The sequence below is a fragment of the Triturus cristatus genome, chromosome 1_2 (genome assembly GCF_964204655.1).
Source record: "Triturus cristatus chromosome 1_2, aTriCri1.1, whole genome shotgun sequence".
NCBI classification, from domain to species: domain Eukaryota; kingdom Metazoa; phylum Chordata; class Amphibia; order Caudata; family Salamandridae; genus Triturus; species Triturus cristatus.
The window spans coordinates 352,547,482-352,835,839 of record NC_140580.1 but is presented as its reverse complement, the minus strand read 5'-3'; the positions used below and the strand labels follow the sequence as shown (position 1 = coordinate 352,835,839).

General features: G+C 45.9%; 1 protein-coding gene across 2 annotated transcripts; it reads right to left on the bottom strand.

Annotated features, from left to right (window-relative positions):
• Positions 1-71,768: 71,768 nt before the first annotated feature.
• On the bottom strand, positions 71,769-237,639 carry P3H1 (prolyl 3-hydroxylase 1). Of its 2 annotated transcripts, none has more exons than XM_085604201.1 (15): positions 236,990-237,639; positions 192,451-192,603; positions 170,285-170,474; positions 169,558-169,689; positions 159,728-159,864; positions 156,807-156,896; positions 155,265-155,317; positions 152,352-152,473; positions 138,611-138,738; positions 135,733-135,828; positions 123,072-123,222; positions 113,521-113,638; positions 102,649-102,724; positions 75,634-75,774; positions 71,769-73,071 (listed from the first exon to the last, which is right to left on the bottom strand). In XM_085604201.1, exons 1-15 carry the CDS (start codon positions 237,596-237,598, stop codon positions 72,766-72,768), a joined length of 2,502 nt encoding a protein of 833 aa, XP_085460327.1. In that variant the 5' UTR covers positions 237,599-237,639; the 3' UTR covers positions 71,769-72,765. The 2 variants fall into 2 exon arrangements, with proteins under 2 accessions (XP_085460327.1, XP_085460318.1); XM_085604192.1 differs by having other exon boundaries at positions 159,728-159,867; positions 236,990-237,637.
• Positions 237,640-288,358: the final 50,719 nt, after the last annotated feature.

The window sequence follows — 288,358 nt, the reverse complement described above, 5'->3', positions numbered from 1 at the left end:
CGACAAGGTGCTGATGCAACAATTGGTTCTGACAGTTGTTTAAAATCTGTTCTCGCATGATAAGATTGTACAATCCTGTGTAATCAGTAACCTTGCTACCCAGCAACCAGCCTTCCAAAGCCTTAGTGGCACAATCGACAAAGTCAGTCCAATCCTGAGACTGAATTTTCTGGGTGTCCCGGAACAGCACCCGGTACTGTTCCGTGGTTAAGCCGAACCCATCAATCAGTGTGTTCTTCAGGACTTGGTAGTTGTTAGCATCCTCAGCTCTAGTAGTGAGGAGCTTGTCCCTTCCTTTACCTTCGAAGGAAAGCCACAGTATAGCTGCCCACTGACTTGGGGGGACGCACTGGACAGTGCAGGCCCTCTCCAAGGCAGTTATCCACTTGTGGATGTCGTCCCCTTGTTTAAAGGGGGGCACTATTTTACTCAGGTGTCTAGTGTCTATACCCCTGTCTTTCTCTCTATTGAGAATGCTGCCACCAGTGGGATCTAACCCACTTAATTTCTGCTCTCGGGCGAGGGCAAGTTCTTCCCGCTCGATCCTCAGATTGACTTCCCTCATCTTCGCTTCATGCTCCCTTCTCTGAGGGGACGTCATTCCTCTCTGAGAAGATGCCTGAGAGACGTGTATGAACCGATCTGCCAGAGCCTCTGGAGAGAGACCTAGCTCGTCCGTTCCCAAGGTTAGGCCTGCTTGAGCGTGGGCCCGGGGCTCCCCCAGTTCCACTCTCATGCCTGCTTAAGTTGGTCCTTGTAAGCCTGCCGACTACCACTGGACCTTTGTCTGCCTCGTCTCCTGATAACTCCTCCTCGTCCTCCTCCTCTGTGTGGAGGTCGAGGTCTGGGTCACCGAGGGTTCCCTCTAAGGGAGGCATGTTCCCATCAGCACTGGGGGGACCTGTGTTAGAGGACCTCCTAGCATCGTACGCCTCTAAGAGACCTATCAGAATTGCGATGGTAGGGTTAGAACCCTGGTTTAGCTTCCTGGAGGCACACAGTTGTCGCATCTCCTTGAAGCTAAGAGCTGCATATCGTGACACGACCTGTGGAGGGTCACTGACCACTAAGGGAGTCTGCGAAGACTCTCCGTGGACCGACATGCTTTTCTAGTGAGGTGTAAGTGATGCACCTACCTACACTATGTGTTTACCTACTGATCCCTTGCTAAGAGTTGTAGTCAGGGTGTGCTAAGCCCTGTTACACTACAACAGCCGGTTCAGTAGAACTCAGAGTATTCTAAGTTAAGTTATATGTACCTGGGTACTTATGTGATCTTTCACTGCGATATTCTTAGGATACGTGTGTGGTAAAACAACAGCAAGCTCAAATCCCAACCGCTGCTCACCAATGTGAGAAGTTGGCCTGATATGTAGTGCTCACTATTCTAGTGATCACTGTGTATCATTCCAAACAACCCTTATTGATGATTGGTTGTAAGTCAACCTTATAGACCAGCTATCCTAGTAGCGTGGATACGAGCAGTCTTAGGCTAAACTCTAGAGGGCGTGTTAAGCCAGCTGTTTACCATCACATATACCCCTTGAACACCAAGTGAAAGGACACCACACAAGTTGTTATGAAAATAAAGGATATTTATTTATAACAAGACTACCCTGGCTCTTTATGAGTCAGGGAGCTAAGCACAATACAAAACTCTTAGGAAAATACTTCTGGTTGCACAATTTACACAAATGCCCGAGGGCACGAAACCATTACACTGCAAGTGGAAGGGGAGAAGTTAGAAAGTCTAAAGTTACTGATTTCGGAGTGATCCGATCAGTGGGACTAAACGAAAAAGGAACTGGACACTTGTAAAGCGAGCCTGCGATGGAGCACCGAAATGCTCGAGTTACCTAGCCCAGAGGCTGCGGCGGTGGAAGGTTCGGCAAGATGTCGGAAGTCCTCGTTGTAGTCTCAGGAGCCTGAAAGAAGAGTTGCTGGCAGGCGACCAGTGTCGATGTTCAGCGAGATCCAAGCCTGGATCGGTGTTGAAGGAAACCTGAAAGCAGAGGGGACTCAGTTCTCAACCGCTAGCCAGCGATCGTGTGGGCACCAGGAGGGTACCGGCTGAAGTCACCTCGACCAGGTGAGTGGATGACGTCGGACTCGGCTGTTCCTCGGACCAGGAGGCGCGGCGGCGACCAGGATGGAGGGCGAGCTGTCCCACGAAGGTATCTGCTGTCGATGATGCTGGGCCCAGGAATGGGGCAGCGGATCTTGGCAGTGGCAAACCCACGCGGTGGAGTCAAGATGGCGTCTGGAGTGGACCAGGAGGGTCCGTGGTACTCCTCTGTTGAAGGGGAGCAAGAGCCAGTCTGGAGCAACCAGACTAGTGATGAAACAATCGTGGTGCGTCGTGAAGAGGGCCACAAGCCGGTCGGCAAGTGGTCGAACAACGCGGTGAACAGCAAGGAGCGGAAGGGCCCCCACGCAGATCTCGTGGATGCTGGGGAGGCAGACTTCGGTGCTGAAGCTGCTCAAGGTTAGGGCTTCTCAAACCCTAGGTGCACTCACTCGAGGGTCCCTCGGTGGGCGTGCTAGATAAGCGTCGTGCAGGTTCTGAAGAATACCGGTCCCGCAAGTCTCGTCACACCTACGGCTCTCAGCTGGGCTGATGAGGGAGGTAAAAGGTCAGAGATGGCAGGGAACTCGGGTCTCGTCGAGCTGGGCAGTCTTGATCCGTAGGAGAGACTTACAGCAAACCGCAAGCGCTTAGGTGGTGCTTGCTGGTGCAGGGTGGCTACTCCTTAGCCACAAGGGAGAGTCTTCAGAAATAGTCAAGAGTTCCTTTCGTGGAAAGTAGTTCAAGATTCAGAATTATCCAATTTGGGAAGGGGACTCGCTCCTACCTTTATTCTAAGAAAAGGGGCTGGCCCGTGACTAGGTTCTACCTATGGGTGGAGCCAGGAGGGGGGTGGTTACACCCCTCTCCTTTGTCCGGTTTCGCCCCAGCTCAGGGGCTGGTGTGCCCCCGAAACTGGTTTGAGCCGGGCTATGCACAGTGAGCACCGGGGTGCCACTGGCAATCACCTTCCTTTCAGCCCTGCCTACCTGGGATACACAAACCCTGTCTGGGATGGTGCTAACACCGCCCTCGACAGGAAACCCTTTGTCCAAGCTCCCCTCGCTGGAAGGTCTCCCAGCAGCAGGAGGTCAGACTTGTGTCTGGTGGCAGCATCCATTTTGTGATGCTGAGGCTTGAGTCAACTTTAACCGGCTTTCAAGGTTACTTCCATGTTGTGCCCCTCTAAAAGGGGGGAACGCTAACCCCGTCGCCAGAACTGGCGAGGGGTTCGTATTCCAATTCGTATGACACGTTACTCGACATGTGTAGGTGATGCGATGCCAAAGTTAGCAAATAACCGCAAGGATTATAATGCATTTAAAAGTAGTTGGCCCGCGTCACCATGGAACGGCTATTAGGACTTGGTTCCGCAAGCCGTCGACGGGCTCAGCTCGCGCCAGAGCACCGTCCCACATGATTCCCTGCACTCTGCCTTCAGGATTGATAAGGCCTGCCATAGGAGTGACTGATAGGAATCCATGTGTCCATTTTAGGGTTAGGTGTAGGAATACTACACCTACAGCAACGGGTGATTACACCACGTTGCCCCAGCTGTCGTGCAGCCAGTTGTGTCAGATGTGGGCGGCCATTCCAGGGGTGGCATAATACATGCTGCAGCCCCCGGTAGGCCCTGGGTACACCGATGCCCTGGATACCTGTGGTATGCTGAGACAGGGACTGACAAGGCGGCCCAGTTCCAATTGGTGGATGCACCTAATGTACATGTGTGTTAATTTCGAGAGAGAACAGCTAGGCTGTGGGTCTGATTGGCAGGCCCACAGCCGGGGAAAGTCGTAAACCAATGAAGCAAAAGCAAAAAATCTGGGTGATCATAGGATTGCAGACCCTACTCTCCTACAGGCGTGGTACGACTCGTACCCACGCTCTTAAGGCATGGGTACGGTACGTACCTGTATTGTTGTGTTGCCGGTTCGCGTCGTCGCCCACTTCCGTTGTGGCGGACGCTGGCGTTGCTGGACACGCCCCCACCCCCTCGAAGTGACCAGGGCCTGGAGGTCAGGTATGTCCTGGGCATGTGTGCTGTGTGACTTGGGTGGGGGTTTTGTGTCCTGCCCCTGCCCCCCCCTTTGCCCCTGGGTGTTGTTCTGACCTTCTGCGGCGTCTGCGTCGGTACCTGTAGAGGAGGTCGACTGCTATGAGGGCCGGGATGACACGTAGGTTCGGGTCCATGTCAGTCCGTCGCGTACAGGTGCTCCTTGTGCGCATCGTCCTGATTTCCTGGCAGTTTTTGGCTGCCGGAAAATATTCTCCATGCGGGATGACGTCGGTGCGAATCGTACTTCCTGGTTCGTGGAACGCAGGCTGCATGCGTCCCGACGTCACGTCGGCGCTTTTCCGGATATCATTTGTATGTTTATTTTCCTCGGTTGGTGTTTTGTACGAATCGTACGGAAATAGTGTTTCCGTGCGAATCGTACTTGCATGTTTGTAAAGTTTTCCAACCGGGTACGAGTCGGACGGAGACAAGCCTCCGTCCGACGGTTCGTACCCGGTTTCTCCAGGATCCTAATCGGCACCTAAATGTTGAACAGAAAGAAATATATCAGCAAGTGAGACAACAGATTGACCATGGATTTCTTCATGAAAAGAAAGAATGCACATCATTTCAACCTATCCGAATGTATGTCAGTGGTCAAGCTGGAACAGGAAAAAGTTTCTTAATTAAAGTTTTGACCAGTTATCTACAGAAAACAACTGATTCACATTTGCCTTGTGTTGTAACTGCTCCAACTGGGTTGGCAGCACACAACATTAAAGGAATTACATTGCATTGTTTACTTATGCTACCTGTAGAGCATGAAAACAACTTGGAATATCACAAGCTATCTGGAGAAGCTTCTTATAAAGTTTCAAGAGTGCTAAAGAAAATGAAACTTCTAATTATTGATGAGGTAAGCATGGTCTCAAACTTGATGCTTGCTTTTGTGCATTTAAGATTGCAGCAAATTCTTAAAACAGAGTACGATGTCTTATTTGGAGGAAAACATGTCATAGTTTTTGGAGATCTACTGCAACTTACTCCTGTAAAAGGTCAACCAGTATATAAAACACTTGTGCAAGAAGACACCAGAAAGTCTTTGGGAAGTGTTGGAAACGTTAACATTTGGTCATATTTTGAATACAAAGAACTCATTACAAATATGCAACAGGCAAATGATGTTGATTATGGAACTATTCTTCAAGATATAACAATTGGAGTACTGACAGAACATGGCAAACAAGCTTTGCAAAGTCGACTACTTACAAACTTGTTTCCCAATGAAAATATAGTTCCTGAAAAAATATATAAGAAAATTGCAGAAAATAAATCTATAATCTGCTTAATGCTAACACTGCACGAGTGTTCTATATTCAATTAATAACTTTTGAAGCTAGAAAATGAACAAATAATATAAATGAAAGCCATTGATAAAATGGAGCATGAAGGAATCACTATTGTTTTGACTGAAAAATTGAAAACAAAATTGGATTCTTTAGAAAAATCTATATCTAAAACTGCTGGTTTAGAAAAGAATTTATATATATATGTATAAATTGTCTGGTAATTTTACGACGTAATTTGGATGTGGAAAAAGGTTTAGTAAATGGAGCAATGGGTAAAGTTGTTGATTTTGTTAATTATCAAAATAAGATGGAATTGAATTTTTAAAAATCAAATTTGATCAAATTGAAAAAGTAAAACAAATTGGTCGTTGTTCAGTTCGTTTTTTGCTTGTTAAAGATTTATATGTTCGTAGAAAACAGTTTCCTCTTTCTCTGGCATATGCGGTGACTATTCATAAATCTCACGTTTAAGAGTAGACAGTGCTTTGGTGAACATTGGAAGTACCATATTTAAAGAGGGTATGGCATATGTTGCTTTGTCCCGAGTCAGAACTATATCTGGATTGCATTTGATTGATTTTGATGAGACAAAGATTAGTGCAGATGCAAACTGTGTAAAAGAGTATAATCGGTTAAGAAGAGCGTATGCTCCCAATTTAGGTGAATATCCTGTATATGAAAAGCGTGTAGTAGGTCGAAAAAGAAGATATGAGAATATCTGTAGTGAAGATAATGTTGAGATTGCAAGCAAAAAGAAAAAGGACACTATTGAAGAGATTGTTGGGTATCAGTTAGAAAATAGTTCAGGTATCAACTGCTATGCTAATGTAGTGGTCAATGTTGTTTTTTTCTAGAATGTTTGCAACAGCAAATTATGGAGAATCGTGAAAAAAGATTTTGTTCCTTGTTGCATTGTATTTATGAAAGATTGAGAACTGATAAAAGGAAAATACAAAGTGTTTCTGATATTCGTAATCTTTTGGACATATGTTCTGGTTCTACACAATTTACGCAGAATATTCAACAAGCTGCTCAGGAATTTCTAATGTATATGCTTGCAGTATTGGAAAATGAAGGAATAGAAATTGAAAATCTTTTTGGCCTTCGTTATAAATGGGAACATGAATGTGAAAATTGTATGTTTACAAGTAGCACTAACATAGATACTGAAAGATTTCTACATTTGACATTACCAGACTGTAAAACAGTGTCTTTCAACAAACTAGTTAAAGCAGCAAATCAAAACATGGAGTGTAGCCAATGCAAATCAGAAATGTTATCAACATTATTTATACAAAGATTTGGACAATATATCATTTTAACGATACAACGTTGTACAGCTGATGGAAGAGAATTGGAAACTTTAATTAAACTTTTTGTAGCAAGTCAACTATCTATATCAGGAAGAACTTTTGTAGCAGTAGAAATTATTTTCCATGATGGTCCTTCTACAACATCTGGACATTACACTGTCTATTTAAAATGCAATAAAGGATGGACATATTGTAATGATGCTCAATTGGTTTTTAAACAACGTTTGCCTAGCGAATTACCAAATTCCTACCCAATATTTTAAAGCCAAAGTTTTAAGAACATAATTCGGCCTATTAAGAATATGTTAAAAAGTATTAATACGATTACTATTGGACAATTTCAGTATAAAGGATTTCAGAAATACCATTTGGCCTAGAGGAAAGGTATAAATTTAAATTAAGGACTTTTTCTTGGACATTCTCACAGCATATATTTTTAAAGAACTTCATTTACAGTATATGAAAATGATAAAGAATTGTTCATTTAATTATTAATTCAGTTCTTTAAAATTGAAGTAAGAACATTTTCTTAAAAGAAAGCATTTAATATACATGTGATTTGTGTTATATGGTATGTTATTGATGATGGGTTTTTTTGGAATGGTGAGAAATAGTTGAGTATATTGAAAATATTTTTGACACACATTTGTTTTTGTTTTTAAACAATCTTATTGATTGGTTTTTTTTTTGCCCGCCGTTATGTGATGAGTAACATTGAAATCACTGTTTGTAGTGAAATTCAATATATTCTGAGAACAGCAAAAAAGGCAAACAAAATATTTCATATAATGGTCAAATTATGTTGTGTTGTATAACATATAGGTGCCGATTACGATCTGGCAAAAACCGGGTACGAACCGTCGGACAGAGCATATTCTCCGTCCGACGCGTACCCGGTCGTCAAAATTTACAAACATGGAATTACGATTCGCACGGGAACACCATTTCCGTACGAATCGTAAAAAACCCCGACCGAACAAAATAAACCTAAAAATGCGATCCGGGAAAGCGCCGACCTGACGTCGGGACGCTCGCAGCCTGCCATTCACGAACCAGGAATTACGATTCGCACAGACGTCATCCCGCACGGTGAATATTTTCCGGCTGCCAAAAACTGCCGGGAAAGCAGGACGACGCTAACAAGGACTACCAGTACGCGACGGACAGACAGGACGACGCGAACAAGGAGTACCAGTACGCGACGGACAGACAGGACGACGCGATCAAGGAGTACCAGTACGCGACGGACAGACAGGACGACGCGATCAAGGAGGACCAGTACGCGACGGACAGACAGGACGACGCGAACAAGGAGGACCCGTACGCGACAGACAGACATGGACCCGAACCTACGTGTCATCCCGGCCCTCATAGCAGTCGACCTCCTCTACAGGTTCGGACGCAGACGCCGCAGAAGGTCAGAACAACTAAGGGAGGGGGGAAAGTGGGGTGGGGTGGGGGTGGCAAGACCAGGGCAGGCCACAAACCCCCCAACAAAGTCACACAGCACACATGCCCTGGACATACCTGACTCCCATGCCCTGGTCACTACGAGGTGGTGGGGGCGTGTCCAGCTAAGCCAGCGACGGCCACAACGGAAGTCCGTCACGACGCGAACCGGCAACACAACCAGACAGGTACGTCCCGTACCCACGCCTGAAGAGCGTGGGTACGAGTCGTACCACGCCCACACCCACGTCACCCCAACAATGGCGGGACGGCTCGTACCCACGTGGCAAAGGCCTGGGTACGGGCCGCACAAGCATCACATAGCGTGGGGACGGATATGTACGGACCGTACCCCCACCCCGTATGCATGGAGCGTACCCCCACCCCAACAGTGTAAGTACGACCCGTACCCTCACCTCGAATGCATGGAGCGTACCCCCACCCCAACAGTGTAAGTAAGACCCGTACCCCCACCCGCGTACGTATGGAGCGTACCCCCACCCCAACAGTATAAGTACGACCCGTACCCCCACTTGCGTACGTATGGAGCGTACCCCCACCCCAACAGTGTAAGTACGACCCAAACCCACACCCGCGTACGTATGGAGCGTACCCCCACCCCAACAGTGTAAGTACGACCCGTCCCCCACCCGCGTACGTATGGATCGTACCCCCACCCCAACAGTGTAAGTATGACCCGTACCCCCACCTGCGTACGTATGGAGCGTACCCCCACCCCAACAGTGTAAGTACGACACGTACCCCCACCCGCGTACGTATGGAGCGTACCCCCACCCAAACAGTGTAAGTATGACACATACCCCCACCCGCGTACGTATGGAGCGTACCCCCACCCCAACAGTGTAAGTACGACCCGTCCCCCACCCGCGTACGTATGGAGCGTACCCCCACCCCAACAGTGTAAGTACGACCTGTACCCCCACCCGCGTACGTATGGAGCGTACCCCCACCCCAACAGTGTAAGTACGACACGTACCCCCACCCGCGTACGTATGGAGCGTACCCCCACCCCAACAGTGTAAGTACGACACGTACACCCACCCGCGTACGTATGGAGCGTACCCCCACCCCAACAGTGTAAGTAAGACACGTACCCTCACCTCGAATGCATGGAGCGTAGCCCCACCCCAACAGTGTAAGTACGACACGTACCCCCACCTCGAATGCATGGAGCGTACCCACATCTGTGTATGTCATGAGCGTACATATTGTGAAATTGGAGAGGTGGTTGCAGAGTCCTCCCAGCAGTGCCCTGAGACAGGAGGGGTGGGTGCAGAGTCCTCCCAGCAGTGCCCAGACACAGGAGGGGTGTGTGCAGAATCCACCCAGCAGTGCCCAGAGGCTGGAGGGGTGTGTGCAGAGTCCTCCCAGCAGTGCCCAGACACAGGAGGGGTGTGTGCAGAGTCCTCGCAACAGTGCCCAGAGGCAGGAGGGGTGGGTGCAGAGTCCTCCCAGCAGTGCCCTGAGACAGGAGGGGTGGGGGCCTATCACTCCCAGCAGTGCCCTGAGACAGGAGGGGTGGGGGCCTATCACTCCCAGCAGTGCCCTGAGACAGTAGGGGTGGGGGCCTATCACTCCCAGCAGTGCCCTGAGACAGTAGGGGTGGGGGCCTATCACTCCCAGCAGTGCCCTGAGACAGTAGGGGTGGGGGCCTATCACTCCCAGCAGTGCCCTGAGACAGGAGGGGTGTGTGCAGAGTCCTCCCAGCAGTGCCCTGAGACAGTAGGGGTGGGGGCCTATCACTCCCAGCAGTGCCCTGAGACAGTAGGGGTGGGTGCCTATCACTCCCAGCAGTGCCCTGAGACAGTAGGGGTGGGGGCCTATCACTCCCAGCAGTGCCCTGAGACAGTAGGGGTGGGGGCCTATCACTCCCAGCAGTGCCATGAGACAGGAGGGGTGGGGGCCTATCACTCCCAGCAGTGCCCTGAGACAGGAGGGGTGGGGGCCTATCACTCCCAGCAGTGCCCTGAGACAGGAGGGGTATGTGCAGAGTCCTCCCAGCAGTGCCCAGAGACAGTAGGGGTGGGGGCCTATCACTCCCAGCAGTGCCCTGAGACAGGAGGGGTGTGTGCAGAGTCCTCCCAGCAGTGCCCAGACACAGGAGGGGTGTGTGCAGAGTCCTCGCAGCAGTGCCCAGAGGCAGGAGGGGTGGGTGCAGAGTCCTCCCAGCAGTGCCCAGAGGCAGGAGGGGTGTGTGCAGAGTCCTCCCAGCAGTGCCCTGAGACAGTAGGGGTGGGGGCCTATCACTCCCAGCAGTGCCCTGAGACAGTAGGGGTGGGGGCCTATCACTCCCAGCAGTGCCCAGAGACAGGAGGGGTGTGTGCAGAGTCCTCCCAGCAGTGCCCTGAGACAGGAGGGGTGGGTGCAGAGTCCTCCCAGCAGTGCCCTTAGACAGGAGGGGTGTGTGCAGAGTCCTCCCAGCAGTGCCCTGAGACAGGAGGGGTGGGTGCAGAGTCCTCCCAGCAGTGCCCTGAGACAGGTGGGGTGGGTGCAGAGTCCTCCCAGCAGTGCCCATGGAACGCAAAGGGTGGAGTAGTCACAGATACCATGCCCACAAATGTCAGTCAGGTGCACAAAGACCCTGCAGTACATGTACCACATGTGTGCGAGGCTGGGATTATACGCATGCATAGCGCAGAAAAGAAAACATGTACACATGAAGTCATGTCAATAGGCCACATACACAAGTACAATGACTACCAAGGATGCCACGAATGATGCAGGTGGAGACATCGCTCAGCATGCATGTGCAAAGGTGAAGGACTACGTCACACACCCAGCCAATGGACACACAGCTCTGTGCCAAAGTCAGGGGACACCCTGCAGGGAAGAAGTCTGGGTACACAGAGGAAGGAATACACCTTGGGACAATTGCAACATGCAGCAACTGCTTACATGAATGGAGAAAGCTAGCTAACACCGTGTGATGGCACACAGATCCCAGGGTCCCCCCTATGAGCAGCACACTACTACATTTCCCACACACCCAACACATGACCAACACCCACAACCATGTAGCAGCCCCACCAACAGCAATGCCAGCAATGCAGGAGTGTTACAAGGGCAAAAAATAAATAGCTTTATTCAGCATGACCAAAAAACTAGTATGACGTAAGTCCAAGATTAACAAAGGCCATAGGGCAGTCCAGGAGTCCCAGCTGGATGGGGGACACAGTGGGATGCGTGTCCCCTAGCTTGCCTGCACAGTTACAATCCGTTGTCTTCCACAGGGGTGAGGGCATCATGTGGGGGGGAAGAAACAGGCACCGCAGGGACAGGAGGGTGAAGGGTAGGCGTTGTGGGTGCAGGGATGGAGGATTCCACCACAGGGGGTGGGGCAGGGCCAAAGGCGGAGGCCAGGATCTCGCTGCACACCTTAGCAAGGTCCTCCAGGGACTCCCCTGCACCCGAAGGAACCACAGGCCCCAAGGAGGGGGGGGGGGGTCAGAGGGATGGGTCGCAGCGCCACTGGGGGAGGGTGTGGACAGGGGGGGGGACTCAACCACCCTGACCGAGGACTTCCTTGACCGCTTGCGTGGTGGCGTCACTGTGGGGCTCAGGGACAGAGTGGCCATGAAGGAGTCTTTGGGGGAGATGTGGCCAGGAGAGCTGAGGGGAGGGGATTTGGAGGGAGTGGATTGGGTGGAATGCGGACTCCCACTCTGGCTGCGTGTCACACGTTTGCCCCCCGACCCAGTGGGTGTGCCTACTGCACCCTGTGTGGGCGTGTCAGGAGGTGCGCGGCGGACCTTCCCTGCTGGTGTGGTGCCTGTGTCTGTTGTGGTGGGTGCATGCTTACGTCTGGGTGTATGTGGGACAGGCATGGGAGTGGGAATTATGGAAGGAGCAGGGGTAGGGGGTGGGACGTAGTGCTGCAGGAGACCCACTGCTGCAGTCAGTGTGGAGTCTATGGACCTCAACAAGTTGCGTTGGTCAGCCTCCATGTTGTTGAGGACCTGGCTGTGGCCATGGAGGACATTAAGGATCGCAGTCTGACCAATCTGCAACTGCCGCTGGATGTCCACAGACTCAGCATTGGCGGCAGCAGTGGAGACAGGGGCAGGGGGTGCGGTGCCTGGCAGGAAGGAGACATGTGGTGACCGGGCACGTTGGGAAGGGACACGAGCACGTGTGAGGCGGCTGATGCCAATGGAGGGGGCGGTGCCAGATGTAGGGCTGCTGTCAGATGGTGGTGCAGCCACCGCCCACTCGGAGAGATCATCCTCGGACCCGTCAGCTTCATACTCTGTTGTGCCAGTCGACAGGTCCCCGGGGTCACTCTCCTCCGCCTCAGTCCCACTCGAAGTGCCAGCCCCGATGTCACCACTGGCACTGGTGCTCGGTCCCTCCGCGCCGTCTGTGTCCATGTCTCCCTCCGTGTCCCCCGACGATGCTGTGGGCAGGGTGAAGAGACAGAAATTAATCATACACCTGTATACATATGTCACATGAGTCAAATCTACGTAGGTTACAGTGCATAGCATGAAACAAAGGATGAGTCACAACTACAAAACAAGGTACATACGTAGGCCCTGCAAGACACAGTTGTGTAACCCACCATGCCATGGAAAAACTATGGAGAGCATGACACAATAGCAAATGAGATGACATGGTATTCTGACTGAGGAGCAAGGCCCTGGGGACAATACAGCACTGCATCTGCACCACACAGCGTGGCAGGAAATTGGGATGAGCCAGGAACTAGAGGTACATGCAGCATAGGTAATACTGAGAACATGCCCACCCTGACTGGCACGCTGCACCTTGAGTGTATGTCCAGACAAACATCACACACTGGCCAGTCCGAGCAAGGTGATGACAGTTCTTGACATGTAGGCCATGCCCACCCCACCCACCCCCTACATGAGACAAATCTGTGGAGACACAGGAAGCACTTACATCTCTTAGTCTGGGTGAAATACACATGGGATGCAACAATTCAAGATTGCACACCAAATACCCAAGGTGCGCCTGTCCTAATAATAATCTACAAATGGGCATCATCAGATGATTGCAACAAGACACACAGGCAATGGCCACCGTGAGTATGTACTTTGAAAATCAGGTCAGGCTGGACAGTGGACACTTGAAATACATCTCACGTCAAGGAACATGGTGCCAGGGGACAATGGCACAGAGCACAACCTATGCTGTAGACACAGAGATTGTCGACATACTCGGATTACACACATGATACCTAGGAAAAGATGCCCCTGGGGACAGTAGTGGCCACACAACTCCATGCTCCTGAATGGGAATGACTGCAACACACGCTAACATCCCTGCACTATGCCCAACGCACACTCATGCACATCATGTCACAGGCCACCACATGGGACATGCCTGCTGGAAGGCCTGGCACTCGAGAGATTAACTCCCATGTCTGGACTCAGCATTAGTGCCAACTGACATGGAACCCACAAGTCCAGAACTGGACAGGGCACAGGCAAGGTCACAAAACCTGTTACACACCACCCCCACACATGATGCTGCAGGCATTGTACACTTGGAGAAGGTGTCAGGCTACATAACCTTGTGATGGAGTGACTACACACAGACCAGGGAACACATTGCAAGGAGGGGAAGGGAGGCAGGAGAGCACTGCAATACAGTGGGGAACAGGATCTGCACAGCACCATAAACCCTGGAAGTGTATCCATGGAACAGTGCACTTACAAATGCTGGTGAAACACAACAAACACACACATGTACCTACCCCCTTCCGGCTGCTGCATGTCCTGTAGACGCCTGTCCAAGTCAGGAAAGACCACCGCCAGCACACGTTTCTGGATGTGGGAGAGACGGCGGCGCCCGCGGTTCTTGTGGCTCTCAGGTGAGTCCCCCAGCAGGAGCCGTGCGATCCTCCGCGTCCAGCACCGGATATCCTGCCAGCGTTTCCTCACCTGGGACAGGTGCCGCCTCCGACCATCCCCACTCCTCACGGCGCTGACGGCGTCCAGCCATATCTGCTCCTTGGCAGAGGCGTCTACCTGTGAGGATGAACAAGTGACACTACATCAATACACCTTGCACATGTCACGGGGACACAGATTAGAACACATTTGCTGTTTACAACAAGGCATAGTGTGCATCCAACGCATTGCAACTTTGTCATAGGGACATGATCCTCTGGGGGAAGGCCAAAAGCAGTAAGTGCCATTGAAAGGACACAGGTGGAATGAGGGCAACTACACAATCAATGAGCCAGGGCTCACACTGTGCATCACACCCACCCCTCCTGTCTCCGGGCACTGCTGGGAGGACTCAGCGCCCACCCCTCCTGTCTCAGGGCACTGCTGGGAGGACTCTGCACCCACCCCTCCTGTCTCAGGGCACTGCTGGGAGGACTCTGCACCCACCCCTCCTGTCTCAGGGCACTGCTGGGAGTGATAGGCCCTTGCCCTGATGGGAGGACTCTGCACCCACCCCTCCTGTCTCAGGGCACTGCTGGGAGGACTCTGCACCCACCCCTCCTGTCTCAGGGCACTGCTGGGAGGACTCTGCACCCACCCCTCCTGTCTCAGGGCACTGCTGGGAGGACTCTGCACCCACCCCTCCTGTCTCAGGGCACTGCTGGGAGGGCTCTGCACCCACCCCTCCTGTCTCAGGGCACTGCTGGGAGTGATAGGCCCCCACCCCTCCTGTCTCTGGGCACTGCTGGGAGACATCAGGCATTCCCCCCCCCCTGGGACCCCCCCTACAGTACATAGCATGTGTGTCACACCTGGACACAATGGCAGAAGTCACAGTCACAAAAAAGGGACACAGTCTGTGCCAGTGGACACTGAACTCACCTGATAAACTGGTCGCCCATACAGCATGGGGTACCGTGGGAGGATCACATCCACCAAAGCCATGTTCTCCTCCAGGGTGAATGGCTGTGACCTCTCCACAGCCCTTGACATGGTTCCAGGGAATCAGTAGCAGCAGCTGGGTCGTGGAATACAAAGATGTGCAGGCAAGTGCTCACTCATGGGACCTGGCTGCCTTATATCTGCCTTGCTGGCCCATCTCATGCACAGGAGTACAGAGTGATTGGTCACTCACATTTGCATCCTATGTTTCCTCCAATCCCTTCAAACCTAGCAGTCTGTGGGTTCTCTATCGGTTTCATTCTCCTGCATGATGTCAGCCCCCCAAACACATTGCAACAAAGTAGATTATTTCCAACTGACTTCTGCTGTGCACCTTCCAGAACAAATTCAAAATTTGAACTTGGTCTCCATGACAACCAGCCTGCATGTAGGCCTTAATACTTGTCCCTCATGTGTCCCCTATGTAATTTGGAGCTTCACACACAGGTACGGTGCGTTCCGGGGCCCTAGGGCACCCCAAATGCATTGCAACGGCCCGTACACGCGTGCCTACGTTCACTATCACTATGGGTGTCCTCGCGTATGCGTACACGTAGTGATAGTGAGCGTACAGGCGTGTGTACGGCCCGTACCACTACGAGTATGCATACGCGAGGACACCCATAGTGATAGTGAGTGTACAGGCGTGTGTACGGCCCGTACCACTACGAGTACGCATACGCGAGGACACCCATAGTGATAGGGAGCGTACAGGCGTGTGTACGGCCCTACCACTATGGGTGTACTTGCGTATGCGTACACGTAGTGATAGTGAGCGTACAGGCGTGTGTACGGCCTGTACCACTACGAGTACGCATACGCGAGGACACCCATAGTGATAGGGAGCGTACAGGCGTGTGTACGGCCCTACCACTATGGATGTTCTTGCGTATGCGTACTCGTAGTGGTACGGGCCGTACACATGCCTGTACGCTCACTATCACTATGGGTGTCCTCGCGTATGCGTACTCGTAGTGGTACGGCCCGTACACATGCCTGTACGCTCGCCATCACGATGGGTACACATACGGCAGCACTCCCATAGTGATATGGGAACGTACACAGGCCCTCTTAGCAGCAGTACGCCGGTTTTCACACATCACAGTGGTGACAGGCGGCACACAGGTAGGGATAGGGCGGACATACTTGTCCATGGATGGACATACTTGTCCATGGATGGACATACTTGTCCATGAATGGACATACTTGTCCATGAATGGACATCAAGGCATCGTCTGTGCATTACTACATGTGTGGGGCACAGGTGTGACGGGCTGTGATGTGGAACATTACTCCTGGGACGAGAAGGTACCAGATGTATGAAGAGATGTGTACAGATGTACTGTGTGACGGTGCAATGTGTGCCAGGCATGCCCTTGACTCCTTTGACATGTGTGCATGTCGTACTGCACACTTGGGGTGAGCATCACTGGCATGGCACGGACACCAACACACGGAAGTGTCCCCTGATGCCCGGTACAGGGGTTACCACACCTGACTTGTCACTACCCACGGTGCACAATGTGACTATGTCATGTATGTGTGGGGGCTTCCCATCGGGTTGATGTTGGAGCACCCTCACAAGCTGCAGCTGTTGCAGCAACCAACATGTGTCTGTGTGTAGATTGACATTGCACACTGTTCCGCACACCATGCCACATGTGGTATCGGATGTGAGGTGCACATGTGTGCATGGGACACGGAGTAGCGTGACAAGGACATGTCTGCATCCTCACAATGAATGTGTGGTGAGTCATGACATGTGCACCTTCATGGCAAGGTGTGTGGGCTGTCCTAGTGTAATGTCATGTGACCTGTGGCTCTAGTGTTCCGCTACCAGTCTCTGCAATTGGCATCCTACTTCTGCTGATGTGTGGGCGTATGTCACTCCTGTCTTGCGTCTGGCTGTTCACTTGCACTGGGACACAGCTATTCCCATGGCATGGCATGGGGAGGTTCTCAATCTCCGTGTGTAGCTGGGTCTTGGTAGGAGTGTCACCTTGCATCCATACGTGTCCTGGGCATGTAGCACATACCTGACTCCCTATGTAGCATATGTGTATTGACAGATTAACATGTGCTCAGTACATATGAATTGTTGTCGTAGTGCACTCACTCTTCCTTGTCACTTCCAAATTACTGCAGAGCGCTGCTTCTTGCCCGAACAATTCCGGACTTGGCTGCCATGCGGGAGAATGATCGGATCCGGTGCTACCGCTTCCCACGACGGTTGATTCTGGAGTTGACGGCGAGACTGGCACCACACCTGCAACCGCAGCACAGGTATCCTACGGCACTGACACCCCAGCTGAAGGTAATGGCTGCCCTACATTTTCTTGCCACGGGTACCTTTCAAAATACCATAGCTCATGTTGGTGGCATGTCCCAGAGCATGTTCTGCCGTGTGCTGCATGATTTCTTAGAGGCCATGTTGATTCACCTGGATGACTTCATCAAGTTCCCAACCCCTGAACAGTTGACTGCGGTCAAGCGTGGATTCTATGCCCTGGGAAGGATGCCCCATGTCATTGGGTCCATAGATGGGACACATGTAGCTTTGGTACCACCACACGCACGGGAGGTGGCGTACCGCAATCGGAAGCACTACCACTCCATCAATGCCCTTGTGGTGTGTCAGTCCAACATGGTGATTTCACATGTCTGTGCTCGTTTTCCAGGATCAGCACACGATGCCTACATCATGAGGCGTAGCAGGATGCCTGAAATGATGATGCAGCTGCGCAACGAAAGAGCATGTGTTGTCGGTGGGTACAGTCTGTCTGTCCTGTATTTTGCATAGCCTACCAGCACGACCGCTTCACCACTTCTAACGATGTCCATGTGCTTCCCATGTAGGGGACGCTGGCTATCCCAACATGCCATGGCTGCTCACACCTCTCCGCAACCCCATCACGCCGGCCCAGCTCCGCTACAACACCGCCCATGGCCGGACGAGGCGAGTGATAGAGAGGACGTTTGGCCTGCTGAAGAGCCGATTTCGGTGCCTCCACAAGACCGACGGCGCGCTCCCATATGTCCCTGCGAAGGTCTGCAAAATCTTCATGGTCTGCTGCATGCTGCACAACATGGCAGTTGAGAAAGCTGTGCCACTCATCCTGGATCAACATGACGAGGACCATCCACCCGTGGAGGACGAAGGGCTTGGCAATGGGGCTAGTGATGTGGAGGATGTGGAGCCGCAAGAGGACATCCGGACTCGGCTCATACGCGACTTCTTTGCTTAGTGGTGAGTACCAGTGTCTGAGTGTGCACGCATTGGTCCCCGTGTGGCATGTGTTGTGATGTGTGTCTCAACCTGCATGTATGTCACGTGAGTCAGAGGTGTGTGTGGGTGTGTCACTGGAGTGATGGTGGCAGTGATGGTTGTATTTCCCCAGTCATAATTGTGACCTAGCATGTTGTCATCCATACATGTGTCGAGTAAATGCACATGCAAGTGGCTGTGCTTTTTGTGGCTGACTTCTTGTGTGTCTCTCTTCCCCAGGTACTTGCGCATGCCGTCTGCTGGTTGCATTGTTGTGGCACTGCTATTCCTCATGGACACGTCATCGTGGGCTGACTCAGCGTTACAGGCACGGACACGTTTGGAAGTCTCCATAGGGTAAGGGATGCATCAGGGGTGTATTGGGTGTGGCAGTTGTTCACGATGTATGCACACTGCCCCTGTCGATGTTTGGTTCCTCTGCAGCCATGTGGCATCACCATGGGACACGACATGCAGCTGTCTACACCTGAATAGATGGTCTGCCTGGTTGACAGTCATCAGTGATGGGATAGTGGATTGTGATGATGGCATCAATGTGTGTAACACTGCCCTCGGACACATACGGTTAGCGTTGGCTTGACATGGTGTGGGACTTCCACATCAGCGGATCAATGGTGTATGGCATCCTCTCCGTGAGCAGCTGTGGGTGTTTAGCTGTTAGCCGACAATTGTGTGCCAGTTCCATGGCTATCACGCATTTGTGCTGCAGAAGGGGGGTGCCAGTGTTGGACCCACATGTTACTCCACAAGATGTGTTCATGTGTACTTCAAGTTGCCTCTGCAATCCCGAACACATGACTAATAAAGGTGTCCCTATGCCTCCAAGGTGCCTCTTCTCAGTCAATGCTGGTGTGTTGCCACGGTGCATCCAGCATGTCTGGCATGGTTTTCCCTGATAGTGGCTATGTGTCGATGTGTCGAGTAGCAAGATGCAAGCTGTGTGTGTGGGCTGAGACTGTGTATTGGGCATGTAGTCAATGACTGTGTGGGTATTGTGACATGTGCCATCCCCATGCATCCAACGTTAGCCAGGCCCCCATTCTCTGCATCCACCGGACTCAAGCTTGCAGGACATGGTTCTGCCACCTGTCTACACATACCTGGGTGCCCCCCAGGACACTGGACATGATCCCTGACCTCTGCGCATGACTGTTGCTGTACTCAATGTGTCTGTCAGCACGGTTGTGCGGCCACCCCCTCAGCTGGTTGGGCCCATCACGGGTGTGGATGGTGCTCCATGTCTGTCTTGCCTAATACACTGTGACCCGTGTGTCCTGTGCCAGACTCAGGCCCCAGGGTGTGGATGGTTAGAGTCAAAAGAGAGCTCAGGCATGTTTAGACTTTACAACACACATGTAAGGTAATAATGCAACCAGCAGGCATCTTCTCTTCATGGTGTGAATTTTTATTTGGGGGGGGGGGGGGATAAAGTGAGGGGCTTTCCGGGAGTTTGGAATCCAAAGTTCAGTAGGGGAGTTGGTGTCCTTGCCATTGGAAATCCTCATAGTCCATGCCACAGTCTTTGTCAACATTGGTCAGACAGTGACCAGCAGGGCCATGTGGCAGAGGATGTCTCTTGATGCTGTGATGCTGTTGCTCCAGTGGGCCAGGTGCCAGGCCAGGTGTCCTGGGAGATGGTGATGTAGCGCCGACCCTCACGGTCCTTTCCGTGGACGACCCGGCCTCCTGCGGGGACCCTCAGCAGCAGGCCGTGACGATGTTTGGGATGCTCCGTCGGATGTCTCCTCCTCCTCCTGATCCCTCCCTGTGGGTGGTGATGTTCTACGCCGTCTGGCACAGGGAGGGTTGCCCATGTTGTCGGCCATCCGACGGAGTGTATCGTGAATCCCCTGGAACACCGTCACTTGCTCAGCCTGTCTTTCCTCCATCCTCCGTTGGTGTTGCAGTAGACAGGCATGTTGCTCCGCATGTTGCTGGGCCTGCTGGGTCTTTATCTCATCGAGGGTCCCCTTGATCTCATTGAGGGTGGACACAACCTGGGCCATGCCCGTGGTGTCCTGCCGGTATGTGTCCATGATGTTACGGACATGGGCAAATACCGGTTCCCCAGCCAACTGGTCAGGCTCACGCCTACGCTGTCCTCCACTCCCACCACCCCTGCCCACTTGCACCTGGCCTGCCCTTGTGGGTACATCGGGTCTCCGGGACCCCTGAGGGGTGGCATTGGCGTTGTCGCCTGCCTCCTCCTGGGTGCCCGGGACACCGTGTCCCTCCTGGCCAGCCTGGCTGCATTGTGGTGGTGGGGCAGGGATCCTGGGTGTCTCCTGGGATGTGGCAGGAGTGGGGGTGGTGGTTGACACAGTTGTACCTGACGCAGGTGGTTGGACACCAGAGGGGCCAGGTTGGTCGGGGTCGTCCACAGAGTGGTGAGAGTCGTCGCTGCCGGTGGGATCGGGCTCCCGCAGATCCGGGTCCTGTGAGTCTTCCCCCCCCAGTGTTGGGGGGTGAACCACGACGTTGACCTGTGTGTGAGAGAGACAATGTTAATTTTGATCCATGCAACATCCATGTTTCATCAGTTTCAAAGTTGGCACTTTTCCTCTTGGAATTAGGATCTGTCTTGCATTCCACTCACAGTGCACTTGTGCATGGGTGTGTCCCTTGTGCACCACTTTGGCCCCTTTAACTATGTGTGGCACAGTCTTACTTGCTGCGTCAAGTGTGACTGCAGTCAGCAGTGGAGTGGGCAGGTGTGGCGAGCCATGCATTGGCGCCTTCCGTGTAGCACTGTACATGTGCACATGGAGTGGATCCACACACTTATATAATGCAGGTAGCTGTCGTTGTGCTCGTGAACAGGTTGTGACATGGCCCTGTGTTTTGCCATGGTGAAGAGGGGGGGTTCTGGCACTGGCCACCCTTGGCTACATGCACGCAGTCTACCTGCTGACGAGCAGACATTCCCACACACCACACGGCTGATTTGCTCTCCCTGTGTCTCCCTCCCCCTCTGTCCCCCTCTCCCTCCGTCTCTGCCCCCCCTCTCCCTCCCTCTCTGTCCCCCTCTCCCTCCCTCTGTGTGTCAGCCTCCTCCCTCTGTCCGTGTCCCTGTGTCTCCCTCCCTCTCTGTCCCCCTCTCCCTCCCTCTCTGTCCCCCTCTCCCTCCCTCCGTGTGTCAGCCTCCTCCCTTTGTCCGTCTCCCTGTGTCTCCCTCCCTCTCTGTCCCCCTCTCCCTCCCTCTCTGTCCCCCTCTCCCTCCCTCTCTGTCCCCCTCTCCCTCCCTCTGTGTGTCAGCCTCCTCCCTCTGTCCGTGTCCCTGTGTCTCCCTCCCTCTCTGTCTCCCTCTCCCTCCCTCTCTGTCCCCCTCTCCCTCCCTCTCTGTCCCCTTCTCCCTCCCTCTGTGTGTCACCCTCTGTCACCTCAGCCCAGCTTCCTAGACACACACTTTTTCCAGTCCTTTGAATGGCCCTTGGCTTGTTGCTGTGAGTTTGTTTCTGATCTCCAGGCACCCATTGGGTGTAGTGTCTGTGTGTGCACTGCTGCTGTGGTTGTGTGTGCTGCCACTCTTTCACAGTGTTGGCTGTTCATTAGCTGCTGTCATGTGCAAAACAGTGCCTTCACCGCCATGTGTTGATGCAAGGCGTCCGCCATTTGCTGGCGAGTCTTTCCTGTGTGGGGACACACTGTTTGTCTGGCTGTGACCTGGGCCATATGGGCAGAGGGCATTGTTGTCTGCTTCTGAGTTGCACTATGTGATTTTTGGGGCCCACCCTCCCGCCATCCGGGTTACCGTGTCATGTGTTGGTGTCTTCTGTGGCCTGTGACTTGACATTGTCCAGCTGGGTGCATGGGGCATGGTGGCGGCAGTGGCATGTGCGTGTTCATGGAGTGTGGTTGAGTCATGCGGTATGTTGGGGTGGTTGCGTGCCTGTTAGTGATTTTGGTTGTGGATGAGGTCCCCCCCATGTGAGGTGCGTTGTTCGTGTACTCACCCGGGTCTCGGAGTCCTCCTAATCCTTCGACTGCCTCCACCGGCTGTATGGCCATCACCCTCTCCTCCCAGGGCTGGTAGTGTACGGGTCTGCGGGAGGGCCCTCCTCCAGTGGCGTTGGCCTGGTTGTGTTCCTCCAGCATCTTGGCTCGGACCCTCCTCCGCAGATCGTACCACCTGGCTTGACATTCCTGCCTGGTCCTTCTGGTGTCCGCAACAGCATTCACAGCATCGACGATGGTCTGCCACATGGCTGTTTTTGCTGCAATGCTGGTCTGTCTGACCAATGTTCCAAAGAGCTGTGGCTCGACTCTGAGGATTTCATCAACAAGGACCTCCAACTCTCGGTTACTGAACTTTGGATTCTTGTTAGTGGGCATGATGAGGGGTGTGGGTGTGGATGGTGGGGGGGTGTGGATGGTTGTGGGTGTGTGGGTGTGGTTGTGCAGGTGTGTGTGTGTGAATGTGATGAGGGGGTGTTTGTGGAGGTGGTTGTGTGAAGGTGTGCAAGTGTAAGGTGTGGTGAGGCTTGTAGTATGGTTCTGTGGTGTCTGGCAGCAGTGAGTCTGTTGCAAAGGCTCATGGTTTGTGTGTGTGGGCCCTTTTTATTGGTCCATTGGTGGGTGTGGCTGTGTTTGAAGTTTGGGTGGGTGTGTTATAAGGAGTGGTGGTGTTTTGGGTCTCTGTTTGTTTTTGGCAGTTGCAGGTCAGTGAATGTGTTTTTTTAGTGTTTATTGGCCATGTTTAGTGGCTGTGTGCCATTCGAATAGTGTATTCTTGTGTTGTTTTGTCCTGGTTGTGTACGTTCGTTTTGAGCGTGTGTACGGTGTGTACATGGGCCATTTGGTTGTACGGTGCTGTCCTTGTGTGTGGCTTGGTACGACTCGTACATGCGGTTGTGATGTTGGGGCCTGGGGTGCGCTCCGTACTTAGGAGGTTGTGTTGGGGATGCGACGGGAACGTACTGGGGTGTACATAGACGGTGGTACGACACGTACAGGGGTGGGGGTACGAATCGAACGTACTGGGGTGTACATAGACGGTGGTACGACACGTACAGGGGTGGGGGTACGACTCGAACGTACTGGGGTGTACATAGACGGTGGTACGACACGTACAGGGGTGGGGGTACGACTCGAACGTACAGGGGTGTACATAGACGGTGGTACGACACGTACAGGGGTGGGGGTACGACTCGAACGTACTGGGGTGTACATAGACGGTGGTACGACACGTACAGGGGTGGGGGTATGACTCGAACGTACTGGGGTGTACATAGACGGTGGTACGACACGTACAGGGGTGGGGGTACGACTCGAACGTACAGGGGTGTACATAGACGGTGGTACGACACGTACAGGGGTGGGGGTACGACTCGAATGTACAGGGGTGTACCTAGACGGTGGTACGACACGTACAGGGGTGGGGGTACGACTCGAACGTACAGGGGTGTACATGCACGGGGGTAGGACACGTACAGGGGTGGGGGTTCCACTGGAGCGTACTGGGGTGTACATACATGGGGGTCGGACACGTACAGGGGTGGGGGTTCGACTCGAACGTACTGGGGTGTACATGCATGGGGGTCGGACACGTACAGGGGTGGGGGTTCGACTCGAACGTACTGGGGTGTACATACATGGGGGTCGGACACGTACAGGGGTGGGGGTATGACTCGAACGTACTGGGGTGTACATAGACGGTGGTACGACACGCACAGGGGTGGGGGTACAACTCGAACGTACTGGGGTGTACATGCACGGGGGTAGGACACGTACAGGGGTGGGGGTTCCACTGGAACGTACTGGGGTGTACATACATGGGGTCGGACACGTACAGGGGTGGGGGTTCGACTCGAACGTACTGGGGTGTACATGCATGGGGGTCGGACACGTACAGGGGTGGGGGTTCGACTCGAACGTACTGGGGTGTACATACATGGGGGTCGGACACGTACAGGGGTGGGGGTACGACTCGACCGTACTGGGGTGTACATAGACGGTGGTACGACACGTACAGGGGTGGGGGTACGACTCGAACATACTGGGGTGTACATAGACGGTGGTACGACACGTACAGGGGTGGGGGTACGACTCGAACGTACTGGGGTGTACATACATGGGGGTCGGACACGTACAGGGGTGGGGGTTCGACTCGAACGTACTGGGGTGTACATACATGGGGGTCGGACACGTACAGGGGTGGGGGTTCGACTCGAACGTACTGGGGTGTACATACATGGGGGTCGGACACGTACAGGGGTGGGGGTACGACTCGAACGTACTGGGGTGTACATAGACGGTGGTACGACACGTACAGGGGTGGGGGTACGACTCGAACGTACTGGGGTGTACATAGACGGTGGTACGACACGTACAGGGGTGGGGGTATGACTCGAACGTACAGGGGTGTACATGCACGGGGGTAGGACACGTACAGGGGTGGGGGTTCGACTGGAACGTACAGGGGTGTACATGCACGGGGGTAGGACACGTACAGGGGTGGGGGTACGATTCGAACGTACTGGGGTGTACATAGACGGTGGTACGACACGTACAGGGGTGGGGGTTCGACTCGAACGTACTGGGGTGTACATACACGGGTGGGGGTGTACATACACGGGGGGTACATCTCGGACGTACGGGGGCGGGGGGGAGTGTTGGGCGCATATGCGGGCACATGTCTCCATGGTTGCTATGGGAGTTCGGTGCGGACTGTGTTTTTTCCATACGGTTGTAAGATCGGACGCACGGGATGGATCGTGATTACTCGGTCGGACTTCACCTTTCACATTTGTACGGTAAATCGTCCGAGGACGTGTCGGACACATTTTCCGACCCGAGGACGTGTGGGAAATCATTCCCGATGCGGTTCGTATGGACTTTTTACCATGCGAATCGTGATTGCCAGTTCGTACGGCACTTGTACGATTCGTACGGTAAAAAGACCGGATACGAGTCGCACGGGGAATTTTTTTACCGGATTGTAATTAGCACCATAATATTATATATTATAACTGAATGTATTCTTTTCTTTCACAGATCCTAATTCTTAAATATGACATTTTCAGAAATGTAAATTAATAAAAACAACTGAAAAAAATGTTTAGCATTTTTTCATATCTACAACTGTCCATGTAAGATTAACTAAGTATTAAAACGCACAATGGGCTGTATTTACACACTGGTGAAGAATGGGGGGGGGGAGGACTGACTTGATATGTGTGCAAACATGCTCTGTGGGCGTTTTAAGTTAGGGGATAAAGTCCCCTTGAATCCTGAGTGTCCCTGGGGCCAACTAACCCACCAGGTATGTGCAGGAAGTGCCAGAGAGTTGCATTGCAGAGAGGTGTAAAATGGGGAATGGCATCGGACCACGTCTCTGCAACGCAGCTCCATGATGTTTAATAGAGGGACATGGTGGGCTAGTAAGACCAGGGACTTTCAGGATTAAAGGAGACTTACTTCCTCAACTTAAAACATGCCACAGGGTGTGTTTGCACATGTCACATCAGGCCCCATCCCCACCCTTCACCACTGTGTAAATACGCCCTATAACCTTTTTATGTTGGGAGATTAAGTCACCTTGAATCCTAAGGGTTCTAAGAGTCCAACTAGCCCACTACGTATATCCAGTAAGCTCGGTTGTATGACATAATTTCGAAAGACAAAAATTCGACCTACAAAAATATCGCAACAAAAATATCGTGGTCAAGAATATCGACATCCTATCTACAACATGGTACGTACAAAAATATCGATAATTTAATATCGATGTCAAAAATATCGTAATTCAAAAATATCGTTGTTTTTTTACTTAAAAAATATATGTAAAATAAACCAAATAATACTTATAAATCAAAGAAACATAATTAAATATATTTTATAATATGTAAAATTTATAATAAATATATATAATTAAATAAAACTTTAATTAAACATATATATATATAATATATACACTTACTTAATAATTACTTTTAATAATAATTTCTGTAACATATAAATTATTAAATATTTATTTAAATTACCAATACATCTATACACATAAAACAATAACATTAATAAATATTAAATAATTACATATAGCAAATAATAATCAATATTTTTAATTTGAATAATTTGTATTATTAATTATATATTACAATAGCTAACATATTACAAAACATATTAAATATCAGACACAATAAAACTACTAGTCCAACTTCAACAAAAACAACAGTAAGGAAAATGTTGGATAGCGTAGGGGTAAAAATAACTATTCCAACTCCCGAGAGTGCAACAGTAGGGAAAACATTGGATAGCGTAGGGGTAAAAATTACTATTCCCACTCCAGAGAGTGCAATAATAGGGAAAGCATTGGATAGCGTAGGGGTAAAAATTACTATTCCAACTCCAGAGAGTGCAATAGTAGGGAAAGTGTTGGATAGCGTAAGGGTAAAAATTACTATTCCCACTCTAGACAGTGCAACAGTAGGGAAAACGTTGGATAGCGTAGGGGTACAAATAACTATTCCAACTCCAAAGAGTGCAACAGTAGGGAAAACGTTGGATAGCGTAGGGGTAAAAATTACTATTTCAACTCCAGAGAGTGCAATAGTAGGGAAAGTGTTGGATAGCGTAACGGTAAAATTTACTATTCCCACTCCAGAGAGTGCAATAGTAGGGAAAGTGTTGGATAGCGTAAGGGTAAAAATTACTAATCCCACTCCAGACAGTGCAACAGTAGAGAAAACGTTGGATAGCGTAGGGGTAAAAATAACTATTCCAACTCCAAAGAGTGCAACAGTAGGGAAAACGTTGGATAGCGTAGGGGTAAAAATTACTATTCCAACTCCAGAGAGTGCAATAGTAGGGAAAGTGTTGGATAGCGTAAGGGTAAAATTTACTATTCCCACTCCAGAGAATGCAATAGTAGGGAAAGTGTTGGATAGCGTAAGGGTAAAAATTACTCTTCCCACTCCAGAGAGTGCAACAGTAGGGAAAAGGTTGGATAGCGTAGGGGTAAAAATTACTATTCCAACTCCAGAGAGTGCAACAGTAGGGAAAGCGCTGGATAGCGTAGGGGTAAAAATTACTATACCCACTCCAGATAGTAAAACAGTTGGGAAAGCACTAGATAGCATAGTGATTCTATGAACATTATAACCAATTCAATAATTTCTTATAAAAAAATTGCATGTTAACAATGTTTTTGAAAAAAAATTATCATTAAATACCAAATATGTAAAATAAATATTTAAATAAATAAATTTAAATTACATCCCACACTATTCACCCTTTAACACACAACACACTACACATACAAAATACACAATAGATTTAAATATCAATTTATCTCTTATTTACAATTAATACATTTTTTATAATTAATAGTTATTAATTAACTAATTAATACATATTAACTACGAAATTACAAATATTCACCTATTAATTATTAATTAACAATACATTAATTAGCAATAACAACAAATAAAATACAATAATAAATTATTTATATTTACTATATTTAACTAACTAATAACAATTAATTCATAATAATTACAAATAAATAAAAAATATCATTATTTATTTTATTTTAATTACATCCCACCCTATTCCCCTATAAACCCACAACCCACTACACATAAAAATTCACATAATTAATTTAATTATCAATTAATCACTTAATAAAATTAAATCACCAATTAATTACTAATTAACAATTAATTAATTAACTATAACAATAAATAAATATTATTAATAAACTAATTATAATGTATATAATTAACCAAATAAAATAATTTTACAATTAATAATTAATTAACAATGAATTAATCTATTAATATAATTAATTACCAATTATTAATTAATTACCAATTAATCATAAATACCAATTAAACAATACATATTAATTCATTAATTATAATTAAATTACTTCCCACCCTATTCCCCTGTAAACCCACAACCCACTACACATAAAAATTCACATAATTAATTTAATTATCAATTAATCACTTAATAAAATTAAATCACCAATTACTAATTAACAATTAATTAACAACAACAATAAATAAATATTAATAATAAACTAATTATAATGTATATAATTAACCAATTAATAAAATAATTTTACAATTAATAATTAATTAACAATTAATTAATCAATTAATTACCAATTATTAATTAATTACCAATTAATCATAAATACCAATTAAACAATACATATTAATTCATTAATTATAATTAAATTACTTCCCACCCTATTTCCCTATAAACCCACAACCCGCTCTGATACTAAAACGCTAAATTAAATTTAAAATAATTATTAATCTCTAAACATTTATTTTTAAATATAGTAAAATACATTACAATAATCTTTAACATACAAATAAAATACATATTAAATTACATTACACGAAATAAATATCGATATTATTGACATCGAAATTTTTGCTTACGATATTACTTACATCGATATTAATTACTTCGATATTATTAACTTCGATATTACTTACCTTGGGATCGATATTCTGTCCGTCGATATTCTTGACTTCGATATTCTGTACCTACGATATTAAAAACACGATATTATTGTAGGTCGAAATTTAAAACTCAATATTTTGGCTAAACACCGTAAGCTCTACAGAACTGTGTTGCACAGAGATGTGAAAAGGGGCACGGCCTAGACCACCTCTCTGCAACGCAGCGCAGTGGTGCTTACTGGAAGCATGTATTCTCTTTACAACAAAGATATTATTTAATTAACTAGTCAAGTATCAAAGGAATGACGTAAACAGAAAAACTAATACAGCTACAATATTCTCTGCAGTATGTATGCAAACTTCCAATCACCAATATAGAATTGATACACTCTTTTAAATATTCAGTTAGTAACTAAGCCGTCTAGGAAACCTGTCTGTCCCAACCACTTGTCCATTCATCCACCCAGCACTATGTAACTATCCTATCACTTTGCTAAAACCTAAGTACTTATAAATGTATCTTGCACTCTCTTTGCAGTACTGAAACTACTCTAGTTATTAGTCATATATTTAAGGATTGGCCTAGTCACTAACCCTAGTACAAATCAATTTCTATATATACTATGTATGCAGACCTGCAAGAAGCTACAAAGTATTAATGCACTCTTGAAAATACCCAGTTTATATCTATGTAGTTTTGGAATCTCTCTGTCATAGGATCCTATGTGACCTGAAAAATAAAGATTTGATTGGTTCATAACATTTGGCATTGTAACTATTGAAGGACCGCAACTATTTCAATCATTCTTTTTTGAGCATCTTTGGAGAGATATCTCTGTGCTTACCTCCTGTCACTCTCATGTCATTCTTCAATCAACCAACTAGCAATATGTCCGTATTGTAACAGTCTGCCAATACCTAAGCATTTATGGGGCAGATTTAGAAGCATCCTGTACCAACAATATGTCACTTTTTGTAACAACCACCATCTAGCAATGGCGCCAGATACTCCTTCATATTTACAAGGAGAGGAAAAGGCACCCTGTGTAGCTTTTTTTCTCCATGTAAATACAACCTCTTCATACACACCACTTTGCATTGAAAGGGCATTCCATAGGGGTTGCTGTAGATGCTTCCACACAACACTCATAGAACAAGACACATCTGCAGATTTATCATAAATCATAAATGTGGAGATGTGTGTGAATGCTGCACCATCCTCCAGTTGGTGTAGCAAGGCACAACGAGGAGAATTTATTTCATTTCTCCTCATTTTTTCTCTTTCAATCTATGCTGCACTGCACACATTGAAAGAGGAAAATGCCTTTACTGATTGTTTTTGTGCATTAACTGTTTTTGTGCAGGAAGGTGTCCCTTCCTGCACAAAAACAATCTCTCCACGACACAGTCATTCTTGCACCATGGTACAAGGATGCCTGTGTCACTATATGTCTGCAGTTTCTGCAGCAGTGCAGAAGGAAGCATAGAGTTGCAACATATTTAGCTACATATGTTGCATCCCTGTGCTTCGGAAGTACCACAGCACAGTGCAGCTAAAGAGCTTACAGTGTCACGCTGCAGCACTTCCTTATAGTTCTGCACTTATACATTCACCATACACTACTAATGCATTCTTTCAGTCAATTATGCTCTACACATACATTCAACCAAACTTTCACACATTATCATACAAATATAGTTCTTTCTTTAACCAGAGAAGTTAGTTCTGAGAAGAACTTTTTTTTCTTTGATATTTTTTTTTGTATTTTTCTGAACAATTTTGAATTTTTGGGGGATGTTTAAAAAAAATAATGAAAAAAACAGGAAACTTCAGGAATTATGTGGCATTCCCAAAAAAAAAAGTCCAGCAACGATGATTGCATTGCGCAGCACACACTGCTTCAACAGACTGCTCCCCATAAGAAATTAGTTTGTTGCACTTTATGCAGTGCTGCTTAAGTAAAGCAAATTCTGGTCATTTGTCCGGTGGTGATGCAGCTGTAGAAGTGCCAGAGGTACCAGGAACTGCAGGTGGAGGGTTCCGTTCTGCTCTCCTACACTCCTCCCGAGCCAGATTCACCGGATGTAGAGCCCTGAGGTGCTTGTACATGGAGGCAGTACCGCAAGAGTATTTTTTTTCGGCACTACCTCTGGTCAAGAAACGCTCACAAATCCGGCAGGTGACTTTCGTGGCATTCACTTTCTTCTGTCCCTCCGGAAAAGTGAAGAACTTCCACACCACCGATACTGGCCTTTGTGGACATGGAGGTTCTGCTACAAATTTTTCCTCGGAAGAATGTTCTGTCTCCTCCTGTGGCTGCGGTCCTAAAGCCATGATGTTTTTGTTTTCAAAAATACAAAAAAAACAAATGATGGAAATAGGTTCTTCCAAGCACAGAGATGTCTCTCCAAAGAAGCTCAAAGAAGAATGATTAAAATGGGTGGGGTCCTTCAATAGTTACAATGCGAAATGTTATGAACCAATCAAATTTTTTTTTTTTCAGGTCACATGGGAGTCGCACACCATGCGCTCACGAACAACGCACCCGACGCGACTCCGCGAAAATATATTTAAAAGTAATATAACTTTATTACAAATAGAAATATATTATTTTTATGAATACCTTAGATAATCTCTAGCCCTAATATGTATATTAAAGACACATATATATCATTTTAGAACATAAAACATTTAGCAGGAGTTGCGCGCCCAGTGCGCCCCACATATGACGTCACGCGGGGCCCGCCACCGCGCAAGCGTCGCTTACAGTAATGCGCATGTGACACAAATTAGCGGGAGCAGGAGTCACGCATCAGTCGCATACCTATTGCGCACAACACGTAATATTATACGTATATCACGTAACTGGAAAACACGCACCCGTCGCACACCATACGTGGATCCTTCACAACTTTTCTAATATGGCGGTTGTAATCCGCACACCCATCGCATTAGGTACGCTTAGGGTGCGCGACTCCAAAATATATATATATATATATATATATATATATATATATATATATAAATATATTAAAATTAAAAAAATAATAATAATTACAGTATATTTCAGTCTTAATTTTGAACAAAAAAAATGTAAAAACCATTTTCAGAAAAGTATATAATATTGTTTATATGACGTCGCACGGAAACGTGCAAGAGTCGCGTACAGCAATGCGCATGTGTCGGGAAAGCGCGGGAGCTGGAGTTGCGCACCGGTCGCATAGCATCTCAGAAAATATGCACCCGTTGCACACCGTACGCGGATCCTTCACAACATTTCTAAAATGACGGTTAGAATCCGCACACCGATCGTCAACGGTACACTTTGGGAGCGCGACTTCAAAAAAAAACTTAGAAAAAAAAAATAACAAAGAAAATAATATAAGTATATTAAAATAAAAAATAAAAAAACAATATATCAATTTTAATATTTTAAGAAACAATTTTTGTCAATTTATATTACAAATATATAATGTAATTTAAAAAATAAAATATGTAAAAATAAACAGTTAAAAAACTGTAGAAAATCAGTATAAAAAATACATATAACTATTATTACATTTAAAAATTATCATTTAAAAAAACTTTCGAAATTCACTGAAAAAACCATAGGTTTCAGACATGTTATAGTTAGGAATTAGCATTTAAAAAACCTTACAAATTCACTGAAAAAACCATAGGTTTCAAGGCTGGACATTTCACTCATACAAAACCATTGAAATTCCTCTGTTATAGTTAGTTCTGCTAACTATAACTCGCGCGCCCGCAATGCTCTGCTGATGATGTCACATATTACATCATTCATGACATGGTCAGTGACATCACTGATGACATCACTGATGACATCTCAAATGACCCACCGGGATTTGAACCTGTGACCATGAGGTCGAACACAGGCCCCTGCAGTGGACGCATTAGTCCACTGATCCACCAGACATACAAGGTTGCGAGGCTCTCATCACCAGATGCAACCCTACTCCAAGTTCCTCCTGTAACAACCTACTTTACAGACCACCATCTAGCAATGCAACATTCCCAGACCCGTTTCTAGACACAGTTTTAAACCTCATGACACTACACTCCAGCTTGTGTATTCTTGGTGACCTAGACATTTAGGTTGACAACCCCAATATGACCCATCCAAACATTATTATCACTGGCCTAGTCACACCGATCGTACACAAACCCACACATATCACTGGACACCTCCCAGATCTAATATGAGCAAATCCAGAACTAATGTTAAGTAGCGCCTTTGGGAAAGACGTCCTCACAATAGCACTCGAACTGCGGATTTCCGCTTTGAAGAAAGTATCAAACGGTCTCGTGGCAATTATAATTTGTTTAATTCATGTGAAAAAGTCGAAGGGTATGATAATTCTCATACTTTAGAGACTTAATTCAAGTGATGATAGACATCGCAGTTACATATTCGTAGGTTTAGCAAACAACATTTTTCAGATGTCCCCGATGCATTTCGGGACTCGCCCTTCGTCAGGGGGATTTTTCTACAAGAAAAAAAGGAAAAATAGGCATGGATCCAGGATGTAGGGCCATAGTATCATTTAATGTGAGTTAGTATGTGAAAGAACTGATCGTCAGGTATGGGGTAACGGAGGTGTTCTTAATCAAAGCGAGCAGGTGTGAGAACGCTGTGTGTACTACGATTATTTGTTAAAAAACGCCACTGGTGGACTGTAGGAAAACTGAAAGCTCGATAGTAAAACCCGTAGGTGAGAGGTATACGTGCGTAGTTACAGAAGAAATAAAATTAAAATTAAAATAAAATTTGTGTTACTGGGTGCGGTTATACTCGTCGTGATATAAATCAAGTTAGTTGATGCTCAGGTGATAAACGCGGTAAGCGGGAGAAAATTTCTCACATAAAATAGTACACCAGTGAAAACCAAGAGAAAAAAAGTAAACCAGAGTCCATGGTGAATGATACCTGAAAAGCGCCAAACGCCAAGTGCGAAGCCTCATCGAAGTGGTTGTAGAGCTAACGGGGTAAATCGCAAAGTAATATTTTGTGGACCCCGGAAGTGATACCAGCGTTGGCGTACAAAGGTGTGTCAGGTGACTAAAGGAAAGTGAAAAAAGACTAAGGTTTTTCGAGGAGTAGTCATGGAAACTCCGTGAAACACTGGTGAATCATGGAAACTAAAATTTAATACATGTACGGATATGAAGGAGAGTAGAAAAATATAGAAAAAGTGTACCAGTATGAAGCGTAAACAAATACAAAATGCATCGTAACACGTGAACAAAATCAGCTGGGTAATAAAAGTAACTACGGGAAGCTCAACTGGAATCATAAATGCACGGGAGTCGGTGCTTCTTCAAAATTAAAAGGATGGTGAAAACAATGAAATGTGAACAAATGTATAATATAACGAGACAAATACACTGAAATGGTGAAAAACGTTAGAAGTATATGACAGTAATAGATGAACCGTAACCAGGTAAAGTCTGGATGTAACCTTTATAGGTAACAACTGTATTCAAGACGTTCATTGAGTCCGGAAGGGTGAACAGAATTCAGTCTATTAATCCAGAACAGTTCACGTTGCAGTAGGAAAGCGCTGTTATATCTCCCTCATTGTATCGAGACTTGTTCTAGAATCAGAAACCTCAATTGGCTACAATTGTGTTTGTTTTCAAAAAAGTGTTTTGCAACTGTAGACTTGGGCGCCGATCACGATCCTGTAAAAACCGGGTACGAACCGTCGGACGGAGCATATTCTCCGTACGAATCGTAAAAAACCCCGACCGAACAAAATAAACCTACAAATGCGATCCGGGAAAGCGCCGACCTGACGTCGGGACGCTCGCAGCCTGCCATTCACGAACCAGGAATTACGATTCGCACCGACGTCATCCCGCACGGTGAATATTTTCCGGCTGCCAAAAACTGCCGGGAAATCAGGACGACGCGAACAAGGACTACCAGTACGCGACGGACAGACAGGACAACGCGAACAAGGAGGACCAGTACGCGACGGACAGACAGGACGACGCGAACAAGGAGTACCAGTACGCGACGGACAGACAGGACGACGCGAACAAGGAGGACCAGTACGCGACGGACAGACAGGACGACGCGAACAAGGAGTACCCGTACGCGACGGACAGACATGGACCCGAACCTACGTGTCATCCCGGACCTCATAGCAGTCGACCTCCTCTACAGGTTCGGACGCAGACGCCGCAGAAGGTCAGAACAACTAAGGGAGGGGGGAAAGTGGGGGGGGGGGGTGGCAGGACCAGGGCAGGCCACAAACCCCCCACCAAAGTCACACAGCACACATGCCCTGGACATACCTGACTCCCAGGCCCTGGTCACTACGAGGGGGTGGGGGCGTGTCCAGCTAAGCCAGCGACCGCCACAACGGAAGTCCTTCACGACGCGAACCGGCAACACAACCAGTACGAGTCGTACCACGCCCACACCCACGTCACCCCAACAATGGCGGGACGGCTCGTACCCACGTGGCAAAGGCCTGGGTACGGGCCGCACAAGCATCACATAGCGTGGGGACGGATATGTACGGACCGTACCCCCACCCCGTATGCATGGAGCGTACCCCCACCCCAACAGTGTAAGTACGACCTGTACCCTCACCTCGAATGCATGGAGCGTACCCCCACCCCAACAGTGTAAGTACGACCCGTACCCCCACCCGCGTACGTATGGAGCGTACCCCCACCCCAACAGTGTAAGTACGACCCGTACCCCCACCCGCGTACTTATGGAGCATACCCCCACCCCAACAGTGTAAGTATGACCCGTACCCCCACCCGCGTACGTATGGAGCGTACCCCCACCCCAACAGTGTAAGTACGACCCGTACCCTCACCTCGAATGCATGGAGCGTACCCCCACCCCAACAGTGTAAGTACGACCCGTACCCCCACCCGCGTACGTATGGAGCGTACCCCCACCCCAACAGTGTAAGTACGACCCGTACCCCCACCCGCGTACGTATGGAGCGTATCCCCACCCCAACAGTGTAAGTACGACACGTACCCCCACCTCGAATGCATGGAGCGTACCCACATCCGTGTATGTCATGAGCGTACATATTGTGAAATAGGAGGGGTGTGTGCAGAGTCCTCCCAGCAGTGCCCAGAGACAGGAGGGGTGTGTGCAGAGTCCTCCCAGCAGTGCCCAGAGACAGGAGGGGGGAGGGCCTATCACTCCCAGCAGTGCCCTGAGACAGGAGGGGTGTGTGCAGAGTCCTCCCAGCAGTGCCCTGAGACAGGAGGGGTGTGTGCAGAGTCCTCCCAGCAGTGCCCTGAGACAGGAGGGGTGGGTGCAGAGTCCTCCCAGCAGTGCCCAGAGACAGGAGGGGTGGGGGCCTATCACTCCCAGCAGTGCCCTGAGACAGGAGGGGTGGGTGCAGAGTCCTCCCAGCAGTGCCCTGAGACAGGAGGGGTGTGTGCAGAGTCCTCCCAGCAGTGCCCAGACACAGGAGGGGTGGGTGCCCAACACTCCCAGCAGTGCCCAGAGACGGGAGGGGTGGGGGCCTATCACTCCCAGCAGTGCCCTGAGACAGGAGGGGTGTGTGCAGAGTCCTCCCAGCAGTGCCCAGACACAGGAGGGGTGGGTGCCTATCACTCCCAGCAGTGCCCAGAGACAGGAGGGGTGTGTGCAGAGTCCTCCCAGCAGTGCCCATAGACAGGAGGGGTGGGTGCAGAGTCCTCCCAGCAGTGCCCTGAGACAGGAGGGGTGTGTGCAGAGTCCTCCCAGCAGTGCCCTGAGACAGGAGGGGTGGGTGCAGAGTCCTCCCAGCAGTGCCCTGAGACAGGAGGGGTGGGTGCCCAACACTCCCAGCAGTGCCCAGAGACAGGAGGGGTGGGGGCCTATCACTCCCAGCAGTGCCCTGAGACAGGAGGGGTGTGTGCAGAGTCCTCCCAGCAGTGCCCAGACACAGGAGGGGTGGGTGCCTATCACTCCCAGCAGTGCCCAGAGACAGGAGGGGTGTGTGCAGAGTCCTCCCAGCAGTGCCCAGACACAGGAGGGGTGTGTGCAGAGTCCTCCCAGCAGTGCCCAGACACAGGAGGGGTGTGTGCAGAGTCCTCCCAGCAGTGCCCAGAGACAGGAGGCGTGTGTGCAGAGTCCTCCCAGCAGTGCCCAGACACAGGAGGGGTGTGTGCAGAGTCCTCCCAGCAGTGCCCAGACACAGGAGGGGTGTGTGCAGAGTCCTCCCAGCAGTGCCCAGAGACAGGAGGGGTGGGTGCCCATCACTCCCAGCAGTGCCCAGAGACAGGAGGGGTGTGTGCAGAGTCCTCCCAGCAGTGCCCTGAGACAGGAGGGGTGGGTGCAGAGTCCTCCCAGCAGTGCCCAGAGACAGGACGGGTGTGTGCAGAGTCCTCCCAGCAGTGCCCAGAGACAGGAGGGGTGGGGCCTATCACTCCCAGCAGTGCCAGAGACAGGAGGGGTGTGTGCAGAGTCCTCCCAGCAGTGCCCTGAGACAGGAGGGGTGTGTGCAGAGTCCTCCCAGCAGTGCCCTGAGACAGGAGGGGTGGGTGCAGAGTCCTCCCAGCAGTGCCCTGAGACAGGAGGGGTGGGGGCCTATCACTCCCAGCAGTGCCCAGAGACAGGAGGGGTGGGGGCCTATCACTCCCAGCAGTGCCCTGAGACAGGAGGGGTGTGTGCAGAGTCCCCCCAGCAGTGCCCAGAGACAGGAGGGGTGGGTGCCTATCACTCCCAGCAGTGCCCAGACACAGGAGGGGTGTGTGCAGAGTCCTCCCAGCAGTGCCCTGAGACAGGAGGGGTGGGTGCAGAGTCCTCCCAGCAGTGCCCAGAGACAGGAGGGGTGTGTGCCTATCACTCCCAGCAGTGCCCAGAGACAGGAGGGGTGTGTGCAGAGTCCTCCCAGCAGTGCCCAGACACAGGAGGGGTGTGTGCAGAGTCCTCCCAGCAGTGCCCAGAGACAGGAGGGGTGGGTGCCCATCACTCCCAGCAGTGCCCATGGAACGCAAAGGGTGGAGTAGCCACAGATACCATGCCCACAAATGTCAGTCAGGTGCACAAAGACCCTGCAGTATATGTACCACATGTGTGCGAGGCTGGGAGTATACGCATGCATAGGGCCAAAAAGAAAACATGTCCACATGAAGTCATGTCAATAGGCCACATACACAAGTACAATGACTACCAAGGATGCCACGAATGATGCAGGTGGAAAATGGCTCAGCATGCATGTGCAAAGGTGAAGGACTACGTCACACACCCAGCTAATGGACACACAGCTCTGCGCTAAAGTCAGGGGACACCCTGCAGGGAAGAAGTCAGGGTACACAGAGGAAGGAATACACCTTGGGACAATTGAAACATGCAGCAACTGCTTACATGAATGGAGAAAGGTAGCTAACACCGTGTGATGGCACACAGATCCCAGGGTCCCCCCTATGAGCAGCACACTACTACATTTCCCACACACCCAACACATGACCAACACCCACAACCATGTAGCAGCCCCACCAACAGCAATGCCAGCAATGCAGGAGTGTTCCAAGGGCAAAAAATAAATAGCTTTATTCAGCATGAGCAAAAAACTAGTATGAAGTAAGTCCAATATTAACAAAGCCCATAGGGCAGTCCAGGAGTCCCAGCTGGATGGGGGACACAGTGGGATGCGTGTCCCCTAGCTTGCCTGCACAGTTACAAGCCGTTGTCTTCCACAGGGGTCAGGGCATCATGTTGGGGGGAAGGAACAGGCACCGCAGGGACAGGAGGGCGAAGGGTAGGAGACGTGGGTGCAGGGATGGAAGACTCCACCACAGGGGATGGGGCAGGGCCAAAGGTGGATTCTAGGAGCGCGCTGCACACCTCGGCAAGGTCCTCCAGGGACTCCCCTGCACCCGAAGGAACCACAGGCCCCAAGGAGGGGGGAGGGTCAGAGGGATGGGTCGCAGCGCCACTGGGGGAGGGTGTGGACAGGGGGGGGGACTCAAGCACCCTGACCGTGGTCCTCCTTGACCGCTTGCGGGGTGGTGTCACTGTGGGGCTCAGGGACAGAGCGGCCATGAAGGAGTCTTTGGGGGAGATGTGGCCAGGAGAGCTGAGGGGAGGGGATTTGGAGGGAGTGGATTGGGTGGAATGCGGACTCCCACTCTGGCTGCGTGTCACACGTTTGCCCCCCGACCCAGTGGGTGTGCCTACTTCACCCTGTGTGTGCGTGTCAGGAGGTGTGCGGCGGACCTTCCCTGCTGGTGTGGTGCCTGTGTCTGTTGTGGTGGGTGCATGCTTACGTCTGGGTGTATGTGGGACAGGCATGGGAGTGGGAAGTGTGGAAGGAGCAGGGGTAGGGGGTGGGACGTAGCGCTGCAGGAGACCCACTGCTGCAGTCAGTGTGGAGTCTATGGACCTCAGCAAGTTGCGTTGGTCAGCCTGCGATGAATGAATGCCCTCCAAGTATGCCTCCATGTTGTTGAGGACCTGGCTGTGGGCATGGAGGACATTAAGGATCGCAGTCTGACCAATCTGCAACTGCCGCTGGATGTCCACAGACTCAGCATTGGCGGCAGCAGTGGAGACCGGGGCAGGGGGTGTGGTGCCTGGCAGGAAGGAGACATGTGGTGACCGGGCACGTTGGGAAGGGACACGAGCACGTGGGAGGCGGCTGATGCCAATGGAGGGGGCGGTGCCAGATGTAGGGCTGCTGTCAGATGGTGGTGCAGCCACCGCCCACTCGGAGAGATCATCCTCGGACCCGTCAGCTTCATACTCTGTTGTGCCAGTCGACAGGACCCCGGGTTCACTCTCCTCCGTCTCAGTCCCACTCGAAGTGCCAGCCCCGATGTCACCGCTGGCACTGGTGCTCGGTCCCTCCGCGCCGTCTGTGTCCATGTCTCCCTCCGTGTCCCCCGACGATGCTGTGGGCAGGGTGAAGAGACAGAAATTAATCATACACCTGTATACATATGTCACATGAGTCAAATCTACTTAGGTTACAGTGCATAGCCTGAAACAAAGGATGAGTTACAACTACAAAACAAGGTACATATGTAGGCCCTGCAAGACACAGTTGTGTGACCCACCATGCCATGGAAAAACTATGGAGAGCATGACACAATAGCAAATGAGATGACATGGAATTTTGACTGAGGAGCAAGGCCCTGGGGACAATACAGCACTGCATCTGCACCACACAGCGTGGCAGGAAATTGGGATGAGCAGGGACCATATCCAGGAACTAGAGGCACATGCAGCATAGGTAATACTGATAACATGCCCACCCTGACTGGCACGCTGCACCTTGAGTGTATGTCCAGACAAAGATCACACACTGGCCAGTCCGAGCAAGGAGATTACAGGTCTTGACATGTAGGCCATGGCCGCACCACCCACCCCCTACAAGAGACAAATCTGTGGAGACACAGGAAGCACTTACATCTCTTAGTCTGGGTGAAATACACATGGGATGCAATAATTCAAGATTGCACACCAAATACCCAAGGTGCGCCTGTCCAAATAATCATGTACAAATGGGCATCATCAGATGATTGCTACAAGACACACAGGCAATGGCCACCGTGAGTATGTACATGGAAAATCAGGTCAGGCTGGACAGTGGACACTTGTAATACATCTCACGTCAATAAACATGGTGCCAGGGGACAATGGCACAGAGCACAAACTATGCTGTAGACACAGAGATAGTCGACATTCTCGGATTACACACATGATACCTAGGAAAAGATGCCCCTGGGGACAGTAGTGGCCACACAACTCCATGCTCCTGAATGGAAATGACTGCAACACACGCTAACATCCCTGCACTATGCGTAACGCACACTCATGCACATCATGTCACAGGCCACCACATGGGACATGCCTGCTGGAAGGCCTCGCACTCAAGAGATTAACTCCCATGTCTGCAATCAGCATTAGTGCCAACTTACATGGAACCCACAAGTCCAGAACTGGACAGGGCACAGGCAAGGTCACTAAACCTGTTACACACCACCCCCACACATGATGCTGCAGGCATTGTACACTTGGAGAATGTGTCAGGCTACATAACTTTGTGATGGAGTGACTACACAGAGGCCAGTGAACACATTGCAAGGTGGGGAAGGGAGGCAGGAGAGGCCTGCAACACTGTGGGTAACAGGATCTGCATAGCACCATAAACCCTGGAAGTGTATCCATGGAACAGTGCACTTACAAATGCTGGTGAAACACAACAAACACACACATGTACCTACCCCCTTCCGGCTGCTGCATCTCCTGTAGGCGCGTGTCCAAGTCAGGAAAGACCACCGCCAGCACACGTTTCTGGATGTGGGAGAGACGGCAGCGCCAGCGGTTCTTATGGCTCTCAGGTGAGTCCCCCAGCAGGACCCGTGCGATCCTCCACGTCCAGCACCGGATATCCTGCCAGCGTTTCCTCACCTGGGGCAGGCGCCGCTTCCGACCATCCGCACTCCTCACGGCGTATCTTCTCCTTGGCAGAGGCGTCTACCTGTGAGGATGGACAAGTGACACTACCTCAATACACCTGGCACATGTCACAGGGACACAGATTATAACACATTTGCTGTTTCCAACTAGGCATAGTATGCATCCAACGCATTGCACCTTTGTCATAGGGACATGATCCTCTGGGGGAAGGCTAAAAGCAGTATGTGCCATTTAAAGGACACAGGTGGAATGAGGGCAACTACACAAGCAATGATCCAAGCTCACACTGTGCATCACACCCACCCCTCCTGTCTCTGGGCACTGCTGGGAGTGTTAGGCACCCACCCCTCCTGTCTCAGGGCACTGCTGGGAGGACTCTGCACCCACCCCTCCTGTCTCAGGGCACTGCTGGGAGTGATAGGCCCCCACCCCTCCTGTCTCTGGGCACTGCTGGGAGTGCTAGGCCCCCACCCCTCTTGTCTCAGGGCACTGCTGGGAGTGATAGGAACCCACCCCTCCTGTCTCTGGGCACTGCTGGGAGGGCCCTGCACCCACCCCTCCTGTCTTTGGGCACTGCTGGGAGTGTTAGGCCCCCACCCCTCCTGTCTCGGGGCACTGCTGGGAGTGATAGGAACCCACCCCTCCTGTCTCTGGGCACTGCTGGGAGGGCCCTGCACCCATCCCTCCTGTCTCTGGGCACTGCTGGGAGGGCCCTGCACCCACCCCTCCTGTCTCTGGGCACTGCTGGGAGTGTAAGGCCCCCACCCCTCCTGTCTCAGGGCACTGCTGGGAGTGATAGGAACCCACCCCTCCTGTCTCTGGGCACTGCTGGGAGGGCCCTGCACCCACCCCTCCTGTCTAAGGGCACTGCTGGGAGGGCCCTGCACCCACCCCTCCTGTCTCTGGGCACTTCTGGGAGTGTTAGGCCCCCACCCCTCCTGTCTCAGGGCACTGCTGGGAGTGATAGGCCCCCACCCCTCCTGTCTCTGGGCACTGCTGGGAGTGTTAGGCACCCACCCCTCCTGTCTCAGGGCACTGCTGGGAGGACTCTGCACCCACCCCTCCTGTCTCTGGGCACTGCTGGGAGGACTCTGCACCCACCCCTCCTGTCTCAGGGCACTGCTGGGAGTGATAGGCCCCACCCCTCCTGTCTCTGGGCACTGCTGGGAGTGTTAGGCCCCCACCCCTCCTGTCTCAGGGCACTGCTGGGAGTGATAGGCACCCACCCCTCCTGTCTCTGGGCACTGCTGGGAGACATCAGGCATTCCCCCCCCTGGGACCCCCCCTACAGTACATAGCATGTGTGTCACACCTGGACACAATGGCAGAAGTCACAGTCACAAAAAAGGGACACAGTCTGTGCCAGTGGACACTGAACTCACCTGATAACCTGGTCGCCCATACAGCATGGGGTACCGTGGGAGGATCACATCCACCAAAGCCATGTTCTCCTCCAGGGTGAATGGCTGTGACCTCTCCACAGCCCTTGACATGGTTCCAGGGAATCAGTAGCAGCAGCTGGGTCATGGAATACAGAGATGTGCAGGCAAGTGCTCCCTCATGGGACCTGGCTGCCTTATATCTGCCTTTCTGGCCCATCTCATGCACAGGAGTACAGAGTGATTGGTCACTCACATATGCATCCTATGTTTCCTCCAATCCCTTCAAACCTAGCAGTCTGTGGGTTCTCAATCTTTTTTTTTCTCCTGCATGATGTCAGCCCCACAAACACATTGCAACAAAGTAGATTCATTCCAACTGACTTCTGCTGTGCACCTTCCTGAACAAAATCAACATTTGAACTTGGTCTCCATGACAACCAGCATGCATGTAGGCCTTAATACTTGTCCCTCATGTGTCCCCTATGTAATTTGGAGCTTCACACATAGGTACGGTGCGTTCCGGGGCCCTAGGGCACCCCAAATGCATAGCAACGGCCCGTACACGCGTGCCTACGTTCACTATCACTATGGGTGTCCTCGCGTATGCGTACACGTAGCTGTACGGGCCGTACACACGCCTGTACTCTCCCTATCACTATGGGTGTCCTCGCGTTTGCGTACTCGTAGTGGTACGGGCCGTACACACGCCTGTACGCTCACTATCACTATGGGTGTCCTCGCGTATGCGTACACGTAGTTGTACGGGCCGTACACACGCCTGCACTCTCCCTATCACTATGGGTGTCCTCGCGTATGCGTACACGTAGTTGTACGGGCCGTACACACGCCTGTACTCTCCCTATCACTATGGGTGTCCTCGCGTATGCGTACACGTAGTTGTACGGGCCGTACACACGCCTGTACTCTCCCTATCACTATGGGTGTCCTCGCGTATGCGTACTCGTAGTGGTACGGGCCGTACACACGCCTGTACGCTCACTATCACTACGTGTACGCATACGCGAGGACACCCATAGTGATAGGGAGAGTACAGGCGTGTGTACGGCCCATACAACTATGTGTACGCATACGCGAGGACACCCATAGTGATAGGGAGAGTACAGGCGTGTGTAAGGCCCGTACCACTATGGGTGTTCTTGCGTATGCGTACTCGTAGTGGTACGGACCGTACACATGCCTGTACGCTCGCCATCACGATGGGTACACATACGGCAGCACTCCCATAATGATATGGGAACGTACACAGGCCCTCTTAGCAGCAGTACGGCGGTTTTCACACATCACAGTGGTGACAGGCAGCGCACAGGAAGGAATAGGGCGGACATACTTGTCCATGGATGGACATACTTGTCCATGAATGGACATCAAGGCATTGTCTGTGCATTACTACATGTGTGGGGCACAGGTGTGACAGGCTGTGATGTGGCACATTACTCCTGAGTCGAGAAGGCACCAGATGTATGATGAGATGTGTACAGATGTAATGTGTGACGGTGCAATGTGTGCCAGGCATGCCCTTGACTCCTTGGACATGTGTGCATGTCGTACTGCACACTTGGGATGACCGACACTGGCATGGCACGGACACCAACACACGGAAGTGTCCCCTGATGCCCGTTACAGGGGTTACCACACCTGACTTGTCACTACCCACGGTGCACGATGTGACTATGTCATGTATGTGTGGGGGCTTCCCATTTGGTTGATGTTGGAGCACCCTCAAAAGCTGCAGCTGTTGCAGCAACCAACATGTGTCTGTGTGTAGATTGACATTGCACACTGTTCCGCACACCATGCCACATGTGGTTTCGGATGTGAGGTGCGCATGTATGCATGGGACACGGAGTAGCGTGACAAGGACATGTCTGCATCCTCTCAATGAATGTGTGGTGAGTCATGACATGTGCACCTTCATGGCAAGGTGTGTGGGCTGTCCTAGTGTAATGTCATGTGACCTGTGGCTCTAGTGTTCCGCTACCAGTCTCTGCAATCGGCCTCCTACTTCTGATGTGTGGGTGTATGTCACTCCTGTCTTGCGTCTGGCTGTTCACTTGCACTGGGACACAGCTAATCCCATGGCATGGCATGGGGAGGTTCTCAATCTCCGTGTGTAGCTGGGTCTTGGTAGGAGTGTCACCTGGCAGGCATACGTGTCCAGGGCATGTGGCACATACCTCACTCTGTATGTAGCATATGTGTATAGACAGAATAACATGTGCTCAGTACAAATGATTTGTTGTTGTGGTGCACTCACTCTTCCTTGTCACTTCCAAATTACTGCAGAGCGCCGCCTCTTCCCCGAGCAATGCCGGACTTGGCTGCCATGCGGGAGAATGATCGGATCCGGTGCTACCGCTTCCACCGACGGTTGATTCTGGAGTTGACGGCGAGACTGGCACCACACCTGCAACCGCTGCACAGGTATCCTACGGCACTGACACCCAAGCTGAAGGTAATGGCAGCCCTACATTTTCTAGCCACGGGTACCTTTCAAAATACCATAGCTCATGTTGGTGGCATGTCCCAGAGCATGTTCTGCCGTGTGCTGCATGATTTCTTAGAGGCCATGTTGATTCACCTGGATGACTTCATCAAGTTCCCAACCCCTGAACAGATGACTGGGGTCAAGCGTGGATTCTATGCCCTGGGAGGGATGCCCCATGTCATTGGGTCCATAGATGGGACACATGTAGCTTTGGTACCACCACACGCACGGGAGGTAGCGTACCGCAATCGGAAGCACTACCACTCCATCAATGCCCTTGTGGTGTGTCTGTCCAACATGGTGATTTCACATGTCTGTGCTCATTTTCCAGGATCAGCACACGATGCCTACATCATGAGGCGAAGCAGGATGCCTGAAATGATGATGCAGCTGCGCAACGAACGAGCATGTGTTGTTGGTGGGTACAGTCTGTCTGTCCTGTATTTTGCATAGCCTACCAGCACGACCGCTTCACCACATCTAACGATGTCCATGTGCTTCCCATGTAGGGGACGCTGGCTATCCCAACATGCCATGGCTGCTCACACCTCTCCGCAACCCCATCACGCCGGCCCAGCTCCGCTACAACACTGCCCATGGCCGGACAAGGCGAGTGATAGAGAGGACGTTTGGCCTGCTGAAGAGCCGATTTCGGTGCCTCCACAAGACCGGCGGCGCACTCCCATATGCCCCTGCGAAGGTCTGCAAAATCTTCATGGTCTATTGCATGCTGCACAACATGGCAGTTGAGAAAGCTGTGCCACTCATCCTGGATCAACATGACGAGGACCATCCACCCGTGGAGGACGAAGGGCTTGGCAATGGGGCTAGTGATGTGGGGGATGTGGAGCCGCAAGAGGACATCCGGACTCGGCTCATACGCGACTTCTTTGCTTAGTGGTGAGTACCAGTGTCTGAGTGTGCACGCATTGGTCCCCGTGTGGCATGTGTTGTGATGTGTGTCTCCACCTGCATGTATGGCACGTGAGTCAGAGGTGTGTGTGGGTGTGTCACTGGAGTGATGGTGCCAGTGATGGTTGTATTTCCCCAGTCATAATTGTGACCTAGCATGTTGTCATCCATACATGTGTCGAGTAAATGCACATGCAAGTGGCTGTGCTTTTTGTGGCTGACTTCTTGTGTGTCTCTCTTCCCCAGGTACTTGCGCATGCCGTCTGCTGCTTGCATTGTTGTGGCACTGCTATTCCTCATGGACACGTCATCGTGTGCTGAGTCAGCGTTACAGGCACGGACACGTTTGGAAGTCTCCATAGGGTAAGGGATGCATCAGGGGTGTATTGGGTGTGGCAGTTGTTCACGATGTATGCACACTGCCCCTGTCGATGTTTGGTTCCTCTGCAGACATGTAGCATCACCATGGTACACATAACATGCAGCTGGGTACACCTGAATAGATGGTCAGACTTGTTGACAGTCATCAGTGATGGGATAGTGGATTGTGATGATGGCATCAATGTGTGTAACACTGCCCTCGGTCACATACGGTTTGCATTGGCTTGACATGGTGTGGGACTTCTACATCAGCGGATCTATGGTGTATGGCAGGATCTCCGTGAGCAGCTGTGGGTGTTTAGCTGTTGGCCGACAATTGTGTGCCAGTTCCATGGCTATCACGCATTTGTGCTGCAGAAGGGGGGTGCCAGTGTTGGACCCACATGTTACTCCACATGAAGTGTTCATGTGTACTTCAAGTTGCCTCTGCAATCCCGAAAACATGACTAATAAAGGTGTCCCTATGCCTCCAAGGTGCCTCTTCTCAGTCAATGCTGGTATGTTGCCACGGTGCATCCAGCATGTTTGGCATGGTTTCCCCCGATAGAGGCTATGTGTCTATGTGTTGAGTAGCAAGATGCAACCTGTGTGTGTGGGATTAGACTGTGTATTGTGCATGATGTCCATGACTGTGTGGGTATAGTGACATGTGCCATCCCCATGCATCCAACGTTGGCCAGGCCCCCATTCTCTGCATCCACCGGACTCAAGCTTGCAGGACAAGGTTCTGCCACCTGTCTACACATACCTGGGTGCCCCCCAGGACACTGGACTGGATCCCTGACCTCTGCGCATGACTGTTGCTGTCCTCAATGTGTCTCTCAGCACGGTTGTTCGGCCACCCCCTCAGCTGGTTGGGCCCATCACTGGTGTGTGTGGTGCTCCATGTCTGTCTTGCCTAATACACTGTGGCCCGTGTGTCCTGTGCCAGACTCAGGCCCCAGGGTGTGGATGGTTGAAGTCAAAAGAGAACTCTGGCATGTTTAGACTTTACAAGACACATGTAAGGTAATAATGCAACCAGCAGGCATCTTCTCTTCATGGTGTGAATTTTTATTTTGGGGGGGTGGGGGGGGTATGACGTGAGGGGCTTTCCGGGAGTTTGGAATCCAAAGTTCAGTAGGGGAGTTGGTGTCCTTGCCATTGGAAGTCCTCAGAGTCCATGCCACAGTCTTTGTCTACATTGGTCAGACAGTGACCAGCAAGGCCATGTGGCAGAGAATGTCTCTTGATGCTGTGATGCTGTTGCTCCAGTGGGCCAGGTGCCAGGCCAGGTGTCCTGGGAGATGGTGATGTTGCGCCGACCCTCACGGTCTTTTCCGCGGACGACCCGCCCTCCTGCGGGGACCCTCAGAAGCAGGCCGTGACGACGTCTGGGATGCTCCATCGGATGTTTCCTCCTCCTCCTCCTGATCCCTCCCTGTGGGTGGTGATGTTCTCCGCCTTCTGGCACAGGGAGGGTCGGCCATGTTGTCGGCCATCCGACGGAGTGTATCGTGAATTCCCGTGTACGCCGTCACAAGCTCAGCCTGTCCGTCCTCCATCCTCCGTTGGTGTTGCAGTAGACAGGCATGTAGCTCCGCATGTTGCTGGGCCTGCTGGGTCTTGATCCCCTCGAGGACGGACACAACCTGGGCCAGGCCCGTGGTGTCCTGCCGGTATGTGTCCAGGATGTTTCGGACATGGGAATACACCGGTTCCGCAGCCAACTGGTCAGGCTGGCGCCTCCGCCGTCCTCCACTTCCACCACCCCTGCCCACTTGCACCTGGCCTGCCCTTGTGGGCACATCGGGTCTCCTGGACCCCTGAGGGGTGGCATTTGCGTTGTCGCCTGCCTCCTCCTGGGTGCCCGGGACACCGTGTCCCTCCTGGCCAGCCTGGCTGCTTTGTGGTGGTGGGGCAGGGATCCTGGGTGTCTCCTGGGATGTGGCAGGAGTGGGGGTGGTGGTTGGCCCCGTTGTACCTGACGCAGGTGCTGCAGGTGGTTGGACACCAGAGGGGCCAGGTTGGTCGGGGTCGTCCACAGAGTGGTGAGAGTCGTCGCTGCCGGTGGGATCGGGCTCCCGCAGATCCGGGTCCTGTGAGTCTTCCCCCCCAGTGTTGGGGGGTGAACCACGACGTTGACCTGTGTGTGAGAGAGACAATGTTAATTTTGGTCCATGCAACATCCATGTTTCATCAGTTTCAACGTTGGCACATTTCCTCTTGGAATTAGGATCTGTCTTGCATTCCACTCACAGTGCACTTGTGCATGGGTGTGTCCCTTGTGCAGCACTTTGGCCCCTTTAACTATGTGTGGCACAGTCTTACTTGCTGCGTCAAGTGTGACTGCAGTCAGCAGTGGAGTGGGCAGGTGTGGCGAGCCATGCATTGGCGCCTTCCGTGTAGCACTGTACATGTGCACATGGAGTGGATCCACACACTTATATAATGCAGGTAGCTGTCGTTGTGCTCGTGAACAGGTTGTGAGATGGCCCTGTGTTTGGCCATGGAGAAGAGGGGGGGTTCTGGCACTGGCCACCCTTGGCTACATGCACGCTGTCTACCTGCTGACGAGCAGACATTCCCACACACCACACGGCTGATTTGCTCTCCCTGTGTCTCCCTCCCTCTCTGTCCCCCTCTCCCTCCCTCCGTGTGTCAGCCTCCTCCCTCTGTCCGTGTCCCTGTGTCTCCCTCCCTCTCTGTCCCCCTCTCCCTCCCTCCGTGTGTCAGCCTCCTCCCTCTGTCCGTCTCCCTGTGTCTCCCTCCCGCTCTGTCCCCCTCTCCTCCCTCTCTGTCCCCCTCTCCCTCCCTCCGTGTGTCAGCCTCCTCCCTCTGTCCGTGTCCCTGTGTCTCCCTCCCTCTCTGTCCCCCTCTCCCTCCCTCCGTGTGTCAGCCTCCTCCCTCTGTCCGTGTCCCTGTGTCTCCCTCCCTCTCTGTCCCCCTCTCCCTCCCTCTCTGTCCCCCTCTCCCTCCCTCCGTGTGTCAGCCTCCTCCCTCTGTCCGTGTCCCTGTGTCTCCCTCCCTCTCTGTCCCCCTCTCCCTCCCTCTCTATCCCCCTCTCCCTCCCTCTGTGTGTCACCCTCTGTCACCTCAGCCCAGCTTCCTGGGCACACACTGTTAGCAGATCTTTGAATGGCCCTTGGCTTGTTGATGTGAGTTTGTTTCTGATCTCCAGGCACCCATTGGGTGTAGTGTGTGTCTCTGCGCTGCTGCTGTGGTGGTGTGTGCTGCCACTCTTTCACAATGTTGGCTGTTCATTAGCTGCTGTCATGTGCAAAACAGTGCCTTCGTCCCCATGTGTTGATGCAAGGCGTCCGCCATTTGCTGGCGAGTCTTTCCTGTGTGGGGACACAGTGTTTGTATGGCTGTGACCTAGGCCATATGGGAAGAGGGCATTGTTGTCTGCTTCTGAGTTGCACTATGTGAATTTTGGGGCCCACCCTCCCGCCATCCGGGTTACCGTGTCATGTGTTGGTGTCTTCTGTGGCCTGTGACTTGACATTGTCCAGCTGGGTGCATGGGGCATGGTGGCGGCAGTGGCATGTGCGTGTTCATGGAGTGTGGTTGAGTCATGCGATAGCTTGGGGTGGTTGCGTGCCTGTTAGTGATTTTGGTTGTGGATGACGTTCCCCCCATGTGAGGTGCGTTGTTTGTGTACTCACCCGGGTCTCGGAGTCCTCCTAATCCTTCGACTGCCTCCACCGGCTGTATGGCCATCACCCTCTCCTCCCAGGGCTGGTAGTGTACGGGTCTGCGGGAGGGCCCTCCTCCAGTGGCGTTGGCCTGGTTGTGTTCCTCCAGCATCTTGGCTCGGACCCTCCTCCGCAGATCGTACCACCTGGCTTGGCATTCCTGCCTGGTCCTTCTGGTGTCCGCAACAGCATTCACAGCATCGACGATGGTCTGCCACATGGCTGTTTTTGCTGCCATGCTGGTCTGTCTGACCAATGTTCCAAAGAGCTGTGGCTCGACTCTGAGGATTTCATCAACAAGGACCTCCAACTCTCGGTTACTGAACTTTGGATTCTTGTTGGTGGGCATGGTGAGGGGTGTGGGTGTGGATGGTGGGGGGGGGGGTGGATGGTTGTGGGTGTGTGGGTGTGGTTGTGCAGGTGTGTGTGTGTGAATGTGATGAGGGGGTGTTTGTGAAGGTGGTTGTGTGAAGGTGTGCAAGTGTAAGGTGTGGTGAAGCTTGTAGTATGGTTCTGTGGTGTCTGGCAGCAGTGAGTGTGTTGCAAAGGCTCATGGTTTGTGTGTGTGGGCCCTTTTTATTGGTCCATTGGTGGGTGTGGCTGTGTTTGAAGTTTGGGTGGGTTGTTATAAGGAGTGGTGGTGTTTTGGGCCTCTGTTTGTTTTTGGCAGTTGCAGGTCAGTGAATGTGTTTTTTTAGTGTTTGTTGGCCATGTTTAGTGGCTTTGTGCCATTCGAATAGTGTATTCTTGTGTTGTTTTGTTTTGTCCTGGTTGTGTACGTGCGTTTTGAGCGTGTGTACGGTGTGTACATGGGCCATTTGGTTGTACGGTGCTGTCCTTGTGTGTGGCTTGGTACGACTCGTACATGCGGTTGTGATGTTGGGGCCTGGGGTGCGCTCCGTACTTAGGAGGTTGTGGTGGGGGTGCGACTCTGACGTACACGGGTGTACATGCACGGGGGTAGGACACTTACACGGGTGGGGGTACGACTCGAACGTACTGGGGTGTACATACACGGTGGTACGACACGTACAGGGGTGGGGGTACGACTCGAACGTACTGGGGTGTACATGCACGGTGGTACGACACGTACAGGGGTGGGGGTACGACTCGGACGTACAGGGGTGTACATGCACGGGGGTAGGACACGTACAGGGGTGGGGGTATGACGTGAACGTACTGGGGTGTACATACACGGTGGTACGACACGTACAGGGGTGGGGGTACGACTCGAACGTACTGGGGTGTACATGCACGGTGGTACGACACGTACAGGGGTGGGGGTACGACTCGGACGTACAGGGGTGTACATGCACGGGGGTAGGACACGTACAGGGGTGGGGGTACGACGCAAATGTACTGGGGTGTACATACACGGGGGTACGACACGTACACGGGTGGGGGTACGACTCGAACGTACTGGGGTGTACATACACGGTGGTACGACACGTACAGGGGTGGGGGTACGACTTGGACGTACAGGGGTGTACATGCACGGGGGTAGGACACGTACAGGGGTGGGGTATGACTCGGACGTACAGGGGTGTACATGCACGGGGGTAGGACACTTACAGGGGTGGGGGTACGACGCAAACGTACTGGGGTGTACATACACGGGGGTAGGACACGTACAGGGGTGGGGGTACGGCGCGAACGTACTGGGGTGTACATACACGGTGGCACGACACGTACAGGGGTGGGGGTACGACTCGGACGTACAGGGGTGTACATGCACGGGGGTAGGACACGTACAGGGGTGGGGGTACGACTCGGACGTACAGGGGTGTACATGCACGGGGGTAGGACACGTACAGGGGTGGGGGTACGACGCGAACGTACTGGGGTGTACATACACGGGGGTACGACACGTACACGGGTGGGGGTACGACGCGAACGTACTGGGGTGTACATGCACGGGTGGGGGTTCGACACGTACACGGGTGTACATACAGGGGGGGTGTGTACATTAACGGGGAGTGCGACTCGAACGTATGGGTGCTGGGGGGAGTGTTGGGCGCGTATGCGAGGACATGTCTCCATGGTTGCAATGGGAGTTCGGTGCAGACGGTGTTTTTACCATACGGTTGTGATATCGGACGCACGGGTTGGATCGTGATTCCTCGGTCGGACTTGACTTTTCACATTTGTATGGTAAATCGTCCGAGGACGTGTCGGACACATTTTCCGACCCGAGGACGTGTGGGGAAATATTCCGACTGCGGTTCGTATGGACTTTTTACCATGCGAATCGTGATTGCCAGTTTGTACGGCACTTGTACGATTCGTACGGTAAAAAGACCGGATACGAGTCGTACGGGGAATTTTTTTGCCGGATCGTAATTGGCACCTTGGTATTGAGGGTTCGAATGTTGCTTTTGTGCTCGATGAGTCGAGTTTTCATTTTTCTTTCGGTTTTACCTACATATGGAAGTCCACATGGGCATTTGAGTAGGTAAACTATGTTACTGGAATCACAAGTCGCCGTGACTTTGAGATTGATTGGTGTGCCTTTAGAGGGATGCATGAGAGTGGTACCCTTAATGATGTTGTTACAGCCACCACAATTGTGACAGGGGATAGTTCCTTTGTATACTTTGTTAGGTTCGGAGGGGCTCTTGTTCAATAGTTGTTGCAGGTTGGGTGTTCTTTGATAAGCAAAAATTGGCAATTGGTCGAAAATGCCTTTGAAATCTGGTTCCGACTGTAGTAGTGGCCAATATTTGTGAATCGTGTTTTTAATTTTGTGACTTTGTTTGGAAAACTTAGATACAAAAACTAGTCGTGAGTCATTTGGAGTCTTGAGAATTTGTTTTTGTAGTAAATCTGATCGGTTCTTAGTTTCAGCTCTATTAACAGCATCTTGTAAAATAGACGCAGGATATGCTCTCTGTCTGAATTTGTCAATTAGGACACCACTTTGTTTTTGGAAAATCTCTTCTGTAGACGAAATCCTTTTAATCCTAAGTAACTGAGAATAAGGAAGGTGTTTCTTCAAGGATTTTTGATGGAAACTTGAAAAATGTAAAAGATTATTGCGATCGGTGGTTTTGGTGAATACAGAGGTAGTTAACTCGTTGTTTTGTATGGAGATATCAACATCCAGAAATGTAATATGATTTTGGTTGATTTCATGGGTGAATTGAATGTGTTCATTGATGGTGTTTTACTATCGAGCTTTCAGTTTTCCTACGGTCCACCAGTGGCGTTTTTTAACAAATAATCGTAGTACACACAGCGTTCTCACACCTGCTCGCTTTGATTAAGTACACCTCCGTTACCCCATACCTGACGATCAGTTCTTTCACATACTAACTCACATTAAATGATACTATGGCCCTACATCCTGGATCTATGCCTATTTTTCCTTTTTTTCTTGTAGAAAAATTCCCCTGACGAAGGGCGAGTCCCGAAATGCATCGGGGACATCTGAAAAATGTTGTTTGCTAAACCTACGAATATGTAACTGCGATGTCTATCATCACTTGAATTAAGTCTCTAAAGTATGAGAATTATCATACCCTTCGACTGTTTCACATGAATTAAACAAATTATAATTGCCACGAGAACGTTTGTACCTTTCTTCAAAGCGGAAATCCGCCGTTCAAGTGCTATTGTGAGGACGTCTTTCCCAAAGTCGCTACTTAACATTGATTGCTTACACCTCTATGGTTAGGAGGTGGTCTCACCAGCACCAAAGCTTCTCTACAAGGATTATCTACCAACACTATTATCCTATATCTGCGAGTGCAACCGTTCTTTGAACTTTATTCAAATCCAGAACTATTCACCTTTCAAAGCATTACTCCAGTCACATGGCCAGATCATCATTTGGTAACTTTCCATCATAAAACACCACAAATCAACACATCTAAGACCACCTTACATTCATCCACCTATCGACCGTGGAACAAACTCAATTTTGAATACTTAGAAACACAACTAACATCCAACACAGATATAGACACAATACATTCAGTTCAAAACCTTTATGAGTGGTAACAGGAAGCATTTGATATCGTAATACCACTAAGAACAACAGTACAGTACAAAAGAAAACAAGCACCTTGGAGAAATACAGAACTAAAAAAGATAGAACAACAAATTAGAAAGCTGCAACGCATCTGGCTGAAGACAGCAATCAAGACAAACTTCACCTATGCAACCTCAACAGAATATACAAATCAACAGTCAAAAAACCTAGAAAACAATACAAAATAGAATACAAAATGCAAAATGTGCAAATCAATAATTGTATAAAATTCTAACAGAATTTCACAAACCTAAATGCGAAGAAGGAACTCATCCCATTACTCAAGCATTCACTGAGAAACTGGCAAATCATTACACAACCAAAGCAGACACATTGGGCTCCCATTTAAACAAAGGAAAACCATCAGCACCAACCCATATCCATAACGTTCCTCCAAGAGCAGGCTATCCCAGCCTCTACATTCCTTCAAACAAATAGCACAAAATGAATTTATGGATTTGGTCAAAGCAAGCAGGCCTTCCGGCTGCCCTTCTGACCGTGTTCACCATAATTTTTCAAGAACATTCTTTTATCTACCTCTGATGCCAGTAAGAGTCATCAATAATTCTTTAACTACTGGAGTCTTTCCAGAAGACCTGATAAAATGCATAAATACACCCATTATTGAAGAAAACAAGCTTGGACCCGCATGACCCCAACAAATACAGACCAATTGCAAATTGACAACTCCTGGGAAAACTGATATAAAGAGTAGCATTCGCCCGGATGTCACAATTTAGTGAAGATTACTCCATACTTTCAGACTACCAAACTGGATTCCGCCCAGGAAGAGGCACATAATCTACCCCCATTGCCATCTGGGATGACCTTAAAAACACAGTAGATCGGAACGGGGTTGCTGCACCACTTTTCTTCGACCTCTCAGCCCATTTGACACAGTTGACCATGACACTCTAATACAAAGACTCTGCGAAGCCGGCACAGAGGGGACTGCTCTCGACTGGATCACATCCTACATTCAAAAACAGAACAAATGTCAGACATACTCCCCCTTTCTCATCCACACTGTATTTTTCCTAAAGCAGGGGTCCCTCAAGGCTCTATCATCTCACCCATGCTTTTCAACATCTACATGAAGTCATTACCAGAAGTGATCAATATATTTCTGCTCACATGCTAAAATTATGCAGATGACACAAAGACATTGGAAACTCAAACATCTTCAGTTGCATCAGAGCTGTTGATCAGTGGATGACATTGAGCCATCTCAAATTGAATCCTTCCAAAATTGAAATACTTGCATGTGGCAATTGGAAAAATTATGCCCCACTCTGAACCTGGCCTGACGATCTTAGGCAACTTCCTAAAGTATCAAAGGAAGTAAGAAACCTTGAATTACCATGGACTCCAACTTATCATTTCATTTCAAAATTACTTTATTCGGCATAAAACAATATCATAAAAGTACAATATTAAAAAGGTATCTCAACCATTTTTTTTTCTTTTTTTTTTAAAACCATGCTAAAAATCTTTTTACCAATAATACATAAAGTATAATTGATTTCACACAAAGTTCATCTCATGGAGCAACCATAAAATGTCCTAAAATAAAAATAATTCCTCCACAATATAATACAATGAGCAATTACAGAATCAAGACACCGATAAACCATTTTCAATACCTGAGGGATACCCTTCCTTTCTCAAAATGGCATATAGTAAATACAAAGACATTTATTCCTCCCCTCTGCTGGTTCTAAATCTCATTGCCAATCTTAGAAAATTGATTGTATAGAAAAGCGTTAGAGGCTCTGCAGACAATTTCAAGAACAATAGGGCCACTTTAGCTTGTTTGAACTTAGCGTTTCTTAAAATATCTTTTAAAAATAATCGCCTAGGGTGAGCATAAACAGGACAAAATAAGACAAAATGAAGCGTGTCCTGCGGAGACCGTTGGTCGCAGCCGCAAGGACCCTTCGACTCCAGGAACATTATATACCCTGCTGGAACCACAAACTTATAATGTAACAAGTTTAGCCTGAAGCGGGTCATAAGAAATCTGTCCTGGGATTATAAATAAGGTACAGATAAGGTTCCAAGCCCAAACATGACTTCGTTAACTGGTGTGTTCTCACTGATAACTTAATCAACTCCCTATCTTCCCGATTATATTTTACTCTATTTAAAAATACTAACTTAATGGGGCCCTTGTCCTTAGATAACAATTTTGTTGGGTGCATAAAGTGTTCAACATGACCCATGGCCACCAGGTTTTCCTTAACATATTTGAGCCACGGAATATTATGGCCCTGGGCCCGGGACATGCAGTCCAATATTATCTGCTGGCTTAACATCGCCTCTGGGTTTGTCCATATTTTGATCCAGCATGCAAGGGGTTTCCACTGCAACCTGTCGCACAAATGGGCTATGCCCAGTTCCTCATGAACAACATAAGAAGACGTACTCTGGGGGACCTTCAATACCCGCCTCAGGTATTTATTTTCCTCTATTTGTAACTTATGTATGTCTATAAAGCCCCAAACCTCACTACCATATAGGATTTTGGCACAACTTACAGAACTGTAAAGGTTCAGGATTTGCTCAGGGGACCATCGACCTAACCTCTTTGCAAAATTCATAGTTGCCCCTGTGGAGTTAATTAGTGTATGACATTTCCCCTCCACAAGGGCTTTAAAGCTAAGTCGACTATCAAATAAGATCCCCAAATATGAAAATGACTTGACCTTCTCCAGTCCATGTGTGCCTATTGTGTACTTAGTTTTCCTAGTTGGTTCTTTCCCTATCTCCATAACATATGATTTAGTAAGGTTCGGTGACAAATCTAGATTATCCATAAACTGGACAAAGCCGTCTATAAGACGCTGCAAGTTATCAATGAATGCCCAAGTGGACAAATTAGCAAGATCGAGCTTCATTACTATTACAACTCTGTGATGCATCTTCCCCCACCCGATTGCCACACAAGGTCCAGGCTATCTCTCTTGTACTGTCTAAACTTGATTACGCCAATGGCCTCTACCACAGATCATCTTTATCAACTATGAAACACTACATCGGATTCAGAAGTCTACTGCCAGACTACTCCTACATGTAAAGGGATAGGCCCACATCTCCCCTGCTCTGAGTACCCTACACTGGTTACTGGTTGCCAGAAGATCCACCTTCAAGCTGCTTTGCATCACCCACAAAGCAATACATGGAACAGGATCACTTTTCATCAAGAATAAAATCACCAAATACATTCAACAAAGGAACCTCTGCTCAAGATTAGCACCTCACCTAAAAAAAACACCATACAAGAAGAAGATCATAGGAGGTACATCTTTCTATGTTCAAGCAGCCAAACTATGGAGTTCATTACCCACAAACATAAGATCCATGGATAACTATCTTATCTTCTGAAGACTACTCAAGTGTTGGCTCTTTCCTACATAACCAGCAAATTCAAACACTAATGTACAGCATATCCCTGTGTATGTAAATATTTATAATTTGATTATATTTATGTATCTAGATATGAATATTTATTTGTTAGTACAAATATAGTACCTACACTTTAATATATTCTGTAGGTCCGCTATATTCCTCTACGGCAGAACGCAGCGGGTCAAACTCCCCCATTTCCTTTCGGACCCCACACTTACCACCTGCGGAGTCCCCCAAGGGTCCTCCCTCAGTCTTACGCTCTTTAACGTCTACATGGCTCTGCTCGCCCCTATGCTCACAACCTACGGACTCAACATTGTGTCATACACAGACAACACCCAACTCATCCTCTCCCTATCCAGCGCACCTAACACAACTTTCGAGAAGGCATGGAAGCCGTTGCCAAATGGATGAAAAACAGCTGCCTACAACTAAACCCCAACAAAACGGAAGTACTCATCATGGGCCGAACCCTGACACCTGGAACAACACCTGGTGGCCCCCCACCCTCGGAAGCCCACCCACCCTCACGGACCACGCACGCAACCTGGGAATCATCCTGGACTCAGAGCTCAATATGGACCACCAGATCAACTCTGTCTCGTCGTCCTGCTTCCACACCCACCAACCTCCTACGTAACACCTTCAAATGGATCCACCTCGAACACAGAAAGACCATCACTCACGCCCTGGTCACCAGCAGGCTTGACTATGGCAACGCTCTCTATGCCGGAATAAACAAAAACCTCAGCCGCAAGCTACAGAACATCCAAAACGCCACCGCAAGACTGGTCCTCAACCTGCCAAGACACTGCCACATCTCCCAGCACCTGTGCACACTCCACTGGCTCCCCATCGAAGCTAGAGTCACCTTCAAGATGCTCACCCACGTTCACAAGGCGCTCCACTACACCGGACCAGCATACCTGAACAGCCGACTCAAATTCCACGCACCCCAAAGAACCCTACGATCAGCCCAGCTCTCCTATGCTGTGGTCCCCCGCACCAGAAAGACCAGATCAGGCGGCCGCTCCTTCTCCTTCCTCGCAGCCAGAGCCTGGAAGGCCCTCCCTCTCCACCTCAGACAGGCAACATCTCTCCCCATCTTCACAACAAACCTCAAAACCTGGCTCTTCGACAGACCCCTCCTTGATGAACTGGAACCTGCGAAACCCCCCCTCCCCCAGCGCCTTGAGACCCTCACGAGTGAGTAGTCGCGCTTAACAAACACCTGATTGATTGATTGTCTGCTTAACAAGTGTGTGTGTGTGTGTGTGTGTGTATATATATATATATATATTTCTATGCTTATGTTCATAAGTCACTGCATATATAATTTGATTAGAAGCTATGGGTCTCTGTTTTATTTATCTATCACAATATGTAAATATCATAGCTATTTTATCTATAAGTTTTTCACTATTGAAATATTGAGGAAAAGAGCAAATAAAAAAAGATTTGAATTATAAAAATACACAAATAAATTAGCTTCAAGTACATCAACACTTGAAAAACTGAGGTTATACAATACAACTTTAAATCTCAATATACTTTCTTCCTTTTACGTGTATACCCCGTCTATGTAGTCATGTAACTGTATATCTATCACTTTACTCCTACTGTAGAAAATAGAAAAAAAAAACGTTCACTCTCTCTAATGCACTACTCTGTCTCAGCCATCCCAAACCTCAGTCTGCTACTATGATCTCCAAAATAACCCTTTCTGGACTCTTCCCTACTCTATCCCTCCTGACTCACCCTAAACAATTTTATTACTGTGCTCTCCCAAACAACCCTTTCTAATTTCTTCCCTCATGTATCCCTCCTTTGACTCATCCCACCAAACCTCATTTTACTAAAAAAATCTTCCTAATCTAGAGACTCTTCCCTCCTCCATCTCTCCTTTTACTGATCTCAAAGCTCATCTTACTACTGTGATCTCTCAAATAACACTTTCTAGACTATTCCCTCTTCTATCCCACCATTATTCCATTCAATCCAACTGACAGACTTACATGTTTACCACTCATATTTGTCTATACTAATTCGCCACTAATCCTTTTGGGTTCCAGAGTAGCATGCTACGTGCCGAAAAGCGCTTTGATGCCTCGCCCGGAGAAGTAAGCACGATTTAAATACAATTACAGTTCAGCATGAAAAACACATCTTTCAATATTAGCATATAATCTCTGTTAAGATAGAATCGACAGTTAGGCTAACTTAAGTCAGTACATTATGTTACTTCACTTGTATGCTCGCAACACCTCAGTATGACTACTTTTTACAAAATTGCCATTTATTATATGCGCTTTATTTTGCATAAACTTTTAAACTTTTCTGTTAGATGAATTTTGGTTTATGATATGGAGAAATTTGCTCCAGCAACCCCCCTCCTCTGATGGTTAAATGAACCATCACAGATTTACACAAATGAATTGCTAAGGTGCACCTACCCTTCTTGCCATGTCATCAATGTTATTTTTCAAAATTTCAACTTCTTTCAGCTTTTTGTACCATTTACACTTCCTTTGTTCTATATCTATTTCTTTTTTCCCTTTTCTCCTTCTGTTTTTCTTACTTGATAAATAGCATCTAAATCCCTTATGTAAAGATTATAAGCAGATTAAGTTATAGAAAGAATCATGTTATAATTGGAAAAACTATACTCAAAATGTTCCTCTGTATAAAACAAACTTAGGGATATACTTCATGTAACGGCATATGAAAGTGAAATATAGTGATAGGTTACATCATAGCAGCTGAAGAAGGTGAACGTGCACAAACGTTGCAATCCCTAGCTTCTAAAGCTTGTGTGTATTCCTGACCTAATCTAGAATAAACATTGATTGTGAAATCTTCCTTTGAAACATCTACAAATGAAGCTTTTAATCTCTTCTTATCTATTGTATATGCAGGTAATGTAAATATAGGTGTAGATATAAGTGTTTCTAACTCTGGTGTAAACCTCATACTTACGAAAAGAAATGTAAATGCTAACATAACTACTATTAGTGTGACAGCCATAATTATTCTACACGTAGCCTTGGTAAGGAAACATGTTTGTCTACAATCAGACCTTTAATAGAATAGCAGGTGGATTCAGTATTTTGCGTGGACTTCTATGTGTGCAAAACGAGCAAAACCTTTGGTGATTAACTTCCAGTTTATATACACTAATCTCCATGAGTCAACCTAACTCTACTCTGTCTTCTTCTAAAAGGTTTATCCTTACTTTTCTATTGCAACCGTGGCCCTAACGAATTCTTCTTAAACCTTTTTGGCTTTGTTATTTCAGAAGTGCTATGTTCATTTATCAGTCTTTACAATTCAGTTTGACACAATTCATTGTTTGTAGAATCAGATCTCTCTGCTTTGAATCAGCTAAATATTAATTGTCAAGTCTTATTTTGCAGTATTGTTTAATCTTTTTTTTATCAAATACGGTTTTAGTGTTGCATATCATGGAGGTTCAAGTGATTCTGATCTCAGTTAATTGGAATCTTGTTCTGTTGCATTAGATACGTTCTCTGCATAATAAATCTGCTCAGGTGCAGAATACCTACTGTAAAGTATTCTTGCTCCATTGGAACTCCTTGGTGTCTGTTGATCTTCTTCTGACTTGCTTATACCACTTCATTCTGGTTCTTCAACGATGGTTTGTGGTATGCGCTCAACTGACACACTAGATTTCAATTGTCTCCTACTACTTGGCCATTTCAAGCTCCATTGTAGTTTTTCGTTTCTCACACTTGTTCCTTCATGAGATTCGCTCAATGGTTCTGGTGGCATTTCAACAAGTCCCCTAATTCCAGATCTCAGTTCTCCATCTTTAGGGGATACTTCCACACCACTTTTCAAGATTTCAGGAACTTGAACAAGTGAGGAAATTTGCCATACTCAACCCTCCGGTCCATCAGGACGTGTGTACACCGGAGATCTTATACTTGGTCCAACAGTCATCACTTCATCAAGCGATTACCTCACTCTCTGGATGTGAGAGGCATGCCCCCAATTTGGTATCCCAGGACATTTCACAGCCATGTTGGGGATTAGAATCAGCAGGTAGGGGCCCTTCCACCTTGGATCCAGGCATGATTTTCGAGCATGCTTTTTGATCAGGACCCATTCTCCAGGGATAAGATCATGACACTACTTTTGACTTGAAATGGCAATGACAGCTCCAAACAGGTGTGAAACAGAACGCACCACATCAGTCAATTCATTGCAATAGTCGAGGATCATGTCATCTGTAATATTTACAAGCAAATTCACAGGCACAGCAGATCTCATGAGTATTTCATGGGGCGATAATCCAGTCCTCCTGTCAGGGATGCTTCGGAGACTCATCAATGCTAATGGCAAAGCATCTGGCCATTTTCAATGAAGTGAATGCATGATTTCAACATCCCATTTAGCTGTTCAACTGTACCCAAAGTTTCTGGACAATAGCTACAATGCAATCTCTGTCCAACTTGAAGTGCCACACACAGCATTCTAAGGGCCTCATTGTTGGAGTGGGTCAATCAGTCGGACTCCAGAGAAACCGCCAATCTGAAGTGTTGTATGAGTTCATGTAGCATCAGTTAGGCTACAGTGAGAATGTCATTTCTCCATGTTGGGAAGTCTTCCACCCATCAGGAAGAAATGCACACTATAACCAGGATATATCTCTACCCGTTACTAGCATTCAATAAAATCCAACGGCATCCTGTTGAAGGGTCTTCCTGATCTTCCTGTATTTCTCATTGATACAGGGGTTCTCCTCCCTACATTTATCTGCTGACATATCACACGCCTATGACATAGTTCTTCAGCTAAAACTCTGAATTGGGATTTAAACCAATTCTTCCTGAATAACCTTACCATTGCATCTCTCTCAATGGGTGCAGGGCCATAAACATTTCTCATCATGGGAAATAACAAGCTATCTGGCAACACTGGTCTTCCATCTGCTAAAACCCAAATGCCATTAGCATTTTTACACATCCTGCTCTGGCTAATCCTTGCTGTTCTGCCTCTGAAACTTCTTCCTTCAACCTTTTGATTTTTTCCCACGTATCAACTACTGAAAACAGTATTGCGAAGGTGGTGTCCTCCTCAGATTCATTAGTATATTCTCATTTAAATGTGCATGCCACATTCGCTCAATACCTAGCAACTTTATCAGCATATATATTTCCAACAGTGACAACGTTATTGCCACTTTTGTGGGCAGTACATTTAACTACTGCAATTTCTTATGGTAATGGTAAGGCTTCCAACAATCTCATCACATATTCCCCATTTCCATGAACCAGATGAAGTCATAAATCCTCTTTGTGGCCATAACTGTCCCAAATCATGAACCACACCAAAGCCATGAGAAATGTCTGTATATATAGTCACTCACAATTGAGCCGAAAGATTGTAGGCTTATGTAAGACAATCACTTCTGCCACTTGTGCAGAGTGAACACCTTGAAGCCAGGAGGCTTCCACCACTTCTTGAATTGTACACAAACAACGTAAGCTGCTCTCGAGTTCCCCTCAGAGTCTCTCAAACATGAGCCGTCTACAAAAATGAGTCGGGCTCATTAAGCCACATCAAGGTTCATCATTCTTAACATCAGGTCTTGGCTTGGTGCATTGATCTGTAACATCAGGACAATCATGCTCAGCCTCTTCTCCATTATATAGTTTCAGACAATGGTAACAATGTAGCTGGATTGAGTGTCTGACATCTTTTTAAAACAACATTATCAGCAGCAAGAATTTGTTGTTCATAATTTGTAAGTCTGATGTTTGTCAAATACTGGGTTATAATACGAGAGAGCAATATTTCCACTGAACGAGGGACCATCACTCTAAGACGATGTTCCATCACTATGCTCTCGCTTCTGTCAACACTGACACCAAGTGCCGCAAATGCTTTACGGCAGCCGGGCAGTCGTGCGACTACAAGGTGAAGTGCAGTTGAAAAGTATGCCACAGGTATTAGAGAGTCTCTATGCAACAGAGTAAGCATTGAGAGTGCAGCCCTCTGACTCTTTGCAAAACAACATAAACATTTTATTGTAATCAGGCATTCATAGTGCTGGAGCATGATAGAGACTTTCTCTCTGCTCACCAAATGATTTCAGGCAGTTGCTGTCCTATGGAAGCAGATTGGGCACATTCTTGTGTGTCAGCCTCAATAAAGACTGGGGATAAAAGTGGGTATCCACTGTCTACAGCAGCCCACCATTCACAGGAACATTCTGACTGCTCTCTGTGTTCCGGGTGGGTTCATTTTTAAAATCATTGTCATTCTCTCATGTGACACCCTTCTCATTCCTTTTTCCATAAGATATGCTAAATACAGGACCTCTTTCCAGCAATACTGTAATTTGCTCAATGCACTGTGTCCATTCTCAGCCAAATGGTTCAATAGAGCAAGCATACCTGGTTCACAAGCTTCTTGTGTATATGACTCCACAAGTAGGTCATCAATGTACTATGCAAGAACTGAGTTTCAAGGCATTTGTAAAGTCTCAAGATTCTTTTTCAAGATCGGATTAAAAATCGAAGGGCTCTCTTTATACCCTGGTGGAACTCGGCGCCATGCCAAAACTCTATCTTCGAAAACAATAAACCACTCCACAACACAGGGAATTTTAAATATTGTAACTGGATTTGGTACCACGGGAAAACATGGAACTATGATATTGTATATTTTCTGAAGATCCTGTAGAATTCTATACTTCCGGGTGGGCTTCTGCAAACCAAAAATCGGTGAATTGCAAGGACTTTCAACAATTTCTCTCAAAATCCCTAGTTTTAACATTGTTTCAATCACTGTAGTGATGGGATTCCAGCCACTGTTTCAGGTGTGAGATTATGCAGTAGCTTTCTTGGAAACACTGCTTTTTGCTTTAAAAGGATTCAGACTGGTACTACACCTTTAATTAGTCTGATGTCTTTTCCTGAAAAATCCCATACTTCTAATTTTACAGTATCTCATAAATCGGGTGGTAAATACTCAATTTCCAAATGCACTTCGCCAATTCAGCAATGTGCAATCTCATTCCTGAGGACCGCATGTTACAGTTGCTTCGTCGTCTAACTGTGCCCTAAAGCTTTTCTGTAAAAGGCAATCACTTATTTACCTGCAAACTCAGTCAATTTATCATATGTGGCAGCTGCACAGTTATACAAACTACTCATAATAATTTCTACCAATTCCACCGACATTTTTGATACATCTAAGGGTCTCACCCTATCCTGGCTAGAAGTTAGTCTCTCTGTATCTCCTGTTCCTTTATTTTCAGGAGTTTCCTCAAACCATGGAGGAAAAAAACTATCATCAAATGGTCCTGTTTCTCCCTGTGCAACTGGTGTTGTAAAAACAATTCTTCTCCCTTCTCTTAATGATTGAACATTTTGTGGTGGGACAGGCAACAATCTGTGGATTTTGCAATGTCTTACAGCTATTCCTCCTACAGCTCCTGGAACAAAAGGATTCAGTACAATATTGATTAGTACCGTTGTAGCAGGAATTGCTAATGTCTGAGCCGATACAACCAGTGACACTGGTGCAAGAACAGCCACACAGAAGCTGTAACACATGGAGGAATTACAGGAGGTGTAGTTGTAATCAAGAGTTTTGGAGGTGGTACTTCAATCTGAGTCATATTTGAGTCAACAGGGACTATAGTCACTGTACCACTAGTGATTATAACACTTTTTGAACCTGTTGTTGGAGCCACACATAGAGGTGGGCCCAAGGACAACAAATCATCTAAAATGTAATTCCCCGAATTACTATCAGCGTCAGTTTTCCTGGCAGTCTCCTCATCGTCATTTCCCGGTTTCTGATTCTTTTTAGGATGTTCTGTCATTATTGCTGGGTACATTCTTGCTCCATCAACTACGCATTTCCTCCATCTCTGTTGCCCTTCATCTCACTGAGCATCTGCATAATTTTGTGCTGCTCTCTTTGCTCTATTCTGATACCCTTCTTAGTCTTTGGCATGAGCTGCTAGTTCCTCAGCATTGAATGCTTCATACGGTGTGGGTCTAGGGGGTGGTTTAATTTCATATAACTTTTCCCTCAAATGTTCAATAATTCTTAAAGCAAAAATACCATATTGTGGAAATCTGAATGCCCCTTCCTTTTCAGTGACCCTATGCCATTTACAGAGCCACCAACATGTATGAAGCCCTACGTTTGTCATCATATAATGACCTGGCGTACCTTCTATTGGAGCCTCTTCACCCTCACGAACAGGGACTCGCACATCAACACTCATTAAATATCTAAGAGCCTTAAACATTTTATGCCTCCAAAAATTCAACAATAAATGAATAAATATTGTTTCAATAATTTCAATGCTTTTCTTTTAGTTAATTTACAGTCCCAATACAAATCAATATTTTTCCTCCAATCCCAACACAAACCTTCTCTATTAGTCTATCTCAGTACAGACCTGATGATTTGTCAACCAATTCCTGCATGGAACTTCGCACCAATTGACCTATCCCAGTGCTTCACACTCTGATGTAGTTCTTGCTCCTTCAGCGGTTCACACTCCTTTACAATTTTCTCATACACAAAATTTCACAACTTTAAGCACGCTTGTTAAACAGAGCCCTTGCCTGCTCCACTAAAGAATTCAAAGTAGTTCACTCACACAAGAAATAATCAAAGGTAAAATTCTTCCGACCTCCTCACACAGACAGATAAAATCTTGCCCAGCTGGAAATCAATCAGGCGGTACTTATATAGTGCTGCTTATCAGCCAAGGGGGTATCCAGGTACTGTGCTGCGGTGTCATTTGAAGAGCCAGGCTTCGAGTCCCTTCCTGAAATGGGTCAGCAAGGGTGAAGTATGGATGTGGAGAGGAAGGGTGTTCCTGGACTTGGTGGCAAGGTGGGTGAAGGAGCGTCGTTGGTGCTGCAGCAGCGGATGTGTGGTATCTGTGCAAGGGCAAGGTGAGCAGAGTGGAGGTTCCTGAAGCGTAGGTGGCGATTCAGGCGGTGGTTCTTGTAGGCGGGTCCTTAACCATGGAGGGTTTGTAGGGGGGGGGGGGGGGGTCAGGAGCATGAATTGGGATCTTTCCTGGATGAGGAGCCAGTGTAGATCTTTCAGGTGCTGGGTGATGTGGATCCTCTTTGGCTTGAGGTTCAGTCTGGCTGCTGTGTTCTTAATTGTCTGGAGTCTTCTCATGAGTTAGGTGGTGGTGCCTGAATAGAGTGTGTTGTCATAGTCCAGCCGGCTGGTGATGAGGGCTTGCTTTACAGTTTTCCAGATGTTGATGGGGAGCCACTAGAAGACTTTGTGGAGCATGGGGAGAGGTGGAAGCAGACAGAAGAGGCAGCACTGACCTGACATTTCATGAAGAGTTCGCTGTCCAGGATGATGCCGAGGTTGCAGGTATGGTCTTTCGGAGTTGGGGTGGGTCTGAGTTCCGATGGCCGCCAGGAGTTGTTCCAGAGGGAGGTGTGTCTGCCAAAGATCAGTACTTCTGTTTGGTCACTTTGAGTTTCAGGCAGTTGTTCTTCATCCAGGCTGAGACATTCTTCATACAGTTGTGGAAGTTGGTCTTCATCGTGGTGGGGTACGCTGACAGCGAGAAGACGAACTACATGTTGTCAGGGTAGGAGAAGATATTGATGTTGTGGGTACCGACGATGTCCGCAAGTGATGTCATGAAGATGTTGAAAAGGGTTGGACTGAGGGATGAGCCTTGAGGGATGCCGCAGATGGTGCGCTTGGGTTGAGAAGTGAAGGAAGGGAGACAGATTCTCTGGGTGCGCCTCATGAGAAAGGATGCCATCCATTTGAGCGTGTCATCTGTTATTCTAATCAGGTGCAGTCGGTCGATGAGTGTGTGGTGGGAGACCATGTCGAAGGCTTCAGATAGGTGGAGCAGGATCAGGGCGGCTGATTCTCCTCTGTCGCATAGGGTGCAGATGTCTTCTGTTGTAGCGATCAGGGCTGTCTCAGTGCTGTGATTGGCTCTGAATCCTGATTGGGAAGGGTCCAGTAGGTTATTACTCTCCAGGTGTTGCCCAAGTCAGAAAACATTGATGGCAATAACGGGTCAGTCTCTTACTATAAGATCATCCAAGAGACTTGGAATCAAAGCTGAATCACTCTTACTGAAGAGTAATTCACTCTTGTGAAGGTCTACTCCATGGCAGTTTCTTTGCAAAGGACCTCAGATCCCATTCTCACTGTGTGATGGATCTGGTCATTAGTGGGCATAGAAATTGACACCATGGTTGCTTTTTGTAGTTTTATATAGGGCAAACTCGACCAGGAGGTATTGGAGCACTTTAAATGTGCACCGGTTAGACACGGGGAGATTAAGTGAAATTCCTAGAATCACAGGATGTTGAGCCGACCCAGTACTCAAACCTAGGTTCCCCAGTTACAAAGTATGCAGCTCTGGTCATTACAACACATCCTCTCCTCTATTGAAATGCAACCTAAGGAGACTTCCTAAAACCTTGTGCCAACTGAGTAACAGCCAGAGCTTCTCAAGACCGATAATGGGCTTGGATAACCAATTACACTCACGGATCAGTGGCCATCTCATAGAGCCTTGGTAATCTGGTTGTTTGGACAAGTGCCAAATTGAGGTAGATGATGGGCACACACCAATTCTTATGCTTGTGCTTGCTTAGATGTTATAGTCATCTTTGAGAAAGGAACAGTTGTGCAGCAGGATCGGAAGACTTCTAAAATAAATTCTATAAGAAAAAAAATCCGGTTTTCTGTCACTGTAAAGTCATGAACAGTTTAGCCACTGTCGCGCGGACTACCTGGGATGGCGTAGAGTGAAAGATTCAAATGAAATGTGTGTCATGATCGTGTTTGTGAGACATTGACATATGCCTGAACGATGTAGTACTGAAGTAAAAACAGGGCTAGTACATCTAAAAATATGAAAAATATTTTACATAATATGAAAACACGGACAGCAGTTATGCAAACGTCCTACCCAGGGATTAGTGGTTTGTAGAAAATAAGAAATATCACTAGCACATGTGGGGTCAAATGGAGTAGCCAGCCCTTGAAGCATATCTGTAACTGGTACTACAAACAGTGTCAATTCATATGTCATTACATATACATATCTGAAGGTTTCTGAATGAAATCCGATGTCTGTAGTTAATGAACGGGGAATATGCAAGATGAAATATGTATTAGAAATAATGATTTGAAGAGTGTAAACTTTTTTCTACAATTTATTCAGAGCTTTATAAAAAACATAAAATAGCCTAGCAGAAATGTGTCGAATTATTGTCAAGTCCCATGAAGATTATACCCACTTTTCAATCTATTTTTGGTAAACTTCACAAAGTAGCTGCAGAAAAAGAACCAGCATTTTCACAGACAGATTGTAAGACTAACGTTTGATTTTACAAAGAAATCTGTAGTAAAAGACTGGGTCTGAGAAAGCTAGAATCAAAGATGAAAAAATTAATATAGTCCACATAACACCCTCCAACAACGATTTCACGAGCAAAAAGAACATTTAGAAAAACATGGTTAAACATAAGAAAGAGCACAGGTTAAGGGCAAAATGGATCATTATGTTAGATGTATTTCGCTTTAATAAAAATAAATTGCTTTGGAAACTTGTTATGTAAGGAAGAACTGGATCAAACAAAAAGAGCATTCCAAAGACTGAAAGTGCATCTTGGTTTTCTTACATGGCCTCCCTATTTGGGAATCTGGCTATCTTTGCAGAGATTATTCCAGCGAGGAAAGGAGACTACGTAAAAAGTGGAAAGAACCAGGTCCTCCTCAGGAAGTCAACTGTACCAAGAGCTCTGGCAGGAACTACAAACAAATGAAATGCACGTGCTCGTCGTTATTTTGATCTGGTCATTAAAGATCTAGGGATTCACTCAATATGGGAAAAACTCCCCATCTCCAGCCTCTTTTAAAAAAGTTGGTCAACGTCATTATGAAAAAAAACATCTGTGCTGAAAGATAAATCGATGTTATCCTCCAGATCGCATGCCTGGACAATACTAAATGAGTATAAGACACTTAAGCCCCAATTTTACTTAGAGGCCGGGTGGTCAATACATTTAAAAATTGACTTTATGCGCTATCGCTTTGGCCTTCTTCCTGCAAAATTAACACCGTCGTGGTTAACTCTGCAGAAAAAAAAAAACACCATACATATCACATGTGTATGCCAAGTCTTATTGCAAGAAATGAGGTTACTACAGAAAACCCATTTTAATCAACGTGGGATTCGGACCTGCAGGCAGATGGTAATCGCAAGTCTAAAATCTACAGACCCTATTTTGAGCTGCCGATATACAAAATTTCTAAGACTTGCGGTAAAAAAAACTGATTTCCTATAATGCCTCACAGTCTTTAAATATAAAAATTGTATTCCACTGCCTCTCTGCACTCTTAATACACACTTTGTTTGATGCCAACTGATTTAATATAAGGACATATAAAAGGGTGTTATTCACTTTTCTTGATGCACTTAGTTTGATCCCAATTCTTTTTAAATATGGGCTATACAAAATGATGCAGCACTTAGTACTATAACTTGCTGGTAATAGACAAATGAAATGTTTCAGTCTTTTTGCACTCATTTGATATGTCTGCCCTCTCTTTTTTTAGTGATTCTTAAATTAAGTTGTATGGGTTTACTCAAGATAATAAAAAAACAGTGGTCTCTATTTATATTACATTTCATATAATACTATTTTACATTATTATTAAATCAATATCTAAGATGGTGGACCTCTATTTTGGATCCACTAATTAACTTTGCCCTTAACAGAGGTGGTAATATACAGCACTTTGGAGGGCAGCTGTCTCGGGGGCAAACCTTAAGCAATGCAACACTTCTAATTCTGTGGACTACAGGTTGTTTTCTAGGTTATGTCCACCAGCTAAATTAATTGCTAAACTAATTGCCCAGGAATTAGTGGTCTGGAAGGAGGAAAATAAAAGCCTGCCAATCAATCACAACTCTACAAAAGTCTTAATACTGGCAGAAAGTGTCTATACTTTGCCACAAACAACGCTGTGTGAAAAAATGATTCCGAATGTCATTGTAGTTTCACTGATTTATCGAAAGCATCTGATCTTATGAACTACCACCTATTATGGAAGAAAGTGAATATATTGTGATTTACAACTGGCATAATTAACATCCTAGTGAAACTACATATATACACTTTAGCATATCCACCTAACATAAAAATAGATAAATCTGAACACAAAATTTTAGTTAACGCCATAATGAGACAAATGAATGACAAGCATGAAGTAGTGAAAACTAGGGTCAGTGTAATCCACTGCTTTAATATAAAAAAAGGTCATCACTCGATCCAGCCCTTCATAGAAGTATACCATGCCAAGGTGACCGTAATTTTAACTTATGGCACACCTATCTGTTTTCCCTCTAAACACACTTGAGGATTAATTGCTCTTATTCTGTTATCTGAGCTAACATGAATTTAGATTTCAACTTTAACATTTTTAACTCAGAAGAGGAATTTGTACTGGCAAGATTGATCAGGTATTATGATTTTGCATTAGAGATAACAGTTGTTCAATGTATTAATCCATATGGTTTGTGTAAACCGATATAAAACACAAATTTAAAGTTAAAAAAAAGCTATGTGTTCTTTCTTTTGTCAGTGTTTTCTCATACTTTAAGACTCTGGCATGTTAACTTCAGAGTCTGACTAAACACGCGTCTGCCGTTCTTTTATATTTTGAATGAACTATGAGAAGTGTGTAAATCTAGCTTATTTTGTAATAATAGGTAGATTGTTATAATTCACAAAAGACATCCAAGAAGCACATTTTCATCTCATGGCGATTTATACATGGTAAATCAAGCAGTACAGGTATACGTGTATACTTATTTACAAATAAGGTTGTGCACATTTTGGTGTGCTCCCCATCAATTTTTTGAAATGTGTAATGCTGAGGTTTCACAGTTCAGTGAAAAAACCTCAAGCTGGAATGGCAGCCCTTCCAATAGCGGGCTGCTTAGGGTTGAAAACCCGTTTATACTCACTTGTACATTAATGTATACTGAGATCCAAATAACAGATGTGAGTACTCCGCTTTCACAGCTGCTGTTGTTTTTTGTAACAGTGATATCTTATCCAGAACAAGGAGACTATGCCATGCGTATCTACTTTTCAAAACATAATAACCAGACAGCTATATAAAATCAACAAGATAAACATTCTCTATTAACCGTGCATCATCGACAGTTGTCACACCAATGCTCAGAAACGATCTCGAAGTTCAAATAGCATACACAAAAAGCTCCAAGTAAATCAAAATGGAAAAGTAGAAAAGATTTCTTTATTCGACTTTTTAATATGTAAGGCACTTAAATAACGGAAAAGTAGGTGTGAAAAAATAATGTTGCAGGAAACATAACGGTGTCCGTTATGCTTTACCTTCCCAGCCACGTAGGGCAGGCTACAATCCAAGCCATACTCTACTAAGTCTCACCAGCACATAAGGATGAAAATGACAATTAACAAAGAGTTCAAGAAGCTGTGGTATCCAGAGGTTGTATATTGGATTTGTCATATTTCTTTTCACATCCCATATCATGATAATAAATAGTGGCCTTACTAAAATTCACGATGGACACAATCAACCAACCGTTTAAGAAAAAGATCCTATAGATCTTTGAAGTCTTGAACCCATCCAAAATGTCTGCCTATTTGACTACTTTTGCAGGCTTGTTAGTCACAGAGGATCCACTGAAGATTGTTCAAGGACGGAAGTCGTGAGAAAAACTGAGTCCCAGTGATCCAACATGAATGAGATTCAACGCTGACACCGAGCATACATACTCCTTAGGGATGGCTCGCTGCTGCATAAAGTTGGAATCCAGTGAGGAGTTTCGCCATCCAATCCGTGCACTATTGCTTGAGATGCCACAAACATCTTGGTGAATTTAAATGTTGGTGAGTACCATTCACAATGACCTGAAATCCTTCAGCAGGAAGGGATTTCATGAACAACATCTGCACAGAAAACCAGCTCCTTCACCAAATAATGATTGCATACTTTTTCTGTGCTCAGTGGATTGCCTGGCTCAACGCAAAGGATTTTGTGCCTTCTTCCATCCAGTATTCATTTTCAAGTTGCTTCTTTGTAGCCAGCACTCCTTGCAACGTTTGTAAACAGTTTGGTTCTTCAATGGATGTCGACCGTGTCTTCTGTATTTAAAAAACATGTAACTTTCTATGAAACTGTTCGCTCCTTACTTTCCTATTTACCACAAGAAATCCATTTCCGATTTTGGACCTGCAGTCTGTGAAGAAATGTTATAATTCGCTTTTGTCAGATAAACCCACTGAAACACCTGGGATGGTAGGTTCTTGCAGCACGCTTTCAGGTGCTGGGTCTGAAATTTCTATTGTAGTTGAGTCACCCGTTCCTTCAGCTTGGCCGGCCGGAGCAGCCTTTGGTTCCGTGTCTTGGGTTTCCACAGACTGCCCCTTTTTCTCACTCTCCTCGCTTACTTCCTTTTTATAGGTTGGTGCTTCTGCAGTGGTTTGATCTCCCTGTGATAAATCAGTTTCCTCTGTGTTGAACAACATTTTTATCAAGTCATCTGCTTGTACTCGCTCCTGAAAGAAAAAAAATTAAAAATACTGATCATAGGAAATAACAATGACATGAGACAGCAGGAATATAAATAATAGTCTTGCATTGTATGTAGCAGCTGAGGGATGGTGTAAATCTATACCCATTTAACGTTCTGCCAGACTCAATGATAACTATTCCACCTCCTTTTCTCAATAAAGAGAATGTTTTTTTTAAATCCATGCATTACTTTTTGGCAAAAATACAAGATAAATCAACTGTCATAAATGAAACGAAATATTTGCATTTATTTAGTTAATACCACACATATAATGTCTGAAAAAATACCATGGTGCTACAACAATAAGCAGCACAAAGCAAAACACATATTTCAACAAACAACTCTGCATTTATAGGCACTGCTAAAAATAACAGGGTCAGATGGAAGCCAAGCGTGCTTTTTTTAAGGTTTGAACTAACCATCTGTATGATCGATGTACTAATTCTAGTTTCCAACCAAGATGTGCAATTTACCCACTAACTTGTTTGCAATAACGGATGAGTTTGCAAAGCAACGTCATTACAAAGTGGCCACATTGCAAACTGTTCATTTGCATAGGGTTGCAAAATGGACTGCCTAATTAATAATAATTAGGCTGGTCACAATTTGCAACCTATTGCAATTGGCTGCCAATGCATGGATGGTGGCCTGCAAGGAACAGCAGACCTCCGACCCTGCATTGGCATTCTCAAACTGATTATTTTTTTTCCTTTGAAGGAACCCATGCCCATTAAAGAGACAGGTGCTGTTTATGGAAAAGTTTTTCATTCTGTAAGAATGTGGGGTGTGGGCGAGGCAAAAAGTGGTGCCCAAGGATGTAACCTGATGACTAGAGAGGTCGACCTCGAAGCTGGGACAGCGGGCTCGAGTCTCGGCAAAGACGCTCACCATCCTGTGATTCTGGGCAAATCTTTTAATCTCCCCATGCCTAGAAATGAATGTATCTGTATGTAACACAACTGGTGATCATGTAAAGCGCTTTGACACCTTCAGCTCAAGTTCACGATATATAAACCCCCACCCCCCCCCCAATAAAAAAAACCACTGGCGCCTGAGACCACCTAACTCAATCCCCAAATCTCCAATTTGCAACTGTCCCATGCAGAGTGCTTCCCCTTTGCCAATCAGATACCACTGCAACTCAGGCGTTAGTATCTGATCAACAGTTTGTTCCAACAACTACAGAAACAAACCATTGATACAAGTCGTTGTGAATGCAATTATAACAGGTGACCCTTTCACACCCCCACCTAACTGCTACATCAGAAGCACTGCAGCACTACGTTTGTGAGTAGGGGAGGGTTTCCGAACAGATCATGTATGTCAATATATCCCAAAAAATATCACAAAATAGAAGAGACAAGGGGTTGAGTCTTCTCTGACTCCATTACCAATATTCAAAACTCACACAACAGAGAAAAACTATCAAAAAAAGGGGTTATTCTGTTCACCAAACTGGGGAGCAGGAAGAAACACAAAATTCTCTACCTACCCTCAATGGGGTAGTGTGTTTTACATACAACCCTACCAACCACTAGACCTGGGAAGACAAAAAATCTCTTAGTACTGCCCTCACACACTTAACAGTGTCATGCTTCATCATTGGGCCGCATCATACATCCAGGTGCAGACCAACACACTGAATGGAGCGCAACATTTTTTGTAAAGATATGAAGAATAGTGGGGAGGGTAAAGTACAATAAAGAAAGACACAACGAAACACAAAAGTGTAACACAAATCAAAGGGAAAACAAATCTTCCCCTTAGAGAAGGGACCAAGAGAGGTGCAGATAGATATATTTAAAACTGCCTAGCGGTTAACTCTAAATTTTTTATTTTTTGTTAACCTCTGGTAGGATTAAAACCAACAATATGGGGTATTAAGGGAAGATAACGGCCCTTCTATCCCCACTGAAAAAAACAACATGTTTCTGCCAGCTTTTTTTGCGCCTAGCCAGGTCGCTCTGGCATTCGTCAGGGTGTTGGTCCCTATTTTCTGGTCTTTACCCCTATTCAGGTGTTTTTTACCTTTTAACCTTGTGTGTTAGGCACTGTCCCAACGTCGCTCTCTCTGGAGATTTCCAAGAGGAATCATATTTAAGAGTTTACGAATATTATTCTAAACCCGGGACCTTGGGGGGTGGTGCTCTTGTCGTCACACTTACTCCAAAGAGACACTGTCTCAGATGTCCCCACAAACGTCCTCCGCCGATCTGATAAAACATATATATATATCCCAAAACACCATTTTAAAGTTACAAACCCTTTGAATTTTGTACATCGTAAGGTTTGGGGCCGCAAAGATATCTTGTACATTAGACCCTACATTTTCTTTTATGGGTAGCAATTGAAGGAGAAAATAATGCATGCAATTTTTTTTTAAATGGCGACGTCCTGATTTACGGGAGTTTGGAGATGGAGTTTCACTCAAAGGAAGATGTCCATAAAAACTCTCCTTAGCGCCATTTTGCGATCCTAATTTGAAGGTCTTTGAGCTTTGAGTCATCAGCAGTGTAAATTCAGGTACAAATCCTGGCATACTCACTCGCTCATTGTGTCGAGGGTCGAGAGTAAACCATAAGGCGACTGCGCAGCGCTGGCCTTTGGTCACGGCCTGAACGCCATGAGGATTTTCTTCCCCCGAGGAGAATCCCACCACACGCCCACACTGCGGTCTCACCTGCGCCTGAAAAGTAGCACAATCATCATGAGAATTTTAGCATCAAGCGACAGTAAACATTGTGGCACAAATAATAGATCCGGCCTTGACATGCTGGTGAAATGGTTAATTTTTAAAGGCTTTTTTATGTCCGTATATGCCACAACAATAAAAAAAAATGAAAAGATGACACTACCTACGTGTGGCCACCGTATGCTTGCAATAAAATATTTAAATTGAAAAAACACATTCACTGATGTGGATGCCTTATTTATCTTTTTTTGGTTTAAATTATTTTTAAGCATGCAGCAAGGACAAATCATCGCAAAACCAAGCACTTAAATTGCAGTAAGCTACAATGTCACCTAAAAACTTTATAACAGAATGTTTTTTTAAAATAACATGGAGAATAAACAACCATCTAACTGGACATCGGAAGAGAAGGCAAAAAATAAACATTCATTTTTTAAGGAAAATACACAATGATACAATTGAAAAAAAGCACAGTTTGAAAGAGGTTTGTCAATAAAGAAAGGGGACTATTTTTACGTGACTGGGAAAAGTGTGCACATACTTGTGTGGTCACTCATAGTGAAGGGAGCTAATGGGGTCATACTGGTTGAGCCATTGCCCTGTGCAGTATGCTGGGGTGGCCGGAAACAAAATGTAAATGTCTGAGCACTGGATCAAGCTTGCGGACCAAAAGCCCCTTTATATAGCCATATGTTGTATGAAATGCACCCACAGCCCACCAGGACTCATTTCTAGCAAAAATCCAAACAACTTGGTACACAGAGTAAAAATGAATGCTTTTTTAATATCATTTAAATATGCATACACATGCAGGCCTCTAAGGATGACGTAAAAGTACACCAGGGCACAAAGGTACCAGAACTGCGCTACGGTCTGAGGCCGCATGTGGTGGTGCCCAGATACAGAGTGGCACACTGGGTAACTGGCAGTGTGACGGATCTATGGACAGTGAAAGAGGATGGGGTAGAGGAGGAAGACACGGGAAGAGGGCGTTTGTGGAGAGAGGTGAACAGCAGGATTCAAGTGTGAACAACTATTACCAAAGGTTGCAGAGGCGCAACTAGAGCCAAATTTCGGGGGGGGGGGGGGGCTAAGAAAAAATTTCGGGGGGGGCTGAAACTTTAAGCAATAGGCAGAGTGGAGCTGCAGGGGCTCTTAGAAGGGGTGAAACAACAGCAAGGCCACATTAACATGCAAATGGTCTGTGAAGTGCTCGGGTGCGGCTGTGTGTGTCCCCGGGAAGCTGTCTCATTCCGGGCTGTCTCATTCCGGGCTGCCACACACGACGAGGGGGGGGGGGGGGGGGCTTAAGCCCTTCGAGTCCAATGGGTGTTGCGCGCCTGAAAGGTTGATGGTTGGGCTGTGGGAGGGCCCGCGGCCCTGGCTCTCGGCCACCACATGTCCAAACCTCACCATAACAGCAAGTCACTTTCTAATGCTGTAGGTCTTCGCTGCAACGGCCAGGTGGGACGTCCTGAGAAGCCAGAAGACCTACAGTAGGTAGAATCAACTGAGCGCTATAGACAATCAGTCAGAGCAACAGCTCAAAGATAGCAACCAGGCCCCGCCGTGGCATTCCAGACAGAGGCAAAGACAGGGCTATGTATTGAAGCCACTTTAACAAGGAACCCCAGAGAACGCTACTGTTTTTACCTGGGCTCAAAGTCAGGAGGTAGCAGTAGAAAGATCTGCGTCCAGGTTATAGCTAGATGGAGGGCACCGCAGAGGTGGCTGCTTAGTGCTCGAGGGTCACGTGCCAGGAGGAGTGGGGAAAGAGCATGCGGGGAATGAGGGGACAAAGCAAGAAGGGGTCAACCAAAGAGTGGATCAGGATTAGTGAGGCACGAGCTGCTAGATGTTTTTGGCGTAGAGGGGCTCAAAACTTAGAGTACATAAAGAACAAATTCACAACATTAAACCACCTAACTGCAGCCCCCCTTCATGCAGTGTCCGACAATAATGAAATGTTCCTTGGTGGGAAAAGGCATTTGTACGATTTGGTCCTAGATTATTAAAATAATAAAGCCTGGAGCCCGGCTTAAAGTTCAAGGTCTAAAGGAGTGGAGGATTCAAAAGAAAATCTAGGTTTTAGGTTTTAATGTGCAAATGTAGTGAATGTAAATATTTACTTCAATTTGAGATTACCAATGACCTAAAAGAATCAGAGTTACATTTAAAATCTCTTAAGTAATTTCTTGAGTCCATTACTGCTTCAGTAAATAAATTGTTTCTGGAATGAAAACAGATTGAATTCAAGGAGTGAAAACAAAAATACAGTAATTATAGAGGAGACTCCAGGATTTAATACTGCCTCACTGGATACACTTCCTGTGGACACTCCCTCCCCTCAATTATCCTCGAAGATTATTTTCTATTGTCTTACTTATTGTCTTTTTACTTATTGTCTTTTTATAATGCGAGAATCGGGAGAGAGACGGACACGCAACAACTTTTACCAATGGTAATGACAGATACTTCTGCCAACCAACATACTGACGTGATTCCCATCTTCAATCTCTCTTCTCACTCATTGACCCCCGACGAACTCTCTCTCCTTAAAAAAGGATTATCCTTTGTTCCTACAATTCCACCCAATTTCATGGACCTACACACTGAGCTTCTCAGATTTTTCCGACGCATCCGCCTACAAGCATTTTTCCAACTACACCCCATGCCAGATCAAGTGGCCAATACTCCCTTCCGGCCCCCATCCACTTTCTCACCATCAGCCGGTATGGTACCCCCAGAGGTAATCACCTTTGAGAAAATGTTATTGAAAGACCTCTCTAACCTACAGAATAACAAAAGGTTCATTCCATTTAACATTACACGCAAAGAGAAACAAGCTATCACCCAGTTAAAGAATACCGACTCCCTGATAATCAAAAGTGCAGATAAGGGTGGCGGAATAGTGCTCCAGGAAAAAACAGCGTACATATCGGAGATCCAACGCCAACTTGACAACACAGAACACTACCTGAAGTTAGCATCGAATCCCACTAAAGAGATTCAAGGACTGATCCTCAAGACAACTACAGAGGGTCTCCGCGCTGGCTTCCTTTCTAAAAAGGAGTTTAATTTTCTCAATGTCAAATCAGCGCGTACCCCCGTTATCTACACGCTCCCCAAAGTCCACAAAAATATTTCAAACCCTCCAGGTCGTCCCATTGTTTCTGCCTGCGGCTCAATCTTAGAACCTCTGGGTTCTTATGTAGATTTCTTCATTAAAGACTTTATCCCCACCACTCAATGTTTTGTCCGAGACTCGATGGCAATGATTAACATGATTGAGCATCATCCATTTGATCCCCTGACTGAAACCCTGTGCACCATGGATGTCGAGTCACTGTACACCAATATCCCTCAGACTGCTGCCCTTCTAGTAATCCAAAGAATATTAGATTCACGTCCACGCCCACATGCTGTCCCCAGCAATTTCATACTACAGCTTCTTGAACTCTGCTTAACCCGCAATTTTTTCAGCTTCAACAACACCTTCTATCAGCAAATCAAAGGCACATCAATGGGGGCAATTTTTGCCCCAAATATGGCAGTACTCCTCATGGACCAACTAGAGACTAATGTCATTTTGACTGCCTCCAATCCGTTCTTCCCAGGCATCGTGTTTTGGCGTAGATACATCGACGACATCTTCATCATTTGGAGACAACACGTCGATGTTCTACGCCAATTTCTACATTGGCTGAACAACAATTGCTCTGGTTTATCTTTTACCACCACCACTGACACCGCTTCCATAGCATTTTTAGACCTTACAATTTTTCATGACAATGGTGAACTACTCACACGCCTCTTCCGCAAACCCACAGAACGCAACACCCTTTTGAATTACACCAGCAATCACCCTAGGGCTCTAAGGGACTCATTGCCGTACTCTCAATTTTTGAGAATAAGGAGAAATTGCTCCTGTAGGGTTGACTATTTCAGAGAATCAGCAGTTTTGGCTTCCAAACTAAAAGACAGAGGCTACCCAAAAAGAATCGTAAAAAATGCTTCCAAAAGAGCCTGGTATTGTCCCCGGGAGGTGCTTTTGACCCCTAAACCTAAAAAAGAACTGCAGAGAATTGCCTGTGTGACTACTTTCTCTCTGGTATCCAACAAATTGAGAAGAGCAATACTGCACCACTGGCCCATTCTAAATGCAGGGAATCTCACTATCGATAAACCACTATTCGCCTTCAAAAAAAGCAAAAATCTGAAGGACCACCTGGTCAGGGCTGCACTACCTGTCGCTCCCAATACTACTCTCCTTGCCAGTTGGGGTCTGTCCCCCATCATTGGTCATTCAAAATGCGGCTCTTGTAATGTCTGTGTGTTCACCATTGAGGGAAAAAGTTTCACATTTGATAACATTACAGTGTATTGTCAAGCTTTCACCAATTGTAATTCCTGCAATGTTATCTACCTTATCCAATGTCCCTGTTTGAAAATATACATTGGTCAGACCACCCAAAGAATCAAGACCAGAATCTGTCAGCACAGAAGCCGTATCCGATGCAAGACACAGAACGCCCCCCTGGTCGAACATTTCACTGAGGCCAATCACAATGAAGATGACTTGCGGTGGACTGTTCTCAAATCACTGAAGTTGCCTCCAAGAGGTGGCAATATGGCTCAACTTTTAAACAGAGAGGAACTAAAGACAATCATTCTGTTTGATTCCATCAACACCGGACTCAATAGGACAGAAGACTGGACATCCTTACTGTAATCAAGTGCAATTTTGAATTACCAGCTTTCCACACCCCAGTCACTCTAAGATAGCTTGACTATCGTTGTCGGAACTCCTTGCCTAAACCTAAAATGTAAATTTATGCAAACCCTGTTCTGCTGTCTCCCCCTTTTTCTCCCCCCCCTCAACCCTATTGCATCCCACCGTTGACAATTGCAATATTTAACCGCAAGTTAAACTGTGACTATCATTTATGTGTTCCCTCGCTCCATGGCTGGTCTTCAAATGTTTCAAGTGGTTTACTGTCAGTGACAATTTGCTATTTCAAAAAGCATGCTCACATAGCCCCTCACTACCTCTCCCTTTAATTACCGTTACTTGATATCATTTTTCCTTCCCATTCCATCATGGCCCCCGGTTCTTGTCTCGATCCCTATCATAGTCCTCCTTCGATTTCGCCTACCCCCCTGGCCCGCCTCAAAACACCGACTGTCCCGCCTGTCCTTTGCCATCACGCCGAACGGAAAGGCAGATTCTTGCTTCCTCCGGCCGCCAGCTACTCAACGAGAGGTAAGCCCAGCTCCACACGCCATCCGCCAGAGCTCAAATTGTGTATTCCTCCCTGAATTAAATCTAATTTCATTTTCTCTCAGCTCCGGTCCCGCACTTTCTTGCAGCCCCACCCGCTGCACATACTCTCTAACTCAGGCCCATGAACATCCGTTCCGGCCTCTTGCGCCCCTTCTTGTATCCACAAGGTAAGCCCGTTCTTATGACGGCACCGGCAAATATCAGCCGAACAATTTTTGGGCTCTCGCCAACACTTTTCTTGCCTCCACCAGCTCCAGCCCTCCTCAATGCTTGTTCCATCCTAGCAAACGCCTTCGTCGTCCACTGTCTCTAAAACGACCACCTGTGGACCACGCCCGAGGTAAACACCATCCAGGTTTCACTACCCTACGAACCACCCCCTTACCAGGCTCACCCCTTCTCCACTCCTTCATTCCAGCCTCCAGACCCCCTCGAGGGTTGTTCGCGCCCTGCCCACGAGCTCCTGGCAACCATTGAGTTGCTCCTGGCACCCACTGAGCTTTTCCAGGCACACTCCGAGCTGCTTCCCAGGTTAGCACACGGATCCTTCTCCGTTAGCACCGACTTGCTCCCAACAGCACTGCACCACCCCCTTTCATTCCACCATCAGTGTTGTCACCCCTGGTTCTCTCGATATGACACACATCATTTTCTGGCCGCACCTTCTTTCCTCATCGGCTCACGCATCGCTAACATCCCTTCTCACTGATTCCAAAGGGCACTCTTCACATCTCTTGTTGCCCCCTCACCGTCATTGACCTCTTTGGTCTTGTCTTCACTATGTGCGTCTCTGCACCCAGCAACGTTGCCATTCCCATCCGCATGTGTACCATCACATTCACGCGTTTTCACATAGCGAATTGTTCCACACCTTTCAAACGGTTTTTTGAATAGATATGCTCATAGTTAGGTGGACTTGCTTTATTGTTTATTTATTATTTTTTGTTGTTTTTTTGTTTCCTGTCTTACTACCCCACAGGCTCCTTGACACTATTTATCAGGCAACAGTTCATTTTCTAGTCCTGATGATGATCCCATAGTATTGAGAGCTAGGGATCGAAACGTCGACCTTTGTAGCAAACACCACAATTTAACCATTGTGATAAAATGAGTGCGTTGTTTGTTGGTTTGAGCTTACGTAGTATCACTATGTAAACTAACTCAGGCCCATGAACATCCGTTCCGGCCTCTTGCGCCCCTTCTTGTATCCACAAGCTCCAGCCCTCCTCAATGCTTGTTCCATCCTAGCAAACGCCTTCGTCGTCCACTGTCTCTAAAACGACCACCTGTGGACCACACCCGAGGCTCCTTGACACTATTTATCAGGCAACAGTTCATTTTCTAGTCCTGATGATGATCCCATAGTATTGAGAGCTAGGGATCGAAACGTCGACCTTTGTAGCAAACCCCACAATTTAACCATTGTGATAAAATGAGTGCGTTGTTTGTTGGTTTGAGCTTACGTAGTATCACTATGTAAATGTAAGCCGCCTTTTGCTCTTCCTTCAACCATTTTTTGCCTGCTGTTTCCTTCTTGTGTCTATACTCCCTATGCCTTCTCTTCAACGCTCGGTACAGGACTGTGCCGTTTGCCATCTCTGTTGTGCCTTGTATTTTGTCCATCCTGTTATCTTAATTGAATAAATATTCCTCTGTCCGGCTGGACATTGGAAGACCTTCCATAGTGCTCATTGTAGTCTATGTTGAAATATTTATACTATTTCCCCCTATGCCAAGGACCTTTGTTCTTCAAAAACTAAAAGAATCAGAGTTACATTTAAAATCTCTTAAGTAATTTCTTGAGTCCATTACTGCTTCAGTAAATAAATTGTTTCTGGAATGAAAACAGATTGAATTCAAGGAGTGAAAACAAAAATACAGTAATTATAGAGGAGACTCCAGGATTTAATACTGCCTCACTGGATACACTTCCTGTGGACACTCCCTCCCCTCAATTATCCTCGAAGATTATTTCCTATTGTCTTACTTATTGTCTTTTTACTTATTGTCTTTTTATAATGCGAGAATCTGGCCCAAGCATTAGAGCGCTTTACGAGCACCAGATTTCCCTATGTGTTGTGTAAGCACTGGGAAATTACAGGATTTGCTCAAAGTCACAGGATGTTGAGCCGAAGACGGGACTTGAACCGGCTCCCCCAATTCTAAAGTCAGGAGCTCCGGTCCTTAGGCCACATCTCCCCTTTTAGAAATGTGTACCGAAATATCCAGTCAATTGCGAACTTTCTGCCTAGTCTTTTCGCCCAGGCGAATCTTCTGCCGGAACTTAAAAATATTTCTGGTCAATAAAAGAAATGACAATACTTTTTTGGGGTGGGGGAAGGGGGGGGGGAGAGGGGGTTGGAGGGTTCCATTTTGGACTTAAACCGGCCAACCTTTCCGATCAAAAACAAAGGAGCCCTTTGGTTAAAATAATAAAGGTTTTTCTAAATCTGTAGTGTAAAATATAAATGTTGGTCGGCAATAACATGGGCTAAAGCTCGTAGCTGCACTTAAAGTGTTTGTTTAAAAAATGTATGTCCGAGATTTAGCTTTGCTTCAATTGAAGTACTTCCTGTAACATTTGTTTTAGTGCTTGGTACCCGGAACATAACCGCGAATAAATGGCATACTTTCGCCATCTAGCGGGTAAATCGGGAATAGCAATACAAGTTACAAACTTTCACAGGCTACGAGTGGTCGACACAGTCGGAGTGGAGTGCCTCCAATTGACGCTAGTGATGTTAAAAGGATTCAGCAACTAGGGACGTAAAGCAGGCCCTGACCTTCCAGGGCCCCTAACTCTTCAAGGGGGGGCTAGTCAACCCAAGGTCATGAAAAACTGTGACACATGGGAGACTCTGCGACCCCTTCTACCCCACACATCCTGCACGGGGGGGGGGGGGGGGGGTAATTTTACGTCACGTCACTGACAGCCCTGATTTTGTTTGTTAAGATTTTATGTCTACTAAAATATGCCTGGATGCAAACATAGGGCTGCACATACATAAATTATCCTTATAGAGCACAAATAGTGTAATCTCTACAGCTGGGTACCCAATTGGGCATTTTATGGCGGCATTCTGTCATTTCATTAAACTTTTACTTCGGTGAAAGGAGATTTCAAAGTATACATTTAATTGAAAGAGATTTAATTGAAAGACAAAACGAGAGAGATGCTTTTAATCAAAACTGGGCTAAGAATGTTCACGATAGGCTCGAGGCTATGGTTATCATAACGTCAATTCAGAGGTCAGGTCAGTGATGAGATTATGGATGGGAAAGCATGAGGGTCAAGATTACAGATAGGGCTAGTGGTACAGTGAAATTAGATAAGGGTTGGGTTACAGTCTGAGTTAGGTCTTGGGATGAAGGTCAAAGATGGAGTCACGATTGGGGTTAACTTAGGGTCATGATTCGGGTTAAGGGAGGGTCGTGATCAGGGTCAAGGGAGGGTCGTGATCAGGGTCAAGGAAGGGTCATGATCAGGGTTAGGGAAGGGTCATGATCAGGGTTAGGGAAGGGTCGTGATCAGGGTTAGGGAAGGGTCGTGATCAGGGTTAGGGAAGGGTCGTGAGTAGGGTTAAGGTAGGGTCATGAATATGGTTAAATTAGGGTCATGACCAGGGTTGCGGAAGGGTCGTGATTAGCATTAAATTAGGGTCCTGATTAAGGTGAAGCCGGGGTCATGATTTGGATGAGGTTGGGTCAGGATTAGGGTTAAATACGAGTCATGCGACTGATTACTGTCAGGACGAGGTTGAGTAGGCAAGGCCTCGGTCAGAAAAAGGCTTTAGAACAAAGTTTGCTTTAGGCGGTGGTCAGGATGTGGGCTTGAGCCAAAGATTACCATAATTGATCAGGGTTGGTTTAGGGCTACGGTTCAGTTAAACATATTGAAAACAAAAAAACCTTTTTGTTGTTTACAAAATCGTATATTTGAAAAACTAGTGCTTAGGGGTGGAAGACGGTGAAGATTGTTGAAAATCCATACAGCTTCTCGATGGATATAATTTTCAAACTGGAAATATTCTGCAAACACATTTTGATGAAATTATAATTTCGAACGAAAGGGTAGATCTGTGCTATATAGATACTCCCAACAATTAGAAATAAAGAAAATAAAAAAAGAATCTAACGTTTCCATTGTAATGGCCTTCCCTGACATTTTTTATGATGTTTTCTCCGAAATATACTCAGTTGAAACAGCATCGCTCTGTTGCAAGCATCTGATTTTAAACAGCGGTGCAAAGTGAAGGTCTGTAGACCTCTGCTCTCTCTCCATTTCTATAGATCCGCCCTTGAGACACTGCCAAAGCCGTGGTATCTGCTGCTTTACTGCTCACAGAATGTACTTTTGGCAACTGGAAGTCAAAATATACTTTACAATCTATCTTGGAAGGGTGCACCAGAAAGGCTGAATGCTGCAGGTGTTTTACTGTAGGCCCAAGTGTTTTGTCAAATAGCAATATATAGAGGTGAGCGCCATTTTTCTAGCAAAAACCGACGGGCGGAATTTGCATAATTCCTCTAAATGAGCAAAAATACATTTTTATCCCTTGGAAATTAGACTCATGTTTGTGGAAAGTACGGTAGAAAGTTGCTGCTTAATTTGTAAATACACATTTTTTTCCCTTTGAAAGTGCAACCCACCGAGCCATCTGCTGTCAGGGTGATTGCACTACCAGTAACATCCATATCCATCTATCCAACTCTGCCCAAGCGTATATTTATGTAATAGGCTTGCACACCTTTAAATGAGCTAACTAAAAAAGTATGTATCAAAAAGACAATTTTAAACTGTACTACACAAATCATATATGAATACGAAAATCAACATCATTCAATTTCCTTCCGCAGCTTATTGCAATGTAATGGCAGAATAAGATTTGTGTATTGAAAACCTTCATTTGCTATCAATACCATGGTAGACGTGATGCCACGCGGAACATTCGCTCCGTCACATTGCAACACTCTGTGCGCAGGGCCTGTGAATGGACTCACCCAAATCTTTCTTATAGGTCGGTAAGTACCGACAATGTAAAGGTAGGAACAAAAATAATTCGACAATGTAAAGGTAGGAACAAAAATGATTCTATTAACAAGTACTGGCAAAGCCAGAAGGCCTGGGTTAAAACGCCAACATACGTAAACAGAGGCATTCACAGATGTTTCCATGAACACTGACGTTGATCACAATAAAGCCTGACCTAATGCTTTGCCAATGCTGCGAAAAAGCAGCAAAATTATTGCTTTCCGTATAGATGGCTCCAGGAGGTAAAAAACAGAATATGACAAACTACTGATTATTAAGGGCGCTTTTCAGATGTAAAATAGTACTCCATGCAGTTCAACAGAAGCTCTTCACCAAAGGCTAAACAAACACACCAAACAAGCAATAATGAATGAATGAATGAGATATTTTTGTATAGGGCACGGCTATTCTGGAGACTGTCCCGCCGCTTTTAGGCATCCAGAAGGGCATTAAACAGAGATTTGTCAGCCCACGTTCATTACTAGAGTCTAAAAAGGAATTGTTTCAGTTCCTTTTTAGGTCTCGCCTAGCGTTGCAGCGCGAATGTGCTGCCATCGCTTTGCGAGGCATGCAGTATACACTATAGTGTGGACGCTCCACCCACTCACCGGCCCATCTTCTTCATTTGCTTAGGTTATAAATGCTGCCTTTGGATTGGTTTTAAGCTTGTTAGTACCTCCCCATGACAGCCATGTCAGTCATTTGTATCCTTCCATGGCTACTGGCCCCTTTACTGCACAGACTACTTTCTTCCCGTCCCTCCCTACCCCCCTACCACAGTACGTGACTTCTTTGGGCCCCACGTCCCTCTCCCACGCACTCCCGGTCGTGCTCGTGCCTTCTCGCATCCGCCTGCACTCCCGTTTTCAATGCAATCGGTCTCGCGTAAATGCGAGTCCTATTGCAATGCCAGTTTCCCTATCTCGCCTTTGCTCCGTTCAGATCCTCTCCGCCATCTGCGTGCACGTCTCTCTTCCAATGACTGCGTCCAGCCAGAAAAATATCCACCCAACCCCTGATCTCACCTTCTTTGCCCACCCCCCTCCACCCCCTGTGAGTGTGCGAGCACAGCAGAACGGCGGCGGGTCTGGGCGTGCTGTTGTCCTCCCTCCTCCTGAGTTGCACAGCAGCGGTCAGTGCTCCGCTGCTCTTGTGTCCCGGTGGGAGTGCTGCCCTGCCCTCTCCTCTTTTGCCCTCCCGCATATACTTCCTTTCGCTGCACACTCGGGCGCTGGCTCTCAGTTACAGCCGCCGCCACCAGGCATGGCACAGGGATCCACCTCACTTTGGCAGCAGCAGTGCGACACAACACCCTCAACATCCAGCTCACTGCAGCAGTCGCAGGTAACGGCAAGTCGCCTTCTAGGGAAGGGGGTGGAGATCAGGAGTCAGAGTGCTCACAAGGCGTCCTGCTGCAGCCTGTTCACCATGACGGCTGCTCGGCCTGTGGTGCAGTGATCAATGCTTTATAGGAGAGCGCATGGTGTTTTCCCTTGGCGCCCGTCGGCACCTATTCTTGGCTCTGCAGGCCCAGAGGCTGCAGCAGAGTCACCAGAGGATGGGGCCTGCTGCCAGCAACGCGGATTGCTCGTGCCAGGCGGCACATGCTCTGCCGGGTCTTCATTAGTTCTCTATTTTGTAACCGAGAGCTGTCTGACGGTTCCTCTTTCTATGACAGGTGTAACTTTTACTTATCTGCTCCTCGGCTGCCTGTCGGACACCGCTAGTCGCAGTGCTGTGGTCACACTTACTTCGCTCACTATTTTTGTTAGTCGTGTGTCTAATGTTGCAGTGTTACCTTTTTAAAAAGACATTTCAACTGACGTTCTGTCTTATATGAACGTTTGGCTGAGTTGTGTCAAATTCTGTTTATTGGTAATAAACAAGACGCAGTCTGTACATTTCTCGCATTTTTGCTTAAAGTTTGTAGTGCTGTCCATTAACAATAATAACGGATCTCAATCCTAGGTGAGGTTACCATGTTACCCCATGACTACAATACACGTTATAGGTTTTATTCAATAAACCAATGCATTCTGGCAGTTGTAGTCAAGCACAAAAATAATTATTGCACTCGATATCAGTTACTTTTTGCAGCCTTTCTAAGTACTGGTTGATGTAACGGTGACAAGTAGCCACAGGGTAATCCTACCAGAGGTCAAGTAGCATGATGCAGTGGCAGAGGAGTAAATATTTCAGCATCTCCGCCCAAAAAAATATTCTTAAAAATCACGTCTGAAAAACGCCAACCCCATTTGCGTGCACAGTTTTCTACCAAGTTGCAACTGTCTATATTTGTGAGGAAGTAGCAGCTCTCATATTGAATTTTTTATTTTTATTTTGATGTGGTGGCGCCTTAGGACAGCAATGTCATTTGTATTGTAGAAGTGGGGCCTGTGGTATGAAGTGACATTACACTTCATGTGTCCCTCAAAGTCAATCTGGAGTATGGACTTGGCTTTTTGTTTTTGTGTTTTCTTTAGCATGTTGAGTTTTATTGGCCTGACTGTATCCAGTTCAAACTCTTGGATCTTTTCCCATTCTTTACATTTATATTCAAGTCAAAAAAAAAAACTTTATTTCGGAGAATCTCCATAAAAGTACATAAAATTAATATAAAAACATTTAAGAACAATGGATAAAAGTGGTTACAAGTTAGTGGTACAGCCGCAAGGCTAGATTCCTGTCAATTACATGTAATCATGTGCCTTTATGGCAGAGTACAAAACAAATCATGATGACATATTTAAGTACCGCTTCCGTTTGTGCCATAGTGCCCCCAGAAATTTTGCCACAGCAAACACAATGTGTGCAGCCATTTCGCTTTTGAGAATTCTAAAGGCTTCATGACATCTGGTAAAACCCAGATTCCTACAAACGGGAATGATCCATTTCCTGCGCGCCTCAGTATAGCCCGGGCAGAAGAATATTAGATGTAGCTCAGTTTCATCGCTTGCACTGCATGCCGGGCAAATACTGGATGTCGGCGTGGACCAACGGCTAGTAAGAGCACGAATTGGCAAGGATCCATGCCTCCATTGCAAAAAAAGCTTCCTGATTATTGCAGGGTAAACATTGTCAAGGACCAGTTCAAAACTATATGTGGTCTTCGTGTAAAGGAATTGATGTGTTAAGGACCCTAAAGATTTAACGGTCGAAGTAAGGGAGCCTTGGAATCATAGTACAGTTTGGTAAGAGCTTTTTTGGGAAGCTTGGAGCAGGCATTCTCAGGGTCGTTCCAAAGTGCATCTAGACCCAGGCTCACCAAACTATTCCTTACAAACTTAAGCCAGTCAATGTTCCCCGCATTTAGGAGGCCAAGAACTTCCTGTAGACCCTGTCTATAGTGAATCAGTTCAGGCACCGTCCATAATCTACGCCAATAGATCACGGGCCGAAGCGCCAACTCTTCCTCCAGGGGTCTAATGCCTAGGTCAAGTCTTAGAGGCACTAGGGGTGTACTCCGAGGAAGAGCTACTAAACGCCTAAGAAAACTGTTCTCCTCCTTTCCCAAGCTGTCCAGGACTTTGTGACCCCATAGTTCGCTGCCATATGTGACTGCTCCTCTGGCTTGTACTCTATAAATATGAAGGGGTGGGCCTATAGGTTTGAGGGTCGACCTATTCCTCCCTATCATCCTTAATATTCCACTGGTATGTTGCACTAATTTCATCCTGGCTTTCTCCTGGTGTGGACCCCACCCCAGTACCTCGTTAAGGGTTACACCAAGATATTCAAAGGTGTTTACTCGTTCAAGTATGTTATTCCCTATACGTGGGATGCGGCAAAGCCTGGGTGGCGGATTGAAGGCCATAAATTTAGTCTTTAGGGTATTGATCTCGAGACCATGCTCCCTACAGAAGTCCCCAAATCCATCCAGCACACGCTGGATTCCCATCGGTGACTTGGAGAGAAGGAGGGTATCATCCGCAAACATAATAGCTGGGACCCTCCTTCCCGCCAACTTCGGGACATCTGAATTGGGGACCCCATTGAGGTAATCAATGACACCGTTGACAAAGAGGCAGAACAGGGTTGGTGCGAGTACGCACCCCTGTCTTACCCCTCTGTCAACGGGAAACTTATTTGACAATCCTCCATGTCTACCACACCTCACACGAGCATAGGTGTTTGTGTGGAGGCGGATGATCATGGTCAGGAGATCAGCTGGCACCCCGACATTCGCCAGCACTTCCCAGAGCTTACCGCGTGGGACGAGGTCAAAGGCTGCCCTTAGGTCCACAAATACAGTATAGAGACTGCCACCCTCCAGCTGTATTGTTTTCCAGTATATAAGGGACAGCCTAAAGACCTGGTCTATGGTGGAGGTCTTCTGGCGAAACCCAGCCTGAAAGGGACTTAAAATGTCCCTTTCTTCGATCCAGTCCAATAGTCGATCCAACAGAAGCCTCGCGAAAAGCTTCTGTGGAACGTCTATCAGACTGATCGGTCTATAATTGGCGGGGAGCAGAGGTGAACCCCTTTTAAAAATGGGCACAATCTCCGCCCGAGCCAAGTTGGAGGAACCGCCATCCCATGGATCATAGCATTAAACAATACCAGGAGGTATGGTGCCCAAATTTGTACCTCATGCTTTAAGAGGTCCCCTGGGAGCTTGTCAAGGCCTGGGGCTTTTCCTGAGGAAAGGTGAGTAATTGCCGTTTCCAATTCCTCCAAGTTGAAATCTTCCATCTCAGTGGAATTCTCCATGATTGTGGCGACTAGGGTCCCGGCCTGGTTTCCTATTTTGTCTATCTCGGTCCTACAGTAGAGCGATGTAAAATGTTCCTCCCAAACTTCAGGCGCAATGTTGCCCTCTATAGCCATAACAGGTTCCGCTGAGCCATGTTTGACTATATGCCAACATTTCCTTGAGTCTCTGGTTTTAAGGGTAGTTGTAATTTCTGCCCAATTCTCCCAGTCCCAGTCGATCTTGGCGTTTTCAAGGAGAAGCTTGTAAGCCACCCTCTTTTCCCTAATTACCGAGGGGGCCTCCTTGTTTTTAAACGCTCAGAGGAGGTCTTTCTTAGCTCCCCTACATGTGGCATTGAACCATGAGGCTCTTTCTCTCCTCACTTTCCTGTCCAGAACCACAGGGTTCAATACCTCGGCTAGATTGTCACAGAGGGTCTGGTGAATGTCCTCAAGGGGGCAACCACCGTCTTGCGAGGGCAATTGGGAGAGGAAACTTTCCACTTTTTCAAGGGCTAATGCCACTTGCTCATATATACTCCTTAAGCAAGTTGGTTTCTCTAGAAGTTTGTCCCACCTTATTCTTCGCCTATTACTGGATAAGGTGAGACTAGGGGCAGATACTCTGTTTCCTAAAACGGCACCCTTTAGAAAACCATCCGCGGCTAATGAAAGGATTAAAGGATTGTGGTCGCTGTCTGACCTAGGGACTATTTTAAAGTCTAAAACCAATTTCCAATCCTTGAGTTTGAACATTATATAATCTATCCGAGACTCCTGGCCTGGTCTGTTAAAAGTTGGTTGCGGCGGGATATCCCCTTGGAACCTACCATTGCAAGCTCTAAGTGAGTTTGCCAGAGACAGTGTTAAAACTTGCAGTAGGAGAGGTGACGATGACCTAACTGGCGGTCCCACAATACTTGGGATTTCCCAGAGGTCATCCTCTTCATTGCTAATCCCGTCCAGATGAATCGGGAGTGGTTCGAACTGGATATTAAAATCCCCTCCAACCAGTAATGTTTCTGGACCAATGAGGGAATCGAGAAAAATCATTAAGTCCTCCATTGTCCTTGAGGTTGCCGCTATTCCAGTCGGTCTAGAATATATATTTACCAAGGTCAGGCCCGTCCCAGTGGGCCAACGCAATGCCACACACAGGATGTCGGATGAGTTGGTTTCTACCATCTCAGCCATGCAGCCTAGGTGGCTAGCGATCCATATTGATAAGCCTCCAGACGGGCGTCCCTTCCCACCCCATCTGGCTGGGACATTGAAAGTTGCGAACCCAGGGTAACAATGGTTTTCTCTGGCCCACGTCTCTTGAAACATGCATATGTCATATTCTTTGATAAAGTTTTCCCAATCACTATTATCCAACTTATTAAGTAGCCCTGCCACATTCCATGATAGTATTTCCAGTGACCTCGCGGCCCTACATACGGTCGTTGGGGTCTCATGCAGAGTACTTTCTGCCGGCCGTGAAAGGGCACAATCCCCCACATTATCCCGTACCTTGGATGAGAAACCCTGTGTCAGAACAATCTGTCCTGCCGGACAACCATCCTGCGCCTTTACTGTTGTTTCATCTGCGAATACTCGAGCATGTTCATGGGGTGCTGTATGGAACTCAAGTGGTGGGAGCCCAGAAGTGGTAGAGTGTTGTGGGCAACTAATCTGCGACTTGGGAATCAGATCCATGTCCCCGGCCTGTAATACCAGGGTGCTAAGCCCATGATGGAGAAAACTCCTATGTCAGTCGCACTCATCAACTCCTGATAAGACCCCGAATCTGTTTGCGACTTCAAGGGGAGTAAATGGTGGGCCTTGGTTCGTCTTCCATGGGCCGTGTCTGTGACTCCCAGGGCGCATCGTAACCCAGTCTGGTGCGTTCCCATGTGTCGCAATTGTGGATGCGTAGGTATTACAATGTTTAACAGGGGGAACAGAGGTTACAGAAAAAGTGTGGGGGTGTGTCATCATTCGTACTGGGGCCCTGGGATACACATTATAGGAGACTACAGGTCTTGGGTAAAAGTAAGACAAATCACGGGGATTTATGGACCCACAGATATTGTGCAGAGGGTAGTCTAAGATGTAGTTGACTGCTCTGGGGTCTCTGAAGTTGATAATAATTACGTCCCCTGGAAGGTCCTTGGTTCTGCGCCCTAGCCAAGTAAGTCTCCGGACATGAAGTATCTCCCCATTGATGTTAGGAGGGAGAGGTCTATTTGACCTGAGCCAATGCATGGTCTTGTTTTTTAATTCAAAGAAGCCTTCAGTTTTGCCCATTACCAGGGGCGGGACTTCTGTGAGCACTACCACATATGGAACCGCCTCTGGGGGTAGGTCAACTAGGTGGCCAGGTTGGTCTCTTGCCCTAGCTAGTTGCTGATTCCCACCCCTCTCATTTGAAATAGTTTCTATGGTGTTATTTATTACTTCCTTTGTTTGTTCACCCACATTACTTTGACCATGGTGTTGATGAGCTGCGGTATTGGGGGACTTGGCCCTATGCTGGTAATTAGAGCTACCCATGTCGTTTTTCCTGGTGTAAGTAAGAGTTGGAACTAATACGGCAGGAGGGGGCAAGACTGGGTGTACAAGATCTTTACATAGCCCCGGGTGTTTTATAATTAAAGATTCTAAGTCCCCTAGGCGATGCTCTATATTTTTTAATCGTTCGATGATGGGTAGAACAAATGACCTTATCAGTTGCTCCATGCCCTCGAGGTATGGGAGCATCGGACCTGCATTGGGCAAGGGCAACGGAGAACAGGTCAAATCAGAAGGGGGGGGTTCCAGAGTGGAAGAAGATGTTGTGGCCTTGGCATGTGTTGATGGTGACGTGATTGTAACCTTTGACCGAGATGTAATACCTGGATTGTGGATGGGACCTTTGCCAAAGTCAGTGTGTTTAATCTTGTCTCTTGGTTTATCACCTAGCCTCTTTCTTCTTTTGGAGGGAGGGGGCCTTGAAGCTCTAGGCGTCAGCGCCCTCCCAACCTTCTTGCTAGAGGCCTTAGCCTTGGGTTGGGATGAAATAGTGACAATGTCCGTTTCCTTGGTAGAAGTACTAGAACTGGAAAGGTGTAGATCAGTTGTGCTAAGCGAACAGATAAGATTGTCGGATGTAGGATCAATAGTTCTGAGCAGCACAGGAACATTGTCAATGGCTAATGCCTCCTGCGTGAGAGTAGGAGAGCCTAGCATAATATGAGACTGATTTGTGGGAGACATATTATCCAAAGGTATCCTATTTTTAATACACTCAATGGAGCGACGTCGCTCAGCCCTGCGTTCGGCGAGCGTAGTCTCCTTAGCCGAGGCCGCAACAGCCTTTTTAAAATAATCGTCCAGTGTTCCTTTAGTTAGGGTACCAATTATAATGGGTGCATTAATAGACGCAGTCTCGGCCATGGTAATACTCAAAATAATGAACACACAACTCACAGTTACTGGAAACTCCAGGGAATTCCCTCGGCCCGGTCTCTTCGTGTCTCTGAGGGCCTCAGAGGGCCCGCTCTTTGCCCGGTCTTCGCCCGAGCTGCGACCGCGCGCGTACCGCTAGCGCGTGTGGGCGGGGACCTTAATATAGATAAGGGGGCGTATAGGCGGCGGTACAGGGAAGAGGTTCCAGGTGTGCTGTGCAAGGTTGGAGGCGTGCACCCTGGACCTCGCAGTCCCGTAAGGTCAGCCTCCTCGCCGTTCTTCCCGCGATGTTCAGGGTAACCTGGCTTGATCCACCGGCAAAGAGTCAATGATAGTCCCAGCTCACTCGTCCAAGGGCAGCAATTAAATGTTCAGCGCCTTCGAGCGGCACCCGCGAAGCGGAGGCCGCGAGGCGCGGGATTGGTTGGAGGCGGTGCAGGGAAGAGGTTCCAGGTGTGCTGTGCAAGGTTGGAGGCGTGCACCCTGGACCTCGCAGTCCCGTAAGGTCAGCCTCCTCGCCGTTCTTCCCGCGATGTTCAGGGTAACCTGGCTTGATCCACCGGCAAAGAGTCAATGATAGTCATTTATATTACTTCTGTTCTTTGTTATGCTCATGCTTTTATTTTATTAGATGGGCCAGGCGTTGATACATTTTTAAGACTAAATAATTTATGCCAATCACACAAAAGAATAAGGGAGGAATACTTTGAAATAGTCCAACCACTGGCAATTGCTCGGGTAGCATTTCAACCCATTGTTTTTATCTGTAGTTCAAGTGCAAAACAATCTTAAATATCTTATATTGAAAATTGACCAAATATGGACAGAAGACAGTAAGTTGAATTGTGGCCCCATGCTTCTTTTAATTAACCAAGTAAACATTAGTATTTTCCAAGATTTTAATACAAAACTCTATTTATTTTCATTTATTTGTTGTATTAATGCACATATGGGTTTCAGAGTGCTATTCATAGGAAAGATGTGAAAATACCAGACTAGACAACTGGTAGCATAATAAACAGATTGTTTACAGTACGTTTACCAGACATTTATTTTTCTGTAATGTGTCATTTAGAGAAATTTCGTCTTTGCATTGGAGGGAGTGAGAGCCTTCCCAGAGGAAAGGTTCTGGCTGAGATATTTAGAACCCTAAAAGTTAAGGGCTTCAGTTATGAGGCAGGCATTTTTCATAGTGCACATTGCCTTCCAGAGACAGGAAAGATAAATTTGGCGTAAGCTTGTTGAGTTTGTGGCGTTAGAACATGCCCAATTTAGCCATAACTTGGATGTGACTTTTAAGGTTAGAAGAAAACCAAAGGATATAGCAAAGGTGGGCAGCTTTCCTGTGATATCTGCCAATTTCAAGATTCAAGTCCAAGAACGTCGTAGCTGGGTCAGGTTTGGGTGTAAGATGAGAAATTGTCTTCCCCACAGTGTATTTGAGATGTTTGTGCTCGATCTGTCTGTGGATGCCGAGAAGTGAGGATTTGAAATCTGACATACAAGAAGGGGAGTCCAGTGTTAGGTATACCAGGGTGTCTTTTGCGTCTTGGCGTAAGGCAGCGATTTCATGAATTTATTAACTGAAATTATTCCATTGAGGCACATCCTGTCTTTCAAGGACGATTTGAAGGTGGACTTTATCGAAGGCCGCAGATAAATCCAATAGGATGAGACAGCATGTATATCCTCGGTCAAAAGTGCAGAAGATATAATTAATCACCATGTGCGTTGGAGAGTCGTACTGTGGCCCACCCTTAAAACCATTTGGAACAAATCTAACAGTTCATTCTCCAGTATGTGCTTTATCATTTGGGAGTCTCTAAAATGGTAGATTTGAGATGAAGCGGTAATGGTTACAGAGGGGTCAAGGTTAGTTTTTAGGTTTTTGTTTTGGCCTCACATCTGAATATTTGAAGCACTTGGCTACAACCCTGTTTTGGAGAAGTGAATTGGTGAGGGCAAGCCAGTTAGGAAGAAGGACTCAGACAGGGTCTTTTGCAATGTGAGGACAGATTGGGTCCCCAGGGTAAGAGGAGGGTTTGCTATCGGAGATAGCGAAGAGTGGTTTAGTATCAAAGATAGAAAGGAATAGGCTTTATTCTAAGATGAGTGAAATGTATTCTAAGAAGACAAAGATTTAATTCTGGGTTGGCGTGTGAAATCAAAAATTAGGCAGAGTGAGTTTGGAGAGTTATGAACTGTTTGAGGAAATGTTATTGACTATCAAGTTGCAGTCTGATTCTGTTGATTTTCTATCAAGGAAGAACTAAGAACGTTTGTTGCATTTGAAGGCAGCAGAAAGGAAGGGAAGGAGGCATTGAAAATAAAAATAAAATAACAGTTTATTAGACCCGTTTTGGGAAGTGGGAGGTGATGCTTGCAGCTTCAATTGAAGAAAATTGAGGATATGTTGCTTTTCCTGTTTAGTTTACTCTTGAGTAGTGATAAAAGAAAGTTTTCCATTTTATTTTCTCAATTGTTTTAGGCTGGCCGATTAAACTCACAGACTCACATATTAGATGACTAGGATGATAATTGCTATTCTGAGGCCTTACTTCCTATCTGCATGGATTAGAGGCATGAATCGGTGCCCTTTGCTAGAGGGACTGTTATGAGGTTAAGGGATGGCATCCAAACAACGTGCGATCTGGGAAATCTGGCATGAAAATTTTCAATCAGCATACTGGATGAGTGCTCAAGGGGGAAGCTTGGTGGGGTGGGGGACGACATGTTAGTTTCTCCTTCTTTAATCTTTTCTTTTGGGGCTTGGTTCTAAGGGGTAGCCTGTTTATTCGAGGGTGATCTGGGTATTAAATCTTTTAGCAAAATACTTGTTGGAGGCATATTGATTTATATGTGCATTATGCATGAAATGGCAATACATTTTCTATCAAAAAATAAATACTAGACGACTAGCCCATTTAATTATCTGTTTGCTATTTCTTTTTGGGTTGAGCATTCGAGACCTCTTGTATATACTTTAGTATATACTTATTATATACTTATATGTGTATGTACTTTGTGAGCTCTGGAGATTATCCCTAGGACTAGTCTGCTTCCGCTGAGGGACTTTTTTTTCTGTTCAACGGCCTCTATTTAACTGTCTTCATAGAAAACGACCACCAGAGGTCAGTAAAATACCAGAATCACTTCAGCATTCTCTAGATTCCAGTCCATAGAAATTCTCTTCCACGAGCACCCGTAGACAATAATATTTTTTTCAAATCTTGTATTTTCAGGGATATGACCACCAAAGGCCCTGATTTTATCTTAAAAACAGAGCTTTGGACTATACCATTTCCTGCTGAAAGGCAATATTTCTTTCCATGTGTTCCCATACCAGGCGTATCATGCTGTTTGGTGCTTACTTTCCCTCCATGTTAAAGAACAGTACCCAGGGTAATGTCTTGCATAGTTAAATACATATAAGGTCCCAAAGGCGAGACCAATTGCATTGCAAATGCTTGTTGAATTTAGCTTTCTCAGAGATAAATCTCAAGTATTCAGCCCAGTGGCACAGCAAGGGTGGGTGGGGACGGTCTGCCCCAGGCAGCACGAGTTTTGGGGGTGCAGCCTCCTCCTGCTCTTACCTGCCATCTTGGCGCCGCAATCGCCAGCAGCCCCGCCTTACAATGTGGCTGTTGCGGGGCAGCAATCAGCAGAATATCGCCTGCACACCCCAACCCGCTCGCTCTTCAATGCGGCCGCGGGCGGTAAACGCAGGGCTCGCCACTGGCGGCCAAAGGGCTAGCTACGCCACTGATTCAGGCAGTTTATTCCACAAGCTAGCCGCTTTAACAGTGAAAGAGGAGCCTCCCCTCTGTTGTTTCTGAAAACAGGGAACCACAGAAAGACCTGCAGACCTAGATGATAATGTAAGAGCGTAATACTTCATAGGAGCTAAAGACCACTCTATGTATTTTTTAAAGAATTAGTAACAATATGTATGCAGACAGCTTTGCCGTCGTGCCAGACAAAGGTTTGGTGAGACTGGTAACAGATAGTCAAGAGACACTTGCAGTCTCGAAACAGCAGTTCAATCCCATGAAAGAGGTGAACGAGATTTGGGCAACTGGTCAAAGGCGAAATGTTTAAATCAAGAGTCTGAAAGTAAAGTGACGCCAACACGAGTTACTACCTGTCCAAGTAAAGAATTAGACACTGAAATAAATATTGAAGTTGAAAGACAGACCCTCTAGTATTCTTCATCGAAAGTAGTAGGTACATCCAGATTTAATTGTAGAAAGAGCTTAGAAAGTCATGTAACTAGTACGGGTACACCAACCACGGTCCGGCGAGGTCAACCGTTCAGTTGACTCCACAGTGATAAAAGGCACTCAAATACAAACTGCAGATTATTAACACAATAGTGATATTTTGGAACATGGTAAAAGCGGCAATACGTTAGGAGAAGACTTCTAAATGTCCATTAAAAAGTTCTGTTGTTCTTATAGTCCCCCACACAACCCTCAATTTCCAAAAGGAGATCATCCAGCCTTCAGTGTGGCAGCTTGCCCCATGCAGCCTGCCCCCATGCAGCCTGCCCCCCATCTAGCCTCCAGTGTGACAGCCTGCCCCTATTACCGATGCATTTCTCTATGGGGCTGCCTTGCCAACGCCTTATAACCAGTACGGCCAGTCCAAGGGCGCAGTACTCCGCATTCTTCGCTTTTGTCATCTTGAGGGATTGCTTTTATATCAACAGGTAATAAGCAAACGGGCGCATATGCAAGATTCAGGTACCGAACCCATCAGAATCCAGTGGGCACTCACAATGAGGGCCTAAGTAGTGACTATAGTGAAGTTAGCATACATAGGAATTAAAGGTAGAAACACTCAGAGCCAATGTGAGCAATTATTACATTCTCCTGATTACAACCACGAATTGAAAGAGCAATGTGCGCCTTCTAAATGAAGCATGCACCCTGGTATGTACTGTACTTGGAGTTTATAAAAGTGCTTATATACCTGAAGGCACTTTGGTGCTTAGTGAATACAAGAAGCAGAGAAGGATCTAGGAGTCTGTATTTTGCACTGCAAAACCCAGCTTCCTAAATCCTCTTTGAAATTCAGCAGCTTCCGTTCTAATAGGTTATCTGTCGGCATTTCACACCACAATATTGCTGAAGCCACAGAGAAAGCTTTCCCTCCTATCATACAGTTCTTACATTTGGGTATTTGCAACAAGCCTCGACTACCTGATCTATGGGCGCGAGTGGGTCGATACCTACGTTCCTGTGGGCACAGAGACCCAAACAGAGCTCCGTTTACTAGGGATCATGTGGAGGCTTTTAAGGGCATGTGAGATGTGTTTTCGTCTTAGGAAGCCCAGAATCATTCTCACTGTCCTATTTAGAATCAGCTGGAGTTTGAAAATGGCTCTGGCCAGAGGATCAAGATACAGGGCATAGCACCAGTCAATGCATGATGACATAATGCCATTCATAATCATCAATTTATAAAGAAAACAAATAGAGCATTCTTATCAGCATAAGAAGCAGCAAAGAACATGCACGGGTTACTGACTGATCTGAGACGTAATATCCAAGCCGTGTCCAGCTTCACTCCCGGACTTATCACCACCCAATCTCTTAATGCAGTGCCACCCTCTAGACTTTGGTGATTTTAAGGCATTGCTTTCAGCAAAGCCACAGAGTCCACGTTCAAGCCTTTGCCACAGAAGTTGCTCACAATTTATTGCAGCTTGGATTCTTGTTAGCAGAGAACCATTATAAACAAGTCCTTACTCTCTGGTCATATGACAGCCTTCTTGGAATCAGCTTTTTTGACACCCTTGATTAAAAAAAACTTAACTAGATGCTGACACACTGTCTAATTATAGGCCAACCTCTCAGCTGCCTTATCTGGATAAGATCAGCTGCTGGAGAAGGCTGTTTTAACCAGCTGTCAGTTTTACTCAACACAATGCTCTTCTACATTCAACACAACCAATCTTCAAACCTGGTGACCATACCAAGCTGACCAGCCTCTCGTTTCTTGATGACCTGCGCCGCTCTGCCGATAACATCTCTGCCGCTGTGATCCTTTTGGGGCTATCAGTAGTGTGCCACCAAATCCTATTAAATAGGGTGCCCGATCTGGGTGCGCACTGCTTGTGAAACGTTTTCAACGGTATGTTGTTCTCACCAGAGATCCACAAGGTCAAACTTATTCTCAAGATCCCCAAATTTAAAGGCCAAGGAAAGCAGAACATTTTTGGTGGCTCGTGATGGAGCCGGCTACATTTTTATCTACGTAAAGAAAATGTGATTATATTTCATAAGTGGCTCACATTTTGGCTGTTTGCTTAATCACCCTTATTTACTTCCTGCAATTACGTTTTACCCATGGATTTACCATTTTGTGTGTGTAATCTATCTCTAAGTTGCCTCTGGTGGTTTGTAGAGAAGTTTAAACATATTTAAAGTAGCACATTACATCACGTAGAGGTGAAGGGGGTATTCTCACAGAGCGGTTCTTGGAGTTTAAATGGTTCAGGTTACTCGAACCGCTCCTTGATTTCATAGAGAAACCCCTGGACAGATCACTCTACCTAAAAGCCAGGTTTGGGATTCTCACAGTAAATGTCTTCACCTCCGGGTGGAATAACCAAAGAGGTACAGTGAAGGCTTGCCCGGGTTGTGCAGCCCCTAGCGAGTCCATGGCGCACCTCTTCTTTGCCTGCCCCGCCTACAGGGTGCCCAGGAGGATATGGCTAAAACCTTTATGCAAGGGGATGGGTTTAAGATGTCATAAAATGGCCCTGCGGGTTCTTTGCACCGACACGACCTCTTCAGCCATGGTGTGTGGAGTAGCAAAATTCCTTGGTAGTGCTTGGCTGATACGTATGAGAAGAACCAAGCCCTCCATTACTCAACCCACTGGCTAGAGGGTTCCTGGACATGAAGTATTAATGGTATTTGTTAGCTGCTTATGCACACTTTCATTAATCTGGTTATTGTGCATACATGATGTTGTACGTATAGTAAGGCCGGTGGGTTCTTGTTAGTATTTTATTAGTATTGTATTGTATACTTTCATGATGAAATTGTTATATGGGAATTAGTAGAAATATTTAAATGGTCTTAGTATATAGATGTTAAATCGTGTGCCCGGTCTTTATCAGACTAAAACGCTTCTAAGTTTTGATTTATACTTAGCAGTGATCAGCTTGTTACAAGTGATTTGACACCGGGCTACTTTTAATCGATACTGCCATTGATTATTGTGCTTTTTTTCACATGAAATGTTTTTAAGATGTTCTCTTTTATGGCTGGTACTCAGCCGAATAAAGAATATTGGAATAACATTACAATGGACTAGGTGTATTGGAAGATGTATTTATTAATCCTCTTCCAGCTAGTCAAAGCACACACGAGTGAGTAAATCTTTTCAAAAAAGTTTCCAACAACCTGATTTCATTTTTCAAGTGAGTTCTTTGTCTGATTAGAATATGTTCGCTGATTAAATTAGTTTAAGGCGGAGAAGATTAATGCTGATAATTTCCGAACCGAGAAATCCCGGTTAGTTATGGAAACTAAGATTTTTTTATGGTGGAATTATAATTTCAATTCATACTCGTGAGTCCAAGCGTCACTCGTGACACCTGTGCTGAAGAAGTCAGTTTGGCAAAACTGATGTTGTTTTGTCTTTCAGACTCAGCCAGTTAGCACCGATTATGAGTGGGACCATGAGGGGCCCCTTTAAAAAGAGCAGAATCAGTAATTCTGCATCAGATTCACTCTTAATTCCCCCGTTTCCCCTTGGTTTCCTTATTAGATATTTCACTTGCTTTGAATAGGTGAAATCTCTGGAATTAAAACTCCAGGTCTGCAGTCCATCTGTACACTTTTAATTTCACTGGGGTCAGTAACACAGGTTATTGGTCCACATACATTATAGGGCAACTGATAATTAAGTTCTAAGTAGATCGAGGGCCCCATGGGTAAACTGCATCGCACCTTCTTAAAAGCATTTCAGAAGTTTTCTAGGTCATTTTAAAATTACAAATGTAAATTTTGGCTGTAAACGCAAACTCAGAGTAAACAGGACAGGTGGATTAGGCTACAGTTTTAACAGTCAATCATAACAGCGCACCTTATCAGAACTTTTCTAAATTCGCTCTATGAAGAGCAAGAACAGAGGCACATACTCTAATTTAACTCCATGCCTGGAAATGCTTTTAAAAGAATCCATCTTTCCTTTGTTGGGAGAATTTCACTTCCAACTACAAGTTATTTTTTTTAAAACTGTGAATACAGAGACTCGAAACGACGTCTGTTTCAAGTGCACTAAAAGACAGAAGTAAACTTAAGATAAGCTGCAAGAACAACTGTGAAGGCAAAGGAACTGGGCAATTAGAAAGTAAATAGAAACCCAGAAAATCAAACACCGGTTGTTGCAGAGAAAGAAAGGGTTATGTACTTACAGTTACTGTTTTAGCATCAAGCTCTGTGAAATAGAAGTTTCCACCTTCAAAGTCCTCGTTTAGATATAGGATTGCACTGAAACAAATACAAACTCATGTGAGTTGTACAAAACAAATAAACAAATCATGAGTGGCATACGGCAAGCAACACAAAAGACACTAGAAACTCCAGCACTAGATAAACAAATTCAATTCATGACTTGAGTTTCAATTCCAGATTAGCAGAGACAAATAAGTGTGCTCTTGGGCGAACATCAGAAAGTTGTAAATCTCATGTTAGGGAATCCATGGGAAAAAGACTGGGACAGTCCCTCATGTTCATGTATAGAAGGCGGAGTGGGGTTTTATCCCTGCACCTACCACAGCTAGAGTGTGGTGTCATATTACCCAAACATACTCCAGGCCTGTGAAAGCTTCCACTGTATTACCTATTGAGTCGTGTGGTCTGTATTCCTTTGCAGAGTTAGTCTTACTCAAAGCTATGGAAGGCAGGCCACCACACCCTGTGAATCAAGACGGTCTGGAGGTCATCGAGGGTGCATAGAGCCTAGACTGCACCAGCCCTTATGTGGGCCCTAGGCCTCAATCATTAGTGCCAGGTGCAGGCGCCCCCAACACAGAAACAGGATGAGTGGCCTTGGACTCGATACAATCGAATTAGTCACAACATTCAGTTTGCCTTTGCAACTTGAACCACCAAGTAGGTTCAGGTCACAACCACTAAGGCGGAGGAGCGCTGCTACACTGCTCTTTGAGCAGTGCAAAAAGGAAAAATAAAATAATAACACAATGTTATTATCATTTTGTTTTTCCTTATTGAGGTAGTTTTACGGGGCAGGGCTGGGCTGGACTGTCGTCACAGCCAGCAGCGGGAGGAGTGGTTGTCACACTTAACTGCGCATGACGGTTTGGCCGGCTGTCTTGGGCCGGAGAAGCCGTCATGAACACTTAGCATGTTCTCTAACCGGTTGTATTGCACAGCCTGGGTGGAGAACATGCACAGGCTCCCATTCCCTGTCTGAGCGCCGTACCAGGGCACTCAGACCAATCATGACGCAGCTGTCATGCTGGGCACAGCAGCGTTGCGATTGGCTTAGGGGAGTTTTGGAACCTGCGTGCATCAACAGAAGAACAGAAGAGGATGGAGGAAAGGCGGCGGCCAGCAGCCTGGTAGGTGCCTTTTTTAAATTAATTTTTTTAACATCCACCCATACAATTCCGTGGCAGCCGACACTGGTCGCAACATGAACACAATCTCCTCGGTAGACTATGTACTGCATCTCCCTTGAAAGTCCTTTATCATGGCATAAGAGTTAAACGTATACAAAATGCTCTGCTTGGCGAGAGTGCTTCAGGTAGTTTAGAGACGGCTGAGGGCTGAATCTGTGCCTATAGTTGCTCCTACATTACTAAAGTAAGGAAAGCATCCTCTTTGTGGGTACAATTCACCTCATTAGATGACTAACTGGTGTGAAAGAGAGGGCTTTATTTGTTCAAACAATAAAATGATAAAATACATAAATATGTTTTTCAGGGTTTTTCTCAGGGGTTGCTGAATATCAAGGCTGCCTCGTCATAACCACCACATACCTCTTTCTTCCACCCCCCTATACTTTCTGTCTATGTATCGAACTCCTGCAAAGTCATTTGCAAGTCTACTTTCCCTCTTTGTCATTCTTTTCTAATAATTCTGTTCCTACATCTTTCACCCTTTTCTGCTTTTTCTAGCTCTGGGTCAAAACCTGAAAATAGAAAATACGTCTTGGACCCCAAAAAGGAGTGCCAGCACAACCGAACTAGTCACCAATTTATATTTGCTTACATTTAAGTACCGACTACCCAAGAAAGGTTGTGTTTACCTCATGATTCTGGGCCTACCAGCCTCAGCTGACTAGATCGAAGTTGCGGGTTCCAACTTGATATTTTATAATTTTTTCCTCTTCAGAAATGGCATGTTGCTATCAAAGCATATGAAGTGAAAATTTATGGGCTCCACTCTAGCGGCAGTAGTTTAAATTTTATTTTTTTATACAAATATAAACTCTTAAAAGAGCGGTCACCATTTTGTAATTTAATAATACTCGGTCTTTCAGGAGTTGGGAATTAGAAGAAAGCACTGCCCTTGAGAATGTATGCACCATGGAAAATTCTCTAGATGTAATCATTTACTATGTGAAGTTTACTGCTGGGCTAAAGATTGTGCTGTTTTTGCAGCTAAAAAGAACTTGCACTTCATGGATTTATCATGTATTTTGTATATTGGTTGATGTTTTTATTTAGCTCTACTGTAAAACCTGAATAAATAATTTTACACGATGAAGGGTCCTTTCACAATAATATCCAAAAATGACTGGGTGAGCAGGCTTGATTAGGGGACCTGGGATCAAGAGATGATCCAGTGGAAAAGGGTAAACCTTAAAGGGTTGTAGTATAATTTAGCAAATAGACTATAGAGCAACATCATTTTAGGGCATGCAAGAATTCGGACAGCAAAATCAATTTTAGGTACACATTGAAATGGTGAGGAGACTAGCCCTGGGATTTGGGGATTACATATTTCTAACAAGGGTAGATCAGAAGCACAGTAAGACTATTGTGCTAATGGTGGTTTGGCTTAATTGAATCTGATGATTGCTTAACTAGAGTTGCCAGAGAGAAAGGAGGGACTTGTGATTCAGCAGAAATTGCCACAAGCAATGCTGGAATGATATTAGTAGATGGAACAGGGACAGCCACCCAAGGACGATCAGTGCCAGACATAGCTTTTAGTCCAGTGAACATGATGAAATAGCAGAAGGTCACTGCTGGGTGTCTCACCACAGAGAAGGATAGCCCCATTATACAAACTGCATGAGGATAGATGAAGCCAGGACAATCACACAAGTTGGAGGAGAAATGAGACCCACTGGATCAAACAAAGAATGCCATAACATCTACCTGCGGGTGAGCCTGCAGCCAGACACTGCGTCCATGAGCAGAAAACAGTGCCACCGGAAGTCGTAGTGCTTGTTCTGAATCTTGGGGAGAAGAAACATTAGCACCAGGACCCCAGTTCTGATCAGACTGTCACTGACTCCAGGCACTTTAGGTAGTGTAAATGAATGTCTGAGCTCTTCTGAGAGTAGTCGGTGGAAGCTGCTGCTTTCCGAATGATCTGTAGTCTGTTTAGTAATTGTGAGGTGATCCCCACGTAGAGGGAGTTGCCGTAGTCCAGGTGGCTGGGGATGAGGTCCTGGGCGATGTTGTGTTTGATGCTGATGGGAAGCCACTTGAAGATTTTCCGGAGCATGAGTAGAGTGAAGAAGAAAGAAGATGAGACAGCGTTTATCTGCTTCTTTATGGTGAGGTTGCGGTTGAGTAAGAAGCCAAGGTTCCTTGCATGTTCTCTGGGTGTGGGTGAGGGGCAAAGTTCTCCAGACCACCAAGAGTCGTCACATGGGAGGAGTTGTTCCCAAAGAAGAGTATCCCAGTTTTGTCGGTGTTGAGTTTGAGGCAACTGTTTTGCATCCAGCTGGTGATGCTGGTCATGCAACTGTGGAAGTTGGATTTGGTGGTGGCGGGGTCAGAGGAAAGGGAGAGGATGAGCTTAGTGTCGTCAGCGTAAGAAATAATGATCATACATTGGGAACTGACCAAGGTGGCCAGGCGGTCATGTATGTGTTGAACAAGGTTGGGCTCAGTGAGGACCCTTGGGGAACGCCGCAGATGATATTCTTTGGCCCAGAGGTGTAGGGTGCCATGCGGATGCTCGGAGTTCTTCCAGAGAGGGGCGACGTGATCCACTTTGATGGCTTTTCCTCAGATCCCCAACTGGTGGAGGCTGTGTAGGAGGGTGAAGTGGGATAAAGTGTTGAAGGCTGCAGAAAGATCGAGGAAGATCAGGGCAGCAGTTTCTCCCCAGTCTTGAGAGCCAGGTCATCAGTGGCTGCGATTAAGACAGTTTCTGTTCTGTGATTAGGGCATAATCCAGATTGGGAGGGGTCCAGGGGGTTATTGTTCTGGATGTTTATTGCTTTCTCCAAGACTTTAGCGGGAAATGGGAGCAAGGAGACTTGCCAGTAGTTTTTTAGTTCTTCGGGGTCTGCGGTGGGTGTTTGGAGGAGCGGTTTGACATCTGTGTGCTTCCATCTCTCTGGGAAGGTGACAGAGGTGATGGATGAGTTGAGGATTGTGGTGAGTTCCTTGCTGTTGGTGCTGTTCCCCGGGTTGAACATGTGGTGCGGGGCAGGGATCTCTCGGAGCCCCCGAGCGGATGGCGCTCATGATGGTGGTGGTCCTTGTGGAGAGTGGGTCTCACATGGTTATTGTGTTTCTGTTGGGGTCGGTGAGGTTGAAGAGTCTGTTGAAGTCGACTACTGGTGGTTGGGGGTCAAAGTGTTCATAGATGATGGCGATTTTGTTGTAGAAGAAGTCAGCAAGGATATCGAAGAGGTCCTGGGAAGGGGTGATTATGTTCTCGGAAGTTGCTTTGCTGGATAACTCTCTGATGATGCAGAAGAGCACCTTGCTGTGGTAGGAGCTGGCTTTGTTGCAGGCGGTGAGGGCCTTTTTCTTAGTGGTTTTTAGGTGTTGGTTGTATTTGTTGAGAGCTAGTTTGAAGTTGGCTTGGTTGTTGGCTGTTTTGCTGGTGCACCAGACCCTTTCAAGCCATTTGCAGTTGCATTTCGTGGATTTAAGATTCTAGAGTGAACCAGCTCGAGTGTTTGGAGGGTTTGAGGGGGTCTGTTTTGGTGGGTTTGAGGAGGTGTGACTATGTTGGCGCAGTCAGTGATTAATTTGTTGAAGTTTTCGATGGCCACCTCGAGGTTACAGGTGGAGTCTGGGGGGGGGAGGAGCGGAGGGTGTTGGTCCAAAGGTCTTCAGTTACTTTGCTCCAGCTCCTGTGGTGGGTGCTGGACTGGTGGGTGGGGATGTTTTGGGTGGATGTGATGTAGAAGTGAACGATTGAGTGGTCGGACCAGGTGATTCCGGAGTGGTGGCTGTACTGGACTCTGTCACTAAAAACTTTAGAATAATAAGCTGCATTTTGGGCTTAATTACAGGTGGCCCTATACATTGCAAATACCTGTTTGGACAGGGATCACATTTATAAGGGACACAATGTTTTTCATACCCAGTAATTCCAGGTATTATAAAGTTCACACCATAAAGTAAAATTCAGCCATTCAAAAGTGCAGAAACTTAGCAGGAGAAAGTGGCCTGGAATATATCTGGACATGTGGATTTTCATGCAGTGATCACCAAAATCTGCAAGTTAATCCCCAAAAAGTAAGACAATTAGAGCCTAAGGCAGGGTGCAGTATAGCACATGTGAGATCATATCTGCATGAGCAGAGGTGGCCCTGTGACGTCTAGTTACATTGCTGGATATTACAAGTGCGCAGGGAAGCCATCTTAAGGTATGTACTGGGCACTGATCAAAACAAGTTTCCCTGCTACATAATGGCTTCACTGAAACCAATGGTGCTCGGTATCAAACACCTTGTATTAAAATAAACCTACATTGATTCCAGTGAGTGATTTATTAATATATGTACCCAGAGAATACCTTAGAGGTACCTCCTCAACCCTACTAATCCTCTAGTGTGATGGCTGACTTATCCTGTCCAGCCTGCCAGCACAGACACGTTTCTGACCTCCTAGGTGAAAGCTTCAAAGAGCCCACCGCCTTTGATATGCAATCCTGGCTTCCCCCAGACCTGGAGGATGCCACCCCTACCCGGAGGCCCATTTGGGACCAGGATAAGTGGGAAAATTAGCTATGCAGGAGGCGTGTTGCATTGCCAGGCTGGACAAACCCCTGGGGTGGGCAGCCTGAAGTGAACAGGAAGATATGAATTACATCATCTTGTGTGTGTGGTGGAATTAGGAATTATAGTACAGGGTGATGCCCACTCCCCACAGGAAGTGGTCATCTAGGGGGTGTGGTGCCCCATGAGTCAGTAGCTTATTGGTTAATACCCTTCACTCCCCGTAACACCCCTTAATTGAGTATTTAGGGGACCGTCTCACACCAGGAAATCAGATTCCACTACTGGGAACCATGGAAGAAAGAATAAAGACCGAAGAGAGCGTGAACTGAAGACCTGCACCAAAGGTTGGCACAAAATCCCGCAGCCTGCTTGCAGTTCGACCATCGCCGGACCGACTTCGCCAAACGCTGGGCAAACTCTTCAAAACTCTTGGAAGACTGCCCAGCTCGTCAACAACAGGAAAAATCTCCCTTGGAGTAGAGGAGCTACTTCCTGCATCTGCAGGCAGCACAAAGCATCTGCCGGTCCACTGTGTTGCCAGCCATCGGACTCCCCGAAGGAGCAGCGCAACAGGAGAATGGACTTTGAGGTCCAGGAGGTCACATCAGTCTCCTTCCCAAGTTTGAAGAAGCCAGGACTTCCAGGAGCTGCCCAGCGCCAATATCTGGGTACAGGAGCAGTTCCAGCAACCAAGGCTTGTTGGTTGTCCAGTCCAGACTCCAGAAGCACCAAACAAGTCCTACCGTCGAGGGACATCATGATTTACCAGGCCAGCACCAAGAGTGGAGCCTAACTGCCCTGTTTCCCTTCTTCACCAGGTCCACAAGACCTAGAGGGAGCCTCTGACTGACCATGATCTGATGCCTTAAAGCACCCCTGCACCGGCGCGCCACAACTGAGTCCAAGAAAGGTGACGGCGCAATGTGGCCCTGAGACCCTCGGAGCCGAGCTCATGATTGGATTTGGCCAGACTGGCCCCCCAGTTACCTTCTGCAGCCTCTTTCTGCAGGAACCAAGAACCAAGATAGTCCACAGCGACGCGACCCCACTGGACAAAGTCTCACTGCACACAAGCCCCCCAGCCCAAGTTCGAGTGGATCGGCAGTGTCCCTGAATGCACAAGACCCTCAAGACTCGAGCCCTCTCTGTGGGTTTTCCATGACTGGCCCCCCAGTCCCCGCTTGCAGACTCTTACCAAGAGGCCCGTCTTCCATTGACTTGAATGGGGCACTGTAGTAACGAAATACACACAAATTGGATAATATTCAGGTTCAGTCATTAAATTCCTTGAAAATATTTTTTTGAGAGAAGGTTTTCCCAAATCATTGCTCACGGACAATGGTGTTCAGTTCAAGTCCACGGAAATGAAATTTTTTTTGGAGCATGCTGGAATTGAACAAAGGTTCACTGCACTTTATCATCCTAGGGGCAATGCTGTAGTCGAAAGAATGAATAGAGTTATCAAAGGTATTATACAGCTGTCAATGAACAGTAGGAAGGTGAAAGATCTACATTCAGAGCTTATGAAAATGTTGTGGAGTCATAGAACCACCGTACATGATTCTATTGGTAATAGTCCTTTTATCATTATGAGGGGTAGAATTCCTCATTCCAAGGTTAATCCTGGTTGGATGAATAAAGGTGGAAAAATTGATTGGGACATTAATGAAATTCGACAATGTATGAGTAAAACTCAACAAACAAAATGTATTTTGATAACAAGTATGGAGTTAAAGAAGTAAATATTCAAGTGGGGCAATGGGTAAGGGTGAAATCTAGCAGGAAAATTGTGAAATTGTCAGGACAGCACAGGCAAGATGATCTTGACTCTTCCTCCGGCTACTCTCCTTCTCATTCCCCCAAGTTCCAACCCTGACACATAGAATATAGAATAAAGAACACTCTGTACCTCACGATCTATTAAAGAGGTATCACTACAGGCACCTGATGCCGAAAGCCCCTCTGCACCCGGACGTCCTAGAGCCAACCGAGGTAACCTGTTGGTGCTGCCTTGACCTTGCCCCATACCTACCTTAAATCCTGAAGAACAGTCCTGTAAGTCGTTGCTAAGTGACCAAATGCAGTATATGTCTTTCCCCCAGAGAATAACGTTGCTGCTTTAAAGATACAGTAACAGTGCATTTTGTAGGTCTTGAAAAATCACTATCTTAAAAAGTACTTACCATATTACAATGATCTTGGTGTCAAAATTCATATAAAATCTGTGTTATTTTTAAATATGTGTCAGATTTCTTTAATGAGTTTGTGTCTCACTTACTGACTGTGCGCAATAAATGCTTAACACTACCCTCCTATAAGCCTAAACGACTCACCCGCACTACTACAAAAAAGAGCATTTGGAATTATTATTTTAACCCCTGTAAACCAGTAAGAGGTTGCCTGCACTCTCTGCACTTTATACCTCATTTTGGTGAACTGTATAGAGAGCCAGCGTCCTACGCGGACGTTCACTACGGCCTCATAGTTAGTGAAGGAGATGAAAAAGGTAAAACAAGCAGTGGCAAAGCTACCAAATCTGGCTTACATAGCACTGATGTTTATGCACGTCTGTAATTCACACTGCACGCACAGGGTAACACCATTATTTCATGCATGTGAAACTGAAGTAGAAAGTGACTGCACCCACCTCACCAACATAATGTAATCATTGCAATCATCTGCGATACAGAATGGTCTCCTATTGATCCCAGCGTTTGCTACAGACAGCTAAATATGTCTGTGGCTACACCAAGTATTATATCAGAAGGTGATTATAATATCGGCAAGATTTTGTATAATTGAAACTGCTAGGAAAAGAAAAACATTTGCATGTGTGTGCTTGTTTAATTTCCAATCGGTACGATATTGTAAAAAAATGGGTTCCGACCCATTCAACCGCCTTGGAATTTTTTGTTTTTTAACTACTTGTTTTTTGGACTTAATGCGAGTGACACTCACTAACAGAGCCTCACTCACTATACACTCTTTTAAAATGGATTGAGGGTGCTAGCAGCCAGTGTCTGCCTGTTAAAACAAGACCCGCTGCTGCACAGCGGAGGCTCTGCGTTGGCTGCACGTGAACACGTGTGCACATATGAAGGCTTAGCAAGTGGGACTACTGCTTAGCTCAGCCCAGTATCTGGTCGTAGGTATACTGTTGCCGAAGGGATTAATCAGGGATTGGTGCTGACCAGGAATAAGCCTTATACCATGAGTGGGCCTTCATAGTGAAAGTCTTAAGTGCTGAGAGCAAGTGCTTGCTTTATTTTGGGCAAAATTCACAATGAAGTAGTTTCGGTATTGTTAGGCATAGAGACTAATGTAACATACTAGTCATAAAATTGTAAAAATGGACCCCGAGTGCAGATCCAATGCCACTTTTGTGAGATCTACACTCCTTGTGGCACACTGAGAATTTGTCTAGGCTTTTGTTCCCCTCTGGGTCAAGTTAATTACTTTGCTGGCCAATCAAAGACCCCCGCAAAGAATAGAGCCATTTGCCAAGTGATTGGGCCGGTTCCTGGGAAAATGAAGTGTGGGGGTGGAATCTGCATGTGATAATACTTTCCACAATGCACCAGGTCTGGGACGGCTCATCCGAAGAAGAACAAAGAGAAAGGACAAACAACGAGATCAGATAACAGGAGGGGCAGCCCTTTGATGTTTGAAAGATTAGGGGCCAGGCAGCTGTGGAAGTTAAGGGCAGGGCTTAGACTTCCAGAGAAGGTATTTCAATAGACCACTTCATGTCACCATTTTGAAATGTACCAGAATGCTGTGCATGAGGGGTGGGGTGGGGTGGGGTGGGGTGATGTGCCATCATAGGATTGGATACAGGTGACTGCCTTCTGGAACTTTATTGGGTATTGTTTGTTGCTTGCCTGCAGACTGGGGTACCAGCCCACACCACCTCTCCTGAGTAGGCCTTCAACTGCTCTGCCTCTCTATCCTGAAAAAGGCAAGCGCTACAACGGGGTACTTAGTTCCCAGAACATGGAAGGTAGCAGACTTATTACTTGAGAAGAACTCACATCCTTCATAAGTAAGAACTCACTTTCTTAGAAACATAATATTGATCAAACACATGATGAAAGATGCAAATTAAAAACAAGTTTTTATATTGGCTTCACTTTATGAAAGGCAAACCTGGCACTGACAAGGTCACCTGGCTGTCAGTGCCATGGAATATCATGTACAACTTCAAAAATAACTATCCAATTTGGTCTTTAAAGAGGGTTATTTATTTTGAAACAAGATTTGCCAGTTGAATTTTAGTAATATTTTTGGATTTTTTTTATAATGATTTTAATTATTTTTGTCACTGTATCCGCTTTCTTATCTTGTCTGCTAAATAATAAAGAAGAATTTTCAAGAGGAAATAACTTTGTTAAGGGCGAAATAAAAGATGTTACTAAAAGTGGTTACTTTTGTAGACATGAATCTAAAGCTTCTGGGTATGTAAACTATGGTGGCTAGTAAAAACAAGTCCTTACGCAGAAGACAAAGAAGGAAAGAGATGGATTTGTACCGAATGAATACTTTACCAGTCAGAGGTTGAGATAAGTTCTTTTTACAACTCCCCTATTCCCTGGGAACATAACATATTCTCTTATTTCCTTGTAGCTTTAGGGTGCCATTGGTTGAGCCAAATCCCAGGAAATATCTCCACTTGTGTTGAGTCTCCCTCCAGGAGAAGGCCAGGCCTATGTATGGAAACAGTTTCAGTCTTGCTCAACATCCTTGGTGGTTAGAAATTCAATGCAGAGAATGTCGGGTCTCTTTCTAGGAAGGCACAGCACAGGGAAATCACCAGAAAAGAGAGTGGAGAGTCTACACTTTCAGATGCTATTGGTCTTCTGCCAAGAATATGGAAAAACAGTAGCACTCAGGCAGCCCAAAGAAAGATTTTGCATAAAGTGCATAGCAGAATTTCGACTTTAATCTGATTGAGTGAATAGAGGGGGGGCAGTGGTACCTTCTTCAAGGCTGACTTGGTAACTGAGAGCTATAAATGCGATGTAATATGGTAACTAACACTATTCCGCAGGGATTAAATCTCTCGGATATGATTAGATTAGAGGCTAACTATGAAACACCAATTAAATAAGTCTGCACCTACCTGTAGTCCCGAAACGTATAGGCTGGGTGCTCCTTTACACAGACCAAGGCCTCAGCATTTAAAATACAGTTATCCACGTGAACTGGGTGGCTTAAATCCTGTCTATCTTCTTGCTTATCTGAAAGAAAAAAAGCCTCTGTGTAAAAGTGCATAAAACATTGCACACATTTTGACATCTCAGCAGCATTAACTTTTTAAGAACAGCTCTGTAGATTCAGAGAATACTCAGGACAAACAGATTATAACAGTAGTCACCAACAAGTGTTAATGGTTAGAGGCACATTAGAAATGTAACCCCGGTCACTTAAGAGTTTAACCTAGTCAGGTTTTTGAGTTGCACAAGCGGGCAATCCTCCACTGCAAGTACTAGTCCCCCTTTAAATGTAGGACAGTAAAAGAAGGAAATCATGTACTTTATTGCAGCTATTGTTAGTCCTTAATCTTCCATACATTTCCAACTTAAGGAACGTGTGCCATCCATTTCTGTGACTAAAAATCAATTCTAAAAAAAATTACAGAGCAGGTAGTCCACGACTGGTCTGTTTCACGTCTCTGATGCTGTTTCCAAGAGCAACCAGATCAGGCGGAATGTGTGTTGGTATTCCGCAAGCCGGAATCACGCTGTGCCTTCACATCGCCGTCTTTAAAATGAAGGCGTCTTTAGTACGCATTCGTTCAGCACGCAAGTCGTTATAACGACTTGCCTTAGGGGGGTGATGGATTTTGGAATAGGTTAATTTAGTATTTCAACTCCAGTCTGCGCAACAATAGGGAAGGTGTTGGACTTTAAATCCAACACCATTCCACCAATGCACCACCCTAAGGCAAGTCGTTATAACGACTTGCATGCTGAACAAATGCGTACCAAAGATGCGTTTGTTCTTTTGCCGGCACTGTAAAGGCACAGCGGGATTCCGGCTTCCTTCTGAAGGACCTTTCCCGATCAGGAGTATCTTAAAGGCGACACCGGCTTTAAATGTCACTTTGCTGTGTATTGATGGAGAACAGGATTCCAAGGGCAAGGACAGCTGGAGTTTCCATGAAAACATTTTTGCGTTGACTTGTGCACACCTCACACCCATCTCCAAATAGTGGGAAAGTATTATGAATCACCGACCAGTGCAGACACAATTCACACAATTCAAACGACAAGCAAACCCGGTGCCAAGGACTTCTTGGAAACAACTGGTCATCCTTCCTGGATGAAGCATCCAATCAATAGTTCCTGCTTGTACCCAGCCTTCGATTTACCCTGAAATCAACATTCTTTGGGAGAGCCAGAAGTTGCCATGGAATTTGTGGATTGTACATGGATACCCGGTGGGGCAGAGGATACTCTGAAATTGTAACACAATGAAAATATGTGGAGCAGTATGAAGTGCAGCATGGGTCAACGCAAGAAGACGTTTGGATGAAGGGTTAAATAGGTTTAGATGAGATGCTTTGTAGCTGCAAAGAGAAAGGAGAGTAATGTAAAGTGTGTATGTGAGACTTCCAAAGTACAAGATAAAGATCAAAGAGGGAAAATGCAAGCGTTGAGACTAATACAATACCATTAAATTGACTGAATAAATTGGAAGATCTGAATGAGTGAGGGCTGGTGTGCACTGATTTTATAGATGTGAATTTATCAACTTTCACACTGCCACTTGAAGGTAGAGGTGAGCATGATAGGTGGGTGTAGGAGCTATCAAGAAACAAGACTGAGAAAGAGAAGTGCAAGGCTTATGTGTCAATCAGAGAAGACCAATGAACCCACTATTTATTAGGTCTCGCCTACGCGCATGCGCTGCATAGGGAGGACCTCTTGTAATCGATCCACTTTTTTCCTCAAAAACGTGCACACGTTGCATTGCTTTCAATGGCAACGCGTGCACGTTTGGCGATTGCCTTGCGGGAGCGAGCTTTGACAGATGGTTCCTGTTCGCTCCCGCAAGGGAAATAGGCGCAGGCCCCCTCTCTCTCCCCTCCCCCTGCTGCCTCTTACTAGTCAAACTTTTTTTTCTTTTTTTTTACTTTTAGCACGAGGCGCGCACGCTTATTTTTTATCTCCAACTACGCTTTTTAGTGATCGGGCATGCTACTGAAATAAGGATTTTCTTTGAGACAGGCACCTGTTTACATTTCTCTGGCACATCCTCTCGTAATTACAAAAATGCACGCAAAAATTTAGCAAGTGACCGTAAAAGCTCCATGCTGCAGTGGTTTAAAATGTACGCTTTATGGCTAATGAGAACCTAAATACGGGTAGACATTTCACAATGCAAACTATGCATTTACATTTTATCACCTCTGCTACTTCCATACGAGAGCGCCAAACACCGCCCGCCCCAACCCCCTTCCCTAATTCCTTTCTCACGCTCTGGCCCCACAACCCCAGAAGAGCACGTGCTCGAATGGTGAAGGACAGTAAAGAGAGCCTAAAATGTATATGCATTCCAATGCAATCTGCATTGGATAACTCTTTGTATAGTAGTACAGAGCGTCTGCTTTTATTGTTTTTACCAACAATAAATTCTGCCATCTAAGAAACAATTTCAACAAGCATTGGCATAGCCAATAGGTCTCGCCTTTGGGACCTTATAAGTGTTTAGCCATGCAACAGTTGATGTTGCACCAAGGATATTGTGCTGAATAACTAACTAGTTATAAGGTCCCAAAAGCGAGACCTATTGGCTATGCCAATGCTTGTTTTTTCCTGCGTGTGGCAATGACGGGTCTCTGTGCAGTGAAGTCAATGCTACATGCATTGATCTGCCAACTTTCTATGTAAGTGAACGAGCCACCAGAATCAATGGTATATGCCACAAAGATTCTTTTTCAAATAAACAATTAAGGTGCATTTGACTCCCATTTAGCTGCCTGCAATAGGTTACTGACATTAATGGCCGCAGACAGTGCATCATGCAGGGCAGATGGGCAAGCAGCACAGCAACATGATCACGGAGAGTTGAATCCCTTCCTTGTGGTGGAAAATTAATTGGAAGCCTTCAAATTAGATGAGAAAGCTATTGATGGAGAATTGTCGGATGTAATTCAGATCCCCTTTGACGTGCAACTCAATTTAGCAATGCAACTCGGTGAGCCAGGTGACATCTTGAAGAAATCCGCAACCACAATGTATGAAGTCCAATTTCTGCCCATGAAGCATAGGTTTCAATATATTCTACCTTTGACACCTTCAGTCTGTGATCTTTAGCCAATTGACCTATGTGTTTGATAGTGTGTATTTCTGCTTTTGCCAATGAGGAAAAGGTTTATAAAACTACCATGCAATGCCCCAACATCATCAGTGTTGGAAATCAGAACTGAGGTGTATAAAGAGTGCCCTCTGAAGTTTTCATATTTGTCATTTTTGTCATATCATATGGAATTGTTTCAGTACCAAACATATTGATGAGGAACTGCACATGGGAGCGTCTCTTCTCAAATAGCAAATATGACGCAATGTAAAACTGTGGTGCATCAGAAGACCTGTGTGTGGAGGTGGGGTTCCAGAAACAATGGTGCTTCAAAGAACAAGCACTGGCAAAGCCAATAGGTCACACTTTCATTTTAGTTAGAAGCCAGACCTAATGTTTTTGCCAAAGCTGTGGCCGCTCTTCTTTTCTATTTCACCAGTGGCTGGTCTGTAAAGTACAGTAGTGAGTATACAACATACAGGTCATAATGACCTTGAAGGCCTGTTGTACAGAACTGTAAGCCCACAATTCATCGCAATATGGAATTTCAGTGTGGGAGGCCTATAATGGTCAGTAGCATAGAGTCCAGAATACAAAATACATGTCTCATATGAAACCTCTCAGTGGCATGGTCGAGGCTGATCTTTGTCACAGAGGTGTACATACACAAAATATAGGTAATATGAAATCTCTCATCATGGCACTACCTACATGCGTCTGTAGCATAGAGCAGTACATACAACGCATAGATAATAAAATAGACCATGTGTAGGGGACAAACCCTAGAGAAGTCTGTAATATAGGATAGTGAGGATGCAATCCACAGATAATATGGAAGCTTTCAGCAGTGCAGGGCCTATGTATGAAAGATTTGATTCCATCCGTAGCCTTAACCCAGCTCCCTGTATTGCATCTTCAGTACCTACTAAATAGAAGTTGCACGGACCCAGATATATCAAAAAGTTTTAGTTTTCAGTTAATCTTAAATGCACTGGAATATTGGGCAATATATTTATCATCTTACAATGTCTAAGCCGTCAATCAAATGTCATGCGACAAGAGACCAATTATATTAAAAATGAAGCACCATTCTCAACTTTGATGGCATAGAAGGCTGCCGAGACCGAAATGTGTTCTATGCAGCACCGCACTGCAGACACAAATGAGGGTCTTTTAGTGCTGCGGCACAGCTACCACCTCTGCAGAGCCAGGACCCTCGTGCAGACTTCTCTTTCACTGCTGGGGCATGCTTAAACATATTTTATTGTGCTACTGTCACCAATGCAGCCTGCTGCTCCCAGTAGGAGATAGCTGTAGTGTCATTTAGTGAAACTACCAGCACATCCCTAAGCCCTGCAGCAGCTCCTCTAGCTCCACTACAAGACAGAGGGCTCTTCACACTTTATTGGGCTCGGATGCCTTTCTGGGCAAGCTCATGCCTGCTGTTTGTGAAGGAGAAAGAGTGAGATCAAAAAACAGCAGGCTACAGCATCATTCTTGGACCTCGTGGAGACAGGGACTGAGGGAGGAGGCACATGAAGCAGTCGCTTCCAAAACAGCAGCAGTCGGCTCAGGCCTTTAGATGCCTGTGAGCCCCACTACAGACCCACACTGCGAGGTAATCACAGTATTGCCTCAGTGTGTCAGCAGGGCACTAGGCATTTTTCTTAGGATCCCTGGCGGCGCTCAGGTTGTGATGAGGGGAAGAGGTGACTTCACAAAAGAAAAAGAAAATGTAAAGATAACAGGTGGCATGAGAGAGAGACTGGGGTGCGACAACAAGGAGTGTGCGATTGCCAGGTATGTGGAGGTTGAAACAGCACGCGAAGGACAGCAGAAGAGAGCACATGCACTCTCATGTGAGTGCTTAAAGAAAAAGAAAAGTAGTTTCCAAAAACTGAGCAAAAGGAAGATACAAGCCATACAGTCAGAGTGATGCTAAAGAGGCTGTGCTCCAGGGGTGGGAAAACCACAAGAGGAGGAAGGAAACCTTCGAATAAGAAGAAAGAAAATGAGAGTGACAATAATGCTAACCAATTGTAACCTTGGGCGGCTCTAAAGTTACTATAAGTTCTTGGCAAGCACACAATGTATCTTTTGCAGACAGCTGATGCTGCCAGTAGGCTGGGCCTAAAAATTGGAGTGCATCAGCAGCATTTATTAGTAAATGTCTGTGTCAGAATAGTTGGCATGAGGCCTATGGATAAGAGACCATGGCACTGGCAGTAGGAGAAAAATAATGAGAAATGCAGGACAAGTAATGGGATAAGGGATACATTAGAAAAAGGAGGAGCAAAAGTAACATTAGAGACAGCGGAGGAAGAGACACTGGTAAGAGCAGGAAGACACAAGATCGCCTCTGTATGTATTCAGCACAGGTGCTAACCCTGTAGGTGTAGAGTGGGTGGGAAATGTGATTCTCTCATCCAGAATAGTCTCATAGTACCATTATCCTGTATGTGTAATAGGCAGTTGAGCAGAGTGTATGCATTGGATAAGCAGGACCCCAGATTATCTGGTGTATGCACAATTATAAAGCAAGTGAAAATAATTATATTGAAACAAATGTAGACATTTGGCTCAGCTTTTTTCTGAAGTGCCACACACAGGGTCACATATCAGACCTGGAAATAGCACTCAGATACATTACAAACATAGAAATCTCATACACATGCAAACTGGCAACTTTCCTGCTCTGCACAATCCTGGCTCCATGATATCTGCTTTAGTAAATGGTAGGTGGACCCTACCAACAGTCCTGTGAACCTGGCTGCAATGGACATGGGAGCCAGGTGCACTAAATTATTGGTAGGTGCCATGCCATGTCATATGAGCTATAATGAGGCCAGATGCCATGTGTGACCTGTGCTTAGTTTTGGGCTCTATTTCCAATCGAAAAGACTTGGGAACGTCTCCTGCACAACCCACTCATTATTTATTTCCTATAGCCACCCAAAGACCAAGTTCCAACACACAGAACACAGCAAACAAATGCTATTAAATGTAGGTTGTTGTACTTGCCACGCAATAAAAATAGACATCAGCTATACAAAGGCTGATTTCACAAGTTATGCCATTATTTGTATATATATGGATCTCGTAGTATTTACATAGTTAATGGGCCTGATTACAAGTTGAAGTTTACTGTGGTAACAGTAAAATTGCATACTGTTTTACTGTTACTGTGTGGTAAATCAGCACCAGTACCATGCATTTATGAGTAAAACACTAAGGAATGGGAAATAACCATGTGGGACTGGGTATACCAGTCATAAACTACAGGGAATTCCTAATTGTGAGGAACTGGCAAATGCTTATGTGAACCTGTGAGTGGGGAGACTGATTGGGGGGGTATGAGGGGTGTGGGGAAGAATGAGGGAGAGGCATCGGGAAGGTTTTTATTCTGGCAGGGGTGGGAAAATTGTATGCTCTCCTGCCAAAAAAAAGGGAAATGAGACTTAGCTGCTGCCCAAGTCTAATGAGGTTTGGGAATGGTTCTTCCACACACAGAAAAACTGGGTGACAAAAACCTACCCACTCTTAACCAGGCAGTGGGTAGGTTATAGTGTAATGTACAGCCGCGGCCCGTGCAGGTAAGACCGGTGGGTCCGGGTGAGGGGGGATTTCGACGGACAATGATGAGGGAAAACTAAATAAATAATTAATTTCCCCTCGTCATCGTCTGTCGAAATTCCCCACCCCCCACCGCTCTTACCTGCATGGGCCGCAGCTGGTAATGTAATGAAAGACAGACTAAGAAATTAAAAAACTGGGTTAACAAGGTATGCCTCCATTCTTTACGGACATCCTCAACTTAATACAACTAAAGGTGTGTCATGTCAAAAGCATGTATATGTGATTCACAAAAAGTGTGCTCTATGGTGCATTTCCTTAGGTTTACATCCAGGGATCTCTGATATTTGAGCTCATGCTCTGTTTTAATAGTGCTCTGAAGCCTACTGTTACTTGAGTGAGCACTAAACAACAATAACATGTATTATCACTCACAGAAAAGCAAGAGCAACTTTTTAAAATAAGGGTACAAACTGAAAAGTCACATCGTATATATCTCTTCCACTCGGAGGGTACTCCCTATTTTCAGTGTCAAAGTGATGGTTTAAATGGGCTATCCAAAAAACAAAAGAACCATAGTTCTCTTAGCCCGCTTAGGAATCACTAACAATCAACATAGGCCTTCTAGACCGTTGCCTCGTTTGATGAGGTCAGCTGAGGTTTTGAGCTCTATAGTGACATCATGCACTGGATTGCCTCTTTAAAAGAAAAGAGAGGTATTTTTGTGAGCACAGAGATTACAGAGAGATGAACAAGATCTCGTCTCTTGATGCAGTGTCCGTCAGCACTACACTGAGTTTACAAGGGGACAATGAAAATGGCTTAGGGCACATCAGATTGGCATTTCTAATCCACCACCAAAGGTCCGCAGATGTCTTATCCAAGATGCAGAATCTGCCTGAAAGGAATCAGTAGAGATAGGACCCAAGCAACCCAGATATTCCACAAAAGAGCCTGCATATGCCAACAGGTGTGAGGCGCCAACAGGTTGAAGGATGACATAACCCCAAGCACCCTCAGGAACATCACACATCAAAGCTGGACCACAAGATCTTGTGCGAAACAATAGAATAATAGCATGAAGGTCCCAGACTCATTAGGGTTAATGTATCTAGAACAGCCCCGATAAAATGAATCCTCTGCAGTGGCAGGAGAAGAGATCTGGACTAGGTGGTGAAGAACCCAGGGTGGAGAGCAATAACATCACTGTCTACAGGTGGCCCGACACTAGGTAGAGAGAGCAGCCAGCTGTCAAGGTGCATGAAAAAGAGTACCTACAATCTAGAAATATGTGCCACAACCAATAACATGACAATTGAAAAGACCTGAGAGGCTGATTCACATCCAAAAAGAAGTAGGGTGAATTGGGAAAAGTCTGACCCCACAGACCAAAGTGGAGGTACTTCCTCAGGACCAGGACATGGATGTATGTGTCCTGTGGGTCCAGGGACACCATCCAGTCTTCGGAATCAAAGGCCTGCAATACCTGATCAAGTGTTACAATTTTGAACTTCTACTTGAGAAAGGAATTTAAGAGTCTGGGGTCTAGAATCAGTCTTGTTGCCACAGGATTCTTGAGGATCAGAAAGTACGGTGAGAGGTAGTGAACAATTAGGATTTGCCTTACTCATGGAAGCAGAGCGGAAATTGTTTTGACCAATCATTCAGGAGCAAGTCAGTTAGGGTATCATTAAAGGCAAGAAGTGCTCAGAATTTTAACGGCCCAGGCTGCAAAATTTCAATGACGATGGTAGCCTTAGTCTTTTGTGACAACAGAAGTAATTCCAGGACCCATGCAAGGGCCACAAAGCGCTACTGTAAATGAGGCACTTTCCTTAGCAGAAGGCCCTAGGGGTGAATCCATGGCAGACTCAGAAGAGATATCAAAGTCAATGGCATTTTGTAGAGCGAGATAAAGATTAGCATCTGTATCATGAGGAAGCAAATGATCTGCCTCCTTAGAGTCATGCTCATCTAGTGGGACATGATAGAGACCTTAAATGCCCAACCCGAAAATATCCTGTTATCCTGAGGAAGTAGTGCTGCTGGAACAGACGTTTGGGAGGTCTTATCACTGGCATTTCCCTTGGTAATCATGTACGTTAACATTTGGTGGTCTCTAGCTGAAGGTGGTTCCGAATCAGGGGTTGGTGTCAATGACAGATGTGGAGTTGGCACTGCCAGATTCTGTAACCTAGTCTTTTCTGGTCTTCCGTAACCTGGTCTGTGTTAGCACTGTAAATGGTGCCAGCATAAGACCTGGAGAAGGGGCCTAGGGCATGGGAAATAGCTAACATTGTTCATGTCAAATGGTACACAGGAAGCGCCTGTCCCAGGAAGATCAGCTGGAGGCTCCAAGGAGGCCCGTGAAACCAAAAGGCCCACCAGGAAAAGCTAGAGGAAACTTGCAAATCTGTGTTATTAAAAGCAGCAACATGCTGCAGAGTCCATGATAGTCCAGGGAACTCGATCAACCCAAGAGAATGCACTTTCCGCACAGTCGAGAAAGTCTAATTCTCATCTCACAGTGCTGCTTTTGTTAAAGGCATCCTCACCAGGAATGTGTTTTAATCTCTATGAAGACAGGAAATGATTTCATAGGATAGAAACTACCAAAGCACGTGATATGGGTTTTGAGTAGTTCAAACTACCAGAAACCGACACCGAAGGCAAAACCCAGTGTGAATAAATACAAGTTAGTTTTGTAGCAGTGAAATGGATAAAGAAGTAATTATGGTAAACAGGCTAGGATTCTTTACATAGTTGTGTCTTTAAAGACATAATTAAATACCTTACCTTCTATGGAAGTCCGGCAGACAAGATGAGAGTATGAGAAGTACAGTGGGGTGTCCAAGCGGAAATATGATTCAAGCACTCTCCTCACTTTATCCGTGGCATTGTAGTAAAGAAGTGCACTCTTCATAGGAACTCTTCTTTCCTGGCCCAACTAAAAGCAAAAGTGTTAATCATAATTTAACAGCCATTAATGCAACTAAAAGCCATTCAGGCCCTAGAACCAGATATACCAGTTATTCACTTAGCTAAGCATAAGCTAACATGCCTCTAATGAACTCTTCATTTAGTGTACTAAAATGTAAGCCTTCACTTTTGTTGGTGAAGTCTCAAAACACCTAAATCAAGGCTGAAATCTACAGACAGCAGACGTGACATATAATCTGGTCTCTGGATAAGTTGCATTGCATACAAACATCTTCTCCATAAGAGTTTCCATATCTGGAGTCTCCGTTATGAAGTCCTCCCTTAGAAATTAGGCAGTTGAGATGTAGAGTAACTCAAGTAAACAAAATGAAGTGATCCAGAAAGAAAGTTAGCAATGAACACGTTCTCCTTATTGCAATTTTTGCTACCAGGTGGAGCTTCCTGGGAGATAGGAGGCACTTTATCCCCCTCCCTCCTAATCCGCCTTTATCAGGAAATGTCAAAATTTAGTATATTAAAACCACAAAGTATGGCAGGAATGCAGCATTTCCCATCAACTGTTAAGATGTACTGGCTCTCTGGGGCCTTAAATATACAAAAAGTCTAAGGTATCGAAAGCCAAAATGTTTTAATTGTAAAGGTCACCCTAATGAAGGCAGAGCATATTGTTTCAAGTTACTTACCTTCGGTAACGCTTTATCTGGTAGAATCTATATCTGCTGGCTACCCCACCCACGAGGCCGGTGAGAATCGCAGCTTCCTCTTGGGATAGGGTTGGCACAGTTGAAAACTCCGCCTGAAGCCGCAAAATGTGGCCTGGGGATGACATGGGGCAGCCGGGACGCCCAAGGACTTAGCCATAGCCCACCAGTCCTAAAGCGCTCCAGCGCAGAGTCTGTCTTGCCTACATACAGATGAGTGCCATCGAAGGGCATGTCCATAAGTGAAGCTTGGACATCCCCTCAGAAGCCAGTCGTTCTCAGCCAGGCATGGCGCCTCAGGCCCACCATCAAAGAAACCGCTCTGCCCATCAAGTTTGTCCAAAGAACAACGGATCGTGCACTTGCTGCATCTCTCCTGCATGTAACGACTCTAGAAAAGATGGCCCGTGCCTCCTCCGGGACCTGCGGCAGCACTTGTGCAATTGTATTCCACAGCATGTGGGAATAGCAGCCCAATAGGCATGCGGTATTCACAGACCATAATGCCAGGCTGGCGGAAGAAAACATTTTCTTACCCAAAGAGTCCAGCTTCTTGGATTTCCTGTTCGGGAATGCGGTAGGGAATGCACCCTTGTATGTGGAAGCTTGGACCACCAAGCTCTCCAAGGTAGGGCACTGGGTGAGGACGTTTGGGTCCCCAGGAGTGGGGCGGTGGCGACGGGCAATCATCCTATTCACAGGAGCCCCAGGGCTGGGTTTGGACCAGGTTCCTAGAAGGATAAGGGCCTCATTGAATGCATGTAGGGGTTCTGAGGAGGAGGAGCTCCTGGTTGCAGCACCTCAGTCAAGAGATTAGTCTTGGCAACCACCAAAAGCAGCTGAAGGCCAAGGACCTCAACTGCTCTGCACAACACTGTAGCATGAGTAGCTCCCTCCTTCGTAGCCACAGAAGGGGGAGAAAGCATGCCCGGATCTGGAGAGGTATTCAGCCGGCTGGCAGCACCCAGTTGCTCACACCAGTCCATTTGAGGCTCGTATGGCTGGTATTCTAGAGGGTCCAGCGACCCCTCCCATTCCTCCCCGAGGCTAGCCCATAGCAATATGGCTTAGGTTCTAATCTAGGACCTGAAGGTCCTGCCAGCATTTGCTGCGGCGTCAGGCGACGCGGTTATAGCTCCATGTCGGATTCGGGGATGACAATGGGGCTGGCGCCGCCGGTGACGCCCGGGCGCATTGGCATTAGGACCGTATCGGGGAAGGTTGAAGTGGTAAAACCGGCACCAATACGGACCCATTATCGGGTCTACGGGGGCTGAAGGGTCCTAGACAGGGTCGGGCCGTCCAAATATGAGATGCAGGCCCTCATAAATCTTTCAAGTTGGGCGGCGGTCACTTCAGTTCCCGGACATTCAGGGAGGTGCTGAGCTGACCATAGCATAAGCTCCGAAAAACCCGGCCTCAGATGCAGATGCTTCTTCGTCGCATCGGCCAACGGACGAGGAGAGGTGGAAGAGTGCTTCGACTTCTTACTCTTCTTCTTGTGCCTCCTGAATATCCTAACGATCTCAAATGGAACGAAGAGGACTTCGGACTCCATGAACGATCCAGGGACCTTCCTCTCGACTGGGACTTTGACTACCAGTGAGTTGCTTGCCGGGCTGCTAGCAGCTCCACGGACCTCTCCCTCAAACCTTCGGCACAATTGCCCGGCAATTAGATTTTGACTTGGTGTGCTGGTCCTGCTCCAGGCACCACAGACAGTCAAGGTGCAGATCAGTCACTGATATTGCCTGGTGACAGGCTCCGCAGGGCTTGGAACCTGTCCTATGTGACGACATCTTCGACACACCAGGAAGAAGCCTCAAAAAACAGTTGTCAAAACGTCGCAAAATTGCTGTGATAAAAAAGATAGAGGGGTAGCTCTTTTCTGGCTCAGGGCTGGCTGGCACGGAAAGAACAGAACTGATGCTAGTGTCTGCATGGCGCCTATATAGGCACCGCGACGCCGACGACTGACAGGGAGCCGTTTAACACCACCTATTGGTGCGCAGTGGTATTGCTCGGGAAAAGCTTCCGGATCCAGTCTGACACCAGGGAAATTTAAAGGTAAGGAATCTGCAGCTAGAAATCTCTATCATATAAAGTACTTTTTCAGAAAATTAGACATTATCAGACTCTTAAGCTTATGACATATCGAGCCGTTGCTATCTCACCTGGAGATGGGCAACCCTTTTACTGGATTTTCCTCCTCGAAGTATAGACTGGTCAAGGAGAGCCATATTTGTCAAATATTATTAAAGAATCTACCATTCAAAAATAAAATTCATTGTAATTTCACATGGAAAGTGAACAATGCATCAAACAAACAGTACAAAAGGGTCCCTAATCAGTCTTCAACTACCCAAACTGTCTTTCCTCACCCTGCTGACCTTATAAAGTAAGAATTGGTATTAATTAATCAAAGTTAGATAAAAAACATCTAACTTACATAACAAATGTGTTTCCTCATATCAAGTAGATCTAGATTTCAGGAAAATCACATTTTACAAATAGCAATTCATTCAATATAAAAATGATTTAAAATTACAACGGCAGAAGTGACAGAGAAACTTGCCAATAGAAAATCTATTCCAAGCAAAGCAGATATAATTTGTCATACAAGTCATAGATGAACATGCAAACATATGACTGCAATAACCAAGTAAATTGCGCACCTTAATGGATACATCTGCAACATCACATTCATCACCAAGTAAGACACAGGCTCACAGTCTCCAGTCTTCTGCACAAACACCGGTTTAAAGTTAAAAGGCATGGAATATCTCCTCAACACAAACTAAAAAAAGAACGGCACACAGACACAATGAAAAGACCGTCGAAAGAATACGAAGGTTCAAATAAGGGACATATTCCCTGACAACACCAACACTGAGCTGGGCCATTTCTCATGTGCAATGATGAGTTTTTACTGCTTGATGAAACAGAGTTGCTTGCCACTGTTGCCAGTCTCACCCTCATAACCTTTGTGGGTGTACTCATCTGGTGGTATTCCTTTTTTAGGTCTCAGCTCTAGATGGCGCGCATGCGTTGTCTGGAACGGAGACATGCTGTATCTACTGTTGTGGGCTTCAGCTCGCCCATAGGCCTAACATTTGCTTGCACCATAGTCGCTCCATTTTGCCTGCTCTCCATTTGTCAAGGGCATGGATAAATCATGTCTCTTTCGGTGTTTAGCCCTGCCTGAGAGCACCGGCCCACTGCTGAAAAACATAAGCAGCAGTCATTTTCCTATATTGTTTCGGGACTACTGTTTTTAAAGTGTGTGCATCGGGCAGGACATTCCATGGATGCAGGACTCACCACGCAATGTATTTATGCCAATTTGCTTTTGAGCAGAAGTACTGCTGTGCTTCTTTTCTCTGTCCTTTCTTCCTTCAGGAGAGTATCTTGAACAGGGGGAGCTCAGCCGGTCTCTTGAAGGGTCGGGGGAAGAAAAGCTGTGCCTGCGAGTCACTCCTTACCTGGGAATTTTGTTCCCCTTGGCCTCTTGCTTTCCACTTGTGGTGGGGGCGGAGGCTCCCCTTCCTGTGGTAGGGGTGGCAGACTGAGGCCAATGTTTGGGGGTTCACTCCCTCGAGGGGTTGTCGGCCAAGACCTGTAATCATTTCCGGAACATGCGTCCCCTCTGCCTGCTTGTGCTGAGCCCACGCTCCTCATCTGAGAGCAGGAGGGGGCTGCTGCTCTCAGTGAAGGCACAAGCCTTACTCAAGTTGTCCAGACATGGCTGCTTCAAACTTCGAGCTATACCAGAAAGCAACTTCTGCAGAGAAGTGCTTTATTGGCATGCCCATGAATTTCGAACACCACCGGAAGTGTCAAGACCCGCCGCTGCCTTACCAGGGGCCCCCTGAAGCGGGGGCATCTACTTCATCTTATGTCTTGCAGGCGTGCCTCATGATGAGCTCTTGCCAAGCAGACACTGTGCTGCTAACGGTGACCACTGCCCCACCACCCAAAGACTACATGCTCTGATGTCTCATCAATACCATGCTCTATAACTTTTACAGCCTCGGCTTCGCCGCACTCATCTTCTCCGTCAAGGTGAATCTCGCCGTGGTGAACGAGAAATCTCTCTCATCAGTCCATTCGTCAGCTCTTTGCTTCACCCATTTGGCTCCAATCGGAGTCCTCATAATATTACTTTCTCACTTCATTACTCCATGTGACTGTATTACTACCCATTATTTTCTCACACTCACTTTCTCTCCTTTACTCTCACTCTTACTGTCCATTACTTTCTCACTTTGCGTTACATTCTTACTCCCCTACTACCTGCTATTGTCTCGCTCTCACTTTCTCTTTGGCAATCTCTGACTTTCCATTATTTTCTTACTGTTATGTTCTCACTAGCCTTTACTTTCTTACTATTCCTAATTTCCCCTTATGTTCTCACTCATTTTCTTTGCACTAATTTTCTCCACTCCTATTTGTCCGATGCCTGTATTTCAATCTGATTTTCTCCGCTCTCGCCGTGGCAGAGGAGTAGTATATGAAGACACAACGATCACAGACAGGGAAACACTGGACCCTACCTTGCCTTTTTTTCACTACAAAGGTTCCCAGAGCACTCCACATGAGCCTGGATGGATTTTGGTCTTCTGTTAAAAAAGAATTTGTGCTTATTATTTGTATTATTGGGTGCACTGTATGGTGCTCATATATCTGGCTGCAGATCAACATTTGGGAATCATTCACCAAGGTTGTAAGTGGTGAATTTCCATACCGTCCAGTGATGTCTCAGAGTATGTACAAGGACATGGAAGAAGCAGCGACTGCTCCTCAGAACAGCACGACTGGAAACCAATGGCTCACTGTCCCAGGACACCACCCAGTAACCGGGTTTCATATAGCACTTCAACCGCACCTGTGCAGTCTCTAAGCTCTGTAAATAATAGCACATCACATTAAAGCGCAGCCTTCTCTTACTACCCACATATCCCACACACCAGAGCCACCCCAGCATTAATAATGATAAACTGTGTGTATATAGCACGTCAAAGTACACTTTTGTTCTCTAAGCACTATAAATAACAAGACATTACAGTATTGCTCTTACCGCCCACACCTTGTCTAGAGCCCCAGTGATAATAAAGACAAACCGTTTTATTTAGCCCTTTAAACCCCACTCCTTAAGTTCCTAACCACTGCGGACAGGCAGTCCAACACCTAACAGAGCCTTCTGATACTGCCCACATATTTTCGCGATCCCACAATAAAAATAATACATAAAATTCCATTTATAAAGCGCTTGGTTACACCCAATAGTGTGTCCCCGTGCTAGGATAGAGACCCCCAGAGGGAAAAAAATCAAAGCTCTACCTAAAGAACAAAAAGGAATACTGAGGAGAACAAAATGCCAAATACCTTGTTCTCTTACATAGAGCTTCATACCGCACTCTGTCATTTCTCACTCCTGTAAATATCAAAGCACATAAATGGGGCTAGGGTAACGAGCCCATGCCCCGTCGGCGGACTGGAGCTACCCCTAAAGACATTGTGCGCTCCCCATCCCACTAACGTCCATATCCCAACCTTTGAAACTCAAGCCCCAAGTTTGTCAACAAGAAACAGCTTTATGTTGTTTCATTGCGTTTCCACTGAGCTGAAATCTCAGACTGAGGCCTTGGTTTTTTTCATCATCAAGATGTTTCTTTAACCAGGGATCACCATAAAAACAGAATGCAGAATATTCATACTTTCATTGGAGATATCACGTGGTATAGAGTAATCAGGCTAACAGTCGCAGTCTCGGATTGTCGTCACCTGTCCCGACACATTTCACTAAATTCCATTTTGGTGAGCCCTGTCGTTTACATCTTTCCGCCCCATGTCGATGTGATATTAGTCCTCCATTTATGTTGGGGAAGTGTCCCCATTTTTTCAAAATTGGGCAACCTAACGTGACATCTCAAATGACTGAGTACAAACAAGACTACCTACTAAACACTGGTCTCTATCAAGGATGCTCAGAAATCAGATACATTAATTGCCCTGTTAGGGGCTCAGCAGTGGGATGTAGTCAACAGGCAGTGAAAGTATATTTTTATATTCTCCATTTGCCTTTACATTCTCATTGTTGTTGAAAGTTGACCAGCACACATTTTGTTTACATGTGATTCTATGTATGCTCTGCTGTGTAGTCGACAAAGACGTGGTCTGCGCTATATAAAATCCCACAGTAAAAAAGTAATGGGAAGCAGTGCTTAAATGTGTGTTGGGGGAGGGTTCAAGCGCTTTCGAAAAGGGCAACACACGTGCCAGAGGCGGAGCCGTTTCAATGGATGTATTTGGGCACAGGGGCCAGAAGACATGATAGCAGCTTAGAGACACAGCAGCCGCTTCTCTTTTTTTGGACCCTTCACAACTTCGGTGGGCAGTCAGCAACCGTATTCAAAGCCTGTGGTTTAACACAGTTTCTAGATACATGCTAACGTTTTAATTTTTAATAAACAAATTCATACCAAAAGAAGGAATTCAAATACGACAGAAACAATCTTTTGTCCTGCTGTATAGCTACATTGTAAGCTTTAGCCAAGCAAATGGCAAAGGATAAATACAGTTCTTCCCTGCCCTACACTGGCACAAATAAACACGGAGTGAAGGCTGCTCCTCGGAAGCAGCAGTGGGCGGGGAATAGGGAGAGGGGGTAAACAAAAAAAAATCCACCTTAGAAGAGAAGCTGCTACTGCTGGCAAAGCCTAAAGGTGTCAACATACGGCTAAAAACCATTCCCATTAACAAAGCCAAAAGCTCATAGCTTAGCCATTGCTGAGACCTATTGGCTTTGCCAATTTTTATCTTTCTTTGAGCTGGATCACTGGAGGTATTGCCTGTGGCATTCCTAACCATCTGTTGTGCCACAACTTCCTGTGTGACAGTTAGCAGCAAGCGTGCACTGTGTGTGGAGAAGCTGTTAATTTACAGTTCAGAAAGACGGGTCCTTTAGTGTACCGATGTCTGCTGGAATCGTGGTTGGTGCTGGAGGTTCACCGCTCTTCAAAATGTCTGTCTTTTTATGAGAGCTTTCAGCAGCGAAAAAGAGCACTACTGCAGTGGCTCCCAAACTTTTTAAAACCACTGCCCACTTTTTATAACAACAACATTTCGCGATCCACCTACCTTTAATGCACATAAGGCTAATGTATTGTGTGGAAGCACACGGTCATTCACAGAAAGGACATTTTCCTACTGATATGGCCACTAAATTTGCACAGACATATAGCTTTTCTGATAAAAACTATACAGCAAACAAATGATAATGTGTGGAAATCTGACATATGTGAATATTTATCATTTGGGCATCACCAAGTAAGTGTGTCGATTTGTTTTGATCCTATTAAAATATCTGTTTCCAGCACACTTCAGAATTAAAAAAAAGTGCCTAATGTTTGCTTTCCTAACTGCTGGATGCATACCGTTCATTTACAGGTATTTACATTTTGTTGGGTATTAAAATAAACACAACATCCCACATTGTCACATAATTCACTTGAAATACTCCTCACTTTGCAGTCAGAAAAATAAGAATAATCACCAACCCCCAAGTTAGTAGAATAAGGCAGCCAAACAATTCACCTCTGGCTTTGAATCATGAACATGTGACAACTTAAACACACAATTTAAAGACACATTTACTTATTGCTCTGACTTCACTTCTGCATTCCGCTGTGGCACCACTGACATTCTGAGAGGCAGCCCTTTTAAGGGGGGGAGAAGCAGATGTTTTGCAATTCTTTATGTTGCCAATTTGAAGGTGTGAGTGCTGGTACCTGTGTCTACGTGTCTGTTCAACATGAATCTGTTACAGATTTACCATGTTCTATATAATTCTGTTATCTAACGGCTTTAGACCAGTTTTGCACCATAAGACGACGTACACTCAATACAAAAATTGTAGGTATTAAATGAACCTTTTATGCGCCACCACTTTTGGAGTCTAAATTCAAACTAAAGCACTAACTCATTATTTAAACATAAAAACGGAATCGAGTCAGTGATGCCCGTTGTTACATTAACTACAATCAATTAGCTCAAGTGTGATTTGCCACCATCTTATTGTTCTCAGCATCTTCTCTGGCCCATTCTCACTATGACCCACTTTTCTCTCCCGCCCCACCTTCAGTTACCACATCATCAACACCAGCCTCCCTCCCGAGACATAATCAAGAGACAAAATATTGCTTACAATCCCTCGGATAAAAAGTCATGCTCTGGGGGTAGAGCGTTCTCTTATCTGGCCATCTTTCACTGTATTGCCCTTCCGGTTCACATACGTCTCTGCCTGAATCATCTCAAAGTCAGGAAGCTACTCAAAACTGAATTGATTTAGGGAATTCTCTGAGACATCTGCCATTGTCGGAAGGCTTCTGCGCTGAGATACCCTTTAAGGGGTGAGTCGTGCGCTGTATAAATAACTGTAACATAACATAGCCTTGTGGGTGGAGTGTGCAGAAATATACACACTCGCTTATTGATTGGCGCATGCTCTATACATGAAAACTGAAAAGGTGACGTTTACATAATTGTTTATTTTCTTGGTCAAAGTACGCTTATATGGTGCACCCAGTTGGGAGCCCTGTATCGCACTCCAGCGACCTCAAAAAACAAACTGATACAACCTGAGGGAGGACTCCAGGAGTCCCTTCCTGGAGGCATACTTCCTTTACCCGGCCTGGTCATGCCCGAAAAATTACCACATTTCGGCAAAAAATAGTTGCAGGTATCTAAACCATGACTGACCTGCTCCTTACACTTTCACCGCAGATAGCACTACTTCTCCTAGCTAAAAGGCAATTCTGAATTAATTTGGGGCAGACCCTTGTTCAAAACAAGAAAGGAGAACAACGTCGCTATGGAATCCCTCGACGCCCTCTACCAGCGCGCAGAGGTACTGCTGTAAAAGATTTGCGGATCCTGTCTGGCGCAAGGGAGAATTTTAAGATAAGGAATCTGCGGCTAGATGTCTCTATCAGATTTTAAGGTCAAAGAAAGTATACCTGATATGAAATTGAATGCACACAAAGGACTATTCACAGTAGTAGTAACTCTTGCCCATATATCTCTTTAAGTTCCCTGGACTTATGAAATGTCTAAGCCAAGTCAAAGCAAGGTGAACATTCCATGCACAGCAAAAGGTCACACTTTTGGGGGCAGGCACATGAGCGCAACAGGACCTGCCCCATATGTGCATGATAGCTCTAAAACATCAGTCTGCTTTACTCTGCCTATAGCAGGGATACAGGAAGGCATAGTTGCTGGTTGGCCTACCCCTTTCCTCAAGGCTTATATGATGAATAAAGAGAATTAACATTTTTACTAGAGGCAGCATATGCAAATCATGACTGATTTGCATATGGCTGGGTCCAAACTGAGGTGGCATTGTGAGCAAAAGAATGAGGGGTTGGAATGCTACCCCAGTGATTGCCAGTGGTTAGACAAATTACAAACATTCCTCCTAACACATGTTGTGCGTTTGTTGCAAGAGTATGCCCAGACATGGGTCCTGTGTTTATTGTGCCACTGGAACAAAGCTACACCAGATTTACAAGCCCCAATCAGGGCAAAACCAGTCTTGGATTGCTTGTGTTCCCGTTAGAGGGACCCTGGCCTGGCAGTTTGGGCTGGATTGCTCCTATTGGTGGAGGGTCAAGACTGATTTGCATATGGCTGGGTCGATACGGAGTTGGTTAGTGGGCAAAAGCACAATGGGTTGAAATGCTACCCCAGAGTGATTAGAGAAATTGCAAGCAATCTTCCCATTACATTTTGTGTGTTTGATATACCATACGGTTGATCGTCCCCATATGTTGTGCATGGATGTCTGATGACGAGATAGATCAACATATTTGTAGAGCTCAAAAAATACAATGAACCACCCAGCGAGAAACCGAGGTCACGAAGATGTCCTTTTCAGGAGACAGGCCACCTCTGCCCACAAAACCTCTGCCCTCAGACCTGGAGGTCATTTGTCTTGTCTGGTTACAACATCTGACAAACCACAGTAAGGTTGGTCATATCAGTACCAAAGATCTGTGGCAGATGGAAGGAGGCACACACTCTCTCTTCAGGTTTCTGCTAATCCAAGAAAACCTTTGAGAGGAAAGTTTGATGCGTGTTGAGCACAACTTTGTTTCTATTAAAAACTGTAGCAAGCTCATAGCACCAGAGCGTGCAACTTGCTTACTAAGAACCTAACCTTCTAAATCTATACTTTAACATCAATAGGGCAAAAGGTTCAAAAAGCTTTGGTTAAAACAGCGGGTGGCATGGACATCCAACACAGGAGTTGGCTTCATAAGTTTAGAAACAAATTCAATAAGCCATTAATGTGATGTTGCATCATAGCATTGCACGGCAAAATCTGTTACAAAAATCCCGTGGGCCATTATTGCCACTACACAGGTCGGTCACAGTGAGATGTAATACCAACATCAAGCAAGGCAAAGGAGGAAAGATTAATATTCTCTGCTAAGAAAATTAGACATTGCCATTCAGAGCAATTTAGGCCAAGGGAAGATGTATGTAAAATCCATGACTCATGCACTTATTGCTTGGTCAAGATTTGCACAGGTTCAAGTGAGCAACACAATGGCAGCTGGCTTCCCTCAATTCAGGGCAGCCACAATTCCTAGCCCATATGCATGGCTTGTTTGAATCAGAATGAGAGTCCCTGCTAGCATTGCACCCACATTCACACACTAGAGGTGAAAGGAGACATTTTATTAACCCTTTTTATAGATTGGAATTTAACCTTCTCCGAAGCAGCAGAAGTATGGGTAATCACTGTTCCGGGCTGTCACAACCACAAAGAAGCATACCTATGAATGAGAAACAGCATAGAGGTTCTCCAAAGGAACTCGAGAGGCAAATGGGGTACACTTGTTTTTACATCAACTTGTAGCAAGAGTTACTAATCTTTTAAGTAACGCCTTATCAAGTAGATTCTCTTTGTGGCCACTGATTCCTTACCTCTGAATATCCCCAAGCCAGAGCTCGCAGCCTTGGTTCTGGAAGAATGAGCTAGCAAGCCCTCAGGGGGCTGTATCTCGGCCAATGCGTGGCAGGTTTTAATGCAAAGAACAATCCATTGCAGGATGGTTCACTTCTGCACAGCTTTCCCTTTTTTGCCTCTGACATAGCCCCCGAAGAGGTAATGATCCACCAGAACTCTTTTGTGAAATCAAGGTACAACGACAACACTCTTTTTGGGACCAGATGGTGGAGTCCCTCCTCCTCTTTGGAGGGATGAGGTGGAGCAAAGAAGGTAGGCAGGGTCATTCTCTGGCCTACATGTAAGCGAGTGACAACCTTTGGAAGAAAAGAGGCACGTGTCTGGAGAACTAGCTTGTACAGGAAGAAGGTTGTATACAAAAGGGTACAGAGAGGGCCTGCAATTCTCTGACCTTCCTGGCCCATGTTATGACAACTAAAAATGCAGTTTTTATTGTCAAGAGCCCAACAGGGCAATTGTGTTGAGGCTTGAATGGTGAACACACTGGAAATGTGAGAACCAGATTGAGGTCCCACTGAGACATGATGAATGGTGTATAAGGAAACTACACTTTTAACGCTGAATCTCCTTTCTTTTAATGTCACTTACCTTCATCAATGACTCTCGTTTTAAGTGTTTAGGGCAGTTCAAGAAATATGAAGCAGCCAAACTAAGCAAAAAGCTTGAAAAGGCATTTTTGGTGTTGGAATAAGCCAAAAATATTAAAAAGCCATTTTAACTACACTAGGTCCCATCACACACCCGTGGGTGTGTAATAAGCCCCAATGTGAACTTTATAGCTTACCTTCAGTGCTTTGTATACAGTGACTCCATAAAACTTCTCATTGGGAGTGTGTGGAGATGTTTTACCGCCGTATCCATCTCCAGCTGAGGCAGCTGCCTGTAAAATGTATGAGACATTTGTGTAAGGGACAAGTAATCAAATCAAAGAAGCACCACGCGTTCACTCTAGCAAATACAGGGTATGCTGGTACCATGAAATTGTGTTCTTTATTTGCACAAAGATTAAGAAATGTGGACATTGTAGTGCTGATAGCTCTTGTATTCAAATATAGTTTATTCACTATCAGAAACAAATCTTTGAGAAATAGTTCTTTATATGCTTACCAACAGTGCATATTGCATGGAAGCACTACTCTCCAACAGGGCTGGAGTGGGAATCCAAGGCAGCTATGGCAATTTTCTCAGACCAGCCCCTGGGGTTAGAACTGCCTGGCCCCCGGAGGCTGGAAATGCTTGCTTGCTGCTTTTGTTAGTGGGGGCAGATATTGCAACACTATTGCAAAAGTGTCCCTCTGTAACAAAACCACCACCACCACTCCAAAACCAGCCCCCACCCTTCCAGCCTCTAACACCTACAATGGAAATGAAGAGTAACAATATCTAGCACTGGATACAGTAGTTGCATGAAGTGTAGTGGCACCACCAGTAAAGCACTACAACTAGCAGTAATGGAACCTGTTTTTGCAGCACATACTTCGTAATAGTGACGAGGTAAACCTATCACGTAGAAGTATGTACTTTGCTACCATTTTCTAGATTTCATTTGATGTGATAAGCATGAGCCTCAAGCAAAGCACATGCAAAGGAAACTATGATCATCAACAATACCAGCAAACTAATAATAGCAACTCAAACCAATTTTATGAAAACACTTCCAGATTTAGATCTCAAATAAAACCCCTCAAACTACAGTCTTCTGCTTTGTTGTGCTACAATGAACACTGTATGTTGTAAAACAAGAATATCCCTTAGATATGGGGCATTCAAGATACATTCAAGTGAAGAAAATACACATACCACCCAGGAGTCCGGATGCAAGTGTGAAAGGAAAACGGCCTGCCAGGAGAAAAATCTACTCTGCTCAGTCGGCCTCGCTTTACTGCTCAGGGAGTCCTTACACTGCGATACACCCAACATTTCAAATGACCTTGCTAGCCTCGGCAGAACACAGTAGAGGAATCCCATAGACGAGTTTTACATTATAGCCCACTTTTAATGGTTATATCTGTTGTTAAAGGTCTGCTACTCGACATATAGGCCTCAGCTGCTGTGGGTGGTTTATAACGAGGGAGAGGGCCTTTACTCGAAGGGCACAGTCTGAGGCAGGTGATCTATACAGCTATTAGAACACCTAACTTAATGAAAGTAGAATGTATTGAATTAAAACAGTAGAAAGGGAAAGTCAAATATTGGAACAGAATGTCAATACCAGCCATTATTGGTCCACAGCACCTACTGTCTACAAAAGACCTCACAACTTTGCAATGCTTTCATATAACATTATAGCCTGCTGCAGAGCACCATACTAGTCATTAAAAGCCCTGTAGTAAATGTGAAGATGGCATTTATCGACCTGTATATGCAAAAACAGAAGGGCTATACAGCTCTTAGGACATTCGATCCTCTGAGGGTAGACTCTTCTTAATTAAACAGATTAAACAGGAAGAGAAGCAATACAACAATCATTGGAATGTTTGAGCAGAAGGTCTCTAGAAATCATTATTGGCCCCAACCTACTCTGCTGTCTTCAGTGCAAAACCCAACATTCCAATGTTCTAAATATACATAAAAACATCTTCTGTTTCCACAATTCCTAATTTTGAAATTGATATAGGGTGGATGCTATATTGGATAGAATGGATGCTGAAAAATAAATGCACACACATAGTAGTGATAAGAAGACATAATAGAAAAGAAAGGCCAGCGAGTTTACCTCATACGACCCCTTAGCACAGTAATGCTACCCAGAATAGTTTATTTGCTGAAATTACCTCTTTTCTGGTTAGAGTCTCCTTATCATGAACTGTAAACCTACTTTTAAAATGTGAGCATTACTGGGGTAAATACAATCTTTTACTTCTCACACAGGCCTAGTACTTAACAAGACCTTGTCTTAGCAAGATTATAATGTTGTCTTACTTTGTTTTTTTCTGAAAAGGCAATGTACCTGGAAAGAATCACAGAGGAGCACTGGGGGAGGTTAGATAGTTTCAAGGATCTTGACCTGGACAAATTGAATGAACCCAAGTGGTGCATTTTCCTGCAGGGAATCAAAAGGAAGCTAGAATTTATTTTTCTTGGGAGACACTTGGATGTATCTGGAATTCTTCGTAGTGCTGGTGTAGTCCGGGATATCGAGGATGGAATATTGTGACCAAATATCAACAAGCAAATATTGAGGTTGTAAGTGCATACAATCATGGATTTACTATTCTTAATTCCACATCTCTATACCTTCACAATGTACATCGTCAAGGTACATATATGTGGAGTTAGATGTAGAAAATGTACACATACTTCATACTTACCTGCCATTATTTTGGTCCTCAATACTTTAATCCGGATATTGTGGCCACTCAATAATCCAGGCTCTATATTCTGGATCTACACCTACAGAACACAATCACTTGGATAGCTGATTATTCCTTATCTGATAGCTAATGGCTCATCTTGTCTGGGATGGGAACCTCCAAACCATTGCAAAGATATTCCTGGACTATTCCTGGACTACCAAAAGCGATGCAGTAACATAACCAAAGCAGACTGTGAGCTATACAACTGTAAATTGACAATAAATAGTAAACCTGAAATTAAACAGCATATCGTGGGTTGCTAAACAAGGGGACAAATAGTAACGTTATGGGTTGGTGGGCACTTACATTCGAAAGTCTCTGAAGCTCGCGGCATTCATCCTCTGAGAGGAAGCCATCGAGTACAACCCGCTGCGACCCGTTGAGGGACCTTGAATTTAAGCTCATGCTGATACCGTCATACAAGAGAGGGCCTCCTTCAAAAAAACAAAAATGTGGGCCAAATGAACATTAACTGAAATACAACAAATTAGACATTTTCCAAGAAACAACAATCTATTACATTCATTTCAATGCTGGCAAAACATTTGCTAACGATAAACATGTAATTTATATGTGGCGGGCATATGTGAGTAAACCACAACAGCACATGATCATGCCAATGCATAAACAATAACTACCCACTGTGCTTCTGAGATAGTCAGATAAATATTTGTTTTTCAACTGTTTCAATTAGCTGGTGAGTGCTCAATGGCAACCCAGGCAAGGAAATGCCTTCAAGAACAAGACATAACATAACATAACATAACATAACATTAACTTTGGACTACTGCTCCCAAACCCCGAATGTGCTTTTGGATTCTAGGGGCAGCACTAGTGCACGACTGATGCGCCTTTGACGGAGGTCATACATGGATAGGCAGGGACATGGTGGTATCGTTACACTCCACACTTAACGTTAAATTATTTGTACATTGTACAATTGCAGTTAAAGTAAGCTTTGCAGTTAATTTGGTTCTCACTAATATTTACAGTTCAGTCTTCAGGATAGATTTAACTTTCAGCATCTCATGTAGAAAACTAGCCCCCCTTGTGGATGTGTTAGTAAAGGCAACTGTTTAAAAAATCTTTAAAAGTTCTTGCTCGTCCGTGTGACAAAGCAAACCGAAAGTCAAGAGACCATGGTCCCAATATTTTGGTCCAAATTTTCCTAAAAGCCTTATTGGAACATTTCAGCAAGGGATGTTCTCAGACCACAAGCCGCTGCTTCTCGCATTAGCCCTTCAAAGATCCTCCTACCAGACAAAATAGAGCATGCATTAACTGTCCAGCACCTAAACAAATCTTACCTCGGGTTTCATGAGCAACACTGTGTCTGATCCTCTCAATCACCTTCATTCTGCAGCAGTCTTTGTGTCAGTGCTGGGAAGGGGAGAATGGGGTGTTCCCTTCTTACCCCTCATGTTATCCTCCTTACCGAAACTTGGCTATGTGACTCTTCATCTGCAGACATCCTGCCGCCATACTCCCAAGTAATATAATCTCCCATGTCAACCAGGAAGGGAAGCGGGGAGAGGGGCTTTGCGATTGTTTATTGCTCCTCTCTCGCATTTTCGACCCTTGACAAGCCTTTTCATTTACTCGGGCAAAGCCATGATGTTCACGCTCAAATTCAATCTTTTATCCTACACCTTTATGGTTCTACAACTCATTTCTGCACTCCTCTCAGATTCTAGCTTCATTCCTTACCGAATATGCTAATTTCACACTGACTGGCAATCTTAATATCCACTTCGACAATACCTCAGATACTGCCGCAGTCTCTCTAACATACTCGCTCAGTTCGGAGTGACGGCCATTTATGTCATCAGCCACATACTACTAAGGTGGCCAGACTACTTTGCTGTCCCTTTTGCACTTCCTTTTAACAACCACTCTAACACTCTAGCTAATTCAAGAAGCCTAGTGCCAGTCCCTGCTTGGCACATGTTAATTCTTCCAAGTTACTGAACGTTAGGCTCTCTATGCCGTTTAACCATACCGCAGACATCACGGCTGCCTTTACTTTTTTTAATCAATTTCTAGGTGGTATTCAGGACTCAATAACCCCTATTAAGACTAGATGCTCCTTCACTCCCACAACCCCCACAGCTCCCTGGTACAGCAAATAACTGAGGTTTGCAAAGAAGCATTTAAAAAAACGTTAGGCATCTAGCTCTCCTCCTACAACCCAAAGGACACAGATGCAAACTAACAATACCAGACTTATTTAGCCCAGCAGAATGCAGAAAAGAAACTCCTCCTACTCAAAAGTTCTGTTCTAGTCTAGCTTCCATTTTCCATCAGAAGATTGCCACAGTTAAACTCAGTTCTTGCCTCAAACCAATGTGGCCTCTCTACCTCTACCCTGGCATTAGTTAAGCCTTCTGTTTGCTCATCTCGCTTACATTTCAGCAGTCTTTTTGTGTAAGAAGTTGAAAGTCTTACAACTAATATAAATCCAGCTCCCCCAGCAATCCTCATCTCCTCACATCATGCCCTTGCCTCTAACATCCTTTATCCCATCCTGACCCACCTAGATAATTTGTTCATTTGTTCAGCAATGGTTCCAGATGGATGGAAACAAGCATTTGTTGACCCTTTGCAAAAACAACCCTAAGCACACCTTAAAATTTTACAGAAAATGCTGCCCATATCTCTTTAGCCCTTCCCCTCAAAATTTCAGGAAACAGCTGTCAACCACCAACTCTCCAGGATACATTTCAATTTGGTTTCCGCTTCCTTTCTACTTTGGTGGCAGTTTCCAATAATTATAGAATGCTTCTAGACAAAGGCCAAAATGCTGCCCTATTTCTGTTAGATCTCTCAACTGCATCTGAGATGGTCTCCCACGCCATACTCCTTCACAGTCTACTTGATATAGGTGTCTGCAAACATGCCCTTACATGGACAGGTTCCTTTCTATCTATACACAGTCAAAAGGTAAGTCTCCTTTCCACCACTTGGAAGCTTCTGAGATTAAGTGGTGCATCGCGCAAGGATCGTGGCGTAGTGCCACGCTTTTTATTATCTATATCCATCCATTTGCTTCTCTGTCCAGTTCCCTTGGTTTCTGAGGTGGTTTCATCAGCTGATGATACCCAAATTATAATCTCATTTTCATAATAGTACAGTGAAATGAAAGCCTACTTGAGCAAGAATATTGTTTTAACTTAAATAGTGACAAACTGTTTGGTCATCATTCCATCTCTTGCTCTCAGGCATGGTGATTTGAAGAACTCTGGTCTCTCTTGCTCCCCTACATCTACAGCTAAAAACGTGGGCAACTTGTTGGAAATTACCATGGTAGTCTCCCAGATGTTTGCCTTCTTTTGCTGAACTCGGTTTTGTTGACCATAGGACTCTGTGCACTTTACCCCTACTTACCAGAGATAAAGGGCTTGTGTTTTTCCTTTCAAACATATTGAAATTGGTTTACATCTGATTGCCACATTTAAAGTCCTTAGTATATGGTAATACATTTCCCAAAGGTCTGTAAATTAAATACTACCAGTAGCGGGACTCATTTTGCCACCCACTAAAGTAGCACTGTAAAAACCCATCTCCGGACCTATCAGGCGTGCAGTTTTAAACTGCCATTTTGAATGGTCAAAATAACCCTTTCGACAGGCCTAAATCAACCTTTTTGCTACTAATAACGTACCCCTAAGGTAGGCCTTGGGAATGGGGCGTGATATTTAAAAGTAGGACAAGTATATTTAATATTTTTCATGTCCTGGTAGTGGAAAACCTCGAAAGCCATTTTCCACTGCGCAAGACTGGCTCTCCCATAGGCTAACAATGGTTTAGACTATTATACTTAGTGGGTCACATGTATCAACCAATCTTACGTTCGCAAACAAGCTGATTCGCAGTATCGGCCAGTTTGCAAACACAAAAAAGGCTTTTCACAGGCATCAAATCCTTTTCTTTACGAATCGGTATCTGGAAGGGGCGTGTTTAGGACATCCCTTCCAAACAGAGAATCGCAGCAGTATGTGTGAATGTTTTGTGACCGTGAATGCGGTCGCAAAACATTTGCAATTTACCACCAGCTTCAAGTTGGTGGTAACCCATTCGCAAATGGAAAGGGGTCACCAAGGGACTCCTTTCCCTTTAGGAATGGTTGTAAAAACGTTTTTTAAGAGCAGGCAGTGATCCCATAGATAACTGCCTGCTCTTAAAAAGAAAACCTTTCATTTAAAAAAAAAAAAAAAATACAACTAGTTTTCCTTTAAGGAAAACTGACTGCATTAAAAAAAAAGTTTGCTTTATTTAAAAGCAATCACGGACATGGTGGTCTGCTGACCCCAGCAGGCTACCATTCCCGTGATTTTAGCGATTCCTAGGGGGGTCGCAAATTGCAATCTACCTCAATAATGTTAATGAGGTAGGTCGATTAGTGACCCCCTAGGAATCGGATACATTTGTAATAGCGATTACCTAATTGCGGTTTGCAGAGAGTCGCATCTAGGTAATCACTATTACAAATATTGATACATGTGGCCCAGTAAGTGCTAAATTCAGATTGGGAACCACTAGAAGGAAAATGTTATTTGCCCATGTTACTTGCCCCGTGAGATTCTGTTCATGGCAGGCAGTGCTGTAGATTCACATGTTCTGCATGCTCCTGCCATCTTGTCTTGGGCTCGGACGTGTGCAACCAGTTTTCTTCAAAGATGTCTTTTGGGTTACAAGAAATTGGACTCATCCTATGACTGGTAATGTGCATTGGCATCAACTTCACTGTTAGATTGTTTTTCTGCACAACGGATAAGAATGAAAATGGAGCATAGAAAAGCAGAAGAAGATGACCATGCAAAGGACAAGAAAATATGATATCTGCAACAACCTGAGACTTCCAGGGAGGAGGAAGGGCATGTGTATCTATAGCATTCCATGCCACAAACAGATGCTTACAGTTTAAGTTACATTTTCAGTTCATGGCATGTGTAGCTGTAGATGTACATGCTCTGTTTACACTGAAAAGCAGTTCTCTCCTTAGCGGTGGCTAGCAGGAGGATGTTGAAGAGGTTTGGAAAAGTGTACACAATACAGCTTGGCCAACATTAGCTTGTTGGCACACTAAAACATCCACACAGTAATGCTTAGTGAATGTGCGTGGAGTAAACCATCACGCTGCTAAAAATATGTTAGCTAAGCAAATGTTACCAAGGAAAGTGTAGGAAACTGGAATTTTGTTGCAGTTGTCTTCCCTCCTTTTGCCCCATTTTTGACTACTAGATGCTGGTTTTGAACTCTGACAGTGAACCGAGGCCTGCTAGCCAGATCTCAGTGCCAGAGCTCTCTTCCCTAAAAGAAGTAAAAGTTTAATTGTAACCCAATTGGCATGGAATTTAGCACCTTTGTAAGTCCCTAGTAAATTGTACGCCTGGTACCTGGGGCCCAGGTATTAAAGAGGGTCCCTAAGGGCTGCAGCAAGTCTTATGCCACCCTAAGGGACCCACACACAAATTAGAGGCAGGCTGCCATTGCAGACTGCGTGCCATGGTGCAAACCATGAGTGAAAACACGACATGGCACACTCACTGTATGTCATGCCAAAGTCACTGCATGTAACATATTTGTCACCCCTACAGCAGGCCTTGCAGCCCTAAGGCAAGGTGCATTATATTACATGTGAGGGCATATCTGCATGAGCAGATATGCCCAGTGCTGTTTAGTTCAATTACTAGATTGTACAAGTGAACAGGGGAGCTGGCTTTAAAAACCTCTGCCATCTTCGATATGCGACCACGGCTTCCACCCAAAACCTGGGTGATGCCATCCCCTGCCCTGAGGCCCATTTGGCACCATGACAGGAAGGAAAATTAGATGGTCAAGAGGCGTGTACACTTTCAGGCTAGTTACACCCCTAAGGTGGGCTGCCTGAAGTGAACACACAAAGCGGGATTCCATCATCTTGTTTCTGGTGATATTAGGAACTCTGGGACAGGGTGATGCTCCCTCCTCACAGGAAGTGGTCAGCTAGGGGGTGTAGTAACCCCAGGAGTAAGTAGCCCACTGGCTACTACCCTACACTCCCCTTAAACGCCACTAAATTTAGTATTTAGGTGCCCCCCCCCCCCCCGAAACCAGGAAAACAGATTAAGTCAAGACTTCGACTACTGAGAACCAAGGATGATGAAGAAGGACCGACAGAGCGAGAACAGAGGACCTGCACCAGAGATTGCCCACAAACCCTGCCAGGCTGCTTGTACCTTGTCCTCGCTGAGCCAGAATTCACAAAGAGCGGGACACCTTCCCCAAACCCTTGGAGGATCATCCAGCACCTCAACAACCGGAAAAGATCCCCATTGGAGAGGAAGAGCCACTTCTCTACACCAGCAGGCACCCACTGCAGCTGCCCGGTCCAGAGATTTACTGATCCCCACGCCCAGCGAGCGAGCAGCACCCCAGCAAAAGGTCTTTGTACTCCAAGAGGTCAGATTCATGACCCCACCGAGTTTAAAGACGCCAGGACCCGCCCTGCACCAATGCCCTGGGTATACTGGAGCAGTTGCTGCAACTAAGGCTAAAGCTAAGTGGAGAAGGACAGACGTATAAGCAAGATCTGACATCTGCAGATGAAGCAGGTAGCAAACTATGTCTTGGACTGGAAGGCAGTAATGGACAAACCTTTTCCACATAGTAAGCCAGCACAGTGCGTTTTTAAGGATGGACATACACTCAGGAGGCTGACTGAGGCAGCCAAATTCTAAGACTTCAGGGACCAAATGGCAAGACTGCGCTGCCTGGGGTTGGGGTGCCTGACTGTGCCCTGGTTATGGGGGAGAACGTCTGGCTGGTTAGGCAGCTTCGTTAGTCACTAGGGACAGGTCTAGAAGGATTGTGAATCAGGGTTGTCTGGCCCACGTGGGAGCTACCAGAATGAGAGAGGGATAAATGCTGAAGCCTCTGATCACGTATGGAAGGAGTGGGATAGAAGGTTAACTGTAGGCAAATATCTCTAACGAGTTTATCCATAATGCATTGCTGATAGACTATGGCTGTGGGAACTTGGAGGTGAAACATATGCATTTTTGGTGGGAGCGGGATGGCCTAACTCAGGGAGCCCCCAAAGACGGAAGTACAAGAGAAGGACTTGCAGGTGAAGTTCCCGCTCGTGGAATTGTTGTTTCGTCCTGATGAGCAGGTCTCCAAAGTTGCTGTCAGTAGGTACTCCACCAGTAGATGGATATTGTGGTGGAGTGCCCACAGCCAAATGCCCTGTGCTAATGCGGACAGTTGTTATGAGAGCATGTCACTTTTTCTGTTTCTTGTTTTCCATGACAGTCATGTTGTCCGTCTGGATGAGGATCATCTTGTGTTGTAAGTGGCAGTGGAAGGCTTTGAGAGCCAACTAGAAGCCCAGTTGCACCAGGTAGTTGATGTGGAAATCAAGCTGATGGGGTGCCAACATGCTCTGAATGGACAAGTCCTGTAACTGTGCCCACCACTTACTATCAAAACATCTGTGGGTGATGGTCACCTGCAGAACTTGGTCAAGGAAAGGCCAGCCCTGTAACATATTGTTGGTGTTCCACCACTGCAGAGAGAAATGGGTGCTGGTCCAAATCAACACTAGATATTCACAGTGCCTCTCTGCTTGTGATCAGTGGGTAGTTAGGTACTCTTGTAGCAGACGCATGTGCAGACTGACATGGAGAACTATGGCAATGCAGAAAGCCATCATGCAAAGAAGGCCATAATGCAGAGGAGGCGCATGAACGTCCTGACCACTATGTGGCAATCTGGCTGAAAAAGAGGTAGTACCAACTGGAAAGTTTGAATCAGGCATGGCTCGGGTACATTTTCCTTGTAACGAAGTTGAGAACTGCTCCCAAGAAAGACTGCATCTGCAGGGGCTGAAGGTGGGACTTTACTGTGTTGATGGTAAACACAAAATGGTGCAAGAGGTCTATGGTGATCTGAGTATGTGGACAACACTGTTGTTCGTTTGCACTCTTGATCATTCACTTGTCGAAATAAGGGAACATGCTGGTGCCACCCCTTCTGCGGTAAGTGGCTACCATGGCAAGACTTTTTGTGAACACCCTAGGTGTGTGGTGACCCCAAAGGGAAGCCCTTTGAATTGAAAATACTGGCCACTTATCAAGAACCACAGTTACCAGTGGTGTTCAGGGTGGATCAGGATTTAGAAATGGGCATCCTTCAGGTCAAGTGTCTACTGGGGCTCTGAGGAGGCGGCATGTTTACAGGGAGGGATGTTTGGTGGGGTGCAATGAGCTCTAAGCAGTAACCCTGCCTGATGGAGAGAACCCAGTGATTGGAGGTGATATCTTCCCACAGTGAAAAAAACCCTGACAGTTGCAGTGTGATCAGGGTGAAGGGGGAGTCAGTGTGTGGTGGGGGGCAGCTCCCTTACCCGCACCACCTTTTCTTTTGCCTCAGAATTGTCTATCTTGGTAGCCACCCAGGGAGTAGCCCTGTATAGGCATCTTGTTGTTGCTGCTGCCTCTGGTAGGAGGTAGACGCTTTGGGGGAGGTGGCCTTGGCACCCCCTGTGTACTGGGATCTACACAAGGAACTCCAGAGAGAAGGCATTAGGAGACGTCCCACTGCCTTGGCTGTTTCCTTTTTCATTTTCCCAAGCATTTGATCAACCTGCTGTCCGAAGAGGTGTTCCCCATTGAAGGGTAGGTTGAACAGATACTGCTGGATTAAAGCTAGAGCTGCACAGCCAAGCATGGCACCAAATAAGGACTATTGAATTTATGCCCCTCGCTGCAGTATCAGCTGTGTTAGGGCACACCGAATGGTGGTGTTGGAGATTACCTTACCCTCAGAATCAGCTCATGGCCCAGTTTCTTATACTGGTCTGGAAGTTGTTGGCAGAGCTCCTCCTTCTTGTACTAGAGGTCCAATCACAACTGAAGAGAAGTCCAATGGAGTTGGCAATTCAGCACTATGTCTCTGATTGAGTGACGACTGCTTGCTGGCCACATCAATCTTCCTGCTCTGCTTATCTGGCAAGAGTGCGTTGCCACTGCCTGGGCATTTGCGCTCATAATGAACCACTAAAGAGTCAGGTAGGAGTTGGCCGCATATATATGGTGGGTCTGAGGGTGAGGGTTTACATTTCTTATCAAAACTACCTTCTCCTACATAGCCTTCCTGGAGGTCTCAGGAGTAGTCTTTAACATGCCATTAAAGATGGGGAGGAACTGCAGTGACGCTGGGTGGTAGACACCATATCTACTAGAAAGTCATCTTCCTATACTTTTTGCAACTCAACCTCATCGATAGTTGCCACCATTGTGAATAACCTTGTGATAGGAGGAGGAATCATCTGGACAGGAGAGTTTGGCGGGGCAGAGACCTGGGTCAGTGACCCCAATTGGGTCGATGTCATAGCCATCCCACAGGTCGTTCCAGGGTTAGGGTTCAGTAGCGGCCTCCCAGGGATCAAGCGGGTAGGAGGGACTTCCCTCACTCCCCATGCATGATGAATGTGGAAAAACCACTGGTGAATGAGGTAGCGAAGGTCCCTGTGGGGCCGATAAAGTGGGAAGAGGGAAGGAAGAGGGAAGGAAGAGGGAAGGAGGAAGGAAGGAGGAAGGAAGGAGGAGGAGGAGGAAGTGGATGTTGTGGTTTATGTGGTAGAGGACTAGTGCTCCTGTCCTGATGCTGTATGGAGGATTAGGCTCTACAGCAAGCTCCTCCTAAAAAGTCAGCTTCCTCGTGTGCAGGATATTTGGAGGAGGCTTAGTGATAATCTTGCCGGTCTGCGGTTGGATGAAAATCAGCTTCTGTCGAACGTCGAGCTCTTCCTGCAGATGCTGCAGAATAGGCAGAATGGGCTGCTCTGGTTCCTCAGATCCTGCAGAGGATGGGGTTTGGTGGCAAAGAAGCCTTTTGGCCCACTGACGCTAAAGTAGTTTTCAGTGCTGATCGAGTCTTCAGAGCGGAGGATGGCTTCACAACCACTTTCTGTGTCTGCACCAAAGGAGCGGTCAGCATCAGAGGTCGGGTCTTTTGCGGCTGTTTCAGTACCGGTGGCTGACTTGGAGTTGAATCTGAAGTCTTTTGTCGAGACCAACCATGCCCATCAGGTAGTGGTGGACCAGAACCTGGCTTCAGGGCTTGCCACCCGACCCCCTCGAGGGCGGTACTAAGTTTGTGTCAGTGTTGAGGAGGTGGTGGAGGGAGGGATGTCTTAATCAGGTTTGCATGGTAGATCTTCGTGGACCTGCAGCTTCTCTGTCTTGGACTCCAAGTGGGAGCTTGGCTGGGGCTGAAATACAGGGCCTGTTCGACCAAGGGGCCCAGCTCTGGTTCTTACTCGATGTCACAGTCCCCGAAGAGGTCGGGTATGTCGTCTCCTTGTCACTGTGCCATGGTGCATCTAGCAAGTCGCACAATTGTCGCACAATTATTTGAAAGTATATAAACAAAGGAGTGCTGAGTAAGAGACGTTACTCCAGCGGGAGATAACGCTTTAAATTTGTTTTTTGCATCTAGCAAGTCAAACAGAAGAAGATGATGGACCGAGCGCTGAAACTTTTCAGACACTCACCCCCAGTCACAGATCTGGGTTCAATCCATCATCGTTCTTTGGCTCACTTCACCACCTCAGTTCGGACCCAGTTATACGCAAATCAGTCTTGACCCTGTTCCTCATGAGAACAAGCCAAGTCTTCTCTGAACCGGAAACATGCAACCTGGGACCAGTTTCAGGGTAACACCCCTCATCAGCCAGGCAAGCTTGAATCCAGTGGCAAACTGAGCAAAGGACCCACCTCTGGCGCTACCCTGCCAACTTAGGGCGAACAAAGCAAACACAAGGAGAAGATAGACGGAGTGCTGAAACTTTTCAGACACTCACCTCCAGTCACAGATCTGGATTTAATCCATCATCGTTCTTTAGCTCACTTCGCCATCTCAGTTCAGACCAGGCAAAATGCAAATCAGTCTTGACCATGGGCCTCATGGGAACAGTCCAACTCGAATAGCCAAGCCATGTCTTCCCTGCACCGGAAACAAGCATTCTGGGACCGGTTTCGGGGTAACACTCCTTATTAGCCAGGCTAGCTTTAATCCAATGGCATTTAGCAAGTCGTCAAGTTTGTTGATATCGTAAGGTGTTTTTGGAGCGGAAGGCGAGACAGAGAAGCAGAAGGCCTCATCACAGAGAGAGACAAAGGTGGCAGATTTGATGGAGACTTTGAGTAAAACTGTCGACAGTAGTGGAAGGTTGTTCTTTCTATTACAAAATATTCATTCTCAGAGAATAAAGACGACTTAAAGGTCCTAAGAGGGATACAGACCAGAAATGGGTGTTAACTAGAACACGGTCTCCAAGCTCAACGAAGGTCATGACAACACAGAACATACCTCAATCGATGAATGTCGTCACGAACGGGAATGGAAGAACCAAATGCGTCCGACGATGAACATCACAAGGTGTCGACCCAGAGCTCATAGGATAAACGTCTGAACCTGACAGATGAAAAAACCAGTCTAACAGGAGAGCCGATAGCCATGCACATTATAAGTCATAGGAGGAGCCACTGTAGTCAGTGACTCGAAAGGCTTCACTTAAGAACAATAGTTGGGCAAATATGAGCCCAACACTAGATTGAAGGCGTATGCAGAGCATGTGTGTCTACAACTATACATGTCTCAAACAAACATTTCAAGGGCTTATTTTAATAGTAAGTTAAAAATCAATTTAAAAGTAGGGTCAGGTTTTACATTAATATTTTTGAAAAGACACTTTAAGAAAGTTGTTTTCTTCCTGCCTAAAACCAAAAGGCCGTTCTGACAGTGCCCAACTGTCAATTGACTACTGATGGCTCCATTGTGGTGACATATGTATTGCTCCCAGACAATGCACAAAGGGCACTGGTTGTCTTGAGGGATTTCCCTCCCTGATAGGGTAACCTGAGGGATGCACCCAACTCCTTCCTCAGATGAAGCGCACACTAAGGCCTGCCTCCCTTTTCTCTTTCTAGTTAGGCTGTCTCCAATCCCACTGGAAGAGGGGGAGCTGGCCAGATATGATTTAGGGTGGACAAAGAATTGCCACCCACAGGCTTGCCCTGGGCAATACAAAAGACACATCCATAGAAATCTCTTCAGAACACTCTTGGACTTGAGGAAGATCAGAAGAGAACTGAACCTGATGTCTGCAACCGGAGAAGACCCCCTCGAGGACTGGACCTGCTCTCCCTTTTACCCACAACAAAGCTGTGGACTCCAGGGTTCATAAGGCTGACATCCTGTTCAAGCTACAGAGATACAGCAAACCAGAAGAAACCTTAGCTGTAACAACTCAGCTGATCAGTGGCGAGTGGACATGGATTTAACTCGGCCTTACACCCAGAAGGTCTCTTGGAGCCTCCCCATAGCTCCTGGGGGCCTTTAAAAGTGTACCCGTGGTGGATTGGGACTTAAAGGGCTAAAGGCAGAAGGTAAAATCTTTGGCCCAGGATGAACCTAGTTGGTGTATCTGGCCCGTGTTCCATCGCGGTCAGTGGAAAATTGCACCGACGTCCTGTTTTTCCACGCCCATTGACTATTGCCACTTTGTGATTCTGGGCGCTATTTTTATTAAAACATTTTTTTAATTCATATCTCCAGTTCCCCTTATTGGATTTTTGTCATTTCGGTGTTGTTTTGCTCATTACATTTACTCTATTTTTAATTTGTTTTGGATTTGTTTTGCATTTCAACAATTACTGTTTTAGTACTGCAAAAATACTTTATACATTGCCACCAATTAGGCCTGTCTGCTCTGTGCCATAGCTACCAGGGGTTTGAGCTCAGGTTACTTTAGTGACTTTGAGGGTTCACCCAGATAAGGATGAGAATATTACTTAAGGTGGATACTTATCACCCTCAACTAATAATCTAATCTCTTCAAAACCTGGCTTGATAACTGCCTCGCCTTCTCAAAACACATCAACCAGCTATTGGCACCTGTTCCGCCCTTCAGCGAATGCTCTAAAAGATCACCCTTCTCCTACCCACAGAGGCCAAGAAAACTGAGGTGCATTCCTCGATTACCTCCCAACTCGAGTACAGGAATTCTGTGCATTTGGGTTTGCTTAAGTGTCTTCCCCACATGTTCCAACTGGTCCAAAACTCAGCTGCCGATCTGATTCTGAATCTTTCATCTTCTTCCCCCATCTCTTCTCGTCTAAAACACCTCCAATGGTTCTCTTTTAAAGAAGCTGTCCTCTTTTAAGGCCTTATGCCTTTCTCACAGAGCCTTCTGCAACTCTGGTCCATCTCATCTAAAGAATATTTAGGCCTCATATCCCCGCTTGTACCCTTCACTCCACCTCTTCTAAACTAGTCATCATCCCTCCCAACAAGATAACCAAGAGAAGAGGTTAAGACTTCTATCTAGCGGGTACACTATGGAACTCCCTGCCTATAGATATTAAATCCACTTCAAATCACCTAGGCTTCAGAAATAAACCCGAAAGCTTATCTCTGATTCTTCCTTCCTATGCTTAGTGGCATGCACGTCCCTTCCTCCCCAGAGCCAGGACACCCTTGGGGTAACCGTGCACCTAATAAAACTACATTACATTAGTTTATGGAGACTGGGCGTTCTATATGATGTACAGGACTTAGCAGAGGCCCCTCTAAGCAGTCATGGGAGAGGGGAAGCATTCAGAGGTGTTTTTATGGGTGAAGAGCGGAAGGAGTTGTCTTACCATCACAGCCAGCCTCTCGGTCATTTAAATTGCTGGTCATGCAACAGCATTAATATGCATATAGGCAATGAATATAGCAACAGCATGATAGCAAATGTCAGAGTTAAAATGGCAACTTTTTCGATACAACCTGCTCCCTACAGTACTGAACTAATGAAAACAGAATACTCTGTAGAATAAAACTGCATTTCTGAAAATTGACATTAGGGGGTTCAACCTTTTGTAAGACAAGTGAGTTCACATACCACAGTCAAAGTCTGTATTCTCTAGTTACCTCCAAACAAATTTGTCATCTGAGTGCCTCTGATATTCAAAATGCCAAAGCTAAAAAGAGCAGGACGCCTGTGTTGATATCTCACCTTCTCGTATAGTCTTTGAAGTCTCCACAGATTCCTTGGTTTTCTCCTCTACAAGTGTTTCAATTTCTTTCATCAGATTGCCAATTTCTTCAGTGATTCGTGCTGCAGTCTCCCGCTCAACCCTTCAAAAGAAAAAGGAGCAGAACGCTTAAGGGAAAGTAAAGGGAACTTAACCGACCCGGATATCAAATATATAAGATTTTTCTTTTCCACTTAGCAAAGAAACAGTGAAAGTCCCATCCGACCCCGCGTCTACTCTCCAGAGCCCAAAAAACTATGAAGCGGGTCCTTACACCAAACAAGTTAGGGTAATATTGTGAGCTTTTAAGCCCTTGTGTGTTCTATTATCAGCTACATCCCACTCACTAGTACATTGATTGTATGAAGGGCTATGAAGCCAAGCTTTGATACAAGCGGATTACACAGAATATTCTGAATAAGTATTTAAACAAATACGGTGAGGACGCATTTTGAACTAAAATAAAGCTCGTAATTACAAATTTGAATTTCACATACCTATAAGTAATTTTGCCCTAATTTAACATAAGAACACACATTTTGCACAAGCCTGGTTGAGTATTGGGAACATCTTTTATAACATGTACATGCATATCATCAGGAGAGTGAAGGTGTTAAGTAAAGTGAGATGGGACAAGATGCTTGGTGAACTTCTGCAGTGCAAGACTTTCTGCGTTGTACATAGGGTTATGGTGTGAAGATTCTATGTACCAAAATCGAGCTCACAATACCTACAACCACTAGATCATCGAGGTACGTGTATAGTTTGAAGTTTATTTGCATAAGTTAATTAAAACCATTGCATTATAGTAAAAGGACATTAAAAAAGAACCAGAGTATCTGCGCTTAGCCCTTGTGTCAAAATTAAAAAATAACTAAATTACTTCTGGTTATATGCTGTAGGCTGCACATTGTTCATTGGTCCGTGCCTGGTAAGCTTAGTCTCCAATTTTGTGGTCAGTCAATACACCCTCTTTACGACCCTCTCCCTTTAGTAGCGGGAGGTTTGCCTATGGGCCCATCTCTTTGGGAAGGTGCAGGTGCTATGTGCCATCATGTGGTCCGGGACTTAAATTTCATGTTTGCAATTGCACATTCCTATAGAACCAGCCTCGGTGGAAATTGCCTCCCCGTCTAACTCATCCATTTTCCAGTTCTTCCATTCTTTCCTGGTCCTTTAGCACCATGTGCTCTGTCTTTGATCCTAGTTCTCTGATAAAAGTGCTTGTGCTTTGCAAGATTTAAAACCTTCGTTGGGTGAGCTAGTAGGGAGTCCCCAGCCTCTGTTGTGCTTCATTCTGAGCAGTATCTGACTTCTACAGGAGAGCTGTATATTCCTTCTGCAAACGTGTCTTTTGGAGAATATGAACAGGACTACTGGGTTTCATTTCTGGTCGGCAAAAAGTCCATCTCCTGGCTTCTGTTTGAAGTAATCCTGAATCAGTTTTTGAACTATGCGTGGGCGCGATGAAGGTTCAGAACGGGGCTGGAGAGCATCCCTGATTGTTTGTAGAAATTTTCCGCAACGTTCCAGTATGGAGGGCTCCTTTTGTGAGAAACATATTGCTGAAGCCTCTAGGCAGGTGCTCCCATTTTCCCACGGGTATAGTTCCCTGAGAAGAATTCTCCTTTCGTTGGTTATAGCTGGGCAACAGCACAAGAGGTGCAGCCATGATTCTCGTTTGTGGTCGCATAGTCTGCATGCTCCTCCAGTATTTGTATTTGCCCAGGACCAGCTGAAATCCTCTATCGGCAATGTCAGCAATCGCAAGTACATGATCTCTCTTCTGGTTTTAGAATTAAGAGAAGCAGATAAGTAAGGCTGGGGTTTAGTTATCAGATATGAGGCAATTAGCGGGGCCAGGAAAGGGGATGTTTTTAGAGTAGCCTGGTCTTGCTGAAATGAGGATGATTGCACTTGTTTATTGATGGACTTTTTCCAGATTGCGTATGTGATAAATGGCAAGGCGAGTGCTGCTCGGTTTATTTCTATAGTGGCAAGGGCATTTTTAAGCTGGGTGTTCTATGGAATACCTGTTTTTTAAAATATGTCTCTAAGGCAACATTTTAAGGATTGTTCTGGAGATTTCAAAATAGGAATGAAGTATTTGAGGAGGTCGGCAACAAGGATTCGTGCTTGTTTAACCAGTCCGAGCTCCAGCCTGAGTCTCGCCCTGAGGAGGTATTTTGGTAGATGGAAGATCTTTTTGTAGTCCACGCACTGCGCCTGCTCCAAGATTTCGTGCAGGCGCCAGGAAAGACTGGGGAAGAATGCACTTAACTCCACAATTAACTCACCTTGACAATACAGTGGTGGAGACATAGCAGCAGGTCGATATTTCAAGCACAATGTTTTGCCCCTCTCCACGTGCGGGATCAGTACGTCTTGAAAAGTTAACATAGTCTTTATAGCCAGTTTGCCTTGTGTAATTCACAATATAGATGCCCAGCAACATTTTCCAATAACCCGAACATCACATCATAAAATAAGACGTACTAGGTTGCCACTACAATGAAGCAATCTGAGGCATTACGCTTAGATTAGCGCTGGGTTATTAAGTGTGTTTTATGTGCATTCCTGGATTAACGGCATAGTCACTGCAGTCATGGGTTTAGGTATTGACACCTCAGGTATTTTGCACAAAACATTGGTTTTTGGACGTTACAGTTTAGCTGAAGAGAGGGAGAGACAGAAAGTCAGAAATGCAGCCCCCTCCTGAAGGACTTCTGGTTCATTACACCCATCATATGAGGGCAGCTATCTAGTTCCCTCGTATTTCAGCCTTCTTCGTGCAGCTTTAGAAACTTAATATACTGCTTTCTCTCAGAGGTGTTTCATGCTATCGCATGCAAATGTACTAAAGATATATTACACAAAATACACTGAATGCCTACTTTTGTTTTTCTCTTAGTCTCTTTGGGATTATGTCGACCGGGGTCCAGGTATCCTAAAAGAAAGGGAATATGGCAAATGTATTAGATTGCATCAATGAACGAAGACAAACGATCTACAGCATTTAATCGCCTTTGACTTAAACTCTGGAAAGTTCTGCATGCATACAACAAAAGACAATAACAATTGTAATCAACAAAGTCTTAAGCAAAAAAAAAAAACTCTTTTCAATCCCTTAACACATGCATCAGATCATCTGAGGGGTCTGTAGTGTTACCAAGACTAGTTCACCCAAGCACATGCAATACTTGTTAATGAATTAGGGTGCAATATTCTACAATCTCTGGAAATCTTATTCCATATCTACCTCCTTCCCCACTATCCATTCTTAAAAATGGACGCAGCTTTGTAGTGGCATTGAACTATCACCTTAGCAGATGACAAGTGAAGGCATGCATAGCGTGGGCCTGCTGTATGTACCACTCTGCTCTCACCGGTCACCTGAGCTGCCCCACCTGTCAGTTCTGAATATAAAACATTGGCCAGGAGCACTACTACATTTGATTGCCAAAGTGGGCATAAATGGCGAGTATTACAATAATAATAGTTATAAGTTGTTTTGTGTCACCCACATGTCTTGATGACCTAGTGATGGCCAACGTGTGGTATTAACCAACGAGGTCGGACCACAGCAAAGTCAGTCAGGACTTCAGGCCTTTCCAAAAGGCAGATTGTTTGCTGATGGACAGTACCAGTGAGTTCCACAGCCTTCAAATCAGATCACAAAATACTTCCTGGAGCAGGGAACTAAGATGCCATAGGCTGAACACAATACGCGTAGGTATAGAGGGCAAGGAGCTACCATCTGCAAGGCCTAATGGAAGATCCAGCAGGACATCAAAGTAAGCTATAAACTAATCGTGTTGCTTAATTCAGCCATATCCCTCAGTTTGGTTGCCTTCCAGTTCTGAGACTGAGCAGATGTGGATACTGGAGGACATGGGGGCGTTAGGCGAGTCCACGAATCGCAGTTTACACAACCTAGCTTGCTAGATGGGTCTGGTTACCGCGCGCTGGCATCTGGGAGGATATTCGTAAAGAATGCGAGCAGGGTGGCCTCCACTCCTCAGTGAGTATATTCAGAGCTAAAAACATTTGGGCATTTAAAGATTCAAATAGGCCATTGTAAGTATTAAGTGAAAATGGCGGATGTATTCTGCCCCTTATAATTTCTTTCTTGGAGAATTTCCCAGTGTTGCGTCTGTGCCGAGATACACAGAAGTCTTTCCAGGCAGATGGAATATCACGGGTAGCAATTTGTACCCTATTGTTTCAAGATTACACTTGCCACGACTGACTGATGCACAATGCCAAACATACTATCAACCGGGCTGCCCTACATTCATCAGACACGTGTCTATGCTTACGGCAATCCTCTGAGGCAGGCCTTACATTCACAGATTCATCCATACACTATACTCATTTCATGTGTTAAAACAAACGTCGCAAGCATACAGGACAAAACTCAGATAAATTGTACTTACCGGATCAACAAAGGGAATTCCGAACACATCATAAGCAAAGAAGAGCAACTCCTTTTCCAACAGACTGCGCTGAATGTATTTCTTCACGTTCTAAAGGAAAAAAGAGATTATTACTGTAAAATTCGAGTAAGAACTACTTAAAAGCAGCACCTCTCATTTCTGATGGCAGGAACAGCTATGGCTGTGTTGTTGGGAAAATGCCATTACGCGGTCATCAGGTCTCTAATTGTGCCAAACCGGCCACTCAGCCAAATTGTGAGAAATCCAGTGGTTCAAATATATTAGGGCCATTGCTTTCATCTCGACAGGCCAGAACCGTCCAAGTACCGCTATTCAACAGAAAATAAAGCAAACAAGCATTGGCAAAGCCAATAGGTCTTGTCTATGCAAGAGCTATTGGCTTTGACAATGAGTTCTAACCATGTTGTTCAGCATGGCTAAAAGTTAGTGGCGTAAAGTGGAGTGGCGTGGAATGTTATGGACTGGCATAGAGAGTCGTGCAGTGGCATGGAGTGGTGTTGAGCAGCGTTGAGCCAAGTGGAGTATTATGGAGTGGCGTAGAGTATTGTGGAGTGTTGTGGAGGGAGTACAGTGTTGTAGAGTGGAAGGGCATACAGTGGAGTAGAACGTCGTGGTGCAGATTGTCAGACTGAAGTAGAGTGGAGTGCCATAGTGTCATAGAGTGGTGTACAGCAGAGTGGACTTGCGTAAATGGTGTTGCGTAGAGTGTTGTAGAGTAGAGGGCACAGAGCAGAGTAGACTGTTGTAGAGTGGAGCAACAGAGTGGAGTAGTGTAGTGTAATGTAATGTGAGGTGGATTCGTAGAGTGATGCTCCTCACCAGTGAGGGTATCCACGAGCTGAATTGCAGTAGGATGGAATAGCATAGAGCGGAGAAGAATGGAATGGAGTAGAGTGAACTGGCATAGCAGCAGAGTGGCGCAGAGTGGAGTAGAGTGGCGTGGAAGTACTGGAGTAGAGCGTCTAGCGTGGAGCAGTGTTGTAGAGTGGAGTAGAGTGTTCTAGATTGGAGTGGTTACAGAATGGAGTAGAGGGTCATAGAGTAGAGTAGTTTAATGGAAATGAACGTCAAAGTGGACTATTGTGGAGTGTCACAGAGTGGAGTGTCTTACAGTGGAGTAGAGTGGCCTAGAGTCAAGTGGCATTAAGTGCAGTGGTGCAGAGTAGATTGGAGTAGAGTGGCGTAGAGTGCAGTAACGTAGAGTGAAATAGCGTAAAGTGATGCAGAGTAAAGTGGATTGGTACAAGAGAAAACTGCAGTGGCATAGAGTGGAATGCCGAAGAGAGGAGTGCTCAGAGTGAGTAGAGTGGCATAGAGCAGATTGTATCAGAGTAGCGGGAAGTGGTGCAGGGTAGATTGCAGAGGTGAGAGTAGAGTGGCATAGAGTTCAGTGGCATAGAGACGAGGGTTTGGAATGTCTTCCATGTTGCTTCATTAGGAAGAGTGTGGCAACAATACTAAAACGGGAAGACATGGGGCAAACATTTTGGGTAAAGAGTGATACATTGGTTCTTTTAGTGCTTCTTCAGGCTGTCGGAATTGGGGGGGCAGCCATCAAGCTGTTGGAATCCTTTCTATCAGACGGAACACAGGAGGTTGCTTTGGACCCTTTAATATCCAAATCGTTCCTCCTGCCATGCGGTGTTCCACAGGGTTCTGTTCTTAGTCCAACCACCTTTAATATTTACGTTAAACCGCTGGTATCCCTTATTAGATCCTTTGGACTTGACCTTACATCCTACGCAGATGACACCCAAATCATGGTGGCACTGTCCCTCCCCTAACAGCCAGGAGGCCTCCAATTTATGTGACTGCAGGTCAGCCATAGGCAACTGGATGAAGCTGAATTGTCTGAGGTTGAACTCAACCAAAACGGAGGTCATTAAGTTTGTAAATACTCCCTTCCCTGTGGTCATCTCATTGCTGGCCTGCAGAGCTTGGTTGTCTCCCAACTCCAGTATGCAAAGCCAGAAATCTTGGTGTTATTATAAATACCAGATTCACCTTTGGATCTCAGGTTAATCCGATCACCTCATCCACTTTTTAAGTCCTCAGAATGATAAAAAAGATTCTCCCCTACATCCCAGTGTCGGTTAAAAAAATTGTGACCACAGCGCTTATTCTTTCTCAGATAGATTATTGCAATGCCTTATACCTTAATGTACAGCAGCAACATCTAAACAAGCTGCAGGTTCTGCAAAATGCTACTGCCAGAATGATCACAGGGACTCCGAAATGTCATGCAGCAGCTTCAGCCATCAAACACTTGCATTGGCTGCCCGTAAGACAACAAGTTAAGTTTAAGGCTCTGTGCCTTGCCCACAAAGCCTTGCATGGAGTTAGCGCTGAATTCCTTAAGCACTCCTTTAAATGGTATGTTCCGATTAGATGCCTACGCTCTTCCAAGTATCAAAAACCTATAATAAATAGATTCAGGAAAACTAACTGGGGAGGCCATAGTTTTATCATATCTACAGCCAAGGAATTGAATGCACTTGCTCTTTTCATTAGTACAATCCCAGATCTTCTTCAGTTTAGGAAGAACCTCAAAACATGGCTGTTTGCATAACCCATCACATCTCAATCTCTCCTTTTTGGACCATAGCACCTGGACACCTCCGGGTAACTGCTTGCGCTGAATAAATCCCTATAACATAACATAACATGTGTCGTAAAGAGTTCATCCAATGAAGTGCCAATGGTGCATCTGGATTACAATCATGGCAACCCAGAAAGAAAATTCTAAAGGAGTATATTGTGCTATACAAGAGTACAAAATTAATAATGTAAAAAATATAAATGTCAAGAATTCAGTTGCAATTAGATTAATGCTTCACTTTTAATTCCTGATGAAGGGCAAGACCAAAATACTTTAGAATGATTAAAACAAAGAAACTCACCTCTCTGGGGCCGATGAGCTTGGCATGCTCCTCCCCTAAAACTGCAGCATAGTAAGCTAAATTCTGATTCATTACTTCATCATTGGGAAAAAATAGCAGAAAGGTTTTGGCACACTCAATAGCCTTCGTATAATTCTCTGCTGCAAAAAATAAAAATTTAAAATTTAGTAAAAAGAAAAAAAGCATAATTCTGCCAGGAAATAATGGAAGAATGCATTGGTTTACTTGCCACTAAAATATTATACATTTTGCAAGAACAGCCAATGTATCATTTTTAGACTGGTACAGAGTCTGTTGGTGGACCAGAACCATCAGTCCCATTCTGTGAACAGTTGTGAAACTCGTGCAAAATTAATAGATGTTTATTGCAACAAACAGAAAGCAGTCTAACAGAAAAAGAAAAAGAAAAATCACATGTATTAGGAGTTGAAGGGAAAGACTGTCCTAAGGGTAGGCACATGTAGACAGCATATAAATAAGCCAGCCGGAGAAACCAAAGGTAGAAATAAACTGAAGGCTCATAGCAATCGTAAACAAGAATTCAAGTGGTAAAGTAAACATGGCAACAGGATTAATGTTTCGTGAGATCACTGATCGATGTATATGGAAATGAATAGACTTTCGGCATGACAAAGTTTGGTGGAAAGAGTAGTGTCCGTCGGTATGGCAGTGAACATTACCACACCCACCCGGAGAACCCACAACGCGCTGAATTTGGAGATGACCACCAGCCCAGTGGTCACCACTGTACATTGAAAGCAACTGCTATCATGGCATTTCCTTTCAATGTGCTAAAGGTTTGGTGTAGAACTGCCATCGGTTTTGATGACCGTACCCCAAACTATTGACATTTTTTATTTCTCAAAAACAAATTTCCAAAGTGGGAAAAACAAAAATCGAATGAACCTCATAATCTGGGAATTTCTCCCAGGTATGAGATACATTATTGTAATTTTCCTGTCCCTCAACCCCTGGTTTTTCCTGGTGGTAATGGACAGAGAAAAAAGGTGTTACACCGTCCACCCTAAATAGGTGTAATATCCTTCCTCAGACGGCCCCTAGTCTGTCAGGCTGTCAAAGGAAGTAATCTTTTGATGGAGCTGACAGAATATCTACGGTCCGTTGACGCTACAGGAGGCGGGCAGATAGAGGGTTTGGCAGGCAGGGTACTCTATGATGTTTTGCGATGGAGTACCTTTTCCGCCAAACTCTAAATCAGGCACTTTGTGACATCAAGTGGACAGTGTGGTCTTCATCAAGATCAGAGGCTATTGAAACGGTTCCATTACAAGATATACACCCCAAAGACCTTTCTTGGATGCCTTAGGAATTAACCAATCTTGAAAAAAGATAAAACATAAAGAGGCAAATGGATATGCCAGCTGTAATACAAATGCCATAAAAACGTTTGGTGCCAGTGATGAAGGGCGTTTTTATCAACATCACGTCAAGCAAATACGTCTCATATGAGGTTGAATGGAACATTTCGGTATCCTCGCTATGGGATGGTACCCCTTTTCTTAAGTATACTTTTGTGCCCCTGCTGTCTAATTAGAGGACCTTGGGGATTTAAATAAAAATATACAGAGTTACCTAACACACACCCCCCTGGGTGCCATGTTTCATCATCGGTCATCCCGCGATCACCAAACAATCCTATAACGGTGGGCGGACCCTTGGGTGCGTCATGCATACTTGTAAGGTGAAGGAGGTAAAGGATCCAGATGAGGTTTAGAAATCCTGCTATCTTCCCCTATGTATATTCCACTTTATTAGCAGGACGGTAAGGCGAGGGTTCAAAAGGGAATACTGGACGTGTCAGACACTATTATGAGTCTTACATCCACTTAGGTAGGCATGTTTCAGCCCCCTTGGTGCCCAGAGAGGGTCTGGGGCTTTCTTTAGGACCAGAAGGCATGTTTCCTTAACAGAACTGAAACCTGCCTTCACAATAGCTAGAAAATGTTTCAGTATGCAATGATTCATAAATAGAGCAAGCACTTGATTTGGTATAGCCAAAACTAACACACCAAACATGAAAATCAGAGGTCTACTCGCCCTTAATTAACGTGAATAATGATAAGAGAAGATACTAGTAAACGATTTAGGAATTATAAATATTTAGAAAATACATATTATTCCATAAAGATGGTGTGATCACCAGTGCAAACTCTGTGTCCTGAATAAGGGCAATGCCATCTTTGGAATTTACATCCACTCAGGGAAGGACAAGTCTGGTGCTAATAAATTACCCAATTAAAGTCTGGGTTTCCGTGAGAAGCAGCCATTTCTCTTACAAATCTTCAATTGTGGGTGATAAGGGAGGACCCAGATGGAGAAAAGGGAAACTGAGAGGCTAACTAATGGAAATAAAAATTAGATTCTTTCTGCAGTCTAGTGGCACTATGTAGACAATGCTTCAAGATCTATTGTATGAACTTTTCGAGGGGGATAAATCATTTGTAGCGTTTTGTTACTTTAAATTACTGTTAATCCTCCGGTAGGCTACGCAATTGCTAGACCTACGTAAATGCAGGTTTTCATGGTGGTCAAACAGCTCATTCAAAATTACAGAGTAAAGCAACTTTGTGGCGGTATTTAGGTAATCAAATGCCTTTAAGACATATTTGAATTCTCGTGCACATTGCTGAAGGGTTGATTTAATCCTGGCATCAACTACAATCCAATTAAACAATGATCTGATCAAATGCTGCAATTTTAATACATTTTAGTGGTGTCTGGGAAGGGAAAGGAAGAAGAGGAGGAGGAGGAGGAGGAGGAGGAGGAGTAGGAGTAATTGGACCATTCTTTTGGTGGAGGCCTTTGCCTGATTTGTTTGCTGTAGGAAACTGAGGCGCATTGTGAGGTTAAGAATTTCCCTTCATGGTAAAGGCTTTGTTGAGAAGGATTAAAAGCCTTCTTCCTGAGCCATTATCTCACCTACATTAATGGTTGAAAATCAGATACCATTGCAGCAGATTTTCAGAGGTTAAAGGCAATACATACACAGACAGGGGGGTAATTCCTATCGCCCGGCATCCAGAATACAATGTTTAAGGTCAAAGGCAAAAAGTTTTTATGTTTAATTTGTCCGTTGTACAAGTAGTTCCAGGCCCTTTGGCTGCAAGTTTACAGTACTAATCTGTAATAGTATTGTGTGCCACTAACGTAAGATTTATATTTCTATATGTAAATGCAGGTTAGTGGGTTTTCCAACCCTGATACAACAGTTCTCCACCTTCTTCTGCTAAACTCTGAAATAATGTGAGCATAATAACAGAGGCTACTATGAAAGCACTGACAATGTGAAAACTGCCATAATTTGTCACCTCATTATATGGCACTAAAGAGACACGTTTTTTTTAAGAGGGGGGGGGCTAGTAGATTTTTAAAGCTTTGCATCACTTGGGCAAGTAAATATTTTATAAAATCCGTTAGTAGCCCCATTGGCTAACAGAGTTACCGGCAGACCTTTCAGTCTGGCTAACTTTTGAATGGGTCTACTAAAATGGTTACTTGAATGTATCAAAATAATCATGTCATTAAACACTCCTTGATGCCCAAGTTGAATTAAATGACACTTTTAAAGAAGGACAACTTTTAGAAAGGTTTAACTGTGACCTTCGTGCAAAAGGACGTTACTGGAAAAATTGTTTTTGGATTGGTATCTATGCGCTAAATGCAAGGTTTAGCTCTAAAAATTCAATGTCCAAAAAAATGAAGCTGAAGTGACTATTGACTAGATAATGGATAATGTCTGGAAAAGACAAGACAAGGCCCTCATTCATTTTTTATTTTTGTTTAAACTATTGTGTGTTCTCAAAGCCTCATTCCTTGTCGGTTGATGCTATCAAAAGTTAACCACAGTCATCTGATGATATATAATTACTCTGGTTCTTAGGGTTACAGTAAGTTGACATTATGTGATTGTTTAGGCATCCCTACAGTGGGGAATGTGCATCAATAATTCACAGAAGGACCCGCCAGATGTTATACTTCGAGGGACAATACCTCAAATTACTGGATAATCAATCAAAAGAGAACACAAAAAAAAAATGTCATACTGGAACCTATCAGTCCACACCCTGCTATGAGGAGCTGCAAATTGTATGGCATATTGCTTGGAATATTTAAGAAAAATGTGTAGAAAGTAGGGCAGAAGGCAGACTAGTCTAGAAACAAAAGGCAGCACTGTATTGTAGTGCCTTTACTTGACTCTCTAGAGGATGTGTGAGTGGGAACAGGGCAGTAGTTAAGGTGTCCACGTTGAGGACAAAGAGACGCAGAAATTATTCTACTGCCATTTTGGAATACCCGTGACTCTGAGTGTGCTTTTGACGTGCGATATTGGATATATATATATATATATATATATAGATATATATATATATTATCTACTGGCGGTCGACAGTAGATAGTTATAGTTAGGACCCTGTTTCCATAGGAAATCCGCAACATTCTATTTGGAATAACTTTGGCGCCGGTCGACGAATCCTCGCGAAATTTTCAAAACTAATGGGGCGCTACGCTCCGCTCCTACCCTGAAAGTCTCGGGGGGATTCATCAAGCGGGGGCTGAGAAAAAAGGGGGGTCCCAAAACGCATTTTCCCCATGCATTTTTCCATAGGACCTTTAGACACAGCTACAGCCCGAACGGCTGTACAGAATTACTTGTAATTTGGCAGAGAGGTAGTCCTCAGGTCAAGGAAGTGCCTTTTGTAGGTCTGGTGTAAATCTGTTCAGTAGTTCCTGAGAAAATAGCATTTAAATCAATATATATATCTGTAAGCGTGCTCCGAGCGCGCACCGTAAGCTTACCGTACGCGTACGGTGCCGTGCGCGAGCGCGATTATGATTGGCTGTTAGATCTTAGTAAACATTCGAATCGGTCGAAACCAGGAAGTGTCGGCCGCCATTTTCTCTCTCGCACTCAGAGGGGTGGAGGAAAAACAAAGTTGTATATCATAAAAAGGGGGCAGGCTAGACAGCTCCTAACCACCTAGCCTTGGTTATGGTGTGCCAGAAGGCCATCCAAGGCCAAAAAATATATATATATTTTTTTTTTAAAACGCCGAATACGCTTACCGTACGCGTACGGTAAAAAATTAATTTAAAAAAAAAAACAAAATCCATAATTTCCCCCCCCCATGTGCAAAAAGGTGGCCGCAGGGCACCTTTTGTGCATGTCATATCACAACTCAGTGAACATTTAATAGAAAACCTTTCAGAACGAAGCGCATAATATGTCCTCCGTGTGCGGACGGTGCGCGAAGGGCATCGTGCGTACATGGCCCATCCAGCCTAACGTGCACCGCGTGCCCACCGTGCGTCACTAACTGCGTTAAGTGGGCGGGCGGTGCGCGAAGCGCAACGCGTGCTCACTGTGCGCGCACGGAACGAACTGCGTGAAGTGGGCGCGCACGGCACGAACGGCGTGAAGTAACTTAGCATTTAAAAAACCGTACAAATTCACTGAAAAAACCATAGGTTTCACACACGTTATAGTTAGGAATTAGCATTTAAAAAACCTTGCAAATTCACTGAAAAAACCATAAGTTTCACACAAGTTATAGTTAGCTGTACATTTCACTCGTAAAAAACCAATGAAATTCCACGTTATAGTTAGTGCAGGCAACTATAACTCACGCGACCGCAATCCTCTGCTAATGACATATGTGTCTTTATGAAAAAAAAATATTTGTAATATATGTATAGCTAAAATTTAATGGAAGAAGACATGGGCAAATAAGTGTCTAAATACAGTATTAGCATCAGCAGAGGATTGCGGTCGCGTGAGTTATAGTTGCCTGCACTAACTATAACGTGGAATTTCATTGTTTTTTTACGAGTGAAATGTACAGCTAACTATAACTTGTGTGAAACCTATGGTTTTTTCAGTGAATATATATATATATATATATATATATATATATATATATATATATATTTATTAACCACAATCCTGTGAGCGATCCTTTCACAATCAAAGCAGGTACAGACCACGACGTGGAGGTAGATAGTCTTTATTGCAGATTTGCAGGTGCATATAAAATACAAGCGAGTGCCCAGCCTGACGCGTTTCGACTGCCGAACGGCAGTCTTGATCACATGACGCGCTGGACATATCAGTGCATATATATAGTGATTTATAGTGAGCGCATGATGCAACAATATGTAAATTAGTTTCAGAGAGGAGTATAAGCATGCAAATAATCTTGTTTCAAATATTTGAACCCAACGGTATTTGTTTACACACAAAGTACATTTGTGATATCTGGCTCAAAAAATACATCCTAAATGCATAGTGCTTAAAGAGCCATGACACACAAGAAAATAACAAATAATTGTTCTAATTCTTATGACTTAAATTGTAATAATAGCATAGTGCTAGAAGAGCCATATCGATTAACATGTATGGACATCAATACATTGGCATAGTTCGATTATACTCCCTGAATCATCTGATATATCACTAACTTTCTAATATGTAGAACATTTGCAAAAAGTGCAAGCATTAAAGTGCCTAAGTTTCAGAATAAATATATACATAAATATATAGCAGCATTTAGCAAACACCCATCATATATTTAGTCATAATCCAAAGCTTACAAACAGTTGACAGATGTGTATTTTAGTGGAAAACCCCACTATTCAAGCATAATTAACCAAATAATCCCTAGAAGAGAGTAGACATAAAAATTGGCATATCATTTTTAAGTCATACTATCAGCAATAACATGATATTTAAATTTATATATATATATATACACTTCATAATTTTAGGGCCAGACAACTTAATATTTATGGCAACATAGGTTGGATGGTACCTGGAGACAATGGGGCAGAGGAGCAAGTAGCAATGTGTTTGTACTTAAAGCAGGAAACCCTTGAATCATAATTTGTTCCACCAACGGTTCTGATCAGGTAGAGTTAGTCGTTACTCCAACAGAGATGTACAGTTATACTGAAAACATTTATATAGTTTGACTCTTTTATTCAGAATGTTATGAAAATTTTGAGTATAATTTTCTACCTGCTATAAAAAAAATGCCCTATATCGGAACTTGGAACAACTTAGCTGATACATGTTAGAAAAGGAAATGTAACACTCATCATCAAATTTTGAAAAACGGAAAGCTTCAGCTGGAGACGCATAATTCGTGGGAATATAGATAATTTGATGTCTACCTAAGCAGAAACACAATATGTGAACATCATCAAAAGTTCTTTGTGGCACAGTCCAAATATTTTGGAAGGAAATCCCAGACTCTATTATTACATGCATAATTTGGATGAAGGAATCATTCTTGCACCTCACAATGACCTACCTTTGTTACCAAATTCTTATCAATCAAATAAAATGTGAGACAGTTGATGGCAACAACAGGAAATAGCAATGCAAGAGAAACGTTTTTGACTTGAATGGCAACTCTGACCACCTTGCAACTGCCAGAACATCCTCATTTTTAGGTCTCGCCTACGAGACATTTTGTGGCCGCTATACCAAGAAAACAATGTGGGCTTACTGTCTGCCAACTGCATCCATTGGTTGGCTTCATTAACACTCTCATTTACTTGCTTCTTATTTGATTACCTTCCTTGCTCTTCTTGTGTTTGTCCCTACACTTGAGCATGGCTTCTCTACCATCTTTTTGTATGGTTGCCTTGTATCCTTCACCTGCTCACTTTTATGGAACTGCTTTTTCTTTTTCGTTAAGAGCACCATTAGAGTGCATGGGTTTTCTAGTTCTCTCGCTAGTGCAGGGTTTCCCCCCAAATACCCACCCCCACCCCCACACTCTTGCTTGCTCTCTCCCTCATGTTCTGCTCTCTCCCTCCCTCATTTGGTTTGCTACTTTACCTCTTCTTTATCCTGTCTCGCAACACCCAGCTTTATTTTGTTCCACACCCACTCCAAGTTTCTATCACCTACACGCTTCTCCATTGCTCCCCCATCCCTCCCCACACCACCCCAGCCCACCCCTCCTGGACACTGATATTTTTTTTTAACCTACAATTTTGGGGAGAGCCCGTCAAGCTGCCACTAACTACGTGGTGTTCTGCTACAAGAAAAGCGCTGCTGCACACTTACAAATACATTTTTTAATTTCCCGATGTAAGTGGCACCTGCCATCTTAGATCAGCCACTATAAAAACAAGCATTGGCATAGCCAATAGGTCTCGCCTTTGGGACCTTATAAGTGTTTAGCCATGCAACAGTTGCATAACTAAACACTTATAAGGTCCCAAAAGCGAGACGTATTGGCTATGCCAAGCGGCCTTGTGGCCGCGAAAGTAAAAGTGATCGCAATCAAACAGCGCGGCCGCGAAAGTGAAAGTAATTGCGGTAAAAGTGGCGCGCGCGCCCGCGCACATGCACTGTAGCTCTAGGCTGGCCTGGTAGCACTTTTTGGAGCCCTCTCAATAAGTCTCGCCAGACCAGCGCATGCGCTGGGTCAGGCGAGACCTAAAAAACAGTTGCATCTATGTCGTTCTTTAGGTGCATGAATGCGTGTGGACACATGTGCATGCATGTCATAAAGGAATCCATACATCTACAGAATGAAGCGACCAGAAACAGCAGCCACGTGATCGCACCTTTTTTTGCCAATTAACATTTTGTTTACAGACAATGCTGTACCACATGAGCAAAAAGCATTGGTATAGCGAATAGGTGCACAAGGCGAGAACTACTGGCTTTGCTAAAGCTTAGTGAAAGAAACCTGTGAACCGAGAAACACATGCCTGAAGCAGACACACGTTTACATTAAAAAGAAAATGAAGGACAATGACTGAAAATTACAAATTGTAACAATCTAAAGAAATCTGTGAATCAATAAACCGACAAGAAGCAACTGAATTCAGGGACGTGGAGAGAAGAGAACGTTTTCTACAGAATACAAAGGTAGGAAGGACAAAGGGCTAGATGTACTAACATTAGGAATACCGGTTTCCAAATTGTGATTCTCGCAGAAACACAATTAGGAAATCGGTATTCTCGTTTGAGTTTCATTAGCGATTCCTAGTGGGTCGCAGATAGACTTACCTCATGTACTCATTAGGAATAGCAACCATCACAGGGATGGCGGCCAGCTTTAGTCAGCAGACCACCATGTCTGTGATTCCTTTTTTATATAGCTATCTTTTTATTTTTAATCCAGCCTGTTGTCCGTAAAGGAAAACGGGATGTATATGAAAAGAAAAAAAAATGAAACTTTGCAGTTTTATTTTTTAAGAGTAGGCAGTGGTCCATGAGACCTCTGCCTGCTCTTAGAAAAATGTTTTTATTTACATTCTCATAGGGGAAGGGGCCCCCACTGGACACCTTCCCCTTTGCGAATGGGTTACCACCAGTTTTAAACTATTTTGCAACAAGAATTTGGTCGCAAAACAGTAATACATAACATACCGATTCGGTATTTGGAAGGGACGCCCTAAACACTCCCCTTCCAAATACTGAATCGTAAATGCAAAATGTAATTCAATAACAATTTACTATAGCCCGTTTTGCACATTAAAAAAACTATTTTTCCGGTTGCAAACAGACCGATTCTGTGAATCTGGCCATTTGCGAACTGAAAATTATTTTTACATCTGGCCCAAAATTCTGTGGTGGATGCCAGAAGAGCCTTGCCAAAAAAAGAACTTTCTGGGAGTATGTAGTAACGTTTTGACCATTTTTGCAGACTGAAAGGAAATGTGCCACTGCCATGGAGGCTGAATAAATGTCTCAACAAACATTTTTGATTAGCTTACACATCACTAAAAGTATCACTCAGTTGTACAATGAGAACAGAAGGAGAGCTTGAGGATGATCCATAAATACTTACTGTTGTAATAGGCAAACTGCAGGTAGTTAAATTGTGACGGAAGGAAGTCTTCAATTGCTTTATTCCTTCCGGGCTGCATGGCTAATTCCAAAACGCAATTCTGCATGCAGTTCAACACCTGCACATAATGATCTGGAAAAAAGTTGTAAATGTAAGAAGTAGTAAGCAAACACCGTAAATTATTCCATAGCCTAATCTCTACTTCACATATGGAAGATCCACGTCAAATGTGTAACTCAAGGAAGCAGGCATGGTCTCTTCTCTGAACCCAATTGGTCTCTTCTATAAAAAAAAAAAAACAATTTGTCTCTTCTCTAAACCCAATTGGTCTCCTCTCTGAACCCAATTGCTCTCTTCTCTTCTCTGAAACCAACTGGTCTCTTCTCTAAACCCAATTGCTCTCTTCTCTGAACCCAATTGCTATTGGATGAGATGCCTTTGGCGAAGTGCAATACTGCTGCAGTAAAAATGCAGAGGCTCAACTTGCAGTTAAGACACATTTCAGGCAAGTTCCTTTAATGCTGTGTGAGGTGAGAGCTGTACCATATCAGAAGAAAACAGACAAGTGGTACTTTTCTGCCCAATTTGTATTCGGCCACCACTGATCACTAAAGGCATAAATGGAACAATGCTCGTTCTTGCTGTGAACCCACTCTTGGTGTCCCACGTCTACTTAAGCACGGGTTTCGCAACTCATCAGCTGCGGCCAATCACCTTCTAACCATACCTGTGATACTCTGGAAGAGGTCAGCGTTGTATTCCAGATAGTTGTACCCTTCATAGTCGTACGGCCCCTCGCAAAGATTCCGACATTCTGTGTCCGCTTTGAAATACTCCTCCAGGGCCAATTCAAAATGTTCAAGAGCTGGTGAAGGTTCCTCCTCTGTGTAGAACCTCACCGCAGTCCGGAACTCTTCCTGCAAAGAGAAGCAATCAAGTACAGTTATTCCGGGACACTAAAAATGCACAGTCTGTGAATCCAGGAGGGTGAAAAATGTACAGGTTCTTTTTGTTGATTTAATTATAAGTACAGCAAAGATACACTGATACCAAACTGGCCTTAATTTGAGAGTACCTTATTTGTTGAGTAACTAAACAGTCCTTGACTATGGTCAGGCCTTTCCACCAAGTCATTGGTCAGTCAGTGGATACCAGAAAGTTCACTAGAGAGTAATTATTGAGATATAAAATGAATGTGCCTCGACCCAGCACAACTGAGGCTAATCAATGGACAGCACTCCCAGTAGAATTGCATGCAAGGTGAACTACAAGGTACGTCTTCTGGGCCTGGTCCATAGAAAATACAACCGGTCATGAAATTTTAAAAAGTTCTTCTCAACGAAGTGTGGAGTGGAGGGTTCAAAGGGGCGGTGGTTCCTTCACTCAAACACTGCATACCTATGGAACAAAGGCTCAAATCTCCAAATGGTGGACTGCAAGACACACAAGGTACAAGATGGCAGAACAAGAGAGCAGGCTCATAATGCAGATGTTGTCTACCGGCATCGGTCTGGGAAATAAGTGTCCTAGGGGTTTTTGTGCATTGAGCATCTTGGCAAGTAGTGTCTATAGTTGACGTCTCTTTTTTCAGCATGTGAGAACAGCAAATCTGTGATTGTTTACGTGGCAGCTGGCACTCTCCACAGCCTGGGTGTGATGTCGGCTGGAGACGTCCCAGGTCCACTGTAATAAGGAAAGTACTGAGGGCGTTCATAATCCAGGGATGGCAGGCTCCCACGGGTTATTACTGTACGGTCATTAAATCACATCCTTATTGATGTCATAACTAGACTGTGAGACACAGGCTTTGTGAGGTTTTGGGTTGTTAGTTGAGGTTGCTGAGTGCGCACCTCAGATAACAACCAGGAGTATACTACTGAAGCCACCCAGGATTAAAAGGGAGGCACTTCAAGGCTCATAGGATGCTAAATGCTCCCTGTAGGCAAAACCTAAACATTTATCATCGACAAGTCATGCAGATGTTGTGGGGAGAATAGGGGCAGAAGAAGCCACTTAGTCAGAAGTAACTTACAAAGAAACGCTTAAATGGCTTGGGAGCGATTTGCAACCCATGACGAAATGGTCCTATATTATTGTGAGGAAAGAGAAATTAATGTTTTTCTTCTGAAAATTGAGCACACGGGTGTTATTTTCACTACAATAAACAAATGAGAAAAAGAGACTTAAGGAAGTAAAATCAAATCGAAGCATTGGTGCAAAATCAAGCATTTATTAATATTGTGCAAAGACAGTGGACTGGAGAGAGTGTATATTACTGTGCAACATCCATTCCTGAGTAACACAAATAAAACAAACACAAGCATTGGCATAGCCAATAGGTCTCAACTTTGGGACCTTATAAGTGTTTAGCCATGCAACAGTTGCATAACTAAATACTTATAAGGTCCCAAAAGCGAGACCTATTGGCTATGCCAAGCGGACGTGCGGCCGCGAAAGTGATCGCGATCAAACATCAAAGCGGCCACGGTCAAGCGTGTCGCGCGTGCCCGCGCACATGCACTGTAGCTCTAGGCTGGCCTAGTAGCACTTTTTGGAGCCCTCACAAAATGTCTCGCCAGACCAGCGCATGCGCTGGGTCAGGAGAGACCTAATGATCCAGGAAAGAAATAGTCTCAGAAGGAGCACGCAGGACCAGGATAGGGAAAACAAATAGGGGAGGGTGTAAATGCCAGAATGCCTCGTCTTATTGGGACATACGTTTTGTGTCATGTCTGCTGCGACCTCTAGAAGGAGAACAATTATTTGTACCGTAGAATACACAGCACGCACACAAACCATTGAGTACCCAAAGGAAAGAGAAACAAATCACATTTTACCAAGAGGATTATGGTTGGGCTCATCCCAACATGGCAAATTGCACTCCTGGGTAAAGTTCTAGTAGATGTTAGCTCAAACAGCATGAGCAGAGAATAAGTGCATAGATGATTCTACTGCAAGACAGAATTCAATCTGGATGGACCGCAAACGGAATTATTCTTGGCGCGCGCCTCTGCTGATCCCACAACTAAGTGGGATTTATGTGGATTGCTACTTAGTTGTACTAGCGCGGCAGATCTCTTTAGTTATACATTATGATGTTTAATTGGCTCTTCTAATTTCACATCAAGGTGGGGGGTGGTGGTATTTAAGCTATATGTGTGTAGCAATTATTCGATTTCTGGGAGGATAAACACTTTCCTGTTTTAAGCGTGAAATTGTTACGATTGCAAGGGTGTTTCCCTTTGTGTAGTGACAAGAGTACACAACACTGTCACTATGTATCTTGCCTGGGGCCCATTATTCTACACATATTGTAAGCTCCTGCCCTGCATACCACTTCCAGCGGGCAATGACAGCACACACTGACTTGACAGATTTGCTCAATGTGAATTCGATGGTCATTTGGGAAGGGCTGTGACCTTCAATTTCCGATTTTTACATACATTCTATAGTGGCAAATCCGACTTTGAGGACACCAGTAACAGAGGATACCTCCTGTCTGATTGGTATCAAATACAGAGCTTGAGGGAGGTCAAAGTGGGTGGTCAACCTATACTACCTAATTTAGGTTATGTATACGTTGTTTGACAGGCATTTCTTTATTTTGTTATGTTCACAAGGTACAGGGCGCATTTCACATCCTGATGAGACCCTACAAGTTATAGAAAAGGATCAAAACGTCGACAAAACTCAGCGATTGTCCATTACAAAGCCTATAACTCGCAAGGAATTTCTGAACTTGTAATATATGGAATACATTTTAACCCCGATTGGACTTAAATTGTGAGGATCACTTTGTTTTTATTTGCACGACACTTGCACCTCTGAGCACTGTGCCGTCTTCACTCACAAGGAAATGTTCTTACATGTGAAGAATACAATTTTGTGAAAAGACAAGGCCTGTGTGATTTGCTTGCTTTTACGTCAAAATGTGTTTTTCTTAAATAATAGCAGGCCCTGCAAACATGGCGCAGACCTCTGCATGCAAAAAAGACACACAAAACCGTTTTGTTTGTTTCTTATGTGATACCCCGATTCCAAAAACGGAACCAGGGTATCACAAAGGATATCACAGAAAGGGCCTCAATGTGACAAACGGTTTGTGTCACAGGCAATATGACAACTAGAATGAGACCAGCCATATGTTTACTGTAAAATACAGAGCACACACACAAACCAAACAGCATTCAAAGTTAAGGGAAGAGAAACTGGTTACTTGGAGGCTTAGAATGACCACTCAGTCAGGAGGAAAAAGGTCTGTACATTTGTAATGCACAACGAGCTAACACCATCTGTCAATCTCCCCATAGCTAGGTGGGGCCAAGTAGTGCCAATCTATACTATGGGTGGATTTACACTTGAATGAGCACCACGTCTCCCGTGCGACAGGAGTACACAACTCTACAAGGGGAAAAAAACAGGAAGGGTGTGGAGCAGCGCATCATGCGCTCTTGATTCAACTCCACTGTGGGGAAACGGCCACTACAACGCGGCCGTTTCCACATATAACAGTAACCACGCATGCATTACAACGCATGCGTGGTTACCACGATAGCCTTTACCACGCATACCTTTACTATGAGATAGGTAGTAAAGGCATGTGTGGTAAAGGTAAGGGGGCTTGTAAAAGGGAGAAAAAAAAAGGGGGGTTGGGCGGGGTTCTACTCCCCCCGCAAAAGAAAACTCACCAGTTGAAGTCGCGATGTGGAGGCAATCTGCGTCGTTAGAGGAACCGGAAAGACACTTCCGGTTCCTCTTTACAGACGTGGGACATGACATCGGAAGAACTTGGAGAGGTAAGGGGGATATTAGTATTTTTTTTTTTATTATAAAAACGGATGAGGGGGTTGTGTATGGAAGGGATAAAATATTAGGGTTAAAGGGAGGGGTATTTTAAAAAAGGGTTTGTGGGTGGGAATCGGAGCGGAATATGGAGAAGGGGAAGGGATCGGAGATAACCTTTAGCAAGAAAATGCAATTAACATGCATGGTTTAACAACGAAAAACGTTGTAAAAGCATGCGTGGTAAAGGCATTTTCGAGGTAAAAGTTATGCGTACTAATGGCATTCTCGTTGTAACGCATGCGTGGTAAAGGCATGCGTTGCAACGGAATGCGTTGTAAAATCATACAACCCCACTGTGTAGGAGAACACTGGGATAGCCAGAAGGCTCAGGATGGAGGTAGAAAAGCACTGTTCAATATGCTAGAAAGGGCTTTCGGCCTAAAAATACAGGTGCACATTTTTGTTAGTACCTCATGCTATTTAAGCTTACCTTAATCTGCATGTTTTTTTAAGGAACAAGACTTACTAATGAAAAAAGCTAGCAGCCATCCCAAACTAATAAATCCTACCTAAAAAATAAATAAAGAGATTTAATACAAGTAAGCACCTCAGATATTAGAATGGAATATTTTTAGTTGAGAAGGCATTTTGGTGATTAAGATTTTTGAATGTTAAACAGGAAATTCCAAAATATGCATTTAAGAAACATGATGTTCGCATCTCATATAATTAACGAAAAATGAAACTAAAAGATTAGGGTGTTAACGGGATTTATCATCGAGTAACTGAAATATGACTCCTGTATCTATCACTGTAAGTCTAGCAACTCATGACTGCAAGATATATTTCTATCGATGTCACTTCTTTTTATTGCCCTTCTTACCTACCTTCTATCTCACTTACCATGTGTCTATCTTAATTACCCTTGTGATATACATCACCCACACTCACCAACAAATTGTATATAACCCTAATAATTCTACTCTTAAATTTAACACCAAGCTCCTAAAAGGAAAAAAAAATGTAGATCGGTCCAGCAGTACACTTAAAATGACCACTATTTCTTCACACAGCTGGGACACTATTATCAGTATTTAGATATGTGACAAAATCACGATTCAGGCTAATGTATAATTTTTGCATTACAATTTTCCTCCCTAAAAGGCCAGAACAGGAGAAAAAAGAAAATTATAAACTTCTCCTGCAAACAGAACCCTGCCTTATCCACCAGTTTTCACTGACGTACAAGACCTCCCCACTCACATCAAATACAAACGAAGACTCACACCCACCTGGCAACCTGTCACGGGCAAACCCGCAACGCACACTGACATCTAAACCAGGTACACTCGCGCCGTACTCTCCACAAACCTTAGTTGTAAAGACCAAGAAATAAGCAATACATGTCACTGGTCTATCCATAGTCCTATAATAACAGCTCTAGACAATAATATCCTCAAGCCTACCATGACCCAGCAAAAATCCGATCCCGCGTAAATACATTGTCACAGTAACCCTACTTAACACCATCTAATTCAATTAATTTACCAATAATTTCTGAAGACATTAACAAATGAATCTAATATTTTTTGAACCAGTCACTCAAACACAGTACTAACCTCCCAATTTATGCTAAATACTGTGAGTGACAACCTAAGAAAGCTGAGTACATGACCCATAGGTATATCTTCCGGTGAGAACAAACCGCACCATAATTGTGAAATCAAGTCTCTCCACTCATTCATAATGCCTCTATACTGCCTGGGGGCAGGCAAATTACAATGAGTGCGGACAGCATGGATTCCAGATTAGGCCAGAGGACAGCAAGATTCACTCACTCTAGATATGAAGTGGTGCAGCTTAACATTCCATCACAGTATTCCTTAGCCTAACAATGCGGTGTCTCGAAGTGCAAGACCACAAGCTCAGTAGAATAATCCCCATCACTACTGCTGTGTGTAGAGGTTTGTACATTTTAGAGGTTTAATGCAGGGTGGTGGTAACTACTCAGATCTCAGCAGTGTTCAAGGGGCAGCCAGAAGGTGCAGGGCATGGAAGAAGGTTACACGTGTGTGACAGAATCCACTTTTTAACGATTCATCTCATACGCTTAGTTGAGAGTGGGGAGTTTCGAGGTGGGCAGGTGCTGGTGTGGCTTCATTATTGGTCCATGGTCTTCAGTAGTATGGGTAGAGCATAGATGTCTTCACACTAAAGGAGGAGCCACAAACACATGGAGCTACCTAGGCTGTGTCATTCTCCCCCACCTTTGGGACTGTTCCACTATTCCCTCCGTCAATGCTGGATAGACTCCGCTATTGTGCCTCACCTATGGTGAGGGATCCAGAGTCGAAGGTATGATCTTCCAAAGTGGAGCACTTCTGTGTACCCTTTTCAGACTGTGTATACTGCAGCTCCATTGCCTTGCACCTTCCAAATTGCTCTTGCTGCTGCATAATCATCCCCGGGTGGTAGTCATTTTCCCAAGTCCCGTTTTCTATGGAGACCAGGGATCAAGGTGAAATCACTTCACTGCCAGTCCCAGTAGGAGGTGTAAATGGATTAATACTACTTCACTCAAGCCAAAAATAGAGAACTTGGTTAACTGCAAACTGTGATGTTGATAGTTCTAGGCTCATGGTGCACCACCTGTTCTTTACAAAACCTCAAAAAGCTACATACAGTTTATTGAGAAAAATAAACATTAAATAACTGAAGATTAAAAAAAACATTATTGCATAAGACTTTAAATGCAAAGTACCCCTGACATACAACACTCACAATTTAAAAAAAGTGTACAAGACTTTGGATACAAAGTATCCCCAAAAGACAACATAGCGAACTGCCAAGATGGCAAAGTTATGAACTGCTTGCAGCTTAAGCTAACTGATCGTGCAGCTTAAGCTAACTGATCATATAAATCACTACATATCCAAAATACATCCCAAAGTCTCATAAGCTATTATGAGTCTTTCAGGAGATTTGAAACAATCTATAAAACTTCCCTCCACACTTTCTAAACAGAAAAGCCCAAAATTAACTTATAAAGTTTGCTTCTTACCTGTTCACATCACTAGTGAGACAGAAAGTCAGCACAACAAATGAGGGAATGTCAGGAGGGTAGGGATGAGTGAGTGACTTCAAATTCCATCACCCCCGATTGCCGCGCCCGTCATCTGCCAGCGCCTGGAGGCGCATAAAGCTCTGTTTGTTCTGTTTGGTCCCTTGTCCCCCCGGGACAAGGGCGGGCCCGTCTGAGTCCGTCCGAATCTGTGCGAGGCTGGGCTGGGCCAACCCCCTTGGTGTTATATTCACAGTCTGACAAGGAATCTGTGGTTAAGTAGTACGTTTTGATTGTTAAAGATGTTTTAGTCCATTTAGACATGTCTAGTGGTACTTCTGTATTTTAACATTAGTATTTGTTATCCCTGAAATTTAGTTGACCAATAAGCTTTTTATATTTTACTGGGTTTTAATAGTTGTTTAAGAGATCAGATACGTTTTCAGGTATTGATTGTATTCTCTTCGCTCATATTTTATTTTTTCGTATATAGGGGTATTTGTTTAAACACAGAATCAATAATATGTCGAAACGCAAATTACCAAAAGGCACTAACAATATAGCTGAGATTCCAGGCTCTACTATTGATTGCTATCTTGTCAAGGCGGTTAGCGCCATTAGTGTCGAGATAGACAAGGCGGAACGACGCCTCTCATTAGGATTAGGTAAAGCATCCGGCTCTACTAGCGTGGCCGATTTACAAGTGGAGGCTAATGTAGAGCTCAACACTACCAATGACCCATATATTGCTCCCCATCCTAATCCCTTATGTCCAGACCCTGCCCCAGATTCACTAGACCCTAGGGAAGTCCATAGTCTACCACCAGCTAATGGATCACCTCTCCCTAAAAGGAAAAGGAGCTGTAGGAAAATTCAGGAAAAACAGGGGACAGTTAACAAATGCACTAAGGCATTAGCCCCTAACCCTATAGTGGCGCATACATCTAGTTTGGCAACTATGTGTGATTTACAGGTGAATAAGATCATAGCTGCTATATCTCAAACTTTAGAATCTCATCTTAAACAACTGCATGATAAAATAGATCTACTCAATGGAGTGGTAGTTAGACTAAATGGGGCACTTAACAAATTTGAAAATATGGCCAAGAGGGATTTAATTGGGCAGCAGGAAGGATCACAAGGTACAGGAGCAAAACCTGTTACAGGGGTTGTTTCAGATAGTCCTAGGAGCAGAAGGGCTGGAGAACAGACCAGCCCTAATTCCAGCGTAATACACACAGTAGTTAACACAGATCCCCCAGGACAAAGGAAGGAAACTCGGGGGAATAGCTCTCCCTGTGAGGCAGGTATCCAAGGTACTAGGAATATGGGGACTATACAGGTATCAAAAAAACAGATAGAAAAAGACTCAGAGATGAGAAAAAGGGTCAGTTCTATTAATCTACCCCCGGATTGTTGCCCGTATGTGGCTTTATTGGTGAATATCTCACCTCTCAGCCCAAGTATAATAGAAACACATGCATCCCTCAAAAACAAAGTGGTGGATTGGTTAAATCACAACTGTGGCTATCCTGTTAACTTTGCGGATCAGATCCTTACGACAAGAAGAGTTAACTGGATCGGTCCCCTAAGAAAAACTAAGAAGGGTGACTGTGTTATCGTTAACTTTAAAAACCCATATCATGCTAGGATCACACTGGAAAGAGCTCCTGTTCAGACCGACAATGAAGGTAGCATTTTACTTCTCCCATTAGGATTCTTTTATAGCCACTTAAAACAAGATACATCTATGGCTATAGATTTGGCACCTCGTAGAGCTAATTGGATTTTGCCCCCTTTGTCACATTTTGCCCTCCCAACCCATAACAGATTTCAACCACTCATGAATCTTGAGGAGATCGATTGACACAGCCCTGCCCGCCACGCTAAAGGAATGGCGGGCTTTATGAGCACTAGTCTACATAGTGCAGAGGGACTAGTAGAACAAGCACCTTTCAGACAGGAGTTAAATCTACAGGGGGATAAAAGTATTCTGGAAGGTAGGATTCTGAGTAAAGAGCAGGGTGAGTCTTTTGATGTTAATACAAGCGAACCCATGGAAGAAGTTCCCTCTTCCCCTGTTGTGATCTGTACGACTAACGTGACCGAGGCTATGCAGCACCCAATGACCCAGGTAGTTGAAACAATAAAGAGTCCTATAGTTTGTGGACTGAGTATAGCCACATGGAAAATAGCTGGATTGACTAAGAAAAGAGAGATGTTGGGTTGGATGGACTTCCTTAGTAAACATGATATTATATGTCTCCAGGAAACATGGTGTCTAGAATATGTCAATTTTGATGGGTTTGTTTCTTTTAAATTTACCCGCTCTGAGTTCCACAGCCGGTAGAGCGAAGGGGGGGTTGTTAATCCTTATGTCCAATAACCTGCCTATAGAAGTTAAAAAGTTTTTTAATGTTGGATGTCACTCACAGGTACTATGGCTATACCAAAAAAATGGACAGGATGTATTATTAATCAATTTCTATAATAATCTGTTTGATTGTACACGACACAAGGTAGTTATAGAATTGGAGAACGCTATTGATAAACTGGGTAATGAAAAAGGTGTTAAATTTGATATAATCTGGATGGGTGATTTTAACACGCAAATATGTCCTTTATCTGTGACTAAGGTTTGTGGGTTTAGGAATGACAAAGGAGACGATTGTGTGCACTTCCCACATAACTCCTATGGAGAAATTTTAAATATATTTTTGGCCAAATTTGATCTGGATATATTACAGTGTGCAAGAGATGGTTCTGGAAATTTGATAAATATCACAAAATAGAAGAGACAAGGGGTTGAGTCTTCTCTGACTCCCTTACCAATATTTATGTCTCACACAACAGAGAAAAACTTTATAACAAAAATAGCTCTACTGTACGCTAGATATGGGAAAATCAAAAGATGTCTTAATACTGCCCTCACACACTTGGTAGTCTCATGCTTCATCATTGGGCCGCATCATACATCCAGGTGCAGACCAACACTCTGGATGGAGCGCAATTTTTTAGTAGGAAGATGAAGAATAGTGGTGAGGGTAGAGTGTAATAAAGAAAGGCAAAACGAAACACAAAAGTGTAACTCAAATCAAAAAGGAAAACAAATCTTCTCCTGGAAGAAGGGACCAAGAGAGGTGCAGATATAATTGTAAAACTGCCTAGGGGTTAACCCGCAATTTTTTATTTTTTGTCAACCTCTGGCAGGATTAAAACCAACGATATGGGGTATTCAGGGAAGGTAACAACCCTTCTATCCCCACTGCAAATACCAACATGTTTCTGCCAGCTTTTTTTGCGCCAAACCAGGTCGCTCTGGCATTCGTCAGGGTGTTGGTCCCTATTTTCTGGTCTGTACCCCTATTCGGGTATTCATTACCTTATTACTCTGTATGTTTGGGCTTTGCCCCAACGTCACTCTTTTCTGGAGATTTCCAAGAGGATTCACAATTAAGAGTTTACAAATATTATTCTAAACCCGGGACTTCGGGGGATGGTGCTCTTGTCGTCACACTTACTCCAAAGAGACACTGTCTCCAATATCCCCTCACACGTCCTCTGTCGACAAGTCCCGGGTTTAGAATAATATTCGTAAACTCTTAATTGTGAATCCTCTTGGAAATCTCCAGAAAGAGTGACGTTGGGGCAAAGCCCAAACATACAGAGTAATAAGGTAATGAATACCCGAATAGGGGTACAGACCAGAAAATAGGGACCAACACCCTGACGAATGCCAGAGCGACCTGGTTTGGCGCAAAAAAAGCTGGCAGATCATGTTGGTATTTGCAGTGGCGATAGAAGGGTCGTTACCTTCCCTGAATACCCCATATCGTTGGTTTTAATCCTGCCAGAGGTTGACAAAAAATAAAAAATTGCGGGTTAACCCCTAGGCAGTTTTACAATTATATCTGCACCTCTCTTGGTCCCTTCTTCCAGGAGAAGATTTGTTTTCCTTTTTGATTTGAGTTACACTTTTGTGTTTCGTTTTGCCTTTCTTTATTACACTCTACCCTCACCACTATTCTTCATCTTCCTACTAAAAAATTGCGCTCCATCCAGAGTGTTGGTCTGCACCTGGATGTATGATGCGGCCCAATGATGAAGCATGACACTACCAAGTGTGTGAGGGCAGTATTAAGACATCTTTTGATTTTCCCATATCTAGCGTACAGTAGAGCTATTTTTGTTATAAAGTTTTTCTCTGGAAATTTGATCCCAACTTTTACAGGCAGAAATGCTAATTCCATTATAGATCATGTTTTGGTCTCTGCAAATATGGTTTCACTTTGTACCATTCCGCGGATAGAAGATTTATTATTAAGTGATCACAATTGTATCACTATGATATTAGCCGTATGGGGCAATAGATGCCCAGCAATACAAACCATGATTGGTAATATAGCCCCATGTTGACCAAATGGTACTAGAATAAAATGGAAAGGGGTCAACCCGGATAAGGTAATAAAAAATATTGTCACTCAATGTTATACCGAGATCTGTGCAAATCTGCATGTTAATATTGGACCGTCTCTGATTTTAACGAACTTTTGTAAAATTAATGGAACTATTAATTGTATTATGACCACAACTTCTAACAAGAAATCTAAACAGAATAGAGGATGGTTTAACCATGCCTGTACCCACTCTCTGAATCAGCTGAAACAAGCACTCTCTAGCAGGAGTAGGGATTTGGTGCTTGTTAAGAACTTAAGATTGGCCTATAAATTACATCTAAAACTAAGAAGGAGAGAGCTCCAAGAGGAAGCCTGGGATAAACTAACAATGGCAGTGGATACTTCTAATAGCCAGTTATTCTGGGAGACAGTTAACTCACCTTTTTTTTTAAAGTGAGGAGGTCCCCGAACTGACATCATGTCAGCTGTGAGGCATGGGTTGCGCATTTTTCTAGTATTTTCAACCCAGGAAATGTAACCACAAGGGACCCCGGGGATTCAAGCCCCTGGCCTATTCTACCTCTTAATATTACATTAATAGAGGTGGAACAAGGAATCAATAGCAGTAAGGGTGGGAAAGTCCTGGGTCCGGATGGTGTCCCAATAGATGTCTATAAAGCCACACCAGCTCTCTGGGGCCCCATATTAAATAGAGTTTTTAATGCCGCTGTCTCGGAAGGCGCTTCCTCCACATGGGGCGAATCTATAATCATCCCCATATTCAAGAAAGGGGATAGATCTGATGCAAAAAATTATCGGCCGATCTCTCTCCTTGATTCATCTATTAAAATTATGAGCAGGGTCCTACTTGTCAGGCTAGAGGAGTGGGTGGAGGAAAATGAGATTTTAACTCAATCACAATATGGTTTTAGGAAAGGATGGGGGACCCTTGAACAGTGTATTAACTTGGATCTAATAATAGGAAAATATACACGTGCTAAGCAAGGGTCCCTCTTCCTATGCTTCGCTGACCTTAGCAGCGCATTTGATTTAGTGGACCATGCCATGTAATGGCCGATTTTACTAGACCTTGGCGCTCCAGCTCCTATTGTTTTCTTTCTGGCTAGGCTTTATGAAAAATTAGTAACATCAGTGAGGTTTGGACAAAGGGGTGAGTGTACTCCCAAATTTAAGGTTAAATTAGGCATCCAGCAGGGGTGCGTCCTTGCTCCACTGCTTTTTACACTTTTTATTAATGAAGTGGATGCAACACTTAAATTGGTAAAGTCTGATGCACCCCAGGCGGAAGGACTAGATGTGCCGGTCTTGCTTTATGCAAACGATGCCGTACTTTTATCGAGAACACCTCTGGGCCTACAGAGGCTAATAGATAAGTTTGTTGGTTTAATTAAGGGTAGAAAGTTACAGATCAATAAGACTAAAACATATGCCATGGTTTGTGCCCTACGGCCCATGAGAACCAAACCCTTTTTTGTAGACGGACAGAGAATACAAACAGTGGACAAGTTCTGTTATCTAGGGATAACTTTTTCTAGTAATGGTAAATGGTCACAAGAAAGGATGAATGTCAGGTCTAAAATGGCAAAATTGGACACTTTATTAAAGTGTCCAATTTTGTTCCATCAGCTCTACAACGTTGCATCATTAAAATTATATACTGTCCATATTTCTTTAAAAATAACGTTGATAACATTTCTGATTTACATTGAGAACATTCCATGTTGTGATTTGCATCTTTAACTAATTTACTAAAAGTCACTGATTTACTCTCTGGTAATGTTAAATGTATGAACCTTTCAGAATCAACATTAGTGCTGCATGTGTTCATACAGTTTTCACAACAATGTTCCCATTTATAAGAGAGACCAAACATATTTTCTATTTCTACCCCTTCATCTTCCAGTACCATAAGCATATACATTAAGAAAACCTGTGCATCTTGCTGGACATTTTGTGTAAACTGTGTACATCCAGAACATACATCTAAAAGATTTCTAACATCAGAAGCACTTTCTATTTTAGTTTTATCATTACTCAACTTCTCATAAAGGAAACTCAGCAGAGAACAAAATCTTTTTTCATAATTTAGTATTATCTGCTCTTGCAAACTTTCAAGATAAAATACAAGATTCAGCACTACATTAGCGTAGCAGTTGACACCAGAGCTATTTTCAAAATGACAACCAACAACCTCTTCAACATTGTCCTTTTTCTTTTTGCTTGCAATCACATCACTCTCCTTTTGTTTTCTCTTCTGTACATCCTCATTACAGATATACTCAATTCTCCTTTTCCAACAAACAACACGTTTTTCAAACACAGGATACTGACCTAAATGAGGAGCATAGCTTCTTCTTAATCTATTATACTCCTGGGTGGTAGGAAATTTGTGTCAGCCCGGTGATGCCTCAACTTTCCCACACAAAAATGTGTGAAAAAGGTGATTTTTTCAGCTAAATTTGAGGTTTGCAAGGCATTCTGGGTAAGGAAACGTTGGGGGATCCACGCAAGCCATACCTCCCTGGAATCCCCCGGGTGTCTAGTTTTCAGAAATGTGTGGGTTTGGTAGGTTCCCCTAGGTGGCCGCCGAGCACGGGGCCAAAAACCCAGGTGACCCCCCTTGCAAAACCAGGTCGTTTTGAGGTAGGCAATTTTCATGTCGCCTCAATACGTTTTGGGCCCTTGCCTGTCGCGGGTACTTGGGCCTCCCACAAGAGTGAGGCACCGTTTTTATCGGGAGACCCGGGGGAACGCTGGGTGGTAGGAAATTTGTGTCAGCCCGGTGATGCCTCAACTTTCCCACACAAAAATATGTGAAAAAGGTGATGTTTTCAGCTAAATTTGAGGTTTGCAGGGCATTCTGGGTAAGGAAACGTTGGGGGATCCACGCAAGCCATACCTCCCTGGAATCCCCCGGGTGTCTAGTCTTCAGAAATGTGTGGGTTTGGTAGGTTCCCCTAGGTGGCCGCTGAGCACCGGGCCAAAAACCCAGGTGACCCCCCTTGCAAAACCAGGTCGTTTTGAGGTAGGCAATTTTCATGTCGCCTCAATTCGTTTTGGGCCCTTGCCTGTCGCGGGTACTTGGGCCTCCCACACGAGTGAGGCACCGTTTTTATCGGCAGACCCGGGGGAACGCTGGGTAGTAGGAAATTTGTGTCAGCCCGGTGATGCCACAACTTTCCCACACAAAAATGTGTGAAAAAGGTGATTTTTTTCAGCTAAATATGAGGTTTGCAGGGCATTCTGGGTAAGGAAACGTTGGGGGATCCACGCAAACCATACCTCCCTGGAATCCCCCGGGTGTCTAGTTTTCAGAAATGTGTGGGTTTGGTAGGTTTCCCTAGGTGGCCGCCAAGTCCGGGGCCAAAAACTCATAGGACCCCCTTTGCAAAACCAGGTTGTTTTGTGATAGGTAATTTTGATGTCTCCTCAATAGGTTTTGGGTCCTTGCCTTATGCGGGCACTATGCCTACCCACGCAAGTGAGGTACCATTTTTCTCTGAAGACTTTGGGGAACGCAGGGTTGGTGGAATTTTGTGGACCCACGCAGATTCCAGAACTTTCCGACATAGAAATGTGTGGAAAATGTGTTATTTTGAACACATTTTTAGGTTTGCAATGGATTCTGGGTAACAGAACCTGGTGAGAGCCAGTGAAGTCACCCCATCCAGGATTCCCCTCGGTGTCTAGTTTTAAAGAATGTACAGTTTTGCTAGGTTTGCCTACGTGCCAACTGCGCTAGGGCCCAAAATCCACAGGTATGCACATTGCTAAAAAAAAAAAAAAAAAAAAAAAAAAAAAAATCGGAGCCCAGTGGGCTTTCTGCCGCCCTGGGGGGGAATCGGGGAAGGGGGTTTCATCCTGATATGCCCCTAAAGGGGCAGAAAGACTGTGGCTATTTTTTGTGGGGGTGGGGGCATTGGTATGACCATTTTGGGCAGCCCCCACCCCCACGCATAAAAAAAGCCTGCATACTCGCTGGCGCCTACTGGGCTTTCTGCCAGGGGGCAGATCAGGGGCCACTGCCACCATCTGCCCTCCAGGGGGGGCAGAAAGACTGGAATTTCTCTGGGGGTGGGGTGGGGTATTGTCATGCCCATTTTGGGGAGCCCCTACCCCTACACTAATAAAACAAAAAAATCCAAGGTTTCTAGTGGGCATTCTGCGCCCCCAGGGGGGGCCAGATTGGGGGCTACAGCTCCCATCTGCCTCCTGGGGGGCAGAAAGACTGACATTTTTGTGGGGGGGAGAGTGGGGGCATTGGCGTGCCCGTTTCGGGCAGCCCACACCCTAAAAACAATTGCGAAAAAAAATCCCTGGTGTTTAGTGGGCTTTCTGCCCCCCCCCCCCGAATGGGGCAGATTAGGGGCCAATGCCCCATCTGCCCCCGGGGGGGGGCAGAAAGACTGTAATAATTGGGGGGGTGGGGTTGGCAGCCCCCACCCCTATTTTTTTTTTTTTAGCAATTCCCTGGTGTCTAGTGGGCTTTTTGGCCCCCCGGGGGGGCAGATTGGGGGCCGATGCCCCATCTGCCCCCCAGGGGGGGCAGAAAGGCTGTAATGGTGGCGGGTGGGTGGGGGCATTGGCGTGCCCGTTGCGGGCAGCCCCCACCCTAAAAATAAAACTAAAACCGAATCCCTGGTGTTTAATGGGCTTTCTGCCCCCCCGAAGGGGCAGATTAGGGGCCAATGCCCCATCTGCCCCCTGGGGGGTGCAGAAAGACTGTAGTAATTGGGGGGGGGGTGGGGGCATGGGCCTGCCCGCTTTGGGCAGCCCCCACCCCTAGTTTTCTTTTTTTTACAATTCCCTGTTGTCTACTGTGCTTTTTGCCCCCCCCCCCCCCCGGGGGGCAGATTGGGGGCCGATGCCCCAGCAGAAAGGCTGTAATGGTGGTGGGTGGGGGCATTGGCTTGCCCGTTGCAGGCAGCCCCCACCCTAAAAATAAAACTAAAAACTAATCCCTGGTGTTTAGTGGGCTTTCTGCCCCCCCCGGAGGGGCAGATTAGGGGCCAATGCCCCATCTGCCCCCCGGGGGGGCAGAAAGACTGTAGTAATTGGGGGGGGGCATGGGCCTGCCCGTTTTGGGCAGCCCCCACCCCTATTTTTTTTTTTACGCAACTTCCCTGGTGTCTAGTGGGCTTTTTACCCCCCCGGGGGGGCAGATTGGGGGCTTTTTACCCCCCAGGGGGGGCAAAAAGACTAAAATTCCCAAAATTACACAGGGGGGAGCAAAGGCCCTTGCCCAAGGGGCCGCTCCCCCCTCCCTGGTGTCTAGTGGGTGGATCCCTGCTTGGGGATCGCCCTCCAGTGGCGATCCCCAAGCAGGGATCCACTGGGGAGGGGTACCATTGGAAAGGGGAGATTCTCCCCTTTCCAACGATACCTCTCCCGTCTTTCTACGTGCTCATGGGGCTGAGATAGCCCCCTGAGCACGTACAAAGTGAAACCTGAAATGAGCCTCTTGGCTCATTTCAGTTTCACTTTCACTGTAATGACGTCGGTGCGACGTGCGCGCCGATCGTCATTACAGTGAAAGGGGGGGGGGGGGGGGGGGCCTCGGGTGCTGGGGAAGCTCTTCCCCAGCTCCAGAGGCTATTTGTGCAGAAAGGGCATCCCTCTGGTGCCCGCACCAGAGGGATTCCCTAGGGTATGCCTCATGATGAGCTGGACTCGTCATGGGCACAGCGCGACTGTGCTCCATGACGAGTCCAGCTCGTCATGGGCATACAAGGGGTTAAAAAATATTGCACTTTAACTACAAAAGCTGCTATGAGTTTATTGTTTACAATGTGAGAATCTGATATTTGTTTTTATGCAGCGACATATTTTGAGATCAATTCAGGCAAGGAAAAGTATGCTGTTTTAAAATTGTATTTATAGCTGTAATCAATTAATGTAATGATTTGCACTGGTCTTTTTAAACAATGTTTCCTTTTTAAATGTGCTTTTATGGTGGTTTTATACTTACCGAATAAAGCTTATTGAATTGAATTGAGTGAGTGACTGAGAAAGAATAGGAGGGGTAGCAATTGTTAAACCGTGGAAAAGATCCTCAATAAACATCTAAGAATTTTTCGAATCAATCTTCTAAAATGTGTTTACATGTTTGCAAACGAAGTGTGCTACACACCGAGAAGGAGTTGATTAGCACCATGCCAGGGGCGAGGGGTACAACAAATACTGCTCTGTACTGGGTACTTGCCAGCCTGCATTTATAAAGGGGATAAACAAATCTCCTAGTATGGAAATGTAAAACAGAAGTGAAACTACACCTACCCGAAATGACACTACTTGAGATCTTCATAAAGACAAGATGCCATTTGATATCATCAAAAGCTTCACATAGACCAGATATGTTGGCCAAGGAGAAGTAGGTTCAAGTTATAACAAGTGGACTAGAGAGAACTTGTTAGGGAAACAAGTTAATAAAGGGACAGAAAGAGGAGCACGATGGAGCATGAAAGGATGAGAGAGGAAGAGGCTGTCAGTGGAGTTGGGGGTTATATGGAGAGGGAAAAAGATGAAGAGTGAGATGACAGTACGAGGGTGCCATGGGATAGAAGGACAGTGGAGAGAGAGCAAGGACGACAATGGTTAGAAGATGAAGACAATGGAGAGAAGGCAAAGATGACAATGGTGAGAAGGCAGTTTTGATAAAGGACAGCAAGCAAGGATGACAATAGAGAGGAGAGAATAGCAATGAATGGTAGAGAGGATGATAATGGAAAGAGGATGAGGACGAAAACAGAGAAATGGTGGGTGATGGAGAAATTATGATGGGGAGAGAGTCGGAGATTAGCGAAGGAAAGGACTATACAAGTAGTAACGGAAGGACAGTAGCATTTGCGAGTGTGGCAGAGAAGGATGATGACAATGGTGAGCGTTTCGGATAATGTAAAGGCAAGAGGCTGATGTCAGAGAACAAGGACGATAAAATTAGCAAGAGGAGGACAAGGCAAAAGTGGAGAAGATGACAGAAGGTAGAGACCAACAGTGATCGGAGCGGCGACGAGGATGACGCAAGCGGCAAGAAGGGAGGGACAGCAATATTGGGAAAGGGAGGACATCAACAACATCAGAAACATGGAACATTAGTGACTGTGAAGAGAGAAGGACAGCAACATCAGCAGCGAAGGAGACAGTGAGACCTGTGGGAGTGGGGGAACAATAGTGTTAAGGAGGAGTACGTCAGTCCTGAGGGGAGGGTAATGGTGGAGATGGGGGAGAATAACGACAGTTGATAGAGTGGAAGGATCCAGAGGAAGAAGGAGAGAAGATAACAGATTATAAATAAAGGCGAGATTGAGAAGTATAATGGTGAGAGGTAGATAACATTCCAGACGTCAGTGTCATGCTTTACAGAAATCTCTCAACAAATTATATAAGCTTTCATAGAAATACCTATCTTAATTAATCTGTTAAATAAGTACACATGACTTTGGTTTTCGGCATGTAATGTTAAGTATGATTTATAGAACTCGACATGATGCTCAAAGATCTTCTATGCACGAGTGGCTCTGAAAGTGCAACGAGGAGCAAGGTGGAGTAAGTGAAGAGATAAAGCTACAGAGTACAAAAAAAATATACAGAATCCATTGTTGGAAAAAAAAAAGGTTTTTAGACTTTTCAGGAATAGTGAGAGAGCTGCTGATGTGCGGATTGAGGGAGGCAGTTTGTGTCATAGTTTGGCTCTTACAACAGCTGCAGAACAGCCTCTTCTATAGGGTTGGCAAAATAAGGGAGGAAGAATGCAAAAAAGATTTTGCGGATCACAGGGGTCTGGCAGGAAAATAGAAATTAAAACCGTATTAGGAGGCTATAAGAACCCAAATTATATACAGGTCTATAAATTCATCAAGGTTTTGAACTGGATCCCTTTTCCTAACGGAAGGCACTGGAAATCCATTTATCTTGAGGAAACAGAGTACTGCCTAGGAAGATTGAGAAATAATCTGACAGCCAGGTTCTGGACTAACAAATTTTCCTAGAAAGCTTATTAGGCAGACTTCAAAAGAGTGAGTTTGCATAGTCAAATATGGAAGTTATCAGGGCGTGGAAAACAGCTTTATTTGCAGGAAGAGGTGAGAAGTCTTGAATCTTGCGGAGAGTTATTAATAATCCAAAGCAATCCAAGCATTCTGACCTCTTTCAAAGGAGAAGGGGTAAGCCAAGTTCTGGCAGACTTCCATGGTCAATCCATGCTTAAATTTCAGGTGGTTCACATTCATCCAGGGGGCTACAGATACTAGGAAATGCTTAAATATTTGTAGGCTAGAGTTGTTGTCGAGTGGTTGTCGTTAGTCAATGAAACAATTATGAACTGCGTTAAGACAACACTTTAAAGCTACTAATGAGACTTGCCAGGGGGGCCATATAAATATTAAAGAGCATAGAGCTCAAAGATGACCCCTGTGGTTCCCTGTAGTTCAGTGGAACTGGGTCAGAGTAAAAAGGTGGAAGACTAACTGCCTGATGCCTGTTAGTAAGAAAAGAAGAAATCCAGGCAAGTGTAGGCCTTCAACACTAATCTCAGTTAGACAACAGATGGGAATCTTATGGGGTACGGTGTTGAAGGCCGCTTATAGATCAATAAGGATTAGGGCAGCCCTACCTTTATTATCCAAAAGGAGGTTAAGATGTTCTAAAACCAACAGAAGGGTGGATTTACTGCTATGAGCTATCCATAAGTCAAATTGTGAGAGGTTCAGAATGATGAAAGATTCAGGAAACAATGATAACTGACATTTGATGTGTTTTTCAAGCATCTTCACCAGGCACGAGAGCAACAAGAACAAACTATTTAACATGTGACTGACCATGACCCATTACTGTCTGGTAATCAAAAACATGCATCTGCTTCTATAGCACTCGGCCGTTCGTTTTCTAAAATTTTATGTTGACGGTTTTAACTATCATAAAAAGTATACTGTCTACACATGTTGTGTGGAAAACACAAATCATAATCTGAGGTAAACAATCATTAGTATTCAATGTTCTTCTTAATAAACACTAACTAGAAATGTAGTGTGCCAACCTACCACAGGCCTTTCACAGGTTCGGTCCAATCCTTTGGCCTCTGAGTTCACTATGAGCACCCTGCCTAATTTTTTCTAATACACGAAGGATTGGTTTTACGGAACACATACAGTAAATATAGTTTAGTACTTTAGAAAGAAATGTTTTTAAAATGGCAAACATTATTTTGATTACAATTAAATGCAAGTAGAATAACTACGCACATAAAATTCTTGAATTTGAAAGCTTTGTATACACGATTTAAACAGTATGTTTTCCACAAACGTAAAATCCTCATAGAATTTCTAAAAAACCTCAAAGAATTTCAAAAAAACAAACTAGACAAGTACATAAATGTACGCTTACCTCTTCTAAATAAATAGGTAAGTAGATACACAATCTAAAATTTCTAAATATATGTGTGTATATTTATATCTTCAGTTATAAATATAGATATGTACATATAGACACAAACATACAAAAGTGAGCGTCACATTGTGGGATTTATTTTCACCTTAAAGCATGTCACAAAATTTTAATTCTGGAGCATGTACTGAAAATCTTGTATGTGAAAACACCTACTTTTCAGTACACCCAATATACCCTGAACATGATAAAAATTTGCTTTGTATCACAGGATTAACAAATATTTAAAAGATCTAAAAATTCAAAGCCCTAGATGAAAATATACTGTGGAAGACACCTCACTTGCAGTGTCTTCCAACTCAACTAGAGCTCAAAACTATTGCTTGAGAACATTTCTGGTAGAACAGGCTTCAGAGGCATGTTCAATCAATCTGGACAACAAGAGAATTACTGCCAACATTCGGGGCTACAAAGCAGAGCTCTCTTTTACCAGTTTCAGTGTTTACTATCCAACTGAACAGTGTGCGATAACTCATTTAGCTGGATATAATACAACACCTTCAATGTAGTGCTAAGCAATGTCCCCTCTCTGCAATTGTGTATGATGGAAAATTCGAAAAGTAGACTTTTTTTAATTTTAGTTATTTTAACTAGCACAGACTTCGCTCCAAGGGGGATTGGAAAATCGTATAGAGATCAATTTTATTTCAACAGAAAAAAACTGTATATATGTTTTTGCACAGAGGACAATGCACTATGTGATGTCGGGCTGAGGCTATATTGCAATGACCAGGATGTGATGCAGACAAGCTTATGTACAACCTAGAGCCCTCAGATAAGAAAAAGCTCTTCCAGCGGTTTCAGATTTTAAGCAGGAGGGAACAGATTTATTGTCCCCGGGGTTCAACAACAGAAACCACTATTAGAAGAAAGCAAGAAAATGGAAGATTAAATACATTTTTGTAGACAAATTAAACTATTTTACCGTCTACCTCTGTTCCAAACATCTACTGATCTTATCTTTATTCAGTGAGTGGCACCTTTTAGGTTTTAATGCTTTGTAAATGTTTTCAATTGGACTGAAAGTGCATAACCAAGGACTGGTGCCTAGGTTTCTGGGCTCCAAATCAGCAACACGGCCACTAAACTAGGTCTCACACCTAGATGACAGACCACTAAAGGCCATGGTCGTAGTGGCACAGCTGCTCTTGATGGGAAATCATGATCAATCAGGAAATACCTACTTACCATGTGGGGTTTAGCTTCCAGGTCCTTGAAGTCAGAATCTTTGATGCCAGCCATCAATTTATAATATTCTAGATTCTGCCTCATCTCCATGTGGTCAGGGTTTGCAACATAGAAGGTGTGTGCAGCAGCAACAGCTTTATCCAGCATGTTAATCTAAAAGGAGATTTACAAAAAAGAAAAAAAATTCAAGTATGTCAGTGATGAACTTAAAAATAAGCATGCAACAATGATATACCTAACACAAGCCTCAGCACTGGGTAAAGGCAACCATGATTAACGGAACCTTGTTGTTGGGTCCAATATTTTATTATTTTATTTAAGCGCTGTTCTAATAATACTCTGCAAACTTTATTTTCCATGTGCTCCTCTAATTTAATTCTGTTAATAGTAAATGTGTGCATACATGTAGTTTGATTAGTAATAATTTCCTGATGATAAAAATCAATATGTATACAAAAACAGGATTGATTTCTTTCATTAGTCTAACAAAATGGGAAAACTATTTCACAAATTACAGTAATTCAGCAGATGACAGAAGACAGTTAACCCTTACATTTACAACTTTCATTGTGCTACTAGTATAATCACATCCTTATCTGGGGCGTAACGAAACGATGACTTTACTTGATTCGAGTGTAAGCATCAAAGCAAATTATTTTTTGTAAACTAAATTTTACCACGCTAGATAGGAAAGAAGTTCCTCTATACCTCAGAAAGGAAAGCTGAAATTGTGCATGGATGTACATGTATAAAATAAAATCTCAAAATTCCGTAGGAGCCATTGAATCTACTTCTTGAACTCAGTACCAACTTACATCAAGTACTTTTTTATGTCATGGGCCTTCTTAAGATCTAAACAACCCTTTTACCAGGAACTCCGTCCGTGTTTGTGCTTTTGCATGTCAGAAATTGGCTCTCAGACAAAAAGTTAAAAGAAGCTTTATGCACTGATTTTCAACAAAGGACTCCCTCTGCTTCTTTTAATGCACAACTAAGTACATACTGGTTTAAGCTTGAAACAATGATTCCTCTATACAAATAGATCCTTTTCTTAGACATAGGTTCACTCTTTTTCCAAACACCAGACACACTGAAATGATGCCTTTTATAGTCCTTTTTTTATGCCCATCTGTAGCGTGCGACTAAAAGTGATGCTTCCAATGATCAAATCTAGGGAGCAGTGAGGGAAAAGAGGGTTGCTTAGATCTTGAGAAGGCCCATACCATAAAAAAATACTTGATGCAAGTCGCTGGTTAATTCAAGAAGTGTATGCTTACGCGAGCTGTACATCCCTTGCATGTCCCTTACAACTACTTAATATTTGCCTACTCCGACATTAAAATTTAAAAAAACAAATTGTAAATTCTCCACTGAATAAAGTATATTGAATAGGACACTTACTGATCTGTATAACCCAAGATAGCCCTTATGTTGAAATCTTTCTTTGCAGATCGCAGGCAAACTAACACTAGGACCATTTCTATCAACTGAAAAGACCATCACTTCAGGTATACCGCAGGGCTCTTCTCTTAGCCCTGCACTTTTTATTATCTGCATGGTCCCAATCATCTCGCCGAGATCATCCTTTGGTATCGAAACATCTTCATATGCAGATGGCATGCAGCTATTAGTCCAAGACAAAGAATCAACGGACTCAGTGCAACTTCAAGCTTTGCCCAAACGAGGTTATTCAGTGGATGCAAGCTAACCACCTCAAATGCAATACAGATAAGACAAAGATTACGCTTGTAGGGAAAACATGATCTGGTATCATGGTGGCCAGATGCTCTTCGGCTTCAGCTGCTCTTAAAGCCCTTCATTGGCTGCCAATACATTAAAGGGTCTTATTCAAGATCTTGCTGATTACATTTAGAGCCTTTAGTGTGTCAGTTCTGAAATATCTAGCTTCCAGGTTTACTCACTACTACCCCCCAAACTCTCAGATCTTCCTCGGCCAATCTGCTTGAACCCCCAACCTTTAGGTGCAAGACTAAAGGTGGCAAATCTCTTGCTGTCCTCGAGACTAGGGCTTGGTATCAACTCCCCAGACATCTCAGATTCATCAACTCAGAAATACTCTTCAAGAAATATCTGAAAACTTGGATCTTTTCAGCTCTCGACTCTTTATACCATTCCCTGATATAGGGACCCTTGCTTATGTGCATGTTTACCTTGTCCGCTATGAACTTTATTATTTCCCGCTCAGCGTCAGGATGCTGCATTTGGAGCGACTGTCGTGCTTTATAAATTCATTCATTCATTCATGTTTATAAGCATCTAGAGGTCTTTGCATCTGTAAGCCTCCTACTGAAATCAAGCACTCTAATGTGCTTTGAATTTGTTTTGCATCACCAATAAAGATAGATTCTTACAGAACGTGCCTGGTTTTGTTTTTATCTAACTGTGAAAAGACCTGAAGCTGAGCCACAGACAAACTATGAAACAAGACAGGTTCTCAAAAAGTAACTTGAAAAATAGACCATCGCAAACAGTGGCATTCGCAATGGGTCTGGCTTTAATGTGCTGCACTCTGCACTCTCACAGGTACACTGTTCACCCTACACTCACATGGGCAGGATCTTTTACTTTTGGAGTACTGCACGTAGGAACCAGAAATGAGAAAGAGCTTCTACGCCTGCTCTGGTGCGAAGAAAAATGGGCACAAAGAGGAAACATGGGTCATATGTGTGTTCTGCTCGATTTTCCCGGCCTTCTTGTGAGGAACAATGATGGAATGTGACTTCAGTCTCTTACCATTCAAGTCTAAGGGTTAGAGTAGTGAATGGAGCCTATTTACTAGGCACTTCGACATGATTCTGTGCTCTTCCCCATAGATCAGGGCTTGCACACATAGCCTAGGGGATAGATTCGTTAGTATTAGGGATAACCTGTCCTGTAGTGAGGGTATTTCATGGAGCTGTGCTGAATTCAGGCCTGGTAGGCCTCAAACGGGAGAGACTCCATCTTTCTTTCTGCTCCGGCAGCTTGGGATGCTTCTAGGTCAAATGTAATGTTTTAGTTATGAGGTGTTATTCGCTTGGAGAGAACCGGTTCAGGCCGGCCCTTATCGAAGGATTGTATTTTTCTTCATGCCGAAGACACTACATCAGGCCGGCCGGCTGGGAACGTGTCCTTGGTACGGGGAGGTACAAGAATTTGGTAGGCGGCAGGTTACGGGCCGGAATTTTCCATGAAGAAACGCACCTCTATATTAGTGAAAGTCTGAGGCAGTTACATGTTCAGTCCGTAGGCGGCATCTAGCCGTTAGCAGTAAAGCTACTACTTATTCCAGGGAAGACAGACGCCATCTTGAAGGCGGAACAGAACCGAGAGACAGATACTCTCCTAGCAGAATAGCCAGAGAGGAGAGAGTAGCCGAGAAGGAAGAGGTCCCAGTGACTTGGAGAAGGGTGAAGAGAACAGCGCATAGTGGTGCAGACATGTATCCGTGACTGCGGAGGTGTGACTTCCAGGCGAGCCGAGGCACAGACGAGAAGGGAACCTAGATGACCACTGAGTGCAGGCTACATACTACTAAGGTGATGTCGACCCTTTCTTATTAGAGTGTACAACTTAATCTTTCACTTTTCTTTGCAGGTTATGTGTTATATCGTAATGTTATGTGATTGTGTATGTAATGAGTAATAAAGTACCCAGTTTGTAGTGAACCAACATGTGCTGCGTGTTCTTGTATGAGAGGGTAGCCTATTCTTCTAGTCAGCTGCGGCTACATGAACAGATGTTAACCCTGATCAGGTAAGTGGTAACTGAATAAGGGAAAGAGGAGCCCCTCGAACCGGAGAACAGGCTATGCTCGAACTGGCAATCCTTGTGTGATCTGATGAATAGTGAGACTGATTCCCTTTTTGTATGTTATGGTGATCATAGGATGAACTGTCGTATGAGACTGCCGTCTAGGTAGAGAGGTCTGGATTCGTATAGGATCGCGAGGCCGCCACTTGTGATACTGTCGTATGGGCAGAGAGGTCTGGATTCGTAGGGGATCGCGAGGCCGCCGATTGTGCTGAGACTGCCGTCTGGGTAGAGAGGTCTGGATTCGTATGGGATCGCGAGGCCGCCACTTGTGATACTGTCGTATGGGCAGAGAGGTCTGGATTCGTATGGGATCGCGAGGCCGCCGATTGTGCTGAGACTGCCGTCTGGGTAGAGAGGTCTGGATTCGTATGGGATCGCGAGGCCGCCACTTGTGATACTGTCGTATGGGCAGAGAGGTCTGGATTCGTATGGGATCGCGAGGCCGCCGATTGTGCTGAGACTGCCGTCTGGGTAGAGAGGTCTGGATTCGTATGGGATCGCGAGGCCGCCACTTGTGATACTGTCGTATGGGCAGAGAGGTCTGGATTCGTATGGGATCGCGAGGCCGCCGATTGTGCTGAGACTGCCGTCTAGGTAGAGAGGTCTGGATTCGTATGGGATCGCGAGGCCGCCACTTGTGATACTGTCGTATGGGCAGAGAGGTCTGGATTCGTATGGGATCGCGAGGCCGCTACTTGTGATACTGTCGTATGGGCAGAGAGGTCTGGATTCGTATGGGATCGCGAGGCCGCCACTTGTGATACTGTCGTATGGGCAGAGAGGTCTGGATCCGTATGGGATCGCGAGGCCGCCGATTATAAGAGGTCTTGGTATGTATAGTAGGAAGTCCCTGTCCTTAGGTGGTAAGATATATGTGGTTACCTATTGTAGATAGGCCCTAGGGAGAGGGAGGGGGTAAAGTTCTGACTGGGTTAGTGAGGCTCTGATGAGCGGGTTCTATCTGATCCGAAAACCCAAGCAGAACATTTGGCGTCACGAACCGTTTACGAAACCTGTGTGCGTTGTGGTTGTATCGTGTTTGCTTTCGGCGCGTGCGTGGTTTCGTTTGTATATTATTTCTATATAATTGTGAGTGTAGTTTTTTTTTCTTTTTCTTCTTTCTCTTTTTCTCTTTTTCTTTCTTTTCCGAGATGTTTTCTAGAAAGTCGAAATCTACTTTTAAATTGCCCGTTGATATTCCCGGCTGGGATTCAACGCCTTATGAAGCCTTAGCCCGTGAGTGGGCTGATTCTACTGGTTTGAGTGAGAATTGGAATTCTTTTTTGGAGCTGGCGGAGCCGGCTAATGTGATTACTTGTTTACAGAAGGCGCCGGTATCTAAGGGTGATGAGCTTCCCGTTTTGGGGCGCAGAGGTTGGATTGTTCTGTCTGCGTACAGGATCCTGCATGAGAGGTTGTTGAAGTTACAGAATGTGCATAAGGATGTGGAAGCGAACTTTGTTGAGATTCAGAATGCTCATACTTTGTTGCGGTGTCAAAATAAGTTGCTTGCTGACAAACTTGATACGTACCAAAACTATTGCCGAGAGGGCGGCTGTGCGAATTGCTCGTTATAAATACAAGAATCGGCGTGGTCGGGTTTCGACGTGAAAGGTGCGTCTGGTCGTGGCGAAAGCCGGACTGGATTGGAATCCTGATGAATGGGATGGTAATATCTGGAACTCGAGTGATTCTCCTTCCTCGGGTGAGGAGTCTGCCAAGCGCGAGTCCTCTCGCTCCGGCCGTGATTGTAAGTCTGCTTCTTGCGCCTCTGATGGTGCACCCCGTGATTGCGCTCGTCCTCCGAGGGGGGGTCGATGCTTCTTACACTGATTGTTCCTCTATGTGTACTGGTCGAGCTCCTTGTGATGCTCGTCCCGCGGTCTCGGTGCATCCAGTTTTTCGGCAGAAGTTGCAGCAGGCTCCCGGTGCTCCAAATGGTATTGCTTTAGACTCTTTGGAGGATTTTACTCAACAAGAAATTAGTGATATTTTGCAGCGATTTCGGCAGCGAGCTGGTGAGTCCTTACTCACATGGATGGTGCGCCTTTATGAACTGGGCGCTGCTGGCATTATGTTGGATGCTGGCGATTGTTTGAAGTTTTGTTCCTTGAGTTCGGATTCTACTGTACAGGATCATTTTCGTAACTTTAATGTTGGTGGTCAAATTTCTTTGCTTCAATTGGCGACTGAGGGTTGTAATCAAAAATATCCTACTGAGTCTGACTGGCCTGTGAATGACAAACCATGGTATACTTTGCGCGACGCTGCACAACGTCTCAAAGAGGAGGTGATGAAAACGGCAATTTTTCTGAATACTGCTGACAGGTTGCTTGATGGTTTGTTGACATCTTCTGTGCGGAATCGTATTATTCGTTCTTCCCCTGTTGCTTATAAGCAGGTCATGATGACTTTATTGATTAATCAGACTGGTAACATATTGTCTATGGTGCTGGAATCGGTACGCCAACTCGGTGAGTTGGGTGAGTGGTTTAAACCTGAACGGCAATCCCGGCCTGACACTCGTACTCCTGGTGACAATAAACTTACTAGACGTGATATGTTTTTTGGTCTTATGGCCGATGGTGTGCGGAAGGAGGACATTGACGGTGAGACTACTTCTCGTTTGTGGGAAATGTTTCGCAAACGTGGCTTGGATCGAAAGGAGGGTGCCCGGCGTGTTCGGACAACTGAGTGTGATCGTGGTTTTTCTGACGGTAGCGGTGATGACGACCGCCGTGGGCGCTCTGATCGTCGTGATGATCGACGTTATGTACGTGATTTGTCCCCCCGTAATGAGCGAGACAGGGAGAGAGAGGGGGAAAGAGAGAGGGGGAGAGATGATTATGTTAACAGCAGACGTAGAGATGATAGGGATCAATCCCCTGAGTTGAGAAGGAGAGAGGATCGACACAGATTGGCCGATCGAAACCCGCAGTACAATGCAGAGAACAGGAATCCATTTCGTAATGGAGATGGATATGAACAGGAGGTATCGATACCTGGGAAACGTGAGAGTCTTTATCCTGATTTATCCTGGTACACAGAACGCAGTAAAAATGACTAGGAAATAGGTCAAGCTCCAGTACACAGATGGGCTCACAGAGATAATAGACCCTATGTAGATATTGATATTTATTGGAGACATCGTAATATCCAAAGGGCCCGAGCATTGGTAGATACAGGAGCAGAGGCCACTCTTATTCATGGAAAATCAAAGAAGTTTAAAGGTCAGCCTTTTACAATTACCGGATTAGGTGGAAAGGAAACTCCCGCAGTTCAAACTTTACTTGAAATGAGAATAGGTAGAATTCCTAGAAAAGAATACTCTGTATTAGTGGTACCACTCTTAGAATTCATAATTGGAATTGATATTTTGAAAGGAATGACTTTGCACTTAGATGATGGATGTTATCAATTTGGAACTAAACATTATATATCGTCCAGGCCTGTACGGGTTGGTCGTTTAAGAATGCCCCCCATAAAAGTTCCCCAGGCGACAAAAGTGGTTCGTCAGAAGCAGTATCGTATTCCAGGTGGTCATGAAGAGATTAGTACCACTATTCAGGAGTTGGTGGATGCAGGAGTTATAACCCCAGTTACTTCTGCTTGGAATAATCCTGTTTGGCCTGTACGTAAGAGTGATAATTCTTGGCGCATGACTGTTGATTATCGAGAATTGAATAGACACACACCCTCTTTGACTGTTGCAGTACCGGATGTGATTACCCTAATTGAAAGAATCCAAAAACATCCAGGTACATGGTATGCGTCCATTGATATTGCTAATGCTTTCTTTTCGATTCCGATTGCCCCGGAGTGTCAGGAACAATTCAGTTTTACGTGGAACGGGCGTCAGATGACGTTTAGAAGTCTTCCCCAGGGCTATGTGCATAGTCCTACGATATGTCACCGGCTGGTGGCAGAGCATTTGGCTGAGGTACCGGTTCATCCGCGAATTCAGATATGTCACTATATTGATGATATTTTGATCCAAGGTGAAACACAAGAGGAAGTTCAGACCCAATTGGACAGAGTCATTGAGTGCCTGCGTGAGAAAGGTTGGGAAATCAACCCGGATAAATTACAAGGTCCGTCCCAGGCTGTGAAATTTTTGGGTATTAATTGGCATGAGGGGCACCGAGAAGTGATCCCTCAGGTTAAACAGAAAATTCTTGATTTTGCAGTTCCGAGGAACAGGAAAGAAGCCCAAAGCTTCATTGGTTTGTTTGGTTTTTGGCGCCAGCATATTCCTCATTTGAGTCAAATATTGGCCCCTTTGTACCGTGTCACTCGTAAAAAGAATGCATTTGAATGGGATAAACCACAGCAAGATGCGTTCAGTCTGGCAAAAGAAGCAATTCAGCATGCTCTGGATTTATGGCCTGTATGTGATGCTGATGTGGATTTGAATGTGTCTGTACAAGGCCTTTATGCGAATTGGAGTTTGTGGCAGAAACAAGGCAAGAGTAGAGTACCGTTAGGTTTCTGGACCAAAAAGTTACCTGATGCTGGTGAGCGTTATACACCTTTTGAGAAACAGTTACTTGCATGTTATTGGGCTCTGGTGGATACCGAGCAATTAACTTTGGGACATGATATAGTTTTGCGACCTGAAATTCCTATCATGCAGTGGGTTATGAGTTCGCCGAAAACTCACCGAATTGGACACGCTCAAGAGGCGAGTGTGATTAAATGGAAATGGTATATACAAGACAGGGCACGTGTGGGACAAAAAGGAGTTGCATCTTTGCATGAGCAGGTGGCACGGGCGCCATCGACTGAGACTGAGAGTGAATGTTCCGTACCTTTAGTACAGGAGTCTCCTGTTCAGTGGGGTAGACCTTTTGATGATTTGTCCGCAGAGGACAGAAACCATGTCTGGTTTACGGATGGTTCAGCAAGGTTCATAGGGACGAAACGGCATTGGAAGGCGGTGTCCTATAATCCGATCACACAAAAATTGCTGAGTACAACTGGTGAGGGTAAGAGCAGTCAATTTGCTGAACTCTATGCTGTTTATCAAGTTCTGAAACAAGAGTTACCTGGCACATGTCATATTTTCACCGATTCTTGGTCTACTGCCAATGGACTGGCAGTTTGGTTACCGACTTGGCATTCCCATAGTTGGAAAATCCATTCAAAAGAACTGTGGGGAAAAGAATTATGGCAGGAGATTTGGGAAATGCTCCCACAGAGTACTGTTACAATCTTCCATGTGGATGCTCATACCCCGATAGACTCTCTTGACAAATTCTTTCATAACATTGCAGATGAGAAATCTAAAATTGCTGAGGCAGTGGTGGACAGGCAAGATTCTGATATTGCGGGATTGGCGAAATGGGCCCACCAGAAAGCAGGACACTTTGGAGAGAAAGCCACTAGCAGGTGGGCTGCTGATCGAGGAATTTATATTCCCCTAGATTTAATCAAAAATGTTATTCTACATTGTCCCATTTGTCAGCATATCAGGCAGCGCAAAGTGCCCCAAACTGTTAAAGGTCATTTACATCGCGGGAAATTGCCCGCTCAAATTTGGCAGATTGATTACATCGGTCCACTTCCTATGAGTAGGAATTGTCAATATGTTTGCACTATTGTTGATACATACAGTGGCCTGTTGGTGGCCCTTCCCTGTAAGCAAGCTACCCAATTGAATACTATTAAAACATTGGAATTGATTATGATGTATTATGGTGTGCCATTCCAAATTCAATCTGATAATGCATCTCATTTTCGTGGAAGATTGGTACAGGAATTCTGTGTGGAAAACAATATTGAATGGGTGTTTCATATACCATATTATCCACAGGCCTCGGGTCTTGTGGAGAGGTTGAATGGCCTGCTGAAAGACCAGTTACGTAAATTAACAGATGACAAGTATAAGAATTGGCGAGACTTTTTGCCTCAAGCGTTATTGATTTTGAATAACCGTCCTTTTCTAAATGCTGAATCCCCACTTATGCGTTTGTTTCCTCCGAATGTTGATGCTAAGCCCAATGAAATCAGAGAGACTGTGATGTACTGGGAGATTACTCCCGGAGCTTTGGCTCCATGTAGAGCGACCCCAGGGTCGGCAGGTTTAGACTTGCATGCCATGGATGACACCGTTATAAAAAGTAAGGATCGAGTCATCATTGAAACTGGTGTTGGTGTTCATATACCAACTGGAAATTTCGGATTAATCGCCCCTAGATCGGGGCTGGCTGTAAAAGGCATTCAGGTGCTTGGAGGAATCATTGATAGTGATTATCAGGGAGAGATTAAGATGCTCCTGCTGAATAGCAGTGAGGTTGACTTACTGATACATCAAACTGACCGAGTGGCTCAATTGCTAATAATGCCTGTTTTCAGTGGTGAGATCACAAAAGGCACTGCCCCAACGTTGCTAACTGTACGAGGCCAGAAAGGTTTTGGCTCCACAGATAATCCTGGGGCCAGAGTTTGGGTGCAGTCGCCTAAGAATCCCCCTGAACAAGCAGAAGTCATTGCAACCGGTCAAGACAACACCATTTTAGTTATGAGACCAGGGAAAGATAGCTGGGAAGCAGTCCCGGCTGACAAATGTTACTTCCGAGAATGAATAATGCCTGTATTTGATTCTCTTTCAGATCATTCTTTGGACTGTTGCTGCAGGATGTGTCGGCGTTGGACTCCTTTTGGGCTGGTACGACGAGAGAGGAGGGATCCCATCAACCCGGGCTGAGTTGAGAACCCGAGTGTCGCGTTCCTTTGCTGCGTGGGATTCGTCGTCGAACTTTTGGATTACATTAGCCAAACAAGTGACTAAAGCCCCTCATTTCTGCTTGACACCGATGAGATCGGTGACGGACATTCTAGCGACTTGTTTAGTTGCTGTCCCTGCTTCATTGGAGACTTTGACTCATATTTTTAATATATCAAATGCTCGCCCCAATGTTCTTCTGGGCGATTTTGCTGCCCATGAGTATTGCCCCTTGTGTACTGTACTGTCAGACCCGATACCCCCCATCCAGTCCCAAATAGTTACCTATAATATCACACAGGGTGATTTGTGTTTTTTCCTTACTTGTGATCCTAGTGCGATTTCTGAATGTATGCGTTTAAAATTGAAAGGTGCCACTTCATTCACCGCTCATGAACGAACTTTGTGCCTTCAAAGGACACCGAAAACATGTACTTCTGTTCAGAATAACATGACTTGCAAGAGTTTGGTAGTTACCCCCAGTCATTATCGCACGATGTTACTACCTGCCGGATGGCTTTTCTCATGTGGTAATACTTCCTGGCCATATATTCCCGCAAATATTTCTGGAGGCCCTTGCGCCATTACTAGACTGAGCTTGTTAATGTTTTCATCACATCCGAATGCCAACTCTCGTGTGATTCGAGATACAGTGAGGTTACAGGAGGATTGTGACTCATCTTTGCATTTATATTCCAAGTCTGAATACCTTAGCCTGGCTATTTCAATTGTTGGTGTTCCTGCTTTGGCAGTTTATAATGCCCAATCTATTGGGAAAATGGCCTGCTGGATGGTAAAATCCATCAATCATACTTCTACAGTCCTGTCTGACATGCTATTAGACGCCCAGGGTGAACGTAGGGCTATCTTGCAAAATCGAGCGGCCATTGATTATCTTTTGCTTAAACATGGACACGATTGTTCTGATTTTGAGGGTCTTTGTTGTTTTAACTTGTCGGATCATACAAAATCCATTCAAGCTCACATTGATAAACTACATGACTTGACAGAAGAAGTTAGAAAACACATTGACCAGGGCTGGTTTGACTGGCTCTTTAATTGGTTACCTGATTTGCATATGTTACGTCAGATATTAGGAGGTATTCTGATTACTATCGGCATTTTGATTTCTATCTGTTGCTTTATTCAGTGTATTCCTTCACTACTTCAATTCTGCACACCTGGTACTAGACATAGATCAGTTAGTCTTGTTTCATATTATTCTTCCACAGATATTAGTTCTGTTTAATGAATGTATAATAGACTGAAGTCAAGGGTGAAATGTTCTGCTCGATTTTCCCGGCCTTCTTGTGAGGAACAATGATGGAATGTGACTTCAGTCTCTTATCATTCAAGTCTAAGGGTTAGAGTAGTGAATGGAGCCTATTTACTAGGCACTTCGACATGATTCTGTGCTCTTCCCCATAGATCAGGGCTTGCACACATAGCCTAGGGGATAGATTCGTTAGTATTAGGGATAACCTGTCCTGTAGTGAGGGTATTTCATGGAGCTGTGCTGAATTCAGGCCTGGTAGGCCTCAAACGGGAGAGACTCCATCTTTCTTTCTGCTCCGGCAGCTTGGGATGCTTCTAGGTCAAATGTAATGTTTTAGTTATGAGGTGTTATTCGCTTGGAGAGAACCGGTTCAGGCCGGCCCTTATCGAAGGATTGTATTTTTCTTCATGCCGAAGACACTACATCAGGCCGGCCGGCTGGGAACGTGTCCTTGGTACGGGGAGGTACAAGAATTTGGTGGGCGGCAGGTTACGGGCCGGAATTTTCCATGAAGAAACGCACCTCTATATTAGTGAAAGTCTGAGGCAGTTACATGTTCAGTCCGTAGGCGGCATCTAGCCGTTAGCAGTAAAGCTACTACTTATTCCAGGGAAGACAGACGCCATCTTGAAGGCGGAAAAGAACCGAGAGACAGATGCTCTCCTAGCAGAATAGCCAGAGAGGAGAGAGTAGCCGAGAAGGAAGAGGTCCCAGTGACTTGGAGAAGGGTGAAGAGAACAGCGCATAGTGGTGCAGACATGTATCGGTGACTGCGGAGGTGTGACTTCCAGGCGAGCCGAGGCACAGACGAGAAGGGAACCTAGATGACCACTGAGTGCAGGCTACATACTACTAAGGTGATGTCGACCCTTTCTTATTAGAGTGTACAACTTAATCTTTCACTTTTCTTTGCAGGTTATGTGTTATATCGTAATGTTATGTGATTGTGTATGTAATGAGTAATAAAGTACCCAGTTTGTAGTGAACCAACATGTGCTGCGTGTTCTTGTATGAGAGGGTAGCCTATTCTTCTAGTCAGCTGCGGCTACATGAACAGATGTTAACCCTGATCAGGTAAGTGGTAACTGAATAAGGGAAAGAGGAGCCCCTCGAACCTGAGAACAGGCTATGCTCGAACTGGCAATCCTTGTGTGATCTGATGAATAGTGAGACTGATTCCCTTTTTGTATGTTATGGTGATCATAGGATGAACTGTCGTATGAGACTGCCGTCTAGGTAGAGAGGTCTGGATTCGTATAGGATCGCGAGGCCGCCACTTGTGATACTGTCGTATGGGCAGAGAGGTCTGGATTCGTAGGGGATCGCGAGGCCGCCGATTGTGCTGAGACTGCCGTCTGGGTAGAGAGGTCTGGATTCGTATGGGATCGCGAGGCCGCCACTTGTGATACTGTCGTATGGGCAGAGAGGTCTGGATTCGTATGGGATCGCGAGGCCGCCGATTGTGCTGAGACTGCCGTCTGGGTAGAGAGGTCTGGATTCGTATGGGATCGCGAGGCCGCCACTTGTGATACTGTCGTATGGGAGAGAGGTCTGGATTCGTATGGGATCGCGAGGCCGCCGATTGTGCTGAGACTGCCGTCTGGGTAGAGAGGTCTGGATTCGTATGGGATCGCGAGGCCGCCGATTGTGCTGAGACTGCCGTCTAGGTAGAGAGGTCTGGATTCGTATGGGATCGCGAGGCCGCCACTTGTGATACTGTCGTATGGGCAGAGAGGTCTGGATTCGTATGGGATCGCGAGGCCGCCACTTGTGATACTGTCGTATGGGCAGAGAGGTCTGGATTCGTATGGGATCGCGAGGCCGCCACTTGTGATACTGTCGTATGGGCAGAGAGGTCTGGATCCGTATGGGATCGCGAGGCCGCCGATTATAAGAGGTCTTGGTATGTATAGTAGGAAGTCCCTGTCCTTAGGTGGTAAGATATATGTGGTTACCTATTGTAGATAGGCCCTAGGGAGAGGGAGGGGGTAACGTTCTGACTGGGTTAGTGAGGCTCTGATGAGCGGGTTCTATCTGATCCGAAAACCCAAGCAGAACAATGTGTCAACACATTTCCCTATAGACACAGAATGGGCAAAACCTTTTGATACATCTGGCCCTTAGTATCTTAGAGGACATGTAAGGTTTAAGATGAGAGCTGACATACTCAAGGCAAGCATCAGAAAGTGACTTGTGGATCACACAGAATCTTAAACCAGATCTGTTTATTCACTGGTAACCTGTGAAGAAAGACTAACTGGGATTTAACAGAAGCACGCTGAGATAAATTAAGTAAGTGATGTGCCATCAGCATTTGGCAGAGTCTGAAGGCGTTAGATATTCAGGTAAGTAAAGTCTGCATTCCTATATTCCAAACAGGATGAGACAGCTGCCTCGCTCACCAACCTTCTCCCTTCAACTCAGAGGCATAGAAGAATTTTCATGAAGCTCTTGATTTTACATTGTGGATGAGATGCCTACTGTCTTTGTCACCAAACTGAATAATCAGTAATGCAAGCCTGTTGACTTGAATGTGAAAACAAATAATCATGACCACGGGGGTTTCTCCAAAAGAGAGACCCACCAATCATTTTTAGAAAGCCCTAAAATATGTATTAACATGACCCTTAAATCTTCCTCTAGCAATATCGAGAATTTTCTGATTAAGTTTAAAAAAAGGACATTTCTATTAGACCCCCATGATTGTATTTGTCTGAGAGTTCATAAATTGAATCCCCTTCTTATTTTATTTATCAAATAGGTATAAATGTAAAACCGTTCCTAATTAGGGGTGTGCTAAAATCACATAATTTGCTTTCACATAATTAGGCTAAATGCCACAACAAAATATGAAAATTTACGCAAAATCAGCACTAGCTGTTTTAAGGTGACGTGCACTAGTGTTGATTTTAAAAACAAGGACGCATTTCACACAAAAATGTTCGTGCAAAAAAAGTGCCGTGAACAGCAGCTGCTCGCATTTTGGTCATTCACGTTTTTACCCCGATACCGCAATATAATTTGAGGAAATCATGCAAATTTTGCATTACGTGAAATTATGCAAGTTTGCTCAGAATGGGTTTAAGTTCACAATGTAAAAACCGTTCCTACTGCATTTGTCTGAGGGCTCAGAATGTAAAGCCACTCGTGTTTATGATTTAAATCTCATACTATAGCGTTTATCATAGAGTTTGCAATGTAAAATTCCTCTCTAATTAAACTATCCAAGGGCTCACATTATTACACCCTTTCCAATTGTATCGCTTTGTATTGGAATTCACAATGTAAACCTCCTTCCTACTGTACTCACAGAGTTCAGAATATAAAACTCCTACCTATGATGTCTGGAAAAAAGTTTACAATTAAAAGCCCTTCCTATATTTATCTAAGGAAGCCCAATGTGAAACATCTCCTGACTGTTTCTCAGCATCCCGGTTCGAGATGTCCCAGGCCTGGGAGTAGTTAATGGGACCCAACTGTGTGGAGTGGGTCTTTGGGCGTTTGTATCTTGGAGCCTCCATAGCTCGCCCCTCAAACTGGAGGACCAAGTGCCCCTGTTGGCATTTCATCTGAGGGTCACTAGGAAACCACGCTAACTGAGGCTGGTGCCGTTGGCAAGAAATTCCGAACACAATAATGCACAACATTAACACTCAACTGATTCATGTCAGGTCAGAGCTTTTTCATTAAAAAGGTTAAGTATTTTAATGCACGCAGGCAACTAAATACTATAATCAAAATGATGACCATTTATAAAATTTAAGGTAGAACCACAAATTGTACCTCCTCCTACAGGACCAGATTGACCACAGTGCAAATCACATACCCTAAAGAAACACAACATGGGGCAATTATCCCTATAAATGTAGTCTATTCACTTTATCTCTGGCTGACCATGCTACAGGTTGCGCACCAGAAGTCTCTAATCTTTAAGAAAAACAGCAATGATACTATCTGAGCCTATTGGAAAACATGAGACTTTTCACAACCACAACTCTTTCCTCATGTAAAATGAGGGGGCTTGTGCCTTTGTCACCACATTTCATAATAAATAAAGCGGGCCTGTTGGCTTTAACTTAAACATACACATGACTATGCCATCTCTGGGTAGACAGAAACATTAAATAGTTTACGAAGACCCAAAGTATACACTGGCATGAACATTAACTCTCCTTCTAAACACACCAGGAATTTAAGGTCGCCAGACTTAAAATGGGATATATGTATTAAACCCGTTCCTATTTCATTTGTCAGAGAGTTGACAATGTGCAGAACAATTTCAACAGTCTTTTGTCAAGTAGTTAACTATATAATGGCTCTTCCTATGGTGTTTGTCATTGAGTTCACATGGTAAAAACCCTTTGTATTGCATTTGTCTGAGTTTACAATGTAAAACACCTTCCTACTGCATTTGTCAGAGAGTTCACAATGCAAAACCAGTTTGTGTGAGTGTTTGATTGGTTCTAATGCTCCGTCCATCACCACCCCCTTTTGTACCACTTTGTTCGCCATAAGTTGGCAGGGTATGCTCAGACGTGAGTCCCTTGCTCACTTTGCCACTGGATTCAAGCAAGCCTGGCGAAGACGGCTGAAATGCCAGAAACCGGTCCTAGGAAGCTTGTTTCCGGTCCAGGGAAGGCATGGCTTGGCAGTTCGGGCTGGACTGTTCCCATGAGGCACAGGGTCAGACTGATTTGCATATGGCCATGTCTGAACTGGGGTGGCAGAGTGGGCTAAAGAACGGCGATGGATCAAACCCAGATCTGTTGACTGGGTGTGAGTGTTTGATTGGTTCTGATGCTCCGTCCATCACCACTTCCTTTTGTACCGCTTTGTTCGCCATAAGTTGGCAGGGTATGCTCAGACGTGAGTCCTTTGCTCACTTTGCCACTGGATTCAAGCAAGCCTGGCTGAAGACGGCTGAAATGCCAGAAACCAGTCCTAGGAAGCTTGTTTCCGGTCCAGGGAAGGCATGGCTTGGCAGTTCGGGCTGGACTGTTCCCATGAGGCACAGGGTCAGACTGATTTGCATATGGCCATGTCTGAACTGGGGTGGCAGAGTGGGCTAAAGAACGGTGATGGATCAAACCCAGATCTGTTGACTGGGTGTGAGTGTTTGATTGGTTCTGATGCTCCGTCCATCACCACTTCCTTTTGTACCGCTTTGTTTGCCATAAGTTGGCAGGGTATGCTCAGACGTGAGTCCCTTGCTCACTTTGCCACTGGATTCAAGCAAGCCTGGCTGAAGACGGCTGAAATGCCAGAAACCGGTCCTAGGAAGCTTGTTTCCGGTCCAGGGAAGGCATGGTTTGGCAGTTCGGGCTGGACTGTTCCCATGAGGCACAGGGTCAGACTGATTTGCATATGGCCATGTCTGAACTGGGGTGGCAGAGTGGGCTAAAGAACGGTGATGGATCAAACCCAGATCTGTTGACTGGGTGTGAGTGTTTGATTGGTTCTGATGCTCCGTCCATCACCACTTCCTTTTGTACCGCTTTGTTCACCATAAGTTGGCTGGGTATGCTCAGACGTGAGTCCCTTGCTCACTTTGCCACTGGATTCAAGCAAGCCTGGCTGAAGACGGCTGAAATGCCAGAAACCGGTCCTAGGAAGCTTGTTTCCGGTCCAGGGAAGGCATGGCTTGGCAGTTCGAGCTGGACTGTTCCCATGAGGCACAGGGTCAGACTGATTTGCATATGGCCATGTCTGAACTGGGGTGGCAGAGTGGGCTAAAGAACGGTGATGGATCAAACCCAGATCTGTTGACTGGGTGTGAGTGTTTGATTGGTTCTGATGCTCCGTCCATCACCACTTCCTTTTGTACCGCATTAATTGTGGGCAAATGAACGAGGTAGACCGCACAACTATTGTTCAATCAAAAGCTTGCAGAGAAGAAGAGCAACATTTAGACACAGCCAATGTCCATATCTAGGACTGCTCTCTTTCTGGCGATCACATACGGCCTCGGAGAGAAGCTGCACTATTGAGAGAGCCTAAACACCAATGAGGCTTTTTTTAAAAACACCATTCGTCAGAAGAAGTAACCAAAACCCTTGCCTACTACAGTAATCTGTGTGAATCCGTATTAGAAAATACTTGCCTACGCACATAAAGGCCACTTTGCATATGTTTTTCACAATAAATAATGCACTCCTACTGCCTTTGTCATAATGTTTCTTAATAAACAGATCAGACCTATGGCTTTTGACATAACTTTGACCAGTCAATCTTACCAGAGATCATTGACTTGTCACCATAACTAACTCAAGGCTACTCTAATTAGCCCAATCCGTGCAATACAAGGACACTTACAGTGGAAAAAAACATTCTGTCCTATCAAATCTGTAGTGAAGAAAATCAACATGTGGAAGAGCCAAAGCTCTTCTCACAGCTGTGGTTTTTAAAGCTCCTTTTCTGTTAATCACATAAGGTATGGCAACAATTCGCTGTTAAGCCTGACCTAAAACTGACCGACATCCAGTTCTGTCGTTACTTTATCTGTGGACACAGAGATGTGCATATGCATAGGCCAATGGGCAGGTAAGCACAGAAGACTATGAGCCACAGGAACAATGCAAAGTGCACTGAATATTGTCGGCAGCCACTAAAGGCTATGGGAGAGAGCTAGCATAGTCCTGGATGGAATCCATATGGTGGTCTTTGAAGCAGCTTGAAACTGGAACAAAGCTGAGGGAGGGCGAGTTTGGCTCCCACATTTTCTACTTATTTTCCAAACAGGGGATCTAAATCCAGTCTAAGGTCCTGGAACCAATTTGAGGTGGTTCCCTTTCAAATTGCATTTTCCGGCTGTAGTATGACACAGCCCTTGTGCATGCAAATGGTAGTCACTGTGGGTTGTGCTGGCTCTAAGTAGGAGTAGCTAAAACGTGGGCACAAATAAGTGTTCAGAATCTGCACCTGCTGCCCTCGGCATTTCTGAAGAAGCAATCAGGTGAAGACAAAAGGACAGTTCTTGCCTAGAAACCTCCTCACCTTTAACAGCATCTACTGACTCACGTTCTCCCCTATCACCTACCAAATGGCAGAGCTCTGGAAAATGCAATTGGTGATCCTATAGTAAAAGATCCTCATAGAATTTCTACGGGTAGCACTATAGTCATCCTCCCTCACATTAGTGTCTGGACCTCCACCCTCTAGTTTCAGGAATGCAGTTAATGAGCTTCCATTGTTTGGGGAGCGTATTAACTGCATTCCTGTATTCACCCTCTGTCTTATGCCACTCTAAACCAGAGAACATCAAAAATGGATCCTGCTTGTCACAGCACTCAAGACTCTTGCCACACAAAGGGTTTTGGTATCATACATGTGCCACACATGCATCATGTATGCACGCACGGAATGTCAGAATAAGGGTCTGGGTGTTACACCTAAGCCAAACTCTACTTGAGTGGGACTGGAAGGTCACATTCTCTCCTAGAAAGGAAAAAAAAGGGTCAGTTCAGGACTACTAATCCACAAAATTTGGAATGTTGCCACCACTGCTTTATGTCAACCCAGGACACGGACAGTAGCCCCAAGTCATTATAGAGGACATGCTTGTTGTGCCCCTCCAGATACCAGAATAGGTTTTGGAACTTGGTGTTACCATGAATAGGCCATGGATCAGTGCACACGCATGATTAGAATGCTACACAGGCCAAAAGGAAGTCAAGATGCCAGTTTCATGTGCAATTTGGTCACATACCCATATACCATGCAGAGAAAATTCTCCAACCACTGTTTGAGTAAGAAACTCATGTTCTGCACAGAGATAGGAGTTGTACTCATCCACAGAGATGAAAAAGGTTAGGCTGAGTTAAGCAAAAGGAACACACAAGATCACACTCCATCTTGTTCTAATTGAGCTACAGCAGGGCTGTCACCCTAGATAAACGTGCATGCTTCTTGAACTATCTCCAGAGGTGATATGATGGAGCCACAGCGAAAAAGTCTGAATACCTTTGCAGAACGTTAAATCATTCTTTATTGTATCCATCAATCATGGTGCAGTATTGTGCAGCCTTTTGACTGGACATACTTACCAGGCAGAACTCCACACAACTAAATCAGACTCCGATAGGAGAAGAAAATGCCATACTCTGGACTACAGAAAGGGTCTGTAATTATCTACTAATGGCAGATAGTGCGCTATATAAGTGACTATTACTGACATGAACCATTGTTTGCCTCAGCCAAGCAATTAAACAGCACATCATTGAGGCTATAGAATGCCTTAAAACAAATCAAAATGAGTGCTCTCCAAGGCTGACTCAAGTGTCTAAAGTTTATTCATGTGGTACATGTCACCGATTTTGCTGACCACTTTTACAGGCATGTCCACCATTTCTCAACAACTCAGATTTTTCAGTTATTATACAGACAAATAGGCTTTGGTTGATTCTGTCATCTTGGCCTTCTAGATAAGTCGCTGTAGTTTGCTTGCCCAGTGTCGTACATTTTTGTGAATTTGGATATCTTTTCCCTCAAAACCAACCCATAGGGGCAGATTATGATGTTGGTCTGAAAGCCTCCGACTACAGGTCGGAGGCTTTCCGACAGACATCACCGGTTTCAATTCAGAACGCCTAATAACAATGTAGGCGGTCATAATTGAAACCAGACGGTCATTCTGGCTGGATTTCAACAGGCTCAAGGAGCCCATCAGCCAGCCGGAGGCCCCAACGTAATCCCAGAGGATGGCTTTTTACGCCATCGGGATTACGTTGTCGGTTTCCGACCGATTTTCCATGTCGGGCTTTCCGACATGGAAAGCCTGTCAGAAACAGACTTTGGGGGCTCCTAGCAGGGCCTCCATTTCTCCACGGCCTCCAGTTGGGGGCCGTGGGGGCACCAACCCACCTGTTAATCCCTGCACCGTGTGGCAGGCACCTTGAGGTGCGTGCCACGTGGTGCAAGGATTAACAGATCTCCCATTTCTCCATGGGAGCTTGTGCTACGGCCGGCTTACAGGTCGCATTGTAATGGCGGTGTCAGGACCGCCAACCGGAGGTCAGTCAGTCCCGAGACCGCGGCGATCCGCTCGACATCATATTGAGGCCCACAGTCTGAAATGTTGTGCCATGGGGATGGGATGTCCTCTCAGCCTTGAATAAGAAAGACCAACTATGATGGGATAGCTAAAATAGGAATTTAAATTGTCCAACCCATTTCTGTGGCACTTGCCTGTTGACAAACAGACAGAAGGGCATTGAAATGGCACCACCAACTCCACGATCACAAAGCCTTCTTAAATAGTTTTTTTTATAACCCAGCTGTCAATGAATGGAAAGTTGTTTAACTTTGTAGGTTACTATATATATGGACCGTCCTTACCGTATGTGATGCCTTGTATCAACCTGAGAAGAATAAATATCAATTTGAAGTGTCGTTCGTGGTGCTGTGATCCTTATCTGAACACCTCTGGGAGACCGAGGGAGAAGTGAAAGGAATTTTGAGATATATATATATATATATATATTCCTGACTCCCCCGATTTCACAAAGGGAGTTTTAGAAGCAGGTACGGACCACAGTCAATGTTGTCATCCAAGAAATGCACCAAGCGGTTTCAGAGTTTCAAATCCTTACATTTTATTCCATCAGACAAGTGTCCGCGTTTCCATCGCCTCCGCAGTTTGTTTTTTAAATAAAGGTTGTTACCTACCTGAACACGGAGTGCGGCTCCATCTCTGAGCAACCCTTTGAAAAAAAAAAATATATATATATCTCCACACCAAAAGAAGAATAATAAGTGCGCTCTCAGTAATGAACAGGTCAATCCCGAGGTAAATAATCCAAGAGTTTAATACACACTACGCGTTTCGGCGACAAGCCTTGAACACGTGATCAAGGCTTGTCGCCGAAACGCGTAGTGTGTATTAAACTCTTGGATTATTTACCTCGGGATTGACCTGTTCATTACTGAGAGCGTACTTATTATTCTTCTTTTGGTGTGGATATTATCTTTGCTGGCGTGCTCCGCTGGCGTGTGCGCCACCTCTCAAGGGTCCCAGCAGATCCGGAAGGAGCTTCTCTGTTCGTGGATATATATATATATATATATATATATATATATATATATATATATAATAAAAATTGTACATATATGAAGTTCACCATCTTGCCAGATAAGCATCCTTAGGAGCCACCCATCTGGGAACAGATGTAAGGAAGCCCTAGACACTAAAGAGGTACTCGTAGTTTTGAGGGTCGACATGTATGTGGGACATACTGCTTCTAGGTAGCTACTAGCAAACTCAACTTCTACAAGGATGAACATCTGTCCAGAAGTGGGAAGAAATTGTACGGTCAATCTCAACCCTGTCAAAATTACAGCCATGGCTGGAGGTAAAGTATTATCCTGTGTATCCTACTGCCTGCATGTCTGAGCTGGTGTCTGGAATGCTGTGAGTGAATGATGTAATAGAATGTTGGTGTGTGGTATTGAGTGGAAGCTGGGAGATAGGGACAAATGGACGGAGGATGGAGACCTGCCAGGACCTACCTGCTGTTGCTGTAACCTCAGGGTCTAAGATGTAATAAAGAACTTACCTCTCACTTGAGTGGCTCCAGACTCTTGAATTAAGACCCTGGCCTCCAGCTTCAACAAGTAGCACTACAAATGTATGCTTCCCTCCGATGAGACATGCCAACTACTTGGCACAGCACACTACTATGGGGCCACTGCTTCAATTTACTACCCATCTGAGGTCAATAAAAGTGACCAGTTGTCCTCCTCATTGTAGGAGTCTGGCAAAGGGTTGTAATGTGCTAACTGAATAAACCACTCTTACTGGTAGAGTGGTCAATGCAAAACTCCTGGTGCAATACACATTTAGAAGAAAAATGTTAAAGTCATTAAGCCTATTAAAATTACTAAGAATGTCAGCCTTAATGATAATAAAAAAGTGATTTTTACAAAACAATAAGACTGCCTGGATATTTCATCCATTATGTGTGCTACATATGCTGCCTCAACCAGGCGTTCTGCCCCACACTGCCCTCCAAGAGTTAGCCCTGAAAGCTCATCGTTCACCATGAAATCCAGGGCCTGGAGAGGAGGTGCTTTGGTTTTCAAGGAGATTGCCAATATGTGTTACAAGGACTGCTGCTGGAATACCATTGAGTCAGACTGGCTCTGAAGAAGCGTATAACATTCTCCATGTAACACACCAGTAGAATCAATAAGAAAACTTTATAGAGCATGTAGGAGAAAGAGATTTAAAAGTATTCACGAAAAAACTGTTAGAAACTATGCAAACCCTTTGAAAAACAGGAAATGTGGATAGTAAATGAAAATACGAGGAATTCTGACATCTGGAAAGCTAATCCTATAGAGGTCACCCAAAATGAACTGCAAATACCAAAACAATGACTACTTAAAAACGTGATCAAAATCATAAATATGAGATACATGTAACAAAACTGCACCCAGAGAGCTTTTTGAAAAGCTTCTAAATCCTTCTGAAGGCTAATCAGTCTCCACATATAAATGGCAAAACCTGGAGAAATTCCTCAAGTATCAGGGCACGCCCATATACGGGATTGTACAAAATGACTGCAAAGGAATCAACCTGATGGAGTTCAAAACTAACTCTCCAAGGCCTTCAATTTAGAAAAAAATCGAAAATGGGGCTTGTGTTTTAACACGTGTTCCCTATTACTGTTACAGTTCATAAAGCGTCCCTGTCTTGGCATAAAAACATGATTCCTACAGAACTGGTAAATAGATTCCCGCAAAACGTCCACAACTTGTTTTCTCATACACCTGCACGACTATGTTGCAAAAAGCAAGTTTGTACAAAGTTTCATTTGCAAGAACAAATACTTGTCACATACAGAAGAGCAGCAAGCAGTACATTATTTAACACGTATGTATAAGCAATAGGCTGTAATAATTTATATGGGTATATGTAAGGTCGGTAAAGTAGGATTTACAGATTGTCTACATATATTTTATGAATTTTTAGGAACTTATACTCATGAGATGTGTATTGATGAATTCTACATGTAATTTAAGATGATATATTCTTTTATATGCCTGCTTTTATGATTTTAATGTTAAAAATCTAATAAAGCTCGTTTTGATTTGGGTATACGTAAGGTCGGTACAATGAGAGTCTGGTAAACTCTATATTGACAGGAGCCTGATCACCTGAATGAAGTTTTTTCAGACGTTTCTTGAGAAGGGAAGGAGGTCTCAAGTCGGATGTCATTAGGAAGGGTGCTCCACATGTTGTGTGCCTGGCCTGCAAAGGATCTACATGACCATACTCTTTTTCTTGTCGAGTAGGAGTTCCTTTGGGCTTCGCAGACATCAAGATCGACCTGAAACCTTTGGTTTCTGTGTTTTAGGTACGGCCCCTTGCACATGATTTATGCAATTTTGAAAGTACATCTGGCCTCTAAGGGCAGCCACCTGAGAGTTCTGAGAATGAGGTCAAATCTTCAGATATGTTTATGTCTGTTTGTCAGAAAGTGGGTTGAAGCTTGAGAACTGGGTTTCAGGGAAGCCAGTAAGTTGTGAACATCAGTATTCCTGTTTAGAAATATCTGCTTGAGATTTTCGATTCTTTTTAATTGGATCCTGGTGATGTAGACATGGCTGAATTTGGTCGTTCAAGTGTAGATGTTCCTTCAGTAAGATGTTAAGGGATTTTGCTACAGTGGCAGTTTTTTGTGTGATGTCAGCACCTTTTAGGTATTTGTCCATAAGCATCCCATCAGGAAAGATTTAAATACCTGTCTCTGCTTTGAGCGCGGGGAAGTGTCTTTGGAGCAGGCGAGCACTTTACAAATCCCAGTGATTGATTGATAAATGTCGTAAATGTTTGTTCTAATTTGGAGTCAGGAGTCATTAGTGGGTTGAAATTTAGATGTGTTAACTTGATTCATAGCTGGATGTGGTCAAGTTGGGAATTACATTTTTTGAGGCGAGCTTAACTTTAAATAGTAATATTTAGGGGTGTGACAGGGCGTGTGATGCTGTAGGCCCGCCCTCCTATAATCGGAACTATGGTACACCAGATGCCTCGTTGACCCCTTCTCTCCCCCTACAGCAACCCGAGGTGACAGGACCGCTGGAGAAGGCATGTCCCTATTACACGCAGGACTGGCCCGTGGAAACTGGACAGGGCTCCTTTAACTTCGCCTTTCAGGATGACGAGGCCACTCCCACCGATGACGTCACGTTGCTAGGCTACACAAAAGCGGTGGGATCCCGGAAGAGGACGGACGGCGTTTCCCAGGAGGCGGAAGGTGATTCAGTGTGGAGGACGATTCGAGAGCGGAGAGGCGGCGGTAGCAGTACGGAGGAAGCAAGACCGGAGGAAGACGACAAGCCAGGAGGCCAACGGTACCACGAGTCGCCCGGCCACGTTCCCAGGGGAGGAGCGTGGCTCGAGCAGGTACGTGGAAGGGTAGCGGGTTGGCTGGGGAAAGCTAGCTCACCGCCGTTGTTAAACCCAGACCCGTAACGTTGAGACCACATCCAGTACCCTTTCCTGCAAGCGCCTCACACGTGCACCCCCCTGCACAGTCACTAGAGAGAGCGAGAGCACTAAAAGCACTTGGTTTCCCCTCACTCCCGGTCCCTACGGGTGTCCCGGCGATCCAGTCTCCCGTCCTAACCAGCACTTTTTCATCTCTTTTGTTATATACGGCGGAGGAAGATTCGGAGGAGAACAAGAGAGAGGAGTCCACAACATCTGACCTGAAACGACCAGGAACGTGACGCCCTGAGTAGCGACCAGACAGTCCCTCACTTGAAGAGCTGGAGACACCCCATTCTTGTACCGAACTATATAATAGCTTGAGAATAAAGCACTCGACCAACCTACACTTTCCTGTTTGTCGTCTCTGCCGCCCCTGCCCGTCACACTGGTGTCAGAAGTGGGATCAAGTCCGTCTGTACGACAAGATGGACGCCCTCATTCAACATCTCGTAAAAGGACAGGAAAAATTAGAATGGGCAGTGCAGAGGCAGATGACGTCAGCGCAAGCCGACCGGGACATTTTCCAAAATACTATCGCGGCCCACATGGAGAGTCTGCAGAAAAACCCTCCGGTCGCTTTGGTACAAACATCCCCGGAGGCGCGACCCCTTCCCGTTCCTCACCCCTCAGGACTGGCCTTACAGAAGTATACGCCGGGGGAGGACCCGGACATGTTCTTGATGAACTTTGAGAGGGCTGCCAGAGCGATGGGATGGCCGGAGGACAAGTGGCCATTCTTTTTGGCGCCGCTCCTGTCTGGGGAGGCACAGTTTGCATATCAAGTGGCCAATCCCATGGGCACCACGCCCTATCCCACCATAAAAGAGGTTATCCTGGATCATTTAGGCCTCGATGGAGAGGCATACAGGCTCCGCTTCAGAAAAGAGAGGGGTATACCAGGCGAGAACCCCAAAACTTTGTTCTTCCGATTAAAGTTTGCTGCGGACAAGTGGTTAAGGCCGGCCACCAGCACGACGGAAGAAGTGATGACCAAGATATATTTAGAACAGTTTATGGAGGCCTTGCCGTACGCCTCACAGAGGTGGCTCAAACAACACCAGGGGTTGACCTTGGAACAAGCCATCGAAATGGCTGCTAATTATGCCCGTGCACAACCTAAGGTCACAGGGTGGGACTACGAGAAGGGGACTAAGATACAGACCCCCGTCAAGCCCGAGAGAAAGAAACCAGCGACAGACACTCCAAAACCTAGGCCACTAAGAATTGAGGGACCACCTCTTCGAGGCCCGCAGTGCTTCGACTGTGGGGAGTGGGGCCACATAGCCCGCCTGTGTCCCAAGAAACGAGCTACCGAAGAGCCTATGGAGGTTGGGTATCTCCCTAAGACCATAATGTATGCGGCTGAAACCGGTCCCTCGTTTTATGTGAGTGTGTCCCTGAATAATACAATTGTGAAGGCCCTCTTAGATTCGGGTTGCCGACAGTCTGTGGTCCAGAGAAAACTGATACGTCCACACCAATATGTCAGGGACGTTCTGGTACACATAAAGTGCGTTCATGGGGACGTTAAGCCCTACCCGCTTGCTCAGGTCACAATAAAACCCAGTGGAAAAAAGCCATGCACCGTAAGGGTTGGGGTGGTTGACTCTCTGCCGGAGGATATGATTTTGGGGGTAGATAACCCGGAGTTCTTGGCCCTCTTCCATAGATCAATAGCCACCACAACAGCTCCTAGGATAGTAACAACCCTTATCTCTCCTGAACCATGGGTCACCGACCGCAGTTTTCGTTTTGCACAAGCCAATGACTCCACTTTATTGAACGCTTGGGAGAATGCACACATGTCCCAGAGCCTAGACACCCCGAGATATCCCAGGTTCATCATATCCAAGGATCTCCTATACCGGGAGGGGGTTGAGGGTGGGGACCCCCAGTTAGTGGTGCCTCTCTCTTTTCGAGACCAGGTACTCTTCTTCGCCCACACCCATCTCACAGCCGGACACAGTGGGACTGAGAAAACCACGGACAGTATACTACGGTATTTCTACTGGCCCGGGATTTATAAACAGGTGAAGGACTACTGTACGACGTGTGAAATATGCCAGAGAAGGAACCTCCATCGTCCCCCAGCAGCACCACTGGTCCAGTTACCAATCATAGGACGACCCTTCGATAGAATTGGCATGGATTTGATCGGACCGCTACCCCGTTCATCTAAAGGCAATGTATATGCGCTAGTACTGGTTGATTACGCCACTCGATTTATCGAGGCGTTTCCCCTCAGAGCACCCACAACAGCTAACATAGCGGAAAGGTTGATTGAGCTATGCTCCCGGGTTGGATTTCCGAAGGATATATTAACGGACCAGGGTACCCCGTTCACTTCGAAATTGATGCAGGAAGTCTGTAAAACCCTAGATATAAAACATCTACGGACATCGGTGTACCACCCGCAGACGGACGGTCTCGTCGAGCGCTATAACCAATCTCTGAAAACCACCCTCAAGAAGATGCTGTCGGCGGAAGGACCCGAGTGGGATCGCCTCCTCCCGTTAGCCCTCTACGTCTTGAGAGCACAGAAACAGAGCAGTCTGGGATGCTCATCCTTTGAACTTCTGTATGGCAGACATCCGAGATCCCTGCTGGAAATGACCAAGGACGCGTGGGAGATGGAAGGCGAACACGAACAAAGAGCCCTCCTAGACTACACCCAACAACTCCGGTCCAAAATGGGTAAACTACGGAACTTGGCCTACACTAATTTGGAGATGCAAAGACAGAAACAAAAACGATGCTATGACAAAGGAAAAAAACTACGGACCTTAGCGGTCGGCGATTGGGCTTTGATCATGCTCCCGGCCTGTGCCAGCAAAGAAAGGAGTGAATGGAAGGGACCTTTCGAGGTGGTTGGTACGATTGGAGATACCACCTACCGATTACGACTCTCATCGTCAAAAACCCAAACATACCACATAAACTTGTTGAAGAAGTGGATAGGGCCTCCCCCAACAAGTGCCCACCTGCTTCTACCTCAACCCCATAAGGAACCCTCCACCCTGAACGAACTGGTTATATGTGAAGAACTTCCTCGAGACCGACAGCAACAGTTACGTGATGTTCTCCGTCCCTTTCAGGAGATCTTTTCAAATAGACCAGGGAGAACATCGTTAGTGGAACATCATATTGAGACCCCGACGGGACAGAAGGTAAAGCTGAAACCGTACCGCATACCGGCAGCACGGAGAGAGGCCATCAAAAAGGAGGTCAGAGAGATGTTGGACCTTGGGGTGATTAGGCCCTCGAATAGTGACTGGGCCTCGCCGATTGTCATGGTACCGAAACCAGACGGTTCTCGACGGTTCTGCATGGACTTTCGTGCACTAAATGCCATCTCTACGTTCGATGCCTACCCCATACCGCGCGTAGATGAGCTGATTGAACGACTCGGAGAAGCCGCCTTCATAACAACTCTAGACCTGACAAAAGGTTATTGGCAGGTGCCCCTCAGGGAAGCCGATAAAAAGAAAACGGCCTTCATCACGGACGAAGGATTATTCGAGTTTACCGTGCTTCCGTTTGGCCTTCATGGGGCCCCGGCCACTTTTCAAAGACTCATGAATGCGATCCTACAACCCTTCCCGTCATTCAGCTCAGCTTACTTGGACGACATCGTCATATACAGTGACACGTGGGAGGAACATCTGGGACATCTGAAACCGATCCTCACCGCCCTGCAAGAAGCGGGACTGCACATAAACGCAAAGAAATCCAGAGCGGCGTTTACGAGAGTCAATTACCTCGGCTTTGTCTTGGGGGAGGGCTCTATCACCCCACAAACCTCCAAAGTCCGAGCTATACAGGCCACCCCCTTTCCTTGCAATAAAAGAGAACTGAGGGCATTCCTAGGCCTGATCGGATATTATCGGAGATTCATCCCCAACTTTGCAGACACCGCTGCCCCTCTTACAGATCTGCTGCGCAAGGGAAGCAAACAAAGGGAATTCCTGGAGCCCAGTCCCAGTGCCCTGCGCGCCTTCTCGGATTTGAAAGATATCATCACCAACCAACCGGTGTTGTTATCCCCGAACTTCTCCAAACCCTTTATCTTAGCCACAGACGCCTCGGACATGGGCCTGGGAGCGGTGTTGTCTCAGGAGGGGGGGGATGGGCTGGAACACCCCATTCTATTTGTTAGCCGAAAACTATTCCCGAGGGAAGCCAAGTACCCAACTATTGAGAGAGAGTGCCTAGCCATAAAATGGGCCATAGAGAAGCTTCAATATTACCTGGAAGGCAAACCATTTATCTTATATACTGACCACGCCCCCCTGCAGTGGATGTATAAACATAGGAGCCAAAACCCCAGAATCCTACGATGGTTCCTCTCCTTGCAGCCGTATGCCTTCACCATTAGACATAGGAAGGGCCGGGATAATGGTAACGCGGATTTTCTCTCACGGGTCTTCCCTCTCCCCGAACGGGAGAATCCAGGGGGGGAGGAGTGTGACAGGGCGTGTGATGCTGTAGGCCCGCCCTCCTATAATCGGAACTATGGTACACCAGATGCCTCGTTGACCCCTTCTCTCCCCCTACAGCAACCCGAGGTGACAGGACCGCTGGAGAAGGCATGTCCCTATTAAACGCAGGACTGGCCCGTGGAAACTGGACAGGGCTCCTTTAACTTCGCCTTTCAGGATGACGAGGCCACTCCCACCGATGACGTCACGTTGCTAGGCTACACAAAAGCGGTGGGATCCCGGAAGAGGACGGACGGCGTTTCCCAGGAGGCGGAAGGTGATTCAGTGTGGAGGACGATTCGAGAGCGGAGAGGCGGCGGTAGCAGTACGGAGGAAGCAAGACCGGAGGAAGACGACAAGCCAGGAGGCCAACGGTACCACGAGTCGCCCGGCCACGTTCCCAGGGGAGGAGCGTGGCTCGAGCAGGTACGTGGAAGGGTAGCGGGTTGGCTGGGGAAAGCTAGCTCACCGCCGTTGTTAAACCCAGACCCGTAACGTTGAGACCACATCCAGTACCCTTTCCTGCAAGCGCCTCACACGTGCACCCCCCTGCACAGTCACTAGAGAGAGCGAGAGCACTAAAAGCACTTGGTTTCCCCTCACTCCCGGTCCCTACGGGTGTCCCGGCGATCCAGTCTCCCGTCCTAACCAGCACTTTTTCATCTCTTTTGTTATATACGGCGGAGGAAGATTCGGAGGAGAACAAGAGAGAGGAGTCCACAACATCTGACCTGAAACGACCAGGAACGTGACGCCCTGAGTAGCGACCAGACAGTCCCTCACTTGAAGAGCTGGAGACACCCCATTCTTGTACCGAACTATATAATAGCTTGAGAATAAAGCACTCGACCAACCTACACTTTCCTGTTTGTCGTCTCTGCCGCCCCTGCCCGTCACAAGGGGTCATTTGCGAACTGATAAAACAGGATGCCAAGCTCAGCTGGCATATCTCCGAGGGGTTCAACATACAGGTTAAGAATAAGAGTTATAAAATGTTACCTTGGTGGGCGCCATAGATTACAGAAATGGTAAAACAACCAGATTGGAACTGCACCACTGCTAGTCAAATCAGTTCATAGGTAATAGTCCATGGATATTGTAGAGTCTAGGTTCGATTAAGAAAATAGTTGTAGCTACAAGATATGTATTGTTTTCTTCTTTATTTAATTCTTGAAACAAATCATCCAACACGTTTCATCCTTTTAAACATAGGACTTCCTCATAATAGAAGGTGACAACCATTCCAATGGGTTGTGGCCCAGTATTAAGATTTCTCTTGAAATAAAACTGTAGCCAAGCATCTGGTCCGTGCCGTAGACTAATAATCCAAGTCACGATGTAAATGTAAATTGGCAAAATCCTATGCCCGATTAAGAGCAAGAGTGAGGAACAAATGGTGGACATCGGAAGCCATGACCCACGCCGGGCTGCACTCCGGATTTTAGTGCACTAGCTAGGGTGGATATTCTCCATCACTATGTGCCAGTTTCAATAGAATTTGCACGTCCAATGATCTATCTATGATTATCACACCATTTGTTCCTCACTCTTGCTGGTGAGGAAGGAGTCGAGGATGATGGCGAGGTTCCGTGCGTGATCTGTCGGGGTGGGCGGACTCCACCAGGCGTTGTCCCTGGCGGAGGTGGAGGGTCCGAGGAGGAGGACCTCTGTCTTCTCCAAGTTGAGCTTTAGGCAGCTGTTCTTCATTCAGGCGGCTACGTCCCTCATTCCTTCCTGGAAGCAGAGTCCGGTGTCTTTGGGGTTCTTCGTGAGGGAGAGGATGAGATGGGTGTCGTCGGTGTATGATACTATACTGAGCCCTTGTGGTCTGACGATGGCGGCAAGGGGGCCCATGCAGATGTTGAAGAGCGTGGGGCTGAGTGATTACCCTTGGGGTGCTCCGCACTTGATCTGTGTGGGTTCAGAGAGGAATGGAGGGAGTCTGATCCTCTGGGTTCTGCCGGAGAGAAAGGATCGGATCCAGGAGAGGGCGGTTCCTCGTATCCCAGCTTCGTGGAGTCTGGCTGCGAGAGTGCGATGTCGAAAGCGAAGTCCAGTGTGCCCAGACAGCCGAAGTGTAGTGGTTTCTGTTCTGAATCTTGCCCATGACGAATTTAGGGTCCAACAGCCAGGTAAGCCGTTAAGTACCCACGGGAGAAAGTTGAAAAGATTCAGGGGACCCTCCCAGGGGAGGGTCTGGACAGGGAGAGGTTACTACCATGTCCTTTGTCCAGTTTCGCGCCAGAGCGGGAGCCAACAGCTCCCAGGACTGGTTTGAACTGGACTATGCACAGGGACACCAAATGGGCTCCTCATGCAGACTTTCAGTCTCTGGCAAGCGCACCCACCCAGCCTGAATACACTAAATCCTGTCTGGGAGGTGTTCACACCTCCCTGTGACAGGATGCCTATTGTTCTGCCTTCCCCTGCTCAAGCTTGGCTCAGCAGCAGGAGGGCAGAAATGTGTCTCTGGTTGGCAGCAACCATTTTTTGCTGTCCGGGACTAGAAGGCTGGTGCCGGGAACCCCAGGAGCCCCACAAAGGATGCTTCTGAGGGGTGGAATCATACCTCCCACATCTGAGGGGTGGAATCATACCTTCCACACCGGTTACCAGTGTGGGAAGTATGATTCCAACATGTTTGACACCAAATACCATAGGTTTTGTTTCAGCCATTTTAGAGTTGGTCAGCACGCGGTCGCATAATGCCCCTCTATATATAGTATATAGCTGCTTCACTGACAACCCGGGAGAATGGACTCTGTAGGCTGCAGGGGTGTCCTGCTCATGCAGGGGCACCCTCTTACTTAGAACCAAGCACCCTGCCCTCAGGATTGTAAAGATCTGCTATAGGGGTTACTTATAGGTTTTAAGTGCAGTGACCCTTAGATACAGTAAACCTATATCTTAAGTAGGTGGTGTATGCACCAACTTAGACAGGCTGCAATGGCAGGCCTGTAGTTCCATGTTGAATGGTCTCCCATGGGTGGCATTATACATGCTGCAGCCCATGGGAGACCTCTGGAGTACCTATGCCCTGGGTACATGTGTACCATATACTAGGGACTGACAAGGTTACCCCAGTATCCAATCTGGGGTGTACCTAGGTACATGCATAACAGTTTTAAGGAGAAAGCAGATTGACTGAAGACCTGATTAGCAGGATCCCAGTCAGACTAGTCAAAAACAGCATCACATCAAGCAAAAAGTGGGGGTAACTATAAGAAGCAGATCCTACATTCCTACAGCATGTAAGAAATGCTTAGTGACCGACTAAATGTATTCTACCTTAGTAAAAGTGTTTCATCAGAGATTGACAGTGGGCGAACATGACTGATGAAGGTCTATGACAGTGTGTTCCTGAACTGCGCACACTTAAGAAAAATGTCTTCCAATCTTTCGGACGACTTTAGAGCAAGATTTAGATCAGTGAAATAACTTAAGTTCAGCTTGGGGAGTCAACGTTTATAGTAGCCAAACAATTTTCTCGTTCAGTGGAAGCCAATAATAGACTTACTGGCTGATATGATGTGGGTGGACTCTTTGGTAAGCCCCACAATTAGTTGACAAGCCAGCACACTTTAAGCATAGGTAATTGGCATAATTGGAGGCCACATATAAAATATTTCAACAGACACAGCACCACTAATGCCCTATGAGCAATAAATAGGGGAGGAACGATTCAGCTTCTTTTTAGATGATGAAAACAGTCATGGGCAAGCATACATACAGGGGCAATGAACAAAAGATCAGATCCCAGTCAAAGACAAAGTTCAGATTTTTTACTTCAGAAGAGAATAGGAAAAGGTGTCCAAACAGATCTAGCCCAGTAAAGGAGGCAAGAGCTGATCCACTGTCACAACTAAAATGATGATATATGTTTTAAAGCTGCTAAACTAAAAGCAGTTCTCTAACATCAAGACTTGAACATTAAATAAATATTCTGCAAGACCAACCTGCCTTTTGAGAACTTGAAACAGCACTGCATGCACTGAAACCGGTTGATCTAACACCACATTGAAGAGGGCAGTCAGATAAAAGTTGAGAAGTATCAAAGGAAGAGAGAAAACCTTTGGATCTCGGCTTACATGGGAGACCTTGTTAGGTTTGAAAGAGGCCACAGTGACTCATTGAGAGCGTCGGGACAGAACTTTGTTTTTCTCATCAATATGGGCTGCTTTGGGAGGGCCTATTCAACATGATATCATGATCCACCACGCCAAAAGTAGGTAAAAAGTCATAAACCACAAGAGGGCAGCCACGCATCCTAAATGGTAGCACTGACTATTTCAATCTCATGTTCAGATCTAAATACAGATTGGGCAGACTGTTGCATTTGTCTAGATACTCCTGAGATCAAAATGAAACTGCCATTTCCAGAATTTTGCCCATTACACACAGCAAGGTAAAATATTCAAAACTTGATAAAAATGAATTAGACCAAATTAGATAAATTAAAGTTTTCTTAACTTTCCCCAAAGTAACACTGCAATGGTTCACACTCTTGTTGGAGCTACCGGCAGTAGTACATGGTTTCATCACTTTCCTGTATCCACACCTACGGAGGAGGGTGTAGTTAGCTCATAGCAGAGCCTTCACTTGTCTCACTGCAGAGAGTGGCTCACACAGGAATTACCAGCCATCACCACTGGCACAGCACTAAGTAACATCCAACATACTCATGCATGAGTGTGTTGCATGTTACACATGTTTGAAAGAACCCAATGGCAGCAGTTTGTGTCCTGATGAACCCTTGGACCCAAGAGGCCTTCGTTATTGGGACTGAAACATGTCGACCATTTACTAGGATAAAAGGACCATTATATTCTTCAACCCCTACAGAAAACCTTTTGATCATACCCAAACAACCTATAATAAAGTGATAGCTCGGTTGTTTGAGTTATTTTCATTATCTTCTGAAGACCCCAAGTTGAGAAATATTCTAAAAAATCTCTGGACACACGGTTGAGCCCATCCTGGGTTTTTTAAGGACCAGGATGAGACCCAATGAAGAAGCATGTCCTACTAGAGTGGGTGAGGGTCGAACAAAGAAAATGTAAATCTTTTCTTTGCCAGCAGGGTGACAACTAAAGGATATATCTTTTTGCACATAATAAACTAATCAGGTGCAGGATATTGTTTGTAAATTGTATGCCCCTCTTCCCAACATCCCCTTGAGTTTAGCATTTTGATCAAAACATTTTCTTTTCTAGTGTCTCTGCAACACAATCTATCTAAGCAGTGACGGTTACTGACGTAGTAAGAGCAACAGATGAGAGACCCACTTTTCGGGCATTGTGACAAGCTCCACCTGAGCACCCACCAAGCCATATCAGACAGCCTCCCATATCAGAAAGCCTCCCGGTTCAGCCAGAACTACACTTCACAAATAACAATCTAATTTGGGTAGGGGCACCAATCGCACAACTTGGATTGTCATGGGACATTATAAATGAATGGTCAATGGACGTAGGCGTGCCCTAGTAGTACTAATAGGCAAGTTCATGCTTTGGTCTATATAGGGCTGTCTGTATGAGACTTTCTAGTGGTCAGAAAGAGCTGCAGAGCAAAGACACTTTGTCGCTAGAATCAAAGAATTATTACACCACTGGAGTAACAACTCATCATTCCCTAGTCTTGACCCAATCTTTAGAATATGCTCTCAAAAGGCATCAGATATATCAAGCACTTGCGTATGTACAGGAAAAAAAAACATTAACCTCATCAGTTCCATCTTCATCCGAATGATTGCTTTGCCCTTCTATAAATACTCGATCAACTCAAACATTTGTCAATTTCGTTCTATTCAGGTCTTCTATCTTAGGGATTCCTTGGTCGATATTCTTTTCTTCTTTCAACTTCACCTCTTTGCCTCATAATCACGTCCACTAAGTAATGACCTGCTTCTCAAGGAGCTCAAATCAACAATTCTTCCTATTCAGACCCACAATCTCGCACTTCCGTTCATGCTTCACAATGATAACAATATCCCTTCCATCAGCTCAGCGTCTTCTTGCGGCTTGAGCCTTTCCTTCCTCGCTTCTCTCGTCTATCAATTACTGCCAATTACATAAGCCTTCCTGGATCTTCCCATACTCTGCCGCCTCCCTTCTGTCTGTCTCTTAATCACTACTGCCTCAGTTTTACGTCCTCCTTTAGCAGCACTCCCGTTTTTTTTTTTTTATTTATGACCATTATATTCCTTCAGTAAGAATCACTATGCATGGTTTGCTTCCTTATTCAGTCCTTGTTTCTGTCTCAGTTGTTATTATGATAACTTGCATAATGTAAAAAGGTTTTATGTCAACTTTTTAGTCATATACGAAGAGCGCTGACACCACTTTGTTTATGCAGCTCTCCATAAAAATGTAAATAAAAACAAAATATTTTGCCTACTTGTCTTTTCGCTAATAGTAGGGTGTAGTAATGTGTAATCTAAGACTTTTTAGACTACTAGAACTTTTTGCATTCACAATAACTGCTAATGCTTTGCTCTGCACCGTAGTTACTGCAATGCTGAGGTACGTATAAGATCCAGATGCTGTCTTCTCTGTTGTAGATTCCTTGTCTAAATCATAGCACCACTTTGACTATCAGACATTATCTCCAATAATGGATCTAAATACGGAAAGTAGATTCGCCACATCACAGGGTAGAGATCCCTACAAGCCAACTCTCTTTCAGACTGGTTAATGTTAGCCTACTTGTTCTAGTCCATGAAACGTTGCTGAGCGTCTAATCCCCAAAGGCTAGTGAAGGGAGCTTTTATAACAGTCCATTGTAACATACGACAATGTCTCAACTGGAAGTCATACAATTAGGACAAAGACAAAATAACGTTATAGAACACTAGCACGTCCAGTGCTCACTTCGTGTGTGAATTGTCACTGTATATCAATCTGTACTGTAGTGCTGCTATAACTACGTACAAATAATAACTCCTGTCTTTACCATCCCCGTTGTGGACTCCCTTTCTTTATCCTCTTCCCGTTGTGATCTAGAACTTTTTTTGTCTTTTTCCTAATTGAATGACTTACAGTTGAGACATTGTCGTATGTTACAAACTTTACCCGGTCTCACCTGGGTTAACGGGTTATACTCCTGTAAACTATTTCTTTATCACAGTCCAAGTGCCTGTAGAGTCCCAGCCAACCGCTACATTACTCTTCAGTGTTCTTCCTCATTCAGTGACATCCCAGCACGACTACAGTTGTCAAAGATGTAAAAACCGGGTCTCCATGCATAGTTATTCATTAATGCTCTAGATGTAGCCTAGAGAATGGCCAGGTGCGATCACTCTATATCTCTAAAGTGTTATCAGACTGAATGATTAATCTAAACAAACAGGTATATATAAAAATTAAAATTAATATATTGGATTAAAGGAAACTGTTAAAGATTCCAGGATTCCTAGTGTCTATCTGTGGTGCACCTTGACCAATCACGTTAGCAACTGCCCTCATCAAAGTCACTGTTGACACTGTACGGGAGACTGAAAGGACCGCCAATGGCTCATACCTTTTAAAACTTCAAACTGGGCATGAAGAAGGCAACACAAACCAGAATACCACTGCATTCCTCCCAGATGCCTAGCTAGTATATAGACATTACATATATCCTTCAAAGTCAACTTTTCATTGAGAAACAAGGGAGCCTTCCGTTCACTGTACAGAAACTACTGGACTAACGGAACATCTAATATGTGCAAGACTGAGGATGAGAGCAAAGCCCTCCTAGACTTCCAACTGCACGGTTATCAACACAACAGCCTTTATGGTACGGCAATTTGGAGGGCGATAACAAAACTTCTTCTATGGTAAAGAATTGGAACATTCAGTATATTTAGAAACACTGTGGCCTCTAACCAGCTCTCCAATAGATAAGTGCCTGTGCTCCCTCTTTTAACTTCATTGAAGTGACATATTCCTAATTGGTATGTTTAAATTACTGTTAAGTCCCTAGTATGTGATTCATAGTGTACCATGGTCCTGGAAGTTAAATGCTATTGGTGGACTGCAGCACCTATTGAGTCATCCATCACAGTGGCAGTGCAAACATGGATCCAGGCCTATAGTTTGGTGAAGCGGTGTAACAAGACACTGAAGAGCATGATGGTATCCCTGCCATTGAACCTCAAGAGGAAGGGGGATCTTCTGCAGCCCTGTATCTTGTTTGTCTGCGGAGTGATTGTCCTTTTGAGCTTCTGTATGGCTACCCAGTGCAGGACCCACTCATCTTAATCAGAGAAGTGTGGGAAGGAACGTCAGAGTCCCTTCAGAGGGCTGTGGTGGACGAGGTGATTGACCTCAGGAAGTTGATGGTGCAATACACGAGTCAAACCAGCCAAGCGCTGATGAAGGAGTAGTATGACCAGAAAGCTAAGTGGGTATCAGGTGTTGTTGGTGATAAAGCCTATCTGTCCATTGGCTTTGGAGGACAAATGGTGTGAGCCATACAAGGTAGTTCAGAAGGTTTCTGAAGTTAACTACTTGGTGGACACAGGTAAACAGGATGAAGCCTTACCTCCGGAGATATTACAGAGTGAATATCATGGCTATGGCAGAGGAAGTTAAACAAAACAGTGAACCTCTTCCGGACTTGCTGCAAAGGGCCATTAAGAATGATAATGTGTAAGGGGTTCAGCTAGCCCCTAAATTAATGCCTAAGTAACAGAGGGGTGCTGGTACGCTTTGCTAATCTCTTTTCGCTGACTCCAGGGTGGATACCTGTCTGTGTGCATGACACACAGGAGACTGTCTGCCAGTGAAGGACAGGATGTACAGAATTGTCTGACTGAGTTTGGGGATGCACTAAGTCAGACGTAACCAAAATATTGGACCTGGAGGTCATTAAGACATCTCCTCGTCCATGGCCCAGTCCTGTGGTGCTAGTAACAAAGTAAGGATGTACAGATGTGCGGTTCTGTGTGGACTACCAAGCACTCAATGAGGTAACCAAAAAAAAGCCAATCCAATACCAAGCGTCGGTGAGCTTGTGGATTAGTTAGGCTCCTGCACTGTATTTGAGCACCTTGAATCCGACCGGTGGGTACTGGAAGATTGCTTTGGCACCAGATGCCAAGGGAAGTCTGTATTTTCTATGCCAGAGGGGATATATCTGTTCAGGGTAATGCATTTTCAGTTTAAGAATGCTCCTGACCATTTCAGCACCTAGTGAACCATGTTCTAACAAGGCTGGAAGAATTCTGTGTGGCCTACCTGGATTACACCTCCCTGTTCAGCAACTCATGGGAGGACCACCTGACAGGTGTTTGCAGGGATACAGGAGGCGAAACTCACCAGCAAGGTGACCAAGTGTCAGTTATCTGTGGTCTACTTTGGGTATGAGATGGAGAATGGGAAGATTTGCCCATGGAATGCCAAGATTCAGTCTATGATGGAGTTGGAAGTGTCTACTACCCAGAATGAGGTGTGGTTCTTTTTGGTGCTCACCAGGCATTACAGGAATGTTGTGGTGAACTATGGAAGTAGAGTTGCAGATGCCCCATTGACTACTTTGACCTCCATGAAGAGGCCCAGGAACGGGATATGGACTTAGTGTCAAAAAGCTTTTGAGGAACTGAAGAAGGCATTATGCACAGCACCTGAAAGTACCCGACTATAGTCAGCCTTTCACTGCACAGACAGATGCCCCAGACAAAGAAGTTGGAGCGGTGTTAGCTCAACTGGATGACAATGGTAGAGAGTGTTTGTTACTCTTTATTAGTAGGTTACTACCCAGAGAACAGAGCTGGGTGGCTATTAGAGTGATTTGCCATAGTGTGAGCGTTGCATAAGTTCCGGCCTTATTTGTTCAGCACTAATTTTGTAGTGCAATTGGATCATAAGCCACTGAAAAGGCTGATGGATAGGAAGAGAGAGAATCCCAGGTTGTTGAGATGGTCTATTTATTTGCAAGGATTAGACTTTGTAGTGGCACACAGAGCCGGATTGAGCCATGTGAATGCTGGTGGACCTTCCATCCGTCTTTAACTATCTGACCACCCAACTTCTCCAGGTTAGTTGTTGGTTCGGGTGTTCTGATCTGGGTGGAGCGTCTCCTGGGACAGGAAAGTCCTGTGTATGGTGATGGACGTGCACCCCTGCCCCGAGTGCCCCACCTGTAATGATGGCTGAATCCTTAATGCTGAATTTTGATTTCATGTACGCAATGACATAGACATGCCTGACGGATTGCAGTCTTTTTTTTTTTTTAAATCGGGAGAGGTGCATGAAGCAAATAGGGATGTAAGCTACTGACTTTACCAGGAGTTATGCAGCATGATCATGGTGGCAGCAGCATATAGTGTAGTGATCAGAATGAGTGAACAGGTCCGTTTTAACTATGTCTCTGGAGTGGAGCCTACAGGCTCACTCATTTAAAGTTCTGCTGCTGTGTGTTTAACTCACTTTTAGCCTACAGCAGTTTGCTGTGGAATGTTGCACAGTGCATGTGCGGTACACATGTGCTGGGTGTATGAGGCCTGTAAATCGTACAATACATGAAGAATGTAGGGCTGTGCAGTGCATGTATACTCTATGCATGTGTTGGGTTTATGTGTGTCTGTGAAGGGCACAAATACATGGCAGACTCTGGGTTCCATTTTGGGAGACGCATGGCTGACTGGAAAACCCTAAGGAGAGGAGGTAGAGGAATCCCTCCAGACACATTTGTATATTGCTGCATTCCTGTAAGCTAAGTGGGCACACTGAAGGAAGGGAGAGCAGGCTCTTCAGTACACTTCAAATGGTGCTCTTTGATTCAGACAGAAGTCACTGGAAATGGCAAGGGCCATTGCATGAAGGCGATGGGGCTGATAATAGAATCATAAAGAGTAGGGCTGAGGCCCTGGGGAAACCTTTTGAAACACATATTACTGTCGGTGACATCCAAGTGTGAACCCCTAGCCACTCCCATGGGGTGTGTTGAGGGACTATCAAATTTGGAGTCGCTCCTGCTGTGACAGTCTGATTCTGGAGGAAGGGCACTTCACAAGGAAGCAAACCCCAACAAAAACTTCAAAGACTCAGACTCTAAATCACAGCTTGTATCTGGAAACGGACTACGAGCCCTCCAAAAGCGTCAACAGTCAAGCTGCCAGTTGGGCTGGGTGAGGAGGAGAAGCTCAGCCAGACTTCTGTCTCTGACCAGGACGACTGGGGCCCAAGGCATGTGGGGTATCCACCAGGGAATCCAAGACCACCTGCCCTTGGACCCTGGAGCACCAGCGCCTTCCTGCTTGGCAAGACAAGTGTGCCCTGTGAGGGAGAGGAGAGCATTACAGGGAGCAAGGTCCAGTGGGGGAGCCTAGCATTTGGATCCCCTTAGCAAGGTGTGATGGGGACAGCTGTTGCACTGATCGAGAAGAGTCGGTGACCCTCATATGCTAGAGGAGGGCCACGTTGAAGTGAGCCAAACCATTGCTGCACTGCTCGGGTCATTGCCCGTGGGCTGTTACCAAGTCGGCTATCCCGCATGCCAGGTGGGGCCGCCATGAAGATTCCTGCTGTGCAAATCGGGCTGTAGCCCCTGTGCAGGACCGAGTCGATGACTCCTTATGCTAGAAGAAGCCGCTGTGAAAATTGCTGATGCACCGATCAGGCCATATCCCATGTGCAGAGGAAGAACAATGACCCCGTATTCCATGGTGGGCCACAAGGAAAGGCAAAGAGCATGGTCTGGAGGAGACGTCATTAGAGGAAGGAGGCCGCTGTGGTGACCCGAGTGTCCCCAAGCTGGGACTGAGGCCCAGCACCAGGAGCACTGCACCCCCCCTCTCTCCCCCACCAGTGGGGAGGAACTCCAAAAACTTACCAGCATTAGGGGACCATCGAGAACACCCCAGCCACTGCAGGACCGAGTGCAAAGAATTCAATGACAGCCGACTGTAGCCCTCTCCGGACGCAAGTATGAAATACTTAACGGAGACAGCCACTGCAGCGTCAGGATTTGCGTATGGGGCACGTTCAAAGAGTTTGGTCACTTGGATCTTGCTAGTACAGGTAAGACTGATTGACGGGCTAATGGCCCCGGGGAAACTCGCTTGCTTCAGCGCTGGAAGACTTTTGACTTTACTAAGGAGTTGGAGCGGGACTCCTGAGACTTGGACTACTAGTGGGGCTTAACCTAAATGTTGAATAGAGTGGATGGTGAATAACCACTAACCCTAGGAGAGGTGGGTGGGACTTTAGAACCCACCTACGAAATACTAGAACACAAACCTCTGGGGACTGTGGGTATTGTTTATGAATGTCTCATTTTACTTTATGTTTCTATATAAATACTCATTTTCCCATTAAAGCAAGTATTTGACCGGACAACCATTTGTTGCCGCTACTGAACGTATTTTGAGTTGTGAGCCTGTGTTCACCCCCGTGTGTCTACCCCCACTCCTGAGAAACCTTGGACTGCCCGACCGGTGCTACCACTGAGTCAAATGCTGCATGGATACTTCGCCGAGTTGCTCAGGGTCCATTAAGCAGGGGCTTGGGACATCAGGAGTGAAAGGCCTCAACCCCCATGGTTAGGCCCAGTAGCTCCTGCTTGCCCCGTGGCCCTCTGAACGGGGTTCCGACACCAACCAATAATAGGCAATGGGCAGACCCAAAGCCCACTAGGTACTGGATTGTACATGTTTGTTTTTCGACACCAAACAGCTAAACCCTGTCTGAAAAAAAGAATTCAAAACGGATACTTTTCTGCAGAGGAGCAGCACAAAAAATAAAAGGTCTGAAGCGCTTGGAGGATTGTGTTACTCTGAAATCCTTTTTCAGAAACCTTTAATTCTTTAAATATCATTGCGATATTTTTGATGTTGCGCATAAAGAGGACGCGCGAAACCGAGCTGGACTTGCAATATAAAGAATAACATATTGTCCAACTTAGAAACTGTGAATTAACTTAAAGCGACAACATGTTGAACTTTTAAAACTGCTGTAAAAAGGACACCGACGTAGATGCAGAAATGTTTATGGTTGGTATGCGAACGGAAGCCAGATCTTTTTCTCTTGCAGAGGCGTCAATAGTAGGCCACCCATTTAATTAACACACGTGTTAATTTTAGTGTGGAATAATTTTCAAATTGCTTCATTGTAAAACAAAAGCATCAGTGAGAAATGTGCAATATATTACTTTCGCTTGGAAATTTATTTAAAAACTTTATTGCGGATTACACTTTTACTAAATGCAGTCGGCAAAAAATAAATATAAAAAGCGGAAAAATGTGATGCACTCCAGCAAAGTACGCTATAAGACTGCGCATGTGGCTCTGTGGTTCTGCAGTATGTACAGATGTGTTCTGCAGACAGGAGCCGGCTGATGATGTGTAACGTCGAGATTTGAGGGGCGTGGAATGTGTCAGCCCCCTCCACTACTGTGCGTGCACAGACAAGGGTAGCAGCCTCCACCCATCCCTGTACGTGGCAGTCTTATCCCTGGAGGGGCGGGCAAACTGCAGCCTCCCCGACCCCTGGCCGTTTTCAGCGGCATGCAGAGCAAGGAACACCCTCCCTAACCACGGGCATGTGCGAGTAAAAATGCTGTGCCTGAGGCTGCCGTTTATGTGCTTCACTCCCAAACGACCTGGTGAACACGAGAATAGTTCGTCCCCTAGATTAACAAGTAGTAGATTGCACTGAATCGGACCTTGTGTAACGGGTAAATGTAAAGCGCTCCAATACCTTCGGTCGAGTTCGCGCTATGTAAAGGTGCAAAGATAAATACATTGTGACTGCATTGATATAGCTCCTAATAGCCTACTAACCGCGATGGGCTTTGGAGTGCTTTGATGGCGAGTAGCACACGTTACTGCCCAGCTGCTAGCCCATACCTTGAGGGGTGGCAATGCACACTGCGCCCCCATACTTTGGCTAGTATAGCTCAAGGCTGGGGCATGGACATCTGGAAGTGTGCCACCCTATTGTATTGTAGTATTTATCGCTATGCCCTATTGACGAGGCGCCGCAGCGCTTTGCGGACGGGTAGCATGCTGCTTGGGGATGCTTAAAACTTTGTCTAAGTGATGCATATGTAGTAACTGAGGTAATGACGGTTTCTTAAACTACTGTGAAAAAGATCATCAGCGAGTAACGGAGTCAATGAGTGGGGCATGCCCCCACACAACCCAACGCCAGGTGATGGATAGAACACTATGTGCATGAGCTCCGAGGTGTGAGCTGATAATGAGCTGTGATAGAGACTTTATCGACTGGTGCCTCACAAAGTGCGGTTCCCTTTCTATTTTATCGAACTACTTTGCATTACTCAGACAAGGTCCAGATTGACACCCGACAGGCTTCTTCAACACAGCCCGACATGTCGTAGCAAATCCCTTCGTTGTACTGCTTGGCCCTCCTCATAACACTTGTCTTTATGACGAATGCTCATAGTGTCATGGGTGGCTCTCATTATATAGCCCACCTCCCCACAGCAAATACCAATGCTTGAACCTCTCCGACTCCTTAGCTGATCCCCTACTACTTGGTTGGCACCCAGATTTTTGCCATGCTGTTGCTGCTGTTGTCCCCAACTCCAAGATTAGTTCTACGTTTCTGCTTGCGCCCATAGATTGTTCCCCAAATGTTAATACGACTCCACACGCCAATTGGTACCGCTGGAACTACAACTCCCAGAATGCACCAAATGTACAAGGCTATAAAAGTACTTCATTCCATTTCACAGAGAGATTCTGTTGTTCCAACAATCCCTGTGAGCCCCCTACCCACTTGAAATCACGAAGGCCGGCTCCCTCTCACCTTGAAATAGGCCACCTGTAGGTAGTTGTAGGGGCTCCTCTTGGTGAACTCGAGCTCCAGCTCCTCAGCAATCTGGTAGAAGCTAGAGGGGGCCCCGAGAAGCCGATGCTCGCAACTCTTCAGGCAGTCGGCCCGGTGCAGCACGGAGTGGAAAAAGCGCAGGTCCTTCAGAGGTCGGGGGTCTTCCGGGGGGCCAGGCTCTATCAGCCCCTCGCACTGCCCACGACACCATGCCCGGTGGGTGCGCAGGGCCGCCCGGCCACGCAGCGCCCTCTCCATGTACAGGATGACCGAAGCCCAGTCCCCCCGGTAGTATGCCTCCACCCCGCTGTCGTAGAGCCGATCGTAAGGCTCCAGGGGGCCCTCGGCCGCCGGGATCGGGGGCAGCACCAGCAGAAAGGCGAGCAACGCCAGTGTAGCCATGATCGAGGGTGTTAAAGGGGAGGCTGCTCCTGCTCCAGCTAGTTCACTTTGCTGAACTTGCCAACCGAGGCACAGCATCCAGGAGAAGGGCACTGGGCAGTGAGAGCAGAGCAGTACCCGCTGAGTTGGCAGCAGGAGCAAAACTACAACTGTTCTAGCGATCACCACTAGATGGCGCCACTCCATAGGACCGCGACATGGAGGCCATTTTGGATTGGGGGTCTTTGCTCGCTGTAGGCCAAAATAGCTTAGTTTTGACAGCCAATCAGTCGTGCCCAGTAAAAACTTGTCGACCCCGTGGATTTAACGGCAGCCTGTTGGCTAGATAAACGAAACGTTCAACGTCATCGTGTAATGCCAGCTTTCAATGTATTTTACTTCGAAGTGAGGTGTAGCATCATCAACCAGAAGACAACTTTAAGTTAAAGTGATTACAAGCATAAAATACTAAGGGATTTACTAGCCACCGCAATCACTTTATTTCTTAAATTTGATAAAAGTACTTTCTCAGTTTCTTAAACATTTCTAGGTGACCAATTGTAAACTGTCTAATTCTGTATTTTTTTTACGAGAACGGAATGCTTATCTTAGTTGACAACTTTTTAGTTGGCTTGTGAGTGACCTTTCCCAGCCGAATCTATTTTTAACTAAACCTAGAGTCCTTATCTGCACAATCGAATGTCACTTTCTTGTTCTTGAAGTTGTTATTGTGTATGGTTTCAGTCGAAAATCTTCACTGCGTACACAGAAAACAAAGATCCTCCTTCTGAAATGCAGTAACTGTGAAGATAATATTCCCTGAGCCCATTTGAAATCCATGTTCCCTTCAGATGTGATGTTCCACAAAGAGAGCAGAAAACTGTTAAGTTGAAGGGAAACGCCCATGACTTGTGTAGATTTCTGTACAATTGTGGATGTGGGGATGTTGTAGTCCTTCTTTTATTACAGTAGTTTAGGCTAAGTTTGGTTGCACTACACTAGCAACCTAGCTGTTACCGGTGACGTTCATAGAATCCCCATATGGTATTTAACTGACGTCACCAAATGCCTCGCATTCCTTCGCCAGCTGACCGTGCGTCTGCACACATCTTTACTACTGCCGCTGTGGGCCTTGTTATTGGAAACTTAATTAAATATACAATAATTACTATTGTGTTCTTGTAGTTATATTTATATATAAATATAGCCTACTCTACTACAATTTGGCGACGAGCGATTTTCGGAAAAAGAATATCGGGCCCACATCGGACTTCTAAGAAATCTACATGCGGAGAATTTCAACGAGGATTTCTAAATTCTACAAGGCAAGTTACTACTTTCATCTTTAAATTTTTCACTTGCCAGTTTGCTAATTTGAGAATGCATTGTGCATTCAATGTGCTTTATCGTAGCGTTCGAGGGAAGCTTGAGACTGTTGGAATTTGACAGTTGAAGTCTGTCGACGTAACGGCGATCTCAGCTGTAACTGTCAACGGCTGATTCTGTTGTTGACAACGGTATTTGGTGACGCGCATCACGTAATTCGACGCAACGTGCGTGACTCCATTTTAGATTTGGCTAATTTCATGTAAGTTAACCGTTTTTCGGTTATTACTATCAGCAAATTACACGTGATTGGATTTCATGCATATTCAAGGTAATGAAAATACTTTACATTTTAAAATAGTTTGTACTTTAAATAATTCATTCGTTTTTGGAATTTTGAAGAATTTTTATTTTTTTTTTCAAACTTATTAAAAAGTAAACATCTATATTTTGAAACACAATTCATTTTTGGCGATTTATAAATTTATTTTAAAACTGCAAAAATTTTTTATTTCATCAGCCAACTTCAAAAATTGCGTTAAAAATAAAAATTGAGGAAGACTTGTGTGAAATTGACAGCATGTCTCAAAATTCTAACATAAATGCACCTGTTGCATTTTTGGCTGAACCAGGAAAACCATCTATGAAGTGGAAGAACTGGCTACGTGCATTCGAAAACTATTTGGTTGCAATAGATGGTAAAAAGTACGAGCCTGACAGGAAAAAAGCTATTATGTTTGGGTTACTTGGTACTGCTGGTCAAGAAATATTTGATAGTTTACCTGAATACGAAGTACAACCTGGACAATTCATACCTTTAGATGAATTTCAGGAAGCAGTAAAGAGGTTGGAAAAGCAATTTGGTGAGGAACCAAATATTATGGTAGGCAGGCACCGTTTTGCAATGCGCAAGCAACAAGAAACTGAGACTGTGGAGGAATACATTGCCAGTCTGAGAGTGTTAGCCACCAAATGTGAATTTACTGAAATGGTAGATGTATATATTCGTGATCAGTTTGTTTTCCATTGTTTTGAGAAAAAGATTCAAGAACGACTTTTAGCGTGTAGAAATCCTTCTCTACAGGAAGTAATTGATATTGCTAAAGGTATAGAACGTTCTTTAGAAAGTACAAAGGAACTATCAGCACATAAGAATCCCAATGCAAATGTTTTTTCGATCCAGGATAAAAAGAAAAATTTTGTGAAAAATATACAGAAAAGCAAACAAAGTAATGTTGTAGATACTAAAACGTTTGTTTGTTTCAGATGCGGTTCTAAAAACCATATTGCAGATTTTCCTGGATGCCCTGCGCTGGGTAAGAAATGTACAAATTGTGGTAAAGTTGGGCATTTTGCAGGAGTCTGCAGAAATTTTAGATCTAATTCAACGCAAAATGTAAGAGTAAGTTATGTTGATGAGTTTAATGAAGAAATGTGTGCTAACATTGTTTTAACCATTGAAGCAAATGGTGGCACAATAAAAGGGCCATTAGGTGTTGCGCATATTGGCGAAGTTGAGATAAACATAATGGCAGACTCAGGTTCTCCTATCACCATTATTTCAGATACTAAATATGAAAACAACTGGTCACATGTAGGGTTATTAGTTTCGGATGTAAACCCTAAAGCTTACGGTGATTATGACATTAACATGTTAGGTTATTTTCAAGATAATTTAAATGTTAAAGGAAGGTCAATTTTGACAAAAATTTATGTTGCAGAACGTGGCAAAAATATTGTTGGGTGGAAAGACCTAGCAAGGTTGGGTATTATGTTGAAACCTGGTGCAGATGATCCAATTGTTCTTAGTGATGTTTTGGTTGCTTCTGTCCAGTATTCTTGTGTCCCTTCTTCATCTCACAACAGTTTAGATGCTGTTCTGTGCAAATATAAATCGGTGTTTGAAGACCGCATTGGATGTGTTAAAGGTTACGAGCATTCTATCAAGTTGAAGAAGAATGCGATACCTATCAAACACAAGGTAAGAGCTGTTCCCTTATCCATTAGAAAGGATTTACAAAAATTACTTGATAGGTTAGTCAAAGAGGAAGTGATAGAACCAACGGATTCCTCAGAGTGGATTTCCGCTGTTGTTATCCTTAAGAAAAAGAATGGCGATTTACGCTTATGTGCCGACTTGAGGTCACTTAACAAAAATATTTTGGTAGATTGCCATCCGTTACCTAAAATTCAGGAAATTTTGGCATCCACATCTGGATCCACATATTTTTCATTAATTGATCTCAAGTCGGCCTATCATCAGGTGAAGCTTGCTGATGACTCTAAAGATTACACTACATTTGTTACCCCTTTGGGAGCATTCAGATTTATTAGACTTCCTTTTGGTTTAGCGTCTTCTGCAAGTGTTTTCCAGAAACTTATGGAAAGTATTCTCAAAGATGTTAAGGGAGTTGAAAAGTTTCAAGATGATGTTTTGATTCATGCCGCTACTGTGGAAGAGCATAACCGCATTCTCGACACAGTTCTGCACAAGTTTGAAGAGAGAGGTATGACTGTCTCTAAAGAAAAATGTAAATTTTTTCAAAAAGAAATTGAATATTTAGGCCATTTTATCAGTGGTAAGGGCATTAGACCAAAATTGGATCTTGTGAAAGCCATTTCTGAGGCACCTAGACCTGAAGATAAAGATGCTCTACGGTCCTTCTTGGGCCTCAGTGAATATTATTCACGCTTCATAGAAAGTTATGCGGAAAAAGTAGAACCTTTACGTAGCCTTCTTCGTAAAGGAGAAACATTTGTTTGGTCAAGCAACCAAGATTCAGCGTTTTCAGCAATCAAACATGCTATTGTTAATGCACCAACTCTACATCCTTATGATTCGGAAGGTAAAAATATAATAACTGTTGATGCTAGCTCAGTAGGCATTGGTGCAATTTTTACTCAAAGAATTAGGAATGCTGTTCACACTGTAGCTTTCATTTCTAGGCGATTGCTTGATTCAGAGCTTCATTACAGCACTATTGAAAGAGAAACTCTAGCCTGTGTTTGGGCAGTAGAAAAACTGAAAATGTATCTTTGGGGCAAAGAGTTTGAATTGGTCACTGACCACAAACCTTTAACATATATGTTTGATGGTTATGGCAGGGGTAATGGTAAGGCCTCTGCCAGACTGGTTAGACTTATTGCAAGATTACAAGAGTACAACTTTACCATTAAACACATACCAGGCAAGGAAAATATCCGTGCAGATTTTTTATCCAGGTTACCTCTAGAATCTTCAGAACCACAAGTGGAAGAAGACACTGAATGTGTAGTGGCTTCTGTAGATATTCTGTTGAACTCTGAACAGTCTTGCACTGAGACGGAATGGTTAGAGCTCAGCAGCAGAGATTATGTTTTAAAAAAAGTCATGGAATTTGTTAAAGGAAACTGGCCACCTATGAGAAATTTGACTTCAGAGTTTAAAACTTATTGTCAAGTGGAAAATGAACTAAGCATTGTAAATAATTTACTTTTTCGTGGTGATTTGTTAATTCCTCCTACAAAATTGAGGAAAAGGTTAATAGATATAGCACATAGGAGCCATCCTGGCTCAACACTAACTAAGAAAATGTTGAAAATGTATTATTAGTGGCCAGGAATGGATGCAGATGTGGATTTATTGATTGATACTTGTGTAGTTTGCTTGAAATCGGATAAGCACTGGAAGACAAGAGTAAATGAAATGCAATTTGTTTCCATTCCCAACACATCTTGGAGCAAAATAGCAATTGATTTTGCAGGTCCTTTTAATCTTTTAGAACCTGACTGCAGATTCATGATAGTGGTTACTGACTACTACAGCAAGTGGATTTATGTTGAATTTGTTACAGTAATAGACACTAATGCGGTAATCGCATTTCTTGAAAAATGTTTTGCTGTTGAAGGATTACCTTGTATTTTGGTGTCTGACAATGGCAAACAATTTATCTCAGAAAAGATGTTGTCATTTTTACAGCACTATGGTGTTGAACAGGAAAAGACTCCGTTTTATTCACCAAAATCCAATGGGCAAGTAGAAAGAGTCAATAGATTCTTGAAAGAAGGCATTCAACTTGCCATTGCATCCAAATTTCCAGTGAAAGAATTCATTCAAGAGAAGGTGAATGCGTACAACAACACAACTAATTCAGTTACTGGATTTTCCCCGTTTTTCCTTATGAGAGGCAGAAAAGGTAAAACATTGCTGACACCTATGTTTATTGAACTTAGGAAAAATCCTACAAGCTTTAAAGAAGTCAATGATGGACTTATAAAAGTCAAAGAAAGAATCCAAGAGCATCAAATCAAATATAAAGCTTACCATGATAAAATACATAGAGCTATCAACAAAAGCTTTGCAAAAGGAGATTGGGTTATTCTACAAAAACCATCCAAAGTACAAAAAGGGGAATCCAAATTCACAGTTCCGTCTGAAGTTATTGAAGTAACTCATAGTTCGGTTCTATTGGACAAATTTGGATGGAGAAGCAAGAGTGATGTTGTTAAACTCAAACCTGGTCAAAGAGAACTCATTGAAGAGTCTTTCAAAAATAACGCAGAGTCAGAGAATGATTATCTATGGTTACCTTCAGAAGCTTGTATTGATAATCATAAGGTGATGACAAATACAACATGTGTAAATAATCCCTCTGATGCAAACGAGTTTGATAGTAGTTGTCCCTCCGTATCTGTTCACTGTTCACCTGAAAAACATCAGGAATCTGAGTGTGGAGTAGGTAGGCAAAGTCCTCAGATTACAGATGAAGTTATTTCAGAAACTAATGTGCCATCAGATGTTGCAACTTCTAATCAAAATGTATTTGAAGGTACATGTACCACCTCTGGTAGAATGTTATGCATTCCCAACAAGTATAAGGACTATGTTTTGTTTTAACTTATTCATTTTTTCTTTGTTATTGGCAAAGGGAGATGTTGTAGTCCTTCTTTTATTACAGTAGTTTAGGCTAAGTTTGGTTGCACTACACTAGCAACCTAGCTGTTACCGGTGACGTTCATAGAATCCCCATATGGTATTTAACTGACGTCACCAAATGCCTCGCATTCCTTCGCCAGCTGACCGTGCGTCTGCACACATCTTTACTACTGCCGCTGTGGGCCTTGTTATTGGAAACTTAATTAAATATACAATAATTACTATTGTGTTCTTGTAGTTATATTTATATATAAATATAGCCTACTCTACTACAGGGTGTTATCAAAGTAGTCACAGCTGTAGTGTCTACGGGCAATAATAACAGACACTGGATATGCCGCTGCCCGCGTCCCAAGCAGTGGGACATCAGCAGGGCAGCATTCTAGTGGCCGCCCGTCGAGCCTTCCCCCTTGCTGCCTCGCGCGCGAGGCTACGCCCACTAGGGTTATGACCTCCAATAGTGTGGAGCTGGAGGCAGGCTGTTGGGGGCGGGGGGGCGCGGCTTGATCTGTAAATAATTATGTGCCACACTGCCGGGCATCGACCCACCGTGTGTGCTGGCTCACCAGGCGGGCGGAGCAGCAAGGGGCTGCCTGCCCTGGATCGCCCGTAAGATAACCCAATTTTATTATCATACTGTGTTGTATGAAATAAACCTGCAGCAGTTCTTCACCCACAAATAAAGTGTCAGTGTAATCATTGGGTGACGTCTGTGTATGCGTGTTGACTGAAGCGGATGACGGTGTGGTCACTATCAGGGTGATACTAGCTTTATTCACCTGCTTCCTTCACGTTCCCTGTCCCTACCCTATCTGCCCTCTTCCTGTCACCGCTCCTCCTCTTCCCTTGCCCTCCTAGCTCTGCCCACACCAACGACTACACCGCTCACCCTCTACATCTTCCCCTCTTTTTAACAAAATGAAATGAAATGGCTGACTTGTTTACAGTTCTTCAATAAGTCGTCTCGGCCTGCGAATGTCCTGTCTCGGTCGCAGTGACATGTTTCCTGTCACCACCTCTGGTTCTCCTTCAATCCCAGAATGCGGACTCTCGGCAGCGCCAGCAGGTTGTTCTCGGACTTCACTTTCTTGATGCCCCTGCATTCTTTGAAGCGAATCCTTCATGCCAGGAGTGCATTTCTGAAAATGGGACGCATTTCGGGTAACTCTTCGGCTGTCCGATTCAGCCGTCACCATGGTACCCTTTTTCTGAATGATTGTCAATGGTTCAGCTCTGAACTTACAGTCTGTTTTCCGGTGCTGCTCCTGCTTGACGAGAACACAGTCCCCTTCACAGATGGAAGGCGATCTTGCTCTCCTTCTGGCGTCCGCATACGATTTCATTCTCTCTTTCCCACGACGATCTGCGGACACAACCTCTTGATGAATGCGAGCAGGTGAGACTGCTCGCAGAGCGCCTTCCCATGTGGGTATCCTGTTCCTGATCGGTCTTCCCAGCATTAGGGTGGCAGGACATTTGCCCGTGGTGGCATGGGGAGTTGTCCTGTAGGCCCGGAGGACCTCATTGAGAGCCACCTGAAGGTCCCTTTTCTCACTGGTCGCTTGTTGAAACGTTTTCTTCAAAGTGGCCATGAATCGTTCAATGGTACCATTGGCCTGTGGCCATAAGGGCGTGACTTTTCGATGCGTGAAGTTCATGTGTCGCGCAAACTCACCAAACTCATATCCATTAAATGGAGGGCCATTGTCCGTTTTGAGCACCTTTGGAATACCCCACGCCGCAAACACTTCATCCAGCACCGCGACAGTGCTGGCCACACTAGTGGATGATACAAACTGGGCTATTGGGAACCGCGAATACTCGTCCATAATTGCTAGGACATACTTTCCTGACAGCAGAGGTCCATAGAAGTCCATTGCAAGTTCCTGCCACACACCGCTGGGCAATTCAGTCATTCGCAAAGGAGCTGGGGGACTTCCTTGACTGACAAGTTGACACTGCAGACAGTCTTTGAGAGTGAGTTCTACCATCTGGTCTAATAACGGGAACCACACTCGCTCTCTCAGAGCTTGCTTAGTTGCAACTACGTCACGATGACCATCGTGAGCTAGATTGACAATACCCTGCCGTAGTTGCGTCGGGATGACGATCCTGTGGTCCCTCAGCAGAAGCCCTTCCGAGGTGGCAGACAACTCCTCACTCACATGTCGGAATGCTTGCAGCTCTTGGCTGCTTGCTGGATCTTCCGGTTCCTCATCACCATCAGGTCTCCACCTATTGGTCTGCAGACGCCGAAGTACCTTCTGAAGAATGACGTCTTGCGCCGTCGCTTCCAGAATGGCCTCCATGGGAACCGCAGGCGGTCGAGCGTGGCCCACGACGAAGTGGACATATTCCTCTGCTATTGATGCACATGGCGCCGACTCGGCTCTAGGGTGGCGAGACATGTAGTCGGCCGGGTTTGCTGATTTTCCCGGCTTGTGCAGTATGGTGTAGGTGTACTCTTGAAACGCAGGCCCCATCGCTCAATCCGAGGTGGCATCTTCGACCGTGGATTTCCAAATATGGTGACGAGCGCCTGATGATCCGTCACCATTGTAAAGTGCTTGCCATAAATAAACACATGGAAGTGTTCACAGGCCCAGACAACCGCCAGACTCTTTCTCTGGTTGAGAATACGCCTTTTCAGTGTATGACAAGCTGCGACTCGCATAAGCCACAATGTGGCGCTGATCCTCCTCTCGGTCATACTGAGCCAGAATCGCCCCTAGATCCACCGGGCTGGCATCCACGGTTATTTCCGTCTTCCATTTGGGGTCAAAGTACGCCAGATTGTCAGCTGCCTCAACTGCCCGTTTGATGTCCTGGAAGGCCTGCTCACATTGACGGGTCCAGTCGAACGGTTGTCCCTGCTTTGTGAGAGTGCGAAGGGGATGACTAATTTTGGCATAGTCCTTGATGTACCTGGCACAATAACTGGCCATACCCAGAAAGGAACGGACATCACTGACGTCTTGAGGGCTCTTGGTGTCGTTTAAGGCCATCACTTTTTCAGGGTCAGGCTTCATCCCTGCTCCAGAAAACACATGTCCAAAAAACTTGAGTGTGGATCGATGGAATTCGCACTTCTCTTTGTTCAAGGTCAGGTTAGCATCCAAGAGGGCATTGCATACTCGATCGAGGGCCTTGTCATGTTCTTGGACGTTGGACCCATACACAAGGATATCGTCGCTGTAGTTTAGCGTATTGGGTATATGGCATATAGTTTGGCGTATCGCCTCCTGAAAGATCTCCGCAGCGGAAGAGATGCCAAAGCTTAACCGTTTATAACGAAACAAACCCAGGTGTGTCGCAAAAGTCGTTATATACCTTGACCTTTCATGCAGCTCCAGCTGATGATAGCCCTTGTTTAAGTCCAGTTTTGAGAACACCCTGGCCCCATTTAACGCAGCAATCATATCACTTGAGTGAGGCCCAGAATGTCGTTCCCGTTCAATCGCGGTGTTGGGAAGCCGCATGTCTACACACAGTCGCACTTTTTCAGAAGTGCCCTTCTTGGGCACTATGACTACGGGTGACACCCATGGAGTGGGGCCGTCAGTCCGTTCAATGATGTCTGAGGCGAGCAGTTCTTGAAGCTCATCCTCCACAGCCTGCTGAAGGTGGTATGGTACTCGCCGGGGATGTTGAGCGACAGGTCGGATCTGCTCGTTGAGGTGGAGCCGAACCTGACATCTATTCATTCTTCCCAACCCGGTGAATAACTTGGGGAATTTGTGTAATATGTCTTGATCACCACTGACCCGGTATAAGATCTCAACCAACCGAAGTCTCTCTGCCGTTGGTAGGCTGAGAAGGCAGTCAGCTTCCGGGCCATCAATCACGTGTATTACAGCGGACACCGACTTGTTCTGATGTCGAAGAGTGGTTAGAAACTTCCCTAGACAGGGGAGCGGTTTCTTTGACATCCAGGTGAATACCCGGACGTACGCTGGGCACAACGGAGGTGGTGACTTCATCTTTTTGTACTCCGTTACCGGGATGTAATTCAATGATGCCCCACTGTCCAGGACAAACTGAGTGTCATGATTGCCCACACTGATGTTCAGTCTCGGGTATGTCTTTAATTGATCCAGGTCGGCGACCATGCTGGCATATTCGACCGTGTACTCGGATTCACACGACCCTGATCGAGAGTCCGGGGATGGTGACCTTCCTGACCAGCGAGATCTCCTCGACTCCCGGCTGGAATGTGATGAACTGGAAGACGATTTTGGCCGATCTTGCACAGCTTTCACGTGGTGTCGCCTGGTGTCCGAGCGAGTTGGCCGCATCACTTCATTCTTCCTCTCCCTGCGATATTCGCCACAGGTCGCCTCAAAGTGGTTAGTTCGTCCACACTTCCGACATTGCTGCCCCATAGCTGGACACGCTTCTCTGTGTGGGAAGTTATACCCACATCTGTAGCATTTCTTTCCCCCATCTTGTCTCTTGTCTTTTCTCCTTGATCCGTGTCTCCTGCGCTCGGTGTATCTCTGGCGGGAGGATGGCCGGGAGGGGTACCGGCGCTCCTTCGAGTGTCTGCGTCTGTGACTGTCTTGCACCCGACATACTTGCTCACGTCTTTCAGGGCGCCCGGCCTCCATGCTTTTGGCTTGCTCCTTTGCTTGGTCATACACTCGAGTCATCTCCTCTATCTCCTTTAGGTTGTGACTTTTCCTTAACAGCCTCCTCCTCAGTGTCTCAGACTGACACCCATCAATTATCTGCGACTGGATGGCATCATCCGTTGAAAACGCATCAAACTCGCAGTATCTGGACAATTGACGCAGTCGTGTTATGAACGAACTCATTACTTCGTCTTTCCCTTGACGGGCTTGGTGAAACGCATATCTTTCGTAATCCACATTTCTTTTGTGCAAAAACTTCTTATTTAGCGCCTCGCACACTTTATCATAAGTTCCTGTGTCCGCGCGAGGCAATTCTTTGATGATCTTGCTAATTTCTTTGCCTACCAGGTTGCGCAGTGCAATCACTTTGTCTTCATCCTCGGTCACCTTCGACCCCTTGATGTAGTCCTCAAAGTCCTCAAGCCATTCCTGCCATCTGGGGCCCATGCGCTCCCCAACCGTTACCGGTAGTGGCTCTGGTGGGCGCAAGTGTGACACACTCGTCATGATCGGTGTGGCTTCGGCTCTTTGCGGCAAGTTGTGATTTGACGTCATGACAGCACGCACCTAACTAGTCCAGTCCTCCCACGTGCCCGTTTGTTCCTGGCTTGTTTTGGCTGGTGCCTGTTCACTTTATTTACTTCTTGTTTGCTTTGGCAGATGCTTGACCGCTTCTTCTCGCCCTCCTGACAGAAATATTCTTTCTCTTGGCTTGTCAAATGCTTGTTTAATTTCTGGCCTGACTTAAAAATGGCCACCCCTTTGCTTCTATGGGGATGTCCCACTGATGACTGCCTGACTCCAAGATGGCCGCCGCACAGGGTCTCTCACTCCCACGAGGTCTTGTCTGCCACTCTCAGCCAGCTTGCCACACTGTTATCCGCGCTCCCGCAGTCACAGCACCTTTCTAGTGCCTCACACGCACTTTAGGGTTCATTACCTGGCACAACGAGCTCGGGGTGGGCACCCGACGTTCCTTTTCGCGCGTGTGCCGTTTCTCACGCATCGGGCGTGAGATTATCATTCAGCACGTAGCAGCGCTTATTCAGCCACGTGTTTTACCACTCCGGTGCAACCATCAGTCACCGCAGGAGCTGCCAGCATTCGTCGGGGTGGGCTCCCGCTCCTTCTCTCACTTTCTCGCCTCAGGGTGACACTGGATACGGCGCGACCCAGCGCTCGGCAATGAGCGCGTTTTCTCACCGGTTGCACCGAGGGACAGGGGGCACATCTTCTTCGGGTTTAGGGACACTGGGCTGCTGCATCCCACCCTCGTCGCCAGCTGTAGTGTCTACGGGCAATAATAACAGACACTGGATATCAGGGTGATACTAGCTTTATTCACCTGCTTCCTTCACGTTCCCTGTCCCTACCCTATCTGCCCTCTTCCTGTCACCGCTCCTCCTCTTCCCTTGCCCTCCTAGCTCCGCCCACACCAACGACTACACCGCTCACCCTCTACAACAGCTATGTGTACTTTATGCTGCTAGCTCTCATTATTCACTACAAATTGACTACAGAGTGCAAATTACTTGCAGTCATTAGTCTCGATAAGTTCTAATTGCATCAATATTTATCGCCTTTATCGAATGTGATTATGACCAATTGCTTACTGTAATCTTCATTACTCCTATTCCTACTCGTCCTCGACCCATTCATTAAACAGTGAGGATTGTCAGCAATCACAGGACAGGAAACAATCAGGAATGCTTCAACAAACCCCACCCACCCTCAGCTGGGTGCTATAATGAAATAGCATTCCCTCAGTCCTTCTTGTAATCCAAAACTCTGTCAAAGGCCTGGACATTAGGGAGGGACGGTGGGTGGGATGTATAGGGCCAAAAGTAATGAAGATTTCCGGTAAGTAATCAGACCATTACCTCTACACCCCTCGTCTTCAACTCAGTCATTAAACAATGAAGTCTACTAAATCCAATAAGGCTTTCGACAGTATTAAGCACAACCCAAATAGAAACATGAACACAATGTAAATACAGACCCTGGTAATTTAATTGTAAATAACGTGGTCGAAAAGCAATGAAAGTGAAGGCCATAGTAAATTGAGGTTCCATAGATTGCAGTACTCCTGAACCTACATTTTTATGAATGTTCTGGATAATATGAAGTCCGCAATATCTTATAACAGTGTGCTCTACGGCCCAATTAACAGCTCTGCAGATGTTACCTAAAGCAAACTATGAAATTCTGCCTATGAATTTATATTTTGTGTGGTACAGACAGTTCCAAGTTCGAATAACCATACAAAAATGTTTCCTCTATCCACAGAATCAAAGCTGTCTCAGAAGCCTTCTTACCTATTCCAGAAAGACCAAAAGTAATACACAAGTGTGTGTTTTCCTGAATTCACTGGATATGTTAAAATAAATCAACAGAGCACGCTTAACATCCAACAAACTCAACATTTGTTCATCTTCAGGAGAAGGATATAAGACAGGAAGAGTAAGCCCCTGAGAAGAATAAAACTTGAGGCTGACCTTAGGTAAAAAAAAGGCAGGCTCCTATCTTAAGACAACTGCATCCTCCAAGAACCTAAATAAAGGAGCACCACACAATAGGGTAGACAGTTACCCTAGTCTTTGAGCAGAAGTGGTCACCACCAAGAAGTGAACATTGTAGGTTAGAAGATTTAATTCCAGTATGACTAAGGGCTCAAAAGGGGGACACTGTAAAACTCTCAACACCAAATGAAGGCCCCAAGAAAGAACTGAATAATGAGATTAAGGATGGGAGATGTTAACATTCTAAAACATTCTTAAAATAAAAACCTATGCCTCTTTTATAATATCAGTTTCATGAAAGGCTTTGATTGCATACTCTGCACCTTGAGTAGAGGGAGATTTTTCTTAAACCCATCCAGCGTAAATTGGAGAACAGAAGAAACAGAACAGGACACTGAAGAAAGGTTGTGAGAAGAACACCACAAATCCAAAATGACCCAATGTTTAGTGTAGGATCTAAGAGTAGAAGACCTTCTGGATCCATAAACCATATCAAATACATGTCGAAGCAAACCCTGCTTTTCAATATTCACCCTCTCACCTCCAAACTGATAAGATGAGATGGAAAGGAAGAGAATGGCTGCATGCCTTTAGAGGAAGAGAGTGAGGTAGAATCCAATGAGGTTGAAAAGCCATTGCCTTGAGAAGTGGAAACAATGTTCTTCTGGGTCAAAAGGGGAGAACCACCACTAAGTGAGTCTCTTGATGAATCTTCAACAACAACCTCTGGATTAAAGCAAAAAGAGAAAACACAAACCACACTTCAGTTTGGTGCCATTTTAAAGGTAGAGCATCCATTCCCCAGGCTGCCTGTTCCAAAACTTGTTCCAAAACCTTAGGAGAAGAGACTTTGTTCTGGGTGCAAAAAGATACATATACAGGGCATGTGTGCGGCAGGCCAGCCCGTAAGCCTGGCAGCAAGATAACTGCTCCTCCTTCCTACTACTATGCGGAATGGACGCACAGCTAACTGTTTGTTGTGCTCCGAGGCGGGCATTCAGAAGAAAGTGAAGCGTGCGCAGATGCAAATTCCCAGCCTGGAAGCGAGACAAGTGTCAATTCGCCGAAGGTATCACTCCTGAATTAACGGCAGAGTAAATATGCACCCAGCACCCGTGCATTATAATTTCAACTGCTGGCACTAGCAGGTCTGTGATGGGATGCCGCTAACAGTGCTCTGAGACCCAAAGACCCGCATAAAGCAACGTCGATGGCAGCCAGTGAGTACATAATTTGCTTTGACTTTTTGGCATCTGCCCCCCTCTGCCCCCGCCCGTAACAGTACATTGACTAATTCTACTGCGATGCTTCTTTAATCGATCCCTCACTGAAAAGATATTGGGACAACAACTGGCTATCGGATTAAAGAGGGGAACGTACGCGGCTCTACTGCAGTGACCAATTGAGAGAAAGGAGATAAGTGATAGTGTGGTGGAAGCTATTGGGAGAACAGCTCAGTTTGTTGGGCCACAGGAGATGTCCAAGTCCATACCAGATCTTTTGGAAAGCATCTTCAATTAAATTAGAGATGTAAAATGGACACAGAGGTAGGAAATTGCTGTGTTCAGTCAGCATCTAGAGACTGCGGGAAGCCTAGAAAAGAATTTCAACTTCAGAAGATAAAGTGATGGTGCAAGGAGGTGAACCAATGCCTGCTAAGGAAGGAATCCAGCAGTTTTCAAACAAAATTGAAGATCTTGAAAATCATAATAGACTATCCAATCTATGATTTCTGGGCATTTCAGTAGGAGATGAGACTCAGGATGGATCCACAAAGTTGATGCACCTGGTGGAAAACTTGATTAAGACCCATATTTCACCAGGTTTTACTACAGACTTGGTGATCATGCGAGTGCATAGAGTACCAGCTCAATGCACTCCGAATAGGAAATACCCACTACCTAGCCTAGTGAACGTCATTGATTATAGGCTCAAATAACAGATCCTGGTATCTGCAATTAAACATAAAGAGTTTTCTTTCTCAGGTCTAAACTTTTCAGATTTGCCAATAACAGCAGCTCGATGATGGAAGAAGTTTCAAGGCCTTTTGAGTCAGTTCAGATTGTCTGGTGCCCAGGCCTCGCTGATCCAACAGTCAAAGCTCAAAATCTTGTATTAAGGACAGTTCTCTATTTTTTCTAATGTTGGTGATGCAGGGGCAGTGTTGTAATCAATACAATCAACCATGGGGGCAATGCCAGTATAACTTAAACCCAATTTGGCCACTGTATATTATAGCATGATGATGAATTTGCAAAGTTTAAAAACAAATGAACATTAAGAGAAGGGTGCACAGTGGGGGATGCCTATCTGCAACACAGCGAAAGGGTAGGAGCAACCTAGGCATAGGAACAGGGCTCCAGCTAGGATATGAGGTATCCAAGGGGTGCTACAGGTGGCTCTCCCTTTGAAAGGGGTTCACTGGGAGAAAAGGCAGAAGGGAGGGGAAGGGGGTGAAGGGTTTGCACAGGGTGGATAAAGGGAGAAAAACATCATACATGGTATGTTTCGAGTAAACAGAATTATATTGTGTAAAGTTTATAAGGAAGATTTGAATGACATATTTAAGGTCTGGCTTGGTAATGCAAAGAATAAGGATCTCAACATGTAATGCTAATGAGATTCTCAATATGTGGACATCTGGGTCAATTATGAGTTGGTTATCATTTTTAAAAGCTGATGTGATTTTTTTTACAGGAAACTCATTTAAAAAACCAATAATCCTGACGTAGGGGCCCTCCGAGGACGCATTCTTTACATCATCGGGTGCAGTAATAAGGGGGTTGCGATCTATCTCTCTAGAAGTTTGAATCGGAATGTCATGGACATCAAAAGGGACAACAAGAGTAGATGGATCTGGGTCAAGGTCTCAGCGGACAGTCTATATCTTAATTTGGTGTATTGCTATGGTCCAATTGAGGACAACACGGAGGCGTTGACCCAGATCTATAAACTTGCATCCCATAATGTCAGATGGGGATTTTAATTCGATCCAAAATGTGAAACTAGAGTTTTCAAACCGCTCAAAAACAAACAAAAACAAAGACAGCAGCATTAATATCTGTCTTTATACAGTATTTTGCGTTAGTTGACCCATGGTGCCTTGATCATCCCTTAATGATACAGTTTACTTGTTATTCAAAGCAGTTTCCCACTGTGTCCCATCTAGACTTTTTCTAGTTTAATCAAGGGTAAACAGAGATCGTACTGCTATCAAATGCTTTTGAAAATCATTCTGTAGCATCAGTGGTTATTGATATAGGCATAGAGGGAGGCTCTAGGCGATGATGGCAGATCAATAGAATGCTACTGGCCGATTTGATCTTGGGGGGGAGGAAATAAAGGTTCAGATTGCTGAGTTTTTTGTGAGAAGCCAAAATACTGCTTCAAGTTTGGGAGGCCTTTAAAGCTACATTTAGGGAGTGAGCGATTGCATATCAAGTTAAATTAAACCAAGATTGCTCAAGGATGATTCAAGTGCCCCTAGCAGCCTTGGAATAGCGCTCAGAAGATGTAAAGGACCTATAAGGTAATAGTTGTGAGCTAGATGAGAGACGCCGAAAACTGGACAAGGCCTCACAAAATCTTGGAGACTTTTATAATACAGAAGAGATATGCAGTACAAAAACCTTACAGCAGAAGTTGTATGAAGAAAGCCAACAGGTTGGCAGGTTTACTAGGTGCAAAACCTGCAAATGGTACATTGATGTGATTATTGATCCCTCTACTAAAACTCAAACTAGCAATAAGAAAGAGATAGCATGGGTATTTTATCAACACTTTCATGATCTGTACCAATCAATTGACCAAATATCTACGGCTGAACTCACAAATTTCTCTTTGAACTGCCTGAATTACCACAGTTAGAGCAATAGACCCTTATAGAGAGAATATCACTATCTGAGGTAGAGACAGCTCTGAAGGCTAGCTAAAACGCAAAAGCATGCGGAAATGATGGTATTCCAATAGTAGATTTTAAAGAATTCTCTCCAAAACTCCTACCCTTTTTGGTAGGACTATTTAACCAAATATTGGAGGGTTTATAGATTCCCAAATCTTTTACTGAAGCATTGATAATATGTTTTTCAAAAAAAGATAAGTCACCTTTGGATGTTGATTCATATCGCCTTATTAGTTAGTTACATTCGGACTACAAGCGCTTTAGTAAAATAATTACATGAAGACTAATGCCACTATAAATAATTGGGAACAACCAAAATGGATTCATTGCAGGCAGATCTATGATGTCAAATACAGGCTACCTAATTTAGGTAATTGATTACTCTTCTATTAATAGTATTAGAGCGGCAACAGTTCTAATCAACGCTGAGAAAGCCACCAATCCTGTAAATTGGGAATTTTTATTCACCATCTTAGCAAAGTTAGGAATTTGTAACAGTGTCTCATAGTATTTATCAGTGGGCCAAAGCAAAAGTTTTGATCCACGCGGAGGACATTGCGCAGTGTCAATCAGGAGGGGCACCCGCAAGGGTTGCCCAATGTCTTCTCTTTTGTTTGCCTTCTTTATTGAACCACTGGTGATTAAGCTTCAAAAGGCACCTTTGGTGTACACTACGGTAGAAGGAATGACGAAAATGTAACTTTTTGTGGATGATATCATCCTAAATCTTCATCCAGATAAAAATAACTTCCAAAGAGCTCTCGATTTGATCCAATAATTTACTGTAGCTGGGGGTTATAAAATCAATCAAGCTAAATCTGAAGTCTTGTTATTCCTGGCGGAGGTGAGAGATATTCCCTAATGTTTACAGCAAAAGGTTGCTCTGGAACATCCAGTACGTTATTTGGGAATCTTTACCACCTTGAATTTTGCGTACTTGTTCCGTTTAAATTATCTGTCGGCATTGTGAAACGTTAAAGATTTGTTATATAGATGGAATATACTTCCATTATCAATAATTGCCAAAGTCTCTTTGATAAAGATGTCAATTTTACCTTTATTTCTTTATCTCTTTGCCACTGTTCCAAATAAAGTGAATAGCTCCTACTTCTGTGAAATTGATGCCCTTTTTTAGTAAATTTATTTGGAAAAATAAACGTCTGAGAGTTTGCCTAGGTACTCTGCAACTTAATTAGGAGCAAGGGGGACTAGACCTACCACAACTACAAGATTACTATCTAGCCTCGATTTTAGATGGTATAAATCATACAATCCATCCGGATCAACCTTCTGTTATTTTATTTTTGGCTCCGATGGTTGCGGAATCAGAGATAGATTTACCAGCCTTCTTGAGTAGTGTATGACTTAACATTTCGTAGCAAACAGTTTCTAAAAAAAGAAACATTCCCTTATGCCATGAATTTCTATCATTAAGGAATGCAGGTATATTGGATTGAGGATCCTAGGCACAATTCTAGAGAAGAAGGAGCAGTATAGGGTTTTATCTAATCAAAGGTTTTTTTTATAATCAAAGAAGTAAAATCCTGGGCCAAAGTAGAGTTTGCGCTATGGTCCGGCGGGAATGCCCAATCCCTTTTTCAGCTTTGTACAACTTAATAGCTTTAAAAAAAAAAAAAGTTTAGTATTGAATGAGAATTCTGGTATGTTGATGAAATTCATTATCAAGACTACTGGGGGTGTGGAATTGGTATAGAGTCCTACGACAGGGTCAAGAATAAAATCTGATTCTCCACATTCTAGATCAAATTTTGGAGAGTACTGGATGCAATGTTACACTGCAGGAATGGTGAGCTATAGCAAAAATGTGGCATATAGCCTTGCGAGCTGCAAATTTGAAAAGAATGGCATTTTGTTTTGGATGGCAAGTGTATTACACTGCTAATATCCTCCTCAAGATTAATCCTAAGAATTCAGATCACTGATTTAGGTGCGAGAACAACGAATCAGAGGATTGGCCTCATATGCTTTTACTTGCCCTATGCTCTATGATTTCAGGTTTCAGACTTTTTGTAGATTGAGTGAACTAGTCGAAGTCAATACCCAGCTAGACACTACCATAGCCATATTTGATTTATCAAGGCAGACCAAAGCATTTACTAGGGTAGGTCAGTGTTTTATTTTTGTAACCATGGCTGACTATCACTTGTATTATAAGATTGGAAATCAAGCGTATCTCCAACAGAGGACTAGTGGGTTAAGAAGATGACTAGGATTAAAATGTTTGAATATCCATATGTTTTATGAAATAAGAGCGTATCCCGATGTTATGCAATCTGGAGGGTTTTTAATGATGGAAGACAATATGCACTTTAGAGTTTTTATTAAGATATTGTGATGAAGTAATCAAAGGAAGTGCTCTTATTTGCTCTTTAATGTTGGTCTTATGAGGTCCTTTTCCCTTTTTAAAAGCACTTATTTAGATTTGATCAATTGTATGATTATATAAATAGTTATTAAATATTTTGTAATATTGCACAAGTCCACTTTCAACAGAAATGTATTGTTGAAGTCGAGGTTGGGGATTGATTAACGCTAATGCACTTGGGGAAGCGGAATTGTTTTTTTAAACTTTTTTCAATGAGCTGTCTATTTTAATAATGTATGTAGTTCAATAAAAGGAAAAAAAAGAAAAAATACATGTACGGTTTGCCAAATTTCCTGCAGATGTTTTGAAATATTGCCCTGGACAAAATCAGATTATGAGAGGAGGGAAAACCCCTATTCAAGAGATGTGTCTCTGTATTGTCCAGGCTATTGATATGGACTGATGCAATTGATAGTAGAAGCTTCTGTACCCACAACACCAGACGGCAAGACCCATTGTTCACAAATTGTGAATGAGCGCTGCCTTGATGATATAGGCTACTGTCACCGTGTTTTCAGACCTTACCTATACGTTGGACTGAAGCAGCTGAGACTTGAAACGAAGAAATGGTTTGGCCGCAGCTGTCAATTTTGTTCAGTTTCGCAAACTTAATGCTTCTGTCGGAGTCCATCTTGCCTGAACTGACCAACTGCATGGGGCTGCACACCATTCCATAGGACTGCCATCTATCGTCATGACAAGAGGAAGAGGTGTATACATTAAGAATACCCTGCAGTTGCGGCTGGTGTTGGAGCAAAGTGGTGGGGGGAGAACAAAAAAAACGTACCTGAATCCCGCCGCATCACCGCTCTTCTGGCTCCACTGCTGCCACAGGCTCCCAGACTGCCCGGCGGCCAATCCTGACACTGCTCTCACAGCATGAGAGCAGTGTCAGGATTGGCCTGAGCACCCTTGATTTGCTTTCCGAGGAAGACTGTGAACCTCTTCTTGCTGTCACCAAACTGGCAACGCAGCTCAGATTGGAGACAGCTTCAGTGCGGATCATTGTTTGGTCGGCCTGAGATGGATGGCCAAACTGCCATGCGCATTGATAACAGTGCCCCCCACACCACTCAGTGTCTGTCATCTCCCGGCTCTGAAGACTCCATGGTAGGAAAAAATAAAACGATATTAAACATTCCCTATTATCATTTCTTTTTCCAAGTTTTGGAGCTGCTGCTGCTGGCTACACTCCACCACCATAGCAGAGGAGCCTCCCCTGCATACATAGTGTCCTTTTCTTACCACCACTGAAGAGCTGACCTGATACCCTGCGATACAAGCACCTTCCTCTACAAATTTCTTGTTACAAAATCTGTTTGTCTGTGGAAATGACACACTGTGGTCTGTCACAAGTTCAGTCTTGCCAATTGAACGGTGAACACTGATGCCGCCATATGACCTTGGACTTCTATCCATTTGTCGATCATTGCTTCTTTGAGAAATAGAAGAGACTTCAATTGATTGTGGAGTTAAAAAAATTCTTTCCAACAGGAGGAATACTCTGATCTGCTCTGTGTTGAATCCTGAACCTATGAAAACACACTCTCTTGAGGGCAGATGCTGACACGTGGGCAAATTGAGGCGAAAGCTGTGTTAATTTAGAATAGCAGTGGTCTTCTCTAAATGCAGATTCAAACCTTGAACAGAAGGGGCTTGAAGCAAGCAATCAAGTCTAGTGTCACCAACGGGCAGTCTTTAGATTCAATGGAATGATTCTCTGGAGGGTATCTGCCCTGAAAGGAAGCTTCCTCACTGATTTGTTCATTTCTTCAAATCTATAACAATCCAAACCCCAGCTTTTATTTTAGGAACCAGGAAGGCAAGCAAGTATACACCCCCCCCCTTTAGTACTGAAACAGTATTTGTTTTTTTTTTAAAGTAACATAATGCCATCCTCCAAAACTGTCAACTTCTCTTGAAATTTTGGTTCAGAATTATGAATAGTCCCAGGGAGGGTTGGGGGAGACAGAAACTCTATCCTCTTTTTCAGTTGTCTCAGACAATTCCTTCAATAAAAGACACATTGAGGAGAGCTGTAACACCAGGGGGCCAGTATTTGAGAAGTGCACACATATCTAGCTGACAACTTGATTTTGGTTCAAATATCAACTTCTCTTTGTCAGATCTGAAGACCTGAGAGAGACTATTAATTACAGATTGCTCCTTATTTTCCTCCATTAGAATATTCCATATTCGTTTTTTTCATGAATCTGTTCCTGTTCAATATTTTTGTATATACCTTCAATTTTCTTTATAAAAAGTAGAGCAATTTTTAACAAAACTCAATAGAGTTAAATATTTGTTCTATTGTACATTCTGGATTAGCTAAATTCTTCATGCCATGTAACACATTTTTTCCCACATGGCCTCCCTAATTCTCATTTAAAAAATTGCATCATAGTCTCTTCTCCATCTTCTTTCTGCTTGCCAATGATTTACGCTTGGGTGTTTATTCCTTTTTTGTCACTTAAGAGGTAGTGTATACTCAATAAAGTTCCTTAAATACTGAGAACATGTATCTTCCATTTTACCTATATTTTTGATGGTCATCTCTGTATTCCATTGATATCTAAATATATTGGTTGAGTTTTCTAAATCTATCCCTTTCCAATGTCTATAGTAAAAACAATTCTGGTTACTTTTCTCAGACTCTCTACAGATATCCCATTTCTTTTGAAGAAGATAATATAACAATATGTCCAAATCTGAGAAACAATATGATCATGGGTGTTAGAAATGGGATCTCTGATTGGCTAAAGCTTGCGCCAAAGCCAGGCAGAGACCACCACTCTAGTCAGGGCAAGGGAGTTACACGCCAAAGATAACCCCTGCTCACCCCCTTGGTAGCTTGGCCCGAGCAGTCAGGCTTATCCCGCCCCCTTGGTAGCTTGGCCCAAGCAGTCAGGCTTATCCCGGATGCAATGTGTAAAGCGTTTGCACGCGCACACAGCAACAACATCCGAGGCACACTACAAAATGAACTCCACACAAGGTTATATAAAAAATAGCCTTTGTATTCTCATAACACATTAATATACATGGTGCCTCCTGGCACTAGGTCATATTTACAAGGGATTATATACACCTGACAGGGACAATTGGGCCACTTTCAGAACCATAAATAGTAAGTGTAGAACTAATAATAAATATAGGACACAACCAGTAATTACTGGTAAACACTGTGCTTTAGCATCACCTCCTGCAACATAAATCATATTATGCTAGCAGCATCACATAAGCCATGAAATACATTCTGCGCCAACCTCATAAGCATAACCGCATTATGAAATAACCTCATAACACTACACGCATTAGACCACAACCTCACAAGCATAAACACATTATGCAATAATCTCACTGGCATAAACACATTATGCAATTCTCTCATATGTCTAAACGCATTAGACAATAACCTCACACATAAACACATTATGCATAAAACAGGGTGCGTAAATCATAGTACATGAATCACATTTCCTAGCACCATATGAATCCCATTAGGGCCTGGCGCCCTACAAACCTTCCCATCCCCCTGGCCAACTGGCCTTCTCAAGGGGGCTCAAACGGCCGGTGTCCAGAATGTCAGGGCTGCTGCCTAGCAGCTAAATCACAAGTGCGCCACTGCACAAACCTAAACGCAGCAGCTGCCCACTACTTTGGTCCCTCTCAAGGACTCTCTCTCTCAATGGTGCCCAGCTCGTGGCACTTTGCATAAAGGAGGGGGGCCCGGCACCTCTGTGCCCTCTGGATCCCCCTAGGTACTAAATCACATGCCCCCCTCATTGGGGTGGCCCACTCTCTTGCGGGACCAACCAGGCGCCGATAATGCGCCTCGATCTGCCCCGCGACTCTGGGGCCCAAAGGAGCTTTCTTATGCACTCCAGCAGCTGCTCAACAATGGTGGAGCAGTCCGCTGACGGACGGGGCCGCTCTGACTCTGCCTCTCCCGGCACTGACTAACTCGAGCTCCACTCACCGGCTGCAACGCTTCTCTTTGCGGCACGCACGGCTTAGGACCGGCGCTCCGTTCCTCTCCCCCCACCGGGGAAGCGAAATCCCGCCTTCTTTACTCGGCGGACTTTCCTGTGGAGCACGCAGGGCTCTGGGCACCTTCCGCACCTCCTTCTCCTGCCGGGGCTCTCTCTCTCCATCAGGCAGCACTTCTCTCGCAGCACGGGGCTTCCCTTCGCTCCTGGGAGCCCCGCGCTGCCACCTTTACTCTTCACCCGGGCCCCCTCCTGGGACCCGGGACTTGTCATGGGCACTCAGGGAGGCGGGGTAGGCTCCCGTCCTCCTCTCACGCAGCCCAGCTTCTGGCCGCACTTCCTTTTCGGCCGCACTGCAATTGGTCAGCCGGCCACGATGTCCCGCCCACAACCAGGCAACGGTGCCTGTCTTCCGGGTCGCGCTCAGTCGCGGCCCGGGAGTTTCTTTTCGGTGGCAATGAGGGGTAGGCTCCCTTTCAATTAAAATTGATATAAAGTGGGCTGGGCACCCGCTAGGCTCCTGAAAGAATGCGGGGTGGGCACCCGCCCTTGAAATAAAGACATAAGCGGGGTGGGCACCCGCAAAGGGCACAACGGGGGAATCCCTACGCTGGGGATTCCCTCCTAGCAGTGTGCGCAGCTCAGCGCTGCAAAGCTCCAGCTCTCCCCTCTCCTGGGGGAATCAAAGCACAGCGCTCCTTCCTCCTGGGGGAAATTCAATTAAAGCGCTCTTCAGATTTAGGAGCCACAGCTCCACAGCAAAAGTCCAGGAGAGGTTCAGGGGAATAGCTGGGCCCAGGGGCCAGCACACAGGGCCCTCCAGCAGAGAGGCAGCCCCCATGGCGGTCCCTCCTGTGCCCCCATAGCAGCAAGCCCCCCTCAGTCAAGATCAGGAACAGAACAACCCACACATGGGGTCACAGCCCCTATATTTATATGCCCTTTTCTTTTGTGTCACAGCACAGGGCTTCGGAATACCAGTCAGAACTGGTTTAGGGGAGCTTTGGAGCACTTTGTTTTGCTCAGCTCCTCTCTCCTTTGTCAGGTGGGGGCTCAGGGATCAGACGCACCACAGGGGGCGGAGCCAGCATTGTGGAGGGAAGGCCCAGCTCTATTCAGGTCCCAGGTGCAACTCCTCCCTCCCATCTGCATGCAGATCTCTCTATTCACCACTGGGCTGACTCCCCCTGTCTCCTGGAGCCACCCACACCTCTCAGCTCCTGTCAATCATAAGCCAGACATGCCATTTACATCAGGCAGGCAGGCACACAGCACACAGAAATGACAACTTCTAAAAGTTCAGAACACAAAACAATGAACCCGGCTCTGTACTACCGTACACTCCTACTACTCATGGAGTAACGAATAGTCAACTCTTTTATCTGTCCGAATGGAATTTTTATTAGACCATTCCTGTTTCTTTAAGAGTTAATCAAAACATTTTTTTGGACTGAAAAAGAAACATTGACTCATCAAATTCACACATGAACGTACACGTATATAAAATACACAATAACATACACTTAAAGACAAAAAAATGGACTTAGACACCGAAAAAAATTATTAGCAACAGCTTGCAACATGACAAAATTAGCAAATAAATTCATACATTAATCTGATGCAAAACACATTTTTAGAAAAATTTACATCATATACAAAATTTAGTAATAAACATGAACATATCCAATGTTATGAACCACATATATTATTCCAGCTCCAGCGTCAAAAGAGTGTCTGAATAGTGTATCAATCCTTTATCCAATAGTTTCCTTCAACACTCGCCGCATTCAGAATTAACTAAATGCTGAGGCATTGACTTGTCATGGGCACTCGGGAGGCGGGGTAGGCTCTCGTCCTCCTCTCACGTAGCCCATCTTCCGGCCGCACTTCCTTTTCGGCCGCGCGCAATTGGTCATCCGGCCGCGATGTCCCGCCCACAACCAGGCAACGGTGCCGAGGCATTTAGTTAATTCTGAATGCGGCGAGTGTTGAAGGAAACTATTGGAGAAAGGATTGATACACTATTCAGATACTCTTTTGACGCTGGAGCTGGAATAATATATGTGGTTCATAACATTGGAAATGTTCATGTTTATTATAAAATTTTGTATATGATGCAAATGTTTCTAGAAATGTGTTTTGCATCAGATTAATGTATGAATTTATTTGCTGATTTTGTCATGTTGCAAGCTGTTGCTAATAATTTTTTTCACAGTGTCTAAGTCCATTTTTGTCCTTAAGTGTTTGTTATTGTGTATTGTATATGCGTGTATGTTCATGTGTGAATTTGATGAGTCTATGTGTTTTTTTAGTCCAAAAAATTGTTTTGATTAACTTTTAAAGAAACAGGAATGGTCTAATAAAAATTCCCATTTGGTCTGATAAGAGAGTTGACTGTTCGTTACTCCATGAGCAGTAGGAGTGTACGGTAGTACGGAGCCAGGTTCATTGTTTTGTGTTCTGAATTTTTAATAGCCCTACCTGGCCCCGGTCCTTTGGGCTTAACCCCTATAGGTTTTTGCAACTTCTAAAAGTGGCATTTCTCCACAAGTCACCATAAATCTGCGCACACCATTGCGCAGCATTTATCCTCACCAGTTCGCACATACTAAACTCGACCCTGCACTCCTCTCATACCAGGAATTACCATGGACACACATATCCCCCATGCATTCCTATGGGAGGGCAGGCCAATCTCACCACACGCACTGAGAGCGCGCGCGCACTTTACACTGGGCCACAGTGTTAAAGTGCTCAGAGGCCTAAAATCACTACCACTATGTCAGAGCTTAAGGCAAAAAGTTCAGGGGTGAACCTACCACAAAGGGCCAAGTCCAACAATGGGTTATTGTCTCTTTCGGCTTAAAAATGAGAACTAGGGGGGGCGTGGCCAAGATGGCGGGGTGAGCGGACGCCTTTCCTACCGGCTCCCGCTCCGTTGATCCCCCAACCGCGGTTCCTGCACTGAATCTCCCCCCGGATCACGAGCGCAGTATCAGCGGGGGCAGAGGTATCCCGGAGCGAGACGGCTGGAGGCTCCCCACGCCCGCGACAGCCTGGAAACGGAAGACGCGCGACCGGAGCTAAAGTGCCGAGAGAGGGCGGAGCTTCGACCCGGGCTGCGTGAGGCTGCGTCCGGCAATAGAACTGCGCGAGTGCCGGGGTCTACAGCGGGACGAGACGACGACTCACGGAGAACTGAGGCCCGTGTTGGGTGTCGAACCGAGAGCTGCGAGGACACCCGGAGGCAGCGACAAGTAGCGCCCGGCCCGGGAAGGGTTCTGCTCCGACGCTGATATCTACAGGAGGCAGCGGAGAAGGCGGCCGCCCACGAGGGCCCAGAGCGCCCGAGAGCAGCGGCGGCCAGCGGCGGCCAGCACCGGCACCAGCGCTGGGGGCTTTGCTGGGGAGCCCGCGCCAGCGCGGCCGTGGGAGCCGCCCTCACCCGCCCCGGGACCAAGCGGACATCGGCGGACCTCGGGAGCGACCCCTCGCGAGGAGCCTCCTCAGACTACTTGGATCGCCATCACACAAGCGCGACAGCCCCGCAGAGAGAGCAGCGGGTGAGACCCGGAGCGGCCCGGCGCCCCCGGCTTGCGGGGGGGGCACAGCCATCGGAGGCCAAGAACTGACTCTACCTGGGACAGCTACCAGCCCCGCAGGCGTGGCAGCGGCTGGGTGGACTCCCCCCGTCGCACAACGATGAAGTGACCCCCGACACCAGAGGTGTGTGGAGGAGCAGAGAGAGACCGGAGGCCGGAGATCCCTTCAGCAGCGGAGAGGGGTAGAGCGGAGGACGTCGCGACTTTCCGGCCTCAGAGGTGCGGCACAGCCGGGGGTGGCCACGGCGGAGCCCCAACGGGGGGACCGGCTAAGACCGGAAACAGCCCCTGGAGAGACTTGGTGTGGCTTATCGCACCGAAGGTGTGATGGCGCCGAGCGCAGGAATCGGCGTCCTGGCAGCGTAGAGACCGGGAGACGCCACGGGACCAGCGACGGCGGGACGCGGGCCCGAGGGGAGAGAGGTCGAGCACCATAGGGCCACGAAGACCATGGCCGGCAGTAGAGGAGGGAAGAAAGGGGAACGCACCCTCCCCGAGCTCCTAGGACGCCACCAACAGCGAGCAGATCGGGGGCAGCAGTCCCCCGGGCCCTCTGGAGGGGCACAGGAAGCTGGAGGCGGAGAACCCCCCATTACCAGGTCCTTTATGGAGTCGCTCTTCAGCACCCTCAGGGAGGACTTCCAAGCCCTGAAGAATGAGGTGGCGGGCGAAGTGCGGGAACTGCGCCGGGAGGTGGACGGACTAGGAGACCGGGTGGTCGCAGTGGAAGACGCCAGCCACAGACGGGACGAAGAGTTCGAACACCTGCAACAAGAAGTGCTGCGCCTCAGAGATCAACAGATCGATCTCCAAGCCCATGCTGAGGACCTTGAAAACAGGTCCCGGCGGAACAACATAAGGGTCCGGGGGCTGCCATCCTTAGCCGAAGGGGAAGACGTAGCGGGATATCTGCAGGCCCTGTTCCGTGAAGTGCTGGGAGAGGCGGAGGGGTTCCCGGTCCGAATTGACAGAGCGCACAGAGTGGGACCCCAACGAAGAGCAGCGGCACCACCCCCAGAGATATTGGCGTTCCTTCCGGATTTTCCGCTCAAGGAACGCATCATGACGGAGGCGCGGAAGAGGCAACCCCTGACGTTCAGAGGCCATCAAGTAGCCCTCTACCAGGACCTATCAGCCATCATGCTACAGAAGCGGAAAACGTTCAAGGTAGCCACGGATTTTCTAAGAACACAAGGCACGCCTTATACCTGGGGACATCCTTTTCGGCTCATCTTTCGCTGGAACGGTACTATGCACCAACTACGTTCCCTGCGGGAGACTTGCGGAATCCTGGGTATTGCCGCACCAGATGATGAGTTGGCCGAGCAACGACCGGGTCGGTCTCAGGAGGATGGATGGCGGAGGGTATCGAGGCGCGGCCCCCGGGGGCGGCCCGTACAACCGGACTCGCCCGGCATCAGGGCCGGCACGGATGAAGCGGCGCCGGAGGTGGCCGGAACCACGGACGTTAGTGATGTCGCATTGACTGCCTGAAGCAGCTCCGGGGGGAGTACAACACAGCCTTCCTTGCAAAGCAGGTTTGGGGGACGGGGGCGGGGGGAGCCGGTGGGGAAGGGGTGGGGGCTTGACGTCCACTGATCTACTATACCGAAGACCTGCTTTCCTGGGAGCCGGACTTGGACATTGATACTCCAGGACTTGGTAGGAAGGGGAGAAGTGTTCTGGACATGTTGTTGGGGAAGGGGAGGGCGAGTCACCGGGGAGTTTTGAGGGGTGTTTGGGGGACGGGGCGCGGGGAGGGAAGGAGTTGGGGCAGACGAAGGGGGGGTTGGGAGACTCAGAACGGGGGGGAGGGCGGTCCAGTGCGTAGCCGGGAAGGCCGGTACCAGAGCGGTATGCACGCTATACTCTGTCATTCCACAAGAGACACAGCGGTAACGATGACATTCCACCATGCCGCAGACACCTTTTAAAATTGTCACGCTCAACGTCAAGGGCTTAAACAACCCGATAAAACGGCGTGCTATTCTGTCCCTTCTAGAAAACACCGGCGCAGACATCTGTCTGCTCCAAGAGACTCACCTCTTACCCCGGGACTGTGGCAGGCTACGGTCCTCCGCGTTCCCTACACAATTTTTCTCTTCTAGCAACACTAAAACCGCGGGGGTGGCGATCCTAGTAGCCCGGCACTTTAGAGGGGAGGTGCTCCATAAACATGCGGAATTAAAGGGCAGGCTCCTGGTCTACAGAATCCGAGTAGCTGGTCACACATTAGCGATTGGGTCCATTTATAGCCCGAACGACCGGCAAGAAAAGTTCCTCCGCTCGGCATTGGAGGAGACAGCAACGGCGCAGGATAGGCATGTCATCCTAGGGGGCGACCTGAACATGGTCTTTGACGGTGCAGTTGATAGATCCGCCCAACGGTCGCTGCAGACGGGAGAGTTCTCGGCGGGATGTCGGGCCCTGATGGCGGAGATGGACATAGGGGACCTCTGGCGTCACATGCACCCCACGGCGCGAAACTACTCGTTTTACTCGCACGCACACAAGACATATGCAAGGCTGGACCACCTCTTGGTCTCCGGACCGGTGCAGGAGCTGGCTACAGCGGCGGACATAGGGGTGATCTCGGTCTCGGATCATGCACCGGTGTCCGCTACCCTCAGTTTCCCGCCGACCTCCAGTCCCCCGCGGATTTGGCGGTTGCGGGACACGCTCCTCGGCAGACGCGAGGTGATCACGCAGGTAACGACAGCGATCAAGGAGTATCTGTCACATAATGAGAACTCGGACACAACGCGAGCGACACAATGGGCGGCGCTGAAAGCAGTCCTCCGAGGGGAATTTATTGCGATCTCCTCGGCGGATAACGCCAATAGGAGAGAGAAACGGGAGGAGCTCACGCAGCAGGTCCGCGAACTAGAGCACATGCATAGCCGGACGGGGGCCCCTAGAATATGGCGGCAGCTTCAAAGAGTGAGGAAACTCCTGACGGCTTTAGACATGGACCGCGCGGAATACGCAGCATTGCGCCTTAAACACGCCTACTACACGGGGGGAGATAAATGTGGCAGGCTACTAGCAAGTAAGCTCAGGGTTGCTCGCCAGAAACACACAGTGAAAGCGATCACCGACCCGTCGGGCTCCACGGTCACGGACGACGCTGGCATCGCGGAACATTTCCGCCGATATTATGCGAGTCTTTACGCGGGTGACATGCCGGACTGACCCGCAACCCAGAGATATTTGGATTCGGTTTCTCTGCCGTCCCTAACGCCCTCCCAGACGGAGGCTCTAGAGCGGGACATCAGACCGGAGGAAGTGATATCCGCGATTGCCCGCCTTAAACATGGTAAATCCCCAGGACCGGACAGCTTTACGTCGCTTTTCTATAAAACGTTCTGCGCGCTACTGGCACCTATCCTCACGCGTTTGTTTAACACTTTCGCGACGCCAGGAGCCATCCCGCCAGACCTCTTGAGAGCGTCCCTTGCAGTGATCCCCAAGCCGGGTAAAGACAGATCACACTGTGGCTCTTACCGACCGATATCTCTCCTCAATATCGATCTCAAACTGTACACAGGGATCTTAGCGGCACGTCTCGCCCCCCTATTGCCAGAGCTTATCGATTCGGATCAGGCGGGATTCATTCCTGGGAGACAAACGGTCGATAATACCAAACGAATCCTTCATCTCATTGAGAAAGCATCGCGTATCCGGGGAGAGAGGATGTTGCTGTTGGTGGACGCGGAGAAGGCGTTTGACCGCGTACATTGGCCATACTTAGAGGAGGTGTTGACGAGGGTGGGAGTAGGGGACAAATTTCGCCATATGATCTTTAATTGCTATAGATCTCCAACGGCCACAGTAAGAGTCAATGGGTGCAATTCAAAGAGCTTTGACATTGAGCGAGGCACGAGGCAGGGGTGCCCGCTGTCACCATTACTCTTTGCATTATATATGGAACCCTTTGCCCAACGGATCCGAGATAATCCGGGGGTGAAGGGCGTGCGGTTCGGAGGCTTCAGCCATGCAGTTAGCCTATATGCCGATGACGTGCTGCTCTCCGTTGACGACCCGCTCTCGGCGCTCCCAATGTGCATCGAAGAACTGACCTCTTTCGCGGCGGTGGCAGGGTTTAAAATGAATATGAGCAAGTCGGTGGCCTTAGATCTCTCCCTGGCGCCGGCAACTAGAGCTCTTTTGCAACTGCGAGTCCCTATAGTCTGGTCCCAGGACCCGGTACCCTATCTGGGAGTCCTTTTGGCTCCATCGTTGTCAACGATCGTGTCGGCCAACTACACTGCTTTGAGCAGGAAAGTCAGGGACGAATTAATACGCTGGGATCGGGGTACTCTATCGCTGCTCGTTAGGGTGGCGGCGGTTAAGATGACAATTTTACCACAGATCCTCTACGTGTTTCGGGCACTTCCGCTACGCCCACCAACGGGATGGCTCCGACAGATGCAGTCGGATCTAAGTCGCTTCATTTGGAAGGGCAAGAAGCCAAGAATGCGGCGAGCACTCTCACTGCTAGCGCCAGAGGCAGGGGGGCTTGGCATCCCGGACCTCCGCAAATATTTTCAAGCGGCGCAGCTGCGACACCTAGTGAAATGGAGCAGATGGGAGTCGGATAAACACTGGCTTTTCCAAGATCAAGCGGTAGCGGGGCGTCCTCTGCAGGAGATTCCCTTCCTTCGCAGGGCGCACCGCCCGACCAACTTATATGCCTCTTTTATCACTAGGGTACATCTACAGGTCTGGGATGCTACGAATCTTATACACGGGCTGACTACATTCCCCTCCCCGCTGACACCTCTGGCGGACAACCCGGAGTTTGCACCAGGGATGGAGAAGGGCGCACTTCACCGCTGGCGAGAGGCGCGATGTAGAGCCCTGTGCCATATGTACGATGCGGAGGGTGTTATCTCCTTTACGGACTTGCGACGGGACTACGCGCTGCCGGAATCCGAGAGGATGCGGTATTGGCAACTCCGTCACTGGGCGCTGCAACCACAGGTGCGCGAATCGGCGGACAGACGTCTCCTTCCCTACGAACGCTGGCTACTAACACGCACGACTGACGCCAAACTCATCAGCGACCTGTACCAATTCCTTCAGGTGCCCCCCTCGCACTTTTACAACCCGGGTCGGGAGCGATGGGAGAGGGAGCTAGGCAGGACCCTGAGCCACGAGGAATGGGGACAGATAGCCTACAGAGCTCGACACTCGGCGTATCACACGGGACTCACCGAAACCTTCACCAAGGTCTCCACATATTGGTATTACACCCCTGCACGCATACACGCCATGGATAGCAGTAAGGTAGATACCTGTTGGAGGGGCTGTGGGCAGGTGGGTACATTGACACACATTCTGTGGGACTGCCCCGTACTGGGGGCTTACTGTAAAGAGGTGCTTGATGAGGTCGACTCCCACTTTAAGACTGAGTTACCGCGCCTCCCAGCTTATATAGTGCTAGGCCTCCCCAACGACCTGATGTACCCCTTGAAATCCCGCAGAGGCAGACAGATTGCCATAGCGTTGGGGTCCGCCATTCAGAACATCTTAATGCACTGGCGATCTACCACACCCCCTACGATCATGGGCTGGCTGCACAAGCTGTGGCATGTTTTGGGCATGGAGAAACTCTCATTGACAGTAGCAGGGAACGCGGAGAAGTTTAATGACCTCTGGCAGCCATTCCGGTCCCTTCTGATCACAGAATTCAGGGAGCTCACCTGCCCCAGATATCTTCGCCTCCTGAGGCTTACTACACAAAACAACACCACCCCCTAGGAGAGAGTGAGGTTGCGGCGGGAGGGGGCCCTCGGGTGGAGCAGCGCACAGAACGGGCCCTACTAGATGCACGCACTGGACTGGGGAGGGGGGAGGAGGGAGTGGGGGGGAGGGGAAGACGGGATGGGGGAGGGGAGGGGGGGGTTGAGACAGGATTGGAGTTTTGTTTTTTGGTTTTTCTGAATGTCCTGACAGATCGCAGTCCGTGGGACCGATTTTAGCCGCAGAACCCGCGGCGGAGACCGGCCACATTAGAGCACGGGTGGAGGGGTACCTAGCGGGTTTGACTACACAGGATGCTCAGTGCCCCAATCGTAACCCACAGTGTCCCCCTGTGCAGAATACGCGGCCGGCCCTGACGGGTTGTAGGCGACATGCTGTGTTAGCATTGATTCCCCACAGGGCTGGATGGGAGTTTGAGTAAGCCCCCCCTTTACCACAGTAATGAGCCGGCCCGCAGGGTTGTAGGCGAAGCTGCTGATGCTGTCCGAGGCATTCTGTTTGTGAAAGACTCAATAAAAAAGATTTAAACATAAAAATGAGAACTAGGCATGGTCCTTCAGAGATTGGGCTTTGGCCCGATCTTCTGCAGTTGGGTACGGCTTCTGTATGAACAACCCACGTTACGGGTGAGAGTCAATGGGGCTCTATCGAGAGCTTTCCCCCTACGGAGAGGGACCAGGCAGGGTTGCCCTCTGTCCCCCCTCCTCTTTGCTTTAGCTCTGGAACAACTGGCCCATTGAATCAGGAGGGATCCCGCGATTTGGGGACTGGTGGCGACGGGAGAGTGGGAAGAGCGTATCTCCCTCTACGTCGACGATATTGTCCTGTATCTGGCGACACCGTACCACTCGATTGCTCAGGTGCTGCATCTTGTTGAGCTGTTTGGCAGCTATTCTGAGTATACAATTAACAGGTCCAAATCAGTGATTGTCCCATTATCTGGTCCCCCTCCTCGGGGTCCCTCTCGGTACTCCGCCCTGGTGGTAACTGAGGGCTTCAAATACCTAGAAGTCTATGTTACGAGGGACAAGAAGGTGTTCTTCGACAGAAATCTTGAACCCCAGTTGGCCCATCTGCGCGCTGATGTGAGTCATTGGCGTTCTCTTCCACTTACTCTCATGGGCAGGGCTGCATTATTTAAAATGCTGACATTATCGAAACTCCTCTATATTCTACACAATACACCCTACCCTGTCCCCCCGAGTGTGTTCAAACGAATATCACAGGAATTACGCACCTTGCTGTGGGATGGAGGGTCACCTAGAATTGCGCCGCACAAGTTAAACAGGGGTGTATATGATTACTGGGCTTCGCAGCTCCAAGTGAGTAATGACTGGCTGTATGCGGACAGTAGCAGACCCGCATACAGAGTAGATTGGATGGTTATGCCTGGGGGCAATTGTGAAGCCCTCCTTTACGCACGGAGGTTGCAGAGGTGGTGGCCCGAACACACCAGAGTAGTGTTGCAGTGCTGGAGAGAGGCTAATAAGCTTTTACGCTGGGCAAACACATTAACTGGGAGAACCCCACTGTGGCTTGGTGAGCAACTGCGGGAGGTGTCTGCTCTAACAGGGTTTAAGGGCTGGAAGTTAATTGGTATTGAATACTTAGGTGACATCTGGAAAGGGGATTCCCCCTGTTCCTTTGAATACCTTCAAAAGGAATATAACCTCCATCAGTCGCAATGATATCATCATATACGACTCCTGCACGCCCTTAGGTCACACATAACGGGCGATACGTCCATTCCGGAGTACTCCCCAATGGAAGACAGGTTGCTATTAGACCGCATTTTGGAAAAACCCAAGTCCACTATCTATCGTAAACTAATAAACAACCTACCCGATTCCCTGACTTTGCTTAAGTCGGCCTGGGCCACAGATCTTGGAGAAATCGATGACGAGTACTGGCAAGATGCGATACAAAGTCCTAGAGAAATTGCGATCCATTCAAGGTTCCGGCTGGTGCAGCTGAAAATCCTTCACCATACATACTACAATCGAACACACCTTTTTAAATGGGGTAAGAGCCACTCGGCATTATGTCTAAGGGGTTGTCACGAGGAGGGTACTTTCTTCCATATACTGTGGGAGTGTCCGGAGATCATCCCCTTCTGGACAAGGGTTACTGATGTAATGTCTAGGGTGGTGGGGGAGACAGTTCTGTTGGAGCCTAAGTGGCTTTTACTAATGATTAAAGGGGACACTGACTGGTCCAGGTACGTGGAAATATGGTTAGCTCTGGCAGCAGGAGTGGCAAAACGAAATGTTGCTCGGGGGTGGGGAGCACAGACATCCCGGCGCTGGGAGGAATGGGAGCGGGACCTTGACTGGTGCCAGAGGGCCGAAGAAATTGTATACAAAAACAGAGGATGTACCAAGAAATGGAACAAAGTGTGGGGGCCCTGGCGGAAGTATAGAGAATCTGGGTCGGACATGGAGGGGTGAGAGGGATGAAGATGGTGGATTATCCTCACTGTTCCCAATAGTTGAGTATATGGTCCACTATTGTGATAGCGCCAAATGTGCTTCATGGATATTGTATTGTACTGAATGGTCTCTTGAGCATTGTTAGTAAAAAAGATTAAAAAATAAAAATAAATGAGAAATAGGCTATGTCCACTAGGGGTGGGCGGAATTTGCGTAATCGCGTTACGCAAATCTCCGCGAAACGGTAAAAAATCTCCGCGAACACGCAAAAATTCCGCGAACACGCGGAATTGCTTGTTCGCGATACTTTTTTCCTGTTCGCGAACGCTGTTTGCGTGCTCGGGGTGAAATATCTCGCGAACACGCATATTGAGAACGCGAACAAGCAAAAATTTCGCGAAGTCGCGAAACACAGATTTTTGGGCAATTTCGCGTTCTCTGCGGAACGCGAAATTACCCAAATTCCGCAAATTCCGCGAACGGAACGGAATTTACCGCCCAGGCCTAATGTCCACTTTAATGTATAATGTCATGTATCCTTTGCACCAATCCCAGATTCTCTAAATCTTGTATAGGTTTGGAGGCTGATTTCTCATTTACTGGATATTGAAATCACCACAAACTACCAACTTACCCCTTGTTACTATCAGGGATGCGAGTACATCCAGCACTCTTCTATAAAGGAGACTCCAGCAACTGGAGGTCATTATACCGAAACCAAATATATCTGGTGTCATATCTGACACCAGCCATCGAAGTACCTAAATCTCCTCAAGCTTATGTTGCAGATTTAATTGGAAATATGTATAGAGTTTCTAATATTGCATGTTATTGAGTAACCTTAAGGCATAGCCATCTCTAGGTCTGGGCCAGAATAGTGAGGGAGCCAGGTTTCAGTAAAAATGGCTAAATCCCACTTTGATCACGTAATATATAAAATAGCTCCATTTTATGCTTAACTGAGGAATACCTTTCATAAGGTAATCAAAATAGGTGTATGACAGTTCATATTCGATGCTGTCATCTGAAAATGACTACCTTTGTATCAGAAGGGCCTGCAAACAAAGTTAGGTGACTAATGATTGAGCACCTGGATGCACTAGAGGGTGAACATACCCGCCACATATACAGAGGATTGTGCTTGGTGCCTGTAGGTCATTGGTGGGTCAGAGGCTAGGAACTGGGGGAGCGGTGTAGTTTGTAAAGTTTGTGTCAGATTAAGGACCTTGGCCACTCTACCCCTAGAGAGAGAGATGTCAGGACTCTGGGATAGAACTGTGCACTCCTGATGACCACAGAGGTGTAGAACAGTGTACCAGAGGCACTTGATTTATGCCTGAGTCATTCGATCCTCTTACGCTTAAGTAGTAAAAGCAGAGAGGCTAAGAAAGCACTGCACTATAAATGGACCTAAGACGTATAAACCTTTAATTCCTGGCTCAGGTGAACGCAAGCGATGCCCATAGCAATGACGAAGACTCAGAAAAAGCTGAGGATGCTGCCAAGTTCCAGTTGAAGGATAAAGAATGAAAATCACATCTATGTTATACTGACTGCAACAGTGAATACCACAGAGAAACACACCTCACCAGATAAAAGTAATGTGGACATATGCATACAGATGACCAGCATTTGGGATTGCTTAATGTCATACGATGAAGCTTGCACATCTGATTTTGCTTTGCTGTATCATTTAATATGTAAAAAGCATGGCATGGATATGCATCGCTGAATGTAGAATTAGAGAATTAGAATTAGCATCGCTGAATGTAATGTGTGTTATGCTATCTTTGATTTCTTGTCAAAACCAGAGACTTGTATTATGCTTTCATTTTGTAGCTTTATTTTATTCAGAAGACAAGTAAAAACACCGAACTGCACTTCCCGAAAACCCAAGGGAGGTGAATAGCCAATAAAACAAGCGTGATATCTGCCAAACAGAGCTCATCAGGTCCTAGAATACTCAAAATTGCGAACAGCTAGTCCCCTTTTCTTTTTTTTTTTTTTTTTTTTTTTTTTGAAACCGTTTATTGCAGTTTGAAAAAAGTTACAGGTATGGGCCTACAACCACTCGGCCGGCCGCTAGAGTGACAAAAGCATATTGCATACATACAGTAAGAGTCTCTTGGCAGTGCAGATTAGCGAAACAGGAGAAATCAATGTTGCAGGCCGCATAGCTCCATGCCCACAGTACGGTTCCCTTTTATCAAAACAAAACAACACAAAAAACCACACCCGCAAGGCAACCCGCGATCCAAAGTGACAGCACGTGCTCCATAAGTGGGGGATCCCAACCAGCAGCAGAACTCTGGAGAGGGGAATGGGAATAGATCAGGGACTGGGGGACCGCGTGCCCAAGGCCAAGGGAGGGGGGCCATCTAGGGAGACGGAGCAGGAGAGGCAGCCGGTAGCTGTGGCGGCTCACAAATACCCCCGCGGTAGGCGTTCCAGGGGCCCCAGATTTTCACCCACGCCCCAGGCTTACCCCTCGCCACATACACCACCCTTTCACGAAACATACACCAATCCATATGTTCTTTCCAGGCCAACACCGCAGGGGGCCTCTGGGATCCCCACAATTGCGCAATGTCACGCTTAGCTATCATGTATCCCAGAGTCACCCACCGCGTCTGCGGGACCGAATAGTCATTTGGTTCCCACACATTCAGCAAACATCTCCTCGCTTCAGGCAACAGCGCGACACGCGTAACCACACGCAGGACCTCATGCACACCACGCCAGAATCGCTCCACCTTTGGGCACTCCCACAGTATATGCATGAAAGTTGCCAACGCGCCACAGCCACGCTTACACATTCCGTCACCAGCAAAGCCCATACGTAGAAGCCTTGGCCCCGTCACGTAAACCCGGTGAAGGATCTTAAGCTGGACGAAACGAAGGCGAGCCGGGATGGCCACCTCTTTTGGAGAGGCCACCGCGGAAATCCAATCCTCGTCGTCCAGCTCTAGCCCGTCGGCAACCCAGGCCTCGCGGAGACTAGTCAGCAGGCACGATCTGTCGTTGATCAGTTTTTTATATATGAGGGAGATCGTGCTGTCTGGGACATGGCCATCCAGCACTCTGTCCTCCAGGGGGGAAGACTCCGGAATGGACGCGACATCCGGGAAGACGGAGCCCAGCGCATGGCGGACTTGTAGGTACCGAAAGTACTCACTGCCCTGCAGCTGAAACTCCGTCTGCAGCGTCGCAAAAGTCTTGAATCCCCCCCTCGTCCAGAGATCTCCCACAGTGCTGATTCCGATCGTGTCCCACTTCTCAAAGCCCTTCGATGTCCACAGGGAGCCCAACCTCTCTGACGCATATAGCGGTGACGCCCGGGTCAAACGGTCCTTCCACCCCATAGCTGCATTAGCCGCGTGCCAGACACGCACCATGACACGCGTCGGTCCCGTCAGACGGGGGCTGGGCGCGGCAGAGTAAAGCGCTCGATTGTAGTCGCCACCGGGCAGGAGCATCCTGTCCATCTCAAACGCCGGGTTCAAGGCGGGCCCGTAAAGGCCATGATTAATTGCAGCCAGTTGGGTGGCCCAGTAATACCGTTTAATGTCCGGGAGGGCGACCCCCCCATCGTACCACGGGAGCGTCAATTTAGCCAGAGCAATGCGCGGCCTCCCGTCCCAGAACAGGCGCCGCTGGAGGCCCTCCACCTCACGGAAGTAGCGTGCCGGAACCAAGTCCATAGTATTCTGGAGGGCGTAGAGGAAGCGCGGCAAGGACATCATTTTAAACAAGGCCGCTCGGCCGAGCGGCGAAAGCGGCAGACGCCGCCAGCGCACCACGTCCTCCTTCAAGCGCTGGAGGGGGGGCAGCAAATTCCGCTCGTAACGGGCCTCCGGGTCAAGAGTGATATATATCCCCAGGTACCGAAACCCCTGGGAGGCAATCTGGATCGGACAGTCCCGTGGTAGGACCGGAGCCTCCCCGGAAAGCACATATACACAGGATTTCGCCCAGTTGATGACAAGGCCTGAGTTGCGACCGAATGAGCGCAAAACATCAACCAGGACGATCAGTGATTTACGCGGGGAGGCGAGATAGAGGAGGATATCATCAGCATAGAGGGACACACGGTCCTCATGCTCGGGGGTCCAGCGGAGACCACGGATGGAAGGGTGCCACCGCAGCCACTCCGCCAGGGGCTCCAGGGCCAGTGCAAACAGGAGAGGTGACAAGGGGCAACCCTGTCGCGTGCCCCGCCCCAGCGCGAACGGGGCCGAGACTCGCCCATTCACCACCACCTGCGCCAAGGGGCCCGAGTACAACAGTTTGACCCAGCTAATAAAGCCCGGTCTAAATCCAAATTTCGCCAGCATCGCCCAGATGTATGGCCACTCAAGCGTATCAAACGCCATGGTGGCGTCCAAGGACGCCAAGATGGCCGGCTCCCGCACAAATGGGACACGCGCGAGCACACCGTGCAAGCGCCGTAGATTGAGCGCCGTGTTGCGGTGTGGTATAAAGCCAGATTGGTCTTGGTGGACCAAGTCGCCCACCACACCAACCAACCGGTTGGCCAACACCTTGGCGAGGATTTTGGGCTCCGCGTTCAAGAGCGAGATCGGCCTATAGGATGCGACCCGTTCACGGGGCTTCCCCTCCTTGTGGATCACCACGATTGTAGCCAGACGCTGGTCCGGCGGGAGGGAACCCTGCGAGTGTGCCGCCAGGAACATCGCACGCAGGTGGGGCGCCAACACATCCGGGCGTAGCTTGTATAGTTCGATGGGGATACCATTGGGGCCCATGGCCTTGCCGGATGCAACCGAGCGAATAGCCAAGGCAATTTCGTCCGAGGTGGGAGGAGCGTCCAGCGAATCCCTGTCCTCCACCGTAAGGGAGGGCAGTGCGATGTCCCGAAGCAGGGCATGGGAATCTTCCTCCGAGCAGGGGGAAACCGGGGAGTAGACTTCGCGGAAATAATCCGCAAAGCAGGAGACAATGGCTTCCGGCTCGGTGACACACGCACCATCCGCACTCTCAATCAAAGGAACCACGCGACTCGCTCTTTCCCTCTTGTCCAACCACGCAATCAATTTGCCAGCCTTATCACCCACATCATACAATCGCCCCTGCTGCTCTCGACTGAGGCCCCTGGCCGCCTCCGTGACGAGGGCCCGATAGGCCGCCTGCTTTAGGTGTAGAACATGCAGCTTGGCATCTGTTACCCCGCTCCCCAGGTCACCCTCCAGTTCTGCAATCTCGGCCTCTACCCGGGTCACCTCCTCCCGCTCGCGCCGCCGGGCATGGGAGACAAAGGAGAGGGCCTCCCCTCTAAGAACTACCTTAAAAGCCTCCCACAGGGAGATGGCCGAAGGGACCGACCCCACATTCTCGTCGAAATAACGCTGTAAGGATTTGATCAAATCGGCACGAATGGTGGGGTCGCGCAAATACCATGCATTGATTGGAGCCACCCTGCCATCCCCCCTCGGGAAGACATCGAAATGCAACAGCAATGGGGAGTGGTCTGAGATACCCCGCGCCAGATGGCGCACCTCCCCCACCCTCCCTGCATGGGCCGCCGGGACAAGGATGTAATCAAGCCGCGAGAGGCTACCATGGGCACCCGAGTGGAAGGTGTATTGCCGCTGTGCGGGATGCTTTAGTCGCCAACAATCCACCAGGCCCAACGTGTCTAAAAGGCCGGGCAGCCACGCCTGTGCCCGGGGGAGGTCCCTGGGGGGATGGCGATCCATAGACCCAGAAGCTACCGCATTAAAGTCCCCTCCAACCACAAGCAGTCCACTCGGAAGGTCCAGGAGGAGGTGCCCCAGGTCCGCAAATGTGGTGGCTTGTAACCCAGGCGGGACGTACACTGATATCAAAATAAACACTCTACCCTCCATTCTTCCCACCAGGACAGTGTAGCGTCCCCTCTCATCATGGCGCACCTCATCGATCTCCAACGGGAGCGAGTTCTTGATCATAATACCCACCCCCCGCGAGCCCGAAGTGAAGCCAGAATGGGCCGCCAAACGATAGCCCCGCCGATTCATTGCCTGAAAGGAGTTACCTATAAGGTGTGTCTCCTGCAGGAAGACAACATCTGGTGAAATACGTTTCAAGTACTGCAGGACCACACCACGCTTAATCCTATCCCCCAGGCCGTTAACATTCCATGACAACACAGTCAAATCCCTACCCCCCATCATACGTCGAAACAATCGGTCGTCCCCCACAGAGCATCTTAAGAACAACAATATAGTAGCGGGTTTGCCTTGCGGTGCAAACAAACAACACACCCCCCCACCCCCCCATCCCAACAGAACTCCCCCCTCCCTGCACCCCTGCATGAGCCCAGACAGCCCCCCCAAAGTGCAGTGTGCCTGTCGCCCCATAGCTAAAAACTATCTAGTCCCCCAGAGGAGGAGGGAAGCCCCCAACAGACCCCGCACGACCTCCATAGGAGGGGAACATATGCAATCAATAAATGGGGAAGGAACATCGTCCAGAGCAAGGCCTATTCAGTCACCCCTCAATTCTGATCCGGCGGGCCCTCCTCGCCAGCCGCGCCCCCCCGCCCCCCCGGCCCCGATCTCCAGGCAGAGTGTCCAACCAGTCCCCGGCCGCCTCGGGCCGGTCAAAGAAGTGCGTGCGACCATCCACCTCCACCCTCAGCTTAGCTGGAAAAAGCATTGAGTACTTAAGGTTCAGGTCCCATAGGCGACGTTTAACACCAAGAAAGCTCTGTCTCTGCTTCTGAACCGCCGGAGTAAAGTCTGGGTAGAAATGCACATCCATGTTGTCAAGCTTGACCGGTCCCTGTTGCCTGGAGGTCTGGAGGATAGCATCTCTGTCCCGAAAGTTAAAAATCCGGGCAATGAGAGGCCGCGGCGGGGCACCGGTCTTAGGTCTGCCCCCAGGGACCCGGTGAGCACGCTCCACCGCAAAAAGCTTACTCAGCCCCCGGGGCTGGAGATGGGTAAGGATCAATTCTTCCACAAAAAGATCCGCCGCCTCCGCCTCTCGTCCCTCCGGCACCCCCACAATACGGACATTATTCCTCCGGGCCCGACCCTCGGAATCCTCCAGTCGCCGGTCCATCAGGGCGCTCGCCTGGCCAAGCCGGCGCACCTCCTTCTGGAGGGCCACCACATCCGTCGTGAGGCTCGTTGCGGTGTGGGCCAGGGAATCAACCCGGTCGTTCGTTTTGGACAAGTCTGCCCTCACAAGGCTCACATCCACCAGGACCGAGTCTATTTTTTGCGCTAGGGTGTCAAAACGCTGGTCCACCGAGGCCTTCATCTCTGCGATGGCGCCCATGACGTCCCGGAGGGTCAGATCCACAGGCTGAGCAGATGCCTCCGTCGGGCCCGCCGGGGATGTGCGCGATGTCTCCGGAGAACCCTTCTGGAGAGTGTAGCGGTCCATACTGTTTGCTTGGTGCGCCGTGCCACGGCGGGTCGTCTTCACCTTCGCCCGGTCGCCATCTTGTTTGGTGGACATGCTTGCTCTCCCACCGTCGTGCCAATCTCCTCGAACGGGCCGCTATACCAATTCACGGGCGCCGGGGGGAGGCGGGGGCGACCACCGAACCGCAGGTCAACCCACAGCCGGCGGGTCAGCCGGGCACTTAGACAAGACCACACCACCGCACCCCGCTCTGCAACCCTACCTCGCTTGAGGGCAAGGAGGGCGCAAGAGCGAAAGTGAAAGTGCGGGGTACGCGAGTCGCCCAGCCTTGCCCGCCGCTGTTGTTCACTTTGTCCCCGGATCGCCCCACTACTCCAATCCGGGGGGCCGGCGAGGAGAAGGCCGCAACCTTCGATCGGTGCTCCCACCGGTGTCCGGGGTCCAATTCGAGCCCGAAGAACGGGTGGAGCCTCAGCTCGGGTTCCCCGACACAGTCCCCTCAACAAGGACAGGATATCGCCAGGATTAATTCAGGAGGTCGCGGAGGTCCTCGGGAGCCTCGCACCTACGCGGCCATCTTGGTTGCGCGCTAGGCTCCTCCCTGAGTCCCCTTTTCTTGCTGTTCTGTGTCAAGCATAGTATTCTGTTCACAGTGCTGCTTTTTTATACAATGGTGAGGGTGTGCGAAATTGGCATTTGCCTGGGGCGCTAATGGAGCAAAGGCCAGCCCTGCCTGCCGATGCATTACCTCTAGCATTGCAGCCCAGATTTACATAGGTGTCACACAACTGAGGTGCTGCATTATGTGAAAGAGCTGGAAAGCATCATGTCTACTAAGTTATGGCACTATCCCGCTCTCTACCTTGTGTTGGTGCACAATCAGGCTGCCTAGGGCTACACACACACACATACCTTTGCATCATAGTGCGAAGGTTTCTGCGTCATGTCTAGCATATATATGGTTTCCATTGGAAACGTTGCCTTCCAGTACAAAATAATATGACTAGGCTAACTTTAATACTTCCCATTTCATATGCATTCAGGACTGTGCAGCACATATGTAACATTTAGGAGAAATAAAAACAGGTCTTGTTAGTAGATATGGTTTTGCCTCACAACACATAGGCAATTGCATAGGAGCACCCCTGGAATGCCCCCTAGATACAAATTAACACAAAGCAGTGCACAAGTCTGCATCAACCCAGTGCATAATATTTGTAAAATTGGGCCTTCATCCTTTGCTCAGTCACAGAGAATGGCGTAGTTCTGTTTTATCCTGTTTACAATGTCAGGCACAGACCTGAGAAACTTGGCGGGGTGGAATGGGCTCGGTGTCCGTTTTCCTTCACGACACAAGGTGGCGAGTTGAGTGAGCTTTGAAAAGGCTCTCGAGTTTCTCCCCTTCACCATGGCAGCATGCTACTGAAATGAGTCTCCTTTTATTACAGTTTTGGTTCAGCTCACTGCGTGGGTGAAAACGTCACGGGTTTGAGTCGAGTCCTCTCATAATTTTGAACATTGTTTTCCACTTTTGTTAATAACATTTGGAAACGTAGAGTACAGTTTATTTCATTTTAGCCTATTTTGTTTTCTAGTAACTTCTTTTCTCTCTCTAACAGAAATAGCATATATTGCAGCTGTGCCAGTTATGTAAAGACATAACCATTGTATTCCTTTGTGGAGTTCTCCCTCTAGTGGTTTTCTATGGTGTTGCAGGTACTGTTGCATTGAGAGCACTAAAGAGATTCTGAATATTATTATTAGCCTAAATTATGCCTCACACAGACAACGAGGAGGGTAGACGGGGGAGGGGTGGGGAATCAGGGGGGAGGGGTTATGCCCCATAAGAAAATTGTACACATTGTAGCGATAACCGCAAAACTTTCATCCAGAATGCTGTGGCTTCTCTGTTAAAAATATTTCAAAAGATATTGGATCCTCTGTATCACAGGCCGTATCCAAGAATGCTTTGGTCTCCCACTACAAGGAGAAAACAGGAAAGTCGACCATATTAAAACAAGCATTTACAATAGAATATGTCTCGCATTCACCAGAGTTTGAGCTTTTGGCATTTTAAATGACAATGCCTTTCATTTATGTTTTGGGTTTTAAAATAAATAAAAGGCATTGTCATTTACAATACTAATCGCTTAAACTCTCGCAAATGCGAGACCTATTGCATTGCAAGGCCTTCTCGACCGCTTGTTAGATTGTAAATATCAGAGGAAGAGACCGGCCTGCGATGTGTTCAAAGTAGTGATAAATAGTGAAGAAGATGTGTAAGTGTTGTAAATTACACAGACACAAAGTGTGAAGTTAGAGTTACATGTGATCTGAGCTATAAACACTAACAAAGCGCTCCAAAATCTTTCGCTCTGTGATTACACTGTCTCGGCTCAGGAGGAAGAGCGAGAGGGGGGAGGGGTTATTTCCTGCCCTCACCGTGATCTGAGTGTGGAGTGTGGCATTGCATAATGTCATTGCTATCTTTGGCCTAATAAAAAACACTCAAGCTGTAGTTGGGTCCTGGCTTCACCTATTGGTGTAGGGCGGGCTGTGCTATATGGCAGGCACGGAGGGAGGGATGGTCTCGGCTGCAGCTCCGGCCTTGTACAGTGCCCCTGCTATTACTAGTGAATGAGAGGCGCTGAGGTGGTGGTAATGGTATTGGTGGTGGTGGTACTGGTATTGCTGGTGTTGGTATTGGTATTGGTGGTGGTATTGGTGGTGGTATTGGTATTGGTGGTGGTATTGGTGCTGGTGGTATTGGTGGTGGGGTATTTGTGGTGGTGGTGGTATTGTTGGTGGTGGCATTGGTGGTATTAGTGGTGGTGGTGGTATTGGTGGTAGTATTGGTATTGGTGGTGGTATCGGTATTGGTACTGTGGTGGTGGTATTGGTATTGGTGGTGGTATTGGTAATGGTGGTGGTGGTATTGGTGCTGGTATTGGTGGTGCTGGTATTGGTGGTAGAATTGGTGGTGCTGTTATTGGTGGTGCTGTTATTGGTGGTGGTGATATTCGTGGTGGTATTGGTGGTGGTGGTATTTGTGATGGTGGTGGTGATGGTGGTATTGGTGGTGGTATAGGTGGTATTGGTATTGGTGGTGGTGGTATTGGTGGTGCTATTGGTGGTGGTGGTATTAGTGGTGGTGGTATTGGTGGTGGTGATATTGTGGTGGTGGTATTGGTGGTATTGGTAGTGGTATTAGTGGTATTGGTGGTATTGATGGTGTTGGCATTGGTATTTGTGTGGTTGTATTTGTGGTGGTGGTGGTGGTGGTTGTGGTATTGGTGGCGGTATTAGTGGTGGTGGTATTCGTGGTGGTGGTGTTATTGGTGATATTGGTGGTGGTATCGTTGGTGGTAGTATTGATATTAGTGGTGGTGGTATTGCCGGTGGTGGTATTGGTGGTGGTGGTGGTATTAGGATTGGCAGTGGCAGTATTGGTATTGGTGGTGGTGGTATTGGTATTGGTGGTGGTATTGGTATTGGTGGTGGTGGTACTGGTATTGGTGGTGTCGCTATTGGCACTGGTGGTGGCGGTATTGGTGGTGGTGGTATTTGTATAGGTGGTGGTGGTTTTAGTGGTGCTGGTACCGGTATTGGGGGTGGTGCTATTGGTGGTGGTATTGGTTGTTGTATTGGTGGTGGTGGTATTGGTGGTGGTAGCACTGGTGGTGTTATTGGTGGTGGGTATTTGTGGTGGTGGTATGGATGGTGGTGGTAGTGGTATTTGTGAGGATATTGGTGGTGGTGGTATTGATGGTATTGGTGGTGGCGGCATTGGTGGCGGCATTGGTGGTGGTATTGATAGTGGTATTGGTACTGGTGGTGGTGGTGGTATTGGTTGTGGTATTGGTGGTATTGGTGGTGGGGGTGGTATTGGTAGTGGTTGTATTGGTGGTGGCATTGGTGGTGGTGGTATTGGTGGTGGTAGTATTGGTGGTGGTGGTGTTGGTGGTGGTATTGGTGATATTGGTGGTGGTATTGGAGGTGGTAGTGGTGGTATTGGTGGTGGTATTTATTTATTTATTGATAAAGTTTTGTATAGCGCAAACGTGACCCTAGTGGGTATCAGAGTGCTTTACATGATGGGAAGTAGTGTAACATTTGGCCTGGAAAACAGGAAACACATGCGTGAGAACCAAACAAATCAAAAAGTAAAATAGGAAACACATGCGTGAGAACCAAATAAAAAGTTTCTTAAAGACAATAGTTTATCTAAGGTTCACCACCTGGATGTCCTATCTATGATATCGTGGATTTCTTGAAGTCTCAATTGAATAGACACTTTAGTGAAATAGAATTTGTCCACAAGAAGGTGATGAATATTGTCTGTTTCACTGAAACGCCGCGTCAACACTTTTTATGAGCCAGCCAGTTCCGTAGGAGTGCTCTGTTTTTTGTATATTCATCTTTATGAAATATTCATTGTATTGTTCATGCACCACATGATTTGTACCAATTAAATTATAAACTTGATGTTTCTAGTGTTATTACTATGCAATAACATTGTTTTAATACATGCAGAATTTTAATCATATAATTGTAATAACTGTTTGATATTGTGGACTGATAAAATTGAATTGTGATTTTTGTCGTACAACTTTGTGATATGATGTGCTTTATGACTAATCGTATAATTAATATATGATACAAAGATACAGTATTTTTTTACAAAATGAATGGTTCTTTTGTTTTCTTTGATGATATTTGAAAAGAATTGCCTCGTGTTCACCCATTGATGCATTTTATTTGTTAGTTGCTTAGGGCTAGATTGTCTTCAGACAATCTACATTACAGGTGCATATGTATGCATCTTTGTGAACATTTTTAATTAAAATTCTTTTAACTTCTAAGGAAAAGGGAGTACCCCTTGTTCTCGCTTTACATACCCTGTCTCTTTTCTGTCTAAAAGGGTAACTCTATTGAGATCGCACTTCCTATTCAGAATTATTGATAATCGCATTTATAACAACAGTCATAATGTACTTTATTGTTTGTCTTAATAATTATTGTCTTATAAAATCATATCAATAAATTGTCTGTACGGACCCAAAATGTTCCTTAACAAAATAATACTTCTTCTTTGGAAGTTTTGAGTGACGAAAGTCCTTCCCATCAAACCGTGGCCACAAGCCACCCAAACCCTCGGATTCAGAGGTAGGGAATTTTACAGTAACCATACAATCGCCAATTGAAATTGACAACATAAATGACATTGATGATTCTAGAGTAGCCTTTTTAAGGATTACTGTTAACACAATGCAAAGTGTGTTTGGATGAATAGGATATTCACTTCATTGATGGATATGTAATGAAATCTGCAACTAATAGGTTTAATATGATTCATGAAAATTGAGTCATAAGAGGACAATGTTGGTCCTATTTGAATAATATCTTAGATTCTTTTGTACGTAATATATCACTGTAATACATTTTATTTTTCTGGGATTTTTGCCAAGTGAATTGTGAAGTATTCAAACCTTATTATCTTACAGTTCATGTTTTGGGGAAATTATTTTAGTACTTTATTGGTATTACCCCATCTCCATAATGTTTGTGGGGTAGCTCTCTTGTTTTGTATTTGATGATGATTCGAGTCACTTTCATTATTTTTGATTCTTAAACATTTTTATTGTATTTTTGACAACAAAACAGTAAAACCATACAGCAGGTAGGCTCCGTTACCACACATGGCGGCTGACACACGGACCAATGGGGCCCCAAACTCAGCTGCGCAAACTGTTGTAAATTAAGGCAGAATGTGATTAAGCATTTACTGAAAACATTAGTGTTTCCCTTTTATCGTGTTTTCCCCATTATGTTGGCCGAAGTCCGGACTCCATTTTGTATTGACATGCTGCCACGTGTTCACCACGAGGAGAGTCCGACCTCTGTGTTAGTTGCTCTTGTAATCTGCCTAGCAACAGTTATAAATAGCTCCCTCTTGTCCATCTGGCGCATGCCCAGACTTGACCGCATCTGTTATAATTAGCTTTGCTTGACCATGTGTTTTCGCGGGCTCAAGGAGTGTGTTAGCTCCGCCCATGTATTGATTTAGAATCGAGAATGACCCTAAATGGTAATGTTCTTCGACTTCATGTACTATCCACCCACTCATGAGCCCCTCTGTTGTGTATAAAAGGGGACTGTGTACGAATGTTCGGTGTGCTACTCCTTGCAATACTGAAGAGTGTTGTGTGGATTGTAGGACCACCCTTAAGGGTTAATAAACGTTGTTTTTGTACTTTGCAGTTTCCGTGCCAACTTCCTTATAGATCTCGTTACAGAAGAGCGAACCCTTGTCTCTTGCGGGCCTAGCTGGGGCTTGTATTCATCAATTGGCGCCCGGCACGTGGGGCTCATCGGCGACTCGGATGCTCGAAGGACTGGTCGCGACGAAGGTGAGGAGTTTGGCCAGGGACGTGATCACTGCCAGCGGCGTCTTAGCCTTGGCATCCCGAGGTTTTTCTTCCTTCCCTTCCGAGCTGACCATCTGGGTGGCGCCGGTCATCGACTGAGACCTCTTCTGTCGGTCCTGCCGTGAGAGCCGTTTGGGCGATTGTGGAGCTTGGCAGTTGGAACCTGGACTCTTGATTGGTAAGAACCGTTGTACGGTACTTGCTCCGAGTTTTGAAGCCTGGTCTGGCTATTTGAGTTTGATTGATGGTGACTAGTCATATTTTGAATTTGTCTTTGTGAACATATATGCGTTGCAACACATATAGGCAGGTAATGTGGAGAAATTTCTCCGGAGCTGTGTAAACTTGGAACGGCGCAACGATTAAGTGCCATTTTTCTTGATAATACTGCATATTTTGCATTATTCCTAACATGCCTGCTTTTAGCGCACTCCGTAAGTGGTGCTGCTGTTTGGGTAACCGGTTGAACCTCGAGGAATCTGCTCCAGCTCCCCCAGAGGGGACTCCTAATAGGGATATGTACGTGAAGCATGGTCTTTCTTCCATAATGTACAGCACATTGTGGAGGAAATATACCAAGAAGGATCCTGAGTTGCGATGGCCTTTGTATGGATCGTTTGATATGCGTAAGATTGAGTATGTGGAACAGTGTATGTGTAAGCGACGTGCTCGTCAGGATATGTTTGAGTGTGTGCGGTTATGGGTGAAGGAAGTGCGTGAGCGAGAGAAACGTGAGAAAGCATTGTTTGATAAAGAGCAACGAAAGAATGATCATGTGCGAGCACAGGAAGCAAAGCGTCGGGAGGACAAAGAACAGACGGATAGACAAGAGAAAGAGCGTAGGCTACAAGTTTCGGGTCAATATGTTGTTCGCCAGCCAATTTATCCTGTCCTTAATAATCCTGATGACGATTTTTATTTACTAGATCGCTCTCCGCCCCCTTATGTTGGCGCATCCGCTCCGCGGCCGCAAGATTCCGACCCGGCTTCGGGTAAGGTAGACACACGGTCCATGTTGCCAGCCGAGCAAATGGCTGAGCTTCGGCAAATCTCCTTCCGTGCGCTGAAAGGCAAGGTATCCCAGGAGGAATTATTTCAAATTTGGGGGCCATGGCAGGAGAGAGATAAAGTGTATTTTCTGGGTCATTTCGCGGATGAAGTGATTAATGCTTTCCGAAAATATTCTCATGTTTTTTAGCCTGACGAAGTGTCTTCGGATGCCAGAGCAATACGTAACGGTGCTTTTTCTCCCTCTAAGGCTCCTGAGGCGGCTCGGCGGCTGTTCGCCTTGCGGGACGAGGCACTGGCCCTTCGAGAGAAAGCACGCCAACGAGCGGAAACGGAGAAGCAGTCGGATTCGGTTGCAGCAGAGGGCCACCCATCCGCCTCCCAGTCAGATAAGGATGACATAGTGCATGCTAAACCAATGCGAGAGGCGGCGCCTTTGTATGTTCCTCCTAAGGGAGCGGGGACTAGCTCCGATATTAACTCCGTCGATGCTAAGGGATATTTCGTGTATAATTGGGTTTATACTCCATGGCATAGAGCCGATGTTATGGCGTTAAAGAATGCATTGCCTGACCCCCGCAAGAATCCAGCGGCCTTCTATGAAGAAGTCGAGGGGGCCTTGAATTCTTGCATTATGACCTTAGCGGATATAGATCTGTTCTTTGGCCTTATTCTACCACCGGACACGTGGCG

Bases quoted from the DNA above. Each gene is read 5' to 3' on its own strand.
- P3H1 (XM_085604192.1), bottom strand. From the start codon at position 237,598: ATGGAGTGGCGCCATCTAGTGGTGATCGCTAGAACAGTTGTAGTTTTG. The intron at 170,475-192,450 runs GTAAGTAGGTAT...TTCTCTTTGCAG, and splicing joins TGGAAGCTAAACCCCACATG to GAAGAGTTCCGGACTGCGGT. The intron at 159,868-169,557 runs GTAAGTATTTAT...TATTTTTTGCAG, and splicing joins GCAGTTTGCCTATTACAACA to CAGAGAATTATACGAAGGCT.